The sequence below is a fragment of the Larus michahellis genome, chromosome Z, assembly GCF_964199755.1.
Source record: "Larus michahellis chromosome Z, bLarMic1.1, whole genome shotgun sequence".
Classification (NCBI taxonomy): Eukaryota; Metazoa; Chordata; class Aves; order Charadriiformes; family Laridae; genus Larus; species Larus michahellis.
The window spans coordinates 17,319,351-17,607,708 of record NC_133930.1 but is presented as its reverse complement, the minus strand read 5'-3'; the positions used below and the strand labels follow the sequence as shown (position 1 = coordinate 17,607,708).

The following is a 288,358-nucleotide window of genomic DNA, read 5'->3' as shown; positions in this document are numbered from 1 at the left end:
GTTCATCTTGAAGAACTGAAAGGGAGAAAAAAACAAGATGGGCTTTACTACATTTACTGCATGACTATGCATAGACTATTCATGAAAAAGACTGCAAGTAGTGGTCAGAGGGATGAAGGTGTTAGGCACATATGCAATGCTTTCATCAATACCTGAACTTATACGGACCTGAGTTCTTAAATAGCTTTCACTCAAACTTAAGCCAACTACAGTCAAACTACCAACTTCCTGAGTCTTTCAAGACTTGAGGTCTTTCTGAAAGGGTTATTGCTATCAAGGCAGTCACAGGAATAAGGTAGAATCTCGCTACATTTTACCCACTACCTAAAATTATGCTCTACCAGCTGATGTCCTGTTGGAGATGCTCTGCCAGGATATTCTGCTCATTTCAACATACCATTTAAAAAAACCCCACAACAAAACAACAGACCAGAAAAAAAAAGAAAAACAAATCCTCTTGAGATCACAAATAAAAGGCATACCAAAAGTCTTAGAAGCACATTTTATAAGTGGAGAAATAGTTATGCAATACTTTCAGAAGCTTCCCCAGTCCATGAAAGACCTCTGTCATGGACTAGAACCTTAACCTGAGCATAAATAGAACACATTTTTCCCAAAGAAAACTAGAATGTAAATTGTATGGATATAGAAGTATCCTGGATCAATTCCCATTCTCTCAGAGATAACGCTAGCACCTTCAGCAGCTAAGGTTTCAGAAAGATGCAAGACTTGCTTCTAAAAGGCTTTAATGTATTCAAATAATCCTGCTCTAAGAATTTATCATTGTCATGATAGGTGCTCTATATAAACTGACAAATACATAAATAAAAACATAAAGTATTTCACATTACTCCTCTGCAAGAGACTTAATTTGCCCTGGACATGCCAAGACTACTTCTGTATTTAATATACTGAGCTTCTCAGAAGTATCACAGTTAAATTATCTCTGCTGTATAAAGCACTCAAAAGAAGGGAATTACTATCATCTATAATCAGAACAAAATAAATAAGGGCACAGAAAAGGAAAGAAATTCAGAAGAGAAATATTTTGGAAAATGAAGTTCTCCAGCTCAGATAATAAAAGACGCCTGGAAATGGAGCATCATATTTTATTACAGATACAGTCAGCAAGGAAAGTAATTATACAAAGAAAAAATAAGACAGAAACATTTAATTGCTTGTAGTATATGCGTGTTCTGTAAAGACCAGGGTTAGCAAAACAAAAGAACAATACCTTCCTCAGAAAAATGCAAAAATGTCTCAAGATGCATAATACGTGTGTGACAAAGCAGTGGCACTGGTAATTTCACTGAGAGTCAGGTGCCCTAATTATGCCCATTTGTACAGTTTATACTTGAAGTTTGTGTGTGGAGTTAAGCCACAGCATTATGAACATGCTTCAAATTCTGTATATCCAGCCAGCCTTTCCAGGCTCAAATTACTTCAACAGAAAATACTTTTCTACCAGAATGCATGCATACAGTTTGAATGGGGCACAAATTATGGACCTTAAGCTGCCAAATTCCAAAAATCAAAGAAGACTTTTGGAATTACCATGCACGTACCACACCTCAATGCTCAGTCACTTACCTTAAAAAAAAAAAAAGACACCACAAACCAAACACCCTTACTGAATAAGAAGATACTTAAACAACAATAAATATTTTTCATAGCTTTTCAGGTGCAATCCTTCCAATCCTTCCTCTCACCAAATAAAACAAGAAGTAAAAGTGTGAGAAAAAAAAAGCTTTAGAAAATGGCTTGAAGGATAAAGAATACCTTCCATACAAAGAGACACCAGGGTTTTTCAATTAGTAAGAAGATACCAAGAAGGGCAACGATAAAATCCCATAAAATCATGAAGAACTGGAGGGTATTAAAATGATTAGCTAGGAGACCAAAACACCCAGAAAGATTCTATCTCACACACATGCTTTATGTTATGAAACTAGTTAATACAGACAGGTTTGTGCAATATACTCAACCCTAGTTCATTGTATTTGCTTGGAAATGTGTTTGATTTCGTGTTTGTATAATCTGCATAGCTGTTTTAATTTCACTGAAGAGAACAACTTGGCTTTCCGCAAAATTGGATTACAATGCAAACAGCAGCACTGTATGAAAAAGAAAACTCTGCTTCATCCTTTGGGGTTTGTTACCCAGAAGTGAGATACAGATATGATAGTTTGTGGAAGTCTTTTTTGATACCATTTTTTCCAGCACAAGAAGAATTCTGTGAATCCAGAGATCTTTACTTTTATATTCTGTTATCTTCAAAATGGATTATATACTCTTTTACCAAACAGCTAAACAGATACCAGAAAAATATATACAAAGCAAAGAATGCTAAGACAAATTAAAGAAAGGTATACAGATTTATTTTTAAATAAAAGTACAAATAATATTTAAATGCATAGCAAACAAACACAATTCTTGAAACAATGTAAGGCATAAAACCATCCTAATCAAAATTAGAAATGTAATATTGCAGTTCATGCAAAACATCCCTGACAATACTAATAGGGGCTATTGGGCAATTCTTGAAATAAGCATTCTCTGGCAAATTATTAAATTGCCAAGAAAGGGTTTGCAACTATTTTAAGACAACTATTTGACATTAAGAAGTACTAGATTTATGGACTAATAATATAAAAAGTTCTTGCTTTTTTCTTTGGTTTGGATAGCCTATTAAATACATTTGGAAAACACTACGTCCATTTTATCAAACTAAACACACCTCAAATTGAATAAAAGTCATAGGCAATAGATAAAACTAAATAATTTCTCAAGACACATAACTGCAGGGAATGATTTGTTTTGATCTTAGATGACAAATGAAAAGCAACCATTAGATCAATATAAAGCCTCTTTGTGTGAGGTGGTACGAATTAAGTATTTTCATTGACAAGTATTGGAAGTAAACAATTATTTAAAGCAAAACAAAGAGTGAGGTTACCAGAATTCATAACAAAAATTACTACATTTTTTCCCAAATGGATTAAAAGGTGAGAATATTTCTTTTATTATACCCATACAGAACAACTCCTATTTCAAACCAAGAACTTCAAACCTGATCAGCTGGCCTGCAAGTCTGACACCCATCATATTATGGATATTCTTCTAACCAAATAAGGATTCTTATAACTGAAGCACTATGTGACAAGTAGTCTGAATTGATTTGGGATGGGGATGTCAAGGGTATTTACAATGTTTGTAGCCTGAATATTACAAAAGTATAGGGAGAAACATGACATTTAGTGTTTACAGACTCAGAGGAGGCTATCTTAGGCCTTCTATTATTCATGTCATCTATTTCCTTGGGGATCAAAACATTTCTTTTCAATAGCCTCAAAGCACAATCCACAAGTAAACCAGAAGTCTCATGGATGCAATGGACTTTTTTTTTAGTAGCTCCTCTATCACTTAGTTTTGTCCAAGTTGCAATTGAGTCAACCACTTTTGATCTAAGTGCTGCTTTCTGTATGTAAGAGAAAATTCTTGCAGTGGTATTAGTTCTTATGATAAGTATTTTCATAGAGCATATGAAGTAAATGAGAGACGAGAGGTACTAAGAAATATTGAATGCTGGTGGCAGTGTAAGGAAGAAGTGTTTTCACCAAGTATTCTTCTCAGGTCTTTTCTGTGGCCTCTTGCAGCGTAGAGGCTGAAAGAGGACTAGACTCACTGTTAAGGGAATTAACAGAAAAAAACTGACTTCCAGAGGTCTGAAACTCAAGGCATATTTGCTAACGTCTATCCATAAAGGCAAAAAAGCTTCAGTGGAATTTCACAACATTCAGCACATGCAAACAAGTGTTACTGATTTACCCTGACAAGTGACAGAATATGGCCTCGGATCAAGTTTGTAGGACACCTCCAGTAAACTGCAATGGTCTTCTCTGAACCCACTGCAAAATCAAGCGTGACAGGAAACAGCTGAGAAAGAAGCTTAAAAAGCCATTACCTTATCTGATTTGACTGTGTAAAAATGGGTCAAAGTTCAATTCAGATAATTCTCCTATTTTTATTGTTACGAATGCTTTCTACTATTACAGCAAGCAATTCAAGAACGAGAAATACCAACAAGATGAATAGGAGTCAAAAATGGTGGATGGAAAAAAATGGCTTCAGTTACTCACCTAGATCTGGGTTTTCCAAATTTCAAATATGATTTAGTGGACTGTGCAACCAAGTACGATGTTACAAGCCAATGCCACGCATATCAAAATATACATAAGTTAATGTTAGAATATTGACAAGTGTGAATTTCAGACCTCACTTTCAATGCAGTCTCCAGTTGCAAATGACATTCAAATTCTAGGAGCCCAATTTCAACAGATTCATTTCTTCCAAAAGTCCCTGTGTATTGATATTTTTCAGATACTTGTAGGGAAAAAACTGTGGAAGGTGTTTTGGAAATAAAAGCAGTTGCCTATACTCAATCAAATAATTTCACTGACGACTGCTAGAAATCATGTTTTGAATCAGGGACTTAAAGTTTGACAGACTAAAACATTAGGTAACATTTTTGAAGGTATATGAAGCAGGAAATGTTAAGATGATGAAAAAGAACAAGGTGAGCATTAAGTTGAAGAAGAGCTGAACAATTTAAAAATTCAAACTCCTAACTCAGGTTACAAGAGTCGTGGTTAGTGAGTCTCTAGGAAACAGAGGTTGATACTTCTAGTCAAGAGTAAAGTATGAGTATTGCATACATATGGCCTCAGGAAACACAGTAGTATTGATTAGTCAACCATTCCACATAAGTTTTAGATTAGGCAGACTCTGAGCCTATTATTTTTACAGCAGTGCTAAATCATTCATTCCTTTCTATAATCTAGCTTTTAGCATTTGACTGTATTGAATCACGTAATTAGAGACTATGTCATAAGCAAAATTCACCAAATGTCCAGAGGTTGATTAATTCTGGAGCTGCTTTGATTAATCCAAAGCCCCAAGTGCCTTAGAATATTTTGCATTTAGACAGCTATGTTATATAACTTGTAAAACTGGGAACCAACGCACATTGAAAGTCATTAGTACTCAAGTACTGTAGACAAGTCAGAACCTCTAAAATTTACCTTAGGAAAATACTGTGGAATAAAACCTCTTTTTACTACTATAAGCTAATATTGATCCATTATTCATCTGAGAGCTACATAATCATGCTAGTTGTGCAACATAATTTCATTTATGTGACTTTAATATTACATCTAAGTTCCGTTTCATACGTCACATACTTAATGGAATTTGTGGAGAAAGTCTGGCCTAGCTCGAAGCGTGGATATTCTGCATCATGACAAAGGAAGTCTCTCTGACATGTGGGACATGAAGGATCTCAAACACTAATCAAATAATCTATTATCAAAAAAGTATCCAAGCTACTAGAAAAATGGTGTGTTTTCAATTTATAACTAACTGACAGCCATCATTTCAAATTATTGCTTTTTTAAAGCATTTCGTGTCAGAATGAAAATTATACACTTCATTCTGCATGGAATAAATTTTGATTTGGAGGGTTTATTTTAAACCATTATGTTCAAGATTGGTGAACAAAAATTTCATGTGTGTCAAATTAAGTTGACTTCACAGGTCTCCTCTGTCCTTTCAGGCAAGTGTTCACCAGGACTCAAGCTGAATCCATAAAGCTGATCCAAATGCTTTAACGTCTGATAATCCTATCACATGGTAATTGACTTGCCCTTTTTCAGAAAAAAGTTCCCCCAACTCACAACCTCCTTCCTCGCAGATGGTGCGGCAGAGACCCTGAAGTTCACTGCACAAATACCTGCAAGCAAGTGCTTCCTTGACCACAGGCCCAGTCTCCCTTCTGAAAATCTTTCAACCCGAAATCATAGAATCATAGAATGTGTTGGGTTGGAAGGGACCATTAAAGGTCATCTAAGTCCAACCCCCCTGCAGTAAGCAGGGACATCTTCAACTAGGTCAGGTTGCTCAGAGCTTCATCAAGCCTGGCCTTGAATGTCTCCAGGGATGGGGCCTCCACCACCTCTCTGGGCAACCTGTTCCAGTGTCTCACCACCCTCATTGTAAAGAACTTCTTCCTAATGTCTAATCTTGTAGCCCTGCTTCAGGCACTGGAAAGCCGCTATAAGGTCTCCCTGGAGCCTCCTCTTCTTCAGGCTGAACAACCCCAACTCTCTCAGCCTGTCCTCATAGCAGACGTGCTCCAGCCCCCGGATCATCTTCATGGCTCTCCTCTGGACTCATTCCAACAGGTCCATGTCCTTCTTGTGCTGAGGGCTCCAGAGCTGGACGCAGTACTTCAGGTGGGGTCTCACAGGAGCAGAGTAGAGGGGCAGAATCACCTCTCTGGATCTGCTGGCCATGGTTCTTTTGATACAGCCCAGGAAGTGATTGGCCTCCTGGGCTGTAAGCACACATTGTTGGCTCATGTCCAACTTTTCATCCACGAGTACCCCCAAGTCCTTTTCTGCAGGGCTACTCTCTGTCACATCATCCCCCAGCCTGTATTGATAACAAGGATTGTCCCGACCCAAGTGTAGGACCTTGCACTTGGCCTTGTTGAACTTCATAACATTTGCTTGGGCCCACCTCTCTAGCTCATCCAGGTCCCTCTGGATGACATCCTGTCCCTCTGGCACATCGACCGCACCACTCAGCTTAGTGTCGTCAGCAAACTTGCTGAGGGGGCACTTGATCCCACTGTCTATGTCATTGATAACGATGTTGAATCCACATAGATTACAGTCTACTGACTGCTTCTAGTCTACAGCTGGTCTCAGAGATCCACTAGAGAGACATCCTCAGTTAACTAGGAATATACCCATCAAGAAAGATGCTGTATTGAATTCTCAATATACAAAACCCTAGTAATTTTTAATAAAACTGGAATGGATGAAGATTCTGGGATCTTTCTCTAGAGCTGCCAATCTGGACTGCAGTGGTTTGGCATTTTTAAGACCATTCTGTAATTTTCACAGAAAAGGAAACAAAAAAAAACCCCCATACCATGGTGACATATGTCAACTTCAGTGAATACAGATAGACTGACACAAATCTTCAAACCTTACACATTTCTATCTGTCTGTTGCTGCCGCCCTCTGGAGCATGCTCACTGATGTTTTCAGTATCAGCTCTAGCAAATCCTTCCTTTGCATTTCAGCCACATTTGCTTCCTGATCACATCCAGTATATGTCTCAGGCCCCAGGTTTTTAGGGTCACAGCCCAGACTGACCTGCTGCCTGCAAAGGCAGCAAGTGTCAAAGGTTTGGACCTTATCAGCAAGTTTGAGATGTTGTCAGATACAGGAGGATACCCAGCACTTCACAGAAAAGGAATTACAGCTGGTAAAAGTTGCTGCTGAAGGAAACACAGCTTCTACTGTTCTTCCTGCTCCCCATCTTTGTGTTCTATATCAGACATGACAAGTAGCAGAAATCGTCTTGTTGTACAGTGTATAGGTCCTGAAACACTAAATTTTCCAGCAGTATTTCTCACCATTGTAAAAGCCATATGGAGTTGGCTACTAATCTACATGATGTATAGCCATGTTTAAAAAGCCTGCAATTCACTTTTTTTTTGAGAAGAGAATCCTCTCTGACTGCAAAGGACAGTCAAATTGGTTACGTGCAAATAGCTATGGGACCAGCTGCTGTGTTTAAGAGGAACTGAGGAGCATTAAGTTTTTAAAGTGATTAAATGTGACACATCAGACACTTCCTATTATGGTAGATGCTTGATATAATCCAGAGGGAATTTGCAAGACATTCTTGCCCAACTTGGCTGTCTGTTCTCACCCTCCTGTTCCTTAAGCCTACTTGCTGGTTGCTGCTCCATCTTTATCAGCTTTACAGGACAGGACTATTACTGGGTTAGGAGTACCGACAAAGAGGGTCCCAGTGAGATTCAGTACTCCTAGTCCTTTCAGGACACAAGTTACCAATCCCTAAAGCACTTCTATTCAAAAGTCGCAGAACAGAATAAAGGTATAACAGTGTTATAATGTCTGCTGCTTCTGTTGATTAAAGTAAATCCCCACACAAGGTCTATTCAATAAAGTTAAGCTTATTTTCACTACAGCTCAGTCATGCTCTTAAGCTCACTCTTTGATCCCTTTTTTGGAATTCATTGCTGTTTCTCACAGACTGAGAAGCTTGACTATGTCTCCCCATCCACTCCATTCTGGGATTTGCACAGGAGTTCACCTGTTTTATTCTTCTCAGCTGACCCATGAAGTGCATGACTTAACAATTTCTGTCCTGTTAAAACTTTGGCAGGAAACCACCTTACCTAATAATTGTAGAATACGTCGTATTTTGGGTGGTAGTTGCAGTATTAACCACTACTATTTACATTAGAAAATTGTCTCCTGGGTAATTTAAAAGATAGACTATTAAACAAAAAAACCCAACAAACACCAAACAACCATGGATAAACTTACATGCACGCCAACCCAATGCATTCAGGTTATGTCAGACTTGCTACCCAGCCAAATTAATTTGTTCATGAGCAATACCCACAATTAAAAGGACTTAGACCTTCCTGCACTGCAGTAAGCTTTCCTAACACACAAAAAAAAACCCCTGCTAGAGTAATTGGAAACTATGCAGCTGACACACTTAAACAACATCTAGGTTGTGAGAGGACATGATGCAGCTTCAGTTTGGGCAGAAGCAGAGTTTCAGCTTCATTTTACTAGTATTTATACTACTATGGGTAAGACATTAGAGGAAATTTCAGGGTTACATGTTCTAGAAAACAAATAACAATGTCTTCTAATAGAGACCCTCAAAGTTCTCATCACGTGCTGAGACTGAGCAACACAAATTACCGGACATTTATGTAAATTCAGTTAAAAGGATATAATGAGTTCTACTAAGAAATATTACACTTCTGCCCTGGAACTGATTATCCTGGAGCACACAGAACAATCAAAGAGGTAGAGACTGAGTTAAAATGAAGCTCAAAGGCATTTACCTTGTTGCAGCAAATAGCTGAAGTTTGAGGCATTGCCATAAATTGAGCAGATGTTTCCTTATGCTGATCTAAGGAACTTGAAATTAAAATAGGCTTTACTGTATACTAGAGATTTACTCTGAATGTTTTTTTAAGTTCTGTCTCTCTCAAAGAGCAGTTGCTCTTTATAAAGGAACTAAGAGCCAACTTACCTATGTTTACAAGCGGTCATTTTCAATGTCCACAAGAACACTTAAATTCTCCCAAGACAGATGCAACTCATATTAAGCCACAATTCTGCTCACAACTGGTCTCTGAACTGCTGTATTCACTAATGGGAGCCAACAGCTCCAAGAGACGTATAGAACCTGCTACTGAGGGGAAGCTATCATTGAATTGGCCCTGCAGAGCAACAAGGACACAACTTGACCATCAGAAATTAGGAAAAAAAAATTCAAGTAATGCCTAAATATTAAAAACACTAAACCAATAGCACTTACAACATCTTCAGACCAATTTTTTTGATAAATTTTATTTCCTGATAGTTTCACTCTTCTGAACCAGTGACTAGATTGATTTCCCCCACCCCATCCCAAATCTCCCATTTATCAATTCTTACCATACCTAACGAAACAAAGGCTTTATCCCTTTAAAAAACCAAACCACTTTGCATCTGTCTTAGATGGACCCAGGCAGCTCCTGCTTCCCTAAAGCTTTTTCCCAGCCCCAAGTTACAGTTCACCCTCTCACAAGCATTCATTCATCTTGAGTGCAAGGATAAGCAGCTGCAGAAGGTGGTTCATTGCATTTCTGTCTGGCTTTCCTATATATGTTTATGCATTGTGTAGTGTAGGCATTAAGAGTATCAATACTTTCCAGAAACATCAGATTCACCCAAGATCTCCTACAAAGATCCTCTGTGAATCTGCATCTGACAAGGACCTCCAGATGAGCACAAGTACAAGTGCTCATGAACAAGTACCTAAAACCCTTAAATTCTGCTCAAATTTCTAAGCAGAGGAAAAAGTATCCAGGGAATCCTCATTCACCAGGGAGGCTGTATGTTACTGTGTGTTACTCTGAATAGATTCAGTAAACTTTTTTTTACAGAGTTTTTGTTTGTTTTTGTTTTGTTTTGTTTTGTTTTGTTTTTTTCCATGAAAGAGATGAAAAGAAGGAAACCACAGCATGACCCCTAGCATCACAGTCTTTTTTTTTTTTTTTTTAATAACTAAAATTACCAGAATGTTATTTTGCCTTTCAAAGACTGCTTAGCACAGGAAAAATATTTTGCATCTGCTCATATGCAATAATATGCAGTAGCTAGGCAGACATCCTCCATTCAATATTTAATGTATTTTACACAATAATCTACAACAGCCAGCATTTATTTTAAATAATATTTCAAATATGCTACTAAACTAACATAATTAATGGCTGAATGGAACATATTACAGGTAAAGTAACAATGATTTAAATTTAACTTAAACATGGAAAGCTTGAACTGTAAATGTATTTATTGTACTTCAACATACTGACTAGGGATGATCTTTTTTCTTCAAAAAAGATTTGTTCTCCTTATACAAAATATAAATCATAAGTGACAGATATTAGGTAAATCTAATAGACTAAATTGGGCCAAATGTAATTAATCCTAGTTTACATTGCTTGAAATCTACACTAACTACACTGACTGAAGTGATTGCAAATATCACTAATACATTGGAGATTCACTTTCAGATTAGTATGGTTTTGAACTTAAATGCTTGTTGCAGCAGAAGGCAACAAGGTAGCCGGGTTGGCTCTAGTGTAGTTTTCATGTTTGTGCAGATCTTAAAGACCTGGCCTCATTTGTAGCCAGCTCGCACATTACTCTGAGGTCACTTTTTCATCCCATACTGCGCTAACACATTTAATTCCTCAGAATAGTTCGCTCTTGAAAAAAAGTCAGCACAAAATGAACAGAATATAAAAATCTTCAGTCTGTAATTTTGCTCTGATTTTCATCTGTACTTTCTTATAACTGGAAATGTAAGCTTTAGGCAACTGCTGCATCCTTTTGAAGTTTTCTCTTGTTAAGCTCTGTTTGCCCCGAATGACAGCCTTCTTGGATCTTATGAGACCCAGTTTTGTAGGCTATGCGCAGATTTCATCTTCTGATTTTCTGACAAGTCTACTCCATGAAAGGAGGCTGTAATCATAGCTGATCATTACTTTCATAATTGCAGCTGCAGAAGTTAAACGACTATAGAGCTTTTAGAAAAATGTGGCACCTCATATTTCATATTTAAGATTTGCAGTAGAGTACCAATTTAAATCCTAATTTAAATCTAAATAATTCCATTGCGGGGATTCAAACATAGGAAAGTTTGGCTCTATACTGTTGATAGAAATACTCTATGACAACTAGCTCTTTCTTGAAATCTGTGGTAAAGATAATATGCCAAAAAACCCTAATAAAACAAATTATGAAACTTTAGATTGCAGCAAGTATAAATTGCCGTTCTTCATTCCATCCCAGCAAAACCTAAAAAAAGATAACTATCTAAGTAAAATGAAATTAGGATTCTAGAGTTGGATGTATATTCAAATGACTTTATGCCTTAATGCTTTGTGCTGTCACCATCACGCTTTGTAGTCTGCACGGAGCAATGACTATGTTTTTCTTGAATGCTGATTTCTATGCTGATTATATATATGGCTATATACATTGATCTCACTGAGGTCATCCATCTTCCTTTCAAGTGTTGAATATTTTTGCTCTTCATGTACAGCATTTACTTCATGCTTTCCATGCAGGTGACTTCTCCATACATTCAGATATTGAATTGCATACACTGATGTACTCCACACATCTTTATATTACTAGTATCTTTTCATTACAACTAGTATCAGCTGCCATGAGTTTCACAAAAACAATTCGCCAGAGTACACTAAAAATAACATCCTCAGCAGCCAGCAATCTGCAATTAAGTTGCCTCCATTTCTCTGCATTCCTTTGAATAGCAATCAGAACAGTCATTTTCATTTAACTTTGGCCTCAATTTTACACCTAAATCCCCTTTGCCCAGGAACATGCCATCAGCTTACAGTACACCCTGAGGAGGTTCCCTATCATATGTTCACTTACGTAATACATGATTGCTATGAATAAAATAAATGCAATATCAAGCTCTAATGAATGAAATAAACTCAGTATCAACCTCTTATGAAAGCCAAAATTTAAGAAATACCTCTTCTCTATTTTTAGGTGCAGTTATATAACTCTAAATAGTTTTAATTCCATGAGACAAAGGAATCTCTACATGGTCTTGCAGATATCCCTTCCAACAAAAATTCCATCAAGCTAGTTCACTTAAAAAGTAATCGTGCACCTTTCCCCATTTATCAGTTCTCTGTTTCTTTCTGAAATTCTCTATGGGCATGTGTAAAATGATACAGAACCCTACAGGATTCTAGCTTGTTGTAAATCATACAGGCTTCTGCAACTATTTTAAAGCTAGTTACAAAGATGTCAGAGCCATTGTCTTTTGTGGTAATGCCAGATGAGCTAAAAGGGGACAATGGTCACAAACTGTTGCTTGGAAGGCTGAGGTGGGAATCAGAAAAACAAGTTCTTCACTAACCTAGCAGTTAGAAAAGTCTATTCAAACATTTCTGTAATTTCTATCCCTTGGAGATTTTCAGATCTCACCTGGGCAAGGCTTTGAGCAACCTGATCCAAATTTGTAGCTAGCCCTGCTCGGAGAAGTAAGGTCCAACGACATTTTAGAACAAATTTTCTATTATTTTATGGGCTGATACATAAAAATAAATGCCGCATCTTCAGTTTAAAATAGCAGTTGTCAAACAGTCACTTTGGTCTGGTTAATACCTTTCAAACAAATCTTCACTAGTTTAAATTGCAAATGTCTCTGAGTACCTGGACTAGAAGACTGAAAAATCTGCAAAGAATACCTTTCCCACTGCTGTTATCATGCAAAAAGCATCCAGATTTGCAATTCAAATATGAAGAGTATGAAGAGCAAGTAGCTTTGCAGACAGGAGGGCAAACAATCTGTTGGGAGTTGTATGGGCAGGTACAGGGGGCTGTTTTTTATAGACATTATCTGTCTTGGTTACATAGCACAACTTCAATTTTTCCTCTTCATGAAATCCTAATCAACAGAAGTTGCATTGGCTAGATAAGTTGAGAAATAGGAGAAATCTCTCTGCTGATTATACATTGGACCATGAACAGCATTTATCTGCATACTAGCAAAAGAATGATTTCTCTTGCATTCCAAAAGATGTGAATGGACTTCCCTGAAATTACTTAAAAAAGCCTCTTGTCATAGTGTGAGAGGAAGAGATATGCAGAAGCTCTGCCAACTTTTAGTACTCAGTTTGATGCTGTTGCTCATTGAAAACAGCATCAAAAAGAAGCTGCAGTCAAAAATGTGTTTTGCCAGAAGCTATGGAACAGTCAGTTACTTTAAACCGGTGAATCCAGAAACAAATTTATCAAGATTAGTACTTCCTTCTCTTGCCTGTAGTGTTGTTGATGCTCCTTTAGTAACACACCTTGTGATGCTCATCCAGGAGTACCTTTCAAACACAACTCATACGCTAAAAAAGAGAAAAGGAGATTTTTCTTATGATTTTTTTCCATGGCATTTAAGTCATCTGAGTAGCTTATAAACTCGTGTACTACAGCAAGAATTGTCTGCATCCACATGTTCACTTTGGCAACAAAGGAAGGTTTTACTTCCTCCCCTTCCCCCCTTCCTGTATCCAAAGCTGAGCGCTGCATACATCACATGAATAAAACATTCCCTCCCTCATTTCTTATGTGCTGCTTAGAAGTTATCTAATAGAAGAATCCAATAAGTTGGTTTTATTTATACAGTATTTCCATAGAAGCTGATTTAAAGGACTTACTGTTACTGTGGAGCAGTACCTTATCTACTGTTCCTCTCTTTAAAAGCATTTTCTATTTAAAAAATCATGCTGAGAACATTAAACTCTATTAAGAATTTTAATTTTGCTTTCCATGGATTTATGAGCTTACAGTTTAGAAAGAGTTTGTATTTTATACCGGTCAGAAACTTGATGCAGTCATAAATATAATTTCGAAGCACTCCAGCATTTTGGAAAACGGAAAAACAACAACAGAGGCTATGCTACCCAGCTGTGGGACTCCATTGCAAGTCATTCTGGAGATTGTATCAACTAAGCATAGCATTATGTCATAACTAGTTATTATGATTTTAATTTAAGTGCTTTTTATTCCCATGCTAACAGGTTTATGTTATAATTCATCTTCTTAGTAGAGATGAACCATTACAGTTCCACATGAGAGCAATAGCTGTCAAACTGTACAGGAGTACTTCCAACTGTGTCATTTGTCTCACATTACAACAAGGTCTGTAAATCTGTTTGAAAAAGCCTTCAGAAATAGCCGGATTTGGAAGGAAGCTTGAACGTGGATTCCGAGTAACCACCATGCAAAACAGACTCATTTACCACTCATTACCACCTCGACACAAAAATCCAGATGGGCAATATTGTGAACAAACAGAGAGAGTTGCAAATTCTACTCAGTTTGCTCATTATGTTGGGAAACTATGTGAATGCCAGCTTACCTCACTACCAAACATCTGCAGGTTTAGAGTGAGTATCCCCTTAACAAAAAAAGAGGAAAAAAATTTCCAGCCATATCAGTTTCATCTAACTCTGAATGCTTATCCCTATGTTCAAAAACAGTCTTTATCCATTGGAAAGTGCATTTAGCTATAAATTTGAAGTAGAGGCTTCAACCCTCCTCATCTCTGTTGTCTACACAGTAGCGATGTAATGTAAGAAAGCTACCTAGACAGCCTCTCTGCAAACATTGGGAAAGGTACCTCCAGAAGGCAATTCCACCTGTTTTGGAATGTGAACCATAATAGACCACTAAGAGAGCCTAGACAATTAAACCAGAACCCCCCTTCACAAGGCTAAAGATAAGTGTAGATAAATTCTGTGCAATGAAAAAGAAAATGAGGAAGATTTGAGATGACACTAAAGATCATAGTTCTGCTTTGCAGGTCCTCTTTTAAGAAAACAAGCTGTAGCAGAAGTTTCACTGGCACATTGATTTGTTAAACTATACAGATAGCTGGCAAGTATAATGCCATGAATAATAATGAATACAGTCACTTGCAAGTACAATATGATATCCATGGAAAGAATTAGTTTTTCAAGGTTAGTCCTCTTAAGATGTGCTTGTACAACCTGTTGTAAGTAAAAAGGAACTGACCTCAAATCGGTCACTGAAGGGCAGTTAATGTGGTACCAAGCTAGAGAAAATAACTCTGCAGAAGGTATAAGTTGAAAGGTAAAATGAGAAAAGTAGAAGGTAAATTAAGGGCTTTTGAACCACAGCTTTACTGACCTACAGCCCAACTATAGTAAAGTATAAAGGTATGAAAAAAAGTTGAAAATCCAGAGCAGAAGCGTTGGTTCAAGACAGGGCAACGTGAGAAGAGAGCGCTAACAAACACAGCAACTGCAATTAACACTATATTTTAATTATTGTCTTTAAGGACCAATTTCACAAAAGAAACAGCATTGAAATTTCTGTGAGATTGCCATGACTAGTTCTCTCACCTGAAGCTCGGAACACCGTAAATTATCTACTTCCTAGTCCAAAACAACAGTCCACCTTTGAGAAGTAAAAATTAATAGTCATACCTATTATGTAGGCATGTTTGTACTGACACCTACATTTCATTGGAATAGAATAAAACAATCAATTTATTTCTGTACCTCCAACTGTCTTTCAGCCCAAGTCAAAAAAGGAACAGAGCTTGAATGCTTCATTGCACATTCTTCTGTTCACAAAATAAAGGTCACAAACAGAGTCTGAGTCTTCCCACAACATATGTAGTGTCTGAGCATGCTTTTGCTTTCACCTGAGCAGCAGAAGACACGAAGTTGAAGAGGCTGTCAAGTTTTGCTGCTTGTGCGCAGGGTCAGTGGTACTCACACCCGTGTAACCATGGGTAACACTGCTGCAAGAAGCAGCTGTGAGAAGTGTGAGACTTCCTACCCTACACACCTCTGCTCAGGAGCTGCATGTAAGATAAAGCATGTGCCCTCAGCCCTTGCTTGGGCTGTCCTGTGGTGTGCATTGGCCTGGACAGAGCCTGATGCGCACATTTAAGTTGGTGACCCGACCTTGGACCTTCCCCATCACCAAGAACTTGCCTAGTGATCTGGACTCCAGCTGAACCCAGCTGCTACCAGACCTGTCCTGCTCACTGCATTTGACTTGGAGAGGCTCTGCCAGCTGCATTTCTGGGTTTGGCTCCCTGTCCTTTCAGGAGCAAGCAGCCCTTGGTGCTCCCTGGCCGTGGCTTTGGGAGTGATGGGGACTCTGCTCGTCCTCTCAAGAAAACGACAGAGGGGAAGTTGATTTAAGGAGCTGACTGTGCATGGGGTACATTAGTGTTTCACTTCAGATCAGATATGATGTTAAAGCAATCTGCCAGTCATCCACGCTGCTGTCTGCATTACGGAGCAGCCTCTGAGGGGAGAAACTGAATTCCCCTCAAGAGGTGAGATCTCAGTGCTACAAAATGTGCAGTCTATGGGACCAGTCTGGAGTGTGCTGAATACATTGCCCGCTATGTGATGCGCCTTTTAAGATGGAGGGGGTATGTGCCAAGAAAGCATGAATAATATAGAAGATTTTACATAAACACATAACTGTTTAGTATCCCAGCAATGGATATGTCATCTGCATCTATAGAGTTAGTTTGGTAGAAGCTAAAAGTTGCAAGCATATTTCTGACATTTTTATTTATAGTTAAAACTACACAAATAACAGTTGTTACACAATTATAAACTTTAAGATTCCAGAAGGAAACTGTGGAAGAAATTTCACTGCACAGGTCTTCCCAGGTTTCCTGCCATGTTAGAAAATTTAATATTCAACCTCAAGTAAATGACCACAAGTTGTCAGGAGCTTAGCAGTACTCATTGGCATATTTAAATTGAGCTGAATGGCACCACTGACATTTTCATTGGCCACTCTCACAAATCATCATTTTCAGTGGCGCTAATTCTTAAACTTATTGGCAGCCTCAAAAGACTGGAGACATTACGTGACAAGTAACATTTAGTAAAAGGCAAAAGCTTTAACACAACTTTGGCATATAAAATACAAATAAAAGAATGAATTTCAGCCGCAAGGACTTAACTCCATTATCGTCTAGAGATGATCATCCTAGGTTTTTTGAATGACACCTTGGCTGGCTGTTGGACCTGGATGAGGAGTCTGTGGGAGCTGGATGAGCATCTGCTTTTATTTTCTAGAAAGATGCAAAGAGAATTCTAGATCTGTCAAACTATGCTTCCCATTTGTATTTATCATTTTAGCAATACGCAGTTATCATGCACATGCAATATTTACAGGACTTTTCCTTTTGGAGCCTTTCCAATCTGTTCATTAAATTTTATTTCAAGTCTTTTTAAGTGAGGTTTTGAGTATGTAATTACTTTTCTAACAAAGCAGGAGAGATGTTTTGCTACCAATCACACAAGGATCTCAAGGAAGTAAGTACACAAAATAATAATCTAGTCCATTTAGTTATTAATGAGAAACACATGCAACAAGCAAACAGACACAAAAGAAGTAAATTAGCCCAAAAGTTCACAGTTTTTTGGTTTGGTTTGGTTGTTTGTTATTTTTGGTAGTTTCTTTTTTTTAAGCATTGCAAAATAATATTGGAGATATTAATACATTTTTGGCATTTGGTACAATTTTCTGAATACACTGAAAAATTAAGATTCTCTTACAAGTCAGTTAAGAAGTAAAAGCCTAATTCAGCTGCTATGAAATAAAATGCAGAGGTTTACTATTAAGAAATTGAATTGTACTCTCAAGAAGTAGTATAGAAACATAATGATATTACTTTGGAAAGTGTCTAGCAGCTGCTTTCAATATCCTTGGTTTTGCCAGAATTTTTTGTGATACTGCAGACAGCTGCTCTTCTAGTACACAGTATGCCTGTCATCTGTCTATCAAATGATTTCATTTCAGCATAAACAAGGAACAGTTTGGTCTCAAAAATAGGACATAGTCAGCAGTCAATAGGAGAGGATTCACAGAACCTATTCCCTATAAAGAAGAAGGATTCATTATTTCTGGCTCATCTGCTTGTAAATTTCTTCCTTGCAGTAACTGTGTTTTGTGTTTGCAATTGGAATGACCTATTCCCCATTGCAATTTGCAGCCGCAGATTGTTGTGGCTATGTGTTGTGTGCAAGGTGGGGCTTTTGGCTGAGGTGTGAGGGGATCAGCTCTCTTTAATCGAGGCTGACAGGCAGTTACTTGCCACAGTCTCATCAAAGGGCAGTGCTGATTAAGGAAAGGGGTTATTGAGTGCTCTGTACTGTTGGAGTGCCCTGAGCTTCATTGCCCCACTGATATCCAAGCTACAGTGACTCGATCTAATTTTCCTTGCCAGTGCTCTTTTACAGGGTTGAGTTCTAACAGTATTCCTGTTACTGCATGGTAAGATGGTCAGTCTAGTGAGTAAGTGTATCACTGCCAGTGAGACTTTCTAAGAAGTAATGTGAGCCGTGGCAATGATTGGGAAGCTAGGGAATGACACAGTGATAGGTTTATGAGCTGGCTGCTACCACTCAGAAAAGAAATTTTAGAATGATAAAAGGCTTATGAAAAAGTAATTTTATGAAAGAGTTCATAAGGATGTCAGCTCAGTGTGCAGCAGCAGTGAAAAAGCAAATAAAACGTTAGCAATAATTAGGGAAGGAATAGAAAAAAGAACAGAGACAATCATTATAGTACTACATAAATCTGTATAGCACCTGCAAACAGTGCCTGTGGTTTGGTTCTACTTTTTTCCAGTAAAAGTGAAAAAAAAAAAAGAGAGTGAGGCAAAAAGTATGATCAATGACAAGAAATATCTTTCCTAAAAGCAACGACTAAGCAAAATACGTCTCCATGGCCTAAACTGGGATGGGGAAGGAAAGGTCTATAAAATCATGATGGGCAAAAGATGAGATGAATTCAGCTTGACTTAGTGGTGATACTGCATGGACAGTCACCTCGTCTGGCAACCATTATTTCAGTGCTTGACTGGAGACTCTGAACAAGAATCCCAATGAGTGGTCATGTAACTGTAGAAAACCAACACTCCAGAAAAGGAAAGAAAACACAATACAAAACATGGTTAGTACTGGCTGCCTAAAATGATTTCGGGCTCAATCTTTAAGGCATGGTACAAATGATTTACACCTTCTGTCATCCTTCAGAGAAAGGCGAGAGCATCTTCAGTCATAGGCTTGCCAAGCCAGTGAAGAGGGCTTTAAACAAGAGTTGTGGGGGGAGGGGAACCTCAATCCATCCAACTCCTACCAGTTTGATGCCAGTGCCAGCAATGGATGCCCAGAGTCTGTAGAAGTATCACAGGTCAGCAGGAGAGCATGTGGAGTGCAGCACAAAGGAATTCCAGCCAGTAAGTCAGCTTCATCGAGGGCCCAATATAAATGCTTCTATACAAATGCACGTAGTATGGGGAATAAACAAGAGGTGTGAGAGACACGTGCATGCCTGCAGGGCTATGACCTTATTGGCATCATGGAGACATGGTGGAATGGCTCCTGTGATTGGAGTGTTGTAATGGAAGGATACAGGCTTTTTAGGAAGGACAGGCAGGGGAGACAAGCAGAGGGTGTCGCCCTCTATGTCAATGACCTGCTGGAGTGCATGGAGCTCCAAATGAGAAGCCGACTGAGAGCTTATGGGTCAGGATCAGAGGGAGGGCAGGGACAGGTGATGTTACAGTGAAGGGCTGCTACAAGCCACCTGACCAGGGAGACTGAGCAGATGAGGCCCTCTCTAGGCAGACAGAAGCAACCTCATGTTCACAAGTCCTGTTCCTCTTGGGGGACTTCAGCCACCCCTGTCTCTGTTGGAGGGACAACACAGCAGGGCATAAGCAATCCAGGAAGTTCCTGGCATGTATTGATGATAACTTCCTTCTGCAAGTGACAGAGGAGTCAATGAGGAGGGGTGCCATGCTCGACCTGGTTCTCGTCAATGAGGAGGGTCTGTTGGGGAAGGTGAAGCTCAAGGGCAGCCTTGGCTGCAGTGAACATGAAATGGTGAAGTTCAAGATGCTTAGGGCAGCAAGGAGGGTGCGCAGTAGGCTCGCTACCCTGGACTTCAGGAGAGGACGCTTTGGCCTCCTCAGGGATCTGCTTGTCAGAGTGCCATGGGATAAAGGCCTGGAGGGAAGAGGGGCCCAAGAAAGCTCATTAATATTCACGGATCACCTCCTCCAAGCTCTGGAGCGATGCATCCCAGCAAAGGGGAAGTCAGGCAAAAACGCCAGCAGACCTGCATGGATGAACAAGGAGCTCCTGGACAAACTCAATCACAAAAAGGAAGCCTACAGAGGATGGAAGCAAGGACGGTTAGAGAGAAATTGTCTGAGCAGCCAGGGATCAGGTTAGGAAAGCTGGAGCCCTGACACAGTTAAATCTGTCCACGGCTGTCAAGGGCAACAAGAAAGGCTTCTATAGGTATGTCAATGATAAAAGGAAGACTAGGGGAAAATGTGGGCCCTCTCTGAAAGAAAATGGGAGACCTAGTTACCTGGGATATGGAGAAGGCTGAGGTAGTCCATGACTTTTTTGCCTCAGTGTTCACCAGCAAGTGCTCTAGCCACACCGCCCAAGTCGCAGAAGGCAAAGGCAGGGACTGGGAGAATAAAGAACTGCCCATTGAAGGAGGAGATCAAGTTCAAGACCATCTGAGGAACCTGGAGGTGCACAAAGCCATGGGACCTGATGAGATGCATGCTCAGGTCCTGAGGGAACTGGTGGTTGAAGCTGCTAAGCCTCTATCATTCAAATTTGAGGAGTCGTGGCAGACCGGTGAAGTTCCTGCTGACAGGAAAAGGGGAAACAAACTCCCATTTTTAAAAAGGGAAAAAAGGAAGACCCAGGGAACTACAGGCCAGTCAACTACAGGCCAGTCAGTCTCACCTCTGTGCTATGCAAGATCTTGCAGCAGATACTCCTGGAAACTATGCTAAGGCACACGGCAAATAAGAAGGACAGCCAACACAGCTTCACTAAAGGAAATCATGTCTGACAAATTCGGTGGCCTTCTATGATCATGTTACAACGTTGGTGGATCTACCTGACTTGTGCAGTGTGTTTAACACTCTCCTGCATTATATCCTTGTCTCTAAATTGGAGAGACATGGATTTGATGGATGGACACTCAGAAGGCTCTGGGGAGACCTTATAGCAGCCTTCCAGTACGTAAGGGGGTCTACAGGAAAGATGGGGAGGGACTCTTTATGAGGAAGTGTAGCAATAGGACAAGGGGTAATGGTTTTAAACTGAAAGAAGGGAGATATATATCAGGTATTACGAAGAAATTCTTTACCGTGAGGGTGGTGAGGCACTGGAACAGGTTTCTCAGGGAAGTTGTGGATGCCCCATCCCTGGAAGTGTTCAAGGCCAGGCTGGATGGGCCTTTGAATAACCTGGTCTAGTGGAAGGTGTCGCTGCTCCTGGCAGGGACGTCAGCACTAGGTGAACTTTAAGGTCCCTTCCAACCCAAGCCATTCTATGATTCTACGATTCTGTCAATTTGTGCCTCAGAAAGAATAACCCCATCAGGTTTAACACCTTTCAGCTTTATTGGTATGATATATTTCAGGAAAAAGTAATCTCCAACTATAATTTAATGCATTTATTAACAAGAGTATGCTATTTCATACTGTTTATTTCCACTTTTTAGCATTTCAATATATATATGTTCCAAACACGAAATATTCTAATTCTTTAAAAATATTATCATCAAATGCTATGGGAAGACTTTGATTTAAAACTTAAAAATTAAATACAGCAAATTAGTTCAAGTAATTCATGTGCATTTGCCAGTCTTATGACTCATGGTTTCACATTGTTTCATTTAAATTGTAGTGACAGTCAGCTCTATAGCTACAGTGAAACGGAGAGAAGGATCTAATAAGGGTAAAACAAATATTTGTATGTCATTTTCAGTGCAAGAACAGAGTGATGCCAAACAATCACTTGCAGCTGTTTCCTCCACTTGAAAAAAAAATAATAAAAATTGTATTTTAAATTAATTTATTTTCATTTATTTTAACCTGTTTCATTAAGGGAAAATGATAGGCAGAATTCCACTGGAGGATGAGGGAGGAAGATTTACACTTCTGTTTCAAGGCAGAATAGAAATGGGAAGATGTACTCGGGGAAACAGAAATGGCTTGAAAGGTAAAGGAATAGTGAAGATCCAAATACCTTCCTATATCAAAACAAGAGAGTCTATACTTTCAGAAAGCATAAGAACTTAAACCTTACAATGATTTTACATGATTAAGAATCCAATTAAGTGACAAAATATAGTACTAAGAGTAAATTAGTTAATCCCGTATTTAAATGCATGAATGTCAGTTGCATGTCTATACTCTGCTTTAGAAATACAGATTTAAAAATCAAAATATAGACATTTAAGTTGAAACCTCAGGACCTAGAATCCAAAAATAAGTCTTAAGTTTTATTAAATATCTCCATTTGGAAACTGACCTCTAAGTCATATTTGCAACTTTGAATTTTGTAGTATTTCACTGATTTACACTTATCTTTGGGTCCTCATAAGGACCATCTTCAACAACTTTATTCTGCTAGCACAGTGGGGTGCTAGAAATAAAGACAGAGCTTGCCTTTTCCGAAGATAATGTACTCCCACAGACTGGCCCATGACTATGGAGGAGATGACCATAGGAACTATGGACTGCCACAAACCTCACCATTTCCTGCTTCAACTGCAAAACATCTTCCCACAATCTGGCTTTATATTAGATGGACTGACATATAGATCAGTCAGACTGATATATCTATTTGTGCTTGTCAATAGTACATAAAAATACAGAAGACACTTTCCAACTGCATGCACTTCCTATCAGGGGAAAAAATGAAAGAATAAGCATGTAAGAGATGGTAATCAATTTGCTTAATGCATTACTTGAAGGCACTCAGGCTTAAGTGATAAGAATAGCAAGAGTGGATGAAGCCTGTATTAACAGAGTAGGGTATCAAAGCAAATAATTGGTAGAGATGTTACTGTCCCACTAAAACCTTCTCATGAAGATCATTAATTTCTGTGAAATTACCATTCTATGCCCATGCAGTAAAAAAGTTGGTCTGCTGTTTTGTTTTCCCTTAAATTAACTTGGGTTTTTGTGAGTTATTTCACTAATAGCATTTGCTTAAGTCTGGACAGCTGTTACACAATTAAACATCTCCCTCAGTTCTAAGGTTCAATGCTCTGGACCTTGATTTGGTCATTACTGTAGTCTACCATAATAGTTTTTATGATTTAGGTATGTTTTTATCTTCAAGTTGTGAAATGCTGACTTGTCAGGTACAAGTGTGTCGAGATTTCTTCACTGTTTATTAATCATCTGTTAAGAATTCTACTGTGATGCACAATGCTTTCCAAGCACAGAAGGCAGAAAAGATTTTCCCTCCGGAAATCTGGATAAGCAAGTTCACAAATTATAGATGTCTGGGTGGTAGATAGGCAGGAGGTATTACAACAGAAATACACAAACACAGTTCATGACATTTTATTGCATTTGTTGAATAACCATTCAATTAAATCAGACTGTCATTTACACATCTCACATCCAGCTTCAAGTACAGACAAAGGTGGCACAAGGTGAGCATACCTTACAAATTGACCCTCCAGTGTCTTCAGGACTGCAGCATGGGCCCAAAACCCCCAGAAAACACTATTTTTTTGCCCTTTCCCTCTTTTGTACTTATTATGTTTAGCTTTTTGAACATCAGGCAGAGACCCACCAAGGAAATATTTAGTGCAAGCACTGTGAATGCAACAGTCAGCAGAACAGAACAGCAGAACAACAAGCGGAAATAACTTCAGTTATTTTTTATTAAGTTGTTATTAAGTAGTCTTGCAGTTCATTTAGCTTGAGAAACTAAACTCTGTCATCTTACTGTAACAGAGGTACCAAACAGAAGCTGTTTGTGACAGTTCTAAATCGTATCTCTTAATCTGAAATGAACTTGCAGCTTCCTGGAACAAAAAAAAAAGGAAAAAAAAAAAAAGGCTGAGCCCAAACAAACTTATCTAAACATACCTAAATAGCCCCAAACCTTAACCCAAAGCCACACTGGAAGTTATCAGGCAATTACTTTCTCAAGCCAAAGGTGGAAATTAAAGAGACATTAAGAAAGAAGCATGGTATTTGAAGCATTGCATAATAGAAGTAATTTATCACCGTATCTCAAAGAATCATTTCAACTAAGCTAAAACCTGTATGTTTAGTATTCATGAAGTTAGCAGCAAAAGCAAACTGGAATTTTGTTTACCCACAGTAACAATTGATACATTATTCCTGTGCTAAAATAATCAGCTATGTGAGACAGACTTGTTTATGCAATATTACATGCTAATCCTGGGAATTTACTTGATGCTGGGAAATCTTTTTGAGCATCTAGCAATTGCATTTCAAGATTACTGAACACCTAAGATTCAACAGCATAATGAAAAGGTTATTCTGGCTGCTTTTGGAACTGTATGATCGGAAAAGAAGTTCACATTGAACATGGGCATTTCTGTTCATTTATAAATCCTGACATCTTTTGCTTTCTGCATCTGCATCCCACTTTGACAATGTAAATGGCAAGGACACCTTGGTAAACATCTCAGTCCTTCTCGTGACTCTGACTACCTCCCTATAATTTATGAGAAACCCAGAAGAGAGGTGGATTTCAAGTAGCTTCCAGCCATTACACGATCCATCCTTTTCAACATTTCTAACTGCTTTGATGATCCCTTACTCATTCAGGCATTGAACTCCCAGTGGTTTCAGTAGAGGTTGAAGTGCATTCGAGGATCTCAGCCAGAGTACAAAATATCAGTGCTAAATTTGCAGGCAATCTTCATTAACCAAATGGCAGTAGACGAGTTGCCTTTAGGTTTTTGCCCTTCTGGTCTTTTTGAGAGATAGAAACATTTAATTTGTACTGATATATCTTGGCATAAAGAAGAATTCCTACCCCATATCTTCAAGTCCAATCAATTACAGTAAACATAAAAATAATGAGTTTTTTAATATTATCAAGTTCAAATAATTTGTTAGCCTTGGTTTTAAAGTACAGCATCATGTCAATGCTCTTAAGTGGGACAATTCCCATCCCTAACCACTGGGAGGTAGCAGATGTTCTATGCATTCATTATTTATAGATCTCTAGAACTGTACTTGGTACATCATCTGTTGATCCATGCTGCCCAAGGATGTCTCGGCTCTCTTTAGATTAACTTAGTATTGGTGAAATTCATACATTTTATGCAGTACAATTAAAAAAGACCCTCAAATATTACATATATAAAAATGTAGATATGGTGGTTAATATTTCTACAAGAAAGGTTTGAACAGCTACTATTGAAAATGTTAGTAAACAAGTTGCTTTTTGAAATTTGTTTGCAACATCTATTGGAAAAATTATTCAATTATTTGGATTACACATAGGGTTACCTCTACAATATGGTAGCTGTTCTCTTTTCTTGCTCTTGTTTGGTATGAGCATCTCTTTTCAGATGGGAAAGAATTTCTGAGCAATACAGATCTTGTCATTTTACTTAGGGAAACGTACACAAACAATTAAAATAATAAATCACCAATTCAAACTATCCTGATAAAATGTTTTTCTTTGTATTTTGGTTTTCTAGAGAACAAAAACCCAATACTGCTGTAACATTAAATAATCAGTATTTACTGGGTGACTAAACACATTAATCAGAGAATTTAGTCTAAACATATCACAAGAAAGGGCTACTGTAAACATTTCAAAACTTCTTTGTTGTTCTGTAAATATCATGAGAATAGCTCTTTCTTTCATATTGTTTATTAAAATGTAAAAAAGCCCACTTGCACAAATGAATTATGGATAAGAATGGAAAAAATGTGTCATACTAAAAATGTAGCTGGATATTGTTATTCCTTGAACAAGATCATGTGAGCAGCTGCACTGACTTAATTTACTGTGTTCAGTAAGGACGACAAGATGAGAAGAGATACTACAATCAGACAGTAATTTAGGGTTACATACTGAGCTGGTGATGCCCAAGTCTTGAACTACACACTAATGCATGGGAATAAGGGGGCGTTACAAATAAGAGCGTGAAATTCTCTTTCAACATGTGAATTCTTATCAACTTAAAACAGCAACATAGGCCATCTTCTTAATTTCTCCTGTCCCCTAAGAAAACTTTTAACTATTTTTTCTACTCAATGTATTTATTAAATAAATCTAAAGTTAATTGCGTGGTATATGTTACTATACCTACCTTGTCCACAACGTATACAGCTTCCTAAACAAAACAAGGCTGGACAACAGCTGAGTAAAGTGAAAGTTCACAGCAAAATTTTAGAAGGACATTTCTTCCTGCTTGACTTTATATATATTCTATCATTTCAAAGTGAGCTTAAAATAAATTGGGTTTTGATTCAAAAATTACTTTGAAGTTAAGTTGTCCTCCTTCTACTAACACTTTGTTGTGCTTCACATTGCACTTCAAGTTATCACTCACACTGTCAGTAGTTTAAGTGATACCATTACTATGAAACTCTGGTTTTATTGTATGCAATTTTGTCTATCAACAAAATAATGATTCTGAGTTAAAATCTGCCTATGTTTCTGCTGATACTCAGTAATAAAGACCACACCAAAAGCCAAATCATGGAATCACAGAATGGTTGGGTTGTAAAGATCATCTAGTTCCAAACCCCTTGCCATGGGCAGGGACACCTCCCACTAGACCAGATTATTCAAAGCCCCATCCAGCCTGGCCTTGAACACTTCCAGGGAAGGGTCATCCACAACTTCCCTAGGCAAGCTCTTCCAGTCAATCAACACCCTCACAGCAAAGAATTTCTTCCTAACACCTGATCTATCTCTCCTCTCTTTAAGTTTAAAAACATTACCCCTCTTCCTGTCACCACACTCCCTGATCAAGAGTCCCTCCCTGTCTTTCCTGTAGACCCCCTTTGGGGGGAAGGCCATTATAAGGTCTCCCCAGAGCCCTCTCTTCTCCAGACTGAAGAATGCCAGTTCTCTCATCCTGTCTTCGTAGAAGTGCTCCAGCCCTCTGATCGTCTTTGAGGCCCTCCTCTGGACTCACTCCAAAAGGTCCATGGCCTTCTTGTGCTGGGGCCTCCAGAGCTGGACACAGTACTCCAGGTGGGGTGTCACAAGAGCAGAGTAGAGGGACAGACTCACCTCCCTCTACCTGCTGGCTGTGCTTCTTTTGATGCAGCCCAGGATGCAGCCGTCTTTCTGGGCTATGAACACCCACTGCTGGCTCATGTTGAGCTTCTCATCAAACAAACACCCCCAAATCCTTCTCAGCAGGGCATCTCTCAATCCATTCTCTGCCCAGCCTGTATTTGTGCCTGGGATTGCCCCGACCCAGGTGCAGGACCTTGCACTTAGCCTGGTTGAACTACCCGATTTGCACAGGCCCACCTCTCAAGTCTGTCAAAGTCCCTCTGGATGGCATCCCTTCCCTCCAGTGTGTTGACTGCACCACACAGCTTGGTGTTATTGGCAAACTTGCTGACGGTGCACTCAATCCCACTGTCCATGTCACTGACAAAGATGTTAAACAGCGCTGGTCCCAGTACCGAATGCTGAGGAACACCATTCCTCACTGGTCTCCAGTAGGACATCAAGGCATTGACCGCAACTATGTTAGTGCAACCATCTAGTCAATTCCTTATCCACTGAGTGGCCCATCCATCAAATCTATGTCTCTCCAATTTAGAGACAAGGATATAATGCGGGACAGTGTCAAACACACTGCACAAGTCGGGTAGATAATGTCAGTTGCTCTCCCTTACCCACCAGCTGTAACACCATCGTAGAAAGCCACCAAATTTGCTGGACATGATTTGCCTTTAGTGAAGCCGTGTTGGCTGTTCTCCTTATTTTACGTGTGCCTTAGCACAGTTTCAGGAGTATCTGCTGCATGATCTTGCATAGCACAGAGGTGAGACTGACTGGCCTGCAGTTCCCTGGGTCTTCCTGGTCTGCCAGGACGCCTCAAATTTGAATGATAGAGGCTTAGCAGCTTCAACTACCAGTTCCCTTGGGACGTGAGCATGCATCTCATCAGGTCCCATGGTTTTGTGCACCTTTAGGTTCCTCAGAAGCCTTTGCCTTCTGCGACTTGGGCGGTGTGGCTAGAGCACTTGCTGGTGAACACTGAGGCAAAAAAGTCATGGACTACCTCAGCCTTCTCCATATCCCAGGTAACTAGGTCTCCCATTTTCTTTCAGAGAGGGCCCACATTTTCCCCTAGTCTTCCTTTTATCATTGACATACCTATAGAAGCCTTTCTTGTTGCCCTTGACAGCCGTGGACAGATTTAACTGTGTCAGGGCTCCAGCTTTCCTAACCTGATCCCTGGCTGCTCAGACAATTTCTCTCTAACCGTCCTTGCTTCCACCCTCTGTAGGCTTCCTTTTTGTGATTGAGTTTGTCCAGGAGCTCCTTGTTCATCCATGCAGGTCTGCTGGCGTTTTTGCCTGACTTCCCCTTTGCTGGGATGCATCGCTCCAGAGCTTGGAGGAGGTGATCCGTGAATATTAATGAGCTTTCTTGGGCCCCTCTTCCCTCCAGGCCTTTATCCCATGGCACTCTGACAAGCAGATCCCTGAGGAGGCCAAAGTGTGCTCTCCTGAAGTCCAGGGTAGCGAGCCTACTGCGCGTCCTCCTTGCTGCCCTAAGCGTCTTGAAGTACTACCTAGTCTGAATTCTAATCCAACTAGTTTTATTTGATTTCAAACACTAATACTTACAAATCTCATATTTCGTTATTGCTGAAATATGTATGAAGTTATTGTTCAGCATAAAGAAATATTTTTAGAACAATATTACTTTGTTCAGCTAGATGCTTATGTACACTTTCTTTAAGTTTATCTAAAATGGTTTGGTGATGAGCTAGAATTAGAATTACAGAATAATTTCACAGCTTCCTGAGTTCACAAAGAAACAAAACAAAATATAGTTCCAAAGTAGTTTATGGATTTAATTTTGTAATTTACATTTTCAATTCTAGGTGAGCCTGGGAAACAAATAAACAAAAAAATCTTTAAGAGCTTTACCTTAGAGGTTTGGTCATTACTTTTTAGTCTCGTAATTTTAACTTAATCAGACTAAAAATTCAAAGTCTTGCTGTTTTAGTAGACTCCAACACTGGGAAATGCTCTGGAAAATTTTTATCCCTGTGTAATTTGGTTCTCCCTTAACTGTTATTTTCCCTTCATGCTCTATTTAAAGTGTTGAACCCTAAGTAACATCTCAAAGGTGTGCTCTGTTTTTGGTGAAAATCAGTCTTGCTATAATAACAGAAAAAACACACAGCTACACAATACAATAAACCCCTTAACCTATTTTAGCAGTGTTTCTAATTTTTTTATTTAATTAATTAATTTAGGGGTGTGGAAGTGTCGATAAGAACACTGCTTAATAGTGCCAGATTCTAAAAATCCAGAAATGTCAAACAGATTTTAAAAGTACCCTTAGGGTTCTCAAATCAAAAGCTTCAACAGAAAATAGTCAGTCTTAAAAAACAACCAGTTTTTATCAGCCAATTTTTTTTTTCTGAGCACGGGTGGTTAGCAAATGCAGTGATATGCAGTTTTTATAGTAAAATGAGATCTGAGTCAAATTATTTTCTCAGCATGATGAGGTTTTTAACCCCTAAACCTCTGCTACCTGCCTGGAAAGTAGGATAGCAACACCTTTTTTTGTCCAAAAAATGAATTTAAGATTTATTAAGCCAGAAAGAAGGAAGCTGGAGGTCAGTGATTAGGGCTGTCTTTCCTGAGGAAGAAAAAAAAAATCTGTTCTATTATTATTCACAGAATTAGCCATTTAGTTAATCTACTAACCTTCGAATATTATACTTCCAAGAAGACTTGGCCAATTTTCCATTGAAGTGAAGAAGCTGAAGGGTGGAAGCTCAAGCTTTTCTTTTAATTCATTTATTCTCTGTATCCTCAACTGTTTTATTACTTGCCTGTGGAATTTTACAAGTCAATTAATTTCATACCTAGGAAACACGAAAATCTTTCTTAATAGTAGTGCAAGATCTGCACAGAAATCTCTTCATCATTGAAGATCTCATCACAGGGCAGAGTTGCCTTCAGTGAGGTAGTTCTGAGGACAAAACCTGAATTAGGGGAGTGATAGAGGAAAAGACTATTGATGTGGAGAAGTAAGTCTTACTTTTTGTTGGTGAACAGCTATGATGGCGAATTCAAACTCTCCTACAAAGGAATTTGTGGTGGGATGCAGATGACATTGCAATTTTATTATGCTTAAAAATATTTTTGGTAATTACATGATCAATATTGAAAACCTCTTGCCATAAGAAGAGTGCACGTTTTATTGAAAAACAGAATGTCTATAAATCATTTTTTCTATACTTAGGTTTTAGAAAGGTGCAGACATTCGCTTCCTGTGAATTTTATGATTTGCTTAGGATTTAGAAAGCAGTTATGCCAAAAAGGCTTTGAAAACAACTATCAGCATTATTTCTTATTGGTATAATCTTCAAACAGGACATACTGGCAAGAGAGGACAAAGCAAGTAAATGAATAATTACTGTTATGGGGCGGACTTTTCTCACAGAGTTCTAGTGCTGAATTTGATTTACAATGTATTTTTTGTTTGGATCTCTGAGACACCAAAACCACTCACTTTGATCTATTGATTTTTCAAATAACATATTTCAAATAATATTTAGCCTAATACCCTATGTAGAAAGAATTTGTCTCTCAGCTGTCTGTAGGATGTGACACGTTAATTTGAAACGTTTGCTAGCAGTTGATAAAACAGACTAGAAGATGTTAAGGAATACCAGGTAGTGTTATTCATTTCAGAAACTTGGTGCCAACTGGCACATCAGCTTCCACTTATCCTCAAGGAGATGCTTTGCAAGAGAGGCCCAGGAAAAGCTGAATGATTTATTCAGTCTATGTGACTACCAAGCCACATAGCCCTTGTCAGTCCCTTTCAGAATTCATTCTCAAGCCAATGCCCTCAGCTACATCCAGTTTTATTATGTTGAAGACAAAGTTTGTGGAATGTACAAAAAAGCTATTTTAAGGCTGTGATCTCTGTACCACAAGCCCTTTACTCTTCCTATAACAATCATACATATTCTGCTACCACTGATGTGAGGCCAAGCCACTCTGAGCTGTGATTTGAGATTTACCAAACAGAACAGAAGAAAGCTTTTAGAGGGATTTCTTCATGTTTTGGCATAGTTTTACTCAAGTTGAAGCGAGAGCTATAGTCCTTTTTGTTATAGCAGGAAAATTCCACGTGGCAACCCTAAAAAAGACCTATCAATGCTAATGCAACTGAACCATGCAGATATTATCATTAACCATAACTCAAAAAATTCAGTGACATTTAAATTATTTCCTGTAATACAAACAAACAAAAAACCCTTTTAACCTTATTAGTAAAGACTGAAACTCAAAGACTACAATATTTCTCTAGACAATTTCTGGCAGTGCTATTCTGCCTAGATCGAACTCAATCTGCATGCAAGAGTACTAGCTCAAAGATTTTCATCCTTGTAGTTTATATATAGAATTTAGCATATAGAATTTACCACCCATTTGAATTTGATTCCGTACTTTACAAAATTCAAGTAAGACACAAGCCTCCAAGACACAATGAAAATGTGTCAGAACTAGATTCTCCTACCACTTGTACTGAAATGAGGCCATTAATTCCATTGATTTCAGTCCAAGAATGTGTATTTACATTTAAGACAAAACTTTGCATGTTTTATATTACAGATAGTGAAGGAGAAACCTCTAGATTTGTGGTTGATATATTTAGCATAATCTAAAATCATACTTTACAGTACATAATTGTATGCAGCTTTCAGATTAGACAGTGGGGTGTGCCAAGTTAGTTGAGAAAAGTGAAAATGTAAAATTTCAACGCTGAATTAATGAACAGATTGTTATCAACAGCTTTGGCATCTTATTAGCTGCCTTTGATAAGGTTACATGAGACAGGATATGTAATCTGTATAGGTAACCCAGATCAGCAATGGGAATGTGAAATCCTCTTTTTCAAACATTTCTATTGGTCCTCCTAAAAAGCGGCTCGAATTTTAATTTATATTAAAATTGCAATTTAGCACACTTTGAAGGAAAGTTTGGGAAGAGTATGAAAGCAGAAGACTGAGGAGATGTCCATGCAGTGGGCATCAGGGTATGCAAAGATGGTTATTATGACGAAGAGGTAAAGGACTGAATATTGATCCGAAATAAGACTGAGATTAAACTCAGAAAACTGTAGCTCTCTTGTACTGGAAGGCAGTTCTATGGAGAGACGGATACTTTTCTGCTCATCATCTCACCGCTGAGTCTTTAGAAAAAAGGAGTTCGAGGAACAGGAATGACTAGATGAATCTCCTGAACAATCAGAAAGGACTGACTGGCATCAAATATCCTGCTTAGATTTCACCATTTCCTGATGTGTCTCTAATGAACTGAAAAAGAGGTCCTGAAAAATGGTTTGGTTTGGTTTTCTTTCATTTTTAGAATAGAAATTGATAAACTGACACTTTTTGGTATAATCTCTCTAAGATTAATTCTGTGAGGAAAAACATGACAAAATGTGTGTACTTAGAAGCCTAACTCAAACCTAAGATATACCTGATGGATGCAATACTATAAGATTAGTATTTGGATCTCAGTTCCCAAAGTTATTGAGGTGTATATCAAAACCTGAGCACTTGCATACTCTCCATGAAATCAACAAGACTAGATAAACTTAATAATTTTGCTGAATCATAAGGTAAATTACTATAGGCAGGCAAAATTAAGAATGTGATAGTCACCTAAAAAACTCAGGAAACTGCTTACCAGCACAGATAGATTACGCTTTAATCATTTATTAGGTTGTAAAAATTAGTTTTAAAATAACTTGGCTAAAATGGGCTTTATTGCTTATTTCTAAAAGTTACAGAAATAATCCTGCAAGCTCTGCAGTGTTACATGTTCCTGCTAGACGCCAGTATAATATCTTTAAAACTATGACCACAGACAGTGACCTCCCTCTGAGGTTTGAATTGATTATCTTGTATAAGCAAGATAAATAATCTTGTGCAGTATGAGACTTTTTTTTTTATTTTTGTCACAGAACGCTTTGTTTGATTTATGACTGAAAGTGAGGTGACCTGCATGACTGCATTCTCTTTCAGAGTTTCACAAAAAAAGATCACTTTTAATCTCAATGATCACGGATCAAGGCATCGTATAAAAGCTGAAGAATGTTTACAGTGTAAAAAGCACTACCAAACAGGTCAGTGGCAAGCTGATTTGATGCCCATCACACCCCACAAAGGTGATTTACCTTCTGATGTGTTTGTCCTGTTGGACACTTGGGGTCAGGGAACCATACAGATTTGCTTAGAAGAGATTGGCGCATATGTAGGATTTAGAGTGGCCTATCATACAGAACCAAAACTAGTGGGATCTGACTTAAACAGCAGAAATATATGAATTGCTATCATAACAGAATTCTTAAAGATGATAAAAAGTGTTGCCAGGTTGTTTTCCTTCATTAGATGACAGCCAGACCTGCTCTAACTTTTACTGTCAACCAAAGTCTTTGCCTTGTTTCCAGTGATCACTGGATCCCACAGTTATGGAGTGCAATGTCAACATTCGGTGCATACACAACACAGCATAGCCTCCATGACTTCCTTAAGGATTAACAATAGTCCATTTATTCATATTTACAAGTTAAAATAATGAAATTCTACTGTTTCCTGAAATACTAGCAGTTCACTCAGCATTTCTATATGTGTGGTCTCAAACCAGTATCGTATTTCAAAATAAAAGCAGCATAGATGACTCACCACAAGCACAAATATCTAAGTCTCTTTATGGAAAATGAATGGACCCACATTTTTAAAGACTCACTATTTCAAAGACAGCATTATATAAAATCCTTTATTATGATTAACAGTAGAAGTTCTGACCTGTTAGATTGCTTCTGTACATTAAAATCCAAGCTGCATATTTAACATTTGAACTCTAAAAGTCAGAAGAGAATTTTAATGAATATTTTTTCCCTGTGAAAGATTTTTTCCACAGTCCTATAGGTATTGCTAGAGTTCCACCATTGCTATTTGTATTTTCTCTTACAGTCTCCTTCTAAAAGTGTATGTTCCATGTTTTTCCTCCTCCTGTTTCCATGTGGTAGGCAAAGATATTCCATGACTCAAACAGCATTAGCAACTGAATAAGCCTTTGAGTGTACTGAGAGAAATGGAGAGATGGTAACAGCCACATTTCACAGCAGTAGAAAAAGTGCTTGTGTAGCATTCCCTGGCATAGCTGAGCATATGCTCTCCGTGGTTCTTTAGTCATCTGCTTGGAGTGGGCAGCAGTGCTGAGGAAAAGACAATCTGTCTCTCTGTTAATGAAGAAGTATCTCTATAGAGTAGAGTTGATTAGTATAAGGGTAAACTGTTCAGTGACTTAGAAACCGAGAAACATAAAAAAAATCCATGATCGCTCTAAAAAAGCATTACCTTTTCTGCTTCAGCAGCTCCGGTATTTATGGTATATGAAACACCAATACAGTAAAGCTTGTAGTGCTTGAGCACTTGAAGACAGAATGCAAGAAATATAAAATATTTTTAACTAAACACACCTGGAAAATTTATCAATTTATAACTTACTTCATTACCTCTCAAGTATAATACCACCTCCTTTTAAAGTATGCCCGCAGTTCACTACAGGGGTGGACAAACCAGCTTTAAGTGAAACAGCAGAGGCAATGGAATACATCTAAAAGTGCATAAGCTAATCAGCTCTCATTTCTCACCTGAATACCTTGACTCACATCGGGCTCCATGCTGCTGCTACTAGATTGCTTCGTATAAACAAGCTCAACTGTGCAGATAGCTTGACTATCTCTGTACTTTTCTGTCGGCTGCAGGGCAGGCATATTCCTTATATAGATCTGAAACGGCAGGTGGCTGAGCAAATAAAAGTGAAGGTCCAATTCAGCAGTGTTACCACGTTCTTTCTTACTTTTTCTCTCACCAGAGTACATGCTGCTGGCATTTTATCTGACAACAATAGTGACAACATAATCACATTGTAGATGGGACTAACACCTCCTTCTTTTAATAATATCGTTCAACAGTGAAATCCATTTGAATTGCTGAAAAAAAGGGGGCAGAAATTTTGCCAGCTGCACAAACCCACAGATTTTAAATTTTATATTTTTTCCTGTGCCAGGAATCTGCCTTAAGCTGAATTTTAGCAGATGGACAAAACAGCTCAGATATTTTTTTTTTAAGGGTTAGACAAAACAAAGTATATTTCTCTTATATCCAGTTGTGGTATTTTTTTTTTTTTTAGAATTTCCAGACTATCCAAGATTTTAAGAAAAAATTCACATTTGCTGAAGTGTCTTTTAGGCAGGAAATAAGCCCTCGTCTTTCTTCCAAATATGTATTCATATTTTTCCATTTTGAGTGCAGAGTCAGGAATGGGACCCACTGAACCCACTGTTCTCCTGTTGCCAGAACATATTTATTTAAATCCATTAGGAAAATGTCTTTCCTCTCTGTCTAGCACCGACTCCATAGACAACACCAAGTTGGGTGGGAGTGTTGATCTGCTTGAGGGTAGGTTGGCTCTGCAGAGGGATCTGGACAGGCTGGATCGATGGGCCAAGGCCAATGGTATGAGGTTTAATAAGGCCAAGTGAAAGGTCCTGCACTTGGGTCACAACAACCCCATACAGTGCTACAAGCTTCGGGAAGAGTGGCTGGAGAACTGCCTGGCAGAAAAGGACCTGGGGATGTTGGTCGACAGCCACCTGAATATGAGCCAGCAGTGTGCCCAGGTGGCCAAGAAGGTGGACAGCATCCTGGCTTGTATCAGAAATAATGTGGCCAGCAGGATGAGGGAAGTGATCGTCCCCCTGTACTCGGCACTGGTGAGGCCGTACCTCAAATACTGTGTCCAGTTTTGGGCCCCTCAGTACAAGAAAGACATTGAGGTGCTGGAGCACATCCAAAGAAGATCAACAAAGCTGGTGAAGGATCCAGAGCACAAGTCTTAGGAGGAGCAGCTGAGGGAACTGGTGGTGTTTAGCCTGGAGAAAAGACTGAGGCTGAAAACGACCTTACCGCTCTCTACAACTACCTCAAAGGAGGTTGTAGCGAGGTGGTGGGCAGTCTCTTTTCCTGACTAATAAGGGATAGAACAAGACGAAATGGCCAGGGGAGGTTTAGATTAGGTATTAGGACAAATTTCTTCACTGAAAGGTTTGTCAAGCATTGGACCAGGCTGCCCAGGGAAGTAGTGGAGTCACCACCTCTGGAGATATTTAAAAGATGTGTAGATGTGGCACTTAGGGACATGGTTTAGTGGTGGACTTGTGTTAGGCTTACAGTTGCACTCAATGATCTTAAAGGTCTTTTCCCACCTAAATGATTCTATGATTCTGCGAATCTAATTCTATGTAGCAGTTATCTCCCCTCTCTTAGCTGAAGACGTTTGGTGACAGACCTAGACCTTTCAGAGTTGCAGATGAACCTAACTGTGAGGCAAAGAAAAGAAAAGTTTGAAAAAAAAAGTAAAAATACATACTACTTCAAAACAATGGCATTGGCAATCATGAATTCTAAAATTAGGGAGTGCTTAAAGTAACATCTCCCATCCTTCTGTGTTTTTGTTAGTGGGACATTTGCAACAGTTGTCAAAGTACAGAGAAGTACAGACTACCTAAATCCATCATTCCCAAACAGATCCTCGCTGACGAATTCTTAGCAGTAAATATATATTGTTTTAAGATATTAGCTCATGTGTACTTTGATCATAGGCAGTTTTTGAAACATATACATATGAATAAGCTCATCTCTACACTAAACACATCTCTCATAATGCATAACATACAAAGCCTAGACAAAAGTCTAGATTTTGTTTATATATAAATGATCCCATAGCATATTTTAAAGAATTATGGACTGCTTACTGTGATTTTCAGAAGCCATAGTTCTCACAAATTGCATGATGCTCTAGGAAGCCCCTCTAATGCAGTGATACATGGATTTAAAAGTTCTATTAAGTTTATAGTACTCAGAAGAATGAAACAACATGATTTTTACTTCAGTGTTTCAATGCATAGAAGGGATCTATCACAAACGTCTAATAATTTTTAAATGGAGAAAGACAGACATGGGTAGCACTTTGGGGACTTTCTTACTAATGTTAAATAGAAAGTGCTCAAATACAGCAGCACTAAATAGCAGTAGAGAACTAAAAGCATGGTTAGTGAATAGCCAATATGAATGAAGATATAGATCACAAATCTATCCAGCTTGCTGAGCATACAGAACTCAAGAATAAGATTTACCAAGACAGTAACTTACAGCACGTTAACTGGGAAGTGATTCTCCACACAAGCGACATTCAGAGAATGTACTAGTAGGTCACCTACAAGATGATAAAAAGCGCTAGGATCCTCATATGATTAGAAATATTCAGCTTAAACAGTTTTCTAATTATATTACAGTAAAAGCCTTGCTCTTTTGTGGACACAAAATGAAAACAGCACAAGAAGAATCTATTATAGTCCCTGCCCAGAGAAGCTGTACTTCTTAAAGACAAGAAAAAAGGTGAGCCAAAAACACAAACCCAAGTTTAGGACATAATAGCTCATCAGCAAAATCATTCATATCCTTTGCAACTTGTCACCCTCTGTATAAAGACAGTTATTCAAGTACTTCAGAAAAAGCAAGTTTTAGATGAAGAGCTTCACAGACCTTTTTTCTACTGCTACCACTACCTAGTTTCAAGTTGTACTGCAGTCTTTTAGTTAATCAGATCTGATTTTCCAGCTTGAAATATTATACCCTGGAATTCCATGTCTTTCTTACAAAAGGAACTGAGATAATATTGTATCATCTGAGATCAACATCATCAGATCTACCATCTGTAGAGCATTAGTGTCATAGAAGGCTGTTGTGCTTTTAAATGCCATTAAAACAAGCAAGATAGGAGAACTCTCTGTAATAAAGTGTCAGATACCTGTTTCCTCTGTTTATCTGTGATTGCTGCATGTGGCATGTATTTTCTCACAAGCTTTGAAAGTCTTTGAGGATATTCTTCAACTTATGCTCCTTCTATGTCAAGTAGTATCTTGTTGCAACCACTTTGAAAGAGCACACATTGCATAGACTGCTATCCCTATTTCTTTGAAGACATTGTCAAAGTTTTATGCTTTTTATAATATCTTCCTTCCCCTGATGCTTAACTTTACCCAAAAGATCTAATAAAGTTCTTTTTAGTTCCTAAGTAAGATCCACACTTTTTCACATAAGGTCTGAAGGCAAATCTACATTCTCCCTTATATTTCCTTTTTCTTTTTGTTGATTCATCTTATTTTCAGATGGCGATTTCTCATTGTTGAGCAACCTCCCCTCTCCTTTCCCTAAAAAAAAACCCCACGTGTCAAAAAAGAAATAAAATACAATGTCCTCTGAGTTTTTGATGAAATAAATTAAATACTGTACAAAGATTGCCCATGTAGTGTTTTTTTTTCTGGTTAACCTTTGAGTTCTTCCATCACTCACACAGATGAACAAAGACACTTACTTAAACAAGCACAATGATCTCCACTGATCCATGTGTCAAACCAACACCTTTTCATATCTCTGTAACAGGTATGACTCCATTACGGCACTTGCCATTTCCTCATGAACTGATATTACAACTGGAAAGGGGGAAAAAATCATCTTAGAGGTGGAACTTCTTCATAATCATCTACTTTCCAAGTGGTAGAAGTCAAAGAGTATGGGAATATGCTTTCAAACCTAAAGACCAGTGCCTGCAGTAGCAGTACTTACTTCCAAGTATTTATGGCAGTCCAGGAGGTTATGTTTGTTCAGCTGTGCATGTTGTACTGTTTGCTTCTGCCAGTTGTGATAGCTTATTCCCCTCCTCTGCAGCAGAGATGCCTTTAGCTGCAAGGCAGCTGCTGCTGTGAACTGGGGGACAGAAAGTCTGACAGCAAAAACCGGGACAATCCTTCCAGAGTTGTGTGCTCAATGTCTCCATTTAGCCTGCATCTCTGAGGCAGCGCAATCAACAGGGAATACTGCTGTGTGTTCCTCTAATTACTCAAGCTAGAAATTGAAATGCGCCTACCACCAGCATGGCTAGCTATGAGTAATGCAAAGTACTACCTCCGAAAAATGATTACATAAATAGATATCTCAAAGACTGCAAGTGAGATCCAGCTCTAGATCAGTGCTGGGACCATCTCTGGACTCCTTTTTAGTTGTTGGTAAGACTGAAGATTTAAGTCAACACTGAAAAGGTTTATACATTCACACTGTTTTCCTCAAAGTACTCATTAAAAATACACACATTTTTCCCCATTTTGAATTTTAAAAAAATATTCTGGAATGTTGCAGTGTAGATTTAAAAATTTATTTTGAAAGTCTTCAGTTTTTGGGTCCCCCCCCCCCTTCCTATTGTTGGCATAATAGCTGAAATTTCTTGATTTTCAATAACCTGAAGACCCATCTACAGCATAGAAACAACTGGAGCAGGCCTTCTTTTTTGTAAACACTTAGCAAACATCAGCTTTCTAGATTTTAGGTTATTCCTTTAAGAAAGATTTCAAGAGTCTTTTCAAAAGCAGTAAGTTTAACTTAATGAATATTATATTGAAGACAGACATTAGTCCTGCAAGGCATTGCTATGTATAAGGAACTGAATACAAGACACAATACACATACTGCTTGCTGCTAGTGCCTGCATTCATTAAAATACGATGGTGAAGTGATGGATCTAAAAAACTAAGCCAAACACCACACAGGAGTAGCTTGCAGGATTAAAACTGACAACCATTAAAACCTTAACTAATGAACTTAAAAAGTCAACAAAAGTCAACTGCACCCTACCAGTTCTGACAACCTGAGCAAAATTAGGATGGTAAGGTGGACAAGAGTGTTGATTTCTGGAAAATTAGGACTAAGGAAAGAAAATTATTTAAAAGGTAGAGTAGTATATATATAGTATATATAGTGTAGTGCAATACATACATATCCCAGCTAAATATTTGTCAACATACACTTAGTCATTTTGTTTTATGATGATATTCACACATTATTGAAATACACAAGTTTAAAAAACCATTTCTTTATTTGTTCCTGAAACGTCCAGAGGGAAGAGATTTTTAAATCACAAGATATTGTTTTTGTGAAGTGATTATACAATTATGTAGGAACAATGTGGGCAACAGGAGCAAAAAGCTATTGTTAATGTGAAGCTGCATTTCAGAGGAATTAAAGGTATTTGCATTTTTATGGAAATGGTGTATTTTTCTCATATTTAGGCTCTGTATTAAACAGGTATCATGTTTTATACAGAAATTATTCAGAAATGTCTACATCTTAGTTGTGTCACATCATACTTCTTCAAATCAATACAATCACAAGACAGATACTGCTTTAAGAAAGAGAAAAATTTATACGCAGCCCACTTGCATATGAACTAAACATTTTCACCACAGCAAAGATATAAAGTACTTTGGCAAAGCCATTTAGCTAGTCAGCTGAACATTTGTGAGAGAAAATGATTTCTCAACGATTTCTAAAGCACTGTAAGCACCCAACAATACAGACAGTAGTAAAGATTAATAAACAATTACCCATACACCTACAACTCAAAAAAAAAATCAAATTAGAATTTGTCTCCCCGTTTTACTTTCCTTTTGTGGTGGTGGTGTCTCCAAAAAGATTGGATAAAGATCTGAAAGGTTATTAAACAGATAATGAACACTAGCATTAAAATATTGTTCTTCAAAAAAAGATCAGCACTCGGAGCACACAAATATTCTATCAAATTTAGAAGTGATATGCATAAGTAGAAGGCACTCCACAGAGCTGGTAAAAAACAGTAGGAATTTTCTGTGCTTTAATTTCACGCTGGGACATAGGCAACGATAAAACCTTCCTGTCCCACCTTATGAGCTGTTCTGACGCAACACACTCAGCTGCTGTGGTAGGACTTCCAGCATTAAGCACCAGGCCAGAGCTGAAACCAAGATCTTCCAAGAGGTAAAACACAGCTGTTTTTCTATAGAGTAAGTGTAACTGAATAGACGACTTCGGAGATCTCAGTGCACTATAATTACTCTTGGCTACCAGAGTTTCGTATGACCCCGTAGATTATCCATGGAAGACTATGCTTCCGTTCACACGTAACACGTATTCCGATCTGTGCGCAGGAGCATGTCATGTCCCAGAGCAATTTCATCTTCACAGCTGTTGTTCCATAGAACATACACTACTGCCTGGGATTTCTTTTGAATCATGCTTTTAACTCTAAGAGACGTATTTCCCATAAAACGTGTTTCTGGAAAACATTACATCACAGCTTCTGAGAACAGGCAACGGCGAAGAAGCTGCCTTTTATGTTTTGCAGCAAATTTAGGTGTCAATTACCTGGTCAGGCAAATTTTGGACTTGAAATTTCTACAGGTCGAGCACATCTGCTCTTGTTGATCTTTACAGAAATCACCAAGATCCTATTTACATCAGTGTTCATGGTGGATATTCAAACTGTACAAAAGGGTAAAAATCACATAAGTTCATGGACAGCTACCAGTGAACATTCACACTTGAAGATGTGTGAATTTGCTTTGTGACAGTTTTCTTCAAGGGATACTAATGATTGCAAAAGTAAGATTCTTCCTTCTTCATAAACACTATGTAACATTAATATACAATTTTTTGGCAAACATTTGTTGCCAGTAAGTATGTATGCCTGAATATTCATGGAAAGTAACATAAGTAGGGTGGGACCAAATCAAAATTATTTTACTGCGAACTTCAAGCGACCAGACACAGAAAACAGCACATATTACAAATTTGGATTGATCCTCAATTTAGCTTGCACAGCTAGTCCTATAATTGTAAATATTATTTTCCTTCTTTGCTAATCCTGCTTTAGCATTTGACTTGATGGTGAACTTCTGTTGAAAAATGATCTTAAAAAATCTCACAGGGCATGAAACTAAAACTTGAGAGACAAAAGCTTTGTTCTGCAGTCAGGCGCATCTTAATGTGTCATCTCAGAGAAGTCCTGTTACTTCTCTGTGCCCCAGTTTTTTGACTGAACAAACTACATATGCTTCAATATATAGGCTGTTATTTTTTCATTTCTAGAGCTGAGCTGTTCTGGATATTTTCAGGTTATATCAAAATGAGAAAAGATGAGAAAATGTGAGAAAATATGAGAAAATAAGAGAAGTGGGACTGTATTTACTACAGGCATAAAAATTTACTATGTTTGGCAGGAAAAAAGGAAAATCACTTTGAGGTATACACTGGTATTACAGTTATAGAGTCATATAAAGCACTGGAATGAATGATGTTACAATCACAGAATGGTAGGGTTGGAAGGGACCTCTGGAGATCATTTAGTTCAACCCCCTGTCAGAGCAGGGTCACCTAGAGTAGGTTGCACAGGAACGCATCCAGGCAGGTTTTGAATGTCTCCAGAGACGGAGACTCCACCACCTCTCTGGGCAGCCTGTTCCAGTGCTCTGCCACCCTCAAAGGAAAGAAGTTCCTCCTCATGTTTAGGTGGAACCTCCTATGCTCAAGTTTGTGCCCGTTACCTCTTGCCCTGTCCCCGGGCACCACTGAAAAGAACCTGGCCCCATCCTCCTGACACCCACCCTTTAAGTATTTATAAGTGTTGATAAGATCCCCCCCTCAGCCGTCTTTTTTCCAGACTGGAGAGACCCAAATCCCTCAGCCTTTCTTCATAAGAGAGGTGTTCCAGTCCCCTCATCATCTTGGTAGCCCTTTGCTGTCCCCTCTCCAGCAGTTCCCTGTCCTTCTTGAACCGGGGAGCCCAGAACTGGACACAGTACTCCAGATGCGGCCTCACCAGGGCAGAGCAGAGGGGATGACCTCTCTCGACCTGCTGGCCACACTCTTCTTGATGCACCCCAGGATGCCATTGGCCTTCTTGGCCACAAGGGCACGTTGCTGGCTCATGGTCATCCTGTTGTCCACCAGGACTCCCAGGTCTCTTTCAGCTGAGCTGCTCTCCAGCAGGTCAGCCCCCAACCTGTACTGGTGCATGGGGTTATTCCTCCCCAGGTGCAGCACCCTACACTTGCCCTTGTTGAATTTCATAAGGTTCCTCTCTGCCCAACTCTGCAGCCTGTCCAGGTCTCTCTGTATGGTGGCAGAGCCTTCTGGTGTGTCAGCCACCCCGCCCAGCTTTGTGTCATCAGCAAACTTGCTGAGGGTGCCCTCTATCCCCTCATCCAGGTCATTGATGAATGTATTGAAGAGGACTGGACCCAGTACTGACCCCTGGGGAACACCAAACGTCACTGACCTCCAACTAGACTCTGTGTCCCTAATCACTTCAACTTACTACAAGTAATCAAAATAATTCAATGCAAACTAATAAAAGAGCCTACTAAATTTTTAGTAGTGATTCATTAACCTAGGACACAGCAAAGAGATAGAAAAGAAAAAGGTTTTTTTCCTTGTTCTGCTAACACTGATTTCTTGGAAATTTCATTTATCAGTTTCATTTTTTTCAGTGTCTCTCCTGACATAGTCACAAAATCACAATCAAACTTGACAGAAATCAAGCTATACCTTTAGCTAAAGTGCGTTTCTGACCTTTCTACCATACGTAACCCTGGTGTGGTCTTCAGAACTATTCACACACGCCATGGTCCGTTACTTCTCTTTGCCCTGGGCCTCAGGAGAGGTCAATCTCCTGGCTGAAAACAACGCAAGTTATTTTGATGTGGAGAAGAATCCATTCTCCTACATAAAAAACACCCATTACTAAAATCCTTTCTCATCCTTACAATCTAAGGTTTACTAATAAAAACTGCAAGATGCTGAGATGTTAAGGCCATGTAGGATATGCAAGAACGTAAGACAAACAGCACTCAAACATGCACAAAGAAGTATATATATTTTTTTCTACGTGGAATAAAAACTATAAAAAACTAATATTTGATCAGAGGAAGCACAAAATATCAAAATATCACTTTTACAAAGAGATTTGTACCTGTGTAGTTTATACATACCCTATGTTTGAGCAGCACGCAGATAACGCGTTGTCTATAATGCGGGTTGTTTTCTCTCATTAACAACTTCTCTTAAATCATACGACATTTTGACATAATAAACCACTTTTTAGATCTATATAATGCCACCAAAGGAAACAGAATATTTCCAGATTCTTGTACTATACAAAGAGAAGGAAGCTAGGCACGGGTTGTCATTCCAGTAGGTCTGCTGTCCACGCTAAGCAAGGACAGATAAACATTGATAAATGAGACATTACATACAAGCAAAAGCAAAGTTTCATGAAACAAGAAATTGGATGTTCTTGCTGCACCCAATTTTCATCATCCGGAAATGAAGGGCCATCACCACTAATACAATGTTCACCGCTTCTCCAATTAAAGGAATGTACATCAGAATCTGCTTACGGCAGCTGTAAATGTCTCCATTTCCCTGTTCTCATTTACTCCATTACAAGCCTATTTTCCGCAACAACATCGCTCGCTGTTGTTTAGCTTATGCTGGGAGAGACCACTCAGGTCAAGGGCTGCATGCAAAAGTCCTCTGAAATAAGGAGCAAAGAGGTAGGAAAACTGCTTGGTCTCAGAGAGGAAAGCTAAGTTCGCAACGTATACACGACCGACGTGTGAGAAGTGTCAGTTCCACTGACGCTGATGTGGTAAAGTGTGTGAGCACATGGAACAGCACAGCGTGACGTAGCCCTTTCACCCCTTGCCTTTGTGGGCTTCTGTCAAATATGATGTGAGCTAATTCTTTCACAAAGCTGCAAAACAATAATAATTTCTTACTTTTTAATTATCATTTGGTGACAGACATTGGATGAAGGAAGGAGGCGGACATCATCTGGGGATAAACCAGTAAGAGGGTTTTGTCTACCAGCAGCTGTGCATGAGCCATCAGCAGCTGTGCACACACTCTTCAGTGTTTTAGGATAAAATCACACAGAAAAGCATCACTCCAGATGGGGAAGGCTTATGTATGTCAGCCCTCATCCAATCCCACTGCGAGCGTATTCCTTCCTATGCCGGTCACTGCCCAGCCTCCACCAATCCATCCTGGTGCACCTACGCTTCTTCCACACTAACTTCATGTGAACATCTTCCACACTTAACACAGTAACATCATCCAAACCTGGTGTGTTTGAGCGCACTAGGCATCAACATTCTGTTAGAGCTGGAATTGCTGAGAAAAGCCCTCAGATCCAGCTCTGAAACACTGTTCCCCGACGCACCTGATGGGCACTGTGGAAATTGTGGTGTGCAGATTTGCACATCTGTTTCTCTCTCATGTTTGTAAAGGATGAAGTGGGTAACAATGAAGTGACAAACCCCATTGAAAATAGCACAGCCAAGCTTGGGAGACTTTACTAATTATTTCTTACTATATTTTTAATGTGCAAAATGAAAAGCATGTTGAGAGTGTGTGAAAAACAAACCTGTGTCAAGCCAAATGGAGTCCCAGGACCTATGCATATGTGTAGTAACATATGCCTTTATGCTTTTGCAGGTACGCATGTTGCTATAGCTCCTGTGATACCGTCTCCAGATATTGATTCTCCATCATTCTGTAACCCAAACAAACTCACCCCACCTTTAGCGGTAAATACCAGCATTTTGCAGCTTTCAGAGCAGAGACCAAGGCCCTCCTCCTCGCTCATGGCTTGTCAACAGCTGCTTCCCACTGGCAGAACTGCGCTCTCAGATCCTTCCTCACCCCACAGCTCCCCAAACACTATACACAATCATTGGGATCACGTGTGTAGAGACACCCAAGTCAATAAACATCCCATTTCCTATGAGTGTACTTGAGAGTACTGGGAGCTAGAAACACCTCCTGCTTCCTTTCTGTCCAACAGCCTTTTCTCTGTCTCCTGGAGGCTTCTTAACTATACGTGACGTACTCCAATGCCAGGTGCAGCGAGCTGAACACAGACCCCACATCACCGTCTACGCGCAAACAAAAGCAGAATGACCTCTTGGCAGACGTGAAAAGCTTGACCCAACATTTTACACCTTACAGAGAGAGACCAGCAGGTGGCCATGGTGGGAATCGCACTCCAGTGCGCTCCAGCTGTGCACGCAGCATCCCACAAGCCATGCTTGCCCCCATGCTGCCACCTTCAGCCCCGCATCCCCCGCCAAGGAAAGGTTCAGGGACAGGGGAAGAGCCACTCGGAAGCAGCGAGATGCCGTCTAACCCGGGCGAACTCTCGTGTGTGCGGAAACCAATGTCACCCAAAACCTGGCCTTCCCTCTTTCCTCCCACCCCCTCCTCCTTCCTCACTGTCCTGCACGCACCGCACCGGCAAAGGGCTGGTTCTGACTTCATTTTCGGCAGGTATGAACCCAAAATGGCTCCGCCACCCCCAGTGCTGTCACTCGGCTCCACGACCAGCCAGACACCTGCCTCTTGCTCTCCTCCAGTGGTCCTGCTCCCCGAGAAACACCAGCGAGGCAAGAGGGAGGCGGGCGAGCCTGTGGGACTTCTCCACAGCGTCCTGCCCACCTCTGGCTGAGGAGGCAGGACACCACCCCACACCGCGCCCGAGGTGAGACACGAACCCACCCGTGTCACTGCGTGCAGGGCCGCCCGGCAGCCCCTCTCCCTCTTCCTCCCCCTCCCCATCCCTCTGCTCCGCCTGGCGGCCGCCGCCTTGGGCCGCCCTGCGCGACACCCACCGCCACATGGGCGGCCGGTTCGGGCCGTCCCGCTCCACGCCCGCCCGCGGTGGCCACCCGACCCGCTCCCACGCGTCCGCGGGCCCACGCAGGCCGCCGCCCCGAGGGCAGAGCCCACCCCGCCGGCTCCTCCCCTCGGCCCGGGCGCCTCAGCCCCTCAAGGACTCCGGGGCGCTCAATGTCAGGCGGGCGGCGCGGCGCGGGGCGGCGGCCGGCAGGGGGCGGGCGAGGGGAAGCGGTGCCCGCCCTGCGCGGGAGCGGCGGCTCAGAGTCGGCGGCGCTGGCCATGCCGGGTGGCGCGGCGGCGCGGAGCTGAGCCCAGCCCCAGCCCAGGGCGGCCGAGCCCGAGCCGCGCCGCTGAAGGGCACCGGCGGCGGCGAGGCTTCCCCGCGCTCTTCCCGCGGCCGCCCCGCAGCATGGAGGCTGGGAAGCGCAGCTCCTCCGCCGGCAGCCGGGACGATGGCAGCGCTAACGCCTTCCCAGCCAAGCCGGCGGCCCCGGCGGAGAAAGCTCAGAGCAGCCCCGGCGGCGGGGGCAGCGGGGGCAGCGGCGGCGGCGGGGTGAAGGAGCACGGCAACTCGGTGTGCTTCAAAGTGGACGGCGGCGGGGGCGAGGAGCCCGTGGTGGGCTTCGAAGATGCCGAGGGTCCCCGGCGGCAGTACGGCTTCATGCAGCGGCAGTTCACCTCCATGCTGCAGCCGGGGGTCAACAAATTCTCCCTCCGCATGTTCGGCAGCCAGAAGGCGGTGGAGAAGGAGCAGGAAAGGGTTAAAACTGCGGGGTTCTGGATCATCCACCCTTACAGCGACTTCAGGTGAGCACCTCGCCCGGCGAAAACTTCGGCGGGGTGCGTGTGTGTGTGGGGGGAGGGGTGCGTGTGGGGGGCTGCCCCCTCACCCCCGGCGGGCGGGCGCGGACTCGCCCCTTCTCCCTTCCCTCCATCCTTCCCTGGCCGGTTCGCCGGCTAAAACTTTGCCTCTCCTCTCTGGGGTGGGGGGAAGAGAACCGGTGTCTCTGTGGGGCAGGGAGGACCCGGCGCTCTCCACCGTGCTGCAGCCGGGACGGACCCGCAGGCTCCGCTTCGGCCGGGCGCTGCCCGCAGCCCTCGGGCTGCGGGCAGCGCCCGGCCGAAGCGGGGCCTGCGGGTCCGTCCCGCGTTGTCCTCGCCACGGGGGTGCGAGAGCTCGCCGGAGGGAGGGCAGGCAGCGGTGGCCACCTGAAAATCACATCTCCGCCCCGCGCCGGGTGTGCGGGCTCTTTTGCCCGGCGTTAAAACACTTGTTCAAGGTGGGGTCGGGCGATGGAAGCGCGCCTCGGGCAGGGCGGCAGCCGAGAATAACTTTATCCCGGCGAAGGCCGCGTGGGAAACGGCGTTTCCCTAGGTTAATTCGCGTTTCCTTCGGCTGGAGGAGCGTTGCCTTCACAGTGAGTTACAGAATCGCGATAGCCCCGTGAAGAGCAGCGCAAATAAATGCCCTGGAAGAGCTGTTTCCCTATAAAAACTACATTTTTAAGGCTTATTTCACTGTATCCCCCCCCCCCCCGTGCCAGCTGGCTGTATGCCTTTGTAAATTTAAGGCTCTCTATGATATTTGCTGAAGAGCAATCGGTGTTGTTAAGCGTGTTTAGTCAACGGTTTGAATTGAACAGCCTGCGTTTATACAGCAAGTGAATTGCACCAGAGACCACATTTAAAAAAGGAAAATACAGAACGTTCAGTAGTTCCATGGATATCCTAAGAAAAAGTAGGTTAAATAGAACATGCTTCCAGTGGGAACGGGAAGAAATACTTAAAAAGTCTAAGTTTCTGTGGGACTATTCCGAGTGAGGTGTTACGCAGTGAGCTGTGCTAGCACCTTGCGGTCGAGCCCGAGAGCAGTACAGCTACAAGAGCAGAGGAGCTGGGCAGGACTCACTTATGTCTCGAAATCATGCTTCAAATCCCTGCTTTTTTTCCTGGCTCCCTGGAGGCAATAAGCTGCAGTCGTTCTTTTCCTGGAGTACCTTTTCCCCCTCGCATGCCAGCTCAGCTGCACTAGCAGGTGCATTAAGGGGGGAGAGAGCCAAGAGTCCACCCACTCCCTTTCTGCTAGCCGGAGAGGGATGTAGCAGGTCACATCTGGTGCGGTGGTCGCATGTGTAGGGGATTAGGGGGGTCTGATACCCTCTTACTTATCCGTGTGCATGCATGAGTAACTTTATTCACGTGAGGATTCCATTAAAATGAATGTGATTATTCTTGCGAGTAAATTCCCTCTTTTTGGTGTAAGTTTGGTTTCTGAGCGAGGTACACAACCCAACGATCTTTTGAGCAATAGGAGCTTATGCATCATATTGTGCAGCATGTAACTTTTTAAGCTGATATGTGAAATAGGTGATAGGTGTGTTTAATCTGTTTCGTTGCAGAAATATCTTCTAATTCTGTCCTAATTCTTCCTGTGGTAAGGTTTAGAGATCATAGCATATGTTTACTTATTTTTTTTTCAGTAGGAGTAAACAACACTGCATCCTTTTCAGGCCTGTTTTCTGCATGTTATTAAATTAAATGTATTTTCTGAGGGTTTTTTTTGTGTTTTCATTTTATTAGAACGGAGGTGGTTTTTTTTAAAATAAAGTTCATAGTCTTTTATTAGTCTTGGGATGATGTGGCCTGATCTGGACCCAATTTTTTAGCCAGTAGGACTGTGTCACTGAGAAATATGAGATGTTTGTGTTGTTTCTCCTGAAATAATTGCAACAGTATAATGGTACTACTTGTTTTGGGTGGCAGTGTTTATAGAAATGGGGGAAGAAGTTGTACTCTGTAGTATATTCATCTTCCTATATGGGAATTGTGACAATGCTAGTAAGTGCCTCTTAGCAGTATCTCTGTACCAGAATAAATGTGTATGTAAGTATGGAGTTGTTTTGATTTATTTTTGCATATGATTTCGTAAAAATGTAATGCTTGTTTATAGACAAGCCTTAAAGCATCCAAAGAGACCGGGTTGTTCTAATTTCACCATGTTAACGTTGATACCACCAGGGGAAAGAACTAAATTTTGTACCTAAATGACAAGAAAAAGGTAAAAAACCTGAATATTTTATAGTATCCAAGTGTGAAGATTTAGAGTAAGTTGCAAATTTACCCATTATTAGGGTGTTTGTGGCATATACGAAAATGGACATCACAGTGAATTTTAAATATAGGCACACGTAGGAGAATATTGGGTTTACCACATAAGACATTCTGGTACAGCCTCCTGTGGACTCTCATTTATTTCTGTTTTCTAGTTCTTGATGCTTGTATGCATTTGCTGGGATACTTTAATGCGTTTGGTTACACTTCTTGACCTCATTCTCATTATTTTCATAAAACTTTGTATGTTTATTTGCACTGAGCAATATTTTGCCATGTTGTTTTGGGGGGTGGGCAGCATCCCTTTACCCTCCTGCCCCCCTTTTTTGGTATGAACAGAGTGTGGAAGCTGTGTCTCTGAATTTGGTGCTCTATGAATCAGTTACTCGCATCCTTGTGGGGCTTGGTCTCTGGTTTTATGGCTGTCTGTCCTGCCTGTGTTTCAGGAAAGAATTGGCTCTTCATCAGGCAGATGCACCCTTGGAGAATTAAATTCAATAAGCATTACATAATTTTTCCACAAGGGGACCATTTTGTTCCTGCTTGTCTTTTCCCAGTCTTCTGAGGTTAGTGTCTAATTTGGAAGCTGTTATGTAAACCGAGCACCTAATGCACATCAAACCCAGCACAAGACCTCTGTTTATCTCTTTGTAGCTGTGATTACTGCCTCTCTAAACTTGGACAAAAATTCTGTGTAATTGCATGACTCACAAAAGTGAATTTATCGTCAGTGTTTTGGTTAGAGTTTATTGAAGTTCCTGCGTGCGTTCTGTGAGATACCGAGTGCCTCCGGCCGTCCCTCCTCACGTGTGGAAGAACGAGCCTGTGGGAAAGCATCACTGGTCCAGCCCGGTGGCCTCTCAGCCACTGGATGAGACCAGCATGAAGCCAGCGGGAGATGGGAGCAACTGCACGTGGTTCTGCTGCTGCCATACGCGTTTCCTTTCTTTCATAGCAGAGTTGCGGGGGATGTGGCGTTTGGGTGACTTTTATATGTTACGGCCTTCTTCTATTAGTGGAAATGTACGTGGCTGATTTTTCAGACGATTAATTACTCAATGTCCTTCTGCACGTCAGGAGTCTCTTCAATACTCAGAGGGCTTGCTTATATGTGCCTGCGCTGTTGATCCGTCCCTGTAGCATCTCCCTCCCTCCCTGTCTATGGGTACACAGAGAAACTCGCGCTTTTGTGGAAATCTCAGTTTTGTTACGACATCAGCTAGGGCATATGTAGCCCACAATCCAAAAAGAAAACAGAGCTACTAGCTCCAGAGTCACATGGGAGAAGCATCTTTTGACCAGAAATAGCAATGTATGAGAGAGACTGATGGTTAAAGTTCTCAGTTTGATGTTTGGGAACAGCCTTTCACTGGAAGTGGGGACAAAAATTTCAGTTGGCTTCAAGATGAAGTGAAGTAAGACTGTGATGTGGAGTTGTCTGGCAGAGTAGCGGATAGGGAGGTGCAGTGCAGGCAGTACTGGAGGTCTTTTTCCTGGGTAGATGAATACAAAGTATGAACTGATTTGCAACAATAGCAAAAAAACTACTGACGTTTTATGTCGAGAGAAGCTCTCTGTGTAACTTCTCATCTATTCAAGGACCAGAAAACATATTTTACTCATAACAGAAAAATAAAAGCAAAGTTAATTCTAAAACTTCAACAGAATATTACAGAGCAGAGTGAATAGTAAAGGTATGCCAGATATTTTTAACGTGTGCAGCATTCCAGTTTCAAAACATTTTTGTATATGCATTTGAGGGTTACCATGCAAATGTATGAGGTTGATCATATAAATCTTTATAAATCATAGAAAGCTCTATCAATGCTACCTTGTAAGTAAATTTAATGTCAGTGGGTTTTAATCAGGGTGAAAGACACAATAGTATTTGTGTGTGTACATCTAGGTACTTACAGAAGATTATTTTTGTGCGTGTTGCTTTTAACAAACATCCTGTATATTTTGTGCAGTTTTATGCAACCCATCTACATTGTCATGCACACGTGCATCTTATTTTTTCATTTAAGTATGTGCCAAACTGTAAGTCACAATTGCAACATATTAGCATGCCTCATGTTTTTTCTTATACTTTTCTCGATTTTGACCTTATATTTGCCTTATGAATCGATGTTCTTTTCAATTTGAACCTATCTTTCAAACCTGCCTTTGACCACCAGCAGTCACCGTAACGCGGTAGACTGTGCATGTTACATGTGCAGCTCACATACATATTTCTAAAAATTGTGCATGCATTGGTTTAAAATGTGTTCTTCTTTGGGACTGGTCTTCACTCTACATACCCATCATTTATATTTTAAGAAGCTTAGGGTAAGCACTTTGTCCCTGTCTTTTGTCACATGTCTGTAATGTCTCAGTTGAAGCAAATGAGATTTATCTTTTTGTGAGCTGTAACATAGATTTATATAGAGCAGTAGAGTTGGAAGGTAATGCTATATGTGACGAAGACAAAATGTGTTGTATCATACTTAAATGTAACTGATATAGATATATGTATGCAAAATTAAGTATACAAATCATGTTGGTTTATATTAAATAGATCAGATAGAAATTAGTGTGGGTTTTAGTGGATACATTATGTCATTGGTAGTGTAGGAGTATGAAATGTCTGCAGTTTTGGATTCTCAAGGCAGTCATCTCAGTCTTGTTGCTCAGGATCTGTCATGAAGTTCTCTTACACTGTTGAGACTTTTGTATTATTTGCTAATAAACTGATAATCAAGGCTTTATAATTATACTGTTCACATTCCTTGCACAAGCCAATTTTTTTTTTTTAATTAATTATGTTTTTATGACTGATGCACAGTTTTAGCTAGGGCTGTCTTTCATGTATCATTTTCAGATACTTTTGTGGCAACTATAATTTTTATTTCTATTCAAAAAACCTTTGTACAGCTGAACTATTCCTGTTACTTGAACATTCACTTTTTGTACATGACTAAACAATAGAGAACCATTTAGTATTAAAAAGATTATTAGTAGTGCTTGGCTTTTTATTTGCTGCATTCCAACAATTTTTGCACTTTATTTCTGTAAATGCCCCAAAGGATAAAATGACAAAATCGTAGCATTAATCTAAATAATGAACTTATAATGTCTGAAAATTCTTTCTGACAGTAGGTTATATATTAAGCTCTATAATAGTTCCCCAGGTAAAATGCAACTCCCATAAAGGTGGGCTGAAGAGAAATATGATAACAGTCCTCAAATGCATAAATGGATGTTACAAAGAGGAGAGAAATTACATAGAAGTAATGGGGTGAAATTGCAGCAACAAATATCTAAATTAGATGCTTAGGAAGCAGGACCAAAAATAAGCAGCGAAATATTCCACTGGAAATGCTTTGATGTGGAATACGGGCCAGAAATGCATTAGGTTGTTTTTCATCTTCAGTTCCTATTATTTTTGATATTGAATAATGTCTCATCATTGGCTGTCACTGATTCATTTGTTATGAAATCTAGTTGACTGAAGCTAGCTATTGGCATTTCTTTTTGTACCAGCTGTACACATGTATGAATGAAAATGGACATGTAGCGGTGTATGTTGGGCTTTTGGGCTCACAAGGGCCATCTGCTCTTGTCCCCTTTGAGACTTTCTTCAAGAATCACGAAAGCAAGCCAGCTGAGTCCACCTGAGGTTGGTGCAGCAGCCACTCGCCTTCCGGACCTCTAGGGGATGTGGGAAGGATTATGCCTTTGTTTGTTCAAGGAAAGCAATTCATTTTATTGATAAGACATCCTTAATGTCTCTAGATAATGTAGAATACTAATGCATAGTTTGAGCTCATATCGATGTTGAACATTTCCCAATTTTCATTATGTTCATTCTAGTCCTGGAATAACAGTGCATACATTGCATTTTCTTTCACGCTTTTGACATGTTATGTACTTGAACATAGAACAAAGCTTACAGCAGAGAAAGAGCTCAGTAAGCGTAACTCAAATAATTCCTCAGTTCTCTGAGGTACTGTTAATTTAACTTGGGATGTTTTGAAGATTGCTGGCAGCACCTATGAAGAAGTACACAAGTACATTTTTCTTCTGCAAGATGTTTTATTTTAGAAATTCAGCTTCTTCACAGTCTAAATAAAGGCACATATGTTCATCATGATTTTGAGATATGTTTAAAAAAAAACAAACCCAAAATTAAAGCAAAATGGTACAGAATTCCCATGAGTAATCTAAAAGATGACGTTTTGGGGAAGTTATATGCGAGTGTTTAAACTTTGACCTGGGATGCTCAATGCCATGAGACTTCCTCTTCAGTTTTCTGACTTTTTGTTTTGACTGCAGTGAGAAAAAAGCACTTGATTAATATCATCTATATATATACTTATAAAAATTTAGATCTCTTAAGATCAGCATCTGCTTGGGTCTGTGGGGAGAAAGCACCGATTCTGTTATTCCGATTGATTATTTTAGCAAGACTACACAGTTTTGAATGTGTACTGACACGTTATTTGTTAGCTCATCAAAATAACCAATGCTCATAATCGAATCAGTAAAAGTTTTTTCTTCTTGTACTTGAGTATATGGAGAGAACTGTGAATTGTAATACTGTGTAAAAGCATGGAACAGTAAATAAAGGTCTGGATTTAGGTTTTGGGTTGCGGGTTTTGGTGGCTACAAAGATAAATAAACATGCATAATGTTTGATAAGTTGTGTAGGTTTTTTTGTGGGTATATAATCAAGTTAAAATTTGAGTGGCTCACTTTCTGATTGTTCAGCCTGGGGCAGCAGAAATAGAGACAAATGAAATCAGAGGTCACTTAAAAAGTATGAATCTTTACCTCTGCATTTCTGCCTACCTAAGATCTGTGACATTGTAATATTTAATTAAACTTTGTCAGCTTTTTTTGAGAAGCTTGGTTTGAAGGTATTAGAAGGCAAAATACTATTTTTAGAGAGGAGGGTAGAATATGAAAATTAATAGAGAAATTGACTTCATTTGATTGTGAATAGAGGTATCCATTCTCACTTCTGCTTTCACTCAACAGCACGCCTGAGAGCTGTCTTCTATGTCAACATACAATTTTTGAGAGAGAGGAAACTTTTAACCTACTTTGCAATGTTTAATTTTTAACCTGACAGTATAGTTCTTGTTAATTGCTTGAAAGTCCTTTAGCTCTCTATTCTCTGATTCTTTCCCAGAGGCATGATTTAATTTTAAAAATCATAGTGTATTCAGCTCTAATTATTGGAGGGCTCGTTCTAGACACATAGTGAGGTATGTTAATGACCAAAAACTGTATCAGCTGCAGTCAATGTCAGTACTACCTCAAGGACACTGTCATTTAGCTCCCATAAAATCTCTGCTAATATCTTTTAATCTGATGATAGTCAGATTCAGGCAAGCTGCATGATATTTTGCAACAATCTTACTGCCTTGGTTTGCAATGCAATTGGAATAAGTCTGGAGTAGACTTGTGTTCAGAAAATGTTAATTTGATTACAAAATAAATGCAGTCGGTTTCCATTATGTGTTTAAAAAAACCCCAAACAAACTCCAAACCATTTTTTATTTGTGCCATGTTGCATCATGTAGCTAAGAGTAGGATTTTATTCTTATTTTATTAAGTTCTACATTGTTTATGTGGAAATCTTATCTAAAGAAGCATGTTATTTTATTTATTTACAAAATATATTTATTTTATTTAATTTGTTAATTATTGTAATTTAGCATGCTGCTAACATTAATAAATTTTCTATCTCTAAAAATGTCATATTTATTAAATTCTTATTAAGATATTTTGTTTTCAACTGAAAAAGCACAGATTGCTTTATGATCACAGTCAAAGCTAGGTTGTAGGTGTTTTTGTTGGTTTTGTTTGTTTTTTTTTTAATTATGTAATTTAAAATAGTGAATACACATAAAAATTGTTTCTACTGCAGGTTTTTTTTTTTTTAGGTAGTATTACCCTTTTTCATTCAGTTCTCAGTCTGAAATCCACTGAAGTTTACTCTTGTGCTAAAGCTCTTACAGTAATTTACCAGATCCTTCAAGAAGCACCTCTCCTTATGGCATGACTGCAGCAATAGGCAGTGTGGTTCTGATATGATCTAACGTTAAGCAAACCTATAGATTGCAATAAATTTAGGGTAATATATCATAGGATCCTAACGATAAATGATTATTCTAACTTGCTCTAAGTCAAATCTATGGAAAATATACAGAACTTTTATAAGACACATAGAGTAAGGTCTAATCAACTGTGCCCAGGAGATGGAATAAATGTATGGCTGCAAAACCGTGGGGATGCAATCAGGCTTTCACATGACTACTGAGAGGTTTTCCATCAGGCTTTGAGTTACTTCTGTCTGTCTGTTCATTCCAGGAGGCCTTATGATTTCTGTCTGGTAGAGAAATTACTATGAAACCAGTAGTAGATAATAATACCTGCTAAAACATCTTATTACTGGCTGACAGTACACACCTGCAAGCTTCTGGATTCCCCAAACACATCCTGGGCTAGAGGTCCCTTGGGATGGCTGCATGTGGGCTTGTTTGCACTTGATTTCTCAGTGAAGATAACAGCTAAGCCAAGCTTGTCTGTCACTCTGGTTCACCTTGTCTTTAGCGCCAGACAAGCGCAGTAGTAACACAAAGATTTCCCTTTCTGACTAGGGATTAGTCTGTTAGACGCAAATTTGGAAAAAAAAACCCCGTAAGTAGTAAAATAAATCAAGCATATACCTCAAGCTTCAGTTAATAATTAGGTACCTTTCTCGTTACCCACCTTACCAAGTATACTTCAGAGATGTCCTGTTTTTCAGAGCTGCGCGTCCAGTGTTCATGGAAACTGTTATCGAGGTGACTCCCCAAATACTGAATCCTGCTTTTTATGTCTTTTATTTATAGCATTTCTCATGGTCTAATTTTTAGGTAGTGAAATCCTGCTATAAGCAACTTGCAGTTCTCATTTGAAAGTTATCAGGAGCACAGTGATGTAGTCCCTAAACAGATTTTTTGTCTTGAAACAAATTCTCTTTTCCTTCATTCTGTTTTTCCTTCTCCCTCCTACATCTTTTCCTGAAGATATAATGAATTCCTTTATATAAATGGAAATGACGCATTGATTTTTTAAAATTTTTTTCTTAAAATTTGTTAACTCTACTATGTAGTTTCCCATTGTTACTGAGTCTGTTAGCTAGAAGGTACTGAGCTCTTGGTTCTAACTAGCAGGGAGAAGTTAGACTAGGTATTCTTCATAGTGTCTTGGAGTTTGTCAATAAATAACTTGTAATAATAAAAAAAATAAATATATGCACATTTTCTATTTCCCATGACTTGGCCATGTTGGCAGCTTTCTGTTGAGAATGGCAGCTGGATGCATTTGAACATACTGTTACCATAGGCCTAGTAACAAGATACTTTGCCAAAATTGTCCCCTTGGCCCATTTAGTGCCAGCTTGGGAATTCTAGTGTTGCATGCATCTATCACATTAAAGGTATAATTATAAGAAACACACTTCTGTAATGGAAAGGGAGTGTGGTGTCAAGAGTAAGCACTGCCAGATGGTAAGCAATCTAACAGAGCATTTAAAAAGGGTCAAAATCGAAAATGTCTGAAATCCAGTGGCTTATTAAGCAACAGACGTTGCATGTGTGTGACAAGTGAGAGATAAGTAACCTAATTTAGGTGCCTGCATGACCAAAGTTGCATTCTGTCAGTATATATCTGAAATACGTGTTTTTACTAACTTAGAGGTGTTTTTTGAAATTTAGAACAGAATATTAAAAGCACTGATATACTGCTGGGTATTGAAAAGTTGAGTAGGATCTGTACATGTTCTTATTGTGTATTTATTGAAGCAGTGAATTTATTATGATGAGTGATCTCTCTGAAATGGAAGAAGAAACCTAAAAACAACTTTCAAGGTTTTTGATGTTGAAAATAATTAAATCCAGGACCTAATAATTGTATTATTTCATATGCATATTACTTAGCTAGATGTGAATTAAATATGACATAAATGATGACTGAATCCAATTAAATGTCTTTAGTTTTAGTTTCCTATTTAATGGTATTAGCTATGAGTTTAAAATTTCTTGCTTCCCTTTAAATTGTCCTCTGTCCCTGTTTCCTAAAGGTAGATTTTCTGGTAGTCTGCCTGTATGCTGTGCTCTGTCGCTCACATAAAGGCTAATTTTCTTTTGCCGAGAGATGATTCTCGTTAAGACAGGTCTGAGGAATACTTCTTCAGTATTATGCAACCTGTCAGTGTTATTCAGCAATTTCCACCACCTACCCCCTCATTCCCCAGGACTGTATGAACATTGCTCGATGTGACCATGGTTGTTTCTATCATTTCTAAGCTGCAGCCAACTTTTACATTCTACACAGGCTAGACCAAATTTATCTTTCTGTGGAAGGGATGGGAGAACTGAAGTGAACTTCCACTCCCACACTTGTTCCTTGCAGCGCGACAGAGTTCAGACTTGCTTCAGGGAAGGAGAGGTAGCTTCATAGCCCAGGAATGCACCTACCATGAATCTGCATAAAATGGCAGCAGATGTTCCTGCTGGGGCTACTGACTTGTAATTCCATGAAACGTCACTGAATAGCAACTCATCTTAACATCGAATGTACGTACTGATTTTATGCCACTGGCAAAATGAGCAAATGGAATATGATATTTAACTTGGTTTCATGTTTCCAGTACAAACTTTTCCATTTCTGAAACAGTTTTGAATATGTCAGTTTTACCCAGTGCTCTGCACAGAGTGTGCAAATCTATAGGACGTTAGATGAAGATCTGAGATGGAAGTCAGAAGCCTATCTTTGGATTTCAGAACAAGCTAGGGACCTAGATACTTGTAAGCATCTGGACTCTGTGGCTGAACATCTTTCATAATTCTAGCCATAAGGAGCCGTAAATGGTAAAACTGATTTTTAAAAATGTCACCCATGGGTGCTGTGCATTTGCAGAACTAGTATACCAGATTAATTTGAGTTTGCTTCGTGTTGCGTTTCTGCCATATTATGTATTTTGATTTGCAGTTTACAGATCAATATATTTTCTAAGATTATGATGAAAAGTTCTATTAATCATTTTTTTCCCTCAGTTTCTTGCTGTTCTCCACCAATGAATTATTAACATCTATTTGGCTGTTCTAATTATTACACATCTTCAGCTTAAACATGTATGAATAGTTCATAACTCACTGTCCTCCAAAAATGCAACATAAATATTTGGCTAAATTAAATTTTGTTTTTCTGAGGGATACTGGCTTGTGGCTAAAACCTCTTCTGAGATCTCCAAAGTAAAATGTTTTCATTTGCTGAAAGCCAGAAACCTATTTATTATATTTAGGCAACTTCATTTTGAGTGAATATAGATGGAAGATAAAGATGGACATCTGGTGTTTTATTCACCACGGTAAAGGGTAGCTCTTTTTGTTTTGCTGTATCGAAGCAACAGCCATGTGTCTGTATGGGAGTAAATAGCTTCCTTGGCACTTTTGCTGTTGTTTATAGTTCAGGTCATAGGTCCTTGACCAAAGTTTCTTTGAGTGCTTATTTTAGAGGTGCTTATCAGTGGCTACGATTATAGGCAACTTTACTTGCAGGCAAACACTTTCCCTTGTCACCCTTAACCTGTACCGTGACTGATCTCGAGAGCAGCGCAAGGGCTGTGCCATTTTTAAGGAATATGAACCACTTTGTTTGAATGCCCGAAGATCGGAGAAGGAGAATTTTTTTACCAAGAGACTTCAAAGTCAACTGTGAAAAACAAAACACTCTACCAAAATATAAAGTCGAGAAGTAGATTATTAAATAATTCCCTTTTATATTTTTTTCTGATAAATATTTATAGGTGAAGCGTATAACAAAGCCTGTGGTAAAGTTTGAATAAATTTTCAGAACTTAGTATCTTTATCAGTCTTTTATTTTTCAGGCTGAAAACTGACATGTTTTTCTGAAGTTTAAAGTGACTTCCTCTCTTTTTTTTTTTAAAAAAAAAAAAAGGAGACTGTGGAGGAAAAAACCCTTATCTAATATACATATTTTGTGTAACAGCTCTACTTTGGATGGTCTGTCTCAATGAAGATGGATTAGAATGTTAAATTAATCTATGTATTGGTAACAAATATTTTCCAGTGTCTCAACAACCATTTCATAGGACGAAATTAAAACAAAATAATTAACAAATATATTTCACGCCAAAAATCTGAGGTAGTTCAATAAGTACTTTCAACACATCGTTTGTAAATTTAATGCATACTGTTTTTAGAAATGGATCTTGACCATCTTTTCAGTGGTGTGTATACCTGTGACAAAATGTAATGGAACCTCTTTTTTTAATTACAACTAAGCAATGGGTATGACCTGCAGTACTGTTTCTGGCAAAGGTGTACTGGAATGAGACAAGGCTTCATGGCATGTAAAGGCAATCTCTTGGAGCGCTTGACATTCCAGGTTATCTCCTGTTTTGCAGATCAAAAAAAAAAAAAGTATAGGTAGGTTGTTTTGTTGAGTGCTTTTCAGAAGGCATTTGATTGTTTGCTTTTGTAAGAATAACCAAAGTAATTTCATTGAAAAAAAGGGCTTTGTTTCCTTATACTGAATTAAATTGCAAAAGGGCCATTCGGTAATTGCATCCATCACACTGACCAATGTTCATAAAATGTCGGAGGTGGAAACTTGGCTTGTAATCCAATTCTCCACCCTTCGCTGAGCTGCTCGCAACTGCAGCGCGTGAGGTTTCACTCAGGCCTGCTTGCGTGGAGCTTGCTGGAGCGTTAGAGGATAAGCAGCATGAAAAGATGACCAGAGAAGCAGAGTTAAAACTAACAAGATCACGGATACTTAAGCCAGTAAATAGAACATCTTTGAACATCATGTATTCTCTTTCTTGTTTGCTCTGTTTGTTTTTCTGGGTTTTCCTTTTTGTTTTAAACAAGAGAATATCAGGTCTATCTGATCACTGCTCTGTCTAGCTGCATAATTAGTTGATTTGTTTTGGCAGTGCAGGCAGAGCGCTATGCTGTCAAAAGGATGGTAAGACTCAAATGTGCAGTATGTAAATTGGGAATTTTTAAAGAAATGTTAAAATTACATTGCATCTGCTTAAATACTGTGGAAGGCAAATGGCTAGCAGAGAGATCTGGATACAAGTGGAATAATTAAAAAAATGGGGCTTTCTGAATGTGGCTGGTGGAAGAAGAAACCTGCAAGAGCTGCATTTTATTTCTGGTAGGGACAGGTGCTTTAGTGTATGAAGTGTGAAATTATGTTTTGTAAGATAATGGTAAAACGGAATATTGAACTTCCTAGCTCAGCCTTCTCCTGCCTCCCGCTTATTAGTGCAGCTCTTCTAAAGTGCAGCTGTAAAGTTTTTACCCCTGTAAAAAGGGGTTCGTAATAAATGCATATGGGTAAAAAAAAATAAATGCACATGGAAGATTAGTTCTTTCATTTTTTAAACTATTTTGTGCTGCGCACATTGTATTTTCAATTAGTTGATGTTTAGATAAATTGGTACAATAAATTCAGTTAATAAAATTAATAAAATATCAGTTCAATAATCATACTAATACAATTTTTCAGTGTGTACATTTGAGCGTGTACCTGAATGTCTCCTGTGTTGTCCCAGGAATCAAAACTGTTCAGCCCAGCTGTTGAAAGTGAGGACTAATTTCCATCCTCTGCTGGAGAGGATTTGAACCTGTACATTTCCTTTGCATAGCACTTCTGGCATAGATACTTCCCATACAATATCACCCACCTCTCAGCGTTGTTCTGCTCTGATGGAGCGAAGAAGTGACAATGCCTCTCCAGTCTAGTGGTTGCCTTCCCTGGGAAGAAGGTTTTGGTTCCTGTTCTACACTATATTTATTTAGGGAAAGAGAACATGTCAGCAGTGTACCTCACTTCAGGAGACACAATATGGCCTGAGGGTAATGAATTTCCATGAGGTGGGCTCAGCTCCCCAAAGATACTTGAGGAAAGTCGAGTGGATTTTCCTACGCATTGGTGAGAGCTCTTGGTATTGAGCTGTTTTGCAAAAGGCGACGTACGTGACCTGGCCATAATTACTTATCATGTTGCTCTGTTTTGAATTTGAGCTTTCTTTTTCCTTTGTTTTTCTAAAAAGAGTCTGAATTATATTTTAATGCTTTTTCATCACAGTATAAGTAAAAATTAAGAAAAATATAATTCTGATTTGATTTCAACACAAATTCCTTTCTCATGTTTTTTCACAACAAACACAAGTTATATTAATATATTTTTAATTATATAAATATTTTAATTGTATTTAATTACATTTTGAAGGAAATGACACCGCAATATGTGATATTCATGGATTACAATAAAAAAACTGACTGATTCATAAAATGATGCATCCACTTATTTTGAAGGGTTCAAATTTCAGTACTTCTTTTTATATTTGAAGACACTGAGGCTTTGGAGCCAAAGATCAGCCATAAATAGTTGTAAAAGGGAATAATAATTTAACCTGATATATGTATGCTATGTCTGTTATTTGTTCTTGCATTAGAATCTTGTGTAGATACATAAGAGCTGTATAAATATTGTCATGTATATTTGTTTTCACTCATGATGTAGCAGTACAAAGCCTGCATGTATAATCCATCAACTTGTTTCATACCTATTTATTTATAGTTCTTTTGCACTTTTTCAGATCTCTGATTTTTCCCTTCCTGAATTTGAAGATTACCTCTTTTTTTTTTTTCAGTTTAAACATAGTGCCCAGTCTTGCCTTCAACAAACATTTTCAAGAAATGGTGCACCAAATTCTAGAAAATGAAAATTTGTGGTTGAAGCTGCTTGTCTAAATGTACTGTATCTTTGTACAGTTGTATGGACAAAGCCAGTTTTATCTCTGATTATCAGAATGAATTTGTTAGTAGTAGCAGTATATATGTCAAATACCATAAATCTCCATGTCTTAGGTGAACTAAGTTTGATGGTCCTAGTCCTTTTTTTTTCATCAGAGGTATTCACCTCCAAAACCCAATTGTGCCAGCTCATTTGGTGGTTACAGGCCAGGCTCTTCACCAAACCTGATGACTGAGGTCTGTCAGTAGCTACTGAGCAGTCTTCCCCATCCTCTCCTTCTCTGAAGATAAGTAGAGAAAATAGACTTTTCCCCATCAGCAGAAACTTTAAAGATTACACTGATAATTGAGAGATTGAACTAGTTAAAAAAAAAATAATCTATTAAAGAAGAGTATTAGGTGATACTGTCTGGCTTTCTTCATTTTGCAAGGGCGTGTGGATTAAGTTACCTTCCTTTTTACATGAGGCTTTGTTGAGAAGAATTACAGAAGGCTTCTCCCAATTTAAGCCTCTGAATTTTTACTTAGTATGGAGGCATCCTAAATGTCATGTTTCTAAATGGCACTCTTAAAATTACTGTCACCACAAAATTCTTAATTAATGCAAGTGTTCCAACATGAGATATGAGATTATTTTGCAGCTGAAATATTTTTAGATCTGTCTCTTTCAAACTTTTCCTCATGCCTGTAAAGTGGTCATTTCTAATTTGAGAATGTGAATGTGTATTTTACAGTGATCCACTACAGAAATTTGCTGACACTTAAAGAATCAGTATGCGGCAATTTGCAATTGGTTAAAGGGTTGGTAATATGAAACTGAAACAAATCAGCTGGAGTCCCTTCACAAAACGTTGCCTGATACTGAGAGGCGGTGGTCTAACAGTTTGAACAGGGAGGGTAAATTTGAGGAAGATACGTCACTTGGGCTATGACGCGTGTTGATGCAGAAGCAGTCTTGATGATCTGAAATACACTCGTTTTGACCAGCATACAGGTCAGCATAGACAGATTCAACTTTTTGCCGGAGAAGGCTCATTTGTGAGTCCTGACTCTTCATCAGCACTTTCTCCTACCTGGTAGCTATCTGGACAGGAGCACCACGTTGCTTTTTCGCCGAGGAATGGGGCTGAAGAAAGGAGGAACTGTGTAAAGACGGGGGAAGTACAAAAGCAATATCTGAGCTCCACTTGCAGTGGTGCACTGTTCCTGCACAAGGTTAAGTGGAAGTCAGGCTTTAATTCTTTCTACTGTAGTTTAATATGTTTCTCTGGAGGAAAAGCAACTGCAAATATGGATGTATTTAAGCACTTGTGATAGGGGATTATTGGCTAAAACCAAAGAGACTCATCATTAAATAATATTGCCATATTATATAAATGTCTCTTTGTCCTTTCCTTCCTCCCTTCCCGTATGCAATGAGGGCAACATTACTCCTCTACCTTTATTTCTCAGAAATCTGAGACTTAATTTGTCAATGCATGTAAAATAATATAAAAACTTTAGACAGACGCTACTGCATGCATACAAGAATTAAAAATCTTGTGATGAAATGTCCACTTCTTAAATGTTAATTGAATTTACTGAAAATATACATACATTTATAGGTATGTATTAGTGTAATGTTAATTATTATAGTCACCACAGTGACAGTACTGTGATTTTCTTTTCTAGTAATCAAGCCTTTGAAGCGCTCAGTCTTTAAACCTAACCAAATGCTGTAACCAAAGCCTTTTGAAAGTAGTAAATTGCTGTTCATTGGCTTTGCTGGGCTCTGATCAGGTCCCCCGAGAGCTGCATTTATCTAATCATCTGCCTTGCAGATAGAATCACAACTGAGCAACAAATTGAAAATCTCCACTGCTAAGTTGTGTTTAGTTATCAGATAAAACTCATGAAGTCTGTTTGAAATTGTGTAAGTTTGTAATTTTTAGATACATTCTATGGCTATATAAAAAGGAGACTCAGTATTGCTGAATTTTATTAATCTCTCTTTGAATTCCTTTTCCGCTACCAGGTAGGAAGTTGCATCAATATTTAAAAAATAACAGTGAGGCACATAAATGGGATCTCTAAGTATACATGGCTAACCTGGAAGTAAAAGACTTCAGCAAGACAATCAAATGAAGATTTTTGCTGGTGTGAAAAATTCATTATTATTTTATTTTTTTAATCACTTTTAGTCTGAATCAGAATGAAACCATCAGGCTGGAACATTACCAGGTCCACTACTGCTCAAAATCTGGGCAGGGAAACTGAGTTGTCAGAATACCAGCCTCTGCCGCATCCCAGACTGACTAGTCTCAGGCAGGTAGAGAAAGCCCTTCTGCTGCGTCAGCAGGTTACCTAGCTAAGTCAATGAAAGTTCATTTAGATCGATATGTTTTAGTTTAAAAAAGAAGAGCAATTATTGATGAAATTTTCACCTGAGAAAGTGTCACAGCCTTCTACTTAATAATATTTCTGCCCTTGAACCTCAGCAGTTGAAGTGTAGGAGATAGTATTCTACTGTAGCGTGTGCTTTACAATCAAAAGGGATGAGCCATGGAAGGGACTCTGCTTCAGCTTTACAAGATTCCTCGTTTGCTTTTACTTAACATAAGCTAAAACCTGTCACAGCGGAAATAGAGGAGAATAAAGAATATAAATCAACAATTTCAGGAGAACAGTTTATCTTTTAAAAAAAATCAAAAAACTAAACCTGACCTTCTGTCTTCCTAAAGTTTTGCAAAATTAAGTACCTTCAGATGAGGAAAATTTTATCCATACAGAAGGACAGCACAACTGCAGAAGTAACCTGTTTGCTAGTACAAACCTGGCCAATGTAAAGAAGTGTCACTTCACTAGTCATTTGTATTAATGTGATCACATGGATAGTTATAGTAAATTCTAAGTTTGGAAATTTTAAAATAAAAAAATCATCAGACAAAATCATGGAAGCACTCCACAATAGATTTGCACCATTTAAACAGAACTTGTTCCATGGAGGATGCTGAATGCCATATCTCTTATTAAAATTGAAGGAATTTCATATTTAATTTATATGGCTTTTTCCCAGAAGAAGCATGCTTTCCTCTAGGTGTGTGTATGTGTAAGAGAGAGACAGACGAGCAGAATGAAATGGATAGCTGGGCAGAAGGGGATATCCTCACTTTCAAGTTGTGAAAAAAAAAAAAGCGATGATTTTTCAGAAAGTTTTCAAGCACAGACACCTGTGCAATCATGAAAAGAATTTGGGTGCCCTGAAAAAAACTCTCCCTTCTTCGTTCTCCTGTCCTTTCCAACACATCCCAGTAGTTATCTGGAAGTTGCAGATGTTTTCAGGTGTGTCTAGTTTTGATCTCTCTTACTAAAAGTATAATATGGCTGCACAGCAAGAGTAAGATGGCATGTCCTGTGAGAATCAATTTCTGACATAGATAATACTAAGTTTAGTGCTTGTTACAGTACGTTGTAATAAAGTTTTAAATTACTGTTATTTCTACTAGGATTGTTTTGTTTGGTATAGCACATTGATTTCGCTGTTAGGTGACTGATGATCCATGAAAGCAAAAGAAACAAAGCTGTGTTTGAAGGTGAGATAAAAAAAGTCAGTGTTCATTTCACCAAGCATCTGCTAGTCAATCAAAATATTTAACTGAAGAGGAGCTTTGTGAAAATTTTTTTACAGTTCCTGATTCTCTGAATGTGTACAGTAAAATCATGTCTCAGATGCATCAGGTTTGCTTTAAAAAATATTTTACAAGCAATTTGAATGAATACCTTTTTCAAAGACCTCCCACTTTATAACATGACTGACGACTGTTTGTGACTGAACTTCATGAAGTTTTACTGATATGGTTTGCCCTTTTCTATTAAATAATCAGACTTTTATGATCTTTCTGGAAACTTGGAAAACTTAAGCAAATCCCTGACTGCTCTGTTGCCTTAAGTCACAGTACCCAGTGCCTTAGAAGTGCTGTTCACTCCGCCATATGGTTTGTGAGACCACAAAAACTTCTGCTGGGTCAATATGAGTGTACTGTAGGGAAATAATAAAGAAGGCAAAACTGAATGACTTTTTACACAGCTGTCTATACAGCAAATTATGCAGAAAATTAACAATTTAGAGCCGAAATTTCCTTCCTTAAGACTTAGTTTTCTTTGGATTGGATATATAAAGTGGAAAATGAAATGCCTCTTAGAATTTATAGTGCCTTACGTTATTAAGCTTAGTACAAGCATTGATTAATTAATACTAAGTAGTTCTTTATGGCTGCTTAGGTAGGCACTCATTTTGAACTGTTCATCCTATCCAAGATAGCCTGTGGCAATAAATAAACCACCAAAGCTTCAGCACCATGTTCCAGAGCTGTAAAAAACACCGTGTTATTACCATAAGTTTTGAAAGTACAGTAGATAAGTTATGAGTGAAAAGATCACTGAAAGATGGCTATGAATCCAACTAGTTTTATTTGAGAATACCAAAGTAATAATTAGTGTGATGATTTTTTTTTTATTTCTGTATAAAAGAATTCTTTAAAATTTAGAAAATATGTAACTTCAACCTGGTTTTTTTTTTTATACTTTTTTAATACTTGACTTTTTTCAACTAGAGATATTAAACCTCCGAGTCATTCAGAAGCATTTTGAAAGTTTCAGGAGTAGTTCAGTGTGGTGTGGTGCTGGCCTCTGTACCTTCCGCTGATGGCTACTAGCAGTAGCTGTACGGAGTTAGTTTCGGAGGGGCAGTAAGCGGTATAGCTGTTTGCTATGGGGCTAAGGTAATTTCTTTCTTCTGATTGCTCTGAAAGATCTCGCTACCCCCAGGCTCTTCTTTTCTTTTCCTCGTTCTCAAAAATTTTGTGTCATAGGCCTCTCTCTTCTTTGCTTTTTGTCAACATTTTAGAATACCTTATGCAAATCTGGAACTCTGAGATTGTAAGTTTTAAATTTATAACCATCCTCACTGTGGTATAACCACCACACCAAAAATAAATAAATAATGCTATAAATAGTTTGAAGCAAAGGACTGCCTCAGTGTCTCAGCTCCTTGCACTATCTCGTAAAGCTTTTCAGCTTGCCCTTAGCTACATGAATAGTAGAATGTTCTGAACCGGTAGGCAAGGAACGCATTGTATTACTTTCTCTGCACAGGTCACAGAAGGGCAATACAGGGAGTTGCGTCTAGTTTTTTCTCACCTGGAAGAAAAATATCGTGTAACATGGCCAACAGAATGGCATTTGGAAACATTTTCCTAAAAGAGAATGACTTCTAAATGAAAAATATATCATAATATAATAAGAGTTTATCTTACTAACCGATCAGTTTATACTATATAGTGGGCTAAAATCAAAATACAAAACTGGTACAATCTCATAGTCCTTAGCATTCAATCTTGTTTTCTTACCGAAACCCTGACGCTTCCACTTTTGATGACATGCAACATCAGGAACTCCAGTGTGTTTTGCATAATCACAGTACATAATGATCCTCTAAGCCATGGATTACTGTAGGATAAACACACCTGGTTCTGTATTATATTTTATGTTGGCTGGCTGTTGTGCAGCTTGGGTTAGCCTTTGTTGCGTAACTGCTCCCTGTGCTGGTGAACGTAAAGGTCAATCTGAAATTGAGCAATGCTTTGCTTAGGCGTGAGCCACAGATACAAGCATGCCTCTTGTGATTATTTCCTAGTTGTTTTCCACTCATTTTCAGGATTCCTTGGAGACGTTTATTCTCCCACAACAGTTTTGTGAAATATTTTGGTCGATAGCATTGTAAAAGTGTTTGTGGTAATGGTACCTGTAGATAATAGCAGAAGTGATACATGAATGTAGTAGCCCCTTCTAGATTATTGAAAAGGAATCTAGCACAGCAAGAAGTCTATTACACGAGTTTAAAAAGATAAGAGAAATTGGGAAGTTTTTGACAGATATGATATGGATATGGTGAATACCATCACATGCTGAGCGAAAATATATACAGGCTGGATAAAACTGAATATTTATAGCACTTAGTAGTCACATTTATGGTAAGATTGAAAATGTGTAAGACATAAATCACATTGTGGTACACAGGGAATTACTTGTAAAGTCTATTTCATGCAATTTCTAAGTACCAGTTAAATGGACTTTTCTAGCTATTCTCTCAAATGATAGTCAAGCTAAGTTTAAGTCTAAGTTTAGTTTAAGTTTAGTTTAAGTTGTCTAAGTTTATCTTGGAATAAAGAATTTTTAAACTGGGAAGTTTCATGCCACTCTCAATCCTCTGCTACTCTTCCTTTAGTATGTTTTACAGTTACAGTTAATTATTTATATTCTCAGATCAGCAATTTGTAAATATAAGTATTTTTACGGACAAATGTGAAACAAAGGGAATTTGTAAGCCTGGATCATTTGGCAAATACAAGAAGCAATCTCTGAAATCTAATCCATATGCTCTGTGAAAGTCCAGCAAAAACTAAACTCATGATTCTGAAATGTTCTGTGGCCAGTTAAACTATTATTATTGTTGATTGCATGAACTTTTACCAAGATGAAGGTGTTTCTTGCACGACAGGAGGCTGGTGCTAGTGTGATGAAGTGGCCTGCAAGTCAGTGCGGGAGTGGTGTGCTGGTGGCATGTCTATCACACGTGCACCGCGCGGGGCCCCACTGCCATGGAGGGCTGGAGCAGGGAGATAGTTGTGAAGACATTTCTGCCTCTAGTCTCTTAGAAAGTCTAATGAGTTCATGGGGAACTGTTGTCGACTGCTGTCTGTGCCTCCCCGATCATGTTCTCAAGCAGAACAAGAGGTTGTGCATTGGGTTCAGGCTTTCTCAAGGCCACTTTCAGTTCTTTTATTGAATAACTTTCTTTGACGATTTAACGTTTAGGAGTTACCATAATTTTCTTAAAATCTGTTGAGTATATACTACCATCCCCTGGAAGTCTTCCATCAGGATAGATGTATATTCTATGCAACAGGTGGGTTTACTCACCATTCTAAGATAGATACAAAGTTATGAGTGTGGCTCAGTGTACCATCTGTATCAAGCACCCTTAGCAGCATTCTAACAGGATCAGAGGGAGCCTTTAGATACTTCTGGAGCAAAATGGTGAAATGCAGTATCCATTTTATACTATGCAAGTTGCAGCTATTACTGTCCAGACTTCTTAGTTAGCTCTGAAAGAAGATAGACTATGAGGTTGTAAAAATGCATGAAAGTTCAGTTCAGGTTGTAAAAGTGGATGAAGGTTTTGATGTTATTTAATTTTTGTTTCTATTTTCTGCTTCAGTGCTTTTTTTCTCTTCCTGTAATTTTATTCCATCACTGTAATGGTATGAGTACATTTGCAAAGAGGTACTTAGATTTAATATCTGTTAGATATTTGGGTTTCCATTTGGATAGAAGCCTTAAAAAAATATTGCATTGCTAAAGCAATTCTGATTGGCATCAGACATCAGTTTTAGTTATATAACCCCCCTAATTGGTTTTGACAGGAGTCTGGAGAAGTCCACTGAGTACCACACATGCACACCTTTCAAGTATACCATGGAGTGATAAGCCATAGTACTGTCTTTATCCTAGATTGGTATTTTTGAGAAGGAAGGCACATAATGAAATGTATTAATTACTTTGCCATCTCTACTGATCGTGAATATATTGAATGAGAGTTTTCTTAGCATTAACAAAATGTTTAAGCAACTTGAGGTGAAGTTGGCGGCATGACTGAGACCCTTTTTCTAAGTGTGTTTTACCACAGTACATCAACCATTCTGTTTCTTCCTTTTTTTTTAAGGTTTTACTGGGACTTAATCATGCTCATAATGATGGTTGGAAACCTTGTCATTATACCAGTTGGAATCACATTCTTCACAGAACAAACAACAACACCATGGATTATTTTCAATGTGGCATCAGACACTGTTTTTCTATTGGACTTGATCATGAATTTTAGAACTGGGACTGTAAATGAAGACAGCTCTGAAATAATACTGGACCCTAAAATCATTAAGATGAATTACTTAAAAAGCTGGTTTGTGGTTGACTTCATCTCATCAATACCAGTGGATTATATCTTTCTCATTGTAGAAAAAGGAATGGATTCAGAGGTTTACAAGACAGCAAGAGCACTTCGTATTGTGAGATTTACAAAAATCCTCAGCCTGTTACGTTTATTACGCCTTTCAAGACTGATTAGATACATACACCAGTGGGAAGAGGTAAGATTTATACAGTTATAACATCATTTGCTAAGATCTTATTCCTACAAAAAACTAGTCAGGTTTCTCTGAAGAGCTACACAAGAAGCAGAATGGAATAAAGAGTTTTCACTTGCCAATTAGTGTAATTACATACAGATGTTAGTAGAAAAGCCTTCTTGGAAAAAAAAGTACAGAGTAACCATCTTCTTTCTGCTAACAACAAAGACCAAAAATATGTTTGGGACAATCAACACAATAAGCATGGGTGGGCTCCTGTTGAGAATACTAGAAATTTTAGCAACCACCTGAATCTACGTTTGAGTTTGGTGACTAGCACTTAAACTTATGAAGTCAATATTCTTGTAATCACAGAGAACTTAAAATACCCGTTCATATTTTTCTATTTCAGGAGAAATTGAAACCATTTATAATTGAGTAGAATTCCTAGAATGCTCATTATTTGAAGGCTGTATGTAGGCTGAATATATCAAATACTGACCTTCTTTATAAAAAACGGGTAGTTCAAATTTTGAGTCATTGCCTTCTAAACTGTCAAGTCCACTATTTCCAGATGTGACCTTATGCTGCCTGCTAATTTGGCATGGTGACACTTCCAGGAAATTATGGCATTCCCTAGTTTGGCATGCTTTGGGCTAGAAGTGTTTAATGCTTTGGCATATACCACCATGATTCAGTCATTTCATTTCTTGCCTGTCCCCATTTCTGTAGTTATAAATATCATAATATATTTTAAAAGGAAGTGCTAAAAACATGGGAAAAAATAACTGCTGTTTTCTAAACCTTTCTTGCAGCAAGTGTAATAAGAATTATTTTGTAAAGTATTTTCATAGAAGCACTATTAAAATAGATTTGCATACATTTATTTACTTACTTTGATAAAGATTTATTTAATTACAATAATATTGAAGGATGGTGTACCATTTCTGGTGCTTCTTCTGCTGTTCACCTCAGTATTATATTCACTTTCTAGTTAAACAGAAACCTAAATGTGAAGACATCTCAAATAAAGTCAGATTATATTTAAAAAGTCATGATGCTGGATGATACTAAGTATAGAATTCTAATAAATTTACAGTTGTTTCTTAAAAAGCTCCTGAAATAGGTAATTATTTTTTATTACTGTATTTTGTAAATTCTACTTCTTTTTGCCTCCCTGTAACGCAGTGTAACTATGTTTTTGACACAGAAATAGAGCACTGCAGTTCTGGACTCAATTTAACTAAGGCAAATGATTAAGCATATTTTGCAGTTCTACCATAAAGCTGTGCTTTTGTCTCATCTGTGCTTTACAGAGAGACAACCTTCTGAAACGTGTTCAATGGCATTACTTTCTGGCAGCTTGAGTTAATAGCTTACCACTTTAAAGCCCTACTAAGCAGAGAAATGAATACCTCCCCCCCTCCCTCCCCGCCCCGTCTGTTCTCAAAGATAAACCAGGTATTCTAAATGAAAAATAGTTGAATTGTCCACTAAGTGGGACTAGAAGTGACCAGAGGATGTGGTCCAAACCAGCAATAGCTGGTGTTTGGCCCATTTAGTCTTTTGCTAATGGCCACTTGATTGCAGCCTCACCTTTGATTGGACTAGTAAAATTTGTGAAATATTTCTTGTATGATACTGTATTTGGCAAGTATTGAAAAAAAAGTGGAGTCCATCTTTTTGTGTATGTTAACACATTTTCGTGCTCCCTGGATGTTCTCAGGAAGGTGAAAGAGGGTCTGAATTATTTTATTTTTGGGGGGAGGGAACTGGGGGGGGCATTAAGCCTACAACAAAGCAGCAAGAAGCTCTTTGGCTGCTTTTAAAAAAGATTTCTGATGAGTGTTAGAACATGTGAGAACAGTGATAAATATGTAGACTGAATCAGTTTATGGTAAATCCCAAAATTAAACCTGTGCAAGAAAAAAATGTTTTGTTTTGTTTTGTTTTTTTGTTTAGCATTTTACAGATATCAGAAATGAAGGCGCTCATGGATTTCATATTTGGCTTTTGTTATCACGGTAGTTGATTATTACGTTGGATTATTATTACTTTGGATGTAGCTTGTGTGCCTGTTCTGCACGGTGATCTATTACCACTCTGGAGAATTTTTGTGTCATAGCATTGTGATGTTTTAAAACAAAAAAAACAGGTAGGGATGAACTTTGCTGAATTAGGAAACAGTAGATGGATGATCCCATGGGGACAGTCATTGACACCTTTGCTGCTGATGTTAATCTTTTCTGTATTGTGTGTGTTTGCACATGCACAACAGAGAGCAACCTAATTTTTATGACACAGAACTGGAGACTCGGTGTGTGTGGTTAAAAGGATTTAATAGTTTTTGCATATGGGCTGACATGTCAGTTTTAACTGTGGTGCAGGTAAATATGACATACTATGTATTTGGATCCAGAATAATGAGCATTATGTCAAAAATATTGAGAGTACAGCCAGCAACCTCATTCTTCATAACCTGCCAAGAGTATACTTCATAGAAAACTGATTGGTGCACAAACCAGGTTGCATAATAAATCTGTTAATCCTATTGAGGTATTTATATGTCCTCCAACTGAAAAAGCAGGCTGAAATTGTTTGAGCTTTTCCTTTTTTAGTATCACATACCTGGACGTCAGTTGGGCAGTATCCTGAACTTTAAGATGAGTAGGCAAAAATTTAAAAGATTTTTATATGTTACTGGTGAAACACAGTTCCTTTTCTTAATTTATTTCCACATCATTTAAATAAATTAAACCAAGATGAAGCACCTAACAGACACATTGAATAATACTGAGGTAAATAATGTATGCACTGCAGAAGCTTTCTCCTTAACTGTTATGAAGCAACAGAGTTATAGCCTGTGGTGCAATATATATTAAATCTGATTGATATATTCATATCAGTCTGATGTTACTAGCTTATCCAAATGAATGACTCAGTGGAAATAGGAAGAAACACTTTAACAAAGGGACAGGAGATATGCTAGCAGGAATTAATTTACTGAATTTGCAAATTCACACTGTCCTAAAACTGCTTTTTAGCTACAATATCAATATTCCAGTTCTTTACAACTCAGATGTTGACAAATAGATCATATACTTATTTAAACAAAATCATATGCTGTAATATGCAAGAAAAAAAATATTATTTAAATTGATGACTGCAGAAATTATACTTTTGCAGTAATTTGCAGTGATTTCTGACAGTGAGTTTAGTTTGGATTTTCTTTTTTTTTTTTTTTTTTTTTCCTTAGCATAGGTTCCTAAAAATAACAAACAGGACATAATGGACCTCATTCTTATTTACTTTAGCCTATATTATGACACTGCTTAAGCTGCTGACCCCTGAATGTTTTATATAGGTTTGCACGCAACTAGTAAGTTACTCTTAGTTAAGTGTGCTCATAGGTAACTGAACAATTAAAAATAAAAGATATGGACAATTAGGAATAAATACATTGTTACATGTCAAATGATAAGCCACTTTGCTTTACAATTGTCTATGATATAGATTTAATTTTTATCTTTTCCAAAAAATGCTTAAAACCCAGCGTTTAATGGCTTTGCTTACAGCTATTCTAATCACAGGACAAAACCTAGTAGATGTATGAGTAAATAGAAATGGTACTTCCAAAACTGTACTCTAGGTCTTTCTTGTTCTGAGAAGTCCGATTACTTAGAATTAGAACAAATTTTAAAGTGGCTGTATGCTTATTGCAAGATGTGCCTAAAGGTTATGTTTTGGAAAAAATCATCTAGTAAAATATGCTATAATTGTAAATTGTAGCCATGTCTTATTTTGGTTTGACTTGTACTGAAATCTGCTTTTCAATTTGCCAAAACTTTTCAAGTTTCATGAACCCACATAAGTGTTAATATCCATTCTAGCTGTTGGCTAAAGCTCAGGTGTTTAATGAAATATATTTCTGAGCATATCACACAGACATGTCTTATTCTACTTTTTACTGTTTTATTTCTAATGATCACAGTAATGCTGATCCAGAAAAGCTCATAAATACAAGCTTGCCAGAATGTTAAGTCTTACTAAAGTGCTTAAAAATTAAGTAAGTGTATAAGAGCTTTGCCAAATCAGGTCCTGCATTAACAATTTCATCTGTTGCTTCCACGCTACCCACCCTAATTATCACAGATCACCACTAGGTGTCCTCTCCTTGTTGTTCTGCTTGTGGACAACAGTACAAAAATACGTATTACATGTACGCGATGTTGAGTCGTTTTTGTTGCCCAAATAAAAATATTGTGAAAGAACACTTGTGTTATCTGGACAGCAAAGGACAACTCTTACTTCAGTAGCCTGCTATTTCTGTGGTAGGTCTTTTGTGTAGGTAGGGACTTCAGTCCCCTATAGAAAATCAAACCGCTTGTTCTTTCCCCTACAGGCAGGTGAGAAGTCAAGGTTTTTTCTCTCTCCTTTTGATCACTGACTAGGGAATTGTGTGGGAAGTGAGAGATGATGAGTTAGGTGGGTACTTGGTAGTTTTGGATGAAAACACATGTTTGATTATTGATTGGATTATTAATTTTATTTTATTTTAACAGGACTGTGTCTACAAGACGTGGAGTTTCCCTGTCAATGATGGCATTATTGAGTTTAACTTTTTTAATTAATGGTCCCATGGAAATGGGAGGTGACATAATATTTTTTTTCTTTTCTTTTTATTCAGTTTTAATTCCTGTCTTCCAAGGAGATAATTTAAAATATATTTTCTAGGCCCTATAAAGTTGTGTCAATTAGTGAAGTACTGCAAATAAGCACACCAGTACAAGTTGAGTGGCATTTTTAAAGTAAATTATCTTAAAGTATGACACACTTTTTTATTGCCTGTTACAGATGCATCAATCAAATATGAGTTGTCTAGCTCATAGGGAGTGAGGGGAGGAAATTTGTTAAAAAACTCCAGGGGAAAGAAGACATAGGAGAGCCCCACCTTCTCTTACTGGCACAAAGTCTGTGAATTCTGCAGCAAAGCCTCTGTATTTGTGTCTTCTGCCTTCCTACCATTAAGAAGACTGAAGCAGGAGAAAATGCCTATTTCCTGCCACTTTCTACAGGAAGATACAGAAAAGCAAGTTTTGCCTTCTTTAGGAAAGCTGTACTTGGTAAATGCCTTATGTATAAATTAGCGAAGTTGTGTCCTCCCACATAAAATAAATCTATGGTTGTAGACAGGTTGTGTGGATCAATGAGAAATATCAAAACCTGAGCTCTTTGGAACTGTTTTTTCTTTTTGTTTGTTTTTCTTTGTTTGTTTGGGGGTTTTTGGTTTTGTTCTGTTTTGTTTTTTTGAAGAAGTGTTTACTACTACGAAGTGTAGACACCAACAGGACAAAATAAATATGCAGACCAGTTATTCATGTTGTTGTTTAGTGTGCAGATTCTCGCTTGCGTATGTATGTCTTACACAGCTGACTTCCATTTTGTGTTGGGCTGTATCTCAGACATCTGCAAGGTTTGCTGTGGCTTCCTCCTTGTTTGGTGGTCTCCCCTACCAGATGAAGCTGTTGTCACGTGTGCTTGACATCTGCTGACCAGCTCCATGCCTTGTGTAATCTAGGGGGGGAAAATGTTTGCTTGCAGTTTGAATTACAAAATCTCAGAGGGCTCCTTGCTGAAGATAGCTGTGGCAGAAGATGAGCTCTCCAGCTTCATCGGGGCAGAGGGTTGCTCAGCCCAGTTCCCCAGAGGGAACGCGTTCCCTTTTTACCTGGGAGCTGTGCGGGCTGTCAGTTCGTTATTGGGTAGGATTCACAGTGCTGGTATTCCTCCCTAATTCAGTTGTGGTGTTGGCTAATGGACAGTCTGTCTCTATGACAGCAGTTGAGAGCAAGGTATTTTATCTGCAAACTCTGATCCTATAGAGCCAGAACCCTGACTAATAGCCCTTTTCTTGCTCCACTTAAAACTAGAGTGTGAAGGCAGTTTCTTTGATGCTGTTGAAGCTATTGATACTATGTCTTGATGGTGTAGTTCAAGTTTACTAAATATAATTTGCTTGTATGTGTAGAACTGAAATGATAGAAAAGATACATAAATAATATCTAAATTCCAAAATAAAGCATTCTATAATATGAAAGAACTTGCGAATCGAAACATTTTCATAAGAGCAAAGATCAGTTTCATAATAATTAGATATGCAAGCCTCGATGCTGTTAAATAATATTTTTTCTTCTCTGTCGTGGAACTTAAAAGCTTATTGTCTGTGTTTTACTAAACAGAGCACCTAACACAATCTTTACTAAATTGACAGTGTTCCAAATGGGAAATGATAATGGGTCTCATTTCATGTAAACCTTTTTGTTTACATGAAACTATCCATATTTTAACATTAGGTGGGTAAATTATGCTCAGTTGGGCCAGTGCTTTTTCATTTATCTCAATGAAGATTATTTATTTGAGAAAAGTATGTATCATTGCAGCTAAAGCATGCGTGCATGAAATCACTGGTGTAGATGGCAGTGCTTACTCTCAAGTTCTTATTTTTCACTTTTTTAAATTCTGAAAAAAAAAAAAATAGGAAAATACACATAACGAATAGAGACAATTAGAAGGCATTGTGATCCATGGTCTCCTAATAATGAAATACTAACTGCTGAAAAAGAGTAGCACATTTGTAGAACAGGCAGTTACTAAAATGCAAGCAAGACATAGAGTATTCTGTTTTTTAATTTCCTACTTTATGGTCTATGCATAATCACTTTCACAGAAAGAATAATCCATCCCCCTACAGAGTAAATAGGAAGTGTTACGAGTGTAAAGTTTCTCGCTTCATGTTTTTACCCCCTTTTTAAGACGGTGCAAACTGAGCTGCCTTTCTTGTGTGCCTACGCCAAGGGAGTAATTGTGAGGCAATGATGTTTTCCCTGGGAGATGAACCATGTGGAACATAGCCTGAGATAAATTTCCCTGAACTCGAATGCTGGAAGATAATGTTTTCTTCTTTATATGAGTTTTGTCTGCTTCTATGGTAATGGGTCTGTTGCTGTGAGTCTCGGCTGTAGATCCGAGAAGGTGGGTTTGTGCCTGCAGTAACATTTCTAGGTGATGCTGGTCAATCAGTTTTGAAAACGATCAGAACTGCATCATCCTGTCTTTGACACTGAAGTGTAACAAAGGTTTGTTAGAAGAATTTTTTAAGGTCTAATTTGTTGTTCATTAGTTTTTAAGCCATTCTTAGCCATTCTGCTAAACAATTTCCATGTTTAGCACTTGCTAGAGCTTGGACACATTACTTCTGGCTGCAGATTTGGAAAAAAGCCTCATGTTCTTCCATCCTAATCTTTTAACACAAGCAACAAGCCCGCTTTACTTTCACAGGGTAATGGCCTGATGGATACACCCCATGTCAGGCAAGGGGGGAGGTTTAGTTCTCTTGTGAGACAGAGCTGCCAGCCGCTCACCATGTCGTCCTGCTCCCTCCCTGGAGCTGAAGAGCTGTCGGAGAAGGTGATGACGGCCAAAGAGCTGTTTGGGCAGCCCCTGGTCTGGATCATGGTTCACCATTCAGACACTGTAATGTTGCAGTGAGTGCACATGTTACATGCTGCCCTTGGTTCCTTGCAGTGAAGAGACAGACAGGGAACCTGTGAATTGGAGTTTTCAGTTTTTCCCAATGTGTTTTAACAAAAATGGCTATTTTAGCGTTTGTCCTTTTCAGGCTAAGGACAATCCATTCAGGTATCTGTGCACTTTCATCTTTGTATTAATAGTGACCACTTCAGAATGACTGTTTACACTCCTAAATTACTCAGTGTCAGTAATTTAACAAAGGTATTCTCAGCTTGTCACTAATGCCTTGGAAGATCCTTCCCCTCTGTGTTTGTTTGCATAATACCAATAGATCTTTGCATGCACAGAAGCCAGTTGAATAAATACCTTAGATCTACATACAGATTTTAATTTGTCTTGGTATTCTCTTTATGTAGCTGCTAGGGCATATCATCTTTAGAGATCGTTAGGAATACATTCTGGCCATTTTATGCCAAACGGACCTACTTTTAAAATAATTTGTAAGCAGATAAATTTGAAGCTGGGTTGTTAGTCTACATGGTAAAATATGCTGTTATCAGTTGAAATGGGAGACCTATAATCCACTGTAATAATATTTAATGCATTACTTATTCATTTATTTATTAAAGAAAGCAACAAGGTGTCTTTACCAAGGCATCTTTACTCATTGAAAGCTGAGAAGCAAGTTATACAGGAAAAATTAACCAGAAACATATACGAGTAGGAGCTGGGTATGAACAATTTTAAAGTTTTCCTAACATTTGACTACAAGGGGCAGTTAATTTTTAAATTAAGTAACCATGTATTGAAAGGTGGAAAGATAATTCATTATATTTCAAGTTGATACCATTCTATGTTCTACTTTAAGGAGAAAGTTGTCGGTTGCTGTGAACAGCTTTTTAAATTAAAAAAAACAAGAGCCCAACACTGTATTCTCTTGATCTCTTATGCAGAGAAGAGCGTGCTGGTTAATTTGTGGGATTTTGTAGGAGAGCATTACCTCAGTTATCTCAGGAAGATCTGAGAGGTAGAAGAGGGAGGTATCTGGAGAAGTCACGGTGGGCTGTGCTGGGTAGACCTTCTGTGCACTGTTGCCTTTATTTATTCTCCCAGTCTGTCATATACCTTAGCTCACCGGGGCATTTTATCAAATAAGTCCAGGACTGAAATGGTGCAGAATTCACTGCATGTCAATGGGTTGAGGATCATGTTCTGATTTTGATCAAATTCAACTGCCTTCTAATACAATAAAACACCTGAGACACTACTTGTTTAAGTAGGTTTCTGTTGTTATGGGTCCCATTGAGGACAACAGAATAGTGGTTTAATAGTTTATTAGGTACAAGGTTCTGCTTTATAAGTATAAAATGGTCTGAATTAACCACTTAGGGAGTAAGATGCAATAATGTAAACCTATTTAGAGAGGGCTGAGGGAGTGAGATGGCAGCGTAGAAGCGGCTTTTCCAGCTGCAAGTTATATTTAAGGAGTTATTTCTAACCTGAATCTCATGGAGTTTATTCCAAATAACCATGACATTATCCCACATGCGTAATATATGATTTAAATATAGTTACGACCTGAAAAGAACAGGAAAATAACCTAATTCAGAGGTTGTCAGAGCTGTGCTTCTTGCTTCGAAGCAGAAATGAAGGCTGTGATTGAACTGTTAGGCTCTCCTCACCATACTGCACTAGGAATATGCTCTTTCTCACCATTTTCATCTTTCTAAACCCAGACATATGCTTTGCCATAGCCTTTCCATGTGTCTAGCCTCATAGTGTTTTCCTTTTTGTAACTTATTGTTATCTTCAAACAGCTCTTTTTTTCCAGCCTCTCTGCTTTAAGAACTAGTATCATCAAGCTTAACTGTACATCTGCTTACCTTGGTAGGATGCCTTGTAGTTGCACTGGCTGTCTTTCCAGTGTATTTTTGCGGCGTATTTGGTGTCATTTCAACCTTGGTTTTGTGCAACAAAATGGTATGCAACATTGGAGGTCCTGCTTTGCATCCTGGGTAAGCAGCTGTGACAATAGAGCCCTGCATAGCATGTGTATGTATGGAGGAAAACCTCTGTAAAAAGATGAAAGCAGCTGAATTATGATATAACTGCTGTAATCTTTGCCAGAGCTATGGGCCTTATACAGTTGGGCTGCCTGTAGAAAAGAGGAAAGATGTGAGTGTCAAAAAAAAAAAGGTGAGAAAATAATGGTAATTCAAACAAATGTGCATGTAGACACATCTGCAAGTGTGAAGGCTCCTAACAGCATCTCTACCTCTGAAATTAAACCAAAGAAAATGGTCATATCTACAATTTTTATTCTCCTCCATGCATCATACGCTCAGTTTACCTTAAGTGACCAAAAATAGTCAAAGGCTCATGACAAACAATTTTTAATCTCCACTAAAATATATGTTTTGCTGCTGAGTTGATGCCTCTGTTCATACTTTTAAGAAAGAGGAATGTAAGATTTATGGCCAAAACCTGGACCTGGAGAGAGAATATTGCTGTGCGTAATTTAAAATGAATGTGTTTTTAAGAGTAACTTCCTGCGGGATTTCCAAAGCACATTATTGAAAAAGGTGTAGTGGTTCTCTTCAGGATGATCAATTCTTCCCTCAACCAAAGACATGAATTATGTCTTCATCTGTCTCAAAAATGACTGGGCATCACACATGAGAATTGTTTTCCAGTTGGGGAAATTTAATATCAGATATGTTTTAACAAGGAAATGGAAAAAAAAAAAAAAGGCAACTGAAATGTAATTTCAACAGGCAAGGGTAACTTCTAGAACTGATGCATTGTTATGATCAACAGGAAGTTTTAAGATATGGAATCCAAACAAGTAACTTACATTTTTCTTGCAGAGACTTTCCGATGAACTAAGTGAAACACTGCTTTTCCTTCAGCATCAATTGTATAAACACTCCTATCCCCATCACTTATTTATTTTGCCTATGGCAAAACCAACCTATACAATAAATGTGGTTTTCTCTTTGTCCTTTTTATTATGTGACAGTTTTAGTAACTTAATACACAGCTTAGCCCCTTTAGATTTTTATTTATTTTTTCTGTTAATGTTTGCATATCACAAATATGTATGTTTATTGATCTTTTAAAAATAGTTAAAAAAAATCAGTCTGTTTATTGTGTCTCTTAATCAGCATAGGCACTGGAAATGAAGGTGTCAACATACTTTGCATGAGTAGAATTAATCAACACTGTAACTTTTTTTATCAAAGTAAATCCATGAAGAGATAGCTTATTTTTAAAATAATTATAAAACAAATGCTGGTAGAATTTTACATGCTTTTTTTCTTTTCATTTAACATTTCCATTATTTTTTCCCATGGAAGCTAGTGAAAGTGAAATTAATCGACACCAAAATTTTTACATCCATGATTTTTCTGTTTGTTAACATAATGGATTGACTCACTACTTCAACTCTTGTTGAACAGTTAAGTTTATATTTGATGTACAAGCATTTATTTTTTTCTTACCTCAGCAGGGTTTTTAGAATTGGTAGCATTTGACAGCAGCTAAACCGGATGCTTTCCTGTGACACAGCAATTCCCATGCTGTCTGCTTCAGCCAATTACTAGTGCTCTTCAGGGTGAGAAAGTAATTTTGACAACTTTGGATCTTGCCTTTGGGAAACTCTCTCTCCCCCTGTTTAGATGTGTATGGATCCTTTGTGTAAAGTGAACACGAACACGATCTGAATACCAGATGAAGACATGAACTCTTCAGCTACATCGTAATTTTAAAACTGCACGTGTCTGTGTTGAACAACCTAGTTAGAGCTAAGAATTGAAAACCATTGTGACAGTACAGCAGTATAAATTTTGGGCTTTATTTTTCACAGAGAAATCTGAACATCTTTTTATTTGACCTCAGCTAAGATGCTTCATCTTAGTGAGTAAGTTTCTCTTATTTTTGAACAGGCAATGAAAGAAAGATAGTCAGTTAAATATTTGGTTTATGAATTCAGCACTGAAGGCTGGAACACCTCTGCTATGAGGACAGGCTGAGAGAGTTTGGGTTGTTCAGCCTGGAGAAGAGAAGGCTCGGGGGACACCTTACAGCAGCCTTCCAGTGCCTGAAGGGGGCCTACAAGAAAGCTGGGGAGGGGCTGTTTGCAAGGGCATGTAGCGATAGGACGAGGGCCAATGGCTTTAAACTAGAGCAGGGCAGGTTTAGATTAGGCATTAGGGAGAAGTTCTTTACAATGAGGGCGGTGAGACACTGGCCCAGGTTGCCCAGAGAGGTGGTGGAGGCCCCATCCCTGGAGACATTCAAGGCCAGGCTGGATGAGGCTCTGAGCAACCTGATCTAGTTGAAGATGTCCCTGCTTACTGCAGGGGGGTTGGACTAGATGGCCTTTAAAGGTCCCTTCCAACCAAACACATTCTATGATTCTATGATTGGTTCTATAAAATGCAAAAGGAAGCATATAAAATTAAAATTTTTAGTTCTTAGTTGTTCGAGTACAGAATTTTGTTCCTCCCCTCATTTAAACAGTTTTGAAACTTACAGTCCCACTGAGTCATGATTGTGGTCCTATGTATTTCCTTCCACTTTTTCTAGAGGTTTTTCTCTGATTTGAAGAATATCATGATGCTCTTTAGTGATTATCTCATTCAGAATTAGAAAATTTAGCCCAGTACTGGTTTAGCATCTGTGCAGTACAAAACAATTCCCCACCAATAAAAAATGGTAACTTTTTGCTAAGTCATGAAATAGGTATAGTTTGAGATATTTAAAGCTTGAATTTCAGGATTATTATACATGTTTGAGGAGTCTCATTTTTCTTTAGGTCTCCTTTTTTGATCTTTTGACAGTAAGCTTTTTGGAGCAGCAATGCACCTCTATCTCTATGTTCCAGTGCTAAATATACTCAAAAATTGTAATACTAAATTAATCATTATGCATGCTAAACCTTGGGAAAAGGAAAGGAGGGGGAAAAAAGAAAATCTGACAAGAGAAGGGGCAAGCAAACTCGTGCCCATAAATTACTTTTTTTCTCTGTAACTGGTGTTTCTTGTTAGCTACTGCTGTCTAGAAAACCAGTATCAAAAAGCTCATCTGTGATATTTTCTTTGACTACAACATTCTTTTAGTTTAAGTTATGTCAAAATTATACAAGTCATGTGGCTGGTGGTAACACAGACCTGTGTGAATCATGTCCATTACCCTGATGTCCAGTCTACGTCAGTAAGCTGAGAACTCCATTTGTTTCTTTCTCCCCTGACTGCGTTCCTGTCATTACAAATACTCAGCAGAATCAGTCCCATGAAAAAAAAACAAGACTGGTGGCACCTCACAAGACACTGTCTCTCTGAAATCCTGAGAGACAAAGTATATTCAATGTAACTGCTTCTTAATCTGGTAGATAGTGCTTTATTAATTTTATGTGTGAATATTTTGTTGTATTTTCATACTTGTTATTATGGCAAGAATGGCTGATCTTCATGGAAATTATAACTATGTCTGGTCAGTTTAGGCAGTTTAGAACACTGAGGGAACTTAGACTGGAAATCACAACGTCTGATATTTTCTCTGAAGACTCTTGAAGACTTACTTGCCTTCAACTAGCCTTACCTTAGTTTTTTCTCCATTTTCTGTAACAGCCATCATCTTTTAACCTGTGTTTATGTTTTGGGTCTCCAGTTTTGACTGGCGTCTCCAGCTTTGCAGTAATATTATTATCATGTAATAACTGAATTAATTAGTAAAATACAAAGGAATATTCTCGCTCTTCATCAAGCCAGTTCAATTGCCGTGTTCTAATTCTTGGATGTCCATGAATCTCTGGTCATCTGGGCTGCTTAGGGAAGTTTGGGAGAGGTGTAGAAGCAGGTTTCCAGCTACCTACCTACCTGCCTACCTATTCCTACCTACCTACCTTCAGTAAGGTCAGACACACGCAGATCCCATGGGTAGGCAGCAGCTGAGCTGAACTGTTGTAATCACTATACTTGGGAATGAAGTGTCGCAAGTGCGGTATTTGCACCATTTCCACTCTCCGCATGTTTATAGCATTTTGCATGTGCAGTACTCCAGTATCCGGGTAGATACTATATTGGGGCCTGACATTGTTCTTTTCACTGGATGATTTATACTTGAAAATATGATTTAGGAATACAGAGATATAAATCTGCTAAATATTTTTTAGCATTTTCACATTTCTGATGCTTTACAAAGATAAAGTTTATCAAATTGTAGTTTATTTTTAAATTGAGCTGCAAATGAACTCGAGTGACCTCCATCTGTTTTTTCACGCCGAGAAATATGGCCCCAGATATTTTTCCTCTAATATGTTTTCAGTCCCCTACCTCCTCCTTTGTGTTGTGTAAGTGTCTTGGGAAGACAGAAAGCCTGTGCTCTGTGCTCACAGGCAGTGGCCATGGAGGGTCAGAGCCTGTTACTGAATTTGTAGCTCCAAGTCCCTCAAGTCTGTTTCCATAGCTGAAGATGCAAAACATGAGAGGTTTTAGTGACAGTTTTTACTTAGACTAGTGCAAATAAGCATACCAAGAAGACATATGCTTCAGTTTCTTTTTTTTACATTTGGAAACAAAAGAGAGAAAACCAGTTTTCTAAACGTGTCATATTTGCTGAGTTAAACAGAGTATTTTTGCAAGCCATGCCAGATGAAAGCTACAGAATGTAGAGTTGCTCCAATCATTAAGTTTATTCTCCATTAAAAAAATTACCTGTAGTAGCAGTGCGTTATTTTATAAAAGGAAACGAACACAAGAAAGTCCACCATATCATCCACAAGTGTCTTGAAGAAAGGAAGCAGGAGACCAGGAATCCCTTTGCTCCTTGGTCTGAAGGACTTCAGGCAGGGTTGGCGTGGGACAAGGTTTGCACTGGCATGCTGCCCTACCTGACTTGATGCGATTCCTAATGGAGTGCGTGGCTCTGTCCTCGTGGTGGGAGCATTCATACCGACGGAGAGGCAGTGTGGGTATGTGTGGGTTTTGTGGAATGACTGTTTCGTGACACACACAGAAAGGGCAATGCCTCAGCCCTGACATTTCCCATCGACTAGCTGTTATGACTCTTAGCAGCACCATCTGAAATGTCCATCTCTCTCCAAAAATTGGGCAGAAAGCCCAGACACCCATTAAGCATTGGAGAACGAACGCTTCAAAATATGCTACCTAGCGGCCCTCTTAGACTTGGCTATTAGAGCTACTGTCAAGCTTCTGCCCAGCGCTAGTGTGGAGAATTTACTTGTGTACAGAAGAAATAAGGTGTACGACCTGGTGAGAATGAGAAGGTGAAGCTCATCTTGGAATATTTTGAATTCAGTGATCTAGTCAGTTCATCTCAACTGAATTTAGTGAGACTGCACCAATGAAAATTAGAGAATTTTCCATGTTACTGATGGAAACCCTGGAGTCTCCTCAAGACTTACCTTGCTGACCCATTTCATGCGTTTGCAAGAGGAAAAATAGATATGTCTGCTGAAAAGTTCTTTTAAATGTGGAATAGAAGAACAAATCTAACCTTTTTGAACTTTTCTTTTTAAGTTGCTCTTGTGTTTAAGTGTAACGCATGTAACTGGCGTAGTCTGTTTCAGATCTCAGACTGTGCCAGAGCTTTGCAGGAATACTGGTAGCATTCAGTTACCTTAGATGATGTTCTCAGAATATTTCTAAAGTAGCAGGCAAAGAATGATTAAGTAGGATTCTACCTCTTCACAATGTTTTCCATGGCAGATGACGTATTTGTACTTAAAAAACAGACCTATGTATTCTGTGTTATGCACTTTGAAAGAGTTATTATAGATTTCTTGGATATGGGGAAAAGAGTTCGTCAACTCACTAGTGTTGGTTGATGAATGCTACTATGTAGGTGGAACAAAATCAATTATAATAACTCTTAAATGGATAGAGATGTATCAAAATCATCAGATGATTTGGCCCATTACTAGACTTTCAATCCTCTACTTACTATTTCTAGTTTAGAAAAAACATTTTTACCAATGAATAAAGCACATTTTAATAAGCCTTTTATCCTTAAGTGCTCAGTGTGAAGTTTTATGATAATGCATAAAAAAGCAAGTCTCTGTAGGAGTTTGGTGACTTAATCTACCCCTTGGTTGAAACTGTGATGAGATAAACTATTGGTAATTGAAAAATCATAAAAGGTGGTCTAACATTGACATAGATCTGCTGCCCTGAAAACTAATCAGTGTAAGAGCAAACAGTGAGCCAAAATGCCTCAGGAAAATGGGGTATTATATTCAAAAGGCTAAGGTAAAAATCTGCATACCTTCAGAGCAATGCGTGGCCTGACTTATCTTGTATTTTATACTGTTCTGCAAAATGTATTTCTACCCTAAATAACAGCTTTGTAATTCATAGTGTGGTCTTTCCTGGCATGTAAACATAATATACTCTACCTTTAGTCATGCTAAGTGTACCAGCATCAGTAAAGGCTGCTATTCTATCTGCTGTAAATTAATATATCTTTCACTGTTTACAATTTCTTCCACTGAAATCGTATTTTCAAATCAGTTTCTATTGCACTGTAGTTATGCACCTCTCCTGTGACCTTGGGTGATTTTACCTGTACCATACACCATCAAAAACTTTAAAGGTTTTTTTTCTCAAAAAATTACATCTGTTCAGGGCTCCTGATTTGTCACATCTTTCCTTGTTTCCTTGAAGGAGTGAAGTATGAGTTATCTCAAAGTGGACTTCCAAATGTGAGATTTCTAAATCAGTAGACAGCTGAAGATTCTCCCGACTTCACAAATGCTTGTTTGCTATGGTGTCCTTGGTATATAAAATGCATCATAAGGTACAAGGTTGTATTGTCCCGTCTCAGCCAATTCCTAGACAGTCAGCACTTTTTAAATTGGGAACCAGTTGGGGTTTGGCATTCTCTGGGTAATGCAGATAGGCTTATAACCTTGACACAGTTGATAGCAATCCAGAATGATATTTAATATATACCAATGCTTATGTTTAATTGTTGTCAGTGATTTCCCTGGTCCTATAGCACCATTCTTCAGCAAGGTGTTACAAATTCACTTTGTTCTATGCCTTTTAGGTATGCCACCGATAAGTGGTTGTGAGACTCAGCAGTGGCCAAAAAGGATCACTAAAACATTCTTTTTCTTTGTAGGGCAGATTAGCTAGCACAGATCGTTGATCCATCAGTATTCACACGTCTATATCCCTTTATCCTGTTTATTCCTGGAAGATAAATGGGGTTACAGCATTCTCTATACCTAACAAGGAGCAGGTCTTTAAGAACTTGAATAGGCTGTTAGAGACGAGCCCTTTTTGATGCTCTGCTGGTCTTGCTCCCTTGTGACCATGCAAATCCCAGTGTTAAATGTTCCCCACATCTACTATGGCCTTGAGGTAGCTGCAGTTCTTAGGCAAATAGATTTATATGCAGTTGCATTTAATTGTAGCTTGTAGGGAACTGCTGTGTGCCTCGCAGATCACCTACTCCTTTCAATTAACTTTTCTGTGAGCACTGTCTAATGCTGGACAATTAAATATTGGTTTTTAAGTCTTATTTGTCAAACTACTTAGAACTGATTTTTTTTTTCCTCCAGAAGTAGTATGTAACATGAATTGTTTTATTTTGGTATGGTTTCTTATTATTGGTCAAAGACCTTTTAAAGAAATGCAAGGGTTTTTTTGAAGTTGTGAAATATTCAGTTCTGCATCATTGTTTCCTACAGTCTCCATTTTGGAGCATTTGGCAGGCTTTTAGATTTCAGGACTAAAATATGTAATACTCTGAAGACAGTTTGAAGGCTTGAATTTGAGTATAGCAAATTCTAAAGAGAAGACAGGCTTCATGTGCTTTTAGCAACCTGCATTTCTGAGGAGACATATCACCCACCAGAAAAAGAGCTTTTTCAGAGTTTTCCAACACAAGCAAAATTTTGTTGGGTCTGAGTTCTTTTATTCTTCATAATTTCTTAAATTCGGTGATTCTCTAGATTCAAGTATGAGGGAATCCCATGAGCAAGTTTATAGGGAGGGAGGGGACACTGAGAAGCTCCCATTGGGTCTGTCTGCTGTAACACCTGTCTCTAGAGTGGGGGAATTCCAGGATTTCCTTGAAGATGTTTCACAATATGAATTTTTCTTTTCAGTTCCATGAGTAATATAAAAATAATGAAAAATGCAACTGTGCTGGGTAGCTATAAGGCCATCGAGCCTCAGCTTCTTCGAAAAACATATTTAAAGTTAATAATATTTTTGGTCTGCTGTGAATTTTGTGTTCCATGTATATAACTTGTTTAGGCCTGGATGTTATTTTGTCCACCTTTTTATTTTCTTTGGGAGAAGACGGTAGGGAGGTTACTGTAATCAACGAAAGGAAAATTCCACTGACAGACTATTAAATATTCCTTACCCATTAGTAGGGATTTTCTTTTCTTGTTATGCTATTTTTATGTACTGCAGACAATTCCAGTAACAGCAGTAGCAATGTCTGACCTTGTGTTGTAACACACCCAAGTGACATGCCAATCTTGCCTTCATTTTGGCAGTGATAAGTTAAGGCTCTGAAATAATTAGAGCTGGCATTTTCTGCTTTCAACAGAGGATTCCAATTCATGGTTGCCAAAAATAATAATAATAATTTTAAAAAAGGAAAGTGTGATGCTACCAGTGACAGCTCTTTAGTGAAGAAAAACCTCATATCTGAATATTTTTCATCAAAGCAGGGAGAGATGCAAGCAGGAGAGAGAGATGCCAAAAAGAATAATGTTCTGTAAATGAGATAAGTCATCTAAAGCTCAGGAGAATCAGATAAAGTCCCTGCCTGGCTATGCTCCTGTACTCCCTAGTGAGTGGTCTGAACTATCAGACTATCTAGTCCCTTTTTGATCTGTTGAAGCAGTTCCATTTTGTTCGCTAGGCAACTACTTAGGAAATAATTCATCTATTCCTTATCTCATATAAGTGATCTGGCCTCCAGGCTGCGCACTGAGAAATGCCTCCCTATTTCTTTTTTTATTATATTGCAAAAAAGTCTTGTACCTATTACAGTGCACACAGAAACATCTGTGTTTTGTTTGAAGTTGTAGAGGCTTTTGGGATGAGGAGAACCTTTCTTGCTCATTCCTAAAGATAAGCAGATGTTATATCTGCATCTTACTCGAAAATTTCAGTATCAAATCGAAACTGGTATGTTTAATATTTCTGCACTTGTGTTTCCGTCTTCTTTCCATTGAAAATTAACTTTGCTCCATTTGCCTTCCTGAGCCTTGCCAGTTGTCACATTACTGTAAGGTGTTTATAACCACCGGTGACAGAAGAGGTGGAAGCAGTTGCTTTTAAAGTGTCAGTGCTGGCAGTTCCTGAAAAGATAATATTAACAGTGCTACAAGACAGCTGCTCATTGCTGAGAAAATGGTTGATGCCAATGCACTGTAATAATTCTGTTTCTCTCTGTTATTGCTGAGAAAATGGTCAATGCCAATGCACTGTAATAATTCTATTTCTATTATTAATGAAGTCTCTAAAGTGGCCTGGCTTTTTCATATATGTTGTAATGTAATGTTTGCTTCCTAATAGCGCTTCATATCTAAGCAAATTGATGTGCAGATAAATTTAATCATTGTATTTTCAGAAGCATTGTCAATTACATTGAGTTTGATATTACTTGATTGCTGGTGCAAAAGACATATAAAGTATATTTGTAACTCTGAAAAGTCAGGAAAGGGTCCATTTGCTTTCTTCAGCCTGTAGCTAGAAAAACGAGAATCAGGAAATTTGCTTCAACTACTATTATTGGGAAATATGTGTTTTGTTATAAAAATAAGAGGACACAGAACCACCATCCAGAAACTTTGACTGTTCTGTTTCTTTACCCCCCAGTTATTGCCTTCTTTTCTTCGTTTTTCTTTTCCCCTTAAAGGAGGCAATGTTATCTTCTTAGCTGAAACTCATTTTTGTCATTTTTGAGCTCAAACGTTATTTTGTTAGCTTGGAAGAGTAAATTAGTGGAATTTACCTTTATTTATCTACAGGTAGGAGACACGTGTGTTGTGTGTGTATATTCATGTAGATCTAGAGTGTAATCTAACTATGAGGAAAGGCAATATAGGAACAGTTTATTAATGACTCTTTAATATTGATTGATTCCCCAATGCAGATTTCTGGTTATGTATTAGTTCTGTACGCTCTGAATGAGGTTATTCACTGTCACTTCTCCAAACCATTGTTGTTTTTTTTTATGTAGAGGATGATGGCAAAGAAACCTCAAAGAATGTAGGACCACAATTTTGTATGTTGAGGATGTGACTTTAAGAGACAACAGCTATAGCTGCATGACAATTTCTTGTTCAGCAATTCTGTTTTGTGAAGGATTTTATGATTTTGACATCTTTCTCTGCTGCAGTAAAGAACAAAATATGGTAATGTCAAATTTACCAACAGGAAGAATCAAGAAGAATATTCTTCAATTAAGCTAGAATATTTTAGCTTGACAAAATAAAAACATTTTATTTCACCTTTATTTTTCATTAGCATTGTTTTATATACAGTTGTTAAAATTCTAGTTTTAATTCAGAGACAGGATATTTCAATATTGTAAACTCCTTAACTTCCTCCTCGCTCCTCCTCCAGAAGATGTTGGAAGACGTGGTGTTCTTACATTTCAAAAGAAATGTGTTTCCCAATATGAAATATTTTTTACATTTTTTATCAGATCTACTACTGAATCACATAAAACCATAACAGATTTTTATGCAGACTAAGATTGGTGACCATATATTTGCTGAAATATAATGACTCGTTTTCAGGAACAGATAAAACCATTATACTGCCTGGAACACTTTTGATGCTGTCTGGCTTTTACTTTTCAATTACAGCATACATTATTTAATACTTTTCTCATCTTAAGGTCTATACCTTCTCTGCTCTTTGCAACAGTAAAAAGCTAATAATATGGAAAGCACAAAAATTATCATGGAAGTGATGTTTAGGGAGAACTCATGATACCTAATATTTATGCCATTAATTGTGCTGAGGAATTTGTTTCAGAACATCCTAAAAGCTGTGTCCCCAAATGCATACGTTCACCTTGACCCAGATGTGGTTGGGTAAATAATATAAAACAAAGTGGCCAAAGTAGTGTAGGATTCTGCCACTTGATACAGTCTGTACTGTGGTGCTTCAGGCATATACCCTGGAGTTGGAGGCAGGTCTTTCAGCCTGAAATGGGCCCATCTCCATCATCATGGATTCATTATCCATGGATGAGCAACTGACAGGATGGCTGCACAACGACACCAAGCTGTGTGGCATGGTTGACGGAACATGGTGCCGACGGCACATGGTGCCGACGACACCAAGCTGTGTGGCATGGTTGACGGAAGGGATGCCATCCAGAGGGACCATGACAGGCTTGAGAGGTGGGCCTGTGTGAACCTCATGAAGTTCAACCAGGTCAAGTGCAAGGTCCTGCATCTGGGTCATGGCAGTCCCAGGCACAAATACAGGTTGGGCGGAGAATGGCTTGAGAGCAGCCCTGAGGAGAAGGACTTGGGGGTGCTGGTGGATGAGAAGCTCAACATGAGCCAGCAGTGTGCACTCATAGCCCAGAAAGCCCACCAGATCCTAGCCTGCATCAAAAGAAGTGTGGCCAGCAGGTTGAGGGAGGTGATTCTACCCATCTACTACACTCTGGTGAAACCCCACCTGGAATAGTGTGTCCAGCACTGGAGCCCTCAGCACAGGAAGGACATGGATCTGTTGGAATGGGTCAAGAGGAGGGCCACAAAGATGATGGGAGGGCTGGAGCACTTCTCCTATGAGGACAGGCTGAGAGAGTTGGGGTTCTTCAGCCTGGAGAAGAGAAGGCTCCGGGGAGACCTTATAGTAGCCTTTCAGTACTTAAAGGGGGCTACAGGAGAGACTCTTTGTAAGTGAGTGTAGTGATAGGATGAGGGGTGACAATTTTAAAGTGCAAGAGGGGAGATTTTGATTATATGTTAGGAAGAAATTCTTTGCTGTCAGGGTGGTGAGACACTGTAAGAGCTTGCCCAGGGAGGCTGTGGATGCCCCATCCCTGGAAGTGTTCGAGGCCAGGCTGGATGGGGCTTTGAGCAGCCTGGTCTAGTGGGAGGTGTCCCTGCCCAGGGCAGGGGGGTTGGAACAAGGTGATCTTTAAGGTCCCTTCCAGCCCAAACCATTCTATGATTCTATGATTCTGTGATCTTGAAGTAATCAATTTATTAACTATTATATAAAAACCAGTTATATTGTTATTAAAACTAGTGCCACTAATAGTTGCTTATGAGTCCTGTGAGGTGCTGACTCCTGATGGTTTGTATTAGGCTGCTTTGAGATGACCTACCAAAGTTGCTTTCAGAGAATTAGGAGAAGTAATAGATAGCATTTATTTAAAATACGCAAACCGTTTCAAGTTGAAAGTCAGCATTAAGCTGTATGGGCTGTTGCAAAACCTTACATATCTTGACACTTGATTATCACCTTCAAAGAACCTAAGGAAATAGGCAGCAGCTTTAGTGTGACTTTATCCATCATAAATTTATACAGCAGGTTAGGTTTTATATCATGTCCTTAACCATCCTGAATTTTATTTCATTTAAAGTGACAACAACCCTGCCACGCCATGACCATATGGTATTTCTGGAGCGTGTTAGAGTGTGTTCTCTGCCTTATTGTTAGTTTTGATAGTTGGCAAATAACACTGAAAATGATGTAAAGGTGGAAAATTAAGGTATGTGTTTCGTTAAGATTAAATGATGCATTTATTAACGCACCTTGCTTTAAATTCAGTCAGTTTCTTTCCTGTGTTTTGCTTGACCCTTGAGATCCCCTCATCTAGGTATTATTTTAGATTGTCCTTTAAATTGCATTTAAGCACACTTTATCCGCATGGAACAGGAAGTCACACTATTGGGTGGGCAAACTGGGGTTGTATAGGAACTAAACTGGCTGGAACAAAATGCTTTAGGAAATACATAAGGCTTCAAAGATGTACATACGTAACCAGAAGTATTCCACAGGATCCTGTCCTGGGTCTCTCCAGGTCAGGTAAATGCTGTAGGTGTAGGTAATCCTACCTTCAGACAGTCTGATCTCTTGGAGTGCTTCCAGCCCATGCTTCCAGGGGCCTAATGAAAATCGTGTCCTCAGCCTGAGCTTTCATTTTATCTCTTTATCTCTCTTTGTTGTTAATCCAAGGTTGGTTTTGAATCTTCATTCTGTTACCGTTTTAAATGTTGTTGTTTCATTATTATAGCAGGAATAAGAATTTTACTGTTTTTATGCCATTCTGGTTTTGGGTTTTTTTGCCATTTGCCTTTGTTCTCTCTACGCTCTCATTGACTTTCACCGCGATGTCCCGTGCATTGGAAAGTAGAAGCTACTGTTGGCTTGTCTTTTGGCAACATTTTGTACAGGCTGCACTGGTCTCTCTCTGTGATGAGACCGTGGGCTGTGGGACAGGGTGGAAGCATATGGTCTTTGACTTACAACTGATAAGAGTCAGTGAGAGAGGGTAAGCCTGTTTGACTGCGTCTGTGAAGAGTTTTTCTAAAATGGACCAGTTACTGGTTGTAAGATCTTTTTTTTAGGAGTTCAATATTCATTTAACATTGAGCTCCATTCACTTCTCTATTAAGCTGCTAAACTAATCCCAAAACACAGTAAAGACTGATATTTTCTAATTAATAAAATGGAAGCTGTTCATGAAGATAGCAACATGAAAGCTTTGGGGAAAATACACTGTCCTGTTTCTCCACAGTAAGAATTTAGAATTGCTTGACTTTTTATATATAAGGACAAATGTTGTCACATCCATTACTTGGGTTGTGAACTTCACCGTACATCAGTTTTCCAATAAATGGAATAAAATCTGTGTGTTATGGTCTTGTGGAAGAGAAAATGAAATGGATATGAATAAGCTGAACATACTCATTAGTACTTTTATAGAAGTAACTAAAAAAGTTACATTAGCTCATTACGAGACATCGGAGAGAATCATATTATCTAATTTTAGTATTACCTAAACAAAATCTAAGCCGCAAAATGATGATATTCTAGTCTAATAATGGATTTAAATACTGTATCACAAGACTGCAAGATGAAAAAAGCTAATATCACAAGCAGTACAGTTAAATTGCCAGAGCAGGCAACAAAGACTTGCTTCAGTTTTCATATTATAATGGCTAATGCAATCTATGCCCTTGTCTCGGCTAAGTAGGACAAAGACATTCACATCTTACACAATCCATTGACAAGTTCTTAAGAAATCTTGCATCAAATGGCGTTCTATATTTGTTCATTAATTGCACTATAGTGCTACCTGAAATACTTTATTTGATGTGGAAGTCACATTATTTCAGATGCAGCAGGAGTCTGCCCAAGGTTGTGAGCTGCTAGAGGCACATGGAGGGTATCCTATTGGCCTGTGTAGTTCACCATAAAGGAGTTTCTCAATACATACAAACATTTCCCCTAATATATTTATGATATTTCTATTTATATACAGTATTACAAGCTAGACTAAATGTATCGGGGCTATTAAAAATTACTAATTACAGGCAAAACTAAATAAACCAAGCATAATTATAAAGCAGTACAGAACAATTAACAGAAAACATATCCCAGTGTACCAGCAGCTGAAATACATGCTTCCTGATAATTTTACTTGTAGAGTCAATGGAATGGCACAGATAAGGCTTACTGCCTCTCAGTGGATGTAGAGAAATTATGCACTAATTGTATGCACATTTTTAATAAGGAATAAGAAACACAAGGTCAGGTTCCACAACAACTTTGAAGGAGCAGCACCAGTAATTTACTTTGCATCAGAGTTATTTTTTTCCACCAATATTCTGCTCTACTAGCGTGTCAGAAAAATGCATACTTCTGTTTTCCTAGACTAACAACAAACAAAACATAAGGAATATGACTGTGAGTGTTCACTTATTTTCAAGCCAGGAACTACAGTGGTTTTCTCAGAAGAGAGAGGAAGAAGGAAAAGGAGGTATTCTATAGGTGAAAGAGTTTTGTTAGTCTAGCACGTCTAACCTATGGCACATTAGAATTTACAAAATTAAGCTACTGTTATTTACTGTAAACTGTTCAAATAGTATAGGCTCCATTTAGAATGCATCGATACATAAATTTTATCTCAGAATTTTGCTGAACACTCTCACTTTTTGTAGTGTATGCACTGATTTTACTTTTTATCAATATTACAAGTCCCATGCAAACTTAAACGGTTGGTGTTTACTTTGCATTTACTACTTGCGAAGTTTTTGAACAACAAATATATGACACTATTATATTCTGAGAAAGGAAACGTTATTATGATTCTGAAAGTAGCCATAGGTAATTTTCAAAACAATGCTGGGTTTATCGTTGAAAAAGACAGACAAGGGATATGTTTGTACATATCAAGAGAAAAAGCTGTGCAAGGTGGAGAGAGAATCTTGGTGGTGTCCATTGTCTTTCCTCTGCCTGAGACAAACTGAAACTCATCTTCCAGCCATACTCATGGCATTCATAGTGCTTTATTGGCAGTAGCGTAGATTTCCAAGTTACAGAGCTATAAATTATTTTTCATCCCTACTGTTCTGGTTTTATATTGTAGTCTGTTACTACCTTGGATACATTTTATTAGAAACTCTCTTTTCACATGGAGTAATTCAGGGGTTCTTTATTACTTCCTCAAGTAAATGTTGCTCGTTCTAGAAATGCTAATTTCCTCATTTTTAAATTATTCCAGAAATGCTAGTTTCCTTATTTAATGCCTGACTGTGCTTGGTTACACTACAGTGCAAATTTGGAGTTACCGAGATACACAGCTAATGGACGAGATGGGACGTGCTGCTATTTGAAGAGAATATTCTTGTTACAGTGTAAGCGTGTCTGCTCGCTTAACAATTCTGACACAGAGATTAGTCAATTTTTCCTGTAGATTAAAATTAAGCAGTCAAAACTAATTTTCCCTGTTCACTATTTAGATGGCATTTTTCCAAATTTACTGAGTAGAAACTGCTGGATTATTTCTGAAAGCAATTATTTATCTGCTGGAATGGAAAGTGAAGCTGGTCTTCAAATTCCAGCTGATTTTGACTGAATAAATGGGTCACGTGCTTTTGTGTCCCCTGGCCAGAAAATATCAGTCATATTTCTGGTACAAGTATTCCCAGCTATAAATAACAATTCTGTTTTCTAATGTTCTGTAGCACAAATTTAAAATGCCCTTGCTTTGGCAAATTATTCCTACAATGCAAAGAGATGGCTCTGAATAGAAGTGAAATGGATTTGATGGAAAAGCAACGTCAATATTCCCTGAAATTATTTGTTGGTATTCACCTACTTATAGACATTCCTCTAGCCATTCATTTGTAGTTGTCTTTTTAATCCCTGTAGCACCACATTAATGTAGTCATTTCGGTAACCTTTGCAGAACCACTTCAATTTTTGAAATAATGAATAGAAAAATAAAAACTGCTTCCAATAGCCCTACTCTGACGCCTCCTTCCCAGGACATTCTTTGAGAAGGGTATTTAGAGGGATATTACCATAATTTGTGCTTCTCTTGCTGCAGCATCATACCCTGAAAGCACGCAGGCTGTGGTGCCGAGGAGGTTATTGCAAGGATGTCATGAGGCAGTTGGGGGCAAACAAAGGCAATCTGTGCGTCGAAGACTGCTGTCACTACCAGAGGGCACCCAGGTTTTCAGGAACAGGATAATTCGCCTCTTTTATTCTGTTTTGGCTCAATTTCCCTGACAGTTTTTCTTTTCTTTGTAATTTGTTTATGCAAGTAGAAACTTGAGTCTCCACTCACTATGCTAAATTTCATGTTTTATTGCTGACTTACCATTCTGGCTCACCTTCGATCCAGCGTCTGGTTTTGCCATTTATTCTGCCTTATCCAAATTTTGGATCTTTAATTTTTTGGAGAAGGGACTGTTTTCTTCTGCTGTCTGTAAAAAGCCAGCACAGTTGCGTACTGATGTTCAACTGGGGTTTGCAGGAACTACCGTAATATAATTAATAACTGCTATTAATAACTTGATCTGCATTCTGATATCTCACTCACTGAAATATAACTGTAACCTCCAACATTAATGGTTGTTACTCTTTATTTTCTATTCCTCTTATTGCCTAGAGATTCAAGCCAAGATCAAAGTTGTATGGACACATGGGATAAAATTCATCTGATGAAATGTAGATATCTGCTTCTGGGAAATCTTCAGCTTTCTACGTAATTAAAATTATCATATCAAAATAGTTGAGATTTTGGTGTTTGTCTCTTGTCAAACACAGTACTGTTCATCTACTGTGTTTTTTTTTTTTTTAAGCGTAACTTCTGTCTGCTTTTCTTAAGAATATTTGCTTTAATTTAGTTATTTCTGAAAGAAATCTAATGAAGTTACCATTTGAAATAGAAAAGGTGAGAAGTGTAATTACTGAGTTTTTAACGTAAAGAAACTCTGTTTCAGATTAATTTTTCATTGAGAGTCTTCTAGTTAATTTTTTTCCTGTGTTGCTAATAGCAATCCAGTATTTTGTTTAGCAAGTCTGACTCTTCTGATTATGTATAATAGTGGACAACAGATGTTAGAAAGCAACTCTTGATGAGTGCTGAGTACTCTGTCTCAAATTTAGGCAAAAATATCTTTTTAAGATGCAAGAAAGCCACAGGTTATACCACAGCACAGTGATCTTTATTTTGGTCTCTATTTCTTTCTCAGTAACTTCCAACATATATTTATTTTTTGACCAGAGCTGAGCATTAAGCTGTTCTTTTCATGGGACCATCATCATCCAAGATCTTGCTCCTGATATAGTTAGCTCAGTGTTCATCATTTTGGATATGAAGTTGTGGTTTTTTTTTTTTGACCTTGTGTGTCACTTTACACTTAAACAGAAATTCTTCTGTCATTTTATTGCTCATTTTTATAATCATAGAATTGTTGAGGTTGGAAGGGACCTTTAAGATCATCGAGTCCAACCTTTAGCCTACCCTGACAAGAGCCACTTCTAAACCGTGTCCCTCAGTGCCCCATCTACCCTTTTTTTAAACACCTCCAGAGATGGTGAATCCACCACCTCCCTGGGCAGCCTATTCCAATGTTTAATAACCCTTTCAGTGAAAAAATGTCTCCTAATATCTAATCTAAACCTCCCCTGACGTAACTTGAACCCGTTTCCCCTCGTCCTATCACTTGTCACCAGGGAGAAGAGGTCAGCCCCCATCTCTCTACAACCTCCTTTCAGGTAGTTGTAGAGGGTGATAAGGTCTCCCCTCAGCCTCCTCTTCTCCAGGCTAAACAACCCCAGCTCCCTCAGTCGTTCTTCATAAGGTTTGTCCTCCAGGCCCCTCACCAGCTTTGTAGCCCTTCTCTGGACACGCTCCAACACCTCAATGTCCCTCTTGTAGCAGTGCTTCTCAACTGGTCCTTGCCCTTATTACCCTAACTAATTACTATCAGCAAACATTCTTACCCCCTTCCAGGCTGTTCACGAGTATGGGGATCAGCACAGTCCCAGCAGAGGTGGTAGGCCCTCTCCAATGAGAGAATCGAGCATTTCTCACAAGAAGGGGCTGGTGTGTTGGGCAGCCCCTTTCCAACCCACGGACTGTGCTCAAAATCAAGCACATGAATTAGTTCCATCCAGCTGTAAAGGACTGAAGCAAAAGCTGTGCCTGCATGTTAAGCACTGGGTTACTTAGGTGTTAAGTTCAGGCTTGATCCTTCAAAATCTTGGGTTTTGTTAAGATAAGACCATACAGCGCTTTGCAGAACAGAGCTAAATATTAAAAGCATGGTGTAAATTTTCATCTTGTTTTCCATACCGGTATGCTTTTTTCCTGTTTAAATATGTTAAACATGAAAAATGCAGAAATAATCTGCAGTAGAATTTAGCAAGTACATACTGCTTTGCATAAGCAGATCTTCAGTGTTGCTTAATTTTGATCTTATCTGTTCACTGCACATTTAGATTTAGCCAATAGCAGTCAGAATTAAGTTGTTGTTTATCTTCTTTCAACATTACCTCAGGGTTTATAAAGAATATAATACTGTAGTTACATATGCCTTAATGTTTTAGAAGACAAGCCATTAATGGCATATGCACGAAAGTGCATTTTAAACCACAACCAATATTTTTAGAGGACAAGTAAAGAGATTTGTTTAATCTGCCCTATTTTTAAAGTGATATTGCCATGTGACATAGGGTATTACTGTTAGAGAACTAGATAAACACATTAGAGTAATTAACCTTCCTGGAAAGACGGAGCTTCTGAAACTTAAACATACTGTTCTAAAAAATAGTCACTGTTGAATTATCAACATCTGCTGGATAAAGACTAATGATCTCATTATCATTTCTTTTAAGAATATTGGACTGATTTCATTTGGAGGCAAGTGAATTGAACTGAAATGAAATCAAAGGAGCTGAGTCAGTCTTTTTACACCAGGAACAATTTTTCCCTCCTGTACTTTTTATTAGCTCCATTACGAAGCAATAAGCTGCCAACAACTGAGCATCAGAATTCAGTCTCAGACCTCTTAGCAAAAGGAGAACATTGTGCCGTTGTTTAAGATGCGATATTTCATGTTGCATTTCTGATTTTTCATTTAGTATAATAGTATAGCTCTTCACAGCTTTTCTGACTCAAGAGTAGCTTTACATGAATTTGCTGACGTTTTCAAATGGCTTCCAGACCAAAATTATTTTGATGACGTCATACCAATGAACTAGCTGAAATCTTGTTTTAGTATTTTGACATACAGTTGCAAACTAATTAAAATTACTTGCTTTTCTCTACCCCTTAGCTCTATTGCTTCATTCATTTTCCTTTTTTTCCAGGAGGGAAAATACTTAAAACTCTCTTGCTGCTTTTACAATTGTTCCAGTGTCACCTTTCGCAAACTGATTGATTTGAAGCAATGTTATTCTTGCTGCCCATCAAAAGACTAAATATTGTTCTGCATATGAGTGTATTTTATTTGGAATGTGATACTGTAACAAGTATTTCCATAATTAAACTAAAGCATTTTCCTCTGATTTTTTGTGCATGCTATATTTTACTGGACAGGTACCAGTCAAACAGAGTTTAAAGGATTTTCTCTCAGCACACTCTCTAGTTCCTTAGAAAAATGCTCAGCGGCTGCAAAGATTTTCCAGCCTTAGTGTCTCATTAATATACATCTGTATCAAGGCTAAGTGAACTTCTGATGAAAACTGAACTTGAAACTTGCCAATGTGACCACACTGTTGCTTTTCTGGGTGTGAGTGCTGCTCTTCTGTTAAACTGTGCCTATAAAAACTAGCTGAGTGGGAAGTAACCCTCCAGTGAAAAGTGAAAAAAGAGCTCAACATGAGGTTGCATATCATGGACTGATGGAATTTTTTTCAAAATAAAAAAACAATATATTAAGTTAATGCTTATTAATTCAGTTTTGCAGGGTTGTTTGGGAATTTTTTTAAGATGAAGTATAATACCATGACATTATTTTAAGTTTGAGGAGCTGCTCTAGATTTTATAGAGATAAAATATAATTTGGTGGACTATTGATAAGCCAGAATGACCTTTTTTAAGCTGTCAGCACAGCAAGCACAGGTAGGTACTTTTTGAAATGCATGAATATTAATTGCTAAAATTGCTAGTACTTAGTGGAGATATCCTGGGGTTTTTTTGGTCTTGGAAACACCTGATAAAATGTGTCGTCATGAACCTGAAAGTTACCCAGAGTATACACAAACACTCTCTTTCCTTACCCCAGATTTAAGTGGAAAATAAAGATGCAAAAGGAGTTTATAAATAAAAAATGGTAAGTCTTTCTTCCCAAATTATATGGCTAGAGACTTTGTTCATATTTTATTTTGCATATGCAAATGTATTCAAATAGATGAACATTTTAATCATCCTTACTCTGAATCTGTCAAATGAATGACACCTTCAAATGCAAAATGAGTGCAAGAATTTAACTGAAATTATTTCAGTTTTGGCTACATGACTTACAAATACAATAATAACAAGCATGAGGAAGATCCTAGGTATGAGGTCATACCTTTCTCAGCAATGTGTTAAGGATGTCACAATTAGACTTAAAGCACATTCCAGATGGTGATTACAGCCGATCCTTTTGGGCAATGAATGGATATTAGACTCAGCCTTGACAGGACAATATTTAAGGTTTTTGACCTAACATAGTACACTCTGCTCTGTCTACGTTACCATGGAGAAAATAAATGCAAAAAGTAAACATCACTTCAGGCACATTTGGAAGAAATTTTGCCATCTTTTGCTCAAAAAATATTTCCAGAACTTTTTATTTCAGTAAAGGGAGGATGTGGCTGGAGTTCCTCTTGCATATGGGCAAGAGCAATGCTTTTGTACTTTCAGTTCAACCTTAGAATTAAGACAAATTTTGTACCCAGTCCAATTCAAGGTGTTATTGTCAACGTATGGCAAACCATTCCTTTCTGGCTGCCTGGCAGTTTGCCTCTGAACATGATCTTGGAGACACACAGCAAGCTCTAGAGGGTCATTTGCCTGCTGGGTCTCATAACAGCTGGTACATTCTGAATAGTTAACACGCAAGTGTTTTACAAATGTAAAAGTAAAGGATGCCAGGAATAAAGGATGTACTGCCTTGACGTGTTCATTGCAGTAAATGAAGCTGAAAACAATAAACCCTCAGCCATTCTGCTGAGTCTCTTGCTGGTCAGGTTCTTCTCCCAACACACTGCTGAGGATCTCAGCTGGTGGTCATAGCTTTAAGAACCCCTCTGTAAAAGGGGTTAATTGAGCACAAATGTTTGCTCTATTTTACTCTTGCACTTGCTTCATCAGCTCATAGGAGTAAATGTTTGCTGCAAAAATATCTTCCTCTTCAGTCTGGTCTGTTCATAAGCTGCAGTTTCACTTCTAATATTTTTAGTTGCCAATGTTGATACAGTTATGATCTTTCAACTGCTGAATCTGTTAATTTTGAAATGTGGTGCTTCTCTGTTGTCAGTGTTTTTATGCATTGCAAGATGTACTTAAACTCCTCCCTCAGATATTTAATCTTGCCATTTAAAGGACACAGATTAGTGCAATGATATCTATTTTTTCCCCGGTATTGTTAGGAAAAGTCCATGCTGTGTTCTGCCTGCCTGGGCAGCAGCTCTGCAGAAATGCCCTGAGGGACAGCAAGCTGCATAGGAGCCACCCTGGGGCTGGCAGAAGTGAAAGTCAGCAGCATCCTGTGCTGTAGGAGCAGGGGCACAGCTAGGAGATTGAGGGAAGTAATCCTTCTCCTCTGTTTGACACCCGTGAGAGTGAATCTGGGGTGTTTGGTCCAATTTTGGGCTTTCCAGTACCAGACAGACATTGACATACCTGGACAAGAGCAGAGGATGGCCATCAAGATGCTTGAGGGGCTGGTTTGAGGTTCACAAGAAGTACAAGAAGCATCTGAGAGACCAGGGCTTATTTAAGGATTTGGGGGGACCTTCTTACTGTCTACAACTAACTAACTTTAGGCAGTCTTTGGGTAGATGGAGCTAGACCTTTCTCAGAGGTGCCAAATAAAAGGAGGTTCAGTGACCACAAATTGCAATAACAAACTTGGATTGCATATTAAGATATATCTGGTTTTTAAGCATGAGACTGGCGAAATACTGGAACTGGGAACAAGGAACTTGTGGCATCTCCATCCCTGGAGGTACTCAGAACTTCACTGTACGTGGACCTGAGCAACATGATGGAAGGTGACCTTTCTTTGAACAAGGAGTTGAACCAGATGGCCTCTGGAAGTACCTTCCAACTGATGTGATTTTAATTATATTTTTCTAGTTTGTTTTTCATTTATATGCCTTTAGTACAGTTTCACCTATTTGCTGTCATAATAGCCAGTTAAATTTGTCCTGGCAAAATACTTGCTTATACATCTTTGTCCAATTTAAAATTAAAAAATGTTTTGTGCTGTCAGACTGATAGCAATTTATCTTCACTAATGCAACAGACGACATTATGGCAGATGATGTAATTTGGACTTCTTGTCCCTGCTTGCAAATTCACAAAGCAATATTGTTTGTTCCCTTTCTTGCATCTTTTCATGTAAGATAAGCATCATTTTTTATACTGCGTTGGTTGCCACAACTGTGTATGCAGTTGTGTGGCTTTGGGTAGATTTCAATTTTGGATTCCAGAGGCCTTTCTGTCTTATTCTCTTGGATTTTTTTGGATTCTTTAAAATGTCTATTTATGTCAGAACACTGCCCACACATCATAAGCCTCCTCTCCTGCACTCCTTCAAAAATATGCTGGACTTGTTCTTCAGCTTTTAACCAATCATAAACTTCTTTATGTTCCCATTCTTTTTGCAGTCTTTTTTAAAGACTGTATTGATCACACTTCATTTTTATGCTGAGTGCAGTGTATCTCAGATGTCTCCCATACAACTTTATATTGGCTTCTTATTCCCAAGTTAACTTAAAATTATAAAAAGCATTATCATGCTCAGAAATGGCTACTGAGAAATATTTTTCCGCGTGTCTTTCTTTCCGCTGGTATCTGTTGCAGTTAGTTTTACTTTTAAAGAGAGATTGCTTAGATAATTTTCTAAAGCCGTCTTCAGTACTGAAGATGGATACAGCTCGCAATGGCTAACTCACCTGGTATCCATCACAGTACATGCTTGCGTGTGGGTCTCTTGAGCTGCACGGACTCCGTTGTTTGTTTGTCATCACACAACAGATACAAGAAGGATAATGCTAGGATAATTAAACATTTCCTCGATATGCAGAAACATGAGACAATGAAGAACAGTATATTAAAAGCAAAGTATATTTAAATAGAACTGTAAAGGAAAGATGATGAAAACTGTTACTTTGGTTTGCAAGCATCAACTCAAACCCAATCCTTCGTGTACCAATTGAGTAATCTGATATTGGGCTGCTAATATTCCAGCCTCACCTACTCTATCTGGTTGTATTTTCTTTTCAACATTTGCTGTGGTTTTGTTGTGTTTTGTTTTGTTTTGTTGTTTTGTTCTTACACAAGGTGTAGTTTTTATTTCAATATAAAACAAAAATACTTTTAAAAATCTCGACATTTTTAATTAAATGTAATATTCTTGTTCATTGTTTCTGGTCAGATGAGATCTTCACTAGCCCATGCTATACCTCCTATTCAAGAATTAATCACTTTAACACAGCGTTTAATAAATTTTCTTCAGACTTCCTGTTTCTGAGAGGATTGTACCAGATCTGAATTCATGTACCAGTTCATGTCTAGTTAAGTGATAAATATTTTTTTGCATGTTCTTCCCATTTCTTTCATTGTAGAAAGGTTAGGTTTAGTAGTCTGAAATAGCTTACATAGTTTTGTTAGTTCTGTTTCATTATGGAGTAGTGTCCCTGGAGAGAAATGACAGTCATGGCATTGTTAGTGTCATTTCAACAGGCTGCAAAACCCCCTCAAAATACATCTCGTCAAGAAATTTCCATTAGCAAATAAAAGGTCTTTTCTACCTGAGTATATTGTCTTTGTCCAGATTTCAGGTTTCTATTCAAAGGGGTTAATATCATGTGACAGAAAGCGCTTGGATTAAAGTTATTAATAAGCAGTAGTGTGCATTAAAGAGAAGATTATTTTTTCCATTATGATGATAAAAAAATTTACATGCATCAGATTCATGTTCCAATAAAGGATATAAAACTATAAATAACTAGTTACTTGAGAACAGAACATGTGTTGCAAAGAAAAGAGTGTATAGTATATGATATGTCACTTTTGCACATTTCCAGTGTTTGGATACCTTCATTATGTTTCCTTTCGAGCAGTGGCAAAGGATTGTAAACCATTGTAAAGTGATACCTGTAAGATATTTCCACAACAGCAATTTATCATTGGTATGCAGAACAGTCAGTACTCCCCTAAACTCATCTTTTTATACAAGTAGGACTTTGTTACCGTGGTGATGCCACAGCATTGCTTTTGACTAAAACCAGAACCGATTAGATTGCATTATATTACCCATTCATATTGTACTACCATTGAGCAATATATTTCTTGCATTTCAGCTGCCACAAATCTTGATATTTAATGGGAGAAGTTCTTTATAAAGGTTGGCTGCAGAAAAAGAGAAACCAATCTGTTTGTATCTTTTTTTAATTTGTGTCATTCAGTATATTTTGAACTCATGCTTTTCTAAAATAATTTAATATTGCATCTTTTTTGTTCATTTCTGCTGTTCAAATAGATGTGCAGTTGTCACCCTCGTTGGCAGTTTTTCTGCCCTCTGTCTCTCATTCCCTGTCCTGTGTTTCTCCACTGCATTACCTTACTCGTCATAGCAATTAACAATTACCTTGTATTCACTGAGTGCATCTAAGTGCCCACCCACTCCACATCCATTCCATAACAAGATACTGCGTATCGGAGAAAGGGACCCTCATTCCATCAGTGCCTGATTTGATCAGCCTGTGGATCAGCATTTCTTAACTGTGGTGACACGGGGCTTTAGGGAAGTAAAGATTTGCTGAATTTAGGTTTTTGCACAGCAGACAGACCTTTTAAAGCTGTGTTATTAAATTCTATACAGGGTTTGTTCTTTAAGACCATTTTCAACCACTTTAACTCAATGCTAAACAAGACAGAATTTAATCTTAAATATGATAGCAACTATAAGGTACTGGTTCAGATGTAGTAAATTGGAGAATATAATAATGGAAAATTATCTGCATAATTATCAAGATAATATTATTTTAATAATTGATTAATATGAATAATACAATTTTAAAAATTGTTTTCAAGTGTTATTCCTGTGTCATTCTTCACCCACTAATGTTCGGGGGACAAATAATTGTTAGTTGTTTCAGAGATATTATGTATATTGCTTTCTCTCTGCTAATGTTCAGCTGTATTTTTTCACAGCTTTTGTTGCACTTCACTGGCTCACAGTTTTAGTTTATACACTGCATGCTTTTCTAAAATGAATTCCTTTTTTTTTTTCAGTTATTGTATAAAAAATCCTTGAAGCGTCCTGCCACTACTTGGACCATTTTAAATTAAATATATTTAGAAATCTGCAGTAACACTTCCAGTTGACAGTTGAAGGAAATATCTAAACATCAAAGAATTGCAGTTTTGAGATGGGACTGCAGTCAGAGAATCAGCTTTTCATACCTGTAGTAGATGCATGTGTATACTATAATCACTAAAATCAGTTCAGTATTTTCTTCCCTAATAGGAAGATTTCCTGCAACTGAAAAAGCCTGCTTATTTCATAAAAACCACATAAATATATAAAACTGTGCTGAGAAATAGAGAGTGACGATGGTATTGGTGTTCATGAAGAAAAGATTAATTATTGAAACGTTGTTCTTTCAGTTTCGATGCTAAGAGAAAAGAAAATGTGCTAGCTTACCTGAGCTAACCTTGGAGAAGATTTTAAGGGCTTTTCTCTGATTTTGATGTTGCTACAAGTAACTGAATCAAGTTACTAGAGTATGTTCTTCACCTGAATTCTCAAAATGAAATAACCAAGATAATTTATTCCACAAAGAGAAAATATCACACATACACAAAAAATGTTATACATTTAAATTATTTTTCTTATGATCTTATTACCTCTAAATTTGCATTTCCATTAAAATGGCATGTGAAGTGTCTTCTAACTGCAGTGCACCCTGAAGTTAACAAAAGCTGAATGGTTGATTTTAATGGACCCAGAAGCAAACTGTATTGACTGAAGGCTAATAAGAGCAGAAAATTGTTGGTTAGTGTGACAGTAGAGGTCCTGCTGCTTCCTTTTTACTTTAGCATTTTCTGTCTAGATCAGATATAGAATAAACAGTTTTGAGAAATTAGAATAATTGTCATATGGAATGATTCCTCCTCGCTATCTGAAACCACAGAGGAGGGATAGGACATGAATCAGGTTAGTGGACGAATGTCATATTCTAAATGAAAATAGATGTAAATTAGAAAGCAGGTTGCACTTTCATACGGTAACAATTTGCAGTAATGCATGCCTAAAATCCGGCACTGCAAAAAGTAAGTGCTTGTACTGTGAATATAAAAAGTTGAAAAAATTATATTTTCATTAACATTGTATTTTAACACTGAATGATATTGGCTTGAAATATCCTAATGAATGTAGTGAAAGGATTTTTGCATTCTCCTAGAGTTCAGCATGGAAGTTCTTTCCTTCCAAATAAGAACAGGACTCACTATGTTTCTTTAAATTGAGGCCAGGCAAGACTGTGGTGCCAGTACTTTTGAAATATAGTCTAGTGGTTGGATATCTCACTTGGAATCAAGAAGATGTTGATGACTTTCACTTCAGAAAACAGTGTTCTCCTGGTCTATCGATGACTTGGGCATGAAGTACAGAGGGTTATCAATTCTGCCTAATGCTGAATTTGATTTACTTTTTGTTAGGTGGTTAGCTTTGGAATTCAAATCTGAAAATAATGACCATCACAATTTCTATGCCTGTCACTCTCTGCTGCACAGGAAAGGGAAACTGTAATTTTTATTTGTGAAAAAATTATGATGTTCTCTGAAGCTGCATCTGGATTTTTATATCATCCTCAATTGCAAAGTACTTTAGAGCTGAGTCTTCATACACAGAGCTGGGATTAATTGGAGTTGGTCTTGTTTTTCTCATATATCAATCCTTTCCACCGCGTTTTTCTTTTAAATAAGATAATTCAGGTTAATGAAGTTTTCATTTTGGGAACACTTATGTCAGGAGTGAGCATATGTCAAAATGCCATGAAATTTCTTCTTTATCCTTCTATGAGTATCACTCTTGCAGTTGGAGCAGATCCAGAATTGCAAAGCTCTAAAATGTCACATTTTCTTTCTGCTTGTACACTGTTTTCCAACCACAAGTTACAGCAACATATTGTGCTATTGAAATCATCAGAGGTGCTGCAAAATTCATCCTTTGATTGCTCAGTTCTGTGGTTAGTCAGTATAAAAAGGTATGTGTTTAGGATATTTGAGTACTTAAAAACTCTAGATGCAGTATATGAAGGCTATTTGAAATGAAGGATAAAAGTGATAAGCAAAATGGTTCTAAACTAGACATAGGCAAAACTATTAGGAAATAATCAGCAAACGGTAAAATAACTGTTAGAGTGCCTTTTTACCTCTGCTTTGGTATTTGCACAAGATCTAACATTTGTGCTAATTAGCAGATCAAATATCTTTGTAAAGTAGAGGTGTCTCTGGTCAGGATAATACCTTTCACCAGCTTCTGTCCACATATTGCCACACAATACCTCAAGCCTATTGGTAATTATTTACTTCTTTCTGATATACGGTATTAATTTAAGCTCTTCTTATAAAAAGCTTTAAAAAGCATCCTCTTTTGAAAATACATCATAAATAAATAAGATGGGATTGGGAGTAGCTGATCCTTGCTGATCCGATACAGATGCTGAAATATGTGAAAGTAGAGCTAACTTAAAACACTATTTGTTATAAAATATGAACTAATTTTTTAGTTGCATCCCTGCCAGGCTGTCCTCAGTAATCTTTCTCCTGTTTTTGTCTTTTGCTCATCACTCTTAGAGGTTCCCTGGCACAACTATTCACAAGATCTGCTCAAAATAATTATTTGTCATTGTTGTTAATCTTCCTCAAGTTGTTTTGTTGCAAGATAGATGATTTTCTGCTTTTCGGGCTTCTGCCTTGTCTCTGCACAGAGCTGGCTTCTTCCCAGCAGCCTGCAAAGCCTTGTCCCCAGCCGTTCTCTCTCGTGCTCTTCCCTCTGGCTGACGTGACACACGTCCATCATATAAAACAGCACGCAATTTCAGTTTCTTTGGTCAGCAAGCACAGCTCTGCTCTGAAATGCATTTCATCCATGTGCCAATGACTGTTTTTTCATAATTTGAACGCAGCTTTTTCCAGCATTAGAGCCTTCTTTTAAGTAGAAATATCCTGTAGTTATGGCTTCATTATTTTTCAGCTGTCAAGGATGCCATAAAAAGACTTAAAAGTTCTGCAACTACAAAACGTCATTGAGTATTGGGAATCTTTTTCCCTCCTCAGCTTGATTACTGTTTTGTAGCAGTCCATTAAAAAAAACCAACAACCCTCCTTTGATTTTTCAAAGCTTTACATGCTGGATGATCTGATAGATTTGACCTCATCAGTTGCAATTTTTAAATGGAAAAAATTATTGGAAATTGTTGGAAAAATTATTTGTTTTCATGCATTCATAGTTACAATAGTGAGAAAAAAGCTCTTTTCCTAATGTAATGTAATTTCTGAGGTAATTAGACAGAGTATGCATATGCATGTCCATAGTGGGAAGGTTTCACATATTTACTTGCCTGACTGAGAGTTTTATTTCCTTTTCAATCGTATTTTCTAGCTGGATTGGAACATGCTAGTTAAAATTGAAAGCAGTAAATATATTTTTGTGTTTAGAAACAAATGTCTTAACAAATAAGGATAATTTTCCCTCTTTCTCCCCTCCGCAAAATGCATTTCAAAATGAGAAGAAAGTATTCTAGGCCTAGATATTACTGAGCACATGTATCGTGCTCATCTAATTGTAAGTAGTAGAATTGAGATAAGATTGCAATAGGTTGTAACTCCTCTAGACTTGTTACAGTAAGTTAATGTATTTGTCTTTATATACTGTCTTCCACTAAAGAGGAAACTTGATTACTCCTATTGCGTTACCATTAAACTGTCAATCACTGCGTCTGAGAGAGTGAAAGCAGAGCAGACAGAAGTGATGACTTGGTGAGCCCTGAACAGAAATCGCGAAGTCCCCACTGGTCTCTCAGTTGTAACAGAAAGTTGATTCAAAATCAAGATTAAAATATTTGCATAGTTATGGTATTGTATGCATACATTCTACAAAGTATTACACATGATTGTAGTAAAACATAGTTCTACCGGAAGAATGAGGAGAGCAGTTTGCAGGTGAAATGATGCATCTTTCACCTCTTCGAGGAAATTCTACAGTTCTTCAATATTCTTAAAACAAAAATAAGTTTTTTGGTGTTTTTTTTTCTTCTTTTAGTATGACAGGAGCGTTCCTTGTGACTGCGTCATAATTCAGGACTCTTTCAATGCCAAAGGTGCAAATCTGGAAGACATAACTGAGGATATTTTAGCAAACAGACTAGCGTAAATCAAAGATCATTCAAGAGTGCCAGTGGAAAAGAACACTTTTGCAGCAGTGATAGTATTTCAGAATTTCCAGAAAAATCACTTGAGATAAAAGGAAATATAAGGTAGCCTGAATTGGAACATAAACCAATTTAAGCTTTAATGAAATTTAGCTTTGAATGAGAATCCTGATGGAAAAAAATGCAGCACATCCCCAGCTTACATTTAGGCTGACCCTCAAAGATATGTGGAAAATGAGACTCCACAACTAGGACAGAGAGTCTGCTACTATATAAGCTATTTTTGTGATAGCATCATCTATAAAAGAAGAAAGTTTATATACTATGCATTATATCTTACTTGATACGGTAATTCCATCTGCACTGGGAACTCGACTATCAAATATTCAGCTGCCTTTTGATATGCTGTTTCCTTCCCCTGTATTTTCAGTAATGACCCCAAGGGACAAGCTGGACTGCTCTTTGATCAATGTCCGGGCAGGGGGGAAGCGTATTGACAGAAAAATTACTCAGGGCCATAACAGTTTCCGTTACATAGGATAAAAACCAAAAGTATTTATAAAGTTAGTTTTAAAAATCCTCTACTCCGCGCAAATCCATACGTCTTTCTTCATTGTCTTTCTTTTCCAAGACAGCCTAATAGGAGCTTTAAGTGGACCTATGACCTTCCCATGTTTATTCAATACCAGATCATCCTTTATTTCTTCTCTTGTGTTCCTTGCCCCAGATTTAATAGTATGTCCCATGTATCTTATTCTAAAAGCAGGCCGGCTTTTGTACCCTTACTATTTTCCGGGATATTAAGAATGTACACTAATTTTCCTTATCCTCTGTGCAGCATACCATGCATATACCGGTCTTCTGAGAACTAAAAAAGATCAAACAATTCTAATTCATTTTTGTATTGTCACTGAGTGTTACAGACTGTCATTTGTGACACTATAATTTATAAATTTATCACTATAATTTGATTAGAAATTGCTACATTTTCTTTTCATGTAAAATATTTATTAGTCTTTGTGTAAACTCCCGAGATTTTTTTAGATTTAGGCTCATTTGTCCAGTGGTTATGGATATATGCATACGCATGCACATAAATAAGCAATAATATTTTCTAGTAACAGCTGTTTATTTGAAACTCATTCTTTTTAAAATCTCTGTTTTATAAAGGCTTCATAGTGGGGTTAATGAATTCTTGAATATTTCTTACTCTGTGTTGACAGAATATTGTTAACTACATAAAGTTCAAGCACTCAGAATCACTTGGCATATTTTTTATGTTTTTTTTGTTTTTTTTAATGTGAGATAGTTACAGTTTAAACCTAAGAATGCCAATGTTTGCCTCCTCACTTGAATGCCCTTGTTATATCTCTCACCTAAGTTTTAGATTTATATTCCTATCGTGAAATTCCGGTCCTGCTGGAATTTGAGGAAGCCACAATGCAGCCTCTTTTCTGCTGGGCCAGTATTCAGTCCCCCCTCAAGCCTCTGAAGCTATAAAATGACCTAGTGTTAATTACTTTTTACATTCCTTTACACAATGTCAACATAAAACCAGTTGCTAAACATGCAACTGCATAACGATTTTTGTAACTAAGCATTAATTGAAAAACATTTCTCAACTGATATATGCATTTTCATTTTAAGCAATATTTACTAAAGCATCTTGAACAGTTGGTGCTTGAATAAAATATTAGTTTGATGTCAAACACTGTAGTCTAGCAATTCTGTTAATGAGTTTTTACAAAAATAATATTCACACTCCTTCCTAATGCCAATTATTTGTTTAGATTTATTTTGTGATAGCTGTCAAAATTAGTTAATACAAAGAAATTTTGATGGGGGATTATGTTGCATAGTTAGGACTCCTGGATTTAAGGCCCTGATCCTGTCAGGCTGAGACATGTACAGTTTGAGTATGCAACTGGCTTCTTTCAGGTCCAACCTTTTTATTCATAATAGAGAAATTAAGAGCAGCAGTTTAGTGCTGAAGATGTGAAATTGTCCTAAACTCTTCCACAAATGAAACATATGTTTCGTAGTTGTTTTAATGGAACTTAATGTGCAAACAAATTTAGTAATTTAGCACTAACAACTAAACATGAAGAATAAAATCACAGCTCCATAGATGTTGCTAGTGACTTTGCTAATGATGTCAGTGAGGTCAGAATATAATTCAAGACTCAAAGTGCAAGTGAATCAAGCACCATTTGACAGCATAAATTTACAGATTAAAAACTTGCTCAACCCAAGCTTAAGGAAAGTTTATAGTCTAAATTTCTCAGAAGCTCAAAGATAAGAAATCAATGTACAAAAGACGCTGAGGTAGCTAAAATATTTTCCAACTGAGAAACACCACTCCCCATATCTGCCCATTTTATTCGTGAATGAATCATCTATAGTCACTGTCTGTCTTCTCTAGAAAGTAGAAGAGTGAAGGAGGCATCTTGCAGTTCATATCAGAAGAGGGAAAGTGAAAACAGCACTTTCTCCTGCTCTGTATTGGAAAAGCAGTGGTGTGGTGTCATGGAGTTTCTTGTCATTCTCATTCGTTCCTGGTTTGCTTATCCAAAGATATATTATGCAAGAATTAGAAATCATGCATGCCCTGAAGAAAGAAAATGGAATAATCCTTGTCAGTCAAGTTCAAATTCTTATTTTAGACTCCCTGAAAATATGAAGTTTTGGAACAGCAGGAGTTAAGATGGATTTTTTTGACCCAGATGGCAAATTTAAATTAAGTTTTAAGTTAGCATTCAGGTTTCTCAAGATTTAAGGTTGTCATACCTAGAAATTGTTCTGAATGCAGTAGTTATGTGGCAATAAGGTATTGGTTTCGTGATTTACAGGAAGGTAATTGAGAAGAATTTCCAAAAACATAATCGATATGAAATTAATAAACCTTAAAGAGGTTTTGTAGGAGTCAGGAATTACTGGTGTGCCATTTTCATTACTTGAGGATTTTGATGAGAATAAAATGACTCAATATTTTGATGATACAAACTGTTCCACAACAGAATTAGACATCATTTCAATTATTGTTGGAATGCATTCTAATACAGATTCAAAATCCATTAGAATGGTGAGAGATCATGATACATACCTTTTGGCCGAGAAGTTGTTTTGTTTTGGTTTTTTTTTGGTGTGTTATTCTTTGGCATTTTTTTTTTTTTTTAAAGTATAGATCCCCAACTATTGAATTATGATTTCTTCTATGTTGTCTTCATCCTGCCTCAAAGAAACAAATTTCTCAGGGGTCCAAACTTTTTTGTGTTTTTCAAATACAAACACTTCAAGACCAGGAATTTCCTGACCACTTCTTTACTCCAGATTGAACCACCCTTGTTTAATCTCCAAAATCAGAATAAAAGGAGCTGTCAGTGTAGCCACTTCTTAGAAGTTTGAAACACGCAAAGGCCTCTTAACCACTCCATATGTTAATCTGGATAACTTTGAAACAAACCTAGTACTGGTATAGGACAGAGTAGTTAGCCAAATGAGACTGCCGCTGGCAGAAGTTGAAAAGTGATGACGAAAGAAGTCTGTGCCAAAATGGAACATAAAAATGGTTATTAAAAAGAAGAAGGGCGTGGTCAGGGCAACAGAAGGTCATGTTTCAGGTGTCTGGGCTACATTAACAACTTGGCGATTCTGAGATCATGAACTCGTGTATTGAAGACAAATTTTTCAGTGTTTTGTAATACTGTTGATGACTTTTGTAATCATAACAGTAGCACGTAGCCACGCCAGTCCAAGAAATATGCCACTGGTTGACAAATAGTGAAGAAGACTGTCTAGGACCATCTGACTTTGCAGTCTGCAAATTAGAAGCTAGAAATAGTGGGTAGACACTAAAATGTTTCTGTACACTGAGCAGCATCTTGAACATTGCTGAAAACACTACTCAAAAAAATAAAAATTCAGACAGCTGGCTGTTAACTAGATTTTCTGACCTAAAGGATACATGGCCTGACCGTGCTCCTCCCTGCCGATGTGAGATATGGTAGCTAACTTCTGTAGGAAGGGGTCAAGCACAAAGAAGAAAAGATAAGAGCTAAAAAGAAGTGAAGATTATCTTTTTAACCCAGTATCTGTACAACAGTGAAGAACAGAAGAGACACAGTTGGTAAAACTGAAAAAAAAACCCAAACCTTTTTGCTGACACAGGGGCCAAAAGTGTGGGTTTATGTCTGGCTAAGCTGTGTGCTGATCTATACGTTATAGTACAGCTTTTATAGACTTGAGATTCTAGGTCAGCCCAAATCTCCTGGAGAAAGCGAGCAACACAGAGAATAAAACCATGGAAGATTAAAGGAAGATGAAAGTTTTAAACTTTAATTTCAGTCCAAAGCATCTGTTCACTGCAAGAGGATCTGACTACTTAAGAAGCCTGAAGTTTCTTTTTTTATGCTGTAGAACAGGACAAACAGTTACTTCTGTGTGTGTAATGCCAGCACTATTATGTAAACATCTTTTTTCCTCCACTTTGTTCACAGAAAGACAGACAGTAAGTCAAGGTCAGTTTAGAAAGCAAGTCACTGTTCCTTTCAATTCGGGGCTATATATTTGAAACCACTGTTTTTTTCTGTACAGATCGGTAACAATTTGGCTGAATGTATTCTCAAAGTGCTTTTATTTGTCAGTATATGGAAACACTGAGGAATTTGTCAGTATATACTGATGAAAAAGAAATTCTTCCTAAAATCAGTTAGGACTTTGAAATGGTGAACTAATTAAACTATACTTTATATAGCTTGTGTATAAGAGAAATACGTTTATTTACAAATATTTGGGACCAGCGCAGCTACTTTAATGATGATGCCAAGGAAGAACATAGATAGATTTCTATATCTGTGCTTTGTTCTTTCTGCTGACAGTTGTAGACTGTTAGAATACAAATCAATAAGAACAATGCTATAGAGAATTGTTAGCGTTAAATTCTAGTCTTGAAATGCAAAGATTGCCCATTGGAGTTATTAACAGAGGCATGTGGCAAGATGGATGGTTTCTTCTTCTGCCTCTGGCTGGGCAGCATAATGGCAAAACACCCACCTTGAACCCATGTTCCTTTCCTGAATGATTATGGTGCTTGTGGGGTAGAGAGAGCACTTGATGGGAATACACATTTCCTCCCCTACCACTAAATGTCTTTTGCCTTGAGGCTGGAGAAGGGAAATGTTGTGGGCAGCATCCCTGTTCTTAAATCTATCATGAATCCAAATAATCCAGCAGGGATTGTGATTTGAAGACCCTTCTTTATGGTAGTGTTCTGAGTGGTCTCTCGTTGTATAGCTCTGGTGTGAAACGCAAGGCCCGGTTCATTACTCTGACCTCTCCTGCAGAGAGATGAATGAGGTTGATGAGTGAGGGTTCAAACAAAAAGAAAAGTTCTGTGAACAATTTAAGAGCAGATCCCAGAGAAGAATAGGTAACTGGGTCGTGAGATAATGGACTGCTAGGTAAGATGCCTGAAGTGATACGCCATCCTCTTGGTAAACTGCTGTAATGCCTACAGCTTTAGCATCCATGGAAGAGAAATATATTGAGGGCTGTGTAATTGTAACTGCAAGTATGTTGTGCACTTTGGAAAGACTGGAGGGAGGGCGAGTTAGCTGATTTTTTTGCCTGCTTACAAAACTAACAAACAGTGTTCAGTGGAGTGGTTGGTACAGAATACTTGGAAGCTTTCTGATGCTCAGGACATAGCCATATGGAGAAGTAAAGTGGAAAGATAATTTACTGATGCAGACTCTTTCATTACAGGTGTGGTGTCAGATAAAATAGTTTGTTCTTTTGCAGACATGAAACAGAAAATTGAATATTCCTCTTTCATTTCTCTAAGGTAGGCACAAAGAGAAAATAAAATTCCATTTTAGAGGAAGTCCTTATTTGTTGCTTCTGCTTAGCACTGTTATACACTCTTCATGGAGGGAAAGTGAGAAATAAAGAAAGCAACACCGTATTTGAAAGTGTGCAGCACAGAAGAATGTAGGATGAAAAAAATTGGTAACAAAGATACATTTATAAACTGGTGATCAGAAGTAAAAAGGCACAGAAAAAATTACTGAAGATAAACAGGTCCTAAAGCAGACAGGACAGATGGATACATTAATGTTAGCAAAGCAGCATCCTGATTTTAGAAGCAGCAACAACAAAATTTTATGGCTGGTTATCTTGCCTAATACTGAGAACATTCAGGGCAGTAATAACTGGTATGTATTTCACTCTTTCTGTCTTAGATACCTGTCATTGGGGGCTGAGTTTATAAATCCTTCTATACCCCATGAAAGTATATCATGGAAGCCAATACAACTGCATGTCTCAACATACAGAAAAATTCAGGAGTTACATCCCTCAGAGATCACGATATTTTCCTTAAAAAAAAAAATGGTTGCATTTAGATTTTGAGCCTCTGAAACTAGTATTTTTCAAGGTTTTTCTAATCTCTATAGAAATTGACACACTAAAAATGAGACACTTCCAGGGCAGGCTGTTAGGATATGAGGTTTGAAGGGGCAGGAACCATTAGACTCACTATGACATTGTGACTTCTTGCAATACAAAGTTTCCTCGGGGGAAGGTAGACAGAATCAGGCCCTTAGAGCTTGATAAACTTCACGAGTCTTCTCTCGTTTTGAAAAGATCACAATCTACTGAAGAGCAGTAAATTGCTAAAGTAGCATGTTAGCATTAATAATTGAATTTAAACTTTGAATAAAAAAAGTAATTCTATCGCCTCATTAAAACAAAGCCTATTGTGCTGAAAATCTAGGGTTCATAAAGTCCAGGATACTCTTATACAATCTGTTACATCTGTTAAATCTAACTTGGTAGTATTCCTTTAAGTCTCTCATAGAAAACACTAGCCGTCCACAGCTGCAGCATTTCTGTTGTCTGCAAGGTAAAGTAGCAGATCTCAAATAGAAGAAGGGAACTGTGCCACAGCTGGGTATAATGGAGATGTCAGGTTTAATAATTTGACTTTGCAGGCTCAAAACGTGATAGATTTTGCAGAGGTTATTTATAGAATCCAGTCTCACTGACGCAGAGTTGGGAGAGTTTCGGACATATTTTCCTTGGCAAGCAAGTTTTCTTTTGCATGGGGAGACCACTAAGACTGTGGGCCTCAGGAGAGACTAATTAAATTGAGGAAGAAATGTCAAAGAAAGGGGAATTAAACTCATAATGAATGTATTCTCATTTGATTTGGTAATCACTTTTTCTTCTGTGCAATCTCCCTTCTAGCAATATCACCTGCTTTATGGTTTTATATGCCATCCCTTGAATAGTGTCAAATTTGGGAAAAAGCATGGGGAAAAGACAAATTTAGCAAGTCTCCACATTAAATAGTGGCTGCTTTATGATTTGTTTTCCATTTGAAATCTAAAGGACAAACACCTGCTAGCAAGCTTTTCAGAGTAAGCATGAAGAGACTTTTGTCACAGCTAAATCTGTTGTGGCCAACTTTCCTAATAGTCTTTGAGTTACTGAATGGTACCAAAAGAAAATATAATTTTCAATAAAATATATTATGGCAGGGGGAGCGTCCTTTAACAACAAGACTTTTTGTTTCCGTGTTCTGAGAGAACAAATCAGTATTAATACTCTTTTAACGACGAAGAGTTAGGAGGCCTAGTTACACTTTTAAGGAAAGAGGCTTCAGTTGCTTGTTCTATTGGAAAACAAACAGTGATTTTTGGAATCTTGTAGGAAAGACATATTTCATTACTACCTGTTCTGGATGGTTGAGGGTACAAATCATTAAACTCGAACACCCTGACTCAGTAAGTTCAACACCGAAGTCTAGATCTTTAGTCTTACAAAGTCAATTGCAATTCCAGTTTATGTACCAAGGACTATCACCTGTTGAAATGAGTAGGTAGGGTTGAGTTATTTTTCAAACCTGTGGTCATGATGGTAGTTCATCAGCTCAGAGGAGCAGCATCTTGCCTTTGTGTTCTTAGCCACATTTTGACCTGGACTGATCTGATCCACTGGATCCTCCAACCCTGGAAGTGTTCGAGGCCAGGCTGGATGGGGCTTTGAGCAGCCTGGTCTAGTGGGAGGTGTCCCTGCCCAGGGCAGGGGGGTTGGAACTGGATGATCTTTAAGGTCCCTTCCAACCCAAACCATTCTATGGTTCTATGATTCTGTGATCCACCTCACGTGGGTTGATGTTGGCTGGACTGAAATTCCACATCCTCTAAGGATCCAAATTGCTAAAATTTTTTAGTTGGATTTTTGTTCCTGATGAGCTGCTTTATACTATTCTCATCAAAATACCAAATTAAAAGCTATCAGAAAATAAATGTCTTCTATCTCAGTTTTAGCAATAAAAAAGAAAGGCTCCATACAGGGGCGGGTGCTGCAGAGATTCCTAAGGCAGTAACCTAATAATCCCAAATTCAGCAAGTTACCCCAGAGTAAATAGAATATATTAATCATATAGTAATTAATATATTAATTACTCAGTGATGTTAATCTATAATCAATAGATCAGGTTGTGCAGGGAGGCAATGGCGTCTTCATCCTTGAAGATATTAAAAACCTGACTGGACACAATCCTGTGCAACCCGCTATAGGTGACCCTGCTTTGAGCAAGGGGTTAAACGAGGTGATCTCCAGAGGTGCCATCCCACCTCGGCGATTCTCTGATTAATACATAACCCAAGAAAACCTTCTCAGAGTTTCTCAGACATCAGAATAACTGTCTCAGTCCACAAAGTCCTGGGTGAAAAAACAGGTCAAACCCAGTGTTGGACATTGTTCTGGACATTGAATTATGGAAGCTGAAAAACAGTCACTGTGCAGATTGCAGTTGTTACCATTTAACTCTATTTTCCATATGCAAATGAGATGATCAGAATTTAGGCCCATATGAGACTAGTCTTCCAAAACACTCTGTCACTATACTGAGCAGGACTATGCATTTAAGTTAGGCTGAGTCTTAACAAAAACCAAAAAAATGTTCAAGGACATCCTCCTGAATGCCCAGGAAGCCATGGATCCACATTTATTCAGACATGAATTGGTCAGAAACCATTCAGGTCAAAGGGAGTTATGAAATCAGTGATACTTGCATATTTCTAATAAGTATGTAAATGAAAGGAAAATGGGAAGGCATTGAATAAAAACCTCAAGTCAGGTAGCTGGGAACTGATAAGAAGGGCTAAAGAAACCAAGGCTAATAAGGCTAAACATATTGAATACACCCTGAAAATTAAGAAAAAGAAAACCAATATAACTGAGAAAATTAGCAGGTTATTAGAAGAATCTGCTCATTGTCCTGTTCTCCTTCATAGATTTATCAGCAACTTAAATGAAAATACAAAGCTTTTGCTTATAAAGCTTCATTTTGAAAGAAAACTGATCAGTCAATTTAATCCAGCAGCAAGGAATGTAACAGAAAGAGAGACAAAAAGCACAAGCTATACCTCTGCATTATGAAAGGACTCTTTCTCAAAAGCTGTAACTGATGGTGTAGTTCAGAGAATATGCTTTGTTAGAAAAACAGTTTGTGGTGCCTGTCTTGACCTCTTTTACCTGAATTCACCCCTGCGGTTGCACCAGTGTGGGTGTTTGTCAGGTCACTCTGCAAAGCAAATCAGGGAGAAGATCTAAATTCAAAACAAAACCAATCATTTGCCCAAGTAATTTTATGGTGGTGCCTACCAGTTGTCTTGCAAAAAACAGCGGGAATGTGTAAGTACTGTAAAAAGCCCTCCATGTACTGTGTAGAGCCCATGACAGGTAAGGATGGGAAGTCTCCTTGAACTATTGGGAAATCTTTGGTTAATAGTGTGCCTTTACAATTATATATTTCTTTCCTTGATTTTTTACGTAAATAAAACCCATTATGTTCAGGAGTAAAAGCATCTATAGTATTTCTTTCTGATATATTTTTTTCTGACCCTGGGCATAAAATACCCAACTGAAAAGGATTTATGAAATCAGTGATAACGTATATTAATGATAAGTATGTAAATGAAAGGAAAATGGGAAGGCATTAAATAAAAATGTCAAGTCAGACAGCTGGGAACTGATAAGAAGGTCTAAAGAAATCAGAAATTTGATATGATAGATGGGTATTTTCTTCATATCAGCCTCATTTGTAGATAGTTGCATCGTCTGTAATTTTTGTCTTATCCCGTTATTTATGAACCACATTTCAGTCTCTCATTTTATTACTATCTTTTGCCGCCTTAGATTTGGGAGTTTAGAATAATCTGGTCATGAGTTTCATTGTGTATATATACAATAACACAGAAATTATTTATAAGTAGAACAATCACAAAGGCAGCAATTTGTGCTAGTCGAAAGTGCAAGGGAGCCTCAGAATAGAAACATGATGCCACAGCCCTTTTCTAGGAGTATGTGAAAGTGCTGTCAATTAGGTCTAACAAGGGAATATTTGTAACTAACAGTAGGGAAAAAAAGATGAACAGAATTTACACAAGCTATACGTTGTGCACAAAAAGGAAAAAAACCCAAAACTCCCTTCCCAACAACTGTTAATCTGAATAGATTCACTGTTTTATCTGGAACTACTGAAATGCACTTTTTTTTCTGGCACAATGCAAGGATATATATGTTTTGTACTCTTCTGGCAAGATTTCTGTATGTTCATGGACACTTAGTTCTGCATCGGTGCAAGTCAGCAAGCTGTCTCAGCAGTTTATATTTCAGTCTAGCCTCAAAGTGGAACCAGGCTACAGCTTCCCCAACGCTACGGTTGTTTAAATTTTTTACACTTTAGCTTTTTGTGCTTATGTACAGCATATTCTGCGTCTCAGTGAAACTTCTTTCCCTATAGTGAAGGGAAAATATCCTTGGCACACTCTAATCTAGGCAGAATAAGAAATTACAGCATTATAAGGAGCAGTAGGGTCTCAGGTTGCAGAAGCTCCCTTGCCCTTTTTGGAACTGCCCGTTACAGCATGAATTCAGTGCAGAGGAGCAGATCGATTTGCCATCACAGATCGATTTGCCATCACAGATGCCTGGTTTTCTCCCCCATTCATTCACAATGCAGTTGCATCTAGTTTTTAACCACTCCTTTAATGTGTCTGCGGAGTTCCTCATGTAAACATCCAAAGCAGAGTTACAGGGTCACAAGACAACTTTTTTCTGCTGCTGCTTCTCTATCACTGTCACCTAAGTGACATTCATCCCAAAACACCTCCATAAAAGAGCAGCAGTGTCCACGCTAGCTGCCAGCTTGAAACAAAACAGTCTCACTCCTGAACCCTCTCCTTTTTCTCAGTTTACAAGGCTTGTTTATTGCAAAGGCATGAAGATTCAGTGAGCTTGTGATAAGGAAAACAAACGTTACAAAACACTTGCTTCAACACAAAAAAAGAGAAGGCACCATAATATTCATGTCTTATGGTCAGGGAGAAAGAAACAGTTTTAGTACCAGCACATCCCTGAAGTGGGGAGAGAGGAGTGATGAAGCATACTCATCCAAGTCCCTGAGGAGCAAAGGCACATGCAGAGTGCTGTGGTGCCCCCGTTGCTGTGGTTTAGGAGCGATCCTTTAGGAGCTAAAGGGACTGTCTGGTAATCTCAGTGCTGAGAGAGCCTGTATTTACAAACGGACACGTGAAAGTTCTTGCTGTGAGCTCATCGCCGGTGGCTATTTTCATACCCGTCTCACCTACCCTGGTTGCAAGGCTATCGCCTTGCAGAGAGTCATGTCGGAATTCGATTTGCCGAGGACAGTGGTGTCTGAGCTGGCTTTTCCCTTGCATCCCATCGTGTGTCCCATGCCCCCTGGGCAGCCACACACCCTCCCACCCCCCCAGTTAAAAGCTGTGGTGGTGTTGACTCGGCTTGGTGGGTTTCATGCCTGGACATAGGAGCTGAGGCTCCCCTCGGGCAGACCAGAGGGCAGCCTGGCAAGGCATCATTTGGGCTTCTCTCCCCCCACACACCCTCGTCTCCCCATGCTCCTTTGAGGTTGTGCAGCTTTTATCACCTAACCTTACAGATAAGTCTTAGAGGGATGTATGAGGTTGGGTGCAGCATCGTACTGACCTGTATTGCTTCCAGATGTAAGCTTCTGTGTTTGCATAACACAGCTCAGCATTGTGTGAATTCACTGGCTTGACTCAATGCTACTGGGGAGATCTTTGTCCCTGTGCATTTATTACGGTCTGTAAAAGAGCACCTTGAAAGAAGCGGAAGCTTTAAGGAGAGCATTTTGCTTCACAGTGTGTAATTTTTACAGTATTTAAAGAAAACCTGACATTTTATGTGAACGATAAGGTTGCTCTTACTGCCTCTCTGTCTCTGAAATAGCACATAAAATTCATTTGTGTGTGGTCTCTTAATTCCCAACAATCATGATGTTTAAAAATGAATTTCATGCCTCTTGTTCATGCAATTTATACCTTCTTTTTTTTTTTTTTTCTTGCAACTCTCTAGTTCTGTCGAATAGAGGAGCAGATTCCTTCCAGCTCAGCAACGTGCATTTGCAACCTGCTGTCATTAAACAGCTAAAGATGAAACATCATGGGGACTTGGCTGTCCCAGTCCCTGTCACTATTCTCTTATTCTGCAGCTACAAAGAGCATGTTGTTACATAACTAACATAATTTTTAGTGTCACAGCAGGCAGCTAGCGAAATGGAAACCGAGAACTGGGTTATTTTAGTTACGAAGGAAAACGAATATATGAGATTATTCAGATCCACTTTATTTACAAATAGAAAACTTTCGTGTTTTGAAGAGCTCTGAAGAGAAGTTGTTCTCGGCGGCAAAAGTCTCACCAACTGCATTTGGGCAATAGAAGGTGTCACAGCGCAGGTGCCTCTGTTTCACCTCTTGCGTTTCTGTGAGTTCATTTACAGATTACAGTCTTTACCTGAAAACTCTGTGGTAGAACTTTTGGCTATTGTTTTTAAACACAGATGCTCAAAATGGTTCTGGTATATTCACATCCCTGCGCCTAAATAGAAATGGCCTGATTTGCAGAGGTGTGATCAATTCTAGGTCCTATTGAAATCAATGGGAACTGATGAGTACTCAGTTCTTTTGAAAACCAGGCCATTTATATATAGGTGCCTAAATATGGCACCCAATTTTGAAAAGCCTGGCTTTAAGATCATATACCATCTTCCTCCTTTTGATATCTGGGTCCCTGCTGCAAGAAAGGGTAAGAAGGGTAATGAAGCAACAATTGTAATGAAAAGAAGTCTTGCCAGAGCACCCAGGAATATTTTGGTGTAGTTAGTACCCTGTGACTATAAAAAAATTTTTTAAAACCACTAAAAGCAAGTTTCCACTGGGGTAAAATTTCCTCTCCTGTATTTTCTCTGCTTTGTATTGCGAAGAGAAAGCAAAGCGAATGACGACTCGTGTGCCTCTCTGTCTGGTAATTATATCTGTAACAAAATAAAATTCAGATGGAAAATACAGACACACCAAAAAAAAACCAATTCCAGAAAATCCCTCTGTACAGATTTATTTTCTCCTTCTAATTTCCAACAGAAAAATAGATGCTGAAATGCATTTGTGTACAAACATTCACTCACTGGCTCTCCTACTTTCCGCAACATCACAAAGACAACTTTCCTTAAAAAATAGTTCAATTTTCCACCAATTTTTACAGAATGTATGGCACTTTTACGTTTTTCACTCCATATTCTGCAAAACAGGAAAGAATTATGATCTGTTATTACAATAAAAGCTCTGCTAGATAATATGGTTAGAGGCTTTTGTAAAGCTCCCAGCATCCCGAGGAACTCATTTCATCCATGCCATTAGCATCCTCCTGAGGAAAGCATTCAGAGCCTTCAGGACAGATTTTACTCGCGGTTACACAACTGTAGGAAACCGCATATAACTGACTCAAGAAACTGAATACAAGCTGAAGCATTAGAAACAATTATTTTTCGTGTCGTGATCATAAGATTACAAAAAGAAACTGTTTGGTGTTTATGTCAGGTTTATAAGCCCCCAAGTTCTGCACTTGTGAGCTTTTCAGGGCAATCAGGAGAGTGAGTGACTTGCATTTTTCAGGTTGTAGCTTGGGAAACAGTGGTATTTATTAACCTGTTTTACTCTGTCTTTGTTCCATGTGGACATCCTACATTTAATAAGGTGCAATCTATGAACCTCTTTTGGGGTGAGGACTTGTTCTTTATGGATTCCTGAGCACCTAATAATGTTTGAGCTGACTTTGTGGCTTTCCTCTTGGATGATGAGGAGAGATGGGAGAGGAAAGGTGAACTCTCCTTGCTTTCCCGCTAGCTATTTTCCTGAAAGTTGTAGGAAAGGGATGTATTAAAACCTGCCCTTCTGTTCCCTTCTGTTGGATTTTATTTGAAAGTGCAGTGACAAGGGGGCACTAAGAGATTCACAGAAAAAAATACCCCTTGATTTTTTTCCTTAAGAAACCAAACTAAAGTGAAATTTGATTATTATATTATCCCACAATTCTAGAAAGTGATGTTTTGAGAAAAAATGTTACTCTGGATGAAGCTTTGGGCAAGGACAGAGAATGTTCCTTTCAAAGGTGGAAGTAATTTTTTATTTTTTTTCCCCTTTATGGCAGAAGGCAAATTTTGCAACTGAATCAGAAATCTTTTCTGGGCAAAATCAGTACTATCGATTTAAAGCTGAGCCTACCTGTAGCTCAGGTTAGTATGGGCTTACTTGTAACAGGGATGTGGGATCATTTAATGAAAGTCTCGGAAGTGCACTCAGATTTGAAGCAAAACTTTTTCTCAATTTCAGCAGCCCTTTGAAGTAGGGTCTAGAAGACAACAATGAGGTTCACCTTAGTTTAAGGTGACAAATGTTTTACTTTTGTCAGTGGTTGTGTCATGTTCAGTAATGTAAATGCATTTTAACCATTGCGTTGCATTTTTTTGACTGGTATAAATTTATGAACTTCAGTGAAGTAAATGGAAATTCTCTAGTTTAAAAGAAGTAAAGGCATGATTTGTTGTCCTTCAATATACTTTGGAGCCTGGGAATATTCAGACACTATTTTAGGTATTTTTAGTGGGTTACATGTTTTAATGGGTAAAATATGGAATACTTTCTGATGAAAGTAAAGCCAAGAAGGATAATTAATGTAAATTATGAATAATGAAACAATTAGGTAATAAATTTCACATAACCTACCTGCACTGTATTCAAAGACCTCAACAGCTCTGAAGACTCTGGTGTTCCCAATACCTGAGGGCTGTTTGTGGAAGATGATGGGTTATTACCCAGTAAACCCGGCAGGTATGTGAACTCTTTTCTGTTCTGACACAGATTTCCCCCTCCTCCACCCCAAATCTTCTTGTTCTGAGCTTGTCCGGAGCAGTAAGTGACCTTGTCATTTCTGTGACGAGAGGGACTGATCTGGGTACAGACCCGCTAAGCAGATCTGGGCGGGCGGCGGGATGCTGCTGCCTAAGCCCGGCTGCGGGGGGAGCAGCCTGGGGGAGGCTGTCCCTGGGAAGGTGACAGCGGGCAGCCTGGGAAATGGAGCGAGTGCCCTTGGGGAGGCCAGGTGGGGCTTAGAAATGCAATTGATTCAAGAACTCTCAGCTGCACCGCTCCCATAATAAGGTCCTTTAGTTGGCGGCTTTACTTATCTGCACGGAATTATCTTTTATTCGCCAAGGTGAAGCAGAAGATCCACTGGAGTAACAATAAATGGAGCTGGGATAGAGACATTGGCACTTTTGCACTTGTAATCTCACTTATCTGCTGTGATACACCTTGGGATATTAGTCATGTAAAAACAAAGTTAAAATACTGGCATCCAAAATCCTTTTTGTGGGGTTAACTGAGAGAAAGGGAAGTATCTGCACAATTGAGAGACCTTGGCAGTGTAGATTAATTTTAGGACATGTAACCATTTTTAGATTTAGAGATTGTTAATGGGGATTTATTGTCATTCCATAAAATCCTTCCAGACCACAGAGATACTTGGTTCCTTTGGCTTTCTTGCAGAAAATCAGTTCTCTGTGCTTAGACTCCCTAAGCCTCTTTGTTGCTGCCATTGTCTTCGGCTGTAATACTGGCCTCAGAATGCAATTAGTTTCCGTGTCACATCGACCGCTTTACACATTTATGGTATGTATTAGCTGGAGAAACAGCTTCTCTGCACAGATAATATTGTTCTTTTAAGAATTACAAAAATATGTAATGACAGGACCACATGTCCAAAACCTTGTGCGCTTTCCCAGCTGTGTGAGCTAGTCTGCAAGACTTCTATTTCTTGTATCTATATGATATATAGTGTAGCACAGCTCCAGCAACAGACATATTAAGATCTTTTAATTCAATTGGAGTAGTGCATAATGCTGTTTTGAGGATGTGTGTCAGTGATGATTGCTAGAAGTTGCCAAATCTGGTAGCCTAGAAAAGTCAAGGCTGTTGCAGCTCCTGTGTACCCAGGTCCAGCCAGTAGTGACACTGAACATGCGTTCCCAGTAGGTTATACATGCACACAATACATACACATATCCATATCCATATAGCCAGCCACACAGATCAGCCCAGGCAGAAAATATAGAACTCATACAAACAGCTCATTCCCATCTCTTGCAAAACATACATGTGTATAAATACACACCTATATAATGTAGATCCCACCAGCCGCTTGGCTCAGATGCTCAGAGTGCTTGGCGGCTGAGCCTGGGTCCTTGGTCTCCCCACTTCCTGACACCTGGACATGCAAACCCTGGGGCCCACATCTCTACACACAGACAGACAGACATGGGCACACACACAGACACACGTGCACGTGCACGTGCACAATAGTTCACTGAAAGAACTGGGCTTAGAAACTCAGTCTGCCCCGTAGCTGCCCCTGGATCTCCCATCTCCCGGTTACCTCACACACAGACACACAGATACATGCACACATGTTTGCCCAGTAGCTGGTCCAGCCATATGACCTTACCGCTAGCCCAAACCCAGACCCCATAGTCTCCCCAGTAGATGGCTTGGACGCCTGGCCCCTCCAGGAGCCAACTCGCAGACCCTCCCTCCAGTCTCTCCAGTATCCAGCCCAGATGAATGGCCCCATTGATGCTTGTCTCCCCAGCCTCTTATCCTGCTCACTGGCTGTTCCTGCTTGGTGTTTGCTAGCAATTACACACCAATATAAACACCCATATGCTATGCGCACACACTGGCTCTTCTGTTGCTGGCACCATGGACACACCTGTGCTCTCACTCCAGTTGCTGGCACTTAGACCTCCATGCACGCACAAGCACACGTGCCTCTGAAGCCACTTCTAAAGATCAGGCATGTAGTTTAAAGAAATGAGTAGCTGGTTCGAAGTAGTGGAAGATTTGTTCTTTCATAAACCTGCCACTGCTTCCCAAAAAATTATTTGGAATTCCTAAGAGCAGTGGGAGAATCATTACCTGGTTTCTCTGTTGGCCTCATAGGAAGAGAAGACACTGGGAAATTGCAAGAGTGAAACAGATTTCTCTACCCTTTTCACTTACTCTGGTGGTTACTAAACTGTGAGGATACTGCTTCTTTTCTCTCGCTTTACCCTCACAGTTAAGTTTTCTACAAATACACAAATTCAAATGAAATGTGCCTGCATGTGTCCTCATTGTCACGGTGTCTTCTGCAGCTTTCCCAAGGACGGTAACGAATGAGGTATCAAGAGGAATCTTCTTATCCTTTTCTCTGATGATTGAAACGAGGGAGCAGGAGGTTGTGTAACTAAGCTGAAAAATACCAAATAGCCACAGGAAAAAAATCCTTGGAATACTAAATTAATAATCATGTAAATATATTAAAAACTGGATTTTAGTAAATATTACTTGAAATGAGTGATTGCAACATTATTCTTATGGTTGTTCGTGAGAAATTGGACTCCATTAGTTAATACCTTAATGTCAAGCATGAATAAATTACAGTCAGATTTTCGTGCAAAATTATCTCTCATGCACAGAAAGATGATAGCAATGTAACAATTTTGGTACCTTAACATGAGCTGATTGTGAGTTCAGAATAATGAGATATCATAAAAAGTGTCATTTTCAGCTTTTGGAGGGGATTTGGAGGAAGGCTGGAAATAAAACATCAGTGGTTGTTCAAGTGAGAGTAATGGTGTATGTGATCTTGAATGCCATATAAGTGTTAGCAAAATTTAGTCTATTTTACGATTTTTGAAAAATCTAAGTTCCATTTTCCTGGCAGTCTTAATTTCTGTAGATTGGAATGCATGTTCTCCTATCCTAGAAATGAACTTTACCCTGTAACTATGACTTCTGATGTAGAAAATGTAAGAGTCTAAAAAGTACCAGCAGACGTATAGGAATGTCTTAGCCCAACCCCATCCCAAATCAGTTTGCTGTGCTTTGTCAGATGCATATGAATTTGCTTAAAAGCCATTAGGCCATTTTGTAGCATCACCGTTACGAAAGGGAAGAAATAGGTCCAAAGGTAATTTTGTGCATATCCCTGCACAAAACATATTTTCTAGTGTCTCGCAGCAGTAGGACGTTGTGTGGGGAGACAGAGGCATGCACACAGAGCCCCCGTTGTGAGCTCTGCTGTGTTCCAGGGTGCATGTTGGTACAGCGGCACCCCGTAGCTGGAGCATACACGGTGAGCGTACACAGGTTACCTGGCATTTCATGTAGGTCTCTCTGCTGCCTCCCCCAATTTGCTCTTCTACTCTCCTCCTCTTGGTTTGCTCGCTCGCAGGAGACTAGTGAACAGCACTGCTGCCTGCATGACTTAGCTGGGGAAAATTTAAGGGGTTCTCTTGCTGCCGCCTATTTCCTTGCATGATAAGAAAAGCCCTATATTTGTCTCTATTCTCCACTCTAAAGATATTATTTGTCCTGCAAAGGGTAAACCTTCTGGATCAGGAGTTTATTCTGATTAATGTATCACAGTGGGGTTCTGTGATAATACAGATTATAATAGCATCCTGTTTCAGTGAAACAGACTGCCGATATCTTGTTTTCCATATTACCAAAGGGAAAGTGAGGATTGAATGAAGTATGTGATGAGCAACTTAGTAAGGTAATTTAGAATATTATTTTGTTCTGTGCAAAATGATATGTTTCCAAGTGAAAACTAGAAGTCTCTTTGAAAGATTAATGCTGGGGTTACAGTTGAGAAATATCCTTTTCTTTTTAGCTATGTGTCTTTCAGATGGATTTTGAATTGCTTGGAGTCTACTAATCGGCTTTACTGGTAGACCTGCTGAGAAAGCATTGCAGTCATCCAGGCGAGGGACAAGAAAGAAACGTATGGATTATATTTTTGAATAATTTTTGGACACAGGCAGCATGAATCTGTGAGGAACGTTTCATAAGCATTGTCAGGCTAATTTAACTGTAGCAGTAATGAGCTAAGAACCAAAAGAAGTCAGTTATTTTTCCTTTCCCATTTATTCTGAGATTTGTACTTTGTTAATTTTCTTAGACCTGGATAGGAGGAGCATTCAGTACCATCTTCCACTGTCTAATATCAGGGGTTGATGTGTGAGTTTAGCTGTTTTGTATTTTCACGTGAAAATCTGCCAGAGTCTGCATTGGATAGGTTCATTTCCATGTGTTCATCTAAGTGTGTATGAGACCGCCCCATTAAAACTCTCAGGTGACCTACGAGTCCAAATTCAAGTGTGAAGGCTGGGTTAGGCACTTTGTTTGAAGGGTAATTGCTGCCAAAGCATTTGCCCTGCATTTGGAAATGAAACTGAGAATTGCAGTTCACCTTGTATTTGGGATGTGCCAGGGGCCTCTGCACAGGAGCGTGGAGGTGAAGTGCTGGTGTGCAGTCCTCTCCATCTGGGGCTGGGTGAACTGGTGGTGGGAAGAGGGGAACTGGCTTCTGGTGCCTGGGACTGTGTGAAAGGGGGGGACTCCTTGTAGCTTGCCAAGAGCGTACAAAGTCCTTATACTGCATTGTGACTGGCCAGGGACAGGCTGGATCTCTGTCTGAGATGAAAAGCAATATTTGTCTGAAACTTGGTGCTAGAGCTTCATATATAAGAAAGCCCAGAGCTGATAACAAGGGTTTGTTTTTTTATTTTTACGCAGAAGGAGAAATTCCAGTTTGAATTTCAGATGTGATCAGTGCTCAGAATACAGGCACTGAAGAACTAAACACCTAAATACATAGAATGTCTCAAATAATAGTCAAAAGGGAAAGGCAGGTGTCTAAAAGCACCACGTCAGAAACCATTACTCAGTTGCCTGTACAGAGCAGAAGAAGTGGCAAACAGGGTACTGAGCAGATCTACCACAGAACATAGGATTTAACTGGGACCATTGTATAACTTTCTGGGCAGACTGAAAAATATAACAGGTTGGGAATGTGGTGCAGATAGACTGGCCTAGATTGTCCCTGACTCATAAAAATTTTACTTTGGGTACATGAAGGCAGTAATTCATACAGGAAAAAAACAACAACCTCTAAACACTTTGGTTTTTTGTAAAAACAAGAAAGTCAGTAAGCAGTGTATCAGAAGAAGTAATAATTTGTTTTGTATTTTTCAGCCTTTCTGTAGGTCAGAGAGGTCCTTAGTTATCGAACACAATTTCAAATGTAGTTTTCCCTTTATCACTTAGAGTAATTTTAATTGTCCGTAACTGTCCTCTTTCCATGCAGTGGAAAAGTAAGAGAATACAGCAGAGAGGGGTTATTTCCGAATAGATGATTAAACCATTCCAGTAGAAAATCAAATTAGACTGGAATGAAATGCAGCTATGGTGACGTTATTAGTTTGGTGAATTGCATGTGACGACCCTCGCACAAGGGTGTAATAGGAATCGCAGGATCTAAGTGGAGAAGTAACAACTTCAGAGAAGAGAAATAAGGTAATTGAGGAGGCTTTCGGTTCTGGTAGATGCTATAAAGCAAAGAGTCCTCCACTAGAATGTGACAGAATGAGCTAAAACCAGAATGGATCTACATTTTGACATGTGACAAGATAACTTTCCAGTGATGCCAAACTAACTAGATAAAGTTAAAATGACGGACGGACCCCTGTTTGGTTGGTTTTGGGTTTTTTTCCCATTGAGTCAAGACAACTGCTAATATGCTTAAAATAAGGCACTTGCTAAGTGCTTTCCTGGATTGGGACCACGGATTCTACCCAGCATTTTGCAGGATTGATCTCCCATATAGTCTGTGAAAAATGCAGTATCAGTTTACTAGCCTTTTTTTATTATTATTTTTAGCACTATCGTGATTAATAGAATTTTATTGGGTTAATGTTGTTGTATCATCTGAATGCTTAATAATAGAATATGAAGATTCCATAGTCCACATTTGCATTGACATTAGTACTTTAAAGTAAGACTTAAATCCTCTCTCTTGTGTTTATGTTTCTAGTTCCTGCAGATTTCTAAGTGAAATGTTGAACAGTTTATTTGGTAAAATCCATTATAATACAGTGTTTCTGAACAGTGCTTTCTAAATACTCCATACAATTTCACAGATTCTTCAAACCTCACAGACGTTCTGGTAACATCTTTGAATTACTTGAGCATGGAGATGAGTGGGTGTGCTCGATAGAGAGGAGGAAGCTGTGAAAAAAAGCCTGCTATGTGGAACATAGATAGTTCGTTAAATGACTTGTCTGTTTTTCTTGTAGTTTGCACTAAATAGACTCTGCCCCTTCTGCACTTAGGTGGGGAAGGGGTTTAGGTTATATCCAGTAAAACTGAGTGATTACTATGATGCGACTGTCCAATACGACTGAAAAATCAGGTAGGCTTAAAGTCAATGATACATTAATTCAGAATATCAAAACCAGCCTTTCTCGCTTCTTTGGTGTTTGTGAAAGTGATACCAGGGTCCTTCCTAGAGGCGGTGGCAGGCTGGACTGAGAGTGGCACTGCCCTGTTTGGCGTCTGACCAAAGAGGCAGGGTCGAGAGAGACCACTAACTGCACAGTTACCAGTGGTGCCAACCTTCCTATACAAAGCTAAAGTGATGGACAGACCTCTGTTTGGTTGGTTGGGTTTTTTTCCCACTGAATCAAAAGAACTTCTCATGTGCTTAAAATAAGGTACTAAGTGCTTTGCCGGGTTAGGCAGTAAAAGTTCATGCAGTGTCACCTGCAAATGCATATTATGTTATAGAACAAGTTAACGTATAAAATTTTGGCTTGGTGAAGTGCCGGGGTACTGGTGTGGGCTGGGTCCATACCATCTTTACAGAAGGTGTTGAGGCATTTCCATTGCTAGGGCAGCCTGATTTTCATGAGTGTGGCCAGTTTGTTCATTCTGAGTTTGCCGTGAAAAGCAATAGCAGGGATTACTCCTCTGCCTATGTTATATTTGCTGCAGCATTTTCTATACAAAATCTGCTTGAAAAATGAAGCAATCCTTATCTGTAATCAGCATGGTACATTCAAGGCTTCTTTTGGTAACAGTGCACTTTTGATCAATTAACTCTGAGAGTAGTCTGTAACAGATTAATCCACTTTTCTATCCATAGTCTTTCCAGGAAAACTCAAAAATATCCCTCATTGACAAAAACTAACAAGCGGGGGGGGGGGGGGGGAACAACAAAAGAAAACAAAACAACCCAAGAAGTAAAAACTGAAGTGAGTAAGTAAATGCTGTGGTTGACATCCCCTTCGGCTTCATGCCACTGCTGAGGAATCCTCCCACCTGGCCCATCTTTTGTTGGGCTGGAGGAAATGAGATGCAAACTCAAGCATGTGAAATGAAGTTTCACACATCCAACACAGTCAATTAATGTGATTCTTAGTTTTTCACTGTTTTGGTAATGTGGGAGTTTTGAGGCAGGAGAAGGGCGTTTTTTCCCCGATTATTTATTTCCTTCTAATATACAGATTATTTATTTTTTAATTTTCTGTGAGAGCCAGTTACTTTAGAATTACCAGCTGAAACAGAGAAAAAAACTTAATTTCATGGTGTTTCTGGAATTAGCATATGCCCTACTGTCAGGCTGGCAAAACTAAATTGCATAAACCTCCTTTAATACATATTTTTATTCCTAGGAAGTTATGAAAAATAAACCTAATTCAGAATATTTGAGCTGTCAAAAATTCAAATTCATAAGCTTATGAATACCCCTAGGTGGCACTACATGCTTTTTTTGTTCAAAAGTAATCAAATACGTTATATGCAAATAAAAGTAAAATCACAACAACTTAATACACATGATGATATCTAAAATATCAATTGTATAATACGTTGCATATATTTTTTTATAGCTCATGGAATAAAACTGTTCTTGTGTGAGGATTGCCTGATATTATACTAGAGTTTATTTAGAACTTTGTTGTGAAAAATATGTACAAGTACTTGAATACAGATTATTCTGTAAAAAAGTATAAACATTTCACTAAAATATGTTAGCATTTTCTATTTAGATTTTAACATGTTTTAAAACTTCCCTGGTAAAGGCATGCCAACAGTGAGTGAAGGGATAAACAGGAGTGGACTGGGTCTGACTGGTTGACCTGTTTGGTAAGGATACAGGTTCTTAAAATAAAATTCAGATATCCTGAATTAAAAACTTTATAAAGAAATAGTGGGTTTTCTACATCAGGTGATAACCATGTGTCTCAAAATACTAATGAGTTAACACATTCAGCAAGATTTGAAGAAATGCAGACTTTTTGAAGCTAGATAACAAGAGTTCGGTAAGACAAGGTTAGTCATATTATATTAAAATCAATAGGGAATTGGCAAACCATTAAACTGCTAATGTAGAATAAATTATCCCAATTTTGCTTTTATTTGCGTCTGTATTTCTTTATATCCATATTTAGGCTTTTTTAATGGAAATTAGTACATCATGTGTGGATTAATCCTTTCTGGTGACCACTTAGAGTTGCAGTATGTTAATGACTATGTTCTTCTTTTTCATCTGTTGACTGCTTTTAGCGAGGAACTATCCTAAAATATGAAATCTGGGCAAGACTTCTCCGTGGGTTTGTGTGGAGATGGATGACCCCTATGAGCCTGTGTCGGGTTTTCACGCAGTGCAAACACGGGGCAGCACAGCACCGGGGCACGGCGGTGTGAGGCCCCAGGCTGGCTCATTACTCACATCCCCATGGCTTAGGGTCTAGGTGTCAAAAGAGCCTGTCAAGGGAGCAGAGGAGCTACATCTGTTATTTCCTACCCTCTCCAACCCCCACAACCATGGAGAAATGCCCTTGCAGATTGGTGCAACCCTCTTTCAAGTTTCTTACTGCGTGGAACAAAGATCTTGCTCGCCCTTGGAAAGCAAAGAGCAATAAACCCAACTACTGCAGTACAATAACCTAGAAAAACCTCTGTAAGGGTACTTAGGTGCTAAGACTGGAAGGTGAGTCTTCCGAGGTGTCTTTTAAATTCAGTGGAACAGAGAGACGCTTCCAGAGGGCAGTTTCCATCATGCAGGTTTCCTGCTGTGGCAACACTGGAGGATTTTTCCATTGAGGGTGCCCAGATGGCTCATTTAGTGAGAAAGGCAGGAAGCTTAGGGTTGGTCTGCACGTGCGGTACAAGAGGAGAAACAGATGAGAGGAGTCTTCTCTGCTTCCTTCTCTTGGCTTTTTATACAGAAGTGTCCTCCATACGAATCACCATTGGTGATTCACCATGGTAAATGATATATACAGGTATAGGTCTATATATATTTACATGTAGGCTTCCCAGTGTGATCACAAATATCAACTATACTAATAAGTTTCAAAAGGTAAAGCATGACAGATGAGCTGCTAGTGATACCAAAGAGGAATCTCTGTGATAGCATTTTTTTGCAGTCATTAGTCGTGGTGACCCCTGGGCCATTGCTGAAGTAACCCTGGGGAAGGTGGCTTCAGAGCTGTTGACTTGGGCATAATCGTTTCTGTGGCATCTGGTGTAGAAGAACTGAAGTAACCAAAGCTGAAAAACACAAAAATCCTTTAACTGTGTCCTAAAATGGTTAATATTAGCCACAAGGCACTTTTACAACTCATGCAGTGTTTCAAAATAGTGTATGTGGGAACTTTGTCACACCAAATGCAGTAATGGAAAAATAAGTCTGAAAGCTGAAGTGCTTGGGGAAAGAAAAAATTAAAAAAGGCACCCAAAAGCCTAGTGGATTAAAATGAAATAGGCTATGTGTTGGAGAAGAACAAAATGTTCAGACATCCTGGGTGTTCATTTTATGCATTAAGCTGCATGGTATTTTTTCTGAATCCTTAATTAGCCACGTCTAGGTAATGTTGCAAGGTGCTTAGCAGGGCAGTTTTTGTACCTTTTTTAAAGTTGTTGGAAAATAAGTGATAATAACAATAATAGGAATAGCAAGGAAACCTGTAATAGGGTTGTGCGTGTTCTCTATGCTGGTTTTCAGAGCTTGGTGATTTGGGCTGTAGTTTAACTCTGTATTTCTGTACACAAATTTAACAGACAGTGATGTCCCCTTCCTCTCAGTGCCTAATAGTAATAGCTAAATAGTGTTTAATTCCACAGCACATATCAAACAGTATCGGTGTATTTTCTCTTAGGTTATGAGATGAAGATACAAAAGTAGTAAATACCCACGTGACAGTAGTCTTCAGTTGGCTACATAAGATCCAGTCTCCATGTGAATCCTACATAAACTGCAAAAGATGCAAAATCTACTAATTTGTTTGTAGCTTGCTTTTCAGAAAAGAGCAGGTTCACCAGCATGTCCAATTTTACTGCTACAGATAAAATAAATACAAGAACATGTAATACAGCCTGGTATAATATTACTGTTTGTGGATAAGAGAGACATGCACGTTCTCAGTGCCAGACACACAAATAAAAGTTGAACTTCCATTTATTTTGATGTAGAACATACATGAGGAAATGTTAATGGTTCCTTTTGCTATTTCAGGCATAAAACCAAAATGTGTGACATTTGATAAAACAGGGAATAATACTTGAAACGAACTAAAATCCGTATGAACCACAACACTTATGTTCCTGCTATCTTTACTGCACTGTTGTCTCTCCCTCGTGTCTGTCTGTTGGATTCATGCCTCCCGAATCCTTTCTCCTCTAATGGTTGGGACATACCAACAGCCATTTCATTCAGCCACAAGAGCACAAGGAAAATCAAGTGAAATGCTGGATCCACTGATAGCAATACTGAACTCCTACTGACTTGTGGGGGAAAAGGGTTTCCCTAGGGTACCTTAGGGTATATATATCCTCCAAAGGAGCTCTGTACATTCTTAAGAGCTTTTTGAAAGTGAAGAATAAACAGGGCAAGTGGAAAAGAATTGTATGTTGAGCGTGGCATTGGTTGGCATGGGGTTTTGATTGCTGAAGAGGTTCAGGCATGTATCAAAAGCCCAGTGTGGCTTCTGCATACATCATTGTCATATGCCACCTGTATGTATTTACGTATGCATGTATACAGATGATATCACATATATGTTAGTACATTATATCCAGTATCACAAAACAAATTGTATGCTGTTTTCCCATTTCAACAGTTGTACTTGATGAAGAGAAAAGATCTAACGTTAATGGAATAACATTCTGCGTGTAGCTGACTGGGAAATACTGAAAGAGCAGATAATTGTTTTATAATTGTGCTCCTTCAGAAGGGAAGAATCAATAATCACTGAAGTGCAAAGGGAAGACAAATCAATTGAGAGGAAAATGAAAAAGTTTGAAAGGAAGGTGTTGGAGACACCTGACTGTGATTTAAAGGGGATTTAGTCTGCGATCATAAAACCTTTTTCATCTTTTAAAAATAATGGTGTACTTTGTTAGTTGTTTTGTTTTGACTTTCAGAGCTAACATTCACTTTATTGTTACCATGATGCAATGAACTCCTTGGTTCTTGGGGGGGGGAAAAAAAGTTTAATGAATTTTTTAGGCTTTTTTAGTATAAATAACATTTTTCCCTGTTTCTCCTCCTGGTAACTGCAAAGGCGCTGAGCGCTCTCACTCCATAATCTCAGGGGAGTGAAGGGGATGAACATCACATGTGGGAAATATACAAGCACCTCGTGCTGGATGCACAAGAAAGGGTGTAACAACCCCAGAGGAGTCCTCTGTCAGCTGCGCAGCCGCTCTTCATCCAGACAGCTGGTAGGGAGCCAGGGACAAGCCGGGGTGCATGTGTCTCCCCCTTCTCAACGATAAGCCGTTCTGCAGTTAGTATTGTATAAAGACACGCAAGTGAGCAGAATCAGTGGAGGTCTTGTGCAGAGCACAGTCTGAATATTTAACATGAGGCATGTTAAAAAAGTAAGACAACCTCTTTATTTATTTTTAATGCGTTAATTCCAGAAATAGAAGTCAGATGGTAGCTGGTCAAACCGTAAAGGATTTCCCAGAATGATTGTGATTATGGGTTGTGGTTTTTTGTTTGTTTTTTTTTTTTTTCCTTCTTCTATTTAGCAGTGAAAATTATGACATTTTAATGTCTAGAAAACATGTGTGTGACCCAGGAATGACTATTATTTGCTCTGGGTGTCAGACAGGGAAGAAAAAACTGTATTTGGCAGGTTGATTTATAAAAAAATGGCAGTTGTTTATTGCTGCTTCAGGGGCTGGGAATATTAGAGCAAGTTCCAGGCAGATGGACTTGCAAAGTGACAGGGTCATTTGGGCAGGTGATAAATTGTCCAGAGTAATTTCAAATTGTACTTCAGGGAATTCTGCCTAGTAGAGAATTGAGTAAGTGCTACTCCACATTCAGCAGTCTTTCAGAAAACTCCCTGCAGCCTGTTTTCATTGCTTATGGCCTGTCTCTGCAGGGCAAGGACTGGGTAGGCAAATAGTTTTCACAGCTCTAAAACCATGGCTTCTCCTTCCTTCTCTTCTCTCTTGCCCTTTTCCCTTCCTCAAGTGATGCTACATACACCCCCCCCACAGGCACACAACAGTTAGCTTCTGGAAAAGTGTTTGGAGATAAAACAGTATCTGGCTTGTGGGATGGGGTTTCTTGTAAGCTCACATATTTTATTTTCACCGCCTCATTAAAAGTAAGAGGGGCTGGTAAATCCACACAAATGGATTCAAGGCACCCCCACTCTGTGTAAAGGGCTCAACTTCTATGCCTGGTGATGGCATGTAGGCAAAACCTAGTCAACTGGAAAAAAATGACAAGAACTGAATGTTCTGGCATTATTACCATATTAGATGATGTCAGAAGAGGTGGATGGGGAAGGGGCAGCCCGCAGCCCTGATGGTGGTGAGCTGGTGCTTCTCCCGGCAATCATCACCATTGTTGCCTGGGGATGTGCTTCAGCGCTGCTGTTTTTTCCATCCTTGTTGACCACGTGTGAGATGCCATCACTGAGTGCTCCTGGTGGCACTACCCAAACAGTCTGCAATCTTACTGAGCCCATTTCCACACATGCTGAGTTAATTTTTGCATGTGCTTGTTACAGTTGCCCTCCTGCCTCCCGTCACATCTGCATTTTTTATCGTTCTCTTCCTGGGCTATTAGCTCAACCATATGCAAACTAGGCCTTTTGAAACGCTCAAAGCACCTAGTGCTTAGCTGGTGCTGCCAAACTCAATGATAAAAATAACTCTCCATTTCACTGTCACTCTGCAATTGCGTAAATACTGTTCTTGCTATTCAGTCTCCGTCACAGCACTGTCCCGAAGATGCAAGCTGCAGCATTGAGAGCACACAAGATAAAACATTTCAAGGATTTAGCCTTTTGGAAACAAAGAATTTCTGTAATTTAGGACTAAGTTAGTATAAGTAGGATGATTGAAATACCATTGCAAACTTGCAAACTCTTCCAACTTTATTGTAGACCTTATAGTATTGCTTTTATCTCTACATCCCAGTTCCCAGAGTTGTATGGTTTTGTAAGCATCTCAGATTTATTGCCGTTTTCTTTTTGTTTATAGCTATTTTTAGCCTCCCACCAATTTCTGAGGGAAGTTTGATAGGCATGCAAATATGAACAATCCAAAGCATATTTTTATTGGATCACCTAAATCACAACTGGCTTGGAGTTGGCAATTTTGTGGTAGTTGAAATACTAACCTTCTAATGGCAGCCATTGTTTACAATCACTCTGAAAAAGGATGGACAGTGTTACTTGCTCTAAATTTGATTACCTTTTCTGGACATTTTTTGGATGCAATGTTCATGTTCCCTGTGGGAGAGTACAAAATAAATGAAAAACAAAAGAGACCATGGCACAGGAACAGAGTATAGAAAAATCAGAACATTCAGAATGGATGGACTGAAAATGTACTGCAGGGATGCTCTGGGGAACAAGAATAAGAGAAAGCACAGGAACCAGAGGGAAATACTGGTCTACTTACTGAAAGTAAATCCTTTTCCTCCAGATGTATAGTAACAGAAGACCCTGCCTTTAAAAATACGAGTCAAAATCTCAATGCCAGTATGGAATTACTTATAATCCACAAAGAGAACGTAAGGATACTCTTTAAAAAAATTACATCATCTGCTTTAGCAGTCTGTCTTTTGTTTTAAATGCGAGCTATTTCACCAGAAAAAAAAAAAGATCAAGGCGTTCTTGTATCCTTCCCCAACGAGGTAGAAGGCGGTAGCTTAAAGGAAAGAAGTGAATGGAGTCAAGTCCACATTCAGGACACCAGGCGAACCCCCTCCTTGCCCATCTTGCCTTCCCAGGTACAACAGGTACAAGGCTCTGGATGTGGAATTCCAGTGAATGGAGGATGTGGATGATGGTCTATACACACCAGAGGTGTTGTCACAGTCAGAACACAGTCAGTTCCCACACCTCTTGAGTGAATGGACTGCAAAGCAGGGACTGGGAGAGCAAAGTCCCTCCCACTGTAAGAGAAGATCAGGTTCGTGACCACCTGAGGAACATGAACATAGAGAAGTCTATGGGACTGGACGAGATGCATCCCAGGGTCTTGAGGGAATTGGCTGATGTAGTTGCCAAGCCACTCTCCATGATAGTTGAAAAGTCATGGCAGTCAGGTGAAATCCTGGTGACTGGAAAAAGGGAAACATTGCACCCATTTTTAAAAGGGGTAGAAAGGAGGACCCTGGGAATTACTGACCTGTCAGCCCCACCCCTCTGCCTGGGAAGATCATGGAACAGATCCTCCTAGAAGCTATGCTGAGGCACATGGGGGACAAGGAGGGGATTCGAGACAGCCAACATGGCTTCACCAAGGGCAAGTCCTGCCTGACAAATGTCATGGCCTTCTATGATGGAGTGCCTACATCTGTGGACAAGGGAAGACATATGTCGTCTGTCTGAACTTCTGGAAGGCCTTTGACATGGTCCCCCACGACATCCTTCTCTCTAAAGTGGAGACACTTGGATTTGATTGGTGGACTGTCCGGTGGATAAGGAATCAGCTGGATGGTCACATCCAGAGGGTAGCGGTCAACAGGTCAATGTCCAGATGGAGATTGGTGATGAGTGATGTCCCTCAGGGGTCTGTATTGGGACCAGCACTGTTAAATATCTTCACTAAATACACTAAAATCGATGACATAGACAATGGGATCAAGTGCACCCTCAGCAAGTTTTCAGATGACACTGAGTGGTGCAGTTGACATGCCTGAGGGATGGGATGCCATTAAGAGGGACCCATCCAAGCTTGAGAAGTGGCCTTCTGTGAACCTCATGACAACAAGGCCAAGTGCAGGGTCCTACACATGGGTTGGGGCAACCCTTAGTATCCATATAGGCCGGGGGATGACAGGATTGAGAGCAGCCCTGCTGAGATGGACTTAGGGGTACAGGTGGATGAAAAGCTGGACATGAGATGGCAATGTGCACTCGCAACCATATCATGGGCTGCATCAAAAGAAGCATAGCCAGCAGGTCAAGGGAGGTGATTCTGCCTTCCTACTCCTCTCTGGTGAGACCCCCCCTGGAGTACTGCATCCAGCTCTGGAGCCCTCAGTACAGGAAAAACATTTGGAGCAGGTCCAGAGGAGGGGACACGAAAATGATCAGAGGGATGGAGCACCTCTCCTATGAACAGCTGAGAGAGTTGGGGTTGTTCAGCCTGGAGAAGAGAAGACTCTGGGGAGACTTCATTGTGGCCCTCCAATACCTAAAGGGGGCTTATGAGAGAGATGAGGACAGACTTTTTAGCAGGGCCTGTTGTGATAGGACAAGGGGTAATGGTTTTAATCTAAAAGAGGGAAGATTCAGAGTAGAAATAAGGAAGAAATTTTTTATAATGAGGGTGGTGAAGCACTGGCACAGGTTGCCCAGAGAGGTGGTAGATGCCTCATCCCTGGAAACATTCAAGGTCAGGATAGACGGGGTTCTGAGCAACCTGATCTAGTTGAAGATGTCCCTGCTTATTGAAGGGGTTTGAAATAGGTGACCTTTATATGTCCCTTCCAGCCCAAACTATTCTATGGTTCTGTTCTGTGAAAGCAGAAGAGGAGAACACTGAGAGGTTAGACCTGTACCAAATAAAGGCTAGACAGAAACAGACTGACAGAGAAGAAAAGCAGTAGATTCCAACCTGTTTGTAGAAGAATAGACTCAAAACAGCAACAAGAAAAATCTCCATATTTTAAGAGCAATGTGAAGGGAATGGAAGATAAACAAATATCCCGAACAAAATGTTCAAAAGTTTTCCTTCTGTTGAAGGAAGAAATAAAATAAGCAGGGGTAGATAGGATAATTCAAAGAAGAGCATTTCTCCTTCAGGTTCTTAGCCTCCAGTTTTCCTTCACTATGTGTCCTGTTCATTGGCTGCCAATCATTTGGCTGTCATATATGAGTTATGCTGTTGCTCAATAGCCAGTTTGATTCCAGCTGGATTGTGGTGTCAGCTTTGATGTCGGCAGAGAGAGAAAGCAGAAACAGGAGTCTGCAAAAAGGCTGTTTGGGGGCTAGCGTATACTAAGCCCACTCAAAAGCCAACAAGTGTATGTGGTCTGTACATAAGAAAATGTGAAATGAGCAGTGGTTTTGCTTTGCACTCTTGATAAACGTGATTATTGCTCAGTGTTGAGCAGCGTTGCAACACAGCATGGAACCTTATGTAGTCTGTGATGTCAAGGAAGAGGTAACACTAGCACCAGCCCGTGCTGACTACCGTGCTGTGAGAGTGCTTTAATTACTGGTGTGCTTGTAACAGGTACGGTCTGGAGATGGGCGTCAGAGTATGAACGGCTGCATGAAGTGCTCTTGAGAACAGACAAAATTCTGTCACTTTTGCTTTTTTAAGTATTAATATGTAAGAAAGCAATCTAAATCATTGAGCCTTCAGCAACGTGGTCTGAGAGTAGGGTATTGCCCCAGAAAACTCACTGCTGTTTGCTAAACCTGTAAGTAAGGCCCTTTGCAGAACACAGGGTGGATTAGCTCTCTGGAGCAACATGCAGCTGATTTTTACAACATACACCTGCGTCCATAGGAAAAGGCTGCAGACAATTCCACAGACAAACCCCTGGCAGTAAATCCGTGGAAGATTGCAAGGAATGTTGCAAGACTGCACAGAAGATTGTTCCTGTTATCGAGTGAAGGATAGACTGAAATACTGATCTGAAAGAGATCTGGCAATAGGATCTAGCTAGCAGAAGTGTTGATAAACTAAATCAAAATACATGAGAGGATAGAGATTTTCCTGGGGCAAATAAGAAGGTATATTGTCTACCGCAATATGAATGGCCAATTGAGAGCATACACAGAAATAGCAATAATTGTGCAAAATTGTGTTTATTTGTATAGTGTTCAACAACTCATCACACAAGACTCAGTAATCTTATAAAATCTGAATGCAATGATAAAATGTTCAGATTAAACCTCTGATGACAGACTGTCGATGGCCAGCTGGGGTGACTCCGATGTCAGCAAGAGCTGCTGTATGGAACCAGAGCCCTGCCTTTGCAAAGTGCAACCTAGTGGATATTCTGTACTTAGAAAATGGGGCAAAATATTCTGCAGCAAAGTTTAAGTGATTTATAGCCAAAGAGCAGTTTGAAAACAAGACGTGTTCATCAGATCAACTAGGAAACAGTAGAAAGCCACTGCTAAGACAGCCAAGAAAGTAAAGGCAGCGAGACAAGTACGGATCTGTATCTGGAAAGGCTGGGCCATCACGTTACACCCTCAGCAGGAATAAACCTAACGTGGTGATTGCTAAGCTGGGGGCAACCCTCCCAGGAGAGATGGTGTGCCGTGGCCCAGCAGAGACACTGGGCAAGGCTGGTTTGGTGGGCAGCGTGGAGAAGGAGCATGCAGGAGCACCTCTGCGCTCAGCTGTCGAGCAACATGGAAAGCGCTGACAACATTAATATGTGGGAGAGTGCGTGGCGACAGGAAGGGTGTCGTGTTGGGGTGTCCAGGGGCTCCGTGCACATCCTAAACTTCTCTTACCAGCCTGCTAGAAAAAGTGCAAGAATGATAGAAAAGAAAGCCAAAAAATAGAGGATGGGGATGTAGGAGTGTTAATTTAGAGTAAAAAGAAATTACGTGGTATTGTTATTACAGGTCAGAGCTTTCTGACCTGACCAGACTTACCACATCTTTGTGTAGTTTATGGTTTGCTGTTGGTGAGTTTTAGTAAATAATTATTTCAGTTGTATTACTCACATTTTAGTGTATGTTTCAAATTCATAGGCTGACATGTTGTGTCATTTATAAAGTCATCTGTGTTGTTCCATTATTCATATGGTGAACTACAGCTAGGCATTGTGTTTAACAAGGTACTAGCTAAAAAAAATAAATTATTAAATGTAAACTCTTCTTGGAGAGACTGTATAATAGTAACTACTGTAAGAGGTACACATTAGGCTTGCTGTGCACTAACAGTTTTCTTTCTCAAAGGACCTTAACATAGTAAAATAGCCATGTTAAAATAGAATTAATTAATTAACTATTTAATATTAATTTATTCGCTAAAAAAAATGGGAAAAAATCAGTCTAGGCACAATGTCCCCTCATCAGCTGTTCATCATTATACCTGATAGCGTTAAAACACAAAGTCTAACTTGATCATGTATGAATCCTGAAAAATTTTACCCATCAAAAGCAAGTGTTATTTTAAATAATATTTTGGAAATAAGCAAAAGTCAAAGAATGCAAATAGGACCATGAAAGAACATTTCTTTCTTACCGTTGTTTCCCTTTTCTGATATTATTTGTATGCCTTTTTTGTCTTTCTATTTTCAGTCTCTCGCTATTTTATAGACTATCCTTAGAGATCTGTAGAGTCTTTTGAGTATTCAGAACTGTGTGTAAATTATCTTTGTGGGTATGCAAGCATACACTCACTGTTCATAACAATGATAGTCATGTTTTTAGCAAACGTTGAACACAGTTACAAAAATAGAATAATTTAGCATCTGCAATTTCTGCTCAAGGTAGTGTTATGTACTAAACCAAGTAAACATAATACTTTACAAGAGAAGGTATTGTATGCAAATCTCCAAAGTAGTTTCTTTAAACTGGTAGTATTTTTGTGTCTACATGAAGATTTATCAGGCAACTGAATTCTTAATTTCTACTGGCAATTTTTGAGGCAAATTATGAAGACTACAATTCTGTTGTGTTCTTTCTACCTGCCCAGGCATTGGTTCTTTCTTGGCATTTAACTTTTAAAATCCCAAAAGAGGTCTTTTATGTGATTTTGAGTGACATTAAGATTTTACCTATAGAATTCATTTGCACTTCCCTGAAAAACTTTTCTGTAATGCAGTTCAAATAGCCATATAATTTTAAAAATCATGTGTCAATATTGTGAAACATTGACTAAGACTTCAAATCATTGATATGTCATTATCACAATAGTTTATTCACATATATACTTTTAGATGTTATTTCTTTGATTTTTATGTGTATTTGTGATTATGATATATGAATGATTTTGTCATATTTGCTATTACCAGGATTTTCAAAAGAGTAAATGGATTTTTTGTGTTTTGGACTTTAAGCGTGCAGCTGATGAAGAGTTCTGACTTGCACACAATATTGTGCACTAATCATCTGCCTTGACTTGTACTGGCAGTCTTGCTTTTTTTTAATAAGGATTGCCCTTTGAAGTCTTCTTTTAGATTACTATAAAAAGCAAAATTTAGATTCTAATACAGTATGGAATTTTACGTATTTTATTCACAGCTTATATTTAATCTTAACAACTCAAATATATAAACATCAAAATGTAACGATTATGCCTCATAAAAAACATTTTGGGGCTTTTTAAAATGAAGGTATCACATGCTATTAAAAGGAAGCATTGTGAATCAATTTGGTCTCAGAACTTTTATTCCACAGGAAATTTAATACAATGACTTTCATTTTCAGTTGCTTGCCCATTATTTCTATGTTTGGAAGATTAACCTCAACAGCCTCAGTAAGATACCAACTTAAATTCCCCAGGAGAAATATTCCTCATTATTTCAGTTGTTTGCTATTAGATCATTATGTTGCTGTATGATAATTAGGACAATTACTTTGAAGCTCAGATATGCGGCAGTGTCACTTTCGGGGAAGGCATCATGTAAAAAGAACTGGTGATTTAATAATGTTAATGAACCATCCCCTTATATCTGAAACTGATCCTCTGGAGGGTTTAGGGTGATGTAAGAGAAAACTTCTTTTATTCTCACACTTTAATTTGCTTCCCAAACCTGGTTCTGGCTGAGACAAGAGAAGCTCTGTGAAGTATTTGCAGCCTGTCATGACATACAGATCTAGTGAAAACAAAATCACCAAGAGAATTGTTTTACAGAAACAGTAGTTTCAGATAAAGTTTTTGTACACATGCAAACTTTCAAGTTTCTGTACACGTCAAATCTTCTGGTGCTTCTCTTACTATCAGAAAGTGTCTGATTTCAGTTCATATTCACAGCGTTTGGATGTGAAAACTGTGACTACCTTAAATAAAAAAATAACAAAACCGAATGAAGTTTAGGAAAATATTGAGATTGAAAGAGGTTTGTTACATGTGTCCTGTTTGTACATTGTTGATTGTAAAAACATGTTGTTTCAGGATATGCTGTTACTTTCTATGTATTTGTAGGTACTTCCTGCAGTGTATCCACTTTGCGTTTGTTCATTTCTATTAGATTTCCATGTTGGATTGGGGAGTCTGGGAGTCCGGATTGTGTCCCACCATTTTCGATGGCGGGTGCAGCCAGGGCACTGTCCTGTTCCTCTCTTTTAAATACATATCTCAGAGGAAAAGACTTAGTGTGCTGCAGTGTGTGGTTATCTCTGAAGTTATGCTTTAAAAATGAAAATCAAAAGGGTTCAGGGTTTTGAGAGTTCAGTGATCAATAATGTTGTAAAACAATTTTATCAAACATGGCACTTTTTGTGAAGACTCTGGTACTTCCTAAGGTTCTCCCTAAATTTTCTCAGCATTTTTGATGCATTTTATGGTAGATTTCTTTATAAATATATGTCTGGTATTTATTGTTTTAGTTCACATTCATTAAGCATGAAAACTGCTTGTGTAAGTATATTAAAACTGGGGAACATAGACTTCACAAGCTGATATGAATTCCTAAAAATGCAGTCAGGTATCTGATTTTATGCCCTTATATTTGAAATACTGTAGGCAGTGATATTTTTTAGGATTCACGTTGCTCGCTCTGCTGCCCTTTTCAGCGGTGTGGGAGTCCCTGCCTTGGCCTTTCTGTGGGCAGATGAGTGATGATGAATAACTTATTTCTTGCCGCCAGAGTACATCTGCACATTAATATGAGAAACAGTTCCTCTCGCTCAGCTAGTAAGAAAAAATGATAAATGATATTTTGAGCCATTTAGAGACTGGCTGTATCTTCAAGCTGCCTTCTTTGTAAGATATAAATACTTATAAAAGATAATAAATGAAATGTTCCTTCTAGCTCAGTGCCACTCACAGAGGTCTCCAGCTTGAGTTCAGTGATGCTGACACTTGAGATACTTGGCCCATCCAGAAGCTTGAGCTGAAGGTCAGGCAATGCTGATGCTTGAAATAATGCTGAAATGGAAACAGAGCTTTACTTCAAGCTGACAAAACTCTCGATCTCTGTGCTCATCTATAGTTCAAGTATTTTTTGCCATATGGTCACTCTCAGTTTGGTACTATGACTTAAGGCAAAGAGCTTCAGCTAAATTTTGTCAGAGAGGCAGGCTGTTAGTATTGCATGTTTGTGTCTTTCTGACAGCTGTGAATGGCTTTTGTTTGTTTGTTTCTACTTTGCTTCAGTTAAGGAAGATAAAAGCTTAGTCTAATAAGGTACTTTCTGTCATCAATATAAGTGATAAATGAGACCTCCACCTCTATAGAAACACAGGGAAAATTAGCACTGTGTTTTTTATTTCATAATCCTGAGGCTTGTCACTCTTGGCTTGTTTTCTTCGTAGTAGAACTAAAGTGATTGCTCCTCTCTATTTATATGTCAAGACAGGTCAGACACATTAATGACAACAGGATAATAAAAACACACGTTTTGTCAGTGAAGTCATGCCCTCTGTATGAGAGGTAATATATTAGTTTGGCATTCGCCAATTTACAGTACAAAATACATATCACAGAATTTATATACAGTAAATAAATTTTTCTTCCCGGTTATATGTGACCTTTCCAAGGCTTGCCTAAATCTTCCTTCAGCAAAGTAGTTTTATTAATGCTTTCAGGTTTAACCTGGACATAGCGCACTGTCACATTTATATGTTGTTATGCTGTTCTTTTTGCTCCACAGAAGCTAGCTTCCATTTGTATGTGCCTTGATTTGTAGTAAATGGAACTTCTATTATAAAACCTAATGTCAGATTGACTCCATCTAGAAAATAACAATTTTTAAAGGTCACATAAAATAGGCCATTCTCAGCTCTTTTATCTGGATATGTTTGATTAAAAATAATTTGTTCTGTTTATTAAATCACTGGTGTTTTCCCTTCAGGGCTAACTAAAACAGAAGCAGATCTTTGCGTTTGTCATCAGCTATAAAGTCACAAATACAACTAGATTAAATAGTGCTATATACCTGTCCCCACTACTGAATTATCAATGATGAATTATTTATCATAAAATTAAGCACACACATCAGGAGCCAGTTGAGTGTAAAATGTTACCCTGAGGGCATAGCCAGGCATTTCAATCAATGAACGTTTATACCTACTTCTGCAGATGTATTTCCAGTGTAGTGTGTAGTAACCTGCAACTCCCAAAGAAATTGTCTTTGGATGGAGTTGGATCAGACCCATAGTATCCCAAGTGATATTTACAAAGAATGTCTTTTGAAATCGATTTGTAGAATATAAAATGGCTAAACAAAAAGCCATGATTGCCTTTCATTGTTTAGAGTAGATTGGGAGATAGATGTTCAAAAAGAGGCATTCTGCTCTCCTCCCCCTTTTATATTATTTTATTTTCCGTGGAGCTTTGTTACAACCACTACCTTAAAAGTGAACATTTAGCTCAAGTAGGAAAATTTGGATCCTACGGTTTATAATCTCTGTCTAGTTGGTGCTCTGAGGGATAAACCTAATGATTCTGGACTAATCCAGAGGTTGAACCAAAAACCCCTCATCATTTTTATACCTGTAATTTTGACCTCTAGCTAGCCTGGAGTTCCAGCGTTGCCCTCCGTACAGCTTTCAGCATGCTTTCTAGAGCCTCCATGCACGTGTGCAGCTCTTTCTGTCTCCCCAGTGTGGCTATTTAATATTCCAGACCCCACACAGCTCACTTAGTGTGAGTGTCATTTCATGTTGCCCAAGGCATGATGCAAATCCTAATTTGAAGATTAAACCCAAGCTAGCTTTGTGATATTGAGCAACTTTAGTGCTTCTGAGGGGTGGAAGAGAAGAGGTGTCTGGATGAACTCAGTGATGTGAGAACCAAATAAATCTTCTAAGAAGTCCTAAGACTTACTTTTAAAAAAAAGAATAAATCAAAATTAGTTTCTGATACTTTATATAAATCAATTTTTTATATAAACAGAACCTAAAAGTCAAACTGAACTAAAAATCACAACTGGACAAATATTACATGCCAATTATCAGAAGACGGAAGAGAGAGCCTATGCATTCCACGACAGCATTTCAGCAGATTTTGTGTTTGCTTATTTAAACTATATGTATGGGCACTATTAACTTAATATGACAGCCCTCAAATACTATTAAGCAAGTGAGTTGATAAGACTGGAACAGTTTTTCTGTCTCAGGCTCAGAAATCAGAGTTAGCAGGGCCAGTTTAAAGTATATGCTCCATTATAAATGTGAGGAAGCAATAATCTGCTTCCTGCTTCACATGTTGGAATAAAAGGAGTAATTAATAAAGTGAGTAAAAACTGAGATAAAACATGTGAACTCTGACATCGTCAGCAATTTCTTATTCTCTGTGAGCAATATTTTGTCAAAACGTTAGACACTGTTAATCTGTGGTTACATTTCAGCCATCGTCAGAGGCATTGTCAGCTCTTTAAGCAAAATTTTAAGGTTTCCAGGGTATTGAGAAAAGGTTACGAAAACAATATAGGAAGAAAGTATGAGTTCTTAGAAGTGAGTTCATAAACTAAATTTATTATTAAACATGATTTTGAAGAATATGGAAAATACGAAAAATGACAGTATTATAGCCAATCCTCCTGCAAACAAACCATGATAGTACTAAAAAGGATCATGTGTAATTGAAACGAAACTGAGTAGTAAGCAAAAAGGGCAGATATCTATAAATCTTTCCTATTATGTGAAATAAAAATGTGGAAAGAGTTAGTTCTCAGGGGAATTTTAATTTTTTCTCAGCTGCAGTAGTCTCATGTCACTCTAGTAATTTTTTTGAAATGTGTTGTCCAAAATTTGTACCATCTGCTGGTTAAATTGAATTTTTAGGTATGAAATTAGGAGTAAAAATAAAGTGGCCAGATTTTCAAATGTGTTTTACAGCCACAATTCCTGCTTATTTGCATGGCATTTGTGGATGGCAAGCGTTTAATGATAACCAAGCTATTTATATTAATTACCTGAGTAACGGGTTTTGGAGCCTAACTTTAGTTGCATGCAAATGTTTGAATTATTTTTGTTAGGAATATTATATGGATAAGACAACCATTCAAACAGCAAGATTTGACCACACATCCGTACTGCAATATCAAGGTAAATCGATTTGTGGTCTTCCTATATTTCTTCCTATCCCACTGAAGGACCAGCTGACGGGCAAGCCACCATCTGCTGACATGAGTGGCATTAGCTTTCTGTCCTCCAGTTCCTCTCTTAACAAACTACACTTCACACATCTCCTAGGCGTTTTAATAAGGTTTAGTTCATTAACACAGGAACTGTACTTTGTGATTGCAAAAAGAAAATGCTATAAAAATGTGACTGCTCTTGTTTCAATGTATCACAATCAATTCCTGAAAGGAAGAACATAAAATATTAAACACAGAATCATAGAATGTGTTGGGTTGGAAGGGACCTTTAAAAGCCATCTAGTCCAACCCCCCTGCAGTAAGCAGGGACATCTTCAACTAGATCAGGTTGCTCAGAGCCTTGTCAAGCCTGGCCTTGAATGTCTCCAGGGATGGGGCCTCCACCACCTCTCTGGGCAACCTGTTCCAGTGTCTCACCGCCCTCATTGTAAAGAACTTCTCCCTAATGTCTAGTCTAAACCTGCCCTGCTCTAGTTTAAAACCATTGCCCCTCGTCCTATCGCTACATGCCCTCGCAAACAGCCCCTCCCCAGCTTTCTTGTAGCCCCTCTTCAGGCACTGGAAGGCTGCTGTAAGGTCTCCTTGGAGCCTTCTCTTCTCCAGGCTGAACAACCCCAACTCTCTCAGCCCGTCTTCACAGCAGAGGTGTTCCAGCCCTCTGATCGTCTTCGTGGCCCTCCTCTGGACCTGCTCCAACAGGTCGATGTCCTTCTTGTGCTGAGGGCTCCAGAGCTGGACGCAGTACTCCACGTGGGGTCTCACCAGAGCAAAGTAGAGGGGCAGAATCACCTCTCTGAATCTGCTGGCCACATGCAATATGTGCCTTCAGTCCACAGGGTAGTCTGGGTATTAGTTTTAAAAAGACAACACATCCCCCCTTTATATGTAAGTATGTCAATACAGTACCATGAACAAATATTATTATTCACTTGCAATGTATGCTTTGAGGATTTAAAAGTGTTTTTTTACATAAGTTCCTTTTAGGAGAAAAAAAACTCAGCTTTTATTTACTGGAGAGAGAACATGCAGAGATGTTGAAAAGGTTTTTAGAATATTTTCCTAAGATTTATCTTCTGAAGTTATTTCCTTTAATACAGAGTTACCACAGTTATTAGAACAGGCTACACAAATAGTAGGCTATATAAGCAAAAGATGAGCCATGAAAGTACGGTATGGTTGAAATGCTGATACAATGTTTCCATGTTAAGCAATCCAGATAATATCCAGAATATGTTCTTGCATTTTTAATTATACTGACCCTGAATGCTAATCGAAAGGTTTCAGAAATGATGGAAGGTTGCAGTGTTGTATGCAGACTGTTGCAGTAATTTCTTTTGCTGTATTTGGTTTCACATAAAATTTTCAACATGTTATTGTGCTTGTACTACAAGGCCATTTCTGCAGAGGCACATTACCTATAAAGAGGCTTTGAAGAAATACGATAGTAATAGTTACACAGTCATACCATAATACCACTGTGACAAGTCCTTGCAGAGCCCAAACTGAACGGCAGACCTCTTTGGTTCAGCAAGGCCCTTTAGGTTGAACTCACTGCTCCAGCTCTTTGGTTTGAATTTTAGTCTCCCCTTGCAAGGTCTGCAAGGCTCTTTTGGGAAGCCTTACTGAGCTGTCACACAGCCTCCTGGGGTAGGCAGGGTGCAATACATGCATAAGAGCTATGCAAGATCTTAAAAATTATGAAATAAATACCTTTGCAAATCTATCCAGATGCTTTTTTTTTTTTTAAGAGCACATTACCCCATTATGTAATTTTAAAACTTGAAATGAAAATGTACCATCACAAAATGCTCTAAAATCTTGGAAATTCCATATCAAGATATGAGCTATGCAGACCATCTCTGTAATCTGGAGTGATGCCCAAAAATGGTCTCCATCCAAGTGAAAAAGCCATAGAATTATCATTTTTATGCAGCTATGAGCACAGGATATATGCACAATCTGTCATGGTGTCTAAGCCCATAGTTACAGAGGCAGAACAAGGATTCAGGAGCCTTGGGTATATGCAAGTGCTGTTTTTAGGACTCTGGGGAGTTTTGGAGAATCAGATCTTCCCCTGTGTATCTCATACACCTAGGTGCATCTTTTCAGAAAAGTTATCTTTCTATGTATAGAAACTAAGATGTCTGTGCTTATTTTGGCCCTGATTGTCATATTTGTGACCCATTTTTTAAAAAACACTCAGTATCCGATGCAGTGAATTATTCTGAAAATCTTAAGCCTAATGGGAAACTTGAGGCAGCATGAAAACAGTGGGTGGGAACTGTGATTTTTTTGTCCATTCATGGTGTGATAACTTGCTTTTCTAGAGCAACTGAAAATTCCTGAGGAAGTTGTGATCTCTGTGTGAAATATGTATTGTTTCTGTCTGGTGTTCTGCACTTTTTCAAACAAATATTCCAGGGGAAATCTTGCTTTCTCTGACAAAACTGCAACTTTCATGTAATCAGGAATTCATCTGCACTTTGAGGTTCTAATATAATAACCATGTGGGTAAAGTGTAACCTGAATGAGTGTTAGTGATCCAAAACAGTAGTAATCCTTGCTGTTTTTTCTAGTTCTTTAAAATAAAATTGTTTCAGTTCACATCTACTCTCTCAGTTCATATCATGCTACTGAATCTGTATCTATTGAAATAGCTGGAATGTAAATACATTTCTTAAGAAGACACATGCAATGATGACACTTTACTGCTTATTTCCATTTACAGTATCTCCTAAATATCAGTGTCATCTCCTCAATTTTGGCAGTAGCTAGATGATATTTGGATAAGACATGACATTTTGAATAATGTTACAAGCATCTGTTTCCAATGTCTGTTAAACTGGAATTTGAAATGTATTGTCTTAAAATGCCCTAGAATGAAAAAAAGTTTTGCACATACAGTTAATGTCTGAGGTATGCTTCTACTATGCAGGTTTTGCATTTTGGGACTCAGAAAGAACACCGTCATTTTCAAACAAGAAAAAACTCCCACTAACAGAAAATGATGTTGAAAGACACCATAACACGCTCTCCGTATTTGCACTTGCACTCATTTACAATGTGGTTACTTCATCTCTGCCTTGAGTTTTGATATGTAAAAGTATACAAACATTCCCCCTTTCGTATGTGAGTTCTTTCATTTACAAATGCAAAACATCATGTGGAATATGCCTGTATACCTCTAGCAATCTGACATTTTCAGCACTAAACCCTCTGATTTCTATAATTAATTTAAATAATATTTTCTACTTAAAATTCCATGAGAAACCAACTGGACATTCTTCGTCTTGTAAATGGAAATCCTGCATAGTGATAATTATGTGTGTTAAAATGTAATATACTTATCTTGAGTTGACTGAATTGTGTAATTTGTGCCTGTATTTGTAGTTTAGAAGTGTTTTAAAACCAGAAGAAATGTGCCAAATGCAGTGTTTTTCTCCGTACTATTTGGCAGCTGACTACTGCTGGTCATGCTACTTCTGTTCAACAAATTTTCCCATGACAAACCTGAAAATGTTGGTTTTAAGAGTATATGTGGGATTTGCTGTTAAGGCACTTTTTAGATGCCAACGTTCTTTGTCTAAGAATGGAGGAATATGTTGAAATCCAAATGATTATACTACTTTGATATAAACTTAACTACTAGAGGTATAGCAGCCATACGATTCTCAGTATTTTGGGAAAACTGCTAATGAGTAAGAGTGATGAACTACTTTTGTGTCATTTTGCTTGGTGAATTGGTATGTGCAATTGGATTAATAGTATAGAAATAGAAGTCCAAAAATATATTTAAAGTACTTATATTGTTCCTCCACTCTGATTTTGGTGCTTTTAAGACGGTAAGGAATGTGAAGATGAATCTTTTTTAAATGGGTCATTGAATTTGTATCTCCCACAAATTTGTGAGTATTTAGACACCAAGTTCACAGACAAGTAATAGTCTCACTACCTTTACCAAGGTCTTTTTTTAATTTGGGAGACTTGCTTCAATTGAAAGGAGTTGAAGACTTTAAAAAAACACTTTTGCTGGTGACTTCTTACCCCAAATACGCCTTTTACAACAGCTTATATGGCTTATATGGCATGCAGGCATATAAGCATATATGGTGTACAGCTAAGAGTCAGGTATGTCAGCATAGCGTTCTGGCCAAATTACTGTGCCCAAATTAATCCTTTTTGCTGAAAATCTCAGCTTTTTTAGAAGGTCAGGATGATACTTTGTTGCCTTTAACCTACCTGATGAGAATTAAATGGTTTGCATTTCTGACTTGCATCACGTACATCACCTGTAATTTTTGCCCACAGATTTTCCACATGACATATGATCTGGCCAGTGCTGTGGTGAGAATCTTTAATCTGATTGGAATGATGTTGCTGCTGTGCCACTGGGATGGTTGTCTTCAGTTTTTAGTACCATTGCTCCAGGATTTCCCACCAGATTGCTGGGTGTCCCTAAACGGTATGGTTGTAAGTATTGTTCATTTTTCATTGTGCTTTCTAAACATTTTTTTCTAAACAGTTAGACTTACATGTATAAATAGATGCCTAGTAATACACTGCCCTGCAATTTATTCAGGTTACTTTAGGGTTTTGTTGGCTGGCTTGCTAATGAACCAAAGTGGGGATTTTTTGTAGCCCTCATCACCAATAAAATGATATTGACTCATTGTTAGTAAATGAGCCAGAAAATACTTTCAGTTTTAAGGTCATTTCAATTCATTAACCCTCGTTCCCTCAAAAAAAACACCAAAAGAAATTTGGAAACACACACTTCAGCACTGCTTTCAATTTAGGCTGTAGTTTCAGAATGCTCCTGAAGGTATATTAGCAGTGATTGTTTCATCTAATATTGTCCTCAGTTTTTTTGTAAATAACTTCTCAGGCATCTCATGATCCCTTTACCAAGTTGTTCCCAACATAACAATCAACATAAGTTTTTTTTCTAAGTAAAATAAGAGAGATAGATATACTTCTATATACTTTTGTGTGTGAACAGACTGTTCAGGGACGAAATGTGGCTGTGCCTTATTTATAAGGAAGGGTAATGATCTTCTGCTTGCTTGACATGTGCCTTAAAGATCAATGGCTGTGAAAAATCAAGTCATTTTTATCAAGTCAGATAATGAGGTAATACATGGAAGATTTTCATAGGAAATACACTGAAAAAGTTGTTGAAACGTGCCTATACCAAAAAGAAAAAGCCCCAAGCAACTCTTTCATTGTCCATCTGGAAATGTGTGTCTTTCCAGTTTTTACAATTTTAGAATCCATAAAACAGCACCTTTACTGTAGATGGGCATCTTGCTCAGTCACACATATTTCTATTGCAGAAACATAACAGTATTTGTTCCTTTAGGAACGTGATATTGCACATTACTGTGGGAGCTCGTTGACTAAGGTTGTCAGTCAAACAGACAAGTATTTGCAGTCATCGAGCAACATCTTTAATGATAAGCAGCGTGTTTGCTGACACCTCATTGTGCAGCTTTCCTAAAAAAAACATAGTGACATATCTTCAAAAATGAGATTGCTACAGTAAAAGTAGGTCACCAGGATGCTGACTGGCATGTCTTTGCATTCCACTGCATTCTTGGTTCTGCTTTGTAACATCTTCCATTCACATTTCCAAAGGGTACATTTTCTACCAGAATGTTAAAGATATGGATGAAAACCATGCTAGAAAGTGAAAGGAAGCCTCAGATTACACTTAATTGAAGTATTTAACTTTTAAAGAACACTGAATTATGAAATTCTCTCTCTTCCGTAAAAAGAACTACATTTAACCTCAGCAGGCTGTGCACACGGCACATGCTCAGGGGAGACCCTTCTTTCTGCCTGCCCACACTCAGTTCTGTTATGGAGACAATACTTCCTCCTTACTGGCCAGTTTCTTTTCTTGGAAAGATCCTTTTTTGAAAGTTGCACCTTTTTCTTTTTTCCTTTTTCTTTTTTTCTTTTTTTTTCAGTTTGGCAACTGAATCTGTTGCTATTAAATGAACATTGTGAGGAGATCTGAAAACTGAGCAAGATTATGTCCTATGGCAAGGGTTGTGGACTACCAGCCTGCAATCATGAGCATATCTGTTGGGGGAAACAACTAGACCTTTCTTCTGTCCCCATTGTGATGTTATGAGACATTTCCTGACTGCTTTCCAGGCCCTGGAAGTGAATTCTTTAGCCCCAAATACAGTCAGAGAACCAATCATGGAATATCAGTCCTCTGAAATAGATAGAATAGAAGGATGATGATGGTGATGATGGTTCTGTGCTTTGTTGGTGTAATCAGAGTCTAACCAACCGCTGACTTTGAAATTTGGAGGGGCTTCATGTTCCCAATATTGTAAGAGCTTTGGGAAGCGGGGTACCTTGCTCCCGTGTATATGGTAGCACGTGACAATTTAATCTACTCTGAATTTAAAAATTTTTGTTACTGAAATGACTGCACCTAATACTGGTGTTTCGACTCAATGCTGTTGAGACACAAAGTCAGAGAAGAATATTATTATTTCTTCTGCCCTTAAGTTCTTTGTGAACTGGTAGTGATGACCATCGCAAAAGGCCAATATTGTCAAGAAGAGGTGGTCTTTCCCTAGCCTCAGCTAATGCCCCTTTCTTGTCAAAGTATTCCCTTCTACTCAGGTTTTAGTCAGAGATTTTAGCAGATTTGTAGGTAAAGGTAACTCCTTGCATCTGCATACAGTTGCAGTTTTGTTCAGATTTCTGAGTCAATTAATTCTTAAATACAACTGCTCTAAGAAAGGGAAAATTGCCCCTCTTTGAATTTCAGTCTTTTTTTGAGTAGGGGATGGTTTGCGTGAGCATTTCCTGGGTTTCAGACTTTGTCTCCAAAGTACATTCCTCAAAATGACGTTGTTACAAGGGCTAACCTCAGGCTAATGCACCAATTTTGCTTTGAAGTAAAATTTTAACACTTATTCATGGTGATCATTGGCTTGAAGACTTATTCAAGCCAATGTGTGCTCAGACAGAAGTTAGTTTTCCAATATGCAAGTCAGTTGCAAGCATTTGCAGATAACCTGATGCTAAAGGAAGTAAGGATATCATGAGGATGACATGCTGTCTCCTCAATTGACACAGCCCAGCGTACTTTTCCAGCCCATAGTTCCCTTCTGTCTTGCACATTAGTTGCTTCAGGCTACAGAGTGCAAGAACTTCTTCTAAAAGCCTCTCCTGAAAGCCGTTTCTTTTGTACGAGCTGATATGTGAAATTATTCAAATTCCACAGGCATTCTCATGATTTTACTTCATAAACACCATTAAGAAAAATAACATAGGTTAAATTTAATGTCACAAAGGAATAGGATAATGAACCCAAGCTCCATCTTGCTTACTGCTTCTCTGAACAATGCAACTGAATGCAATTGAAGCAAAACAAATCTTTGTCTTTGAAAGGATGATAAAAATGTCATAGTGCATCATGAGGTAGACTATGAAATGAAATGGAAAGCCTTCTCTGTAAAAGAGTTTAAGATCACCACTGTTTATTACTGCACCAACCTACAACCTAAGTAGTTCAACAAAAATGTTGAGATCACATTGGGATATTATTTTCAATAATAATAACAATAATGAACCCATTTTGTATATGTACTCTCAGATTGACCTTCGTGTCCAATTTCTAATGTTGGCATTCATGATGCTATGAAATGAAAGCCAGAGCCGGCACCTTACGTTAATTTTTCTAAATGTGATCCCACTTGACCACTTCTGTATCTTTACTGCCATTTGATTACACTGACTTTATTAATGCTGAGTTAGTATTGACAAGGCAGGATCTTGTGCTCTTCCAGAATATCAATGCACTTTTCTTCAGAAATAAGCAAACCGGTAAATATAATTTAAAAGTAAGCAGCAGCTGGTTTTTTTTCTGCTCACTTGCAGTCATTTTCCAACCAATCCATTACAGACAAAATAACAGTCAATTACATCTGCGAGGGTATATGGCTCTTTGATGCCATTCCTAGCTTTTGTTAACACTAAGATTATGAGTTTCATTCCTAAATAAAGGTCTTTTCTGAAGAAGTTTCACAGACTTTCCTAATGATGCTGCCTAATTTCTCCTTGGCTCAGAAAGCCTATTATCCACATCTTGTTTGATTTATCCTCAGCTTTCTGATCTGCATTGCTTCAGACTAGTGTACTTCCATAATGACTCATAGACCAAACATTGTTATCATACCTCAGAGTTTGAGCCAGTAGTTTTTCAGAAAATTAGGAGTAGAACTTGCAGCTGAAACCAGGGAAGGCACAAGAAGAGAAAAGCACAGTGATCCTCTCCTAGAGTCACACTGCACAAACCGAGATTCTGCATTTTGCATTTGGTTTCAGCTGCAGTGAATTACAGAAACACAGTGTGTAAGTCCCAACTGATGAACGGTTATAGCCAGGTCTTATATGGGATGGTGTTTCTAGGCAGGTAGAGATGAGAGATGACATTTTTGCCACTGATGCCATCTGGCCATCTAAGCACGACTGCCTGCAATAAAGCATCCCTTGCAGTAGATGATTAGTTTTTGTTGTGTTGGAGGATTGCTCTGGCTTTTCGTATCCCTATGGCAAAGACTCAAAGGCACATTAGTCCTTAAAGTAACAGTATCTGAAGATCCCTAACCTGTATTTTCATGTCTATATTTGCAATAATTGTTTGTGTGGTTAGGAAAATAAGGTCCTTTAAGCAAGGTATGTACCTGACATTTTCAGATTTTTCACATATAATGTTCCCTTAGTGAGATAAAAATCTAGCAGAGAAGTATAGAATGTAACTTGAAGAGTGAGTTTTTTAAAAGCCAAAAGGGATTGTAAAGCTTTTGGAAAAGGCTTGCTTTGCTGGCATTTCTCATGGCAGTCAGACGATGTTTGCTCAGTAAGAACCCTTCACATACTCTTGTTTCTTTGTTTTGGCGTTTCCTTAGTGTCCTTGCAGCTGGATTGTTTGCAGCTCTTGGGGGTTTTTAGGTTTTGGATTTGGTGAAGTGGGATTTTGCATTATATTAACTCCCCTCTGTGTCACATCATTTCCTCAGGGGCAAAGGAAAGCAGACATTAGACTTCAGATCTTCATCTCTGACAGTATCATCATGGCTAGGAAAAGAATTTGGGGATTTCCGCTGTAGAGTCTGAAAGTCCCTCTCATAAAATCAATTACTTAAATGAATAGGGAATTACAGAATCACAGAATGGTAGGGTTGGAAGGGACCTCTGGAGATCATCTAGTCCAACGCCCTGCCAGAGCAGGGTCACCTAGAGCAGGTTGCACAGGAACGTGTCCAAGCGGGTTTTGAGTATCTCCAGAGACAAATTGATAGGGAAGTTCAGAAATACAGGAGATGGTAAGGATTTATAATGTTCTAAGAACTATGCTAACATATATATAATATGCACAAAAACTATTTAGTAATAACACACTGAACTTTAATTCTCAACATTTCTTAGTAATGAACACCATTTTCAATTACACAATCACCTGTTTTTTTTCCGTAAGTTCTCTGCTTTACTCAATGGAGCTCAAGGAATGCATTATAGTAATTTAATGTATTATTCATCATTGTGTTTTCTCCTTTTTGATAATGCATCAGTTTAGCACCTTCTTCCTTATAGTTGACCAGTAGGGCAGCTAATTTTCTCATGACGTTTTTCGGCATATAATCATTGTATGATAATCATCACTTAGAGCTTCACAAATCTTTTTGAGTACCTTTCTATTATATGGCAAGATATTGTAGAGCCACATTTAAAACATTACACTCCTCTGCCTTCATTTGCAGTGCTGAGTAGTAAAGGCTTATGTAAATCAAATCCCACAATCTTATATTGGGCGATTAGAAAATATGGAACATATGGGAATCATCTGATTACTAGAGGCACTGAGGATCTCATGAGGTGTACTACTACTCTAACGTATTTTGTACTCATATATTTATATTCAAGTATGTCTGGTTAGTTATAGCAAATGCTTCTAGGAACATATAAAAGATTGAAATTATCTATCAATCAGAGGTGGACTGTGATCAAAATAAAGGGAACTGCCCAACTCAGATAAGTGCTCTGTTTACAATGCAGTTTGGAAAAATGGTAATACCAATAACAACAACGTGTAACTGACATTCTTAGGACTAAGGCAGCCATATTTGGGGGATCTACAGCGAATAATAATATCCCTTCTAGTATGTGCAGCTGTTCAGAAATCAGTTATTCCTCTCTCACACGGCACTGACCTAGTCACTGAGGTTAGTCCATATCCTTCTGCATCACGATGATGAAGTAATGACCTGCTTCAGTGGGTTGGGATCAAGGCCTAAAAATATATTAGCTCAGGAGAATATATTAGTTCATGTGATTGACACTATAAGAAACTGCAGAGGAAAATTTTGTAGACACGCTAAATGACAAGGTATGTTTAATGCAGACTGAGGACACGTGTTAATTGCAATATCAAAGTTTTATGCCAAGCGTGCAAGGACCAGAGAAATGGGGTAGCTGAGGACACTGTTGATTTAACTCGGTGTGTCATAATCAATGAAGAGGAAAACAAGTCAAGTTCTCATTTTTGCAACAATTGCTGAGGCTTTAGGAAGACCACATAGGTGTTGGCTTATGCTTTTTCTGTTCTCTGACAGGTTAGCAGGTCATCCACTATTGCAGAGCTGGAAAGGAAAGTAAAAATAACTTTTCCTTTCTACGTTCTTGCCTTTGGTGTAATATTCTACATAATTTTGCTGATGTCTCCTTTACTTTTGAACTGTGTATTTTTGACAGTAGATATTTGATTATTTAGATTTTGACGTACAAAATTATTATATTTCCTGTGTGTCATATTTATTGAAAATACTTCATTATTTATATCTTTTTCTGTGTATTGATTTCTACCAACAGGAAATTGATTCCAAATAATAAGGAAGTTCCTGTAATCAAACCCAGCATCTGTACAGCGTGCTTTAAAAGCTATTTACATCATAGCTGCTGTTCCTTGTCCTCAAAAATGTATTCATTTGTTACATACTATTTTCTTACTGTTTCTTTTATGTTTTCTGGTTAAGATTGTATTATTTTTCGCTTTCAAGCCATGAAACACTGGTGCAAAGTAGTGTTTTTCTTCTCCTTTCTAAGTCTGAAATATAGCAGAAACAGTTTTAGATTCTGTGAATATCAGGCCTCCTTAACCTAAAACAACAAAAAATGCATTCATCTTCATGACTCTACAGTGATGTATTCTAGGGTTATCATTTTGAGCTCATTGTGTTAATACCATGAGCTACTTGAGATGTAGAACCTTCAAAGTTGAAAAATAAAGGTGCAAAATCATTTATGGGGAGGTTTAAAACTTCCTAAAAGTTTATCATTAGTAAAAGTATTCACATTATCCATGAATATTTCATTTACATCTAAGACAAAAGTGAAAACAGTCCTTCAAAGAAGGAAGAGTTGTAATCCCACACTCCACCAATTTTGGAAATTGTTTATCATTATGAACTCAACCACTGACATAAGCCCTGCTACCTTACTTTACTCTCACTAAAATACTTTAAACTCAATGTTGTAGTATTGATATAATTATTTAATGCTGATGGGGATAGTTATTTCAGTAGATATTGGTGCTCAGTGCTACAGGGAAAGGATTGAAATTAGGACACCTGTGTTTGTGAATATTGATTGTAGCACTGCGTTACTGATGTGACAGTAGGTGCTGAAGAGGATGACTTCTGTAATGAATTAGTCAGCTGCCTTGTGTGCTTCTGTTTCTTTCAGATAGAAAACTGGCCTTCCTTATATGGGATAAGAATAATGGAACAATTAGAGGAAGCCTGCTAAAGCAAACTCATGTACCTAATAGATACTAACTTACTTCCACAGTTTTTCTTTGTTATCATAAGAGCTAGTACGAAATTATCAAGACGTGAATGCAAGGAGGGACTTGCCCATTTATCACCAAAATTTAATTTCCATGTTTCCCCCTCAAGAATCAACCCAACTCATTAATGCTTATACTGCAGTATATTGTGAAGGGATTTGTGGTAACTGTAAATTACAAAATATTTTATGTAAGCCTTAAACTTGAAAGAATACAAGAAACTGCACATAATATGGTTAAGTCTAATGTTGTGTTTGATAGACGTTCTAGAGAAAAAGCAAAGACATCATAATGCATGCCTTAAGCCATTTCTTTAATAAAAAATGTGAAATAAAGCAGAAACACAAGCTGGACCTGTGATATTTTAGAACCTTGTATCCCTCACCTGCCTTAGAATGAATATTCAGGAGGAGTTGTAAGCATCTCATGGCCAAATGCAACTTCCCTATTGTAGAAGAGAGTGTTGTTCCCTTTGTTCTGGGGGAGCTGGTTCAGTCTACTTTTCTCTGCTGTGCTTTATTTCTATAAATTTAACAGTAAGTGTTTATCTGCATGTGGTGGTATTCCAGGTTGAACTGGGATATCTGTGTTATATTCTGAACAATATTCAGAACAATTATTCTGAAGTAGCTTTCCATGGGTGACCTTTTGTCCGCCTGTGGACAATCACACGTCTGATTGGAATATACAAGAACTGAACCCTTGGAACATTTATGCCAGAGCAGGTTTCCCAGAATAATTCCAGATGTAGGTACATCCAGAGGAAAACTATACGTATACAGCTGTTCTTCAACAAATCTTTCTCTTTTTCATTGCAAACCTGTAGTAATGTGCACTTATTCTTGATCTGTATGCTTTAAGGCTGTATAAAGATAATTGGCTTTGCACAAGCTGCCTATTATTGCCAAGTGGTCATTATCGGACATATCACAATCCGGTTTTCTCAAGAGCACTGATTTTACGGCCTTTAACTGAGAGGGTTTGCAATATGAAATTTAAACTTTCTACACATGGCTATTCAGCACCTGACTCATCCTAATATCTAAAGTACAGGTGGAAAGAAATCTCTATTGAGATGCAATTAGGCATGAAAATTTGCCACCTGAAATTGTGCATTTAGAATGCTTGCATTTCACATTAGAAAAAAATCAAAGCAAGATATTTTGTTCTGGGTCATGTAATTGTGAACCAAGGCACTTTAATACATCAGACACTTGTGATAATTTTTTTTTCTGTTGGCCTGTGTCCACCAGACCTACATCAGTAGTCTATAGGATCTGTAAACTGAATTCCCAAAATCCCAGAGGGAGGCAAGAAGGTATCATAACAATGTTTTTAAATCTGGTTATTTCACAATTTCTCCTTCCATGGAATTTTGAGTATTTCGTATTTTCACTTTAATTGAGAATGAAGCTAAAAGCTAAACAAGGAGAATTCCCTGTAGAACTGGAAGTCTTGATTTGCATCCACTACTGGTTACAAAAACATGAGAAAATCGGGATATATATGGCATTATTGTTTTCTTTCATTTGTTTTAATCCACTCTTTTTCCTTAATGTTTGAACTGGTTTTGCTCATACTTTTTATACATACAAGCCGGGAATGTACGCAGCTTATTCACATTTAGGCTGCATGTATTTTGCTTGTTTTAAAAGAATAGGGTAATTTTCTTTAACATTGCTCCTTTCCCTTCTTTTTCCTGCCGTTCCTGCCTTCTGCTCATACACTAATTTGAGCAGATTCAACCTGAAGTAATTCAAATAGATGTAGAAGACTTTCAGAAAATAATGTAATTTAGTAGAAATGATGGAAAGGATCTTCTACAGGAGAAATACAGTAATATTCTACAAATTTTACATTATCTGAAATGTGCAGCATGTTATTTAACATTATTATTCATGAGTAAATTTTGAAGAATATCTTCTACGTAGTCCGTGTAAATATCTTCTAGATAGTCTGTGTACAGCTATCTGCATATTATCTGTATGAGCAAGCAGTGAACACTATTTTCTATCAAGTCTGAAAGATTTTAAAAGTAAAAGAGTAAAACCAACTAGCTTTGTTAAACCCTAGAGATCCTTCATCTTTTATTTAGTTGTACACATGCCAACTTTATGTTTCCTCAAATCACATTGAGATGGATGAGTGCACTGGCTCATGCTTTTTTCAAAAAAATGGACTTCTGCTTTAGATGTTGTATTTCCATTTAAACGGCCTCATTCCTTCTTTCTCCTCCCCACATTACTTTTAGTGTGTATGTGTTTTGCCTTCGCAATTCAGCTAAGCCGGTTTAGAGTTAATACATTTGATTGACCTGCAGAACATGTTCAGTTAGGAGCAGTGCAGTTATACCATTATTTCTGAGGGCATGTGGCATTTCCCAGGATGCATTTCCTGTCACCATTTATATGTTACCCTTTCCATAAAGAGCTGCTTTGGAAAGATACTAACTGCAAAACCCTAAGGGAAGCTTGTCCTTGCATATTCATACAACTCAGAAATAAACTCATTTCTTTTAGAGGTTTTACACTGCTCCATTTAGGCACAAAAGACCATGTAGCAGCAGGAAGGTCTTGCTGCAAGAGTAAAGCCATGACAATCAGTGTTGAGAACAACCAGAAAGTAAAGGCGCATTTTATATATTCTCTATTGCATCTGCATTTAATATACAGAGATGAGGGTAAGGGACAGGCAGCCTTTAGGTGAATGTTATGGTTTATGGGAGCTTATAGGGAGACACCTGCATAGGTCCAAAAATTCCAGAGCCAAACTTGCCTTCACCTACTGGAAACATGGCAAGCCTGCCCATTGCCCTTGCGTGTACCTCTCCAGGGTGCGCTCTTGCATCTTCTCTTCACACAAACCTGAGTTAAATTTATTTTACTTCCACCAAAGGTTTTAATCATGCACCATAAACTTTATTTCTGACCGCCTGGAAAAAGCTATTCAAAATAAATAGAAAACTCCCTCAAGTATTATTCTCTCAATGTTGTTTTAGCAACATTTAACTGAGTTTAGATTTCGCATAACTTTTCTAGTTGTTATCTAAGATACATATCAGGAATTGTGAGATTTTTAATGTAAACTTCAGAAGGAAAAAATATCCATGTGATCTGAAGTTAGATTGAATTCAAGACTATTTTGGACCTAATTTCAATGAAATGAGAACTTTAATTTGGTAATATTTTGGTGACAATTATGAAACTGCTTTTGTTTGTAAGTCAGCTAAAACTTGTCTGTATCTGTATGGTTAGAGGATGCGAAATACGGTTGCAATAAAAATAAATGTTTGTTGTTTATCACTATTCATACGTTCTGCCATACATAATGCTGTGGGTGGCTAGATTTATTAACGTAATCAAACACTGACATGATACTGGTTTCAAGGCAAACTTAAATGCATTTCTTTTAAGTGGATGGTTTGATTACTTTTGTTCAATAGACCAACTAATAGTAAAAAAGACTGTTCTTTTTATTATTCTTAAGATACAATAGATTTTCAGTGGATTATCGGATTTTTAAAATCAATCTTGTCATTTAGCAAGTGCCCAGTAAATGTGAATCTTCTAGTTGAGGAAGGTTTCCAACCATTTGCAAGTTAGGTAACATAATTTTCGGGTAAATACTAGCTATTTTCATTAGAATCTGAGTCCTTTAAGTTGTTTCCAAATTAACATCCTTCTCAACCTTTTTCAAGCAAAGTAAATGCCATACCTTCAAGATATGGATATTTAGATAGGAGCCCTGAATCCAAGAACTCTTACTCTCACTGTATGCTGTCTGCTGTATAATTTTATCCATGTACGTTAATAATTATGAAGCTTGCATTCTAAGCATTCCTCTGTTCTAATTAGGTATCTGTTTTTTGTTTCTTTCTTGCTGCGAGCTGTCATTTATGATACCATCTCACTGTAGTATGCTTACATTAAAGCACCGTGCTGGAACAGAATTCACCTACTCAAATCTCCAGCACCTCTTACAGAGCCCCACTCACTTTTCTCAGCCTTTGCAAGGGCAAACCCATGTCCTGATCCAAATGCCAAATTCTATTGCAAGAGCAAAACCATGGGTCATAAAATAAAACCATAGCTTGAGAGAAGAGACTGTCCTTAGAAATTTTATTTTCTCCACTGGACTGGAGCAAGGAAGAAATCAGGAGGCATATCCGTCTATGAAAATAGATGGATATGCTCAGCAGGGAAGCTCAGGAAGCTAATGGAGGCAGCTTCATTCATCAGGAAGCTGCCTAGCTTCAACTAAAGCAGCATTTCAGCTGCTGCAGCTGATGGAGAGAGAAACTCTCCCGCGGAGGTGATAAAGAGCACCTGCATTAAACTTCTACTCTGAATCACCATCTGCAGGTGTCTGATTTTAGCTGACTGTTTAGGGAGCCCAGGGAGACTCACCAGCTCACTTAGCCATCAAGGTGAAGTACCTGAAGTCGATTGATGTGAAATTTTATTATGCCTTCCTCCCTCATTGCCCATTCTCACAAACAAAACCCAGGACGAGTCATTGTAGATACCCATGTGTTAACAATATAAAACGCAATGGACTGTTACTATTTCTGTTCATCCTCCATTGCACAGGATCATGGTGTTCTTCCTGTTCTCCTCTCTCCCTCAAACATCAGTCCTAGACCTCCTATGACTGGCCTCTTCCTATAGTGTGTCCTCTGAGCTGGGCTGTCTGCCTCAGCCTTACCCATTTCAGTCAATGCATTTTCGTCCTCATTTTCTAGACTGAGGAAGATGAATTCCTTTAACCTACTCAACAGGTGGATGTTACAATTGCTCTGCAGGATAATTTTGTAATCAAAGCGTTCAGCGTGAAAAGTAGGTAATTTATGACTGATCTGTGGAAACAAAGCATAGAACAATGAAACCTATTTATGACTTGGCCATAGCTCTTTCTAGATTTGACTTATTCAATATATATCTTTTCCTTCTTCTTTAGATAATAAAAATCACAGTGGAGGTAGATAGTTTAGAACAATGAATTAATATCTTTGAACTGCTGTTTCTCCGATCAGCAACACATACTCTGTTTGAAAACTACAAGTGATAGTAACAGAGGTTATATCCCACATGATCATTAATCAGGTAAAAAACAATGCAATGAAATAGTCTATTATGAATAGACTGATCATGAAATTAGAATTATGCATCAATGGCTTTAGTGCGCCTCACTTTTGGGTGAAGAGTACAAGAGGTTTTGGGGGAGAGGTAGGAAGGTGGACAGAGAAAGAGAACAATAAACTAAAGACAAAATGAATGCCTGGCTGCATCCAAGTTAATGATTCAGCTGTTGAGAGTTCATTCAGGTAGGACTTCGGGACCAATGGAGTGGCCATGTGAAGTCCAGCCTGCGGTCTGTCTGGCCCTTTTCCAAGGGTGGCAAGGAGCAGTTGCCCAGGGAAGATCAAACCACAGCAAGCATGGAGTGATGTTTCCTTTAGCACATCCTACAAGCTTCCAGAAATTTGAGCCTGAGGGACTTCTGGATCCAGAGCTGGTATCCATGTGTTTAATAGCCATCACTGTGTGTTTCTTTCAGGAGTTTGTCCAATTACTTTTTGAGTCTGTGTGTTTTTTGCTATTAGGCCAGAAGCCTAATAAGTGTGTTGTGACTCTGCCGTACTTCCGTGGGTTTGAGCTGGCCTTGCTGGCTGTCCTTGGCGCTGTGCTCCGCGCTGGGATGACTTTAACCGAGAGGCCTCAGAGTGACTGAGTGGGCATGGGCTGCTGGTTGTACAGCGGTGTCCCTGTCTTTAGAGCTGGAACTGGGACCTGGGTGCTCTTCACATCTTAGATGTAACGCCCCAGGGTCAATGTAAACTCCCTCAAGGTCATTGAAGAAGAGGAGCGTGTTCCCCTTCCTTCCCCTCAGAGTATGAAGTTGGTACGTCAAAAGTTAAGACATTCTTCTACAATTTAGGTTAAACTCCCTCTGGTAGAGGAGGGAAATGAATTTTTTTATGAGTCAGTGTTTTTTTTTTTTTAATGACTAGATATCATCTTGTGGGTGGCATTTAGGCTAATAAATAATTTTTTTATTTATATTATTTTATTACCTTGAAAGTCTTGCAAACTCTGGTAAGCACCTGCAGTTTTACGCTCTCTGAATTTAAGAACAGGTCATCAACAAAACTCAGATGAGTTCTCAGAAAAAGAAAAGCCTCTGACCTGGATCCAGCCTACTTGCTTTGACACCGAGGTTTGTTCTTCTTGTAGAGCCAAAATAGGATTTCTGCTGCAAAACTTTTTTGCTTCCTGCTGTCACTGCCTAATAAAATAATGCACAAGCTTTTTGTAGGACATAGTATTTGATGAAGGACTGTGATTTACCAAAAAAGAAGACCAGCCTCCTGAGGGCTCAGGTATTTAGTAAGTTAATTTCCTGAAGAACTGTAAAGTAACCAGATGTAGCCCAAAGTCTCAAAGGCATCAGGTTAGGAAATAAATTGAAAAACTGACAAGAAAAGTGTTGCCTTCAGTACCAGCTAGGTGAAGAAGAATACTTAAAAGCAGCACTGAACCTCTGCCTTAAAAAATATGTTACTTAAAAAGAAACTAAAATATGATAAAAATTATATTTTTAGACTAAGGAGAAAATTATTTGAATTTGCCTACATGGTACCAAGCATCACCTTACCAGGGAAAGAACCTGTTTTTTAAAGCACTGGAACTCCTGAATCCTAGTCCTAACCTTTATGCATAGTCTCTGTGTGAAAGTGGCATTGGTTCACCTTGATTCATTTTTAAGCAGATTAAAACATTGAGACCCTATGTAGACACATTTGCCTTTATGAGGGGATTATATTAGACTGTTTTAATCTACTGTAATCTGGAATTTTTTAATTTTTTTTTTTTCTTAAGGACACATTCCTGCAAATCCTTACAAAGGAAAAAATATTTTGCTGGAATATATGTGTATATAGAACAAGGATGAAAGTATTTCTTGGAAAATCAGGCTTTGTATGTATTGAGATGTTCTTAGTGAGAAAGCGCTGTGATACTATGATTTTGTGCATGGCTGTCTATGTACCTTTCAATTTATGTGTGAAGTTTGCCTAGCCTTTTCCTAATGATATCTTTTTGTGCCACTCACTAAATTGGTTGTTTTCTCCCAATGTTGGAGTACTGTGTCCAGTTCTGGGGTCCCCAGTTCAAGAAAGACAGGGAACTACAGGAGGGAGTCCAGCAGAGGGCTGCAAAGATGATCAAGAGACTGGAGCGCCTCTCTGATGAGGAAAGGCTGAGACCTGCGTCTGTTTAGCCTGGAGAAGAGAAGACTGAGAGGGGATCTCATCAATGCTCATAAATATCTAAAGGGCAGGGGGCAAGAGGATGGGGCCAGGCTCTGTTCAGTGGTGCCCAGGGACAGGACAAGGGACACCAGGCACAAACTGGAACGCAGGAAATTCCATCTCAACATGAGGAAAACTTCTTTACCCTGAGGGTGGCAGAGCCCTGGCACAGGCTGCCCAGAGAGGTGGTGGAGTCTCCTTCTCTGGAGACATTCCAAACCCGCCTGGACGCGTTCCTGTGAAACCTGCTCTGGGTGACCCTGCTTTGGTAGGGGGTTGGACTAGGTGATCTCTGAAGGTCCCTGCCAATCCCTACCATTCTGTGATTCTGTGATTCCTTGGTTTTATGTAGCTTCAAAATCACTTTGATTCTAAGAGAATGGTGATAGCACTCAGAAAGCTAAATGGCCACTGCCAATGTGATTTTCCTTTCTCATTTGGGATCTGATGCTTCACATAATTTGCTGCCTAGTCTAAGTTGATCACAGAATAGAGAGATGCAGTTCCTTCTTCTGAGTTCTCTTTTCTAAATTGCTTGCAAATATTGCCTATGACAGTGGAGAGTCTTCCTAACAGTTTTCAGTAAAGCAGTACACTGTGGAGTCACGAGTCAGGTTTATGTCACTTCACTCCTTCAGCCGTCTCCCAGAACTGTACTATATTAAGCTCACATTATCGTCTGCCTGTTCTTGACTATCAGATAGCTACTGTTGAAAACTGAAAGCTTTTCTCGGTGGTTGCATTATAAAAGCATTTCATAAATGGTTTGATTCAGTGCTTGAGGCTTTTTAAGTAAACTGTTTTGCATCATATTCAGCTCCTTTTAACAACTGAAAAGAGCATAAAAAAGATATGGTGTCTTTAATATGCTCTGATTTTTTACCTCTTCTGAACAGTGCTATTTCATGAACTTCGGTTTCTCATCGAAAATGCTTCCTTGCAGGATTTATGTACTTTCTTATTAGACGTGCCATTGTTTTCACTCTTTTTTTCCCTTTTCTTGTAAGAAAGTGCATCTCTCTGGGATTCATTGTTTGCCCAGTGAAATTATATTTACTAAAAACCTGTAGATGTACTTACTTGTTGTAATCACTTATTGTGACCCCACAATTCTCTTTGTGTACTTATTGTGATTACAACATATTTTCCCTTTGGCAGACAATGTGTATCTGTTCCAGTCAGTCCCTTGTAAACAAAGGCACTGAAGTTCATTTCAGGATCAAAAAAACAGTGTGATTTGAACTTCATTTAGATTCCATTGTGCTATGAGAAAGAGGAACAAAAGCCAAATGTCTTAATCAGATTTTTAGATTATTTGATAAATTTAAAAAAAAAGCCTCTTGCAGAACAAAGTTCAGCACAGAATGGCATGGTAACATCTGCAGTTTCAGTGATATTATGCATTTGTAAAAACTTTTATTTTTTTATATGTATTTTGTGATAAATTGATTTCAAAGAAGGGGAGAAGGAATGCTCTTCAGTGGTAGTAATTGTTACTAAAGATGATGCCACCTAATAAGTTTGAAAACAGATGTATAAAAAACGTAGTCACAACTGGTGGGCAAACTCTGGAGCCCCGCAATATCCCCCTTGTAGAAGCAGTTCACATCCTGCCATAGTTCTTTAAGGAACTGAAACGCAAACCCTTTGAAAATACCTGTATGGTCTGGATGGACATGAGATGAAGCAACAGGTACATTTGGGAAAATTCCCCCACCAGTATTTGTCCCTTAGTTTGTCACTGACTGATTAACATGGGGGCTGTATTAATACTGGTAGATTAAACATGCCCAGGTCTGTTTTCTCTCCTGGAAGTCAATTGCTTCCACAGCCTGGCCCCATACAACTGGACTTCTCAGCTGCCAAGGCAAGATGGTCTCAAGTGAACCTGTGATAACTCTCAGGCTGTGTTCAGGGGTTGTTTTGGAGAGTATTAATTGGCCCAAGCCAAACCCACCACTTTCTGAAGAATTACAAGTACAGACAATCAAATTTCACAGTGGGAGAATGTTGCCTAGCACCATTAGGTTTTCACATGGGAAAAATAGACATAATCTGTATTTTAAATTTTACTCTAAACGTTATAAAAGCTTTGTAACAGCTTTGTCAGCTGTAATTCCTTAAAAATTCTTATTAAAATAGCCGTTTGGTATGGAATGTTATTTTAAATGGGATTCATGCATTACAAACTTTCTTCAGTCTTCTGGGCTCAGTTAAGGGAGCACAATGACCAGATAAAAGGATGAGTCAGAGTGGGATGATTCATAGGCAGAAGAATAGAAAAAATATTTTTCCCACAAGTTTTAATTTATTATTTTGTAAATCTGTGTTTAAGCCAAATATCTGCGCTTTTGTTACTGTTTATGAATTGCCACACTGATTCTACAATGAAAATTATTCATCCTTACCCCGAAAAGCTGATCACAGGTAGATATTGCTGCTTTCTTTTAATGGGGGAATGTATTAGCAGATAAATATTCAATTTTTTCTGCATCAGGAAAAATAATCAAAAGGAAAACAAAGATCTGCTATGCTACAGTGTTTTTGTTTGATGGCTAGTTTCAAAGACATAGCATCAAAACATGAATAAGCTATAATGACAGCAAAATCACGTAATGACTCTGAGCAAAGTAAATATATAATTTTTAGTCATTGCTCCACTAGTCAAACCTCTTTTCCTGTTGAATGCAATGCCAAACTCTTTCTAAAATTTTTCTGCCGTTATTGGTCTTGAAAGTGTATGCTGAGTCATTTGGACCATCTGTTATCTGTGCACATATCAGCAGAGAGAAATGTTCAGAAGTTTCTGAAGACATCTGCTTATTCCACTGAGCTTATTGATTCATGTTTTTTTCCTTAAATCATGTGTACTTACACACTTCCTAAAATATGCTCTTCTTCCTTGCGCTTCTTAAGATTTTTAGAACAACAGCAGAATTTTTAGTCTTCCAAGTATGATCCCACCTTGCCTTTGTTTACTAGTTTTAAAAGACAATAAGAGATTCTTAGTATAGCTATATGATTCTTAGTATAGCTATAATAATAGCTATGATAAGAAGTGGAGGTTTTGCATGATAATACATTCACCGTTGCAGGAGTTTTAAAACAGTAAATATTGCACAACTTTCCCATTGGCCAACTTTTTTATTCATTGTGGTATTCAAACAAATTCTTTGAGAGTAGAAATGCTGAGATGGTATTTTGTTGTAGTTTCTTGTCTGAGATTTTAACTAATATGTCATTCTAAAGTGCTATATGCAACTGGCTGATGGACAAGTATGTAATCTATATATCTATATCAAAATGTATATAAGGATTACTGTTGGAATGATTCATTCCATCTAGAGGTCCAGTTCTATTCTCATGTCAGTGTTATGCACATACAACTAGTTGACACAGGGAAATTACTACTAATGGATATATATTTGTCCTGGTTTCAGCTGGGATAGAGTTATTTTTCTTTCTAATGATTGCTAAGTTTCAGATTTAGTATGAAAGGAATGTCAATAATGCATATTGTTTTAGTTGTTGCTAGGCAATGTTTATACTATTCAAGAACTTCTGTCAGCTTCCCATAGAAGCTGGGAAGGAGCATTGACAGAACAATGGAATGGCCAATGGAATATTCCATAGTATAGACATCATGCTCAGTATATAAACCCGGGTTGGCTGAGGCCAGAAATCACTGAAACTGCAATCACTGCTTGGGTCAGGCTGGGCAACTAATTCACTGGACGGTGAGAGTGACTTGTGGCTTGTATATTCTTTTGCAGAAACATAGAATCATAGAATCATTTTGGTTGAAAGACACCTTTAAGATCATCAAGTCCAACAGTTAACCCAGCACTGCCAAGTTACCACTGTTTCATATCTTCAGCACCGCATCTACACATCTTTTAAATACCTCCAGGGATGATGACTTATTATTATTATTATTGTTATTGTTATTTTCCTTTTCTGTTATTGTTCTATTAAACTCTCTTTATCTCAGCCCACAGGTTTGGGTTTTTTTTTCCCTTTTCCCTCCTGTTTTCCCTCTTCTCCCTGCCCTGCAAAGGCGAAAAGAGGGAGTGAGCGAGCAGCTGTGTGGTCCTTGTTGCTGGCTGGGGCTAATCCATGACAAATTTGTGTTCTGAAATATGAAAGCAGAGACAGCATTTGAAGACATGTAGATGCCAAATCCAAAGCATGAGAAACTTTTGTGGACAATAAAACTTTTTTGGAAATTTAAGTTGGCAGAATTTGGCTATTAACTTAGATGATGCAGGATTTGGTAAGAAACACGTGTCTTTTTTTCTAGTTTTTCTGGCATATGTATTAGAAATATCATTAACATGCAGGTATAGCCTTTCCTTAGCATGCCTTTTTTATTAGTTAAATTATATTTTAAGTAATTCTTAAATTTAAGAAGTCTTTAAGAAAGTGTTGGAAATAATGGCTTGCAAATAAGTATAAACGAATAACTCATATTATGGCTATAGAAGCCACAAATACAGTTGAATTGAATTCCCATTAGAAAAGACTGCAATTTTTAAAGTGACTTTGACCAGCAGTGGCACACGTCCTCCAGATTTTAGACAGATGTTTCCTTGGGGCCACTACTGTATTACAGTAGTGGCTGCCACGCAAGCAAGGATGCTTTGTGCTTTCTTTGACCTTTGAAGCCCCAGCGTGAACTCTACATTCGTTTTGTGCAATAACTTTCTGTGACAATGCTAAAACCAGAGGGCTTACTAAGCTAGACTTAGTGTTTAGCCGCCTCCATGCTCATAAATTAAAATTGCCCACTTTTAATGGGCACTGGGGTAAGACTGGGATAGGAGCTACTTGTCCATAGTATTAATGCTATTGTGTCCATAGTATTAATCTCATTTGGGTTTCAGCGCAAGACAAGCTCATGCCAGCTACCTAGAAGGAATGGTTCCTCACCCACACCAGCTCCAAACAGACCTGCTGTTGCCTGGGAGAGTGCTGTGTGGACGGTGCTGCACCACGGGTGTTTCTAACAATGTACCCATATAAACCAAGTTCTAGAGCTTGGAAATGCATTCTGATATTTTTTAATTTACTAGGGTAGACAGAAACCATCTCTATCCTTTCCAGATTTGTATCCATCTTTTCTCCTTCAGATATCACTTATTTTCAGAAGAACCAAAAGACAATGGTGGGCATGAATGGATGCGTGTGATTGATTGCAAGGCAAGCTCTTCGGGGTAGGGACAGGCTACTTCCCCACTCCTACTACAGTTTTGAAAGGGAGAATGAGAAGTGTGAGTTCAAGATCCTTGTAGAAACCATTTCACTTAATTCCTATGTCAATCTTTGCTTTATGATTGTAAAATCATGCCCTTCAAACGGAGAGGACCATTTCTGTGACACATGCAGTGATCGTGATGTACAAGGAAAAAGGAACTGAGTCAAAAATGTGGAAACCCTACCGTCTGGGCAATAGTCTGCTTGTTATGAGATTTCTAAATCAATTTATATCTCAGTGCAAGGCTATGGCTGCAGGAAGATAAGCTGTGCCTGAGGGAATGACTACAATATGGGAGTGGAATTGATTTGTCTGATGACAACAAAATCTCCTGGTGAAAACCTCCATAGATTCCAGTAAAATAGAAACCCTTTCTTGATCCACTGAGAAAAATAATTTGCCTTTTATTGTTGTCCCTTAGAAGGTGCCCTGTGACCTTTCTGTGATTTATTTCATATGAGCTGAAAAATTGTTACAATAGATATTTGTAGCAGGTTTGTGTAAAATTATGAGACATCTTCCTGAAGAGGCTTGGAAACAGACTTTTAAAAACCAGAAGTCTCCTGTGATTAATATATTCTTCAGGATAACTGCTAAGTTAATGTATATACTTACAGAGATAATTGCGAATGATCAGTGGTCATTGCTTTCACAAATGTGAGGATTTCCTAATGTCATCAAGCTAGATTATGTAATCAATCCTTGGTTAAACAGCTTTGGTATTTGTCACAATTACAGTCTTTAATAGTTTTTCCAAATTAATGTCATTTCATTTAAAACATTTTAAACCGATTACTGCTAATCTGGAAACAGTGATCAAGCCATTGTCAACTAAGAAATTAAATGCCCTTTTTTACTGATTGGTAGGAGATTTTTTTCAGCTCATAGAGGTTTGTGCTTTGTTTTTTAATTTTTTTTAAATCTATACATTGAAGACAGAATACGACCATTTAGGGAAACATTTAACATGTATTTATAGAAATATTAATATTTAAAAATGATATTAAAGAAAAGCTGGCCATGTAAATACAGGATTCTTTATTCCATAGAACAGGCTTTTATTAACTCAGGGATATTATCTGTGAATGTGTTATGTAAAAATCTGCTTATGATGCAAGTGCAAAAATGCTTTTTATTAAAAAAAAAAAAATCTCTGTAGGCTGGTAGCAGAGGGATAGCTGCTTCTCACTTTTGTATTGGGAAGAGCAGAACATTGGAATGAGGTTGTGGAAAATTCCAACCTGTCACAGTGAAACAAAGTTGAAGTTGGTCCTGCTAAACCCTTAGGTTATACAACACAAGTAGAAAAATAATTAAATAATAATTATTATTTCATATAGTAATGTTGGTAGTAGCATACGTGTTTTATAGCATTTGATATTAGATCCAAAGTTCTTTTTAAGTGGTTTATATATGGGATAAATCATTGAGCAACACAAGGAACGGTACTGAAATTTGTACCTTCCACAATGGTATTTGTTCAGCATCATCTTAAAAAATTCCCATGGAAACTAAAAAGACCAATGTTTGCAACACATTCTACAAGAACTGATTGATTATTAAGGAAAAGAAACAAACAGAAAAGCATTGGCAAATATTTTCAGCAACAAAATCCTCAGACAAATCCAAGTTGAATGAAAATGTTTTGTCAGGCTTTTTCACCAGGTCTTTTTCTCCTTCTGCCTAAACCCTTTCTACCCATCTGAGGACCAGCTCCTCAGCACTGTCCATTCACAATGTCTCAAGTGTACCTAGCCTGTAATATCTAATAGCAGTATCTAATGCCACTAGTATAAAAATATGGCCATTTGAGATGGCCTTGACCTCCAGTCAGACGCAATCACGACTGTTTGAGGTGTTGGATCTTACTTTGATGTACATATAAAGGTAGGCACGTGGTTAAACATATCTTTGTTTATTTTGTCGTACGTTTTTAGTTATTTCTCTTCTGTCATTCCAGCACACTTATGCCCTCATGGTACTACTTCTCAAGTAGTATTTAATTTATTTTTCACTCACCCTGTTACATACTTAGTAGAAAGCCCTCCTTGTATTTTATTTATTCTTGCTTCTCCTCACTTCCATTTGCTTATTCTTTCTCAAAGACAATGGTATTTCACTTAAAATTGTAATTCAAAGACTTGGAAAGAATCTCAGTCAAGAAATAAAATCAGTCAGTGTTTGGATACTCAAAGACTTTGCTGTAAAAATATCATCTTATTGAAAGAATCTTACTTGAGATTTATCACACCAAGGATGTAATAGAAAATATTCAAAGACAAGATCAAGACCAGCTTTTATTCTTATTTAATATTTATAATAGTTAGGCTAAAAAATACAGTTTAGGAGCAAGATCCACTGCATGGAGCCCTGCAGGAACTGAGGTTTTGATCTTACAACCTCTTGAATACTGTGGCTTTAATAATGCTACTTGTAGCCTTAAAAAAACAGATTTTTTTTTCCAGCAAGCAGTTTATTTTTTCCCCCAATATACTCTATATAAAGCTGCAACTGCAAAAGAGTTTAGTGTGGGTCTCTATCAATTCCCTTATTAATTATTTACACCTAAAGGAGATTGATACTAGCTGGAAGGAAAGCCCTTCAAAACAGACCATGCCTTGATTGCTCTAAGTTGCTTTCCTGAGAGACAGGGAACTTGCATTAAAATACATGCACTGACCCAAATGGTAAGGAGTTTCTGTGCTCCAGTTGGGTATTTGAATCCTGAACTGGAGATTTTTCAGGGAAGCTTCTTCAACTCTTTCATTTTTTGAGCATTTTTTAAAGCCCCAAAACAAAAGGAAACTTATTTCCTCATTACTCCATGAAACCCACCTGATTTCCAGCAGTCTAAGATAATTGTCTTTTCTGTTTTAAGTATAGACACTAGAAACCTCTTCCTTAGCAGTATTTACAGCACAAAATTTGCATTTGTGAAGACAGAAACAGCTCACAAATCTGAAAAGCTTTAACTTAGAAAGTGAAACAAGTGTAAATCCAGAGGAACAATTAATTCATAAATTATTAGTGAATAAATAGTAGCTTTGTCATCTGCAGTCCAATAATTGTTAGCTTATTTCCTGTTACCAGGTATTTCAGCGAATAGGGGGTCTAGAAAATGCATTTTAATAGCTGAAAAGCACAAGAGTAGTTACTAAACTTGGCATTTAAATGGCAAGAGAGGAAGCCTGAAGCTCTTGGCAAACAAGAGCATTTGAGCAAAGCTTGTATGGGTGGGTGACACAAATACTGATATTTCAAATGTAAATTTTATATATATATATATGCATGCTACTGCTGATTTGGAGATTTGGTTATGTTAATAGGATTATTATTTTTGGTCCTGTATATTAGACACTATACTGCCTAATCTTAGTAATGTCATCACGGTTCTTCCTTCTTCTCGTCTTCATTTCTGAAATTATTCTCAGTTCTTTTTGGTAAATACTGTGTTTTCTCCTGTATGCTGCGTGCCTCCGAGCACAATTTGTTTTCCTGTTCTTGTTTCGTTCCTTTGGCAAGGAAAATAGAAAAATCTGACAAGGAGTCCCAGGGCTTTTAGGAATGTGTTAAAGGGCCTGCTTTGCTCTGGGAACAGCCCTTTTGTCTCTGTGTAAAGCTAAAGAGAGGATGCTGACAACACTTTAGCAGTTTTAAAAGCTTGTGAGTGAGCTGTCAGGTCCTTCTAATCTCCCAGAGAGAATGGGAAGGGGTAGCTACCTATCAGAAATGCAGGACCCAGGTATTCACCTTTTCTTTTGAGCTGTATTTCACAGACCGTGGCTATGAACGTGGGTTTGCTATGATTGCAGAATAAACAGACTTCCTTTGAATTGAGATGCTTCTGGTATAAACGCAGTATTACAAGAAAATACAGGATAAGCAGATATTACGACAAATAGCTTTTTTTTGTCCTGTCCTTGAGAAGTGAAACGGCTGATAACATGAAATGTGGTTGTGTTTTAAAATGGACAACTCCGAAAAGAAAGAAATAGGGCCATAGAAGTATGTTCATGCATATTAAAACAAAATACTACCTTCTTGCACTTGATAAGTCTGCATGATCAGCTCTTTCCAATCTGTCTGCCATGGACTGTAAAATAAAATTGACCTTTAGTCTCCTTGTAATTAGATTAACACCCACATTTTAGAATACAATCAAGTATTAAAAATAGTTAATTTTATTTCATCTTACTGTGCTAAGTATTATCTGGCAAAATCTCTGACGCTTTATCTAACAATTAACTTAGAAACAATATCTCTGCTCATGCACAGAGGATGCATTATCACACTGCTTTTTCAGAGCCAGCAATCTATGATCCCGCTATCCAGGTACAAATCTATTTTTTCCTTCAGCTTCTTGCTGGCTCAGTCACTTGTCTCTTTTCTTGCAGAATGATTCCTGGGGAAAGCAGTACTCATACGCGCTCTTCAAAGCCATGAGCCATATGCTCTGCATTGGTTATGGAGCCCGTGCCCCCGTCAGCATGTCCGACCTCTGGATAACCATGTTGAGTATGATCGTGGGGGCAACTTGCTATGCCATGTTTGTTGGTCATGCCACTGCCCTCATTCAGTCTCTGGATTCCTCACGGCGACAATATCAAGAAAAGGTAACTCATTTTAACTTAACTCCTTAAGTTTTGAAATAGATTAATGGGATGTTTTAGCTGTGGAAAAGGCCGAATTAGTTTACGTGAAATTATCTGGTAGCATCTGATTTCTGTGGCAGATCTCATTGCACACAAAGGAATTCAGAATGTTCCATGAGCTCAACATATTCCTGCATGAACCCACTTTCCTGAGGGAGCAGACAGTTCTGCGTGTCACATGCATTGAATGAAATCTTAGATATGAAACTTGCTTTAAACTCTTCTGTGAAAACTCCATCCCCTGGTTCAGACTGTGCTTTGTACCCCTGTGCTACACTCTGTAGGTGCTTGATCTAGGTAGCTTGAACAAGGGCCTGGAGCTCAGTAGCTTGGGCAGGTCTCTACAATTTTCTGTCATTCCTTTGGATTGCAGTTTAGGGATAACCTTGAACATGTCAAAAGAATGGCTTTTAAATGAAGATTGGACCAAATCAATCCGTTTTTGTTTGGAACTAGCTCAGAGAAGTGCTCAGCAGAGGCCTTTGTTTGCTTAATAATGATATTGTTTACATGCTAATCCATGACCTGTTAGGTCCTCTCCAAGGACAAAAGGAACAGAACGGTGGCCAAAGGGTAGAAAGGAAGAGAGTTTAGTGGAGGAGAGTTCTTTATGAAACAGGAAGAAAAAGGTTGTTTGATTCCTTTTAGGTATGGTTGGAATTAAAAAGACATAAATGGGTTCAGAGTGTGAATTTTCTGGTATGAGTACTAATTAACACTGTTACTTTTGTAATAAAAGTCAGGGGCAAGTGTGGGTGAAGCTATGAAACCAGTACATGATGATAGGTATGGTGGCACAAGGAAGAAAGGATCAGAATGATCCTCAGCAAGGGACAATAAGGATGTGCAGAGTTACTGAGGTGCTTAAAAGAAGCCAAAACCAGTTATTATAATAAATGGGAAGCTGGAGAGGCCATGCCAGGAAAGAGGTCAGCTGAGAAAAATAGTGAAATCAGAGAGTTCACATCAGCAAATAAGAAACACGGCCTGAGCAATAGTATTTGGCATATGTCCACGAGAAAGTCCAGAAAAGCAAACTGGGCAGAAATCCTGGTGTGATGGAACACAAGCCTGGGAGAGAAACCTGGCAGAGAGGATGTGGAGAAGAGGGTGACCCTGGCATCTCCTGAAGATGAAGGGGAATAGCCTCAGTTTGCTGTGCAAGAAAAAGGGAAAAGCCCAAAAAAGATCCAAGTAGGAAGGATTGGGGTGTTTTCTTTACAAGTAGTCGAAGAGGGAGGAAATGAGAGTGTATGGGAGAAAAAGAGTTTACATTCAGTTTTGTTAAGCTTGAGTTGCAACAAGACCACAGGGTCAATATGTCAGAGACAGGGAAAGGTAAGGGATGAGCTGTAACAGAAGAATTAGCCAGTGACTGACACGTTAATCTCACAACTGTTTAAAACAGAAGTTTGCAAGCAAGAAAGCCCACACAGTGACATATTTGCTGAAATCACCGCATCTTCCTCGTTCAGAGCCTTCCAAAGCCCAAAACTAGAACAGGCATAATTCAAAATGGAAGAAATAAACACAGGAAGACAAGAGAAAGCTTTCATTAAGCCAAATATGTCAAACACCATCTAAGAGCACCAGCTAGGAATTTGACCTGTGCCAAGCATTGCACGCTGAGAGAAATCAAAGTATGGTAAGAAAGCAAATATTGCTCCACACGTTTACTGTTATGGGCCAAAGACATCATTTATCAGAGGAAATTAAGAGTGATTATAAGCTGTCAAATGTAGAAGGTGGAGAATAAAATCACCTACAAAGAAATGCTGCAAAAAAGGACACATTGGTACATTCTGGTGACTTTAAAGAAGTTCAGATCTTTTTCTGCTGAAGTGAGTGAAACTGTTCTCAGAGAAGAAATACCTCCCAGATTGAATACATACATCAGATCTTGGTATCAGTGAGTGAAGGGCCAATACCTGACAAAGGAGAAAGACATGTCCAAAGCCAGGTATACTCAATCCATATTCCCTGAAAGTCTGACAGGCTGTTCTACCTTATAAAAAGGAGATACAAAAGAACTGAATAAATCAATGAATCAGTGGCATCTTAGCACTCTCCTTCCCATCTTTGGTGTAAGTCAAAGAGGAATGCAGAAGTAAATAAAAGTAATATTTTAAGTGATTACACCTTTGACATTTTCTGATATCTAGGAAATCACCACTTCTCAAAGATGTGTGCCTTTGCAAAGGCATTTATTTGAAAGAACCAGAAACGCATATGCAGAACTTCTTAACAAACCAATGTGAAACAAAGCAGCCGAATGAACAATCACTTGACAAGGAGGTGAAGATCATTAGTTAAATATTTCTTCTATTAGATGTTGGCAGTTTTTAATAGGAAGATGTTCACCTAATGTCATGGATGTCATTGAATAATCTTGATTGAAGACAGGTTAATATTTCCTCTGTTCCAGTCTGTTGTAGGCATAAAATATCTGGGAACAAAGTCACAACAAGCCAATAGAGGCAAGATTTGAAGTAGCGTACAGATTGTCTCAAAGGATAAAGATTTTTAAATTGTTTTGATAAAATGACAGCTGTTAGGTCCATTTTCATTATGCTATCATTTTGTATAGTTTGATTTTTCTCTATTGGTAAGCAACAAAAAAACCACACAAGGTTTCAAAAATAGAAAAAACGATCAAAGCAATTTCACCAATTGCAAGTAGTGAAGAGGCATAAAATATATTTAATTCAACCATATAAGTATTATAGGAAGTGGAAAAAAAAATTACAAGTTTCTTCATATAGTGGATGCTGTCCCAGTCATGGGAAGATAGGTTAAATCATTATGAAAGCTGTGAAAGAGTTCTGGGCTTCACATCAATTTAAAATGTCCCAAAGGACATCTCCTTCTAACCCCATACTCTCCTTTTATCTTATCTCTTAATTTATGGTCTTTTAGCACATCTTCAGTTAAATCAGCCTAGTTCAAACGGAGAAATGGACCGAAATGTACTTTTCTACAGAGAAAAAGCAGTAATTGCATATGAAGATAATTTGAAAGCAACTTATTTGCATTGTTTATTTTTATATACACAGCATTGGGATTTGAAGCACAGATTACTCATTGTTCATTTCTGAAGCATCCAAAGAAACGTTTACAAATGAATAACAGAGTTATGGCAGGAGGGTAGCTTTAGATTTTGCAGCATGAGGCCTTGCACCAACTTTCTGAGTCTGCCCCTCACAGCTCCAGTTTGAATATCTAAATTGTCTGTGTAACCCATGGAGAGACACTTGACAGGCACTTGCAAGAGGCAGCAAGTTCTCAGGGGCATCTTTGGGACAGCAGTGCCCAAAGTGTGTTTCCATTTCACTTTCTGGTACCTGAGGAACTCCATTTGTTACCGGTCTCCACTTGGACGTAGAGCCATTGACTGCAACTCTTTGAGTGCAACCATCCAGTCAATTCCTTATCCACTGAGTGGTCCATCTGTCAAATTCATGTCTCTCCAATTTAGAGTCCGGGATGTTGCGTAAGACAATGTCAAATGTTTTGTACAAGTCCAGGTAGGTGATATCAGTTGCTCTTCCCTTATTCACCAATGCTGTAACCCTGTCATAGAAGGCCAGGAAATTTGTCAGACATGATTTGCCTTTAGTGAAGCTATGTTGACTGTCACCACCTTATTTTCCATATGCCTCAGCAGAGTTTCCGGGAGGATCTACTCCATGATCTTGCTGGCCACAAAGGTGGGACTGACTGCCCTATAGTTCCTCGTGTCTTGCTTTTTCTCTTTTTAAAAACGAGGGTTATTTTTCCCCTTTACTGGTCAGTGGGAACTTCACCAGACTGCCATGACTTCTCAGATATGATGCGTAGTGCCTTAGCAATTTCATCTGCCAGTTCCATCAGGACCTGTGGGTGTGTCTCATCAGGTCCCACAGATTTGTGCGTCTTCGGGTTCCTCAGATGGTGTTGAACCTGGTCTTCTCCTGCAGCAGGCAGTTCTTCATTCTCCCAGTCCCTGTCTTTGCCTTCTGTGACTTGGCTGGTGTGGCTAGAGCACTTGCTGGTGAACACTGAGGCAAAAAAGTCATCTCAGCCTTCTCCATTTCCCAGGTAACTAGGTCTCCTATTTCCTTTTGGAGAGAGCCCATATTTTCCCTAGTCTTCTTTTTACTACTGACCTGCCAGTAGATGCATTTCTTGTTGTCCTTGACGTCCCTGGCCAGACTTAATCCTATCAGGGCTCCAGCTTTCCTAACCTAATCCCTGGCTGCTTGGACAATTTCTCTGTATTCCTGCCAAGCTACTCGTCCTTGCTTCCACCCTCTGTAGGCTTCCTTTTTGTGATTGAGTTTGTCCAGGAGCTCCTTGTTCATCCATGCAGGTCTGCTGGCGTTTTTGCCTGACTTCTTCTTTGTTGAGATGCATCCCTCCTGAGCCTGAGGAGGTGATCCAGCTTTCTTGGGCCCCTCCAGGCCTTTATCCCATGGCACTCTGCCGCGCAGATCCCTGAGAAGGCCAGAGTCTGCTCTCATGAAGTCCAGGGTGGTGAGCTTGCTGTGCACCCTCCTTGCTGCCCTAAGGATCCTAAACTCCACCATTTCATGGTCACTGCAGCCAAGGCTGCCCTTGAGCTTCACATTTCCCACCAGCCCCTTCTCTTTGGTGAGAACCAGGTCCGGCATTCTCTCCTTATTGGCTGCTTTATCACTTGGAGAAGGAAGTTATCATTGACACATTCCAGGAACCTCCTGGATTGCTTATGCCCTGCTGTGTTGTCCCTCCAACAGAGACAGGGGTGGCTGAAGTCGCCCATGAGGAACAGGACTTGTGAACATGAGGCTGCTCCTATCTGTCTGTAGAGGTCACCATCCACTTGGTCTTCCTTGTCGGGTGGCTGGAAGCAGGCCCTCACTGTAACATCATCTGTCCCTGCCTTCCCTTAAATCCTGACCCATAAACTCTCAGTCGGCTCTTCATCCATTCCCAGGCAGAGCTCCATGCCCTCCAGCTGGTCATATAGAGGGCAGCATCTCAAAACTTGGTAGCCACTCATTCAGCTAATGATGCCTCTGCATTTTCATAAGAGGAATAGGAGGCAGCTTTTCCATGTTTTCCTAAGTTTCAAGGACTTTGTGGTTAAACTGAAGGTGGAACAAGGCAGATACCAAGTTCTCGGTATGCTTGTTAGTACTACTTTGGTGCCTAGAAAACTTTTCTGGAAAATCTTAGGTATCTGTAAGTATCTCATCTGTAAGTATCAGGGACATGCGTATTTCCACAGGAGCGTAGGAAATCATCTGGTCACGATGGAAATACATAGGAAAGGAAGAGCTACAGCAAACTTAGGACCACATCACTCTTTCACTAGGCTTGTACCAGCTTTTGGTATGTTTTTTATTAAACTAAATATAAATATCCATATACGTGTAAATGTAAATATATTTTTTTGTCAGTTTGCCCTTGCTGGAGTCCAGAGTCAGTTGAGATAGAGTGAAACAGATACAGAAGAGTTTCCATTGCCTACATATTATATATACCATTGATAAAAATCTTTGAAAATCTAGTTGCTCTGGCTCTTTTTGCTTAAACTGGACAGGTGTTCAAAATACAAATTGCAGAACTTGTATTTTAGATACGCAGCTGAGCTTGCAATACTGGAGTTTTAGCATGTGATTCCTGAATCTGATCTGATCTGAGCAGCAAAGTTTCTCATGTATTACTGATTTCTAAGTTTAGTACCTTTTCATGGTGTTCACATTTTTTTTTAAATGGACCTCTTGGTTTTCTGATACTGCTGGTGGTTTTTAGAAAGCCTGAAAATAGTGTAACACAAAAATGTTCTGTGACTGGTCTCAACTCCTTCTCTTTACTTAGCAATAGTCCATTTTCACTCATACAGCATAATTCTAGCAATAGGTCATGTCATGATCAGATTGATGGAGAAGATGAGCCACTTGGCAGATAAATCTTATCTTTTCCATGCAGCTGTGCTACAGTATACGTGCCACCCCAAAGGAATTACTTATTTTGGAGCATGAGGGATGGTATACTTTATCCTAGAGTTAAATCTATTCACAAGGAAAAAGAAAGGGAAATAAAGCAAAGATCTTGTCACTATCGGCCTGTAGTTTTGCAAGTTCTTATAAAAATCTCATCAGCTTGCACAGATACATATCCTATTTATCTTTGCCACAGCACAGTATTTTAAATAGTAAACAAGTTTTGAAGTATGTTGCATGTACAAAAGTGGCTAAATGTTTTTTGTACAGTCTTGGACCTTCGGGACTGAGTATTGACTGTGCAAAAAGCATTATAGTCATTGTAGCATTGTGAAGTAGAAAATTCATTATTCCCTAAATATTTAGGCATAAATGACAGTCATTGCCTGAGACAGGATCTGTGGATATCTTTTTCTGGCAGTTATTATCCTTGGTTTTGTGATTTTATTTGGAAGTCCAGGGTGTCTTCTAGTTAGAAATGGGTCTGCAAATCTTGACTTTTGGATTATTTCTGAATCATCATCTTATGCTGTTTTTGCAAACATCAGGTGACAGACTGCTAAATGGATAAATGCAGTATTCCTGTCTTCTGTGAGCCTTATTGATCCTTGTAGAAAGTGCTGAGATTTCTTAGAATAAAGCAAGTTATTAAAAGATATTTGGTATTACTGAATTACGAAACATTCTGAAAGGGAAAAAATGCACATCTGCAGCTCAGAAAAAACTTTTCAGATATTCTTTCGTAGGGTGCAGACTCTCATTTAAAAGAACACGCACATAAAAGGACTTGTAGATATATTAATTCTTTTATTTTTATGCATTCTTTTAAATATTTTGATACATAATTAAGGACGTCATGGACTCAACCCTCTGATGTATAAATGAATATGTAAATACAGCCACGAGAGCCAGTGTGGGTGGTATAGAGACTTACTCATTGAACATGAACATTTTTGTTGTGTCAGGACAGGGCCTCTACTTGCATTGCTTACTTTCTGTTTCTGTAAGCTCACCTTTATCAATTTGTGCTCATTAAAATCACCTGAATTTTTGCTGCACATAGTTGTGATATTTAATTTGACCTTGATCTTCCAAGTTTTGAAATGGGAAAGAACAGATACTATTGGAACAGGTAAGGACAAAAACTGCTCCCCCTCTCCTCATCATCAAAAAAAAGAAGTTACTCACCTTTAAAAATACAGCGATAACAAAATAAACATGTTGTTTTTTCTTTTGAAGTGGAACTGAATAGTACGCTCAGTTCGAGGGTAAGACTTTAGGAGAGGAATATAAATCGGTCAGAACGTTCTCACAAGACTGCTCTCCTCCTTTGTGCTGCCCCTTCATTATTGTGTTTCAGCTTCTCGTTACAGTCAATCTTGCTGGGGTAATTGGGCTGGCTACTTTTGCCTTGCCTCTCTAAAAAGGTGATTGGTTCCTCGCAGTACAGCAGGTACTGTGCAAGCCAAGTGCTCTCCACCCGGCTGCATCACACCTGTGCCAAACTGTAATAGACTTCCACTGCTTCTAAAATGACAGATGGGACTTACTTTGATTTATTGCTGTGTTGTGGCTAATTTTCCTATAAAGTGTTCTGCTGTCTTGCATTATGGATTAGGTTTCTAACAGTTTTCCATATGAAATTGCAGAGCAAGCTCATTATGATTTCAGCCATGTTCATGATGACTATATAAAATTATCTGTGAAGGCATGAAGTTATACCAGAGCCAGATTTTACACACAATCTGCTTTCTTTTCACAGTAATTATCATGGGGTTACACATTAAATAGATTATGTGTATTTTTTTTAAGGAAACAAACAACAAGGAACTAACTTTCGTTTTTCAAAATCTCTGTTCAAATGTAGCACAAATTACCTTTTAGCAAGATAAAACTATGTGATTCACACCAGATAGGTATAACTGGTAGCAATTATCCCAGTTATACTAGAATGATTTTGCTTGTGTCCTGTATGTGTAGAAGGGAATAGCACTCAATATTATCTAACATAATATTATGAGTGAGAAAATGATCCATGCTGTGCAGATTTTTTTTTTCCTTCACCTTGTTAGGGAGGAAGGGAAGAATAAAAGATTGATTATTTTTATCTTGACTTTTAAATCGTAATTCCCTCCTGACGTCTCCCTGCTTCTTGAGGTTTAAGTAATTAAAGCATGTCTGCTTTGAAAACAGAATAATTTGTATAACTAAGACATGCAATATAGATTTGTAAAGGCTTTGGAGTGCAGAGGATAGCAGTAGGACTGAAACCTTTTCTCTGCAAAATAATGTTACAAACAGTCCTTAGTATTCTATTGTATGTATTGTATGCTAAATTGAGTTTTGTCCTAGTGGCTACTAACAATTCAAGAAACCTCTATTAGAACAGAGACTCAGTAATGAATATAGAAGTAAAATGCTTTCATCTCCATGTGTTTTCATAAAATGCACTAGACTTACCTTTTCCAGCAGATTTCTGCAACCAAAAAAAAAAAAAATCAACAAAATCTTTAGAGCACATTTTTCTAAACACTGATTATTTACTGTAATCATAATGAAAGCAGATCTTTTCATAAAAATGCACAATACTATGGGCTCACATTGTACAGTTTTGGGTCAGAAAAATATCATTTTCACATCTGTATGATGTCCTTCTAGAGAAAATATTGTTCAACAGCTGCCTTGTGTTGTGGGCAGTGCTGGATGCCTGTATATATTCAGGCAGAGCTGGCTGAACGTCTTTATTCACTGCAGAATTTGATGTAAATGTAAAAATAATTTTATAAAGTTTTGAAGAAAATACTGAGCAATTTTTAAATGAAAAGTGAAGGCAAGTCTTTGGGTGTTTCTTATTAGACATTTGATAGGAGATAGCAACCAGAGCTTAATGGAGTTAATTCCTCTAATTAAGATGCCTCCCTATCCTTTTTCCTTTTTCAACATTTTTTTTTTTAGCATAGGCCTTTCTTTTCCCCTGACTTTGTAGAGAATGTAAGCAAGTAAGAGGAGCAAGCAATCACGGAATCACAGAATCACCTGGCAGAAGAGTCTGTATCTCTTTGTTGCTGCTTCACTCCTGCACAGCATCAGGGGTTTTTTGGCCCTCGTTTGGGCAGCGTGAGGCAGCTTCAGAAGATGGACATGGTCTCGCCTCAGTCAGCAGTACCACTCTCACCAGAGGCATCCCAAAAGGGTAACACAAAGGAAAATTGAGGCAGCAAGCCGCAAAAGATGACCAATCGGTATAACAGAGGTAGTAGAAAGGCATCTGTGACTTCTTCCTATAGTATGCCTGCAAGGAAAAAAGCAGCTGGAAGTAGCAGGAGCCCAAGGATACGTGAAGTGGGAGACAGGGAGGGATGAAGAGCGGAAAGAACTGGGACTGCACCGGGGGCAGAGGCTGTTGGCTTTTTTGGGGAGAAGAACTGTGATAGACATAGGAGCATATAATGAGGGATTTGTTGATGGCCCTTGAATTCATCTGCTGAGAAGAGCCTCCCATTGGGCAGTATATGACATGACCTTATCTGGAAGAAATTTGGAAATGTTTTGGCGTGCCCTCTGATTTTTGGGCAAAGAGACAGAGACAAGCCTTTTATTTCTACCTGCATTTCTCCCGCTTACTTTGAGCATCAACAGCTTCTGTAAGTGGACAGTGCAGATAAAATAACAGAAAAGACCGAAAGTGAGAACCGTCAAGGGTAATAATTACCTTGACACCATCTCACATCACCGGGTCAGCTGGCCGCAAGGTTTTGGGTTGCCTGGGCAGAGACAGGATAGCAGCAGATAATCCCTGCTCCATCAGGTGCACCCGTAAGGCAGACAACAGTATTTACTGTTCAAACAGTTTTATTAGAAAAAAAATATGAAAGGAAGTAAATGAACTACTATAAAAAGGGGAAAAGATTAAAAACTCTAATGGAATATATTGGGCCATTGGTTTTAAAGAAAAACTATAAAAATCAGTGAATAACTGACTGAAAAGAAATGGCACAATAAAACCACTAGCATATGTAACTCAGTAAATGACAATATAATTAATTATTGCTGAAAGATTGTGGTTTGAAGTTCTGTTTGCACAATATTTAAGAAACTGGCTCTCATTCTGTAAGAGTTCATGATTTGGGGAAGATAGCAAAGAACAGTGTAACCTTGCCAAACAGTGGCAAAACCAGAAATTATTTGAGACAGACATAAACCTTAACTCTTCCTTGGTTTTACCTGAGCTTTATTTTCTTTCATGGTTTCTCAGTCAGGCAGTCTTCCCCCCAATGCCTATGCCTGTGTCCAAGGCAGTCTCTGCATCTGGCAGAGAATATTTGTCTTCTTTTGCCTCAAAACCCTCCTCAGAAACCAGACAGTAGGGTTTAAAGATCATCTAAACCTTCCACCAGTCTTGCCATGGCAGGGAAAGAAATCTTTCATTTCTGAAGGAGGCTGTTCCACTTATGTCAATGAAGTGGGAGCTTCCCGAGGGAGGGTGCAGTGGCGTAATTACATGGAATAATGTGACAAAGCAGGAAAAAGGGAAAAAAGTGACTAATGAAAGCCTTGTACTGTGGCATATCCATTAATATTAGGTGTATGCCCCATTGCTTGTGACATTTAAATTTGCAGTACAGTTAGGGAACAATCCTGTGGCAGGCTGAGAAAATGAGCTGTCTCTATCTGCAGCAGCTGAAGGCGATTCCTCAGTGGGGTGCCCTGGGTTTCTATGTCACACCAGGGCTAAAGACACAAAAATTGCTCAAAACAGACTTTAAACTTCATAATTTACATTATACACAACTTCTAGCATACTACCCACTTCCCTGGGTGGCAGAGAGGGCTTCTGTGCTGGCCATCAATGTAAGAAATTGTTGGTATCAGATGTGAAAAACAGTAGGGAATGGCAGCCTATACTTGACATGGCTGCTGCTTTATCCCGTAAAATGATCAGGTTACCCCAGGTAGTTATTATTTATAATGAGGTTCTTACATAACACTGAAGTTTTAGCTGAAGCAATATTCTGTTTCTGTAGTTCTTAGGAACTGGCGTCGCAGAGCCCATGTGCTATATTTGATTGTGACTATTCAAAATGGTATTTTGCTGTCTATGCAGCTTTAAAATATATTGATTTGTTATGAAGACGCTCCAAATTCTTCTGTCTCTGTTTTCACATTCGGTTGAGAAACAAAATACAAATGAAAAGACTTTCCTTGCCTTAGCACCTTGATACCTGTGTTTTTCGCATAGCCTGGGTGTTGCTTTCTCTTTAGGGAATGCACTACTGTGATCTTGGGAAGCTTTCTGCACAACGTCATGGCCATCGCACGAAGCTTTGTGGTCTAGACCACGTCTCTTGAAGACTGCAATAGGGCCTGGTGAACTGTTGCATGCTTAGAAAAACAAGCCCCTTTCAAAATGAAACAAAGCAAAACAAAATTCTTCTAAACAAAACCAAACACTTTGTGATGCCTACCAGGAGCCTTTGTGTTGCCCCCTCAGCAGGGGCTGCACAGGTGCCAGGTTGGCTTCACCCTGGGGTCCTGCACTGCAGCCTTTCGATGGGATACCATTGTCAGTGCTGGTAATGGTGCTTAGAGTACTAGTTCAGGACTCGGATTATCGATTACACATGTGAAACAATAGCCATTGGAGGCTGTCATAGTCACAGCCAGTGGTACTGTAGTGCAAATTGCTTCTCTTGCCATGGAAACAAAGGCTTTTTAATTCTACTCTAAAGCCGAAGTAAATTTTGCTAAAATTTTGTATGCTGAGCAGAGTGCTCCTAAAAATACTCCTAAAAATACAGGGGAAAGACATATGTATTTTATAAATCTGATTTCTTTTAAGTCAAAGAAAATATAAGTATTCCTTAGGTCTCTTTAACTTTGAATTGTTTGTATTTTTTAAGTACCTTCTGCTAGCCTTTCACTACTTTCACGTTTTTTCATAGCATCTTATAGATGTTTTACCCACTTCTCCAAAGCTCTCTCTATTTTTCCTTCTTGTCATGGAAGAAGGAAAAAAAGAAAATAAGGATATTATTTGGCAGAAGTTACATTATTTCCCTTCAGCAGTTGCAGCTTTGTGACTTTACCTTTGGATGAACCCAGCTATATTGAATAAAACACTTTCCCTGGGTGTTTCTGCAGAAATGATCAGCACAGAAATACAGTATCATCATTTGTTTCAGAGTTAAATCTCCATAGAGTTGTGGGAAGTAATCCACTATTACTAAGAACTTTTTGTCTGTCTTTTTGGAGAATAAAAAACAGGACTTCCTCTTCGTGTAAGATTTGATGCATTTGGATGATTGAATGGTTGATGCATTGAACCATTTCTTCACAACCAGAAATATCACACGGATTGTTAGTCTATTTGTTTGAAGAAAGCTACAAATTGCCTTAAAATGTGTTCCATTGGCTTTTCTGTCCCTGATAGGCTCTCTAGCTCTCTTATTTCTGGTTTTTATTCTAATTAAAGAATTATCTTTAAGTCTTATTAAAACTTAATAATTTTAAAAAGTCTTATTATGCTTCTTCTGTACCTGTTGAATAAGTTCCATAATTCTGGAATACAAGAGTTACATCCTGTTGCTCACAGGTGTTCCCCGGGAACCATCAGGTCTAAAATGATGCTTTTCAAGGGAGTACAAAATGTTCCTTGGGGTATTTCTTTACTGTTAGGGTTGTCATTTATCAGAGAAGCCCCCAGGTGCCATAAATTAATTTCCCTAAGGATGTCTCTGAAGTGTTTGTATTTCAAGACTGGATAAAGACAAGGTAAGAAGAAAAAGAAGATGAGAAGATTACAGATATTTTCTAAGAGTGAATGAAACACAACTGCTGGCATCGTGAAGAGGAGGAGCAGTTTGTCAGACTGTTGCAATTGTTGGTGCAGAAGGACCAGAATTGTGAATATTGTGTGTTAGCCTCGATTATTCAGGTGAAGCTGGAGACTTGAACAGTCTGACAAACAATTTTAGATTATCTAAAAAAATAAATTACAATCTGCAGGTCTCCTTTGTAAGTGGAAGGCCTCTTTGCTTCACACAGTAACAAGGTGTACGCTCAAATAAAATATGCAAGAAGGTTTCAGACTATATGTGTTAAACAATAGATCATAAAGTAATAACAGTATTAATGAGGTTACCTTCCCAGAACAGAGGTTTTCTGGTCACCTCTAAGCTCCTGCAGTTCTTAAAAAAAGCTTAGTACTGCAGCTGTCTGACACTGACTCAGATGTTTACATATGAAGTCCCTAGGAGGAGGTGGATTAATTGCAGCCAACGGCCTTCTGCAAACCCTTCTTTCCCACGAGTAGCATATGCATGGGATGAGTCTTTGTCAGTGTTTCCCACCACCTTGTTTCTGTGTAAGTGATTATATTTTGTTGGAAAAGCAAGGTGAAATGTGATCATCTATATTGCTGTTTCTATCCCTGTGAAGAGCAAGAGAAATTTCTGTCTCTCTCTACCTTGATATGTGCTTATTAGGTGAAGCACAAAAGACACGAGAGATGCCCAGCCTAGAAGAACCACTTCCTCATCATAAGGACACTGCTGTGAAATGAGGGAAGGCCAGTTTCAGGTCTCTGATCAAAGTCAAAAAAAGCAGTATGTTGTATAACTGAGCAACTGAACCATTTTTGTTTACTGAATAATCTCTTTGTCTCCCCCTTTAGCTTTGGACGGATCTTCCCATGCATGATAAACTTATTGTCATGCAAGTGTCTTTGAAATGGATCCATTTAAAAAGCAAGTTCATTTTGATGAATTGGCATTTTCCACTAATTAATACAAAAAGAACTGGCATGCGATAATTAGGTCTTATCAGAGCCAGAATTTCCAGGATCAGCAGCTGTATCGTGCCAGTGTTTCTGTCTTGCTTGTGCTGGTGCTGCTTGGTAGCATAACTTTTGGCACAATACCAAGCAGATGTAACAATTATGGTGCTAATAAAACCTTTTTTTTCTCCTTCTTTTCATTACAGCTATTAAACAATAAAGTTACATAATTTCAATCTAATTATACCTTTTCTCTGTATTCCTTTTCTAAATTACTACTTCAAAGTGCTTCTTGAAATAGGTGGGTCTCCTGTCGGACAGATGCTAGCAGCTAAGCATACCATTTTATCTAAAGGCATTGTAGCACATGCCGACTTTAGCATTATGCAGTGTTTCTGTATGGCAGGATCAATGGGGTGAGGTGAAGCCCACACCAATGGAAACCACTGTTTCTGCTAGGCAGACCCAACACACATCTCTAAAAAAATGTCATTCAAATGAAAATAGGCAACTGACACGGGCCACCCTGTGTTCAGAGTCAGCATCAAAGGTAGCTGCATTGTGCATTCAGTGCCTCAGGACAGACATCCCCATCGCAGCTCCTTGAGCTGCAAAAATGGCCACTGGTTGCCAGAACTGAACTGAAGGAGTGACCAAGCAGAAAGGAGCTGATCTCCCTCACCCCCCGCTTCCCACAGACTGCATGTGGGGAATAACTCCTCCTGCCTCCTCTCCCTCCACTCCAGGCACTTCTTTTCATGTATATTCTTTTTTACTGGCACAAGCAAATTGAAAATAAACATTAAAAAAAAAAAATGGAATCCAAAGCATTCAAAAGATAAGGAACATTGTACAAGATGCCTGGATAGGTATTACATTTCACTTCGAAACTGGCAACTTTAAGGAGACCATTACAGCATATCTGATATTTTTAAATAAGCTGTCATCTGTACAGTATTTTTCTCATTAAAAAAGAAAATCATTCTGCCTTAGCCTTGATACATTTTCACCTATAGTAGCATGGAGAAGAGATGCTGTTATTTTCATGCCTTGGGGCTTTGATAGTTGTTTCATTAAATCAGAGTTCTGTCATTGCCTCTGTGAAGGAACTGAGCCTGGTTGTCATGCTTCTTCCCTCCCCTTTTTAAAACAGTAAAAGGAAAATTTGCGCAAGATAAAGAACAGACTAAGAAAACAAATCCTATTCAGAAAATTCTCTATAACTTAATTAATATCTCAATTACACTAATTGAAAAGAACAATAATAAGAGATTGTGTATTTTGTGGCAATTGAAAGGAAATGTTTAATTACTGCAACTAAGTAAAATGACAGCTTAAAGCATTCTTGCAAGCAACAGTACTCTTTGGGGGGTAATTAGTGAAAAAGAGATAGTAAACAAATGATAGCTTTTAGGCTAAACAAATGACTTCAGTTGCATCTCATGATAAAAAACTATTAAAGCGAACCCATCACACCATGCAGCAGGAAATTTACTTTTTATTTTTGATTATAAACTGTTTTTTTCTTTCTTTGAAAGTATCTGTATGATATTTTCAGCAGAGTAGCAGTGGAGAGAGCAGATTGTAGAAATATCTCTGGATTCATAGCGAATTCAGCTATTCAGCTAATAGTGAAGTCAGCTATATGACTGTGGGATGGACAGGAGAGCTTATTGCTTTGCCGCTGCAGAAATAAGATAACCAAATGGTCGATCGGCAGGTTCACTGTTTGGTGTCTTTTCTGAGCACAATCAAATCTTTGGTCATTTGAGAACCATCTGTGCTAACTTATTTTTGGTGTGTATGGTTATCATCACAGACAACCATGCTCTGAGTAAATGTTAAGGTTAGCGCTAACTTCCAAGTGTGACCGAATATTTAGTTAGACATTGTCCTTTGGTGCCTCGACAGTCAGATCAAAAGTTCAGGTGGCTCATGAAATAACCTGCCATTGTACGCCAGAGGACTATGCGTCAGTGAGAGGTGTTTGTGAAATGGAGTCAATCCTTGTTCCAATGTGGCTGGGGGAACACGTACAGGAGAGGGGCAAGGATTTTACTCTTGTCCCCATTTTAAACATGGACATAATTCAACCTAAAAACCGCTTTCTTTATTTTCTTAATAATCCCGGCCAAAGTTAGGATGAAAAGGATTTTGAAAGGATTTTGAAACTGTAAAAACACCAGACGTACCGTAACTCTTGCAAGGGGCACGGCAATGTTTCTTGATTCCTGGTTGAATTTCCATTGGAAGATGACAGTCCCCTTTGGCCAAGTGCATGGAAATTGGCTGCAGTCCTCCAGTGAGCATGAAGCAGGAGCCTAAAGAGATTATTTTTAATATTAAGACAGAATCAATGAATCCATTCCTATACAGATGAAAAAACTGTTGTCATATGGAAGAGAATGAGCATTGCAAATAGCAAATACGTAGTAGCAGCTACTGAAGATAATGCTTTTAAATGTTGGGTGAGACTGAACAGAAGCTGAGTTTAAACAGTTTAGGAATATTTATCAAGAATTCTTTACAGGTTGGGAAGGTATTTTTGACCATTCTCTCCTTTCTGTCCTCCAGAACCAGAATCTAAAAACCATTCAGGTCCTCATCCAAGGGCAGTAGGTAAAAGCTTAGACCTGTGCTGTGTTTGCATAATGTGAGGGCCTTGCGGTAATGAGGAATACTCGTTAGCGATGTGGGATTCTGTTACTGTATAAAAGAGCTGATTGGTGATCCTGTTCTCCTGTTCTCCACTCTACTGTAGCTGCCGGTAGCTGATGCTCCCGGCAAGAGCCATCAGCAGAGCTAATACAGCGCAGCACTCCCAGTATGTTGTTTGGTTCTGCAACCGTGAATCAAGGCACACAAACACTTTGTGAATGGATTGCATGACTGACAACAACTGCAGAGAAGAGATAATAACTTTGGAGGCCCCTCATCACGCAGCTGACAGGTTCATTAAATAGCAACGTTCGCAGTCTGAGGCAGAAAAGATGCATGTAACAGAATCCCGCGGTGTCTACATGCCCTCCCCAGGCTCCCACAGTCCACCAATGGCTGGGCCAAAAATAGGGGTTCCCTGTCTTTTGTGAGCAGGAATACTGGTTTTACCTCATTTACACCACCGTGTGTCCGGAGCAATGCTTGCAGCTGGTGACACGTTAAGGAGTTAAAGAAGAGAAAAATACCCGGGTCTTGGAATAAATGCAACAAGACAAAATTGAATCAAAAATCTGTTAAATAGCCATTAATAAATATAAGTTATACAATTCTTTTCATTCCTTTCCCATTCATGTGTAATTTTATGTCTTTTATTATTATTTTAACATAGAACCCACTGACAAAGTTAGACTGGAAGTTCTGGCAAAAGGAAAAAAAGTGTAGTCTGCTGTCTATGATTGTCTCATGTTATTAAAATTCTTCCTGGGAGAATCAAGCCTCAGGGATTTTTTCAGACATTATTTTTATTTATACAGATTAGATTATTCATTCATCAAACAGAAGCACTATCATGTGATATTTAGACACACAACCTCACAGCTCAGCTAGTGAGTTGGAACTGTGGCATACTGGGTTAAGAGATCATTTTAGAAGCTTGTAAATGAATCTATTATCTAATTTCTCAAATGACTCAAATGAGTGAAAAAAGCAAATTAATTTATTATTTCCTAGGAGAGGGAGATAGGTATCATAAAAAGGGGGAAATGGGCCATATGAAACTATATACTCTTTTTTTTTGGCGGTGGGGTGTTGACATGTAATTTGTACATACTATTTTAAAAGCATTGCATATTAGAGTATATGAAACTTAATTGAAACAGCTTATAAAGTGTTTTAGCAAACCATCTGCTTTAAAATACACAATGTTCTCATTCAAAATAGTGAATTTAAATAGAAGTTATGTATTTTCATTGTGTGCTTTTTGCACAGAATTTTGCAAATCTTATCCCTTTAATCTTAAAAAGTATATTTTGCTGAAAGATTGTTTTTAAAAAGTGATGTTACACCTTTTTCATAAGGAGAAAACCTGCCCCCCTTTATATTCTTTCGGTACTTATTCATTGCACTTGCAGTTATTCTTTTGCTGCAGAATGAAATCTCAACATATGAAATATAGATATATTGCTTAAAAATTAATTGCCTGTGAATTTTTAGTCAGATGAAACTTCAGTTTGAATTTTTTAAATTCCTTCATCAATGTAATTTAAGTGATAACTCAACATTCAGTTGAATACCAAATTTCAGCATAGTAGATATTTCCCTGACTTGTAAAGCAGAATGTTATTTTGATATGTTTCATTTTTAACTGGGAGTTGAAGTTTCCTGAATATTAATAGTTTTGTAATTCCATGATTATTTGCTTTCCAAGTCCACTTATGCGTTTGAATACTTTTGAGAAAGAGGCAATAAAACCTCTCATGTAGTTGATATGGCAAAGCCTCTTCCCAGTTGCGATTCTTTGCATCGTTGTTCAGTTCTGTCCGTGTCTATACAGCTTTTGTTATCTACAGAGCTATGTATTAGTGCTGCTTGAGGGGGAGGTGGATATTTTTACTACCAAACACACTTTCCACAAAGTAAAATTTTCCACCAAAACCATTAGCCTTTCCACGCTACAAGAAGATCATATCCATTTTCCATTTAAAAAAAAAAAAAAAAGAAGAAAAAAAGAAAAAAAGAACAAAATGCATAATTTAGTTTTAGCTTAAAATATCATTTCACTTTTCATTTTGGATAGCTTCCATTTTAAACTGCGTTTGCTTAAACAAACATTGCAAATGCCATCCCTCCTGGTCTGTGTCTCGGGATCCCTGTTGAACCTCACCTTTTTTCCTGAAAAGTTGTCTGTCTGGTACCTCCTGCAGAGAAGTGAGGGGCCTAACTCTGCATGTATAAGAAAATTAACGTCAAAATGAGACAACGTTAAGTGTTTAGATGCTTTGAAATAATTCCCTCTCCTTCACCCCCTCCCCTTGAACTACCTCAGAAAGCTTTTCACCCTTTTCGTCACTGAAAAAAAAATAAAAAATCTGTAGGTAGAAAATAAAATCTTGTGCCCAGCAAAATGAAGGACAAGAGGAGAGGCAAAGCTCCTTGGTTCCTTCAGCTTGTTTCATTTATTAAAATTTTAGAAGTACAGTTGCAAGGGCAAATGACTGAACTTGAAAGTAATCCTTTAGTATTTTCCTATGGATCAGATGCTATATGTATGTGTATCACAATAGGAAGCTTCATATATTAGAATCTTTAAATAAATTATTATTTTAAAATACATGGTTGCAGTTCATGTTTAGCTAATTGGTCAGTGCTAGTCATTTGGACCTACCCTAGGGTCAATGGAAATGGAGATAAGGATGACAAAGGTGAATTTATTCCATCTATGCATGACATGACTTTTAGCATGAGATTAATTGCCCCTTGTTATCTTTCTCTGGTTATGAGAGAGAGTCAGGATAACTGCTTTAAATTAGACACTTTACTTTTAGAAAGCTGAACAAAGGTATCGCACTAATAACTTTCCATTCTTTGTTGTCAGTTCACGTTTTTCAAGACTGTTTAGCACAGAAAGAGTCTTACTTTTATAATTCCAAAAGTTTCTGTTCAAAGTCCAGTTCTGGTGATAATCAAGTTTGCCGCCTTCTGATTCACTTGATTTTTTGAACACGATGAAAATTTACAAAGGTGAAAATCATATAAGTATCAGGATGTATAAGAAGTTTCTGGGATCTCTTCTATGTGACACCTGTTCTGTAGACCGTAACGTGTCACCTACACAAAAGCTATTAGGGTATGTAGATCTCGTCCTGCTCTCACAAGTAAAGCTCGTGTAAGACAGCAATTTTCTTTGCCTTCACATGCATTACTGCCAGTTCTTCCCCCTACTTTGGTTCTGGGCCCATTGCAAGTTTTCCAGGCATCAGGCTGAAGCAAGCCCAGTAGAAAACTGCCTAAAAGCATGATATTGTCATTAGGCTCACATAATACCTTCAGGAGAGTGCTGATGAGTTCAGTGATGGTATGAAGCTTAGGATGGTATAAAGCTTCAGATGCTAATATTATAGAAAGATCAAGATACTTTATAGAAAGAATGAGTTGAGTTTTGAGAGGTTAAGTAATACGGATAGGATGAAGCTCGGAAATTCAAAATCCAAGGACTCAGGTACTAGTACAAGCTGCTGCTATAAACTGGAAGATAAGTAGCACAGAAATTGCAAGTGGCAAGGAGAAAATGAGGAATCTGAGTGATTTTCAAGCATTTTCAAGAATACTGATGAATTTATTGCATCTAAATTGTGGATCAAAACTGGCTTAATTCATCAGAAGGGTTTTACAAATGATCTCTGCTTTCTTTTTACATTTGTAATCAGTATATTGGATTTATTTTTTTTACACATCTCATTGAAAAGTTTGTATTTGTAAGGCTGTGGCTTTGACTGGATATAAACCTCCAAGGATATAAACCTCCAATAAAGTAAAGTGCTATTCCTCTATTTTTTCTAGTTGATATATATGTGATTCATTTTATACTAACATCTTATACAATGGATTAAAAATACAGTTAAAATATTTTATTAATACACTTTAAGGGTCAGGATTACATTTAGAACCTGAAAATAAACATTTTTACAAGTGCTTATAGTTGTTTGGGGGGAATTTCCTAGAAATAAGGCTCTACTGCCAAGGACAATATCATTATACGAAGTACAAAAGGCACATCGTTCAAGCTGCATTTTCAAGTGAAGGTACAGGGACCTAGGTCCTTTGAAAAACTAGTCAGTTATCACAGTTGAGTCTTGACATTTCAGAAAAATCTGACATTGGCACTTGCTCCAGAAAGGTAGTCAGGTAGTTGGAGTGTGACCAGGTCCAGGTACTATATGCAAATATCATTATTATCATGTTTTTTAACTGATATTATTCATGTATTTCATATGTTTATTGTATCAAGGACTGAATGCTGAGCTGTAAACATTATCAGGACTCAGAATTTTTTCAGCTAAAAAGGGAAACTTGCTAGTTATGAAATATTATGAGGAAAGGACCTTGTAGGCTGAACTTATGTACTAAAAAATCTTGTGAGAGATCAACATTCAGGTTTCTATTTTACTGGTTTCATTGGGATATTGCCCATATTGGGATACTGTCTTAATTTTGAAATATTTTCCCTGCTTCCGTTGAAAATCATTATGAAAAAGGCCTCACTCATCTCCTTTGCCTTTTTCCATACATATTTTTTTAAGGATAATTGTAGTTCCCTAACCAACTCTACTTGGGACCTCACGATTGATATCTTAATACTGACCTTTTGCTGGAGGAACACAGTAGCAGAATTTTGCTACGTACAAGGAGCCCATGAATAAGATTATGTCTGAAACAACAAGAAACAGTTATTACTGTAAGATACTTTGCAGTCAAAATATTACTTAAATGTGAAAAATGTGAAAAGTGAAATATTACTTAATATTGAAATCCACTTTGCTCTTGCCTATTTCAGCATTTTTATCTTTTTTATTTGTGTTGCATTTATGGGCATTTTCATTTCAGTGATGAAAATAAAACACTAGGATATAAATTACTGAAATTATGGTACTACAATATATAATTCACATTAATATACATACCCATTTTAGGACAAAAAAAATCAATATTCATCTTAAAAAAGAGATAGGTGTAGAATGGTCGGCAGCACTGTATTTCTCCCATTCAGTGAGATATTGAAAAGACAAGGAATCCATAGTTGTAAAGGGTATGAAGAACATCGTCAGCATTCAAAAATGCTGTTTACTTTTATGAAAATATAAGATAACAAGTAATGAATTTGAGAGGAAAATTGAAGTGCGAAAAGAATTAGTTCTTTCTACAGGCCAAAACCACTGTAGGTGGTATGGAAGCACAATGAGATGCAAAAATAGGTGTTTATATGGATAATAAAAGCATTTAAAATTGTATCGAGTAGGATTATAAGGCTTGCTACCTCTGTCATTCAGAGTATAAGCCAGCTGATGCAAGGCAAGAAAGAAAGGTGACAATCCTTTTATTCAGTTATGTCATTATGAATTAAGAAGTTTTTTAAAGCAGTCTGAAAGCATTTCATTACCAGAAAACATGCTAAGGTTAACTTGACCATGTTTAGGGTTTTATGGAAATAAACCCATACTTGGCTGTAGTAACATTAGACAAAACAAGAATGTTCTCATTCTCAAAGCTTTTCTTTGTCTTGCAATGTCTTCATCCAGCACAGGCTCTGCTGAATAGCCTGGATGCCTCTTCTTCCTCTCCTCAGAACCATGTGATTGGCAATAGTTTGCTGTTGCCTTTAGAGGCCTCTGACATCCCTTTAGATGTGCACACGTGCAGTCCCTTGCTAAACAGTCTCCCCTAGAAGATCAAGTGCTCCTTGGTCTAAGGCAGGAGGAGGATGGAAAGGCAATTTGAAATTAAAAAAGTGAGCTTTAACACAGTCATTTATATTTTGAATGTAGTCTGGTGCTTCTCACGTGGCATAAGAAGAGCACCTGCCGTGGGTCTTGTGTGTCTGAAAGTTATTTCACACAGATGTAAGAAAAGCACTGGAGGTTCTTTTGTGAATGTGGAATTAGCACCTCTCTTTTCTTGCAGCCTTCCAGTACCTGAAGGGGGCCTCCAGGAAGGATGGGGAGGGACTCTTTATCAGGGAGTGTAATGATAGGGCACGGGGTAACGGCCTCAAACTGAAAGAGGGGAGATTTAGATTAGATATCAGGAAGAAATTCTTTCCTGTGAGGGTGGTGAGGCACTGGAACAGGCTTCCCAGAGAGGTTGTGGCTGCCCCATCCCTGGAGGTGTTCAAGGCCAGGCTGGATGGGGCTTTGAGCAGCCTGGTCTAGTGGGAGGTGTCCCTGCCCAGGGCAGGGGGGCTGGAACTAGATGATCTTTAAGGTCCCTTCCAACCCGAACCATTCTGTGATTCTGTGATTTTCTGAATAAACCAAAACAAAAAAGAAAACAAAACAAAGCAAAAAAAAAATCAAACAAAAAAAACCCCAAGAAAACCAAAATTTTCAATCTAGAAGGAACAAGATACAGCATACAGTGTGATAAGAAGAGTCATTAGAGAGAAATGATTCCACTCACATATGAAGATGTGGGTTCGATTGTCAGGTCTGATAGATGACTTGGGATCAATTACAGCTGTTTCAAATATGATTAAAATACAAGGTTTTGACAAAATTTAACCGACAATTTTATCAGCTCCATATGTAAAATCACACTTAGAATAAGTCAGGGGAAGAAGGTACTGAATTTACATACTTATTCAGGGGATTCACAGGCTAATGAGAATTTTTAAACCTTTTTGACGTGCAATTTCCCCCCCCCCCCCAAATAGTTCAGTTCTCTTTAGTTATTTGCATTTTTTCATGAGTTAAAAAAAAACAAACCCAACAACAAAAATCAGTGTAATTATTTAGAACTGAAAAATGTCTCAATTTCTAACCTTTATTGATATCTGTGGTACCCACAGAGAAAATATTCCTCAGAATCATCTTGGACAAATCAGTGTTTTGTTACGCAAAATGAACAATATTAATTTTCTTCTCTTTGTATCTTCATTTTAGCACACTTTATTGCAACCAGCATGTGACACACCACAGTGGCAACTAATCTGGGAAGGCCTCATTATTGCCAATAATATATAGCAGGCTGAAAAAATGAACTTGCTTTTCTGAGAAATAAAATAACAATCGTTACTTGGACTGAGTTAGTGGAAGATATCAGTTGCTGAAGAAAAGACTAAGTTAAAAGTTTTGAGGGAATGCTTCACATGAATGCTATGACAGAATGTCAAGAAGAGAGTAATAGTAGCGTGAATGATACAGAATATGAGTCAAAATCACACTGAGAAAGATTAGGAAAAGATTGATTAGAGGGGGATAGTGATAATGTACTGTACACTCACAGGGTCTGATATTTTGACACAGAAAGAGAGCTTGGTAGCATTTCAGACGGTTAAATATTTCTGGGAATTCTGAGACTTAACTTCCTTATTGTAGATTTTTTAAAGAAAATGTTGCTAATACGCAGTGTTCCCTATTATGCTATGTGTTATTAATTTGGAAACATTTTGAGACACACCAGTGATACATTCCTACCAGTTTTATTTTTTCTGTTTCCCTAAAATTCTCATGTGTAAGCATAAACCCTGGTAGAGAAAAGAACTCGGTTGTGTGGGAGAAAGCACTTACTCAAACAACAGCACTAATGAAAGGGAGCAGTGTAAATTGCTGGCAAAGCAAATTGCTTTTAGCATGGATGTTCTCTTCTTCAAGGTCATTCTGGTATAAAACTCCTTTGTATCTCTCTTTTATTAGCAAGGTATTAGCGTTGCTCAAGCACATTTGTATGCAAATAAAGTTGGGTAGAGGGGTGCGGCCCCTGTGTTAGGGACCGTAGTGAAGTCCTTTCCCTGTCCACGTGTGCTACGGCAGGTGACACGTGTTCCATATCCTTATGTGAGGCCACAGCAATGGAGGGCTGGGCACAGACATGAAGGGGACATTGCACAGTGCAGCATCTTCTCCTTGGCTTTGCTGCAGAGAAGCTGGAGCACTGCAGAGCATCTGGGACTCTGTGACCATCATGGTGACATATCTAGAGCACTGCGCGATCTCATGTCTCTTCTCTCTAAGTAATCCATGCCTAGATTAGCTGCAACTGATTAGTTGGGTAATTTTAGAAGCAATACTTTGTTTATGCTAGAGCATGCCTGTCTTCTGGTGACCCAGAGCTCTGAGTCAAACCCCCACTGTATGGATAAATTTCTCCATATCAGAAGAGAAGCCAATGATGAGCATGCAAATTTAAATCTCACTTCTAAAGGATAGGGGTGAAGAATTCTAGCTGTACAGATGTTAAATCAGGCTTATGTTTTTATCATACTTTGTTAAATGGGTCCATGTAAAATTACTTTCCTCTTATTTGTGTAACATATGTTGTACATGTGGCTTCATCTAATCTTTTGTCACTTTGCAAAGCAAAAACTAATTCTGGTTCCAGAGGATGGAGCAGCCTTCCATTACACAAGTTAAAGGGTATGTGCTGCAGTTCATAAGGTGTGCATGTACATTATAAATTCATTTAATTGCTCTACAGAGATGCTGATCCTAATTAAGACTTCATTGGCTTTTTCATTGAAAAGTATTAAAATTGCCTAATTAAGCATGAAAAAAATGAACAAAAAAATTAAATTAAGACTCTTTACATAAGTAAACTAAGTTTCTGCCAGTTTTTAACTCCCCTATAAGCCTGGGACGGGTTTTATCCTTCTGTGTCTCAGTGCCTCGTCCTCTTCAACTGAGACAAGGATGGGGGATCTGAGGGACCAAAGTCTTGCTCAGGCAGTACTTGGCCATTAGCAGTTTAGGCAACTTCCCCATTTTGTGGGTCCCAGATGCATCATGCAGTTCAGTACAGAAGAACTCTGCGTGTGTTAGTTTGGGACTTTCTTTTCCAAAAATTACACTATCCAAAGAGGCTTCTGAAGAAGGGAAGCAAGCAAAGCAGAAGACAGAACAGAGCACTGGTAGAAACGAGGAAACCAAATGCACAAGGTAAAAGAAGTGAGGTCCTCTGAGTCTCTTGGGTCCTGGCATCTCTCTTTTCCCCCAGTTTTTATTTTCTGATGCCGTGCCGATTTTTCCAGTTCACATCTCCCTTCTCTTCATTCCTCCCAAGGAATGCTTTCTACTTCATTTTCTACACAGATTTTAACTTTGTTCTTCGGTCACTTTATAAGGATACACAACATTAATATGTTGTATATTAATCCAGCAGAGACAGTTCTGAAATTTCACACCTTAAACCCTCTCCGAATGCAGCACTAGAGGTATAGATAAAGAATGTGTACAGTTTCCCTGTCTGCTGCATGGAATGAGCTAAAAATGGTGTTGGAGTACGTTCACAGCTTCTGTGTACTTGAGAACTTAGGGAACACATAACAAGTGTGAGGGTTTGGCTTCTAAAACTTAGGTATTAATGTGGATATTGGCATCACCACTAAAAGCAGTTTCTGTAATTTGCAGTTGTGCTGTCATGTGATTAACACTAAGTTAACTAATATTTGAGTGAGGGTTCTCTGACACATGAATAAAATGTTGTCTTTGTAAAATATGTAAAGCTTAAGTGGATATAAGAATGAATTTTCATTTTGTAAGTGCCTTCACATAGTAAAAAAGTGGGGTTTTTTTCTTATTTTTCCTTTTCTTTTCCTGACAGTACAAACAAGTGGAACAGTACATGTCATTCCACAAGCTACCTGCTGAAATGCGCCAGAAGATCCATGATTACTATGAGCACCGCTACCAAGGCAAAATCTTTGACGAAGAAAACATTTTGAATGAGCTCAATGATCCCCTCAGGGAGGTAAGATCAGAGTATTTGAGTAGTTCTTCATGGTAACGAAAACTTTCATGTCTTTGCTGTTTCTGTGTTGAAATGCTCTTTCTGATTCTATTCTGTTAATATTTAACCTCATTTGACCTAGGGAATGAATGGCCAGGAGAAATAATTTTATATTAGATTGACAAAAAGAAATAATCAGATTTACACCGTTCTGAACCAGTCTGTCAGAGTAATTGCCACACAAGGTAGTCAAAGAGTAAAATCCCATCCTTAATTTTTGAGAGAAACTCACACTTTTCTGACATTCTTTAAAATAGAGAGAGGCTGGACTAGAATGGTGAAAGGTTTTTTCTGCTCTCCCTACTTGCTAGCCACGCATCTGTGCAGGTGAAACCACTGAAAGTGAAGGGAGAGCTGCTTTGTTTTCATTGTGTGAGATAGCATCCTTCATTAAGATGGTCTTTACTTCAGACGAGGAAGCTGGAATATGATATACAAGCCATTAAAAAATCTTTTTGTTAAAAGTGTAGTCTGTGTGCTGGTTTTGGGGGTTTTATTATGCTATGCTATGTTACGTTGTATGTGGAAGCAGCTGAAATTTTCTTTGGCAGCCTGCTTGTGTGGGAGGAAGGCAGCGTTCATCTTGCTGTAACAGGGGTAGCTGCTTCATGGTAATACAAATCTGACTGTCTTCTGTTGGGTGATGCTTGTGCCTGACCCACTCAAGGATGTTTGTCTTATCAGTTGGCTGATATCCTCTACTGAAAGAAGGAAGAAAAAACAGAGGAGAAAAATGAAGCTGAAAAATTCAGAGAGAAGAAAGCATAAACAGGGAAAAGAGAAAAGAAACAAGAAAAGGGGAGAATAAAAAAAGAAGGAACAGTCTGATACGTGATGAAACCTATGTAATTTTCAGTGATACCAAGTAATGCCTTTTAGTATCCTCTGTCATGGGAGGAGTGGTGCTGAATATATGTCTGTATGTGTGTGTATATGTGTGTATATATATATACATATAAATAACACCCAACAGAGCATAGGATGGCATCTGTACTTTTGGAAAGATCTGTGAAGATTGGGTTTTTTTAAACAAGTTTTGTGTCATAAGAAGAGCATAGGTCTGTGATGGATTGCCTGTACCATTGAATCCTGCTCTTTGTTGTGAAGGGAAAACATGTCATCTGATCCAAACCCAATCAAGTTCTGTATTTAAAACAGCTATAAGAAACAGCGCCCATCCACGGGCTCTGAGGGCAGCTGGCACAGTTTTGCCACATCTGGGTTATGAAAGGTCTGATAGTGGCCTCCCTCCTTACAAACTGCCAACTGGGAATAGTGAATGGTGCCCAAAATTGCTGGGTCGTTGCTAGATGGGTCAAGTCAAAATCAGGCCAAACCATGATTGTTCTAACAATTTAACAATACAGGTGACTGAATTCCAGTGCCTGGGCCCATTTAATTCCCTAACATAGATGTAACCTGAGTCCTTTCATCATATTGTGAACTTGTACGTGTTTTGGAGGGCAGGTGGAGGGCTCTGGCTTCTGCACTGCCTCTGCCAGTTCACCCTGTGGCTCCACTCAGTAGCTTGTGAAATGTCAAGAGCAGAATGTACTATAAAAATCTAGCATGTAGGACAGGAATTATCCCTAGAGTACAGTGACAGTCAAAACATGAATCTTAGCCAGTACAGAGCTTTTGTTTTGTTAAAAGAAGAGAAGCATGTGCAGATGCATCAGTCACTGACGTCAGAAACAGCTTCATCTATTTCCACTTTTAAGGAAAGCATTTGTCCATAAATGAAGTCGAATACCCTTCCTTTGCAACAATTTGCAGTTATGGCACTGTAATCACCTGTCTTTCCCTCCTGTCCTCCCTCTCTACTTGTTTCCTCCCTCCCTCCCCTAGTCCTCTTCCTTTCCCTTCCTTTTTTCTTATTGCTTAAGAGCAGCACGGAAAGTTTGTTCAAGCGTAAAAAACAAAAAGCACTTCTGGGGAGAGATCAAGCATGGAAAATTTCAAAAATTAATGAGCCACTGAAAATATGGAGTAAGAATAGAATTTCACGGAAGGAGTGGCTTCTGTTTTTGCTATTATCATGCTGTACTTAGCATGTCGTCTTTGTTCTCTGTATTATATAAGAAAAAATTATTTACTCAGCTACAATCACATAGCACACTGCCTTGATGACAACACAGTAGTTGTTCCAGAAAAAGATCCAAAAGAAAAAGAAAAAGTAAGAACTGGGCAGTTGCAATGCCAGAACCGGTTTCCCAACTAATCTCCAAATTCTGGTGGCAGCTCATGCACTGTGCCCTAAAAACACCACTTGGGTGTTTGCTTAGTTCGGCAGTTTCAAATTCTATTTTAGCACCACATCAGTAGCGGTTTGGTAGTGAAGGTAGCGGCTTTTTGCTGTTACTAATGGGTAACAAATTGGAGCCTTTTAAAGGCAGAACACAGTTGTTTATGTATTGGATGGGATATACCATCTTATGTGCCAATAACTGCACAAGGCTGTAACGTCCAGGTGAAAGCAGAGATACTCCATCCGCATCGTTCAAGAATAAATATTTACTACATTTCTTAAATTTTTATCGACCCCTGCATTTTATCATACTTTGAGTTTAGCATAAGGTAAGAACTAAACATTCAGAGTCTCCACAAGGCATGCTTGGCTTGATGCAAGTAGCTTCTGATGAAGACATTCAGCTGCAACCATTGTTTTATGTTTACAGTGAGCAGAACGAAAGAAACCATACAAGCTACTGCATAGTTATAGAATGAATATTATCAAATCATAGAATCATAGAATTGTTGAAGTTGGAAGGGACCTTTAAGATCATCGAGTCCAACCTTTAGCCTACCCTGACAAGAGCCACTTCTAAACCATGTCCCTCAGTGCCCCATCTACCCTTTTTTTAAACACCTCCAGAGATGGTGAATCCACCACCTCCCTGGGCAACCTATTCCAATGTTTAATAACCCTTTCAGTGAAAAAATGTCTCCTAATATCTAATCTAAACCTCCCCTGACGTAACTTGAACCCGTTTCCCCTCGTCCTATCACTTGTCACCAGGGAGAAGAGGTCAGCCCCCATCTCTTTACAACCTCCTTTCAGGTAGTTGTAGAGGGTGATAAGGTCTCCCCTCAGCCTCCTCTTCTCCAGGCTAAACAACCCCAGCTCCCTCAGTCGTTCCTCATAAGGTTTGTCCTCCAGGCCCCTCACCAGCTTTGTAGCCCTTCTCTGGACACGCTCCAACACCTCAATGTCCCTCTTGTAGCGAGGGGCCCAAAACTGAACGCAGTACTCGAGGTGGGGCCTCACCAGTGCCGAGTACAGGGGGATGATCACTTCCCTAGTGTGTTACAAAATGTTACAAAAAAGTTACAAAATGTTACAAAAAATGTTACAAAAAAGTTGTAGTGTCTTCAGTTCTCCTTGTTCTCAGCCATTTAATTTTACAGTATGGGCTGAAATTTTCCACAGCTAGGCTTTCTTTAGGAGTGATGAACTTCTTTTGGTCCATGTTCTAAAATTTTGTCTCACTCTTCTTTAGCAGACAAATAATTATGCATGATATAAATACGAACATTCAACCACTAAAAATAGCTAAAGGACATTGAATTAGCTGTAAAAATCCGGTGTAAAATCAATTCCTACATGATAAATACTACTAACAAAGATGTATATCCTTATAGTAAGGTAAGACTTTTTTGGTAAAAGATATTCGTTTTACTGAGCTTATGAAAATTACATAGGGAACATTCATAGTAGTTTGTATGATTAAAATAATGAAAAGCTAAGAAAAGGTTTGAGGCATGTGTGTGAGAGGCTACCTTTGTTGGGTAACAAAACAGAGTCATGTTTATTGTGGGGAATTAACTAGGGCTTCATAAAAAAAGGAAAAAAGAATCCTGAACATTTTTAAATTTTACAAGTCTCGCTTTAGGTACTTCATAGCTGATGAAAGCAACAGGTAGCTGACTTGTATCATCCAAGGATAAGCTTGTATTAATAGATTCCCTTCGATGACTGGGAACTAAGGTAGACACTTATTAGAAAATGGGACTTAAAAAATTGTATCTTCTCCCCAGTTAAGTTAGCTGCACAATTTGGGTATATTAGTCCCATGGTAATGTAGTTAATTGGATATCCTCAGCTCTACACACTCAAACTGAATTAATTGTGCATTGCCGTATGTGGTGTGCTACTACTTGCTCATAAGGAAAGGTGCTCTCTGATGAAAGGAAAGAATTAAAGATTTCTTTTCATTACACTCAGAAATGTCACTCTTACTGAAAAGCATATCCCCTTTTTCCACAGTTAGACCTAACTGATAATAAGCGTCCAGCCTTCTTGATAATCAGATAGTCAGGAGACTCCTGACAGTTACAATTTCAGTAGAGATGCAAGATTTTAAATCCCTTCTTCCAGGCCGTGCAGGGTTGGATTCATCAAACTTATCTGTAGCTCCATACAAGTTCTGCAACAAGTCTGAGCTAATCATAAAGCTCTCTCTGCACATACCACCCCACATGCACACTCTCTCACTGTGAAGAAAACCTAGCTGACTAGCTTAGAAAAAAGGCTACATCTTCAAACAGCAATTGACATGTGAAATAAATGCTGCCTTTAATAGCATTTGCAATTAACTATCTCCCTCCCTCATTTCTTGAGGTAGTAATTAGCATTTGGTAGCAATTAGCATGTTTCTCTTATATAAATACCATCTCTGGTTCTTCAGCAGACAGACATACTTGTGAAGTTTTCTAAAGTTCACATTTTTTAGCTTGGAGGTCTTGCTACTTATGTATCTGAACATCATTTGGCATCAAAACGCCCCAGTCACAAAAGTGGTCTTTATAACTGTCATGACACGAAATGGAGGTGGCGCAGACAATAAGAGAAAAAACACAAGAAAAGACCCACAGCTAAGAGACATTCTAGAAGGACACCTGAATTACAAAAATTTAAAGATACATATGCATAAGCAGTATAATCTAAGAACAGAGTGTAAGAAATGTCAGCGTGGTTCAGCTCTGGCGTTTGTCTAAGCCACCAGCCTCTCAGCCGTGGCTGTAGGTAGATGCCCATCAAAGAACGAGAACAGGGCAAGTGTCATGTTTCCCTTAATGAGTCTCCTAGACTCCCAATATTTTCAGTTCAAGTGATTCTCTGAAACTGATGTGATTTGTCTGCTGGGTAATCCATAATACATATCTCTTCCAATTACTTATTTACACTCTTGAATCTACATTCCCTCTCTTTAACCACAACATCCTTTGGCAAGGAGCACAGATCCTCCGCTGCATGAGAAACCACCTCCTCGTCTGGGGACTGAACCTGGGTCCTACTGTTTTTTGGTTTTGATGGCCATTCATTCTTGTAGAAAAAGTGATAGTACAGTCAATTCCTACCCACCCACCCCCTTTGGATTATGATTTTATAGACTTCTATGATAACATCCTTAAACTGTATTTTTTTTTTTTAAGGTAAAGAGACCTATTCTACTTCGTTCTTTCTTGCATGGAAGCCAGCTCACCCCCATGATCATCCTTCTTGTCATTCTCAAATTTTTTTCCCGGCTGTACTATAACCTTTTAGAGATGAGAGCACCAGACCTGCAGCCAGCATACTGATGTTACAATAATAAGAATTAATTCATTTCCTAGTAATTCCTAACATTAATTTTATTTTTTAATCACTGCTAACCATGGAGTTTACTTTTTTTTTTTAATTATATCTGTAAGAGCTAACTCCTAATAAGTAATGGATACATTATTTTATGTATTTGTCTAGGAGTATCACTTAACAATTCTCTCCATCAGTAATTTCCAACCAGCTTATAAGCAGCTGCTTTTAGTTTCATTTTAACAAGTTTCTTTGCCTTTTCACGGTGCTGTTTCTGAAATTGAGCTGAATCGTGTGAAGTTCTTGGCCTTTGTTATTCCCCTAGGGACAGTGAATGTAAGTACATTGTGTTACATATTATAGCCTAATGAGTCAGATGTAAGATTCTGAAAAATATCCTGCATGGTGCTTAGTGTTGCATCAAGGGTAGCATTTTGTGACAGCTCTTGTAAGGGAGATACTCTCTCAACAAAATAATGAAAACCTTCCATTAGTGGATTTAAAATTGATAATAGTTGGTAACTTCACTATTTTTTTCCCCAATTGCTAGCCTGCTACTTTTCCCCATTAAAACTTACTTCCTTGTGTAATATCTTTCCTTCTATTTAATATTTACCTTTAAAAATCACAAAACATTATATTCTCATTTAGACTATACTATAATCCTACGCACAAAGGATGAAAAATCTCCAGAGTTAATAGTATGAGGCTAAAATGTGGTGTTGATTAGACCTTAGTATGCTTCAATCCTTTTTAATAGTGTAGTCATTATGATTTCTGGAGACAGGCCATCCAACATTAAAATGATGGTAGAAAATCAAATGAGTTTATTAAAAAACAATAAAGTATCAGAGTCAATACTAAATTATTGGAGATGCCAAATATTTTGCTTCCATAAATTTAGCTCATAAAAGATGGAAAGGTAATTCTTTCATTATAATCCACTATACTTTTATGCATTTTTATATGCAGTGAACCTTGGTATGACACTTAAAGAGGGGAACTAGGGAAAATGCATCAGAATTATAGATACAGTCATACGGGAACTCATTTAAGTATCTCTTTATATAGCTATATGAAGAGAGTGAATGCCTCTTTATCTAGTGCATTAGAGGTTTTTTTCACATAGACACAGTTAAAACATAACTTTAGTTCAAACTCTGCAGTACTGAACTCATGAAGGAATTACGCAGCATGTCAGTCTCACAGAAGAATGCTGATATACCACAGCATTACTTGTTTGACAAATGCTTAGAAAAAAAGGTATTGGTATCTTTCAAAGATCTGTGTAAGATATGCCTAAATAACAGTCTAGTTATACAAAGCTTAAGCAAAGCCCTGAAAACCTCTTAGAAAGGACTATAATTAAGTTTTTAAAATTAAAAGTAGTAACAAATGGGGCATTTTAATGTTGGAAATGAGCAGACAATCACCAGGTGATTGGATTATTGTGTTTTAAGATGCTTTGCACCAGCGGGTGTGACATGGTAACACACTGTGTGCACACTCAAATCTGTTTGCCCAGAGACCTGAGACAATGAATTTTGATTTCCTGAGCTGTGGGGAGTGTGCTTGCTCCTCCACATATGCACGCGTGAGTGTACATGCTGCAGTTGAGACAAAGCTTCTGAATTGTCAACCACTTTCATTGCTGGTGCACATAGTCAAGAAATTTTGATCACACTCCCTTCTGTGTTTGACATGCTTTGTTAGCAAATCCATCCTGAGCTGAGATATGCTTTGGCATGTCCAAGATCTATCTGCTTCCAATAAAGCAGCTAATAATACAACAGCAGTTCTTAGTAGTTACGATTTTGAACAGTCTTGTTACTGCACCTGTGAGATTCCATGTCTTAATTGTTTAATAAATATTTCAGACGTGACAGTTCTTTCATGAGTTCTTTAAATATACTAATCCAAATCAGATCCCCAAATCTTAGTGCAGTAGTTGTCTTCCATAGAAAGGTAAGTTTTTTGAGAAAAGTACCAGGCTATTTAGATGCAAACTAAATGCTGTGAGAGATGTCAAATCCCATTACAGAACAGTAAATCCAGTCTCTGCCTGCTCCTGTCTGAACTGCTGTTCAGGCATCTGAAGAGCAGAATCAGAAAGGTTTTTGTGGGCACCAGGTCCAGCACATTGAGAGAACGGCAGCTGATGCAACAGGAGCGCTGTCCCGCAGAGGAGAATTTTGCACTAATGCCTTACTCGGTCCGAGATCATGCTTCAAAGTGTCTGTCATGTCCCAGTTTTTAATGCACTGAAGAATTGTTCAGTGAGCTGAGACCCAGCTAGTGCTGGGGGCAGCGGATGGAAAAAGTCAAGAACTTTTTTTTTTTTCCTTCGTGCATTTTCTGCTGAAAGCCCGGAAAGGTTACTGCTTATTAGACAATGCTTACTACAGCATGTTCATTCCTATTAGGTCTGAATATGCTATTGCAATTATAGATGGCATTGCTGATTTTTAGGAGGTTAAAAATAAAAACAAAGTACTTCAGATGACTTCTGAGTTAGTTCTCCTTATGTAAACACATTCTTTTAACATTGTGCTTGCTTTGGCTTAGCCTGTGTCCTCTCTAGTAGGATTTGGAAAGTTTTGGTTTATTTAGCGAAAACCCAATGATCTTTTGCCCTAATCCCTGAATTGTGACTAAGAGTCCATTATGTTAAAACAGCAGAGGCTGACAGATGATCCTTTGAATCCTTTAGAGAATATCTGAAGATAAATGAAAAATAAATAAATACAAATTCTTGGTGCAGGGTTGGAAACTAGACCTGTTTTAATTCAAGATTAGGGGATGCAGGATCTGGGTATAGGAAAGCAAACTAGTACCTGCCAGGGCTCTCTATTTTTTTCCCTCACAAGCTTCTGCAGCAAAATGTCATGGCACTTGTCTAAGGGGAGCGTGGGAAGGGGAAGGGGGAAAGCAGAGGGCAGGATGCAGCCCTGATCCCAGTGGAAAATGTGATGCAGACAAGACAGGGATGCACAGCAGGGACGTGCTCACATCCCTTTCCTGTAAATCTCATCCTCAGAGGTCGAAAGGGAACATCTTTTCCTTCAGTTTTCACTGTGGAATTTAAATTCTGGATGCAGAAGCAAGCTAAAGTCTTTTGAAGTATATTTGTTAGGAATCAGTAGAAGTGCTGTGGGGGTCATGGAATACAAAAGTTTCTGTCTTGAGTGGGCACCCTTTAAACATGCCAGCGTCCATGAAAGTCACCACAAATAAAGCTTAGAGTTGTGACTCACCACCAGCAAGAGGAGATAAATATGCCGTGAACTGTCTGATGCAGAAGAAAATACATGTGCCTATTTTTATGCACGCGGTTACACATTATGATTATGGTAGTAACAGCATACAGAAGGGTACACAGCATTTCCCATGCATAAATTTGGAGTTGCCTTTTAGAAGTATGTTATCTCAAAGGCAAAGACAAGGAGAACAAAAAACAACAGCACAAAATGTGTTCTGAATGCTTATTTATGGACTTAATTTCCAGTTGGTACAGTGGTGATTTAAGAAGGTAATCTCCTTAAAACTGTGGGAGATATCCAAGTTAGGTTAAACTCTTCACATCATGGCAATGCTAGATCATGGTTTTGCTTTTTTCCTAGTGTCACTGGAACAAAAAAAATTGTACATTATTTTGAAAACCTGCACAAAATTCTGTCTAATCTGTAGTTTTGGACTATTGCTGTTATCTAGCAAACACAATGAGAAAATACTTACGATCTTTTCCCCCAAATTGTCTTGCAGGCAAGCTGAAGGTGAAATACTGATTGCTTTTCTGAAGTCTTAGTACCTGAAAAATCAGGGGTCTCCTCCTCAGTTGCAAAATAATCTTTTGAAAATGTAATCGCTTTTGATGAAGAGTCTTTTTATAAGAGATTGAATGGAAATGGGAATTGCAAAGAAAATTTTGGAATTATAAATGGACAGATAATGAAATTTAGCATAGATGGGGATGCACACAATGTTGAATTGCACTCGTTTAATTTAAACACAAGTGTTTCACACTGAAGGGATGTGGTGTCTGATGTTTCCAGTGATTAACAAGAGTATTCGTCCCCTTGGGACGAAACTCCTGTGATAGAAGATTGTTAGAGGTGAGTGGAGTTAAAAGCTGGTGCAAACTGGAGTCTGCCACTGTGAGTACAGGTACAGACTTCCTGGAACTCCTGGGCTGAGTTCAAGGCAATGGGTTTTGCAAAAGGTTGTCACGACCTCTTTCATGATACCTTCACGATACCGTCCTGCCCAGTGGTAGCACTGGATCCCAAGCCAGCCTCATCAGAAGTCGAGCACTGACTGGCAAGGACTTCCTCTAAGAGGATTTTAATCTCACAGCTTGTTCTGTGGAGTCTATGTTTGTTAATTTTCTTCTGAGTAAATCCATTTTTCTTTTCCCTCGTTTGTGAAAAGCAAAAACTCTATGGGTGGCTGAGGAAATATTAATAAGGTGCTCTAAAGCACATACAGTGGCAAGTTTTATTTATGAGCTGATTATTGCATGTTTGTGCTCTCTGATCACTATAGTACATTTGAAACAATGGATGGTGCCTTGCTAGAAGGCCAAGCTATTTTGTAGATAAAATAAATACTTATATGTTTATATATATCTTAAAGAAAAGCCACATTCTTTGTACCTAACAGTTTTCATTTTAGCCTGGATTGCAGTCATTAGTTAACTCTGACCGAAAGCTATTATTTATTTCTGTGATCTCAAGCATGTCACTTACATGTATTAAAAATAAGTTTATTTCATAGTGAGGAGCTTTTTCTTGTACTGAATTTACCAGGAAGTAAAGATGGGTCTATTAAAAAAGTAGAAAAAAGTAGAACTACTGAGAATCATTTGGAAAATATACCTGATGAGAGCATTATGCTATAGGAGTTGTAGCAGATTATTTGGGAAATATAGTGGCTAGTACAGACATCCACAGTCCCTGACACAAAAATCTAGCTGCTCATTGTACCACCCATTGCCACACATTGTATAAACACTTGTGTATTTATGAAAAGACGAGTTTTCATGATCATCGGCATTTCACCAAGAGTAGAAATTCTCCCATCAGTAGGGGTTGGAAATGAAATAGTTCCTGCTTTTTAGCATCTGGCACAAAATAGATTCACTACTGAGAGGAAGAGAAATGCTGACAATATTATGTGTGGACAGCTTAATATATAACAGACCTTGAAAGGAATTAAGAGGCAATGACATCTGTAGAGATGCAGAAATGGAAGTGTATGTAGCTTGCTTTGTCATTCTCTAACACCAGATACGTTCTTCATAATATTGATACTTACAGCAACGGGACAAACTTAGAATCTGAGAAAGAGGTTAATACCCTTCCTGAGCCATTATTTAAAGTTCATGGCTCACCTATTTTTAGGCCAGCATGTGAGATGTTCGCTGAAAATAGATACAGATCATGTGTCCTTGCAGAATATAGAACATCAGGACATTTCATTTCCAAAGAACATAATTGGGACTGGGAGCAGAATCTTCTTTCTTCTCACCTTTTTGGTTGTAGATTATAACTTCTGTTATACAAGCACACACTCTTACATGAATTATATTAACCTCTAAATATTTAACTAAAACTAATTTGAAATACAGTTCTAATGGGACACATTAATTAGTTAAACTTTGGGGTTTTTACATTAAATGTACAAATATGTACATTTGTACACATATAGATATGTCCATGTACACATACAAATATATGTGTGGGAGAGCATATGTATGCATATATATACACACATACACAGACTTTCAGGCATATACATGCAAACTCATGTGTCCAAGTGTATGCGTGAGAAGAATTCTATATATTACTCTGCAGATAACTTTGCGTAGTACTAAGTACAAACATTGCATTATGTACTCCAATATGGTCTTTATATTTCTCAATGTTACAGTCTATCTCAACACATATTTCCTCTGCAGCTAGTCTATGTTTGTAATATATTACCTTAAAATGAACTGTAATGACAAGGGTTTTAAGGGCTCCCCTATGATATAAAATCAATATAGATAAATTTATTCATAAAAGTAGAGATTAAGATATAGTTTTAAGATAATTTGAAAATCTTTCTGAATAAATTATAGGAACATATTTCTTATGGAAATAATCCTCAGCCTATATTTAATTCATGGAGTAATGTAATTATACTTAAATGCTATTAACAGTTAAATAAATTTAAAACTCTAGGCAAGCAGATGAGCTGAAATTATTTTGAAAAAGAATATTTAAATGATGTAAAGAACATGTCACTGCCTATGCACCTGCATCCTGTGGCTGCCGGGTCTCACGCACAGATGCTAATGGCAGTTCCCAAGTATCCCGCTGTCATTAGGCTCTTTGCTGTTAGTGCACGTCTAGTCCCGGAGCGAAAGCACAAACACAAATATTTAAGGCCTTAGTGATTGCATGCAGAGAGCAAGCACAGCATAGTTACTAAATGTAGATGACAGAAGGCTGCAGGTATCTCCCCTGGTTTCTTGTTTGTTATTTACAGAGCTGCTTCCCCTCCACGGTCCCTAGAACAAAAGTTTTCAGGATTTACAAATGCTAAGAATGTCCTATGCATCCTTGATCTGTCAAGTCTTGACCATGATTTGGCTCCTAGTTGTAATGTGACTCTTCTTTGTTACACTGATACCATGCCATTATTAAGTGTGTCTGCCTGCTGGGTGTTTAAAGCGTGCGATGCATTACTTTTACTCTAGCTGTTATTACTAATCCACATTGACTAGTCTACTCCTGCCAGTTTGCCTTCTTTTTCTTCCACATGATCTGCTATCGAGTCTGTTCTTGCTGTCACCGTGCCTACTTGCACTCCTCAGAATTTCTTCCACTCTTTACACCTCCTGTGTCATTTATGCGTCTCTTTCCCCTGCAGCTACCAATATTAGCCAAAGTGGCACTCTCTAGCAAATTCTGTCTTCAGGGCTGTCTGGCTGTCACTCTACTAAGTTATTCGCAGAGTCTTCATCTGCATTTTTACCATCTGATGATATCTCTTCTGGAGCCAGCTCTCCGTGTCTCACGCTTTCTTACAACTGAGCATCATCCTCATGTTTCACTGTAAAACTGGGCTCTAGAAGCCATGCTTTCAGTATTTTTCCACTTCTGCATGCTTACCCTCTGGTGCAGTGGCCTGAATGTGATTCCTGACCTCATTACACCCATGTTGCTACTCACAACATAACGTCACTGATCCCACTGTGCCTGATCCCACTCCAGCACCCTTTTCACTAGTTTCCTTTAGAAGGCAAATTCAAATAGTCTCATAATTAGCTTGTCCCAGTTCACATAGCAAAGCAGTGACGAAGGCTGATTCAGAATTAGAAAGGGATTGTGCATCCTCCTTATCTTTCTTTTTATATCCTTCTCTTATATATAGATGTGTACATCTATAGCTGACATTGTAAATATTCTTGCACATACACACACAGGCATTCAGGCGTCTGTCTTTTGTCTGAGAAATCTAAATAAATCTTCTCATTATTTACAAATGCGCTTTTTTACCTCTTTAAGAAGCAGATTATATATAATTTAGCAATGTTTAGATTTTGTGTTAGATAGGAGTTTGCTCTTTCTCCCATATCGTACTATAGAATAAGGCCTTCATTGAATAGTTACAAATCAAATTAGATGCAAAGAGAAATCTACTTAAAAACTCTAAACATAATTTCAATGTGGATATTTCAAGCTCAGCTAACTGGGATTTATCCAGTATAATCAGGAAGATTTAATTTAAGCCACTTAATAATTTTATATAGAGAGGCTTTGAACCAATGGGCTTTTAGTTCATAATAAGAAGTAAGTGTTAACCTAGCAATTAACAAGATAACAGTATTTCTGATCCAGAGCTCTTGGAGAGCTTTAAAATAACTCAGTAAACAAATCACCACTGATTTTTAAATAACTGTTTTCCTGGTGGTTGTTGTTACTGTGACAGCTAAACCATACACATAGGGTGTAGATAAAGCACGTTCTCTTGAGAACTACCTCCTTGCTGAGTCAGTTGTTTTGGCCATTTGGGTTCCAGTACACAGGGGACTGGAGGAGGGAGGAGGGGACAAAAAGGGAGGGATGGAATGGCAGAAGAGATTTCTTGCTTGTTGCAGAGCTCACAATAAACTCTCCGTGGAAGCATTCCTAGCTTCAGTTTCTGCTCTTGATCAAACAAGTGCCAATCAGAAAGATGTCAACACAAAAATTTATGTCCAACCCATAGCTTTCTATTTCCCCTAAGGCATGTTGATTTTTTCCTGCCACCTAGTTCTTTGCTTCAGTACTTTTTTGTCCCCAGTCAGCCCCCTGCTAGCTCCAAACACAAATTTTTTTCCTCCCTGCTTTCAACCAGAAGTTACTCTCTTCATGGCCTTCCCTTTCTTCAGCGAGACAAACTGTGTTGTTCAGCCACCACATGCTGTTCTGCATTCTGACTGACATATTTTACACAGCAAAACACCCAAATAAATATATTTTATCTAATAACTCACACAAATGTAAGTGTAACTCAGGCTACTTTTTGAAGCTCAACTGTCTCTTCCTCTTTTACTTTCTTTCATGCACAACTACTCTTCCATGCAATCAGGTGAGTCAAGCACTGTCCTGAGAACAGCAGCAGTCTTTACAGCTCTATTCTAAAACAAAGCCTTTTTTTTTTTTATTGGCAACCAGGTTCCCAGTCTCACTGACTTTGGTGAATATAAGAAGTACTCTTCATTCAGAAAAGATACAACTAGCCTTTGAGCTGTTTTGTTTGGAAGGATGTAGTAGAAAAAAATAGTAGCTGACACACAGATCACATACAAGGTCAACCACAGATTGATTGGTGTTAGCAAGTGGTATCACTGGAGTTTCAGTGCAAATGCACAAGAATAAATATGGTTTCTAGAATCATCAGATTACCAGATAAAGGAGGTGACTGCAAGCTCCAAAGACAGTGCAAAAGCAATGCTACTGTGGATATTAACCTGTGGGCAAGCAGAGTAGACAAAGTTTTGTAATTATTAGCAAAACCAGCTTTCTCCTGTTTCTTAACCATTGTTTTAGAAAAACATGAGGTGTGCTTCATTCATTTGTACAGCAAATATGATGAATAATTCCTGTCAGCCTTCCATGTACTAACACAAGCTTCTGATATGGATACCAGTATGATTTTGTAAACTTCACATCTCTTAGGCTTCACTTTTCTGCTACAATTTGACGATACATGTATTTGAATCTGTAGTCTCGTTGACATAATGGGACAACTTCAATATTTAAAATACATCACTAAACGAAGATTTCAGTCTTAAATGCCCCCTACCCAAGATATTATTTAGTAAATACTATAGTATTAATGAGTATAAAACACAAATGTACATACACACAAATGGGAATGAAGATATTTCATTACTCGGGGGCAGAAAACTGAAACAGTGATTGTGAAATACATTTGGAAATTGCAGATTACTTATTATTACTTATTACTTATGCAGATATCATTATTACTTATGCAGATTACTCTACAGCGACTACTGTATCATACAGCACTAGTTCCATATTGTTTTCTGTAATGAACTCTGTGTGGTTTCTTACTACGAGCATTCAGGAGATTTGTTCAGTGGTACAATTCAGAAGGAAAAACCTGAAAGAAATACAGATTGGTCAACTGGCCCAAACTTTAAGCACTTATCTGGATTATCAGGACTTCTCAGGCTTTTGAAATTAGACTGGCTATCTCACAATTACAGACTGCCTTAAAACATTGCGTGTATCACTGTTCTCATTTTGATGCTGCTTATCCTTTCCCCAGTTGGAAACCAAACTTCAGAAGCATAGAACATTTTAGAACATTGAAGAAGATGAAAGCTAAATTCCCTTTAAAAATAGCCCAGTCAAGGAATGATGGACAGTTGGGTGAATGAAAGGGTGAACAGATAGTGTCTTTTTTATTTCTTTCCCTCTTTCTTTTGCTTTTTAAATTTTCTAAATATAATGGAGGATCCAGAGAAGAGAAACATGAGATGCACAGAACTGCTCTCCCTTAGGCTCCATTAAATCAATTAACAAGCTGGGGAAAAGATGGATATCCTTCATCAGAATGACTTTATTGGAGGTTTGGTTGAACCATGTATCCTCCAAAGGATTATCCTGTCTGCATTTGAATTTAATGTAATAATAATTCTGAAGCATAAAAAATGCATATAAGGAGTTGAATAGAAAATGCTAATCAAATAGGGAATAATAGAAAAGTATGCAGAAGGCCAACATTTAGTCAACGAAGCCAAGAAGATATAATTGGTCAAATCTATATCCCTTCTGCTTGCAAATGCATAAAAAAGATTGCTTTCTCTTAGGAGACAGCAGTACTAGCTACCATATGTTCTCTTTTAGGCTGACTTGTCTTAAACCGAGTTGAACAGAGCTAGATAGAAAAAAAAGACCTGCTTTTCTCATTTCTGGTAGAATCCAAGCAGGGAATTTCATTCATTGTTTGGCTGGAAAGGGTATTTATTCCTCTCTTCCTTTTGCCTGCCTAAGCTTATGTCACAGCTGGCTAGAAAATTTTCTGCATCTGGGCAACCTGTATGCAGGTGTGCTGGAGGTCTTGGGGACCTGAGGGCTTTGAAAGTGTAAATACACAGGCTGTCCACTGGTTTTCAAGGCAGCTGAGATCACGTGGACTGTCTTTGCCTTAGCAATCAGAATTTATTCAGGTTTTGTACTTTGTCTCAAGGTCAAACATGTATGTTATCTCAGATAGAGCATTCTTGAGCTTTAAAATATGTAGCCAAAGGGGCTAGACAGTGAGGTTTTCTAAAACACACGCACACACACACAATATCCAGCTATGGAATGGCAAAATATCAGAGTCCTGAAGAAAAAAGAATGGTGTTTGTCAATGCAGCTCTAGACACAAATAGTGGTATCAAAGTTACCCTATTTGTAACTAAAATTTAAGCCACCTCTATGGGTTAAAACTGATCAATGTAATTGAAAAATGGAAAATCATTGAAGTCCCATTCAAAGAGAAAAGTGTACATTGTTACTTACATTAAAGCCTCTGAGCAAAATTTATTTTTAAGTCATACACTCTGTATAGATAATTAAGCAGAATGTGTCAAAGCAATTTGAACAATTTCAGCTGCACCAGAAATGAAGAATATTGCGTCTCATTGCCACATGTAGATTTTCTGGCATTAAACAAGTTGTGAGCTAATGATGTAGTCATTCCCTCAGTGGGGTACTAATCCTAGTCCTCCTGATTGCCTGCTGTCATAAAACCTGTGAGAACTTAATATCAGTAAGATGCCTCCTTTCTGCCAAAGTTGGCTATAATTGACCAATGGGTTAAAAAAATGCAGGACATCATGAACACATACAAAATATGCCTCCTTAAAACCCAGGTTATATATATTTAACTTGCTCATACGGCCCCAAATCCTTAAATATCATTATTTTTCCTATAGTTGTCTCTTAATCACTTGCTCAGTACTTTTTCTTCTGTGAGTTATTTCTAAGAGAAAAAACAGCTTTCTCAATAAAGTGATTTCTTCCTTTCAATGGCCAGGAAATTGACTGATTTAGTTTCTCATCCTTTGAAAGCAGAGTGTAAAGGAAGTGACACTTAGAAAAAAATGTGTGTTGTTAAAGTTATGCACTAGATTTTTACAATTGTGTGTAGGAGTGTCCTAATGAAACTAAGCTATTTTTCAACGTAGTCATTAACAGACTTCGGTGGCCTACGCATGAGTAGGACATAGTTTGTAAATCGAAGTAGTACCTTTCCTTAGCTCAACTGGATTAGTGGGAAAAAGCAAAGAACCTTTCAGGCATACAGATACTTCAAGAACTTTGTCTGCTTTTTTTCTTCTAGCAACAGCTTTTTCCGGTCAGTCTAACTAAAAAGACTACCTCTATCTACAAATCTTCTCCTGGAGCAAAGGTCCTAAAAACCCTTACACATGCCATCAGAGGTGTTGGCCACCGCCATGCCCTGGTCACAGGGAGGACAGCCTTGTGGCTGCCTCTGTAAATGTGACATCTTGAGATGCATCGGAGCAGTCATCCTGAAATACTGAACTCACACAAAATGGTAATACCTGATGCTTTAACATCAGTTTGAAAAAATAGCCAGGAAGGCCAAAGTGAGTAATAAAACCAGTACGCTATAAAGGAGCAGGAGCCAGTGTAATTGCCTAACCAATCTCTTACATAAAGCAGACCACTGCACCTCCAACTTAGTTCTTGTGTAACAGAGACCGATACTTGAACTAGATCAACACTTCGTCCGTGTAGGTCTGAATCACTCTTGCCCTTTAACCACGTCGGCTGTATGATATGCATATGATGTGTATCCTAATCCTTTCCTCAGGCTTCACTTGGTATTTTCTTCATGTAGAGGGAAGAAAAAAATCATCATTATGTCATTTAATTAAGATTTCATATTGGCATAATCTGGTTCCAGTCTGGCTCCAAAGAATTAAATTAAAGAAAATATGAGTGAAAGATTTTTCTCCGCACCAAATGTTAACTTTTAATTTGGCAGTTTGTTCTTTTGTTACCTTTCTTTTAAAACACAGTACTATTTCTCCTGTTACTTTCTGAGTTACATAAAACACGTTCATAATCTTTACTGTTTCTTTCTCCCCAAGATGATATTTAAAGTAATAAAGAATCTGAAATTGCAGCACTGCCTGTGATTAAGACTCGGGGAAATGTATTTTACTTGCTCTGAATGATCTCATATTTAAATAAAAGAACACTTTAAAGAAAAACAAAGCACTTAAAAATGACACATTTCTTTCTCCCTCAGTAATTTTCCACCCTCTAACATCTTAAATAAGGAAAGTTTATGCTTTAGCATAAACTTTCACAGAAAACTAATCAACAAAATGAATGCATTACTGGGACATAACGGCTGAAATTACCACAGCAGGGTGGTTTTGTAGCTATGTTGGTACCTTCATTAGGCAATTCAGGCTGAGCAGGTAACGAGTGTGTATACATGGGTATATCCAGATATAGTTTACATATTGCTAGAGAAGGGTGGGCAGAGGATGGAGCCATATGAGGACATGAGGTTCCAAGGGTGAAAATCCTGTAACAAGAGTGTGTTTTGTTGGGATTCCCAAGATGAGATGAATTCCTTTCTATTTGAGCTGTACTGGCTCCTATGCAGAGGAGTCATGCAGGTCTGATTTCTCCCCTCTGTCTATATCATGCTCGCGTATTATGCTCTTAAGGTACATTACTGATCACTTGTCTTTTTTTTCCAATTTCACTTTTGTTTGCTTCATCTGCCCTACTTCTCAGCTTTTACTCCAGATACCTTTTTTTCATGTTTTGTGCTCCTGTGCTCTCACTTTTTCAGGAATTTCAGTTTTTTAATCTCTTTTTAAAGTTAACTTTCCTCCCTTCTTTTTTCCCTTTCTTCTAGATCTTTTTGTTCCTTCTTTTTATTTTCCTCCCATTCTTTCTTTCTTATTGCTACTCCACCTAGGTCTATTTTACTCTTTCTTACTGATCATGACTGGAGTTGAACTTTCCACTCTGCCAGCCTTTTCTGTGCTTCCCCACCAGCTTCTATATAATTTCCTGTCAACTTTTGCTTTCTTTAGTAATTTCCTTTCTCTGCCTCCTGGGCATGCAAGACAAGCTATTCACTTTCAGAAACAGAAAACAAGCAGCAAGTCTACTGAAAAGTCCCTGGGCAAGGCAAGACAAGTAATAGTTATTGCCAGCTTTCCAGCATCAGCCGAGACTGCAGTAAGGCAGTCTCATACGGAGCTGAGGATGTAGCCTGGGACAGCTCGCATGATGCCACCATGCTGCGAGCAGTAGGAACAGAGAATAAATTTTGCTTGGGATGGAGGTACTGGCTGAAGCTTGACTGGAAAATGGAGTATTTAGATGAGAAGGAAAAACGGCTTATCCTCATCCTTTAGAAAGACAGTCATCTGGAATATCTCTGCAATATTTATTCCCTCATACAGAATATACTTGAAGGGGTAGCCTGGGATTACGCCTCTTGACTTATTGACTCATCAGGATTCACTGATCCTGAATGCCCATGACACCTATCTGGTAATTCACACCTTGCAGTGCTGTTGCTTAGGTAATTTTTGGATTCAGGCAAACAGCACACATCTTGCATCAAATTTTCTATGTGTTTTTACAAGCAAGACTAGTTTTGTGGGGGTTTTTTAAGCTCTGATTCTGATGTCATGTACGTAGACAGTAGCGTCCTATAGTGTCACACTGGTAGCATCCATGTCTGCCTGCTGGTGGGAGTGATAGCCAGGCTGCTCTTCCTTTCAATATATAGGAGTCTCCCAGTGCTCTTTTCCTCACATCTTTTCTGTTTTCCATTCCTGACATGTATTCCTCTACATTTCAAGTTTCATGCAACCATGAAGAAGTCTGCTCTTGGTCTCAGATCTGTCTCCTCATGTCTTAATTTTTTATGTCTTAATTTTTGCTTAACAATGGAGTCCATACATGATGCAGTGTTTCAGGCATTCCAAAACCCTCATAAGAAGGGGAAGTTATGGCAATCAGAGAGGGTGAGGAAGAGTGAGGTAGTACAGCGAAAAGTGATGTAAGAGGAATGTTGTTCTATTTCCGTCACTTATAAATAATTCTCAGATAAAACATTGTTGGTAGAATCATATCCCCACTGAATTCAATTGGAGTTTAGTGACTGACTTCAAAGATGTAGCAACTTACTCTTCATTCACTCTATCTTTAACCCAATAATTCTGGAATTAAATCTGCATTAAATTATGATTATATAAAAGCATTTATTTTTTGTATCCCCTTGGCTCATTACAGAGCAAAAAAGAGGAGGGCGAAGAAGCCTTATGTAGTGTTTATCTAAGTATATAAATGTGATGCTATTGAGACCGGGGTTAAAGAGAATCGCTAAACTGCCCTTTGTTAAGAATCAGTGTTTATTTCTGCTTAGAGACCTTTCTGTTTATACCTTGACAGTAGATAACGACACTTTCTTATGGGATTGTCAGAAGATATCGTAAGTCTATACCAGGAGTAGCACTAGGAAGTAATTTTGTCCTGTTCTTTCTTTATTTAATGGAAAATAAGAGATTGCTCAAGATAACGGCTTTCTGCTTCGCAGGTGCCTGCTGAGACATTTTGTTTCACTGCTGAGACATTTTGTTCCACTGGATTTATTTTGAAAGGATGTAATTTCTTGGGCAAAGGTGGTTCTTGCTTCACTCTTTGATCATGCCTATGCTTCTTAATTGCCTCAGTGGCCAATGGATTCCCTTCAAAGTGAGATTCCCACCTTCTTCCCAGATGCAAAGGGGCTGATTGGAAGAACCCGTTATGGTTTTATTGCTTATACTGTGGAATTAGTTGAACTTCCCTATCATGCCTGCAAACAGGATATCACATAGTGGGAGTGGGAGGAGAATAAAGGAATTTGTTTGAACTGTGAACAAGTATATCTGAGCTTGCTGCTCAGAGAGCCGGCTGCATGGGATATATGAGATGTATGAGACAGCAGAGGCATGGGAGGCTGGAAAAGCAACTTCCAGCAGGAGTGCAATGGGCCTCAGTCAAGGCAGTGAGAGCAGTGGTAGGTGGGATGTCTCCTTTACATCAATCACAAAGCCTTGACTTACTGTAGGAAATGCTAGGGATACTCCACTGGAAATAAAATTATATTTAGTTTTACAAAGCAGGTAGGTAACTGCTGGCTGTATTTTTCTTCTATTTGCTCTGTGTGCATTTATATACAGATGATCGTATATGCTCTTCCTGTCATGTTTGTGTTGCTAACTCAGTAGAGGTTGCCTGCCTGAGCCCCTCTTCATGTGTAATACTGATTAGCCTCGGCTCTTCAGTACGCTGTTAAATCTGTATAACAACTGACCATGCCAGTTTTCCTAACACAAAGTAAGGTCCGCAAGAATGAACTTGAAACTCTTTCAGAAATTGTGCTTTTTTTTTTTGATTTAAAGCAAGTAGGACATTTATAGATTTTTGGTACTAATACTTACATGTAGATGTGCTCATAGTTGGCTCTGTAAATATAAATACTCTTGGTTGGAGACGCCCTTAAGGCCTGTAGCAGTCTTAGGAAAATAGCAGTACTTTTTGCTTATAAGCATGTAAGGGTCTACTACATATGCATTTCTTCGGAGGACAGGAATGTATGCTTCTGTGTTTGTAAAATGAATTAAATTCTGGGAAGGAAGTTTTCCTGTTGATTTCAACTAGCCCTGCAGCTAACTATAATGTACGTTCATATTACCACTGGAGTTGTTCTGATCAGAAAGATATTACTGCTGTAATATTTGAAAACACAGGACTTGCATAACTTTATCAGTTAATACAGTTATTGCAACAGCTAATCTTGTTGTCAGGCAGTGTAATTCCTGTTTAATTTTTATCTTTCTGTCATATTTTTCCCCTTAAAATCCAACGGGAATGATAAATAACGTGAAAAATCGCCTGAAGAAGACAACCTTTCACCTTAGACATACAAATCAGACTGCACTGCAGTTTCAATCACTTCACTAGAAGCAGATGAAAATATAATGAAAAAATTAAAAAAATTTGGCACAGAAAGTAACACAGAAAAGTCCAATACGAGCATAAAGAACTTCTTTGTGAAGGAAGCAGAAAGTCTTTTTTTCAATGCTCATCATATTGCATATATTTTCTGACTATTATTATAATTATGTTTCCTTCCCATTTAGGAGATTGTCAACTTCAACTGTCGGAAGCTGGTTGCTACAATGCCTCTTTTTGCTAACGCAGACCCAAATTTTGTGACTGCTATGCTAAGCAAACTGAGATTTGAGGTGTTCCAACCTGGAGATTATATTATCCGAGAAGGGGCTGTGGGCAAAAAGATGTATTTCATTCAGCACGGTGTTGCTGGTGTCATCACCAAATCCAATAAGGAGCTGAAGCTGACAGATGGCTCTTACTTCGGAGGTGAGTAGGAAAAAATGAATTATAACATTGAAGTGAATGCACTAGAACAAAACATGTTCAGATATCAGACACTAAGAGACGTCAGAGTGTCTTTTGCCTAAACAATTCTAGCTGCAGTGAAGAGTGCGCAAAATATTTCTGAATAAGACATTCAGAGTCTGCTTACTGTTGTGAGGATAATTATTAAACATACAGAATGACCTTCCTGAATGTTGAAGTTATTTTGAATTAAGAGCACCGTTATTTAGCAGACAGTATTTAAATAAAAATATAATACTTTTCATAGTAATTTTGTATCTATTTAAAGATAAAATAAACAGGATTCATCTTCTTTGAAAAGGGATACAATTTTTGAGTCATAAATGCAAAGTACTTCTAAAAGGTTACTAGTGCTTTTTCACTGAATTTTAGCACACAGCAATGTTTATCTTTCCAGTATATACTATGAGAAACTGGACTCCCTATCTGACTAGGTAGCTCTCAAATAGATGTATATTAATAAAAACCAGACATGAATTTTAATCCATATTAGAATCTGAATATTAATATTTTGATGAAAGCAATCTCTTTTTTTTATATATATAATAATTGACCAGTATGAAAATGTTGTTCCTTGTGAATGCAAATTGTCCTTGTGTGATAGAATAGGTGTCTGCTTCTGTGAGTAGCAGCAAGGATGGTTTCCAGAAGCTGATTGAACACATGTGTGTACCACTGCTGCCCATGATGGTTACAGTTAGTTGGTCATTGTATTACTTTTCTGTTGAATCCCATGAATCATCCCAGAACTCAGGCAAAAAGCCTTTCAGAAAATGTTCAATTGAAAGCCTAATCGGTGGCATTTAGCTGGTGTACAGAAGTGGGAAGCTTAGAAAAGTGAATTGGGCTCAGTGTTTGAATTGGGCTATAGGGTTACTTAACTAATCCCATTTTAGAATAATATGCTAAAGCAACTCCTACTCATCCGTCCAGCAGGCCTTGTCACCCTGCAGTAGCCTCTGCAAGGTGATTTCTACTAGTATTTGTAGAAGCACTTCGGTAAAGAGGTCTTCTGCTTATCCCACGGGCTTAGATGGTAGATGCTGAAGACAGGAGATTGAGAAGAAAGAAAAGGTAAATGCTGAGGAGGAAGAAACAGAACAACCTTGGTCTTGGTCTTCTCTATGCTCAGCAGTGCCCCAGTTTATGAAAATGAGTTTGCAAGAGCCTGCTTGCTGAATCTGACCATAATACTCCTCTGAACCAGCAGAGGATCAGAGGGGATTTTGCATGAAAGTATTTTACATAACTGTCAGCCTGTTGTTGCAGTGCAACGACTACTTAGTTCATCCTTTTCATCCGCTACCCTTCTTAGCAGAAATGCAGACAAAAAATAAGCTACTTGAAATATCCAGACTCCACAAGAATATATTACACTGCGTACCAAAGCAGTTTTCCTCATCCAGACTGCAGCTGGGATGAAACAAGGGGTGCAAACATTGGGGCAAATGCATCCAAAGCCTGGCAGCTGCTGGGGCAAATGGGAGATAATAACTGTTGCTGGATGAGGCGAGAGCAACGAGAGGCAAAGAGAAGGAGAGAAAAAGAGAGGAGAGGAGAGAAAAAGAGAGAAAAAGAGGGAGAGGAGAGGAGAGGAGAGGAGAGGAGAGGAGAGGAGAGGAGAGGAGAGGAGAGGAGAGGAGAGGAGAGGAGAGGAGAGGAGAGGAGAGGAGAGGAGAGGAGAGGAGAGGAGAGGAGAGGAGAGGCAAGTGCACAGGGAGACAGAAGCTGAGAAAGGTAGTGCCATAAGATCCAAAGTAGTGTGATTCAGAACTGTGAAGTGAAAAGGTTTGGTTTGTCAAAGCAGAAAAAAAATAATATTCTCATCTCTTTGGAGAAGACTTTTTTTTCCCTGAAACGTATATCAGAATCTGAGTACAGCTTCCTGACCAAAGCAGACACAAGTGTTCTTGTCATTGGTAAAATGACAAGCTGGAAGAGTAAGCCTGTGTTCAAATCCTAAAACAAATAACCCCTTTTTTCTGCAATGGAGACATGCAAAATCTGAGGCTGAGATACCGTTTAAGAAGCTGCAACTTATAACTTCAAATTCAACTGTATAGCTCCCAGGTCTAACATAATACATAAATATCAACACAAGCGAGGGAAGAACACACAGGTGGGAGGCGTGTGCTATACCTAAACAGATCCTTTTTCAATTTTTAAATGTCTCATGAATTGGAAGTTCCCAGTCCCAGCTCAGAGATGCGAACTGTTGGATGTCAGGTGTGTCCTGGAGCTGAGTTTCCTGGCGGTCCTGGCGCTGGGGAGATTCAGGAGGAGTCCTTGGAGAGGCAGGGTAGCCTCCAGAACTCATGAAGGTTTTCGCCAACATCCTGCCTTGGATCTGGAAAATGTTTATCAAACTTAGAATATGTAAAATGTTTGGGTATTGACAACATTGTGTTTGTAGAAAACTTATGACAAACTGGAGCTGCTGGAGAACTGGAGGTTAGTGTGAAAACCAATATTTAAGAAGAACCAAAGCAGTATCACCAGTATTTGGGAGAGGCTTGAATGGAAACTGCTGGGAGAGTGAAAGCCTGGAAAACCAAAAGTTGCAGTAATAAAGAGAGGAAATATCTAGAGGTTTGAAGACTGAAATGCTGTTGAACATTTAAATTCTCTTGCCTGATCTTTGTTCTTAATTAAAAAACTGGATTCCCTATGGATCTGGGTGTTATAAGTCTCACATAAAACTAGATAAACCTTATAATTGCTTGGAAATTCTTCTCAAAAAGAATAGGCCTGGATAATGGTCAGTGAAACAGATTAATCAGACTACACTTCACTTCTGCTTTACCTTCTCTGTTGATTTTTGGGGGACATGCAGAATGGTGACTCTAGAGAGCTCTCCGTAGATCTGGATTTGATTACCATCTGCCTCTTTCCTCATCTCTTCTCACTGGTTTCTCCTTTCTGGAGGGAAGGAGTAAGTACAAAACAGTAAGCACATAGATCTTGTGGTTTGTTCATTGGTGTTCCTGTGGGAAGAGCATCCTATCCCTTAACTTTATGTGTGTTCAAAAATCTAATCCTCTTGAACTTCGTGTGCAGGAGCGTTACTTAGCCCAGCAGCGTGTGGGGTGCTAATTTTCATGCTGTAAGTTTTTTTCAGACTGCTGATTGAAGGGTATTATCATCCTACGTATCTACTCCAAGTGCTAGTATGAATTTGAAAGCAATTTCTGGTACTGTCCTTTTCCCTAGGCCACATCCCCTCTACCTTCACCCCCATTCCCCCTTCGATGGAATACATGAAATGTGTAAGGGAGTGCGTGAGAAATACTGACCGGCCTACACTCCCTCAGATCTGCAGTCAACATAGCAAAAAACAACATCTCCTAATTGTTAGATGATAAATGTCTTCAGAAAAAAGTGTGATTTTAAGTTTATTATGTTCTTTCAAACCTTTCAATAATGACCACAGAGGAAATGTTTTAAAGCGAGTGCCATAAATTACGTCTTGAACAGACATGAATCACTGGAAGGATTTTCTCATAAAGATCCAGGACAATCCATTTTCCTTGCTTTTTACTGTCATTTAAAAAGAATAGTAACTTTTTATTGCCTTACCTTAGAATCCCTGTCCTCACATGGTGGGCTTGTGTGAGTTTGTATAAAAGGGACAGGAATGAGGCAATGAAGAATACATGAAGCTGATTTTCACAGTATCGCACAGTTATATAGTCACCTCTACATCAGTGAAATGATGTAAGCCACAGTTATCAGTGGAGAATTCCAGGATTTAAATACTCTACAGGTGCTTTAATGGAATTCTCCAGGACCATATCTTGTTATTTTTGAGGAAATACAGCAATACTCATTTTTCCTAAACGTCTATGGATTTTTTTAAGTCTTCCTTCACTTTTTCCCTCAGTTTTCTAAAATGTCTCCCAGTTCCCTGTTATTAGGAAGGGGATTGCTGCTACTTTCAGCAAATCAGTAAATGAGGCTTTTCTCTTTACAAATAAAAGAAAAACTTTTCCCACTGAGACTGACACAGTTTTCATAGGAGGTGAAATAAGATTGCCCTTAATGGAAATTATGACCTTCTGCTTCTAGCCGCTTCTGTAGGGTCAGCAAAATATGAATGAAGAAGGTAAGGAGAGAGGGATGGTGAGGGCATGGGATAAAACCATAGGGGAGGTCAGAAGAGTGTGAGAAGTGAGATGGAGGTCAACAGAGAGAGGACTGTGAGGGTAGGAGTCAAGTTGTGGGTGGTTCAAAAAAATAGGAGACAGAGGAACTGTGAGTGCAGTCACGTCCATGAGATTGATGGAAAAGGGAAGAAAATGCAAAGTGCAACAGCTCGTCTGAACAACACTAAAGCAACTTTCAGAAGATGGAAAGGAGTGCAAACGTGTTTCATCTATACCTTTTGAACAGCATGTAGGAAAACCTGACTGCACATGTGTTTGCAGCTAAGCTGAATTGGAAGCTTGAGATGAGCACACTTGAATTCATCCTTCCTGGGACGGAGAATAAAAATCAGGAGTCAGGTGAAAAATGTAAGCAATTGCATTTTGAGGATGTTGTGAGGGCTAAATTATTTAATTTTTTGTCATCTTGTCCATGGTTTTGAGTATCTGCAGTTTACAATACTGAAAATGTAAAGTCTTTGTTAAGTACACAGCAGTGGAGAATGAGAGCTTCCCATTTTTTTTTGTCTGTGTCAGTGCAAATTTGTATTTCTCTTTAATAACTTAATAGTTCAAACTCTTTTATGCTTTAATCCCAGTAATAAATGGTAGGGAGGAAATTGCCAGATTACAATCCTGCTGAACCTTTTCCTCTGAGTACCAGGTGATTGTGTTAGAAATTACTCAAAGGCTTCTTGTGATAGGAGGAATTACTGAACAGATTGCATATTAATTCTTCACTAGACACATAAAACTGTTCAAATGCAAAGATTTTGAAGTCTTCACAGATGAATCAGAAGAGTATGAGTCTTTTGCTTATAAAGAAGCATAGTTCATCATTTCCTGAGGCTTTACAGAGCAGAAATAATAATGTATCTAATGAGCCTAATACTAATCTAATTTACATTAACCAATATATATTGGTATAAACTGGTATAATACCACTGCTATAAGGCAATTCTGATTTTTTCTGGGGTAAATGATATCAGAATCACTCCATTCTATACGTTGGTGATTCGAAATGTCTCATGATTAATTACAACGACAGACATGCTGGAGTGTAACAAACTAAAGAGAAGTTTGCTTTAGTAAAAGAACTGCTTTCCAACAATTTCCTTCATCTTACTCAGTTGGCTGCACATGTGGGTCTTTAGTTATTTCAATAAGATCTGGTTCTGCAATTTCTCCTTCACTTCTGGAAAGGCCTTTTGCTCCCTGATGCCTTGTGACCGTCCACTTCTCTGCATAGCCCTGACGCCAGCCCCAGTCTGCTGGTGTTCACATGCACTCTGCTACAAACTGCAAGCTATTGCTTGGGGAACGAAGGAGAAAAGCAGCTTTTTGCCATTTTATAACTCACCTCAGATTCCTGCAAACATAAAGGTTAAAACTGTCCCAAAGCTACTGCAGAGCACATTGATGAGTGGCAATGTCCTGTTCCCCTCCAGCTGCCAGCCCTGTGGAGTCAGAGGAAATACTCTGGGTGTGCAGTCGTGATCCAGCTAAGCATGTGCTGAACTGCCTTTGTGCTTACCTGGTGTGTGAGAGTGGGGCTGACATGCCTACAAAGAGAAAGACAGGAATAAATCCAGCACTACCCAACCAGTAAGGCTCAGCACAACTTACCAAAGTGAGGATTTCTGGGAGCACGTTCAGGACTCTGCTGTTACTTCATTAGCTTTCTTGCTGGTGGACAGAGGACTGGTCTCTGTTTGTGGTCTTATCCTGCTCTTGCTGTAGTCACTGGCAAAACTCCTCTCAGCCTCTAAGGACACAAGATAAGGCTTGTCTCTCTGCTATCTTTTCCTTTCTCCATCTGTTTTCCCACCTGTGTTTACACAGGCTTGCCTTCATTCAGCAGCCCAGACGTAAGTTCCAAGAAACTATAACCCCTTTTTGCCTTTTTTAACGGATACTGTGTTAGGGCTGAAGGAATGCCGATATTGCTAGGGAAATCCAAACTGAGTGAGTAGGAAGTGTAGGTATATTTTATGTATTAGGCCTGGGGGCCCCAAGGAGGTTTTGCTGTGTTTGCAGTTGGAGGGAGTTTCCTAGTTCCAGTAGGTAAGTGTGCAGTAATTCGTGGTACCCAATTTGTGATGTCTCCATTGCAGTTCCCCCTCCCCATTGTTTTTTCTCCCATTGAAAATCCCAATGGTATTGTGACACTTGGAGTCATTCAAGAAATCAATTTGCGGACTAACTGAAACTCATATTGCTTAAAATATTTTTTTTCTATGAGCTTACAGGTATGTTGAACATATAGAAGTTCATGTGATTATTTAAAACTCATTTTAAGATATACATATGGGAGTTGCTGTGTGTGAATATGAATACAAAAATGTAATGGTTTACCTCTTCAGTAGTAACAAGAGACAAATACAAGTTTTATTTTACTTATTCAAAGGCAGATATTACTAATTGTGATGAATATCATCATTCATCTAGAAAAATTATGTATAAATCAAATTCTCATCCCCATCTTCCCGGAATATGTCCCAGAGACATATTATGGCATCTTTTCTTTTTTGGGTTTATTTTTTCTAATGTGTAGTTCATGGAATACTGTTTTATTTCACTTAAATTATTTAATACTGTTTTAACAGTTATCCTTCCACACTTGAAATTCTAATAAATTGTATCTTGCATTTGCTTCAGCTTGTAGAAGGCCAATTAGCCAGAACTTCTTTGACCTACCTATTATTTATGGAGCTTTTCCCCATTTTGGAACAGCAACTGTCAGTATATTTTAGACCAGTGCAGTGGAAAATAATACCATGGGAAATGTTGAGTCACTTTAGATTATATTTTGCCACTTATTTTTTTCTGGGTATACTCTAGGTACTTTCTTTTGATAGACTACTTTTAAAGATTTGCAGCATAATACTGATTGTAAATAGAGAAAATGCTGTTAAAGTGTCTAACTGCTCACTGCTTTAGACCTGGACAATGTGACATCATATACAGTTTTACATTTTGCAAAAGTACTGTATATGGCTACTCCTTATTCAAAGTAGTCCAGTCCAAGTAATTAACTATGTGTAGCCTCCCGGAGGTGTGATTATTCACATTCTTAATGGCAAATACAAAATTAAATGCTTTAAGGGAGCAGGATCTCCAGATCTCCATACCAACTCATTCATAAAACACTTTTCAGATGAACAGTATGGAAAATTTTTCTAAAAGTTGTCTGCAAAAGGTCCTAAAAATGAAAGTCATTTTGGCACCAACTAGTCTGCCATTTTGAGGATACACTTCCTCATGATATAGCGTAATTCCTTGTTCTGCATTACATTGTTCTTTTGACACCATATTTTACATAGAAAATACCATGTAGTCAGAAGAACTTCTTGCTATCCAGACAACTATCCAGAATATTATTTTTAAAAGTCTAAGAGACTCTTTAAGAAGAATAGATAGTATGAAAATAACTTACTCTGTGAAGCTAAAAGGTAGAAGTGGGTTTGGATTTAGGAGTTTTATTAATTAGCAAATGTAAATATAAATTTAACAGTATTAATAATGCTGGTAATAATTCTCACTATTTAAATAACATCATCTTCAAACCAAATTATAATTTTAATTCTGCAAATTCATAAACAGTATAAATTTTTAATTTAGACTTAAGACTTACACTTTAATTTAGACATAAAAGAACTAGACACAAGTAAAATATCACATCAGCATACCTTGGAAATCTGAGGTGGCCAACACAGATAAACCAGAAGATGATTTTGCAATTACCTTCAATTTTACACAGCAGAATTTAAACTAAATATTTGACTTTAGATTAAATATTTAATCTAAATATTTAATTCAGAACTGACAGTCTCTGATCATTTGTTTAATAATTTAATGGAAAAAAAATGAAGTGCAATATTTTTACAGTCCACTTAAATTCAAGTTGAATACTTTAATTTGTAACCGTTATTGTTTGCCAAACTCAAGATGACAAGAGCATAACACTGAATACGTAAGGAACTAAGTGGATTTTTTCAACAGGGAATAGAAAATATTGTTTAATATCTTCATCAATGACATAGACAGTGGGATGGAGTGCACCCACAGCAAGTGTGCAGACAACACCAAGCTGAGTGGTGTAGCTGACATGCCGGAGAGATGGGATGCCACCCAGAGGGATCTGGACAAGCTCAAGAAGTGGGCCCATGTGAAACCCATGAGGTTCAACAAGGCCAAGTGCAAGGTCCTACACCTGGGTTGGGAGAACCCCTGGTATCAACACAGGCCAGGGGATGAAGGGATTGGGAGCAGCTGTGAGGAGAAGGACTCGATGGATGAAAAGCTGGACATGAGAGGGCAATGTGTGCTCACAGCTCAGAAAGCTAATGGTACTCTGGGCTGCAGGTTGAGGGACGTGATTCTGCCCCTCTACTCCACTCTGGTAAGACCCCATCTGGAGTACTGCGTCCAGCTCTGTGGTCCTCAGCACAGGAAAGACATGGACCTGTTGGAGCAGGTCCAGAGGAGGGCCACAAAAATGATCAGAGGGATGGAGAACCTCTCCTTTAAGCACAGGCTGAGAGAGTTGGGGTTGTTCAGCCTGGAGAAGGCTCCAGGGAGACCTATTTGCAGCTTATAAGAAAGATGGGTACAAACCTTTTAGCAAGGCCTGTTGCAACAGGACAAGGGGCAATGGTTTTAAACTAGAAGAGTGTAGATTCAGAATAGATAGAAGGAAGAAATTTTTTACGCTGCGGGTGGTAAAACACTGGCACAGGTTGCCCAGAGAGGTAGTAGATGCCCCATCCCTGGAAACATTCAAGTTCAGGTTGGACGGGGCTCTAAGCAACCTGATCTATTTGAAGATGTCCCTGTTCATTGCAGGGAGGTTGCACTAGATGACCTTTAAAAGTTCCTTTTAACCCAAAGTATTCTATGATTATATGATTGAGATATTAAGATGTATTACACTGAATTATACTTAATAGTGTATCAGCATTAACTTTACAGGAAATATGGGGACTTAAAAACAGCTGGTTATATATGTCTTGTCAAAAATTACAAAAATCATTAGAGAATGGCTAAAATGGATTGGCTTATTGCATCCAAATGTGCCTTGAAAATTAATACATGCCCAAAATGTCTTTTTTCCGTATCAACATTTACTTATATCACAGTAGATAATACTTCAAAGGCTCTGCCAAGTTGTTTTAATGAATTTCACATGGAAATAATGAGAGGCCTGCTCTGAGTAAGTCTCAAAACATCCAAATTAGTAGCCTGTTATCACACTGCTTTTCTTAGACCTGCTATAAAGTAGCATATTAAGCTTTATTTAAGGAAATAGACTGATAAGAACAGCAATTGTCTCGAGAAATGGGCTTCTCATAGATAGGTAGCAGAAAAGACAAATTCGTGACAAAGTAAAGAAAAACATATACTTTCAGGCTTGTTGACAGACATTTTTTAAAATAAGTATTCATAGAAGCATAGAATTGCCTAGGTTGGAAGGGACCTTTCAGACCTTCTAGTCCAACCATCAACCTAACACTGACAAAAGCCATCTCTAAACCGTATCTCTAAGCACTATGTCTACCCGTCTTTTAAATACCTCCAGGGATGATGCCTCAACCGCTTCCCTGGGCAGCCTTTTACAATGCTTAATAACCCTTTCCATGTAAAAATTTTTCCTAATATCCAGTCTAAACCTCCCCCCTGGTGCAACTTGAGGCCGTTTCCTCTTGTCCTATCACCTGTTACTTGGGAGAAGAGACCGACCCCCCCTCGCTACAACCTCCTTTCAGGTAGCTGCAGAGAGCAATAAGGTCTCCCCTCAGCTTCCTCTTCTCCAGGCTAAACAACCCCACGCTCCTCATAAGACTTGTGCTCCAGACCCCTCACTACCTTCGTTGCCCATATTCCTTTATAAATCCTGTCAAAGTTTGGGTCAATGAAAGTTAGGCAGTTCTTTTCAGAAGAATAATTTTTCCGCCAGGAAAATTGTGCTATCTCCAATGAAATAAATGTACTGCTCTGACAATTAGAAATACTGTTAGAAAAAAAATAGGAATAAAACCTCTCTAATTAGACCACTTACTGTACCAAATATTTCACATACATATATACAAAGGTTAAGAAAATGAAGGCTTGGGAGGCAGACCTTTAGGGAAGACAGTAATGGAAAGAAATATAGCAAAAGAATAACCTTTCACCTGTATTTTAGATTAGGAAAATGGTGATAAAATGCCCATCATAGATACCTGTCTCCAGCTGCTTCTAGCTCATCTATTTTGAGGTTTTCTCCTTGTCTCACAGTAGCTTTGGAGACAAACCCTTCTTTTTCCAAATGTGGGGGTTATGTCCCAAGGATAACATCCTGCATGAAAAGGACTGGTAAAATACTGTTTGTGGAGGGTGCTGATATCCCTTATCATCTGCTTCTTTTTCCTATTGACCATTTCCTGTCTCCAGAAGACTAAACCCCCTATTATTACTATTGACTGTTACACCATAGCACCATGTCATCCTCAAACATAGAAGAGAATATTCTTTTCAGTCCCCATTGCATTCTCTTCCTCTCTTCATATATATGACATGATACATATGGGACATCTTCATAAAGGAGAAATTATCTCAGCTGTTAAGGGCGCTGGCAAGCAGGAACAGATATTTGCAAACAAGAATTGTGTTCCTAACTTGCAATGAGGGGACAATTCCACAAGTAAGTAAGCATGAGTCTCTACCTTACTGAATGAAATACGGTTTTGCATTTTTAATTGCTATATTAACAGGGGTGTAATTCTCCTTTTTCTCATCTTTTACTGTTTAAAAAAATCACAATTTCAGCCGTGCTGTTTAGGGCACATTTTCTGTTTCTTTTATTTGTTCTATTAAATTAGAAAATAATTAAAATAAAATAAAACAAAATAAACAATGAACATGTTAAGAGTTCATGTGTCAGAGCCATAAATTTCAAATTACTACAAACAGACAATAAAAACGTGAAATAAACTAACCTGATGGATTTTTTGTTTTGTTTTGTTTTGTTTTTTAATAGTATGCAAAAGCTATCACAAATAGATAGATTTAAATTAGGTCTGGGTAAATATTTCAAAAAGTGACACGAGATTGAAACTGCGGCATTCGGGAAGTTGTTTTGGACCCCTAATTGTAATTGCCCATTTTCAATCCCTCTTCAAAATAGTAACTACTCAGCACTGTATCTAGGCCTCCTTCATGAACCCTCTCTCCAGTTGTTGAACCCAGATATCTGAAAGCAACTTTACAGACAATTGTTGGCATTTTTTAAATTAAGAGGTCATGCAGGCAGTGTCTCTTACTGCTTGTCTGCAATTACATATTTAGTGTAAATAAGGTGGGAAAAGGTGTGGGTTTTGCGTAGCTTTCTTTTGGACAGTCCAGATTACAAACCTGGCTGTAAAAGACAGTAATTGTCTCCCTTTTCCTTCCTCCTTAAACTCTCTCCTTTGCTGCAGGAACGTTCCTGCTGAGCAGTGACTATATTTTAAGGTATCTTAAATATAGGACTGAATTCAGAGCTAAATCTTTCCTGAGCCTTTTCATTTCCATCCACTCCATAGGTCTGGATTTGGGGGATATCACTTTGGTTTTTTTCCTCCATACTCATGACTAATACGAATGTAAATACTGTTTTGCAAAACAACTGTAAAATAAAATCTGCATAGCTATATGGCATCACATTTAATTTTTATTTTTTTTTTAGAAAATAGATTACTGAAACTCATTTAATTAGTGCAAGCTACACTCTGACTAATCATAAGACCTAGTGCTAGTCTTTTTAGTATCTATAACAACAGGCAGCATTTCCAGTTTTCTATTATGTGCACTAGTGGTAATATATTGAAAGATAAAAATAATACATTAAAAATTAGAAAAAAAATTATAGACATATGTTTTCCAGAGTATGATAAAGAAAAAGGAGATAGAAATGCAGAAGTACGTGTTAAAGCAATCACATTTTTATCATATGAAACAGCTTCTCCCTGTTTCCTGTAACAGAGATGGTTAAGTCAACATGGAACTGGGAAATTGCTCCATTTCAGAAAGAGTGGGGTGTCTTGAAGGTTACTGTTTTGTTTTGTGGTGGTTTTGTTTTTTTAATTGCCTGAAGTTTATATAGTCCTCTCCTGACAAAAAAAAATCATCACTCACATTACTTGTTGTAAAGCTGGGAGCAGATTGCCCTGAGCTGAAGGTCCCTTCCTGTGACTGGCACACCAAGAAAGTGCCTATTAGCTAGTTTCTGCTCAGTACACAACTTCAGTAGCTTGAAGGGAATCAAGAACTATTGATCTTTGCACCATGCCAAAGAGTTGCTGTTATTAAGAATGATGTTAGAGAAGAAGAATATCCTAAACCTGCTGGTTCTGGGAAACTTGTTCTGGAGATTTACGAGGTCCATGTGTGGAAAGAGTTTTTGTACTTCTAAGTTTTGCCCATAATAGTTTAGTAACTCATTGTTCTCTATAAAACAAAAAATATTCTAATCCACTAATCATAAAACATTCCCAAATGTGGTAGATTGACTGACCCAAGTCTTTGAATTTGATTTTCCAACTTTCTTCTGCTGCTGAAAGTAACCAGATGGTTTAAATAGCTGCTTGCCCATTTGCACAGCAATGTATATGCCTGCTACAAGATGAAACAAGCTTCCTGCTGAGAGACTGAAGCAACAGTCAGCTGTCCTCAGCTGGAAGGACACTTCATTATATCCTGTAATGTTAAATGTGACAGATGATCGGAAACCTGTAACAGCTTTGAAAGGGGACAGAGCACTTAATAAACTCCTGCAGTTCAGAAATGCATAGAAACTGCTAATTATTTTTACTTGATTTTAATATGGAGTGCACTATATGTCTAAAATACTAGTTAACTTATTTATTCATTAAAAAAATTAATTCCTGCACCTAGTAAAATGAACTTTTCCTTCAATTCTGGTCTTTGTGTCCTTGCAAAACAAAGCTGATAATAATTCCTTGTATAAATTTTCTACATATACCATCCTAAGCTAAGAAATATGTTCCATGGAGACGGAACTGGTTTGGTTTCATTTAATGAACCAGCTAACTACGGGACTTATGACTGTTTCATTTATCAACACAGTTTACCTATTGGTGAATACATTTTGTCACCAAGGCAACTTTATATTGTTATTTTGATTTTTGAAGTTTTTCAGTATCTAGTCAAATGTTAATGTGACATAGAAAGTTGAGTAATTACATCTGAGTATAATTTATATGGAAAACTAACTGTCAGTTCATGGATAGGTGCCACACACAGTCAGATAAACTGTGCTGCTTCCCAGAGTAAAAAAGGGTTTTTTCCTAGGTCTATATAAAGTGGAAACAGGAAATTACTGCTAGGATAGCCGGCCCACGTACCCATCCAGCAAAGACTAAGCAAGCCATGCAACATCACAAATGGTGCTAGAGGTGAACTGCTCCCACATCCCCTGCAATTATTTTCTTGAAGAAAAAAATGTGTAGGAATCACGTAGCAACAGGGAAGGGTGAAAATTATCTCCTACAGTGGCATATCAATACAGTCCACAAGAACGATGAACCTGATCTCAGTTGGAACCAAAACTATGACACTTACAAAAGGCCTACTAATCCTTATTCTTTAAAGGTCATCCTGTGGGTTGTCTCATTCACTTTATCTCATTCGTGTTTTCCCAAAATCAGTCTTCCTTAGTGATGTCTTTCAGGTATGTAGAATTTCCTCTCCAGAGTGTTTTGACACACTAATGCAATAATAAGATATGATCTACACGTTCCCTCTTTTATGAGATACAGATATGGGAAAGCTTCTTTAGAAACTTAGAGTGTTCCAAAAACTGAACTTGATGCTTTTGCTGAAATACGGCCATAGAATCACAGAATCATAGAATCATTTAGGTTGGAAAAGACCTATAAGATCATCAAGTCCAACGGTTAACCTAGCACTGCCAAGCCTACCGCTCAGCCATGTCCTATGTATGCGTGCAGCTGATATATTGGAGGTCAGTTTTGATTATTATAATTACAGCCTTCAGAACAGGCTTAGCCTTAAACTTTTCTTATTGTGCTTTTTAGTCAATGTCTTGACAGCAGGAAGTACATCGTATTTGAGACCTTTTCCATGTTCTTTTGAGAGCTGCATTGTTCTGTGGGAAAGATCTTGTTTTAGCAGAACATAAATTGTGATTTTCAAGGACAAATGAATTACATTTCTATTAACTATGGACTGTAAGAACAAATGAATGTTTTTAGCATCATTTAATGCTTCCATATAGTCATTTTTCATTAGTACAGTGATTGACAGTTGTTTCAGAATGTTCTAGGGAACAGTTGTCCAAAGAGACTAAATAATGAAAGTAAAACTTGCATTAAGAGTTGAATTACAGGTTCATTGTAGCCTAATACATAATTATTAATTCGAATTGAAGACATTCTTTTGTTTGGAAAGGAAAGATAGAAGTATTTGACACTTTGAAAGTGCCAGTGTGAATGCACTGCACTATGCCAACCACAGATGGGAATATTAGTGAGTAATATGCTGCCACCGCTTTCTTTTTATGCTAATAGAGAACCTTGTTTGTCCAAGCTGTTTGAAAATAGTCTGTGCCCTTTGTGTTTGACTGCACACTACTGTGCTATTGTTTGTATTTCATAGTCTGTTTAAATCAATTGAACATCAAGGAGAACATAATTGTTGAGGTCACCTGGTGTACTTGATGCCGCTAAGACTCACTTTAAATATACCATGGATGCTTTCATTACTTTGTTCTCTTCATGAAATCTATTGTTTATTTATTTGTTAAAAAGAATAAAAAATTACTTTGATTTATTTAAAAGAACACAAATGTTTGATGGGAACACGTTTTGACATTCTGTGTTCTTCCTCTCTGGTCCAAGTAAATGACATTTCATATATTATGTCTTATTATGCTTGAGAGTTTGTTCGAAATAAATAGCTAACAGATGAAATGAACTTAAATGAAGAACATATACAATGAACAAGCACATTAGCCTTGTGGCCAGAGTACAAATAATGCTATTGATAAGTATAACAAAGCACTGTAGATAATGTATCAGTGACTATAATACAACTCTAATCAGTCAAGAAACTGCTGGAAATGCATTACGTTGGTATTCATCACATGTTACTTTTTCTGTCAGAAAGCTGTAGTTCCTCTTTTGAACGAGACCATTCAACTGCAACTGAGAACATGAAGCTTTCCCTGCTTCCTGACCAGGCAGGCTCCACAGTGGCACTCCCTGATCAGTTTCTAGGCACTGGGACATTTGTCATATCTTTTCTGACCCATCCTTTATTATTTTATCTAACTAGAAGACTCTATTATGGTTACTAGGAGCCTTCCAAAAAGATGTTCTTCAACCAGAAGTTGTGGGCTGACAGGGTTTGCAGAATACAATGTATAGTTTTCAGTGATTCTTTCCATTCCCCTTACTTGACAAGAATAATAGAAGATTAAAGAGGGGGGAAAATAATTATATTTATTGTGGTAATATCCATTAATTCCATGGTCCCATTGTCCTGTGATGAAATCCAACATTGTCTCTTACGGTTTCTTTCTTTCCTTCTTGTTGAAGTAATCTAAAATACTGTGTTCTAAATTAATAATTGATGAAAACATACTTTCTCCATTTTTTTTACACTCATCGGAATGGTTGGGATCCATAGTCAACGTCTGTTTTGTTTTGGGCATGTGTTGTTTTTTAAACTCAAGTACTTTTGTTGAGTGTAGCAAAAGACACCTCCTCATGTCTCTAGTATTGTCTGCAGAAACTTTAAGCGCAGAAAGCTGAAAATCAAGAGATCATTAGTAACACAGATTTTCCAGCTAGTTATCTCTAAATTCAACCATGGATTGTAAAACTTTATTCTGTGTGAGATCTGAAGAGTATCTTCGGAAATGGAGTAGGCACTCACTGCATTTAACTACTTCCTTTGGGCAAAATGTCCTTCTTGCTCTTGTAACTAAAATGCAGTGGGTTCAATCAAAGGAGAAGGGGTCAGGGTGAGCTGGGGGATAGAAGAGGAAAGGACTGGCTTCTCTTTGACCCAGCTGGCTCTTTACGGTAAACTGTCATTATTTCATGGGCATCCAGTTTTGTGAGGGACATCAGGTCAAGACTCTTACAGTACCCATTAGAGTCTATAAATTCTCCCCATAGCTATTGGTGTTTAAGTACATTCTGTGCTAGTACTGGTCCCATGTTGATTTACTTTGATTTATCCACTTTCATTTAAGCATCTTTGCCCCTAAGCCTTCCAGGTTAGGTGGCATGTGGAAATTCTTCAAGAAGAAGTATGAGACGAAAAGCCATCAAGGTTCTTTATGTTCTAGATTAATAAAAAATGCATTTTTTTAAAGACATTAAAAAAAAAGAAAGAACTGTGCTAGCACTTTGTAGATCTGAAGTAAAGCCCGCAGAATTCTTTATTTTTGTTAATGAGGAATATTTAGTTTTCCACACTTGAGAATGATAGTTTTATTGAGATTGAGACTGATTATTTTTGGTAGACACACAAGCAGGGTAGGAGGAAGTTTCCTAGCTAGTATTTCAATATGAACAAATATGAACTCAGTGCTCTTGGCTGCTAGAACTGAGTAGGGAAAATATATCTCACCCTGCCTGAGCCCAAGAATTGTTTGTATTTCTAAGTGTGTTATTCTCCAGCTTGCAAAAGGATCAACTCAAACACTTCTTTTTGCAATTGACTTTTTAAATTTTTGTCTTTTAATATAAATAAATCAATAAATAAATATTCTACCCCATATGTTTTGCTGTTACAAGCCTTGAACATTGACTTTCGCCTTTATCCAGTAACCCTCTTCCGCGGGGTTTGAAAATCAGCAGTTGCAAGTTTGGGGCTGTTTCTTGGGACTCTGCATACAGCTTTGGTCTCCTCTGTTCCAGAACGATGAATTGCTTTTGGAGGCACTTTCAGAGAAAGGCTAATAGACTAATCAAATGGAGTGGGCAGAGGTTAAAAAGGTTCTGTGTTTTAGCCCAATGAGAAAGAAAAAGTCTAAAATCATAAGTTTCCTCTCCCAAAATACCTAGGATATAAAACCCAAGGAAACAGAAGGCATTTTCATGCTTGAAGCATTTTTTTCTTAGAACAGCTCTTATATTCAAATATCAGTATATCATGTACTAAATTAGTTTAGTAAATCTGGTGAATGATTAAAGGAATTGGTCCTCTATGTCAGCTGGACAATTAAAACAAATCAATAGAATCACTTGGGCTAACCGAGTCAGCAAGCTGTGTTTGACAGCTGATGGATCATTTCTTACAGCTTGAAGAATTTTTTTTTAAAAACCCTGATAAAATCAGTGTCCAGACCAAGAAAACCTATAAGCACGGCTCTTAAAGGACATTAGTTATTTTTTGAGAGTAGCAAAACTAGAATCAAATACCTTCAGAATTGTCCCTGCAACCTGGCACAAACAGCAATAGAAAAATTGTTGCTGAGTACTGAATTATCACTCGTTAGCGCTGAGTCACTTCCTAGCTTTTAAGTTTCACATGGCTCAGTAACTTGTTTGTTTTCTCTGTGTGTTGAATTTTTCTCTCCCCAGAGATTTGCCTTTTGACCAAGGGCCGTCGAACTGCCAGTGTGCGAGCAGACACGTATTGTCGCCTGTATTCCCTCTCAGTGGACAACTTCAATGAGGTTCTGGAAGAGTACCCCATGATGAGAAGGGCCTTTGAAACGGTGGCAATTGATAGACTTGACAGGATAGGTATTTTAATATTTTTTTTCCATGTTAGGAATTCTTAAAACCTTTCTATCTTTTCTTTTCCTTGAGTTGCATGATAAAATGCCCAGATTAAACCCTTCTTAAAAGTTTTTTTTCTGTTACATTGCAGTAAATGTTCTGTTGATCTATGAATAAGACATGTGTCCAGACAAGAAATTCTGCAATCTCACTTTTAAATAATAAAAAGCCTTGAGTTTTAGAAAGCTTTCATACTCCTCTGAGGATTATTTTGTATACTTCAGTTATCATTAGCATTATTTATTAATCCTGTATATTTCTTTTGCTGCGCTCAGCACCTGATAGCATTTATGCTGTTTCATGAGCAGTACATGACATTTTCCTACATAAATTGTTTACAGATGATATCTATAATGCTGGGAAGAGCTGAAGTCTCTCAGCACTCGCAAAACCCATGTTTGTTGAAGTGAATTAATCCTTTGCAGCAGGGCTCTCATTTTCCTCACAACAGGAGCACTGCTAGCATTGATGGCTGCACACTGGCATTACTCAGATCTGCTTGCAATCAGAAAAGCAGGCCAATGGTATCCAAGTGAAAGGCAGAAGGACATGGCAGATCGTCAAAACAGGGTTTGCGAAGTCTGCCGTTGTGCATCCAGACATTCTGGACCACTCTAATAGGCCATACTAGATAAAAAAGATGGTCTTCGGTTGGGAGAATTACACTCTGGTCATCAATAATGACACTGGTTTTAAAATGCAGCTGTGCATAAAAAATCATTTATCCTGTTTGGTGGTGTCTCCTCAACTTCACAGGAAAACTCAAGTGTAAGAATTTCCCCACGTCACTCTTTCTCAATACAGTTGTGCCTGAAGTTTCTTCAAAGTGAATACAGAAAGAATGGCAGGGCATTGTCATTGTGCTGTCTATTCAAAGACGAAGATGTGATTTGGAAGAAAGCATGTTTTCTTGAATATAGCAAGAGTAAAGAAATTAAATACAAGTATGAAGGTTTCTAATACTTAATAGACCTGTTTTAGTATTTTGCAGATTGTGAGCACTCAGTGCATTCATTTATCTTATCAAGACTTGCAATTTTTCTCTCAAGACTCTCTGGAAATGTAGTCCAAGTCTAATATGTGCTTAAATAATATTAGTCGTAACGTTCAGTCTGCTCTTGGAGTAGCAATCCTGTCAGAAGTGCTGTGTTTACCATACAAAATTTACACAGGACAAAAGATAAAATGTGATCCATTTTATCCAAAAAAGGAACAATTGAGTGCAATTGTGTTCCTGCGCATCTGATGACACAGAATAGTGTCTACATCTTGCAGACACCAAGAGCCATCAAGCAGACACCAGGACACAGTGTACAGCAGTCCTTATTGTGCAAGCAGGTGTCACATTATCCGTGAGTTCATATTAGTTCACATACATTTAAAAAAATGATTTCTTGCAAGCTAGCGGTCACTAGTTACTAATGTCTAATAATTAGTTCCAGGGAATGTGTTAAATGGCAGGTGTATTTATAATTTATGTAACAGTTTGGTGGAAATTAGGACAGTTCTGCGATGAGAAAGACATTATACACGCGGAACCCGATGGCTTTTTCCACCCTGTTGCGCAGTAAATTGCCATGGTTACATTTGCAGAATAATTGTAGTAACAGCAATACACGGCGAGTGAAGAGGCACAGAACGTCCAGGTGTCTTTGAGGGCAGTGGTGTTATGAAAGCTGGCTGTGCTGGCGCAGAGAGAGGGGGGACGGGGTGTTCCTGGAGGCCAGCCGTCCCTTGAGAGCTGCCTGCCAGCCTGGGTCGGTGTGGCACAGCCCGGCCTGTGCTGAGGCTTTTACAATATATAGCCCTTGGTGATGGGGGCCGAGATGCAAAGTCAGAGCAGGGGTCTCCCCCTGCGCCTCAGGCTCGCTAACTCTTCTGCCTCTCTGTGAAGGGAAGAAGAACTCAATCCTCCTGCAGAAGTTCCAGAAGGACCTCAACACTGGGGTTTTCAACAACCAGGAGAACGAGATCTTGAAGCAGATCGTGAAGCATGACAGGGAGATGGTGCAGACCATCGCCCCAGTGAGCCTGCAACAGATGCCCGCCCTGAACTCCAGCACCTCCAGCTCATCGTCGCGCGTCAGGACACAGTCCCCTCCCGTCTACACGGCCAGCAGCCTGTCCCACGGAAACCTGCACTCCCCCTCGCCCAGCACCCAGACGCCCCAGCAGGCCGTCATCCTCTCGCCCTGCTCCTACACCACCGCTGTCTGCAGCCCGCCTGTACAGAGCCCTCTGGCCGGCCGAACTTTCCAGTACGCCTCGCCCACCGCCTCGCAGCTCTCCCTCATGCAGCAGCAGCAGCAGCAGCAGCAGCCACCGCAGGCGCCCCAGCAGCCCCCCGGGGCCGGGCAGAAGAACGAGGTCCACAAGAGCACCCAGGCACTCCACAACACCAACCTGACCCGGGAGGTGCGGCCCCTCTCCGCCTCACAGCCTTCCCTGCCCCACGAGATCTCCACCCTGATCGCCAGGCCTCACCCCACCGTGGGGGAGTCCCTCGCCTCCCTCCCGCAGCCAGCCCCCGGCCCCGGCGTGCCACCGGCCGGCCGGGCCACTGTCCCCCAGCGGGTCTCACTCTTCCGACAGATGTCCTCGGGAGCCATCCCCCCAAACCGGGGGGCCGCGCCGCCCCCAGCCCCCCTGCAAAGGGATTCATCCGCAGTCTTAAGCACAGAGCCCGAGGGAGACAAACCGCGGTTCGCCTCAAACTTATGATCCCTGGTGACTGTGAGCGACAGACTTGTGACAAACCGAGCACCGTCCCCAGAACTGTTTTAGCCTGTTTCCTAATGTGCCCCAGCAGTCTACTATGAGAAAAAAAAATACTTTAGACAGCTTTGCCCTACGTAACGAATGTAAAGATTATACATATAAAATATATCTCAAAAAAAAAAAATTAAAAAAACTTGTTTGAATTCATGTCTTCCTTTCTTGCAACCATTAAAGAGTCTAAATTCAGCTGTAATACTTATTTTTAATGTGTCAACTTTAAAATCAGTCTAACAGATCTCTCTCTTTATGAGATGTGCTACTTTCATGGGAAAATTGTCAACACAATAACAAACTTCAAACAAGTATATGAAAAAAGAAAAAGAGAAATACAATCTAACAAACACATAGCACTGACTGAATGATATTCTGAAACCTCTGTTATTTCATATATTGCGTACACGTTGTTAATTTATCGTGAAGAATTCAGTTGTTATTTCCCATTGCATTTCATGTTAGCACTTTCCGTTGGGAATTAGATTGGAAAAGAAATAAATTGCAAACACCTGCAGTCAAAAGGCTGGCACTAGCACTCCTCTGGATAGGTTGTAACCTCACGACATGTCAACCCTTCTGTTGTTTCAGAAAACTGGGTGGACTTCAATCTTGACATTGCTAAAGACTTTTACAAAGACTATGAATATTGCCATTGTAAATAACTTTTTAGACCCAAACAAAAATAGCTGCTGTGTGGTGTACCATTGCAAGGTCTTTGTTTAGGAATTTAGGTTCCGCTCTTCACTTCAAAATTTACAGTTTTAAAATTTGTTAAAGCTAAGTGCAACACAACTGTTAAATTGTAATGCAATGGCTTAAAACCTACAATGTTACTTTTACATGCAATGTTTTATGCAAAATTGTACGCTTGATCCTGCAAACCGCTTGCACTTCACCAATACCATCACTTTTCTTCTCCTTGCCCTCAGTAGTGTCTGAGAATATTCCATGCATGCTTTGGGGAAAAAAAAAAAAAAAAAACACACAAAAAAAACCCAAAAAACAAAAAAACAACAAAAAAAACCCCCACGTTAAAAATAGGTTCGGTCAGCCATTGTAGGAAAAGGCTTTATGGTATCTTAGAAAATAATAACCATTCATTAATTGTGTCTACCTTAAAATTCCTAAAATGCTGACTTTGAATCTCTGGTTTAAGTCTAGAAGTGAGATTTTTCATTTAAACAATTATTTGTAAACCACGGCTTGATTTAGGCTTTCAGGTGCTTTCTGTGTCTTCACTGTAGTTTTGTAGTTGACTGTGGTGTTAATTTACAAAAATAAATATAATATAGCATCAAGTCTGTCTGGAAATGCACGATTTGCTCTGTGTATATCGTAATTAAATGGTTAGTATATCCTAAGGCATGTAGTGTCAAACATAGCCCATAGGTACAAGGTTTATTATTTTTTATGTCTTCAAAACAGAAAGGAAATGGTGACAGAAAGCAGGGTTAAAGCATACTGTTTTGTGAACGTTTTGTTTTGTTTGCTCAAACCTTCATGTTATCTTATCCACAAAAAAAAGTTATTTCGTAATCATTTGTGCCTGATATGTCACATTAAATAGAGATTGAAACTAAATGTGTCATAATTTAACTCATTGAAAAATCAGCATTATGGATATGATACAAGCATATATTCTGTTCCTTAAAATCCAGCTGACTCATGTTAAGGAAGCAAATGCAAAGGAATTCTTTTCCCATTAATGCTGAGTTTAACGATGCATGGAAAAATTAAATAACATCACAAACTACGTAATGCAGTGAATCCAGATGTACTTGAGAGCCAAGTAAATATTCTAAAGCTAACAGAGCTTGAACTCATGCTGCCTGTTATGCCTTCTACTAAAGTGGTACATCAAACAAATTTTTAAAAATCTTCCAGTTCTTGATGATTCCCACTCACCAGTAAAAAGCGATGTAATTAACCCATTAACATGCTGCTGCCATTAATTAAGTGGCCCAGAGTAGTATATGGGGAAGTGATTGTTTTAAAGTGGAACATTATGGATACGCTGCAAGACCATTTATTTATCCGTACAACACCCCTTATATTATTTTAATGCTAACAAATTCCGTCAGTTAATTAAGATCATATACTGATCTTTCAAACTCTTTAACGTTTACATTTAACAGGAGTTATGGGGTTAGTAGCGAAATATTTTTATATATATTTTTATTTTATTTTAAGCAATATGAAGAAATATTAATTCACATGGTCTTTCAGTGAAACCATAAATAATTTTTAATGACTTTGTAATAGAGTGGACAATATCTAGGATTTGTATGTTAATTAAAAAAAAAATAATGGTACAGGGTATAAAATTATATACGTATATATATATATGTATGTATGAATGTATATATACTTAGATTAAGAAACAAATGACTCACATTCCTGTAATATAAAGGTTCATTGCTAGTTTCAGAACTGACCTATTTTCTCTGTACATAAGTAAGCCCATAAGTATGGAATCTCACGTCTGTACAGGATGAAATGTATTAAAGAAAAAGGTTGGATCTTACTGCTGCTGGGAAGACTATAGATCTGATTGTTACAACAATTGTATGTTCAGGGATGAGTTAGATTTTTTCTTTTGTCTTTGCTCAAAGCCATAAAAATATATATAAAAGATTATTAATAAATTGAAGAAAATATCTAAAAAATAAAACCATGAGTATTTTTTTTTCCAATATCTTTATAACAGTTTTGCTTTACCATGAAAGAAGAACTGTTTGCGTTTCTCTTTTCTTTATTCTGAGCCCAGAACTTATAGGCACTAAGTATAGGGAGGGGGAGGGGAGAGGGAGGGGGAGGGGGAGGGAGAGAGGTGGGGTGGGGTGGGGTGGGTGGGAATAAAACTGCTTGAGTGAACTGTAGGAAAAAGAGGGCTTAGAAATTCGAGGGTACTACCTGATTTACTCAAGCAATTCCTAAGCCATATTTCCTCTGTAGATTTGAGGAATTCATTGTGCTAAAAACATCTTCCCCACAAAAGTCTCACTAACCTGTAATATTTCTTGAATATAAGTACTTGAAACTGAAGTTTGCTTAAGTATAAAATTTTAAATATCCTGGGGGAGAATCCCAAGTAGTTGTTGTAAGGAAACTGTATTCTATCATACTTCCACTTTATCTTGCTGTGTGTGCCAATCCCAAATGACGTACCTCTGAATCATAGAATCATCATAGTATCATAGTATGGTTTAGGTTGGAAGCAACCTTAAAGACCTTCTAGTTCTAACCCCCTGCCATGGGAAGGGACACCTCCCACTAGACCAGGTTGCTCAAAGCCCCATCCAGCCTGGCCTTGAACACCTCCAGGGATGGGGCATCCACAACCTCTCTGGGCAGGCTGTTCCAGTGTCTAACCAACCTCATAGTGAAAAATTTCTTTCTGATATCTAATCTAAATCTACCTTCTTCCAGTTTGAAGCCATTACCTCTTGTCCTATCACTACATGTGCTTGTAAAAAGTCCCTCTCCAGCTTTCTTGTAGGCCCTCATCAGATATTGGAAGGCTGCTACAAGGTCTCCCTGGAGCCTTCTCTTCTCCAGGCTGAACAACCCCAACTCTCTCAGCCTCTCCTCATAGCAGAGGTGCTCCAGCCCTCAGATCATCTTCATGGTTCTCCTCTGGACCCACTCCAACAGGTCCACATCCTTCTTATGTTAGGGACCCCAAAGCTAGAGTATTGTGTATAATAGTTTAATAACTGGTGCATAATAGTTGAGATTCCAAGGGAGCACTGATGTGGAAGTAGTTCATTAGTTACATTTTATGTCATTGTAAATGAAAAAGCATAGTCCATTCAAACCAATAGTAGATTTTTTTTAGTGGTTTTTTTTTTATTAACTTCAGCAGGATCAATGTAATCCTAGATTGATAAACTGTGATTTTAAGCAAGCATGAGTAGTTGTATTTTCAAATTGCACCCTAAAGTGTGTTGTAAATTATTTCTGGGATTTTTTTTTTTATTTTGCATTACTGAGGCACAGCTCCAGTCCAGTTGTAGTCAACGAAATGATTTCCAAAAGGACCTGCATTGTACTAGAAAATTCTTGTTTAGAGGCAAAATTCAGTTCTCCTGTCTACACTTGAGCACTGCACAGGCTATACTTTGCTGTTTGGTCCAGTCTTATTATTTCATACATGTTTGTGTACAGAACCCAAAGAAACAAAGCGTTGTTTTTAAGTGATATTTCATATCACTGTATATGACATTGATACGTACATACACACCAATATCTTTAAAATCTGTCCATTTCTAATATCTATATATACCTTAGCTTACTTCCTATCTTACCTTAATTTTAATTTAAAAAGTGGCAGCAGAACTGGAACCAAATTAAATTTTGTTTTAAATAGCAAACTTTCATGTCTTGATGCACGTCATTAAGAGTTAAGCTTAATATTCCTATTTTCAAAATTGACTCACAAGTTCTCACACTGACTTCAGTATTTCTAGCCATGTGAGCTCTTCCCTACTTTACACAGAATCACAGAATGATAGGGGTTGGAAGGGACCTCTGGAGATCATCTAGTCCAACCCCCTGCCAGAGCAGGGTCACCTAGAGCAGGTTGCACAGGAATGCATCCAGGTGGGTTTTGAATGTCTTCAGAGACGGAGACTCCACCACCTCCCTGGGCAGGGGAGGTGCCTTCTGCAGTACTCTGGCACCCTCAAAGTAAAGAAATTCCTTCTCATGTTTAGTTTGAACTTCCTATGCTAATGTTTGTGCCCATTACCTCTTGTCCTGTCCCCGGGCACCACTGAAAAGAGCCTGGCCCCATCCTCCTGACACCCACCCTTTCAGTATTTATAAATGTTGATAAGGTCCCCCCTCAGCTGTCTTTTCTGGACTGAAGAGACCCAAATCCCTCAGCCTTTCTTTATGAGAGAGATGTCCCAGTCCCCTAATCATCTTTGTAGCCCTTTGCTGTCCCCTCTCCAGCAGTTCCCTGTCCTTCTTGAACTGGGGAGCCCAGAACTGGACACAGTACTCCAGGTGCAGCCTCACCAGGGCAGAGCAGAGGGGATGACCTCCCTCGACCTGCTGGCCACGCTCTTCTTGATGCACCCCAGGATGCCATTGGCCTTTTTGCCCACAAGGGCACATTGCTGGCTCATGGTCATCCTGTTGTCCACCAGGACTCCCAGGTCTCTTTCCACTGAGCTGCTCTCCAGCAGGTCAGCCCCCAACCTGTACTGGTGCATGGGGTTATTCCTCCCCAGGTGCAGCACCCTACCCCTGCCCTTGTTGAATTTCATAAGGTTCCTCTCTGCCCAACTCTCCAGCCTGTCCAGGTATCACTGAATTGTGGCAGAGCCTTCTGGTGTCAGCCTCCCCTCCCAGTTTTGTATCATCAGCAAACTTGCTGAGGATGCTCTCTATCCCTTCATCCAGGTCATTGATGAACATATTGAACAGCACTGGACCCAGTACTGACCCCCAGGGAACACCACATGTCACTGACCTCCAGCCAGACGCTGTCTGAGCTCTATCTTTGAACCAGTTATCTATCCACCTTACTGTCCATTCATCTAACCCACAATTCCTAAGCTTCCCTATGAGGATGCTGTGGGAGACGGTGTTGAAAGCCTTGCTGCAGTCTAGGTAGACAACATCCACTGCCCTCCCCTCATCTATCCATCCAGGCATGCCATCACAGAAGGCTATCAGGTTAGTCAGACATGATTTCCCCTTGGTGAATCCACGTTGACTACTTCTGATAGCTTTCTTTTCCTCCACATGCTTTGAGATGACGCTCAGAACAAGCTGTTCCATCATCTTTCCAGGGATGGAGGTGAGGTTGACCAGCCTGTAGTTCCCTGGGTCCTCCTTTTTGCCCTTTTTGAAGACTGAAGTGACATTGGCTTTTCTCCAGTCCTCAGGCACCTCACCTGTTCTCCAGGACCTTTCAAAGATGATGGAGCGTGGCCCAGCAATGACTTCCAGCAGCTCCCTCGCCATTCTCGGGTGCATCCTATCAGGACCCATGGACTGTGGGTATCCAGTTTACTTAATTGATCTCTCACTTGATCCTCCTCAACCAAGGGGAAGTCTTCCCTCATCCAGACTTTCCCTGTTACCTGCAAAGTCTGGGACTCCTGAGGGCTGTCCCGATCGGTAAAGACCAAAGCAAAGAAGGCATTAAGTAACTCCAGCTTCTCTGCATGGCTCCTGTCTCATTCAACAGCAGGCCCATATTTTCTCTAGTTTTCCTTTTGCCTCCAATATACTTGAAGAAACCCTTCCTGTTGCCCTTGACATCCCTTGCCACGTTTAATTCCAAGGAGGCCTTGGCTTTCCTTGTTTCATCCTGCATACTCTGATGGCATGCTTGTAATCTTCCCAAGTGGTCAGTCCCTTCTTCCACGTGCTGTAAACTTCCTTCTTCCACTTGAGCTTTTTCAGAAGCTCCCTGATGAACCATGCAGGTCTCCTGCATCCCTTGCCTGATTTCTTGCTTTTAGGGATGCACCAATCCTGAGCTTGGAGAAAGTGGTATTTTAATACCAACCAGCTCTCTTGAGTCCCCCTGCCTTCCAGAGCGCTAGCCCACGGGATCTCTCTGAGCAGTTTCTTGAAGACATCAAAGTTAGCTCTCCTAAAGTCCAAGGTTGCAATCATACTTGTTGTTTTCTGCTTGCTACCCATGATCCTGAACTCTGTCTTCTCGTGATCACTACAGCCAAGGCTGTCCCCAACCTTAATGTCCTCCACCAGTCCCTCTGTGTTTGTCAGTACTAGGTCCAGTAATACTCCTCTCCTTGTTGGCTCCTGCACCAACTGATTAAAAAAGTTACCATCATATATGTGCACCCAGTTTAAAAAGAGAAATTTATAAGCATGAAAACCACATTTACGAACTCTTATTACGTGATTTAAGATATACACCACGTCTCAGGTGATTCTTGGCCTATGAATTGACAGACACAAGCACACATTTTAACTGAACCTAAACTTTGCCCCATCCCTGAAACTGTTCCAGTTATGTGATTTCACCTGCTTACAGAAGATACTATATGTTTTACCATTCTCCAGTTTTACAGGTCAGATTTGCAGTATGGTTCCCCCTGCACTCTGCTTTGAAGACAGTGTGCAGTGCTGAGTTAGTTCTTGCTGAAAGGTCATTGGCAAATTTGGATCAAGTAGAACCACAGACCAAAAGAGAAGAGAAGCTGACAAATGCCAAGTCTACAGCCAGTCCAAATTCACCTATGCATGAAAGGGAAGCAGGTACTTGAGCTATTTCTCTGGAAAGTTAGCAGACACCTGCAGGGGCTCTGATACTGAATCATAGGTCTCAACAAACCCAGCGTCCAATCTGAAAGTACATCTGCTATGTCATCTACTTCTGAACTCAACAGTTATTGAAAAGTTTGCATAGACACAGCCAGTAGTTCCTATAGCATTAGCAAAGTATCTTATCTGTTTTCTATTTAATGATTATTCTACTCTTTGGAGGCCCGTATTGCACTTGACATCATAAAATCTGAGATGTTCTCTGGGTGGTACACTAAGTGTGACCATTGCTCATGGATTTACTTACACCTTTTCTTCAGGGAGCAATATGTGTGCAGTCTCTGTCCTGTTTTGTTGCTGCAGTGTAGGGGTTTTAAATGGAGAGATATGGTTTTGAAGTAAGAAATTTTCCTCTGTATCAGAGGGCAATAACTGCAGATCTCAGTCTTCATTGTGGACAGTTAGGCATTTTGGGGTTCTAGACCAGAGTCTTTTTGAATTGGATTTTTTACTTCTCTGCAAAGTCAACATAAAAAATGGGTTTGCTGTGCTTGGTAACCAGAGGTGTAGTCTGCGTTGTTGAGATGCCTGCAGCATTTTGCATTAATTATTTTTTCTAAGCGCTGGAGAATTTACATCCAATTGTATTGGTGTCTCTAGTCCAGCCAAGAGGCAGTGTGAGTAATAACCGATGCCAGGTCATTGTCCACTGCTACAGGCAATGTTCTAGGTAAGGAAAGATGATGGGCAACAATACAAAGAACAATAAGTATTCCTAAGTATGACCTGGACTGACCAATTCACATCTGAATCCTCTATGACAAAGTAGATTATATTGTCACTGCAAACTTTGATGATTTTTTTTTATTTGCCAATCAATACCCATTCTGGCTATGATTCATCTTCATCCTTTGCTGAGTCATCTTGGCAACAGAAAAGTGTACCAATATTTGGAGCCAATGCTTTATCTCAATTGTATTTCAGTTTAGTTCATACCTGTATGTTGATACTCAAAAAAAAAGATTAAGAAATATTTAAAAAAACCAAACTGATAAAGGAAGTACACTGAGTGATTTTACCAACTGGTATTATGCTAATGCATTCCTCCACGAATTCCTCCAGAAATTTACTCCAGAAATAAACTTCCTTTATAGAGCATATGATAATCTTACATCAACTGGCACATAACATTAGAAAGCAAGCTTTCAGGCAGTGGGAAAAAATTCATCTGTTCACAACTGTATACATGACTGTAGATGGCATGTGCCCCCAAACACCATGTCATCTACTGTGTGGGTTAGGTCAAAGATAACCTCTGAGCTAGAAAGTGAGAGACTGTGTCTTAAGGTTTTTAATCTCCTGTTTTATTTGTATACATTTAAATCCCTCAGAATAACAAATCCAAGTACAAAAAAAAAAAAAAAGAAGATCTGTGACTTTATGAATCCCTTAGGTTTTGATCCTCTATAAGTAAGCATCACAGTTGTGTTTCTGGTTTCTATAAGAGCTGAATTAATCTGAGTGAAAATGTCTCACATAAGAGATATCTCAGATTCGGTGTTTGAGAAGATGAATACTTTATAGCCTGTATTTTCTTGCTCGGGTCTATGATGGTCAAGTGTTCTGTGAAAGAGGAGACATGTTCTTAACTGGTCTTTTGCCATTTATTTCACAGCTTGGTAAGAAAAATAGAGATGGTATTGTTAATAGCTGGCAAAACCTGACATATCTGGGGTGAACTTCCATAGTACAGGCAGTGTTATTACAGAAGATAGCGCTGAGCACAGAGCACCATATGTCATGGTCCCGGTTATGCTGGCTATTTCAACTCCATGTTTGTCAATGTGATCATGTGTTTTTCATTGCTGCACTCTTCTGGATCACTTTTTGCTCTCTTATCCTGTCCCTAATAGCCCTGTGCAAGACAGAGATACTGCATGTCTGGAACATATGGAATTATTCTGTCTTCTACAACAGCTTTTTCATAATTTCAGCTATGATAAGTGATAAAATACATTGTGTCAAGTGGAACGATTGTTCTCTGGGATTTTTTTCTTTTTTTCTCAGATGTTTGAGGGAGCTTCTCAATAGTAATGGGACATACTGCTGTCATTGCCAAAGAACAGTGAAATGAGCAAAAGTTACAATAACAATGAGTAGAAGAAAGGCAAAGAGAAGTGCCAGAGGCAGAGAAATTTTATTTCCTTGAAATGAGGCATTTGTGTTGAGATTCCCTAAAGGACATGAAAGGGATAGAGAAGGAAAGATGACAACATGTCATGTCTTATTTCAGGCTGCCAAGCATCTCTGTTATGAGGGTAGCGATAAAGCAGAAGCAGGAGAAATCAATCTCTGTTGCTTCCATCAGAAATACATGACTTCTTTTAGGAATTTATTTCATTTATTTAGAGAAATGAAAGAAGATAGACCCACCTCGCTGGTTGCTTCTGTTGATATCTGAACTTGGTCTGCTAGAAGACTGTAAAAGAGAGCATCTGGAAAATCACAGAACTGGTGGGTACTCTGGGCACTTTTTGTCACTGATCCCATGCACTCTTTTAGCACTTATTGTGTATTGAAAAATGCTGTAGGAACTTTTTTGTCTTGTTATAATAGCTTTGCACTCTGTGTCAAATAATTACTTTTATGAACATTGGAAAATATGCACAAGATTTGTCAACATTGCTAATTAAACTTAATAATAGGCTGAAGCAAGCTTACTATGAGTCAGTGCAAATAATTTAGATGGAAACCACATAAAATGTATGATCAGAACAAGGTGGAGACAGTGACACAGCATAACCAGCATGTAAGATTTCCAAAGATGTTTCTTCCAAAGGCTTGTTCTAACTTAGACCAAATCTTACCCTCCCACACATTCCGCTATCTTACTTATTTGCTGCGGCCAATTTGCTGTGGCTTATCTCCCATTTCTTTTTTTGCACATCCTGTAAGTTATTTCTTGGCTTCTAGGAGCAAAGCCAGAACATCACTGTACTGGTGGTGAAAGGCAACAAATCATGACAGTACCCCACAAAACCATGATAAACCTCTCATTAGCAGCCAGAGACTATAATCAGAAAAGGTTACTTGTTTGCTTCATAGTATGTCCTGCAAACATTAGGGGTAACCTGAGGCATGCATTATTTTGAAATCCATCTAGAAGAAAATATCCAGAATATAATTAAATTCTATCTATTTGGACATTAAGTTTTGTTTTAACACAACAGTTGAGGGAAGGTGAGCAAGTCTAGGATAAATAAATATACTACCTGATGACTATGTTTACCACCCTTACCACCCTACAGCAAAAGAGTATTGGGAGGAAAAGACTTGTATCTCATTTAACCATTAACACTAAGAACACTCATAAAAGTTGCATTGTGTGATGGAACATTTTATCTCAATAAACGCCATGTAAATTTGTTAAAAGTTTATTGGTACTAGCACTTTGAAGGTATGCCCTTACAGCAAAATGATGGAAAGCTATTCAGTAATGCATGAAGAAAGAAATTAAACTAAATTATAAAGAATATAACAAAAACAAAACATATTCAGTTATCTAAGTATACCTAAATCTCCTGCATGGGTTTTTATGCAGACAGTAGTGCAGCCCAATCTTCTACACCTTGAAACCAAACAATACACATTGGATGTTAATTTGGTTACAACCATCTGTCATCTCCAGCCATTGCTAAGTGGATACAATACCATTCTCAGGGGCTGATGGGACAGTTTTTCAGCCAGCAGAAGAATTTTGAAAATCAAAACTATTGCTTTCAAATTTTTGGTGCAGGGAAATGTTTTAGCCAAAACTTTAGCCAAGATTTCCTAATCTTAAACTGATAATCAGTTATGAACATTTTAAATATAATAATTTAGTATTTTATTTTAGATTTTATCAGCAAGTAGTATCTAGAACCCTCATTTATATCATATATTAAGATTATACCATCTACTAAGAATGAAGTTCCATCAGTAGGAATAAATTTTGATTATTACCTTTATTTGTTATATTTCTTGTCAGCATTAAGAATAGTGTTTGAATGCAACAAAAAACCCCTAACCCAATAGAGCTGAAGACAGGGATTTCTTTAAGGGCCAGAGTAGAGAAATCTCACACTCTACTGAACACTATGAACACAAATTCTTCAAGTCTGCTCCCACAGTTTCACTGCAGTAGCAGCCCTTCAGCTTTGGTGCATCTGTTCTGTACAGGATTATTCATTTAGTAGTTCACCCACTAGCCTTTTTTCTAGTCTTCCCAAGTCCAGCATGAATTTTCACTCTCCAGGACAAACACAGGCCATTTACAGTGATTACCTGCCTTTTAAGGCTGCTCACTATTCAGGCCAATACTGTTTGCAAGTTTGACAACATCCCCAATTGACGGGGGCTGGGGGGTGGAGGTGGGGAGGCTGTGTGTGTGGGACCAGTTAATACACTGGAGGACAAGGGTGTTCAGTGGACCCTCAACAGGCTGGAGAAATGTTCTGATGTTGATCTCAGAAAGGTCAACAAAAGCAAGTGCAAAGTCTTGCATCTGACATGGAATAACCTTATTCAACATTACAGGCTGGGGGATGGCTGTGTAGTAAATGGCTTTGCAGAAGAGCTGTGGGACCTGGGGATCCTGTGGTCTACAAGGTGGACATAAGCCAAGGTTGTGCTCTGGCAGCAGAGGCAGCAATGGGCATGCCAGGTTGCATTAGCAAGGCAGCAGCCAGCAGGATGAGGGAAGTGGTCATTCCCCTCAATTCAGTGCTTGTGGGACTGCATTGGGAGTATTGTGTCCAGCTTTGGGCTCTTCGGTGCAAGCAAGGTACAAGGAGAGGCTGAGTGAGCTGGGGTTGTTTAGCCTCAAGGTGAAGTTGAGGATGCTTGGGGAGGCCTTATTGCTGCCTATGAACACCTGATGGGAGGATACAGACGAGGTGGAGCCAGACTCTACTTGCTGGTCCACAGCAATAGGTTGAGAAGTGATGAACGTAAGTTGGAACATAGGAAGATGATATTAGATACAAAGGACAAATGTTTTTTTACTAACAGGGTAGAAGAACACTGGAATAGGAGCCGAGTGAGGCTGTAGCATCTCCATCCTTGAAGGTGTTCAAGTTGGGTCTGGCCCTGAGCAACCTGATCTAACTAGACCTGTTTTAAGCAGGGTGTTGTACTGGATAGATCCCAGAGATCACTTCCAACCTAAATTATTCTGTGATTGTGTGATTGCAGTGCCACCATCTGTGGCCACTGCTCCTGTGCCCTCACCACCACCCACTTAGTTTGAACAAGCTTGGATCCAATGGCCTATGTCACAAGTCACAACCACCTCTGCTTCGTCGTTAATATGGAGCCTTTTCCTGGCATGGAGATTGTAGAGCAGCCCTTGTACAAGGGGCTTTAGGAGAAGTGGAGTTTCATGAAATCGCTCCTCTAGTCAAAAGGGAAGGGTAAAGAGAAGGATGCAAAGGAGTGGAGAAAAGGAAAAGGCAATAAAATGCCTCAGGTAAAACATTGCCCTTCCTGCTGGAAAACGCTTAAGTAAAACTGCCAATTCTTTCCTCAGGCAGTGTTATTTCTGCATGCACTCAAGCCTCTTCTGTTCACTCAGCTGACAGTATCTTTACTATCTCTCACACTTAACACTACGGTGCCAGCAGGCTGGGCTGCACTCCCTTCTGTCTCCTGCTATAAACCAGAACAAAAACTGTCATCAAACTTGTGGTTTACAGCCAAAACTCAGTCTTCGTTTGTGGCAGCAGTGCAACAGGCAAAATTAAAGCTGATATAAGCATCTTTCTTGTGCTTCTGTGTGGATTATAGCCCATCAACCTCAGCTGTAATACAGAAAGCAGGGTATATTTATTTTGAATGCACTGCCACTGCTTGCACACAAGCTGAATATGGCCCTGCATGTTCACTCTGTATTGAAGGGAATTAACTATTTTGTTCAGCTACAAATCAAATTGATTATTGTGTGTGCAATGATTGTATATGGCCCAATAATACTGAAAAAATTAAAGGTAGGAAGGAGAGTTAATGCCTGTAAATGCTGTTGTATGAGGAGACAAGTCTTCAGCTGGTTGTGTGTTTCCTCCTCATACGCCTGGATTGTGTTACTGCCATTCAGTAACTTCATTCAGGTGGTGACTTCAATTACACCTCAAAAAGCTGGTTATCAACTTTGTTTCATTTTTGAGGATAAAAGGTGCTTTCTTGTTGAAATCTGAGTAGTAGACAGGCCTCTCTGGCTTTGCTGGCTGACTGGCATCCTAGAGGTTACTACAGGCCAACGTAGTCATAGCTACTGAGATTGTTTTCACATTTCAGAGGACCGACTCATGGCATTTTGAAATATTTCTTTCCAGTCCTCAGACCTTGCAGCCAGAACTGTGGGGTAGTTAACAACACCTGAGCTGGCTAAGTAGAACCCCAGAGAGGAATTGCTGCCCGATGCAGTTGCAGATTGCTCTTGGTAGTATTTTATTTAACTAGGAGATTAGATATTAACTGAAGCAGTGGCATACTGCATACTGTTGCAAGTTTATTATGTATCTCAAGTGTGGTGGTAGACTCTCTTTGTCAAAGGAGCTTTAGTCCTTTTTATGTACATGCTGCAAAATTCAAGGCTGTGTCTCAGTTACCGAGCAGATAACCATGGTAACTATATGACCATTTTAACACTAGCCTTCAGCAAATCTAGTTAGCCAGGTGAGGTGCTCCACTATCATTCAGAGTCAGCTCTGAGTCATTGTGCCGTATCTAAAGATTTCTGCAAGTAGTCAGTATTACAAGAAACTTCTGCTGCTTTCCTTTTGGCTCACATATCATAGTCAGAAATATGGATTCAAATGAATCATCTTTCTGAGGATGATGCATAAGCCAAAAGGAACACAGCAGAAGTTTCTTATCCCAAGGGAAGCCTTCTGGCCATGTTTTTGGAAGAGAAAAAAACGACTTGTGCTTTGAACAAATGCGATTTACAGCCATTGAGACACATAAGATTCAGAGCCTTACACAGATGAGCTTTTACAGTCATATTTTTAGAGTAGAACTACTTTTCCAAGAATGATGGTTTTGCCCAGTTAGTTACATCTTGGACTGCATGGAATCTTTTTTTATCATAGGACATAAAAAATTGCAAAGTGCTGCGTTACGTTCTCTGGCCCCAGGTATGAATTCTTCATTTCATAGAATCTACAGTGGTCAGGTTCCTTTATTCTGAGCAATAAAAAACTTAAGAAAATTTGAAAATTAAAATACTAACATGTGTGACTGCCACTGCCACTCTCTTATTTAAGATTTCTTTTCCATGCTCTCTTGGCCTGTCATCCTTGCATTAATTTCTTCTACACTGTGTAAATTATTAATAATGTCTCCTTTTATTGCTTTTAATTGCTTTATTTTGTTGTAAACTGGTGCTTTTGGTTATTAAGTTCTTTTTTTCTTAATAGTTAATGAATTATTTCCTTATTTAAGGCTAGATTTACATCTGTAAAGATAATTTGCAAGCCCTTGTAATTAATTAAAGTGTAAAGTCAATCTGGCAATCTTGTTCATTGCCATCAGGTTTACTGATTCTACTTAGCCTTAAATACATTGCCAGAGCACTGATGCTGAAACAGAAACATTTTAATAGCTCTGTTGGCCCATGTGCCGACAATCAGAGTCTATACCCAAGTTCAAGAAGAAAAGCCAATTGCAATAACTGATGATGCGCAGGGAATCATTTTTCCTGTGATGTGGGAGATGCCTTGCAGCTTCTGCTTCTCTAGTTTCTGTTGTATGCAACGTGAGGAAAGAAAGTCCAATGGATTATACTGATGTAGGAATCAAAACTGCTATAAGGTCACCATCAGTTCCTAAAAATGGAAGAGGCAATAGGAAATGTATGACTAATGCCACTTTTTTCCAAAAAAAAAATATGAGTGGATGCTGTCTATGTCTCCACTGAAAGGTAAATGTGGTTTTCACAGAAAAGTGCTCTAGGTGGGAAAGATACAGTTTCAGTCTACACAGTCTGCAGAGTGTTCATCCTACAAATGAAATAAGCAACTCTGCTAACAGTAGAGTTTTGGTGATCAATTTTCTCTTCAGGAGGGATCCTGCAGTGTAGGGACTACATGTATCCTTGTTGCAGCTGTGTCAGCAGAATCTGGTAGTGCAAGCTCAAGAAACAAATGTTATATGCAACTTTAGTGACTCCATTTGAATTCCCGTTTGAACAAACTTTCCAGCAGAAAATATTTCCTGAGCTAATCTGTGATCTGAAGATGAGCACAGTCTGTTTCAAAAAAAGAGTCGAGCTTTATTTTTCTCTGGCCTGCAAATCTTTGCTGTAAAAATTGTATACAGCTTTGTAAAGAAAGGGAAATAATGATATAAAATAAACTTACAGTGTTTGTGGTAGTGGTTGTGTTCATTCTAGGTGAAATAGAAGTCAAGCAATGAATTAATTACATATCAGGCACAGTTCATATCGGTGGCAGAATAGTTCAGCGTTGAAAAGGCGGCGTCAGCGAAGACCTGTTAGTGTAATGGAAACTGAGAAGTTGGGTGTGATTAGCTCAGAAAAGATTGCTGTCCTTTCTCTTAATTGCCCTCTCTGTAAATTGCAGATGGATCATATCTTCAAAGTTTTTTGTATCATCATTAAAGTCTTGTTATAGGAGCAAGTATGAGCACTGGCTTTAGTGAAATGACAGACAGCATTTAGATTTGGGGTTTCTAAAACTGAAAAGAGATGAGTTGAAATGAGATACTTGATTTTTTTTTTCAATTCTTAGTAATTCTGTGTCTGTAAAATACTAACAGAAGAATAAAGTTGATTAAGAAGTCTGTATGAATAAAACACGTAACTTCTGACATAATTTCCAGTTTGCCTCACCCAAGAAAACTCCAGGAAGTGGCACAAATTTTCTTTTATTCATAGTAGAGTCACTCTTTTTTTTACAACACATGTAACTGCTGCTTTAGGGTGCCTACAACAGTGCCAAAAGTATGCACTGTGCACTGTGGTTTCTATAAGACATTTCTTTACATTGAGAAAATATTTTATTAGCCAGTTAGCTTAAAATTAAGTAGGGTTCTCTTAAGAGATATACAGTCAGCTGTTTTGAAACACAGTTTTTAAAAAATACACGGAAAAGTATAAGGTGCATTACACAGCCCTAGAAATTTGAGGGGAAGAGTCCTGATGAGATACTTGCCTTTTTTTTTGCATACTGAGAAGGAGTTGAAAAGGATCTTCCTTACACACCAGATCTATTTTCTGCAGGATCTCTTTAGTAGTTAGGGGATTTATCCTTAACTTGTCCTATTGAAAGAACATTGTACAGCATCACATATCTGACGATTAAAAAACCGACTCCATCTAACAATCATCCCACAGTTCATTCTAAACAGTTTGTATTTTGTGGATGTCCTCATTGTCTTACAGGTAACATCTAGTATTTTCCTAGCATAACATAACAAAGATATTAACGATTTCTAGCCAGTGTTTGGAATAATCTGGAAGACAAGGAAATGTTATTATCCTCAATTTACAGATGGGGAACAGAGTAACGGGACTAGAAATTATTGCCAGCCAGGAGTCAAACCATATCTTTGCTTTTAAGAGAGCCCCAAGTTCATTCTGCCTCAGAGATTGCATGTGGCTTTTACTGTAAGTCTTTCTAACCCTTATCATACACCTCCCCTGAACTCAGGCTGTTGTTCAAAACAAAGTAAATCCAAGTGGTATAAATCCTGAATATTGTTCTGCCTATTGCGACAATGATCTATGAAGACCCAGAGATGCAAAATAAGAATAAAGTTGGACAAAGAATTAATTCATTTGAGAAGCAAAGAAACAGCTTTGTGAGCCACTTGAATTTGAAGTCACCAGGCTCCAAAACAACTCACTTCAAGGAAGAATAACTCACTGCATGTGTGTACATTATGAACAGCAATAAAGTAATAAATTTCCAGTGCTTGTTAGAGCACACCTGCTTAAACGCAACAAGAATTATCTTCATGGATGTGGTTGTACACCCCTAATCAAACCGAGGTTCATGTAACTAGACAGTTTATGTTAGAAAATTCAGTCTGATGTCAGTTGGGTACAACTTGTGCCTTGTATTTCATGGGATAATGCTAAGTGGAAGAAACATCTTTTAATGTCTCTCCCAGAATACGTGGGTCTTCTTGAAACAGTACAACAAACTCCTCGGGCCCAGGTGCCCCTCAGGATTTAGATACTGGACTCCAGTCAAAATCACCTCAAGAGGCAAAAGGCATAGAAGAAAAGAGAATTAGGAGGTAGAATTTTATTTTGTATTAAATTAACTTGGCTGCTTGAAGAGTAAGGTCCCTTTTACAGGGATTCCTTGTTAACCAGAGAATATATCAACCATGTTTGAGATCTAGCAACATGAATGGAAAGCACATGAACAAAGCATAGGGAAAACATCTCTTTGCCTTTCATCTGCTTGTGTCATTTCACACCAGTGCTCTGCCATGTCACTTTTTCGGTTGTGTGCCTCTGCCGTGGTGTTAGGCTACCTACCGACTGCCCAAACAAAAGAATTGCTCATAGGCTTAGACTGGTGTGTCAAAATTATTAGCATATGTTGCTTCCCTTCTGCTTCTTGGTTTTACAGTTCCCATTTTAGGTAACACTCTGCAAGACTTTTTAGTGAAGAGTAGGGCAAAAGGTATTATTTCAACAAGAGAATAAGGAACTGCTCAGAAAATTAAGTAATTGCTTAAAAAAACCCCACCAACAAACAACAAACTTTTACACTCATTCAAAACCTTTTCCTACCTTGAATCTTCCCAGAGAATTAGTGCCAACTGAATAGCCCTTGTTTTTATACCTAAGTGGATCCCTTTTTAATTCAAACAATCTAAAAGGATGCAAAGTACATAATTAATGGAAGTTCTTATAAAATTTTTACACAGAAAAAAATGCCCAGTGGTGTTTGGTATAGTCGTCTTATTATGATACAATGTTACCAGTCCTCGATAGTTTACTGTGAGTCTTCTAATATTTCATACTTTTTTTTTTAACAAGCCCAAAACTAGATTAATGAACATATTAGTATGTCAGCTTCATTAAAAAAAACACACAACAAACAAACAAAATCTTACTGCTCTATAATCAAGCTGAAAATATGTTCAGGATGTGAGCTAAACAAAAAAGAAAAGGAGCTCTGGGTGTGTTACAGGCAGAGTCTCACTTTTATGTAGCTCTAATTCATAATTTTTAAAAGCCTGAGTTTGCCACTGTCTCTCTTCTTTGAATGCAACAAAGGCAAAGCCTGACAGAGACCCCAGTGCCCCATCGTTCCCTGGCTGCACTGCAACCGACACAAGAGTAGATGGAGGAACAAAAGCCATTTCGGCTTTCACCTTGCTGCCTGACTGCTTCATTTGGGGCAGCAGCCTGTCCCCGAGGCGGTGCATCCTGAGCATTATCGCTGGTGAGCTGTTTTGCAGAACTTGAAAGTGCTAATACTACCTGATTCATTATATATTCACTATGGTCAGATAAAAGATTGGTTATATTTTTCTGCTATTTTGGGCTCACTATTAAACCAGTTGCTACTTTTGCACTAATTTGATTAAATGTGAACTGCCACAGTGAGAGAAAATTCAACATTACTGATGGATGACAGAGAAACTCCTTAATTGCTTACTGTGCCAAATCTGCAGCTGATAACAATGCAAATATCTATCACATTTTAAATTCAAATCATTTTAATAGTCTAAGGAAGCAACATTTGTGAAAAGTAAAAATGGCTTTTAAAGATATTCAATACATTAATCTGATTTGTAATTACTTTTAAATGAGGTAAATCGGATCTTTATTACCACTGGATAAATAATAGGATATTTTAATAGGAACATAGTTTACAGAGTTGTTATATACACATTGTACACATTATGAAACACTGAAAGTTTGTAAACCATGATTTATTATTTTGACATTATTTCCCTGAACTTTTCTAAGAAAAAATCAATAACTTACAAGGCAATATTAAATATTTATTGATAGTTGTGTTCTAAGTTATTCATGCAAGGTATGCCAGGCCTCCAAATGCTGTGCTGTAGTCTAATATATGGGTGTCATCAAGTGTTGACTGAACTGACAAGGCTACCTCTCCATTAACTCAGTGAATGCTAAACTGAGTCTAAAAAAAGTGAGATGTGTTTCTTTACAACTGTCCTGGTTTGAGGTAAAACCAAACCAGTTTGCTTTTTAGTAATTTTACTTTTCAGTTAAGTCTCTTCTAACTGACTGCACTCTCTGGAATTAACAGCATATTTTCTAGGCAGTGTCTGCTCCCAGAGCGATAAGGCCTGATGTTTAGAGTTAATACCAAGGGATGGTATACAGAGACGCTCCTGCTTATACTTATTGCTCTAACAACCAAGGTCAGCTAACTTTGTTGTGTACCTCATTGGAGGGTCAGAAGCAGAATTGTGTAGAGGGGTCACACCTGCGGGGAGGAGCGGACAGGACAGGGGACCCAAAACTGACCAACAGGGTATTCCATCCCATCTGTCCCATGCTCAGCATAAAAGGTGAGACTTCAAAGGGTCAGCCTCTTTCTTCAACGGCCAGCGTCTGAGGAGGACTCTGTTCCTCTGCCTTTGATCCCAATCCATGCATTCCTGACTCCAGATCCAGAATCAAGTTCCTGTCTGTTGCTAAGCCCAGTCTGGGACTTTCCCAGGGCCTGCTGGTGACGTTATCCTGGGAGCTTGATACTGGTTTTATATATATTGTATATATCTCATTATTTACTTTTTTTTTTTGGGGGGGGGGAGGATATTATTACCTTTTTTTATTATTATTAACATTTCATTATAGTATTTTAGTTTCTTTTCAAACTCATAGGTCTCTGTCTCTCTCATTTTCTCTCCTTTTCTCTGAAGGGAGTTGCCCAGACCAAACCACAACAACACAGAAGGAAAAAGAATTTACATGGTCTGCATTTCATGAGTTTTGGGAAAAGACCAAAATTATGCATTCAGACATATACACACATATATGTACACATACATGTAGCCACTCCTTACCTATTTTTCTAGCCCGTTACTCCCCTGGTCCCTCTCAGCAACCACTTTCTTCTTTCTAGAGATAAATGAGTTAAAGATGTTAAGGACAAAGAGGTTTGTTCCCTCACATGTTTCAGACATTTTTTTTTACTGCATCATCTGGAAGGATACAACCATTTCTGTCTCTGCTCTCTCTGGTTCAGGCTGTGTCAACGTTAGTGTTTTGGTCCAGAGCAGTTGTATTTTTCAAGTAAATCCCCTGATCATCCCCCATGTTGGTTCTCGTTGCAGAAAGGTTCAGTTGCCTTTGCAAACTGAGTTCTGGGCCTCAGCACCAGCTGTTTCAGTCTATTGATCTGTGGCTATCATAGCAAATTACTTGTCGATGTAGATACAACCTTTGGGGTGAAAAAGGGTTGGGTGGCCTCTTTTGCCACATCAGTCTTTTATCCTTGGGCAGATTACATTTGGTCATACTGGGATGAATACTCCTGTTCTTTGGTTTTGGAAGTTAAGTAGCTCTAGACTGTCTAATACATGTTTAGGATACTACCTAGAAGTACAAAGGTCTGTAGGAGTAAGCCAGTCACAGAACACCAGACCACAGAAATCAAAACTTGGGTTGAAAGACTCTGTTAGTGCCCACCAACCAGCTGTTTGATGGATGTGTATAAAGAAGATTTATATGGTAGAGGACCTGATCAAAGGCCAGATTTTTACCACTTTGCATTATTCATTTAATACTTTGCCCTTCCCTGAACATGAGACACAGCCTCCTTCCAATACTGGGACCAATGCTGTTTGACATCTTCATTAATGACCCAGATGATACAAAGTTGGAAAGAGTGGCTGATACACAACTTGTTTGTGCCACTATTCAAGGAGATCTTAGCAGGCTGGAGATATGTGCCAAAAGGAAACTCATGGAGTTCAACAAGAGGAAATGTAAAATCCTGCACCTAGGGAAGACTAACCCCTTGCATCAGTAAATGCTGGTGTCTGACTGGTTAGAAAGCAGCTTTGCAGAGAAAGATCTGGGGATCCTGGTACAACGAGATGCCCATGACTCAGCAACAGGCCTTTGTGCAAAGGCAGCCAATAACATCCTGTTGCCAGCAGGTCCAGAGAGGTGATCCATCCCCTCTACTCAGCACTGGTGGGACACATCTGGAGTACTGGGCCCAGTGCTAGGTTCCCAGAACAAGAAATAGGTGGACATACTAGATAGAGTCCAGCAAAGAACCACTAAGATGACTGAGGGATGGAACGATCAGGGGTACCAGGAGAGACTGAGCGCTGAGATCGTTTGTCCTGGAGAAGGGAAAGTTCAGGGGAAATCTTATCAATGTGTAAATGCCTGATGATGGGACGAAATAAAGAAGACTAAGTCACACCCTTCCCAGTGGTGCCCACTGACAGGACAAGACGCAATAAGCACAAATTGAAATTACACTTGAACATATGAAGGAATTTTTTTTGCTGTGACGGTGATCAAGCACTGGATCAGGCTGCCCAGAGAGGGGTGTGGACTTCCCATCCTTGGAGAAGGATGATCCTTCAAAACCTGACTGGACTGACAAAACCTGACTTTGAGCACGGGGACTGGACAAGGTTTTCTCCAGAGGTGCCATCCAACCTCAGCTATTCTGTGATCTTGGTATGGAAAAGGTACTTCAGGCTTCCTCTCCTGGCTCTGGAGTTGAGAGGACATCCTTTTAAGGAGGCCAATACTTTAACAACTACTTCATCATGAGCAGACATATCAAATCTATCTTCATTTTCAGATGCTGCTCTAGTATTGCAACCATGGAATACATCTCTGCTTGTACCTCACTTATAATAGATTGAAATTGTTCACCAACTTGTAATTCCAAAATGTCCCAAAATAAGTAACACCCATTTTCTGACTCAGAGCATCACTTTTTAGTTATAAGCTGGGAAACCTTTTTACTTCTGGGTTACAACTCTGTATGGTTACATTCTCCCTGTGATCTGTTGAGACTTAGAAATGCTTTCCTGCTCATCCATCTCTGAGGAGCTGAAGGGGAGCGCTGGGAGAGCTGCCTCAATCTGGGCAGCTGCCAAGGGTGGAGGGAGACCTGAGAGACGCTGTTTCTGCAGAGATCGCTCTGGCTGTTTGAAAAGCAGCCAGTTGTCGTCGGGGTAAGTGCCTTAATGTAACATAGGCTGCTGCAGAGTTCAGGCCCTTATGAGGCTTTTATGACAAGTGTAACAGATTTTTCTTGATGGATTTGAAAGGCATCATGCAGGAAATAAGTTATAGGACTATATTGACCAGCAGAGAGTTCACAAGGTACCCACCATTCCTTGGAAGATAGACTAGCACCTCAGGGAGACAAACCCAAACATAGCTTCCACAGGCCGTCGTATGTTTCCACTGATAACATCCGGAGATACCAAGTGACTGTGGCTTGGCAGAGGGCTCCTAAAATTAAATTAAATTAATTTCAGAAATTTCTAGGTTAAATATAGTTAACACATTTTATTTTTTCCTCAGAAATACCACATTTTAGGAAATGCCCTGTCCCAAGACCAGAGACTGTTTCTCTTAAGTCTGTTACGTGTGCCTCAGGCAGTGCCATACTCTCCATTTTGCTAGTGACATTCAGCTCTCAGGTGGAAGCCATTCTTGAGGGCACATTTGAAAAGCAGAACACCATTCCCAGAAGTGCAGCTGATGGAAATGTGCAGTGAAGGCGTCAGCAAGCTGCGTGTTGCCTTCACAGATGCAAACTAGTCACTGTTTTATGGACCAAGTCTGCACTCAGGCTCTGTCACACACAAAGCAGTGCAAGCGTGTGGTGGAGGACCATCTCAATAAGACTGATGCAACATGGGCACGGCCACAGCTACAAGCCAGGGGTCAGGGTTTGAATTTGCAGTGCCAGCATCTCTGTGTTAACTTAATCTCACCCTTTGGTGAAGTCCTCCTCCATGAAAAATGGGAGACTATCTCTTGCTGTAGAATAGGAGCATGCCAAAACACTCCACTGAGACAGTTCTCATTCGCATCTGGTGTCCACTCATGACAACATGTTTGCATGCTTGTTTGTCCCATTGCTTGCACTGCAGAGGCATACATCCCCGAGTGTCCTGCTAAGTTCCATCATCTGGTCCATTTGTATGTGTGCATGTGGGTATGCTGTACCAGTTTAACTAAAGAAGTACCTTTCAATGTTTTAGTTACATACAGCTTCACATGAAAATACTCTGTGCTAGCTTAAACCAGGTCTTTGCCACCAGCATGCCTCAGTAACATACAGAGTCCCAGGAAAGTATATAAAAAGTAATTGGGGGCAGGCATATCAGTATCTCTGTTTCTGTAATTCATATCTAAATGCATATATGTTGCTATAAAATAATTTATATTGAATCAAATTTAATCATTGTTGATGACTGTCATATTAATAAATACTTACAGAACTGTTACCTGTTGCACACTTACGAGCATTTTCTAAAAAGCTCAGCTTGCTGAGCCCTGAATTACTGAAAAAAAAGTGTTCAAGTACATCAAAAACAGAGGTGGCTGCTTAAAAAAAAAAAAAAAAGAAAAGAAAAAAGGTCTTCTTTGGTTATTGAAGTAAATTTACTCGAAAATCTAGCCAGGAATGCTCTGAAAATCTGACTTACTATAAAGAGGGCTGTAAGGTCTTATTCTAGTATGGTGAATTTATGTATGTAAGTTAGAAAACTAAAAAAATATATGACTACACTGGGATCCTAAGTGAATGGTGACTTTGACACATATTAGTTTGTGTAATATATTGCTCAGGTCTCCTTTTTTTACAGTAGAGGTTCATTTTTCACTGCAGTAACAATGTCTGTTTGATATCACTGATTTTCAACGTCCAAGTGATTTTTGAGAAAAGAAATACATACTTTTGGGACTAGTGTTGATTTAATGGAGGAAAGTTGATTAAAGGACAAAAAATTATTTGAGTTGTTGGCAGTAGGTAGACCTGTGGGATCCAGTGGTGAGTTTTGTGGGAAAAAATGAATTGTTAATGAATATTTTAAAATAATACCTGGCTGCTTTAAAGTTAGTGAAATTATAAATAAACAGAGGAAATAGAATGGCCTTCTTTAATACTAAGACTGCAAAACTGTAGCAGGCAACAGGTGGGAGATTGCTTTCAGGAATGAGGCAGTGGGAAGGCAGTGAGTTACCAGCATTCCTGGTGGCCGAGATGCTGCTTCCCTTGGGCTTGGTCCAGTCAAAGGGAAATTTCCACTGATTTCAATAGACTGCGCATCCAGTCCCCTCTTAACAAGCTACTGTTTTTTTTAATTCACCATATGGCTCTTAATAACCAGATCACTACTAGTAAAGCTCAGAAATTATATTAGGAATTCAACCGCGAAATTAGATGCAACCAGCTAAGTCAGAAGTAGAACAACAGTTAACAAAATATCGGTAAATGTAAATCTCAGAGAATCTTATACTACCTTTATACACTGCCAAGAGCACAGGATCTTGATTTCCTTTTATTAAATGCCTCTTGTGGTAAACAATTAAACAGCACCAGCAGTTCCTTTACTTCAGCTGCCATTCTGATGACATGAATGTTTGGGCACCTGACATCTAATTTCAGTGCCACCCAACTGTAAATAAATTTTAAAGCCTTTGTGCCTGTGCAGTAATATATAGTCATCTCTATGCAGGCACATATGCAGATTGTGTGAGTCTTGCTCCTTTAAAACTAATGTGGTTTCAACCAGACAAAGAAGAGTGTGGGAAAAAATAGCTTGCAAGAAGTTTGAAATTGTTTTTCTGTGTTTCTTTTTGGGGCAGTAATAACAGCTTAGAGTTCTGAGTGTCAGAGTGACAATAATAAAGCTGATTCCCAGCATTCTGGCTTTTTGTTTGCTGCCTTTTTATTCCACATTTCACTCAGCTTGAACAAGGAAAACAGACTGGGCAGCTTTGTCATCTACAAATGCAAGACTACAGGTACAAGTAAAAATTTGCTTTATTAATTTCTAATGTCCATTCAAGGTTGCCTAGTAATTTTGCATGAAGAATTGTTGAAGCTTTCATTGCCTTTGTTCCTTACTCAGACATTAATATTCTGTATGTCAGTTTTTTACAGGTTTTGAAAAAAATGTTTGGTTTCTATCATGTGTAATTGTTATGCAGCTACAACTTTGTAGTCTCTTCTGATCCCCAAATAGTTGCTTACTTAAGAGATACTGGTGGTTTTGGAATTACCTTCCCCCATCAGTCTAGAAGTCATATTTGAAAACCCAAATAAATAAAAGTCTAAGTAATAAAAGACTATTTACTGGAGGTGAATTTGTCAAATTCAGATTCTGTGTCCCTATTAGAAATATTTAATGTGCATTTTTTAATATCTATTATCCTTAAATACAATTGGAAACCATGCCTTGGATAGGCTGAGAAATTGTGATATTCATTGGCATTCATTTCATTAGCAATGTAAATCACTTTAGATGACATATTTTGGCAGCGTCTCTTGAAAAATGCTGCTGATTAGCTGAGAAAGAAGCAAGCACTGTAGACAACTACCAAATTTTTAGGCTGTCCTTCACAGTATTCACCTTGACGACACTCCCTGGAACAATATATGTGACGAGTTAGGTGCCTACAAATAGGCTCATGACTAAGCAGGGGGAGGCCTGACCCAGAAACAAAATTTCAAGGAGAAATGAGAGTGAAGAGAGCCAAAGCTCTCCTTGGAGGAAGCGATGCTGAGACACATACTGCTTTCTAGGCCAAAGAGAAGCATTTTCTTCCATCCAGGATTTGGAGCTGAGAACCCTCATTTGATGCCTAAACAAAGCCAGGCCTTTATTTCTGGCTGAAAGCTAGGGAATTTTGCCAGATAAATGAATAAAAAACCATCTGGAATATAAAGGACTACAGCTCAAATACCCACTCTCTAACTGGGCAGCAATGTGACAGAAATGTCCTGAGCGCCTCTGTCACCAGGGTATTGCATGGGTAGATTTTTTGAACACTTCCAATTGAAAGTGGTCCAGTGTGTTTATCTCACAGCCTGATGGATGAGACATTTTTCAAGGAGGTGCACGGTCTGGATTAAAATTTCTGTTCAAAGCAAGTGCAGAGCCTTCGCACATCCCAGGTGTGCAACCACATTGCAGACCTCTCAGGGCTTTAGTGTGAATTAGATGCACAGCCCAGCTTTTCTGTTGCAGTTCATATTAGGTATGGGCTTTCCCATCTCCAGGAATTCATTCTTTCATGGAGGAAGTATGAAGGTGAAGGAGAAGAGTCTAAAAACAGTAGGCACCTCTTTAATAGCTGATGGGCTCATGCTTTAATAGCAGGGAATACGATCAACTTCTTTAATACCTGGGAATACCATCAACTTCTGTCTGTAGGACCTGGGCACCTTTAGTCCCCTGGGGGATCCAACCGCATCTTCTTCAGTCACAGCTCAGAAGTCAGAATGAATTTAAAGACATTCTTTTTCTTCTGCATAAATCATTACCAGTTCATTATATTTTATCCCTGTACTTTGTATGGTCTCTGATCATCCATTGTCCATCTACATGTGCAGCGATATCTTAGTGGATGCCAGGCTCTTCAATACTGCTTGATTTTTAGGTTCCCATTTTGCATGTCCCATTTTCTGTGGCAAAAATGCATTTTAATGTTCCGATGCTGCAAATACTTGATCCAAAGTGACAGCTGCCAAAAAACAGGCCATTTTTTTCTGATTTGAAGGCTTCAATTAAGTGCATTAAAGGTAAATTATTACTTCATCAGGCATTCAAAGATGTTGCCCTCCTTGTCTGTGTAACATAATCTGCTCGAACAGGTCCTGCATTCCGTTTTTTACCACATAGTAGAGCCAACCATTGCTGGTTGCTGTTAATTCAGGGCAATTTGCAGATTTCTATGATAGAAAATCTATATCCTCACTGGGTTGGGTTTTTTTTTTTTTTTTTTTTTTTTGTATTTTCTACTAGGCCCTGATAATTTCCTGCTTGTTTATAATTTGCTGAATTTTTACATCATAAACTTTTTGTCTTTTTTTTTTTTTTTGGTCAGGTTTTTTGTACATGAACAGGCTTTGCATGGAAAGTTTTCCAGGGTTTAATAGCTCTAAATATCCAGTGTTAAAGGCAGATTGCTGTATGTTGTCACATTATTTACATTTCATACTGCTGAAACTATAAAAGCCAACATCTTCTTTAAGATGTATATATTTCAAATTCATATACAGAAACTAGCTTGTCTCTCTTTAGTTGTTATTTTGCGGAATGCTGCTGGGTGAAACAGTTTGTTTCAATTACACTCATTTAACTAGTTCTCAAAATAAGGCAAACTGCAGAAGAGAAGAAAGAGCGTGCCTTTCATTTCTTTCCTTGGCTGGTTTGTTGAGTTCTTTTCACTGTAGTCCAACCTATCTAAAGCACATGTTTCAATCTTTTGGCAGCTAATAAGCCATTGAAAGCCATAAGCTGAATCGGTGAAGTGATTCCTTATTGTAGGGAGCGTTGCTGTTTGTTACAGTAAAAGCATACCTACAGAGCAGTGCTTCCTGCAGAGCATTTCACACAGCAAGATTTCAGATTTGGAGATTTGCTCCAGATGAGCATCCAAGACTGTGCTGTATAATGCCTTCATCAGTGTGAAGCACCAGTTCCCAAGCAGTGAGACACACTTCACTGATTATGTGTCCCAACATAAACTACAGTTCAGTTACGCTTATTGTCTTGGGCTTTATAACAATGATATGAAGCTGCTGAGGCCGGAGCGAGGGTGATCCTGCTCGCTGGAGGCAGCTTTGGGGGTGTGAGGACACGACTGCAATGATACATAAGACAGTTCATTACCAAGAAGCTCCTAATGAATGACCTTCTTGTGGTCCGGCATAGACAGCTGTGGATGGGGTGGCAGAAGCATGGAGGCCACCATGGCACTCTGGACCCAGAGTGCAGTGGCCGAATGTCAGCTGTCCCAACCGGGTGCGTGGGAAATCTGTGCGTTAGCAAGTGGCGGTCATTTGCACAGTGCAACTAGCAAGTGAATGGCTATCTCATGAGTTTGCAGTCCTCAGTTTATCAGCCTCCACTTCCCAGAGTTTCTGGGGACTGCAGGCCACAGGCTGGGCTAGGTGTCAGTAGTAAGACCCTAAATTCTTTAGGGACAAGCTCTGTTGAAGATGAAATAGTGATCTGACACGCTCTGTTGTTCTTGCCACCTTATGCATGCGAGCAGTATCTATTTATCTTTCAGGGACATTTTCCGAGTTTTGAGGAAAACTTCGCATTTACACAATGCTTAGTGGCATTGATTCTTAAAAACATGTTCTAATTCACATCTATTTTCTTCAGCCCTGATTTTCGTTTTACCCTTCCTGCATAAACAAATAACGAGTTTTCACTCTGATATCTTTCAAGATATCTGAAGCTATTTTTCTTCAGGTTTTCTCCACCATCTTGATAGAACAATTTGTTCAGTAAGAGAAAGCACATACTGTCATATATATATATACAAGTCATTTGAATAAAATGACACATTCTTACCGATAGTATTTTTGCCTTGTTTTATCCAGTTTTTCAGGAATAAAAAGCTCTCCTATTCATGACACAACCATGGAAAATGGGCATGTACGCTTTCTAATGTGTATGTATAAAGCTTTGCAAGATTTTCTTGAAATGTCTATTTCCTCATCTTACTTACAAAATCTTCCATCATTATAACAGGGAAAAAACAAAACATATTTAGATGGCAACTATGTACTAGAAAACAAAAGTAATCAATAAAGTGAGGTTTTTTTATTATTACTATGAAGTTTCCTTTGAATTTCTCTGACCTTTCTTTGGTTCTTTTTCCAGAATTTTTCCTGATTTACTACCAGCAGATCTGATGTGACCAAGGGTAGCTTACATAGCTTGAACTCTCTAACAGTTGGTGTCTGTTCTAAGTCCAAATGAACTTAAGAATGCTGTAATTCCTAACGCAGTTTTTAAGTTGACTGAAGAAGTGATGACCACATGAAAAGTCAAGGAGCTACACTAATGTATTTCCTCTCCTGGGATGTAATCTTAGCAATATAGCTGATTTGTTGATAAAATTTTGAATTGAGAATTTTGTCTACCCAAAGCAAGACAGAGTCCAAATACTTCTAATTGAGGGAGTTGTAAGAGAATATTAAAAAAGGTAATCATCATTTTCTTACACAGTAACACTCTAGTCACATGATCAAACTGTTCACAATTAATGACAACACGATTAATTGGAATAGTGAAAGGAGGAAAAGAAAATGGCACTCCTACCTTCAAAAAGGGCAAGGAGAAGGAACTACAGGCCTCTCAGTCTCATCTTGACCACTGGGGAGGTGATGGAGCAGCTAACACCGGGAACCATTGCGAGGCACATGGAGGACAATAAAGTTAACAAGAGTAATTAATATGGATTCATGAAGGGGAAGTCATGCTTGACCAATCTGATAACTTACAATGAAATGACTGAATTTGTAGATATGGGTAGAGCAGTGGATATTGTCTAGGTGGATTTCTGGAGTACCATCACATACATTTTCACAGTGTTTTATTACATCAAACTCTAACAGTATCTTCAACTACATTTATAAAACCAAGTTACAGTTCATTAGTGACAGATGAAAAGCAAGAACAGAATTTGGATGTCTTTTCCAGAAGAAAAAGATTCTTAACTTTTAAATTCCATTGCTGAACACATGATCATTCATATACGGTTCTAAAAAAACAAAGGGATTAGTAATTTTCAGAAAAGTTATAAGTGAAGAAAATACTACCATTTATTTTTTTAAAAAAATTATTTAAATATATTCACTAGGATGTTAATTATCCTGTGTTGGTTATCTCAGTAAAAATTGCCCCTCTGCCTTAGCCAGCAAGATGCCCAAGATAAAATTGCATCTTAAGTAGGGTCTTGTGAATTTAACATATAATTTCAGCATAAAAAGTGAAATGTCTGAGAATGATCTGAAAAGTTCTTCTTTCCTTACTTGGGTTAATGAAGAATTATGGTAAAGATAATGTGCAGTATTACATATAGTTAACTCATTCTTCTGAGAGAAATGAGGAAAGACCAGGAAATGGGGAAACTATGCCTCCACTTAAGCTTTCGTGAGTCTTTACCATTAATCTTTTTTTCTTTTTCTCAGAAGCATTCCTTACTAAACATGAACTGTATGTTTCACAAGTTCTGCATTTTTTGTGTATTCTTTATATATAGAATATTTATAGCATATTTAGGCTACTGCAATCTATCACTCTCTGACAGAAATGGCATAAGATAGGTTTTATTCAATGTGCAAAGTAGTTTTTCTTTTGTTCATGAACAAAGCCCTCATCTGTCAACAAGGTAACAAATCGTGTGCAAAGTAGTCAACGGAATAGAAAGGTCTTAATTCTTCTGCAGCAATGTTCTGCCTGTTGAAATGTCTACTCCTGTTTAGGAATATACACCATAAACAGAAATCTCTTGTCTTAGTACAGACTGAAAATAGAACTTGGTTTTCACGATTAAACATTTTTAGTGGTATAAATAATTTATCTGTGTCTGTTTACCTAGCATGAGTTCAGTTAACAGAATTCAAAACTTATAAGCATTGAAAAAACATATTTTTATACTTTAATTATACCATATTTCATTTCCTATATGAGTCCAAATATTTCTAAATATTTACAAGTTCTCTATTTCCAAAGATAGAAGTTTTGATGTGGATATTTTTGGCTTCCAGTTGCATCTTCACTTCCTTGAGCGTAATTTACCTCTGTACCTATTCAGGCAAGGCAGGTTCCACCATTTGTGCACATTGCCTGATTTGATAGCACAGAACTGGACAAACCGCTTGTTGCAGTCGAATCTGTATATTCTGTGCTGTTCAGTGTGCTGTCACTGCAGAGCACGGGCACCCTGCAGTGCAGGGCAGTGCAGACCAAAGCCGATGTCCACCCACGGCACAGTGTGTGCGGTGTGCCAGTGCCCAGGACCTGCTGTCTCCAGGTACACACGAGCCTTGAAGAAAACACAACAACACCCGGCAGCTCCTGAGGACATTGGTACGGGGAGGGATTTTACACGGAGGCACAACTGATGTGTGCACACAAAGCTTGCTTACTAGGTATATCAACATAGGGGCAGGCTGATGGGATCGTGACTTTCTCCGTTCGCTTACTGCTTTTACTAGATTTGTGTCTGTTTCTCCCTGTTTCCTCTATTAGTGTGCTGCTTACTGCAAAGCTAATCTTTACCTCCAGACATGCCATGAGGAGAGATGAGCAGCCCAACAAACCCCTCCTTGGGAACGCGTTTACAACTGTTCAGCAGTGGTGGAAACCATTTGCTGGCGCTGTTACTCTAAGACCTAATGACCTCCTCTCCCCTCTGTTTTTTTTATTACATCTCTCCCTTCAAACAGCTTCAAGAAGCTTTAGGAATTTATCATATAAGAGAATTAGGATGAACGTGAGCCAAGCATGTGTGTGTGTGGTTGAGCAGAGGCGGGGAAAGGAAAGTTGCGCCAAGGACTGCTATAACCAGTAAAGATTCTTTCAGTTTGTTCTTATTCTTACAAAGATGAGATTTTTCAATGGCCAGGGAGTTTATAGGAGAATGATGCCTAAGATCCCACATCAAAGATCAGTTCTTTGCTTTTTTTGGTTTGGTGTTACTAAATACATTTTAAATAGTCTTAAAAACTGTCTATGGTGAAAGACATGAAGAGCAGAGCTGATCTTCAGCTTCACTGAAGACATTCCTGTGACATCTGATTTAGTCACTCATTTTTTTCTGCTTAAAATAGGACACAAATGTAGTAAGTTAATAACTAGATGTCCTTATCCAGGCAGCAGTCAGAAACATGACCAATTTCAGTGCAAGTGCTTAAAGAGATTGGGGCTAAAGCCACATTTTTTACATATCAGATGATCTGGCTCAAGAAAGAAGATGAGCTAAAATAGTAACAGTATTGAAGACGAGGTCTGTCTTAGTTATTACTTCTATCTTTCTATAAGAATTTACAAGGCATGTATCCTCCCTCATCTTCTACAGTGACGAGCATTAATAAAAAAGCTCCGGAGAGCTTGTGGCAGCTTTCACAATACAATCCAACCCTCAAATCAGCCACTCAAATAGTCTTTTCCTGAGCATCTGATTCATCCATAAGATTAACAAAATAGTTCAATTTTGTTTGAACAAGTCACTCCATGGAATTTTGTTAAAACAACTCCAATTTTGAGCCTTTGCATTTTTCATCTCTGCAGCCTGAGAAGTATTGAAAATGTTTGTATTCTTACAAAAAATTTATTAGAGATAAAAAAAGTTATAGGGTAGTTAAAATTTTTTTTATCCAACTTCTGCATGCACCTGCCTTTGATATTGTACTAAGAGTCAGCAGAAAAAAAAATGCAACACTGCAAATATATTTTAGCACGTAGAACGACACATCTGGGACAGCACATACCAGTGTAAAGTATCAAATGCTGTAAGAGTCTCAAACAGCAATACTTGCAAAACTAGAAATAGAAAGAGGCTAAGATCATTAAACAGCAAAATTCTCCTAAAATAGTTACACAGGTAGGGAAACATTGTGCTCACTGGGCACTTATTCATTAGTTTATTATGCTTTTTTAATTACATTCATTAACCTTTCACTAGCATTTCTGGGAATGAGTTGGGGTTTTTGTCTCTAAATTGAAGATTGTACTTATTAGAAAAAAAAATTAATCAAACTATGGGAACTTTTTTTTTTTCAATTTCTAAATCTAGATCATTCCTCTTCAATCTTACTGTGTGCTTTGGCCTTGTACGTGTGACCCTGTGCGGGTCACACAAACGCCCTAGGGGGAATGCTGAGTTATTAGGTGGTGCAACATGGCATTGAAAAACATCAAGCCTTCTTACTAGAGGCTGTACTATGTATTTAATCCATGCATAATCCAGCTAGCATTAGCACTATTTCTAATTAATTGAAATTAAATGCACAGATGTAAGAAAAGATTCATGCTGCTTAAACACATGGTAACACAAATACGTTCGTAGACTGAGAAAAGCATACAGATTAGTGATTACCTTCAATTTTAGAAGGTCGTGGTACGCAGTGCCCCCCTCCTCTGTGAACGTCCAAACTAAGAAGGAGGCAGAATGGGCGTGTTTTCACTTCCCATGCAGGGAATATGAGTCCCCTGGCTGGTGCCGCATTATGCTTTGAAGTAAATCCCCATTAAACACAGAGAAAGAGATGACCAGCTGTACAATCCCTTTTCTTGGAGAGTGCTCACTGTATCCTTGGGACTACAGCAGCATTAACAGTAGCAAATTTGTTGATCCTGCAGTCATTTCAGAGGACTAAAAGAAAATTGTACGTTTGTGCCTCTGTTTATTCTCTGGTAGTTACAGGGGGACCATTCTTCCCTCTGAGTGGAGAATCTGCATGCCTGACCCTCATCCAGTTTTCAGAAATATTTTCAATAGGCAGCTAATAACATATTATCATATACAAGCAAAGACAGCCATCATTCAAAAAATTCCTGGATTAAAATAAGAGATGGTATAATTAAGAGGTTTGCAAAAGTAAACAACTTCTCTACCCAGAATCCATGAGCAGTTCTGCAAATTCTCATGAAGGATTAGTTAGGTGTGCTTCAATGTGCTTGGAGTATTCCATCTGCTTGGTATTTCAACAGTGGCCTGCTCCATTCAGTCTGAGACTTACTAGCCTACCTGCTTGTGAAAGATATATCCCCGAACTGTGCTAGATGGATTAAAACAGTCCCCACTAAAAATTTTACAAAAGCAAGAGCAGAGAAGTTCAGCTAATACCTTGTCTTTGTGAAGGGGCACAAGCCCTGAAGTGGACAGTTTGAATTGAGTGAACTACGTGACTCTGACATGGACTACCAACACAAAGCACATAGAACGGCTCATCCCCAGGTTATGTCTAGACCAAGAAACGGATTATCTTTCTAAGTATGTCACACATTTCACAAAATACATTTTTCAGAAGGATTTTATACTGAGTATGTTTGACACAACCTATGCAGCTTTTATAATATGCTCCATTCAGAGAGATTCCTCCCTTGTTGAACAGTCTCTGCCATGCCTGTGGTGCCTTGCTCCTGACTTCATCCTTTCTTACAGTTGCACCATGGTCCTGCAATTGAGGCAAAGCTACAAGCAAGTTGATAAAGCAGTAAATGGATCTGCAACAAAGACTGGTAATGGAAAAGCCCATTAGCTCTAGATGGTTAAAGCAGTGAAGAAAACTCTCTGCTTCCATTTCATTTGCCTTTACCAACAAATTATAAATTGTGTCAATTATACTAGAACAAACAAATGTTTTGGACTTTTACAAATCTGTTCTGTGTAGCAATATCTGGTTTAAGGTTATGCTACTGGCATCCTTCCAAATACATTCTGTAGTTACTGTAGGAAGAAAAACCAAATTTATTACATTTTGTTTGAGCAGAGGTCATTGCAACATTGGTGTTATGTATTCTGGAAGTCTTTTAAGCTCTTCGAATACTAAATGGAGTTTCAGTGAGATGGAACCACATGCTGAATCTCTGAATCTTATTACGATTCAATCATTATGGCTTCTAGCTTTTACATATCTAGCAGGGTCAAAAGTACATACTGAGTGTGAACAGGATCGTTTTTTTAAATTATTTTTCAAATTAAACTTTCATTTCTATTTTTCACACCTACAGCAGAAATATTCTTGCAAATGGTCCACACCATTTGTACTGAGCTTTTATCATTTTAATTATTTCATTTTTTGATTTATTTGGAGATATTTAGCCACAACAGGTCCTTGAGCTAAACTGAGGAGCTGAGCTCTAAATGCAGCTTATTTCACCACACCTTATTAATTCATTTATTTAATTAACCATTTCCATCTCCAAAACATACCTGAACGAACGTGGCATCTGTTTTCTACCAAGTGCTCATGCTTTCCAAGGGAGCTAGAGATGAAAAATATACACGAGAGAAACATTTTAATTGGGTTTATTTAAAGAAAAAGATCACTCCTGTCTAGTTTCTAGCATTTTCTCCAGTTTCTTAGGGCACAGTAGTAATCAGAAAAGTGTGGGCAACATGCTGCCATCATGTGGCTCTGTGTTCTCATAATTTGGTTTCAGTAAGTTTTATGTATCTTTTCTCTCCTTTTCTGTCCTGCCTTCATTTTTTGGAGCAGTAGCTTCCAATGTGAGTGAGTGTTGTTATGAGTTAGGTCAGCAATCTCATCACCTTCTTGAAAGATGTGATAATCATTGCACACACTAAATAAGGAAATAAATTGCCCTATACCTAGCTACTGAAGAAATTATGAATATACAGACATCAAAAACTAGACTGTGCAAACACGGGCAGTGCCCAAGCCTTCCTTCTAAGCCTAAAATATCTGAGTAAATAAATAAATAAATAAATAAATAATAAAACCCCCCCAAAATTATATATATATAAATACCAAGAGTAAAGGATTGATTTTCTCACAGCTCTGTGTGTGGTTCCCCAGAGAGAAAAGTGGCAAATCACCACAAATCATCACAAATCACCACAGAAGAAGAATTATTAAAAGGCAGCCAAGAAAATGCAAAGCAAAGGATTAGAAACATGTTTCTGGGTGGAAGGCAGGGAGGTAAAGATTTTTGTCTGAGTGGTAGCTGGAAGGCCTTTTGGATCATTTAGCAAAGCAGTACCTTCCCAAAACACAATCCCTTCCCTTTTCTAAGAGCCATAGGTCTGTGAAAACAGTGCAGGATGGAGCTGCAGGTGTCTGGTCTTCTACTCCAAGTCAAGATCAGCTATTCCCAAAGCAGTCCTCACAGAGATTTATTTTAACAAGGTCTTAAAAAACATCTGGATATAGCATATCACCAGCCTCTGTCTGACAAGCAATTGCTTCCCAACACTGTAATACCTAGCTCTCCCTGCTCTTTTGTAATTTCCAGCCTAAATTTCCCTTGGAGTGATTTAAAACTATTGTCCTATTCCCAATAAATGTAGAATATTTATTCCCTTAGTTTTATTTTCACCTTTTTTTGATCACCTCTTCCCAAACTACTCCAGCATCTTAAGTCTTGTCTTGTAGGTCATGATGTGTAAACTTTTTTACTCTCCTTTTGCAGAATTATGGTCCCTTTGCAGGCAGGATGTTGTGTATAGTCAGTGTAAATAGACAGTTTTGGGTTAATATCTGATGTCCACATCAATATTTACTGCTAACATATCTGAAGGACGAAATATTGCTATTCTGTTTGCCCTTGAGCCACCATTTTCCCCTAGCCAACATTTCCTAGAGGGTGTAGATTGCGATGAATTTAGTACGGCTCACAACGGATGTAGAAATGTGTAAAATACAGAGTACACATTCATGACTCAAAAGACCTTCTAATCCGCAATGCAAGTCAATGTGCAGATCCGATAGTTTTCTGCTCATACTGAGAGAGCTGGAGGAACTGAAAAATATCAGTAATGTATTGAATTTCTAGTCCAGTTATACAATAGCCAACCTACTATCTAGTTCAGAGAAATTTCGATATTGCTTAATCCTTTGGCTGTTTTTTAATTTTTATAAAAGCTCAATGTTTGTTTTTTCATCAGACTCTCAGTGTAAGAGTCCCCTGTGACTGCCAGTGGGCTGACCCTGGGGAAACCCTGATTAGAAAAAGAAAAAGAAATAAGAAAAAAGAAAAAAAAAAGTCCTCTTCTGTATTTTCCTCCAAATTTTAAGCATAATCAAGACTATAGACTATCTTATCCATTCTGTAGGTACAGATGCATGAAAATGTTACTACAAAGTAAGCTGTGGTGTGAGTTTTTATCAGCCATTCCACATTACTGGGCTATGTTCAGCCTCTTCCTTTTTTGTCAAATGTAAGGTATCGTCCCACTCAATAGATGAGAACTAGGATACCTTGTGCTTAGTGAAGCTGCGTGTGCATGTGTGCCTACCAGGTGCTGCATGGATTTAATGCTGTACCTTTGCCAGTAATTTATAACTCTGTATTGCCTTTGCATTCAGCGCTTGATTCATCATCCTTTCAAATAAATGGATGTACCTCACTGGGTCCTGGCCTTGACCTTGAGTGCACTGCAGTTATAGATCTTTCTTCTTGTAATTCTCTCAAGCCAGCCTGGATGATAGCCAGGCAGTTTCAGAACTATATGTGTGTTTTCCTTTAGATCCTTAAATTTAATCTCTGATTAAAATTTTTGTTTTTCTATTTAGGTTCTATAATAATAAATTGATATGTATGAGACTGCTTTAGGAGGCTGTAGAATTTCTATCACTGGAGGATTTTAAGGACAAGTTAGAGAAATATCTGTCAGGACTGGTTAGGTATAGTTGATGTAACCTGGAGGTAAAATAGGTGACCTTCTTAGTTCATTTTTCCTCTTTTTTCTTTGATTTTATAATTGGCCACAGACAATACAGCAGCAGAGTCAGTGACTTTATTCTTCAGTATGAACTCCTCTTTCTAAGTCAAACTAAAATGCCATTGTTCATTTGTTTGTTTTTCTGTGTGGGTAATTTGGAGTGTCAGGATATTTTGTTCCAGCAGTTTTCAGCTAAAAACTTCACCTGGGATTTTTTTTGTCACAGACAACCTTTTCCAAGGTGTCTTCCGACCCTCATGTAATATGGGCAGAGACAGTTTCTACATACTATTCCTTTCCAAAACACTGCAAAAAAGAAGGATATTTCCTTTCCTTCTACCTTACCCTCCCAGATCTCTTCTACATTACAAAAGAGGAAATAAAATTAGAAGAAAAAAGCAACTAAAGCTAACTAAACTCTAGTTCAGCACAGGCTTAATACCAAAGCAGAAAGTACATGCAAATAACCTAAAGTAAAAAATACTACTGTCTTCAATGCATCAAAGAGAGTTTATTTTTATGTATGCAAACTTGAGTTGCTACGTGCACACCAGCTTTAGGGTTATCTCAGATCAAAGTAACATGTAATTTAAGAAGACTTCACTGTCTTTTCCACAAACCTAAGTTTTTATAAAATAACATATAGAACAAGGAAGAAGACTCCTTGGTGAGTATTTCAGGACTGGAAAATGTGCATTAAGTATTTCACTGGGACATTATGATGGACCTTTTAAATTAAGAAAAGACTATTGCTTGTTTTTTTCATACCATGACAATATTCAGGAACATTCAGTGGGTTTCTTCCCAGATAAGACACAAATCAGTCCAACTCATATCTTGAAAATACCTTCAGCTACCATGGATAAAGTAGTCATGATATAAGGACCAGGCATCTTCTTACTGCAAACAAATTAAGTTAATGTGACTATAGCTGAGGATTTTAGGGAAAGCTTTGCTCTTTGTGGTGAGACTCTAATTTATTTGCCTACAATTTTCCCTTTAACTGAGCACATTGAAACCACCAATTGCTTTCAGCCTCTTGAAGTCAGACTTTCCTAGTATATTTATACTAGAAAAAGGTCACTTTTTAAATGGAGAAAGCTGAGTCTTCCTGCTGAAAAGCTTTATATCGAAAGTTTCAAAACAATTCTCCTCTGCCTGCTGTCGGTTCCCTTTCCCTTGATGCTAACCCAGTACCTTTCTGTGGCTTCCTTGATGGCCTGAAACTGCACAGTTCTGTCTGAGTCACGAGGAAAAGATAGGATTTGGAGTGCATTGTGGTTTGTTTTGTGTTTTTTTTTCCCCCTCCTCTCATGAGCTTGCAGGCATACCTGTTCCTCGAGGTGGGCTCAGTTCTTCCCAGCACCAAACCCCTTCCCACCAGCTTCTGCGCGCCTGCCGGACAGGTGGCCCTCAGGAGCAGCTGAATAGGCAG

At 38.6% G+C, this 288,358-nt stretch overlaps 1 protein-coding gene across 1 annotated transcript; it reads left to right on the top strand.

The window, feature by feature from the left end:
• The first annotated feature begins 47,113 nt into the window (after positions 1–47,113).
• Positions 47,114–250,205, top strand: HCN1 (hyperpolarization activated cyclic nucleotide gated potassium channel 1). Its single transcript, XM_074570419.1, has 8 exons — positions 47,114–47,696; positions 70,590–71,013; positions 154,986–155,147; positions 179,507–179,725; positions 205,754–205,900; positions 228,253–228,493; positions 246,270–246,434; positions 248,365–250,205. The coding sequence occupies exons 1-8, from the start codon at positions 47,299–47,301 to the stop codon at positions 249,189–249,191; spliced, it is 2,583 nt and encodes an 860-aa protein (XP_074426520.1). The 5' UTR covers positions 47,114–47,298; the 3' UTR covers positions 249,192–250,205.
• The last annotated feature ends 38,153 nt before the right edge of the window (positions 250,206–288,358 follow it).

What these genes read in the sequence shown, in the direction of transcription:
- HCN1 (XM_074570419.1), top strand. Translation starts at nt 47,299, where the DNA reads ATGGAGGCTGGGAAGCGCAGCTCCTCCGCCGGCAGCCGGGACGATGGC. An exon ending in CACCCTTACAGCGACTTCAG is followed by an intron (nt 47,697 to 70,589) that starts GTGAGCACCTCG and finishes TTTTTTTTTAAG; the next exon opens with GTTTTACTGGGACTTAATCA. An exon ending in ACATACACCAGTGGGAAGAG is followed by an intron (nt 71,014 to 154,985) that starts GTAAGATTTATA and finishes TTTTGCCCACAG; the next exon opens with ATTTTCCACATGACATATGA.